Genomic DNA, 259,934 nt, shown 5'->3' with positions numbered 1-259,934 from the left:
GTTTAGCATTCAGTTCTTGGAAACACAGCTAAATGAGTGACTCAATAAGAGATAATTAGTGTCATAGACCAACCTGTGCTATACCTCTGAAAAATAGAGAGGTGAACAGGGACTACAGGTGATTTCCCCTGGGCTGCACTGTAGGTACAAGGCAGCACCTCTGTGTTTGTGATCATGAGCTGTTTTCATGTTGACAAACCACTCTGTCTGCATCTCAGCACCCACCTTTCCACCCCCCACCTGGTGTGGTGCACTGTGCTCTCTGCCACACAGACACCAAGCTGCCAAGCCACAGGACCTTATTTGAGTCACGTCACGGAGACAGGTTTCACAGTAACATTATCTTTATTGAGTTGAAGATGAAAATAACTTATTTACACACCATCAAGAGTTGTATTTTCTAATGAATATAATTGCAATGCATCATTTACAGCTTTGAACCCATTTATATCTCATCAAGGACAGTGATTTGTTTTTGATTTACCCTCAGATATCTCTAATTGTTTCAGGAATCCAGCATGGTATTCAGGTTGTACATTTTCTCTTTTTGAATTGTTACAAGCATAACCTTTTATACACAGGTCTTATGTTTATGAGTGAAAACATAACAACTGGAAAGGAGCATGATAGAAATATCTTACAATTGGACTAATTGACATATTTTAGGAATTTGTCTAAGCCTTTTCGATATCATACTCATGTTTGCTAGGGAAGTCATGGTTATTTGTCTGAGCCACAAACTAACACCTCACTTTCAGTCATACAGATGTCCCCACTTCCTCTCTTAGTTTACCAACAAACATTCATCCCTCGGCCATATGATCCCCTGCATTGCTCAACCCACGTTCTCTAAGGTGTTTCCAATCACAAACTTCAGATGCGCTCTTTGAATATGATACAGAACTTGGAGTACTGTGTAAATATTAGAGACACCCTTCCAAAAAAAGGGATAGTTTAACATATCATTTAACATACAGTATGATCTAAAGTTGTATGTGTTGAGTGCTTAGTCTGTGTTTGTACTGTTACATGATACTGTACCGTCATCTTTCTAGGATAGCCAAGGCTTTGAAATGCAGTTCACTACCAGGTAAAAACTCATCCGAGGAGCCACATCTTTTCCTAACCTTGAGGTAAAACAACGTTGAAGTTAAACAACACAATGCTGTCTGCCAGAGAGGAGGAAAGATTTCCAACTTTCTCCAAATTTATCTCCATCTTATGATTATTTATAATGAACTGAAACCAAATTTTGGGAAAAATCTGGAGCACATTCTTGGCTGTAAAATTGCATAAGTGGTTTAACACTTCAACAAAGGTGTCTTATTCTGACTCACAGCACATATGCTAATAGCTTCACAGCTGCTGCACTTCAGATAAAGACCGCTTTTCACACGCAGAGTGAATAATGTGTCCCAGTACTTTAATCAAATCGTTTGTGCAAGTAATGCAGCAGTTAAGAAGAAGAAACAAAGCCAAACACTTAAGCCAGGCGCCCCTAGCTTTGAATTGGAGCGAGACTGTCCATAGCAGTAGCATGATACAGTTATGATAAGATAAGCTGTGTTTCCATCCAACAGAAGTTCATTCCATGCCTGCATTTGGGTTTTAAAATAGCTTCACATTCACATTTGAATTGTTCTATACTATGGAAAGTCTTAGAATGGCTTAGACTGCTGTTTATCCTCTCAAACCTTGGCCTAAATGTAGGCGTATGCCGAGAACAAATATCCCATTGTTTCAGAGGTAAAGCCTCCACTCACAGTCCTATTTGGTGTCAAAATCTATGATTCTGGAAAGCTTTGGAGGTGATATTGTCTGCCTTTTGTTTTAGACAATGGCTCAGTAAACCAATAACCATGTTTTGTTTGCTGACAGTGTGTAAATTCATTTGTAATTGCAGTTTTAGCAGCGTTGTGACAGGGAGATACATGTATTGGAGAGTTTTGTCAGCGAGCGATGGCTATGTAGTGTATCCAGGCTTAGCTTTGCTCAGACACAGTCTGTTTAGTAAACATACAGCAGGCTGCTCCAGGAGTGTGCTCAGGAGTTTGTCTGCTTGGTGAGGCTTCCCCTGAACTGTGTAGCAGAGGGCAGTGCTCCAGGTAAAGAGGGGGTCTAGTAGCCCTCTGTATCCCTGGAACACCCTCCTGCTCCTGCTAAAACCACTGCCCTCTGTCATCCTGGTGTTAACCACTGGAAAATGGGAGAGATGCTAGTTCGCTCACTCAGGGAGCAGGAATTCATGGTTTATTGTGCTAATGCCACTGAGAGGTCCAGCGTCAACACACCATGAGGCGGCCACATTTCACCTATTTGTTTAGCCAGAGTTGTGCAAATGGATATCCAGGTGAAAACTAACACTCTTTGCCTCCAGCTTTTTGCAGCTTATAGGGTTTTTCTCCTTACTCAGTTTATTTAACAGCATCTGAGATGTTAGATCTCCGATGTCTCACAAGCTGCATGGCTACAGGCACTGTTGCCAAGAAAATAAGACTTTCCCCTGTGCTTAGATAGAGGCTCTTTTGAGAAAACTCACAAGTGTTCTTGTACATCAATAAACAATCAGTGCACTTTGATGAAGTTACTGGAAACAAAAAGCAACTGTACTTTTTACAGTTCCTGTTATTTTGACCTTGAGTTAACTACTTACACTACTTTTTTCAACCATAATTAGTTATGTAAAACATTTTTTGAAGAAAAATTCATGCCATGAAGTTTCCCTCAGAACCGTATATGGCCTGCTATGTATTGAAACCATAAACAGTCCTAGTGATCTCAGAGGGAGTTTTGTCACCTACTTTGTGACTGTGAGTGAGAGGCTAAATGTCTGCCCATGGTCCTCTGACCTTTGTGGCTTCTCTGCTGTGTTGGTTGAGAAAAGTGGGGGTCGTGTGATGCAGTGGTATCAATAATGGAGTAATGGCACTCCCTTTGCCATTGGCTGCCATGTGGGTTAGAAGAGACTCTCGGCGGACAGGGGAAATTGATGAAGAGCACCGGGGAGAGATTCTGAACGCCACCTCAGTGCCGAGCTACCCCAGACTCTCCCCCAGCACTCACTCACAGCCCCCCTCCTGAGTAAACACAGCCTGACGCTCTTCAAACAACCTTTAAATTAGCCTTGTTTTTCAGAGCTCCAAACCCGTTAGGCCTTCCCTGGAAAGATGCTTGTTACCTTTTTTCTTTCTCTCTTTTGTTTCCCTCCCATCGTCAATGGATGCATGATACATTTAGTAGGAGTCTGGAGTGTAGTGGATGGTAGGGGACTGTGTGGCAGACTGTCGACCAGTCTCCAGAGAGACTTGAGGAGACTTGAGACTTTACATTTACATCTACTGTACGAAATGTACTGTGCATGTAACCACACGCGGAAGTGCACCAGAATTGAAGCTGAGTTCTGTCAATATTGTATTGTGCCTTAATATCTGTGCGACAATGCTCCATTACACATATGTCTGACCATCTGTGTCCCGAGTTTGACCATGGAGCTGAGTGTGTGATGGGGTAGATTTGAAATCTCAGCTGAATCACACAGCAATAGTCTTACACACTGACTATCCATCACTCCTCCAGTAGTTTATGTTCACACAGCAGGCCTTGTTTGTCTGCTGTCCAAGCCATGTGCGTTACAAGTCTTGATCAGCACTTGTAAGAGGAACACCTCTCCCATGCTGGAAATAATATGTGCCCCTATTGAGAAATGCTTCATTCTGAAGATGTCAAGGTTGTGCGCTACTGGTAAGAAGTCAGGTGCAGGAGAGCAGAGAGTTGTGATCAGGCGCACTGTATTTGGCAGAAGTACAAAAGACAGACGCAATTGCGTCAAAAAACCTCCAGCCAATGGCAAAAGTGAATAAGCGCGAAAACACTCACAACAATGCAAATGTATGACAATAAACATACTACGGGTCAAACACGATACACGGGGAAAAACCAGTCTGGCGCATAACACTAAACACGTAACAAAACAATTCCACACAAAGACATGGGGGGGAACAGAGGAATATATATATATGCAGTGTGATTAGGGAATGTAAACCAGGTGTGCGGGGAACAAGACAAAACAAATGGAGCGGCGATGGCTAGAAGGCCAGTGACGTCGAACGCCGGACGCCGCCCGAACAAGGAGGGGAGCCGACTTCGGCGGAAGTCGTGACAGTACCCCCCCGAGCAGCGCGCCGACACCGGCCTCGGGGATGTCCTGGAGGGCGAGGCGCCGGGCGATCCGGCCGGAGACGGTGGAACTCCCGCAGCATTTCAGGGTCCAACACGTCCGCCACCGAAACCAAGCACCTCTCCTCCGGACCGTACCCCTCCCACTCCACAAGGTACAGAACACCCCTCGCCCGACGCCTCGAATCCAGGATGGAATGGACGGAGTACACCAGGACCCCCTCGATGTCCGAGGGGGCGGAGGAATCTCCCGCACCTCAGACTCCTGGAGCGGACCAACCACCACCGGCCTGAAGAGAGACACATGGAACGAGGGGTTAATGCGGTAATCGGGGGAAGCTGTAACCTGTGACACACCTCGTTCACTCTCCTCAGGACTTTGAATGGCCCCACAAACCACGGACCCAGCTTCCGGCTGGGCAGGCGGAGGGGCAGGTTTCGGGCCGAGAGCCCCGGTGCGAACACCGGGGCCTCACTGCGGTGACGGTCCGCGCTGTTTTTTTGGAGCAGCGCGGCCTGCTGGAGGTGAACATGGGCGGCTTCCCATGCGGTGGATGAACCAGTCGTCCACCGCAGGAGCCTCGGTCTGACTCTGATGCCACGGCGCCAGAACCGGCTGGTACCCCAATAAGCACTGAAAGGGGGAGAGGATAGGGGATAAGTGGCGGAGCGAGTTCTGCGCCATCTCCACCCAGGGCACGAACGCCGCCCACTCCCCCGGCCGGTCCTGACAATAAGACCGCAGAAACCTGCCCACATCCTGGTTCACTCTCTCCCCCTGACCATTACTCTCAGGGTGAAAACCTGAGGTGAGGCTGATCGAGACCCCCAGACGTTCCATGAACGCCTTCCAGACTCTCGAAGTGAACTGGGGTCCTCGATCAGACACTATATCCTCAGGCACCCCGTAGTGCCGGAAGATGTGTGTAAACAAGGCCTCCGCAGTCTGTAGGGCCGTAGGGAGACCGGGCAGAGGGAGGAGACGACAGGACTTAGAGAAACGATCCACAACGACCAGGATCGTGGTGTTTCCCTGTGAGGGAGGAAGATCGGTCAGAAAATCCACCGACAGGTGTGACCAAGGCCGTTGTGGAACAGGTAAGGGATGTAGCTTACCTTTAGGCAGGTGTCTAGGAGCCCTACACTGGGCGCACACCAAGCAGGAGGAAACATAAACCCTCACGTCCTTTGCCAAGGTAGGCCACCAGTACTTCCCACTCAGACAGCGCACCGTCCGGCCGATCCCCGGATGACCAGAGGAGGGTGACGTATGGGCCCAATAGATCAATTGGTCATGGACAGCAGACGGAACGTACAGATAGCCGACGGGACACTGGAGGGGAGCGGGCTCTGTACATAACGCCTGCTCAATGTCCGCGTCCAGCTCCCACAAGACCGGCGCTACCAGGCAGGAGGCCGGGAGTATGGGAGTCTGATCCATGGTCCACTCCTGTCATACAGCCGGGACAGTGCGTCTGCCTTAACATTTTGGGAACCTGGTCTGTAGGACAGGGTAAACACAAAACGGGTAAAAAAAACATGGCCCACCTTGCCTGAGGAGGATTCAGTCTCCTCGCTGCCCGGATGTACCTCAGGTTGCGGTGGTAAGTCCAGATGAGGAAAGGGTGTTTAGCCCCCTCAAGCCAATATCTCCATGCCTTCAAAGCTTTAACCACAGCCTACAACTCCCGGTCCCCCACATCATAGTTCCGCTCTGCCGGGCTGAGCGTCTTCGAGAAGAAAGCACAAGGGCGGAGCTTCGGTGGCATACCCGAGCACTGAGAGAGCACGGCTCCTATCCCAGCCTCGGACGCATCCACCTCCACTATGAACGCCAAAGAGGGATCTGGATGGGCCAGCACGGGAGCCGAGCTAAACAGAACCCTTAGGTACCCAAAAGCCCTGTCCGCCTCAACCGACCACTGCAAACGTACAGGACCCCCCTTCAGCAGTGAGGTAATGGGACCAGCCACCTGGCCAAGACCCCGGATAAATCTCCAGTAGTAATTGTCAAACCCTAAAAACCGCTGCACCTCCTTTACCGTGGTGGGAGTTGGCCAATTACGCACGGCTGAAATTACGCACATTCTCCATCTCCACCCCTGATGTGGAAATGCAATACCCTAGGAAGGAGACGGCCTGCTGAAAGAACAGGCATTTCTCAGCCTTGACGAACAGGTCATGCTCCAACAGTCGTCCAAGTGGCCTGCGCACCAAGGACACATGCTCGGCGCGTGTAGTGGAGTATATCAGAATGTCATTGATATACACCACTACACCCTGCCCGTGCAGGTCCCTGAAAATCTCGTCTACAAAGGACTGGAAGACTGATGGAGCATTCATCAACCCATACGGCATGATGAGGTACTCATAATGCCCTGAGGTGGTACTAAATGACATCTTCCATTCGTCTCCCTCCCGGATACGCACTAGGTTGTAAGTCCTCCTGAGATCCAATTTAGTGAAGAAGGGCGCCCCGTGCATTGACTCAATCACCGTGGCGATGAGAGGTAGCAGGTAACTGTACCTCACCGTGATTTGATTTAGACCTCGATAGTCAATGCACAGGCGCAGACCTCCCTCCTTCTTCTTCACGAAAAAGAAACTCGAGGAGGCGGGTGAAGTGGAGTACGGAATGTACCCCTGATGCAGGGATTCAGAGACATATGTCTCCATAGCCGCCATCTCCGCTTGCGACAGGGGATACACTTGACTCCTGGGAAGTATAGCGTCTACCAGGAGATTTATCGCACAATCCCCCCGTCAATGGGGTGGTAAATGAGTCGCCTTCTTTTTGGAGAAGGCGAGAGCCAAAATCGGCATATTCTGGAGGGATACGCATGGTGGAGAACTGGTCTGGCCTTTCCACCGTGGTAGCACCAACGGAAACCCCTACACACCTCCCCGAGCACTCTCGCGACCACCCCGTGAGAGCCCTCTGTTGCCATGAAATGGTGGGGTCATGACGAGCTAACCAGGGAAGGACTAGTACCACGGGAAACCTCGTGACCCCCCTGCGTCACCATGACCAGGAAGATGGTTGCTTCACTAATTAACCCGGACCCTAATGGTCGACTATCCAGAGCATGTACCGGGAAAGGTCTAACCACAGGAACAATGGGGATCCCTAAACTCAGGGTGAACGCTCTGTCGATAAAATTCTCAGCCGCGCCTGAATCGATGAGCGCCTTATGCTGGGAATGCGGGGAAAACTCAGGAAAACAAACATGAACAAACAGGTGGACAACAGAGGACTCTGGATGAGAGTGGTGCAGACTCACCTGTGGTGACGCCAGAGAGCCCTGTCTGCTGCCTCGACTCCCAGAGGGACCAACCCGGCACCGACCAGCAGTGTGCCCTCTGCGGCCAAAGATGGTGCACGTGAAGGCCCCTCCTCCAACCTCCCTAAGCGCAGCCCCTCCCAGCTCCATTGGCACCGGAGCAGTGGTGCTGGAAGATGGAAACGACAGAGCCCTCTCTGGATGTCTGCGGGTGACCAGCAGGTTATCCAACCGAATGGACAGATCCACCAGTTGGTCGAAGGTGATGGTGGCATCCCTGCAGGCCAGCTCCCGATGGACGTCCTCGCGCAGGCTGCATCTGTAGTGGTTGATAAGGGCCCTGTCGTTCCATCCTGCTCCGGCGGGCAAGGTCCGAAATTCCAGGGCGAAATCCAGGGCGCTCCTCGTCCCCTGTCTCAGGTGGAAGAGCCATTCTCCCGCCGCTCTACCCTCGGACGGATGGTCGAAGACTGCCCGGAAGCGGCAGTGGTCCAACGCCGTATCTCCTTCTCCCCACACGGCGTTTACCCACTCCAGAGCTCTCCCCGAGAGGTACGAGGTAAGGGCGGACACCCTCTCTCTTCCCGAGGGAGCTGGGTGAACGGTGGCCAGGTATAGGTCCAGCTGTAACAGGAACCCCTGGCACCCTGCTGCCGTCCCATCATACTCCCTGCGAAGGGAGAGATGCATCCCACTGGGACCGGATATAGGAGGGACGGGTAGAGGTAACCCCGGTTGTGCTGGTCGAGGCGCTGGAGAGACTCCCTGTCTCTCCCAGCGGTCCATGGTCTGGACAACGCAATCCATCGTGGCGCCGAGATGTTGCAGCATTGCCGAGTGTTCTCAGATGGGCTCCTCGACTCCTCTGACTGGGGTACCTGCTCCTGCTGACTCCATGGGTGGTGTGGAATTCTGTCATGGTTGTGCGCTACTGGTAAGAAGTGCAGGGGAGCAGAGAGTTGTGATCAGGCGCACTTTATTTGGCAGAAGCACAAAAGACAGACGCAACTGCGTCAAAAAACCTCCAGCCAATGGCAAAAGTGAATAAGCACGAAAACACTCACAATAATGCAAATGTATGACAATAAACCTACTACGGGTTAAAACACTGCTGCGGGGACTTGTTTCCATTCAACCACGAGCATTAGTGAGGTTGGGCACTGACGTTGGGCAATTAGGCCTGGCCCGCAGTCGGCGTTCCAATTCATCCCAAAGGTGTTCGATGGGGTTGAGGTCAGGGCTCTGTGCAGGCCTTTCAAATTCTTCCACACCAATCTTGACAAACCATTTCTGTATGGACCTCACTTTGTTCACGGGGGTATTGTCATGCTGAAACAGGAAAGGGACTTCCCCAAACTGTTGCCACAAAGTTGGAGGCACACAATGTATTGTATGCTGTAGAGTTATGATTTCTCTTTAGTGGAACTAAGGGGCCTAGCCTGAACCGTGAAAAACAGCCTCACACCATTATTCTTCCTCCACCAAACTTTACAGTTGGCACTATGCATTGGGGCAGGTAGCGTTCTCCTGACATCTGCCAAACCCAGATTCCTCTGTCGGACTGCCAGATGGTAAAGCGTGATTCATCACTCCAGAGAAGGCATCTCCACTGCTCCAGAGTCCAATAGCAGCTTGCTTTACCCCACTCTAGCTGACGCTTGGCATTGCGCATTGGTGATCTTAGGCTTGTGTGTTGATGCTCGGCCATGGAAACCCCTTTCATTTATGCTCCCGACGAACAGTTATTGTGCTGACGTTGCTTCCAGAGGCAGTTTGGAACTTGGTAGTGAGTGTTACAAACGAGGACAGACGATTTTTACGTGCTACGCATGTCAGCACTCGGCGGTATCATTCTGTTAGCTTGTGGCCTACCACTTCGCGGCTGAGCCATTGTTGCTCTTAGATGTTTCCACTTCACAATATTAGCACTTACAGTTGACCGGGGCAGCTTTAGCAGGGCAGAAATTTGACGAACTGACTTGTGGGAAAGGTGGCATCCTATAACTGTGTCACATTGAAAGTCACTGAGCTCTTCAGTAAGGCAATTCTAGTTCCAATGTTTGTCTATAGAGATTGCATGGCTGTGTGCTCGATTTTATACACCTGTAAGCAACGGGTGTGGCTGAAAAGCCGAATCCACTCATTTGAAGGAGTGTCCACATACTTTAGTGTATATCAAACATTTTATGAATTACTGAAGATACACTACTAGCATGTTTTAAATATTCCTATACTTTATCATATGGTAAACTGTCTGACACACAAAAAGAGGCACTGATTTATCTCTTACTGATGCAGGAGCCTGGGGGACAGACCCAATATCCCAAAAATTGGAGGCCCCTCACTTCAATGTTCCGATTAAAAAATATTGGCGAAATGTATTGCTCATAGAATTAAAAATGTCTCACCGGATATTATTCTTCCCCGATCAGACACGATTTTTAAAAGGAAGATATATTGGAGATAACATTAGACAATTTTTTGGAAATAATTGAAAACTGTGAGAATTCAGGGAAACCAGGCATAATCTTCATAGTAGATTTTTTGAAGCCTTCGATAAAGTACAGCTAGAATTTATTTACAAGTGCCTGGATTATTTCAATTTTGAAGAATCTCTCATAAAATGGATAAAAGTAATGTATAACCCTCCTGTATGTAAAATGATAAATAATGGTTATTTCTCTGAGAATTCTGAATTGTCTAGAGGTGTAAAACAAGGTTTCCCTCTATCACCATACTTGTTTGTTATGGCCATTGAATTATCTATAAAAATCAGATCCAATGATAAAATTAAGGGGTTAGAAATTAATGGGTTTGAAACAAAGGTATCAATGTATGCTGATGATTCAAGTTTTCTCTTGAGTCCACAATCTTTAATCCTGAAGGGTCTCATTGAGGACCTGGATAATTTATCCAGTTTATCTGGATTAAAACCCAACTATGACAATTGTCCTATATTATGGATTGGGTTTCTAAAAGACACAAACTTTAAATTGCTATTTGGTCTCCCGATTTATTGAGCAGATGGTGCAGTTGATGTGCATGGTATCCTGGAAAAGTTTCATGATCTTGCAGCAATCAATTTTGATAGAAAACTTAGCAAAATAGATAGGATCTTTAAAGCATGGAAAGGGAGACACCTGTCCATCTATGATAAAATTACACTGATTAATTCTCTAGTGATATCGCAGTTTACATATCTGTTCATGGCTCTACCGACTCCAGGATAATCTTTTTTCAAGTCATGTGAGTAAAAAATATTTCATTTTACTTGGAATGGCAAACCAGAAAATTAAATGGGTATATTTATATAAAGAATTTGGAGGGCTAAAACTATTAAATATCAAGACATTAAACCTCTCTCTTAAAGCCTCTATTATACCGAAACTGGATATAGATACAGTTTTTCCAGTAGTCTACTAAGAGAGGCACATCTGATGTTTTAAAGGTGGCTCTTTGCTGCTTTAACAGATTAAAACAATCAATTTCCGGTGGATTGACAATGGAATCCTGTGTAAAGTATCCTCCTTTTTAAACAAAGCCATACAGAAATGGTTTCAATTACAATTTTATCCTCCAGAAGAGGCAGAACATATATTACAGCAAATAATATGGCTAAACTCCAATGTACTGATAGAGGATAAACCAATTCTCTTGAAGAGAATGTATAAGGAAGGTAAGTATTATGTTTATGAATGACATTGTAAAATTATGTCACTCAAGCAATTAATCAACGTGTATGGAGATGTATGCTCAATACAAAATTATAACCAACTCATCACAGCACTGCCACAAAAATGGAAGAGGCAATTGCTTAAAAGAGAAAGGAATTAATTAGTTTGTCTGCCACCAATTAAAAATGATAAATGGCTTAAAATTACCAATATAAATCGTAAAATATATCAGCTTCACTTACGGTCAAGAGGGTTGACAACTATGCTGCACAAAATTCAAGATATTTGGGAACAGAGTTTTGAAGTTACCACAGCATCAGGTTTATGAACTGAGATACAAAACTCATCAATACGTTCTTTTCAATTTAAGCTATTATGTAAAATTCTTGCTTCAAAAAGAATGCTCAGTATGGGGCATTGAACAGTTAGCCCTGTGCAGGCTTTGCCACGTAGAAACAGAATCAATAGAGCATCTCTTTTGGTACTGTCTATCAGTGGCTGGTTTTTGGAGTCAGGTCCAGGAATGGTTATTATGTCATAGTATCAGGGCACTGCTGGACCTGCAAACTGTATTGTTGGGGGATTTGAAGGACCACAGTCTGTGAATAGGAAATATCAATGTGCTCTTGGGTACAATGTTTGTTTTTGGGTCAATTTCAGCAGAAATGTTGCAGATGGGGAGGTTCAAGTCCCTATTGAGACACCAAGGAAGAATGGAGGGATGTATTGCAAGAGGAAATAGTAGAATGATGATTTACTGGGAAAGATGGGTTGATCTGTGGCTGTCTGAAGGTGGAATGAATGAGTTTTGGGATAAATACATACACACATGCACAGTATAAAGGTTTGAGGTGCTCCAATCAGGGGTGGGGAAATGATTACTGTATGTTTTGTGATGAGTTATTTCTGTTTTCTGTTTTGGTTTCATGCTGTGAGCGGTGTGTGTGCTGGTCATGGGTGCGCTCGCTTCCATGCCCTCCCGGGCGTCGGGCGGGGCTTGGTCCTTCCCTCCCTTGGAAAATCCCTTTGGGCTGGGGGAGGGGGCTTCGCAACTGCAGGCGTCTCTGGGCAGGTGGGGGCGAGCGCACCCACTGACCAGAGCACCCACTGATGGGGGCAGCCATTCGTATTGTCTTGGTATTGTGTTGTGTATATATACAGTACAATGTGATATTCAAGACATGTCCTGTAATACAAGCCCACACAACGATGTTAGAAACACGTAGAAACATCTTGTTTTTCTATATTCCTCAACAATCTATAAAAGTCAGAGTGCTAACAACGATGTAGGTGTTGATTTGTATGGAAGCTAACACAGAGGCTAATTGCCACAATGACAGATGTATCATCCAGAGGCATTTAGAGTAGTCAACTCAGAATTGTTGAATACATAACTTAGTCTGTATGTTATGGCAGAGGCTGGAGTACAGCAACCTTAAAAGTGACCTTTTGAGACTCAGCAGGGTGAACAATGAGCTTTTCATAGGCATATGTATCACACTTTTGGGAAAAGCTGTAACTTGTCTTATTTATGTTACAACAGGATGAGGCATTACATTTAGGAAGACAATGTCTCCCCTCCAATACCACCGTCATAAATTTGATTCATGCAAGTGGTTATTTGTCTTTCATGCAGTGGTGTCCTTGTGTTGCTGTCCTTGTAGGTAGAATGGAATCTTTTTACCTCCCAATTGACCTGGCTCAAAGGTTTTCTTGATTCGTTTTTAGATTTATACTGGTATTCATCTTCATATTCCGTTGAGAATGGTGATACATTCACGTAAATATTGTGAAGATTATTCAGGCTCAGTTGACACAGGGCTTGTTTATCTGTGAGGTCAGGGGTATCTCCTTTACCTTGCTGCTGTCTTGGATCCATATATCAATAGGACGCTGGAGCACGAAGGGATTTGACATCTATTTTCTCTCCAGGTTGCTGGCTGAATTCTGTTGAGTTTTCTGCTTAACTGTCTGTGCAGCCTTTACTGTACGCTGGTCATCCCAATTATAGGTGGGCTGTGGATCAGAGTGGGGGACTATTCTACAGTAAGCACCTGTGTTTTGCTGATATCTGAGGTGATAAACAGTAAAACACTGACTGTGGCTGAGGGATTGGACCTAGTGCATTATTACTAATGGCATTAGGGACCTACAGCTTTAAAAAACAATCAAAATCATCCTGCAGCAACAGGATTTCAACATTTATTCCATAATTGTGCTTGATCATGGTAAGGCTATTAGCAGGTCAAAAGGAGGCTACTTGAAAAGTGCCATACCGTTAATATGACCGTGTGTTAGTGTGGGTTTTCAGTGAATTTATGTAAACATGAGGTTCTTTTGCATTTCCTGCGGTTCAGGAAAATTCTCAGCAACTAAAGAGTGAAAAAATTACGATCCTACACCTGTAATGGAATATTCTGTAGCTGACTGTTGACATGATGTGTTGTCTCTATGTGCATTGGTATGATTGAAGGAACAGAGGAACAGACAGGGATTATCTGGGAACACGAACAGGGATGAGAAGCTTGAGTAGTGGCCACTGGCCAGTCTCACATACTGACCAGGTGTCAGAGATTCACAGTGGGAAAAGGAATGAATGTAATGTATGTCTTTCTGTAGAGAAGGTGTAAAGATTTTACGCTCCCCTGGCCCTGTTAAAATCAGAATAGGCTCTTTGCAAGTAGCTCACTCCTCTCCCTTCTCATGTGTTTTAAGGGGAAAGATGTGTTTTTTTGGTAAGATTAATATTATTGCCGGAGTTCTACTGAAGCAGAATTACCCCTCAAAGCTAGTAATCTTTCCCTGAGGTTTTCCCAGCTTGCTGACTGACACCCTGCCAGACATTTGGAGCTAATTCTCCAGCTATTGAGATGGAAAATTGGGGAAGGGGATCGTAACTCACAGGCAGAGAAGTGAGAAGGGAGTGTGAGTGCAAACAATGTGGGGAATCAAGTTGGTGGAAAACATAATAACTCATCATGTTAGCTGTGTGGAATGAGAGAAATGGTGTGAAAACAGGAGAGAGGACAACCAGAGGTAGCACATGACTGATGACTGGATGTGATGTGAGCTTGTTGCTCCAGAAGGGCAAACCAAGCTGATTGATTGGCCAGTGTTTCACAGGGGCCCCCGGCCCATTTGCCTATGCTTCTTTTCTGGAGTGAGAGACTTTTCCAAAGTGACAGAAAGATAATGACAGAGTGCTGAAGTTGATGAGTCCGCTAGTGAGAGAACGAACACCCCCTCCCAAAAGAGGAAGATTCAGACTAAGAGGAAGAGATCAGAATAATCCCCTAATGTTGTTATTTATACGATTTAGACAAAATGTGTATAATCTGAATGCTGCAATTTTAACACTCTCCTACTCCATAGCCACCCCTTAGTTAATACGATACAGGGAGTCACATGCAATATCGCACCAAAGGGCTCTGACCTAAAATGATCTTATCATACAATATGCTCTGCATTATAAAGTTTAAAAAAAACACCACCTGATATTTCAATATGTGACCAATACACATAATTAGGTACACACTAACCCACTCACATGCACTTGCAGGTCATGTTGAGAATCCGACTTCATACAATTTACAGACTACTGACTGTTCATGACTTAGAGCACTGAAATAGCTCTCCCCACTGGGAACAGACTACAATGCAACATCTATTCCACATTGTTTTAACGTAATTTCATTAAAATGACATGGAAACAATGTTGATTCAACCAGTGTGTGCCCAGTGGGGAAAAAAACATAAATAAATAAAAGTGGGTCTTTACCATGTATGTATTTACCCCATGTCTCTCCTCTATATGCTCTCCTGGGAATGCTTTCTACCTGATTTATGGAGGTGTACCATTACAAAGTGTATTCAAATGTATTCCAGGACCCCATACATTTACATCAAATGGTTTTTCCTTGCTGACATTTCTCCCCCACCTTTTATTCCTGTAGAATAATTATTCATAAAGGTCCTAGAAAATGATTTACCCTGGAATAGTGGTTACATGAAAAAAATCTGAAAGTCGTTGTGGTTTGGTGGATGTTAGAGTAGTTCAAATTTGATCTGATCTCACAAATCTCTCCTGATTAGTGTATGGCAGTTTTTTTAGAGTGGGCTGCAGCGTGTCAGTTCTGCCTCAGCTGGCCACAGAAACACTGCTTCACTGTTGGAATCACCATGGCTTTTCTTCATTTAGTTAAGTGGGATTTGCTGTTTCCCGAAATGATTGTCCTACATCCATCAGGAGGGTTATTGATAGATTGAAAACAAAGCAGGTGACCCTCTTTTACATTACGCATTAATCACATCAATGCACTGAGGAAAATATACGATTTCCTAATACTAATGCATTTATTTCAGGGGATGGGGTTGTTGGCTGGACAGTTGGCAGATAACAGGGCTTTTTTAAAGGAGGAGACCTACTAACGAGTTGCTTCCACATTGCACTCTGTCTCTTACTGTGTTGCTTTGAACCTGCTTCAAACAATAGCCAGTGCGGACTGCCGACTACAGTGTGAGTTTTGATCCATGCCAACCATGTAGATGGCATATGCCAGGTATGGGCAAAAATCTGAACTCATCACGAGGGGCTGCAGTTCAGAGTGGGTCTGCGTACAACTGCTGATAGACAACATTTCGAAATTTCACCTTGTGTATTCTGTTATTCTAACTCGCAACAGTAGCTTGAGACCCCGACTGAGTAAGAAACACCTAATTATTATTACTATATATCCATTCATCCGAGGACCTTCAAAAGGGGGGCCGCCAGTTGCCCATCCCTGGCATATGCTAACATTATGATGTAAAGAAGCTGAGTGGACGTTTCTATAAGGGGATCAGTAGCTCCTGGTCATTTCCCCACACTAGGGCTTTGATCTGAGGGTGGGGGGTGGGGTGGGGGGTGGGGGATACAGTCTGAGGCAAAGGGGAGAATGGAAACAATTCAGACGCAAGCAGTGTTGTTGACAGTAACCACATGAAAAGAGGCTTTGTAGATGGACACCTTCCTTCAGCCATTAAAGAATAACAGTAAATCCTCCTCCAGACCAGATGTGGTGAATCATGGTCACACTCTGGCTGATCACAACTAGGTTTATTTTCCTCCATTCAATGGACTTTACTAACCCCAATCCTCTCCAGTCTGCCATCCTGCAATGGCCTGTCACTTGTTTAAAAAGCCTTAAATCGAAGTCAGCCATTCATGAGCCCTCATACCCACCATACTCACCGCAACCAAAATGAAACACTTTCCAAGCATTTAAGTAAAGAATAAATAGTAATGCCTTGCTATTATTATGTGACTGTGCTTTTTCCTTTGAAAGAAAAACACATTGACTAATCCGCCTCCCTGTTTGTGTATGAAAAGGTTATTTGAACAAATATGTTGAACAAGACATTTTGATTACAGACCCATCAAAGCTCCATATGTGGGTGGCCATGGGTCGCTTGAAAGCATCACACTTACAGTATTTGTACTCTCTGACCCTGCACACAGAGGTAACACATGTAAGAGCAGCAGCAGCAGCAGGGAGGTCGGCCTGACATCTTTATCATAATAGCCCTAAATACCCCCATTAGAGCAGCGACCCAGTATCTTCAATAACACTAGTCATCTCTGGTTGCACCGCTGCATCTAATTGCCTGCCCCTTTATTTTGAAAGATTGCCTGGCTTGAACACGGCTCCCCCGGCTGGCCCTCTCCATTCCCTGCCCAGCAAAGCATATCGTCATCACAGCCTGCACAGAGCCCCTGCCTCCATGCTCCTGGATAATTAACTGTGTAGCTTAACAGCTTAATGGAAACAGGAATTGGTGAGGTGCGGTATAGTTACTCAGGCAGGACTCTTTAGAGTGGTGCTGTGAGCTGGACTGGGGTCATCCCACTCTCTGCTCTGGCCTGACTGAGTGGGGAGAGTGATACAATGATAGGGAGTAGAATGGCAAGCAGAGAGAGAGCTTTTATGGGGGATTGGTTCCATATGATAATGAGCCCCATATGCTGATAGTGGAGGAGTTTTGCTGAATTCTCCCAGATCTCCATTCTCCCAGTGATGGGCTGGCATTCCCATCAGCTGTCCCCAATGTCCTCATCTTCAAAGGGCTCCTCTATCCTTACATCTGCATGGGATTTACACTCCAGGCTATACACAGCCATGTCGGTGCCTGAGTGGGACGGGGCGCCCAAACAAACACAACAACAACAAACTACTGCCTGTGTTATGGATATGCTGTGTTTGACATTTAAGTCTTTTAGTGTTTTGCATGATGCATATACTCCTCTGTTTAATTAGAGCAGTGCAGAATGGGAGGTATTGTTTTTGTGTCTTTGTGTTGTGTACCATGGAGGGAGGCATCAAGGACAATTGCATTAATGAACACCTGGAGGAGAGAGAACAGCTTGTGTGTCTCCTGGTTAGGGTGACCTCCAGCAGGGCACAGACTCCTTCACTGAGCCAGATGACGTGACTGATGGAGGGGGAGAGTCTTGTCAGATCTGGGGCACTCCCAGGAGCTGCAGTTTGTCTCAGCTGACAACAGCTAGCACCCACCAAAGGGGCCTGCATCCCATCCAACACAGCAGCTCTAGTGGGGAAAGAGGATGTGCACTCCTGTCCTGTCCTATTCTCCTACTCTCTCGGTTTCATCTTTCCTTTCCTCTGCTCTTTTCTTCCCCCTCTCAAAAATGGCAAAGCAATCAGTCCAACTCTGAGGGATGTAAGGTACGTACAGACATGGAAATATGTGAGTTGTGAGTGTAACGAAATTGTTGCGTCTGTGATGAGTTTTGTTACAAAGGTATGTTCGGATAGTGTCCAATACTTAGATACGTACGATCATAATCTGACAAAATTAGGAATCTGTACAGTATATGTGTGTGTGTGTTGAGGGGGGGGGTAGCCATTTCATCGTGCCGTGATGAAATGTTTTGTCAACTGAACTTGAATCATATATGGCTGTTTTGTGAATGGCAGAGGAACAAATAGAGAAATATAAAGAGAGATGTCCTCTGTGACATATGGATTCAACAGGATGCACATGGACCCACTGAGACTAGATGGAGTTGGATTTTGGCCTAGTCTGGCATGCTTGGAATGTATGTCTATGATCCACAACAAGAATGGAGTGATGCAATGGACAAAGGAGTTGTGCCACTGGAGGGCAGATTTGTAATAACGGGGGACTCTGTGTTGTTCTGTGCCCTTTGCCCTTTTAGTATTCCTGTCCCCAAATATGGTCAAGTTATCTCACTTTGCCTGTGGCCCACATATCTTTCACAGAATATTACTTTTAAATGCAAAAGCTTCAGAGAATACTTTAACATCAACAGAAGAATTGATCAAAAGTCTGAAACCTCTGAGTTCTGAGTCCAACTCTGAGTTCTGGACTGAATACAACTCCATACAAGTAGTGTTAGCCTGTTGGTTTGAAATCTGGTACAATGGTCTGTAGAGGTTCCAAGCACACAGGACTCATTACACTGGAACATTTCTGCTTTTGCTTTCTGCTGGAGAAAAAACGAACCTGCTTGGAAAAGTAATTGGAGCAGCATACCTAAGCATCCCTGTGATTTAAAAAAATATATATTCTGGTTTAGTTCGACCCATTTGGCCACAGCGAGCCAAACACAGTCTGGAATGGAGCAGGACGAATGAACTGTAGGTGTTGAGACTGAGACAAGTGTTCTGCATTGAATTATGCTGAGCTTCCAAGTTAGTCCCAAGTTCTCCTGACAATCTTGTGGAGGCACAGCCAGACATTCACCTCAAACTATCTGCTGGTAACCATGAAGTTGTTTGAATTAGACATGCCTTGAGTTTTGAGGCTTTGCATATTGTGAAAATGATTTCCAAGGAGATAAGATGACGTGGGCGGAAGATGTCTTTCATTCTGCAATACATGTCTTTCTTCTCCTTCGTGTACTCTGATTGAATGTTAATGTAAACATACGGGGGGGGGGAATAGTTGCTGAACGTCCCCCTGTCCATGTCCCTGCTCAAGGTCCCCAGCAGTGCCTGGTGGGACAGTTTTGCCACTGTTGCAGCTGCCCATGTTTACCACCATCCACCTCAGGCTCTTTCCACTGAGAGGGAGAGAGAGAAAGAGAGAGAGAGAGAGCGCTGGCTGGGGTGCAGCAGTGGTAATCCCACCTGGATGTGGCATTTGTAACAAACAACCTACGGGCGTTGCTGTATGGCTGCCACCCTCCACCATCTCACTCTCTGTGTTCCCCCTGAAGTCCCTTCCCCACATAAGTCTCTTTACAAGCTCGCTGAACAGCCCCTGATTTGTCCATTGAGGATTAATGCCATATATGTTGTGGTTTCTGGTCTCACTCCATTGGTAACATGTGAGATGGGTGTTTTCACTGGAACGCCTCACAGTGCTGCAGCCCTGCTTCATGGTCTCGGTCTGTCCTCCCTCTCAGTCACAGGGAGTGCATGAGGAGATCCAGTTATTCTGGGAATTAAAAGGCTCATTGCTGCCGTATCTCATCACGTTTTAGTGCCAAACGGCTGCGTTTCCATAGCGCTGGGCTGTGTTTACTGTGACGTGCTATGGCGGGGTCTCTTTGGTATGGAGGGACTTAGCGTGCAGCAGTGGAGGGTATTTCAGTCCCCGTCTGGAGTTTTGGAGCTTATTTCTCTATCTCTCCTCATCTCTCCTTCCACCTGCTCTCATTGCTGTTCTGTTCCTTGGCTGGGCTGGGTGCCTGCCTGTGCTCCGGTGCTCCTGGCCCTCCTCTCAGACAGATGAGGGCTAATTGAAGGGGAAGGCTGCTCTCCGATGATCTGCTCTGACAGCAGTGTCTTGCCAGAGGTGGGTGTGCCACCCCATGCTGGGAGTTTTCACAGTGAAATAACAAAAAACACAGGCAGTCAGCCAAAGAAGCCAGATGAGTTTTGGAGAGGGAGGGAGGGAGGGAGGGAGGGAGGGAGGGAGGGAGGGGGGAAAACCCCACTCTGTCTTATTACTCTGGGAAGGAGAACTGTATCAGTGTTACGTGACAGTCAAAGAGGCCCATGTACGTACCCATGCCATTAAAGGTTAGAGTTCAACAAAACAGCATATTTCCTTTTGGGTGCAAGGAGTTTTAATCACATGGATCTCCATCAGTCCCAAATATTTCCCATGCTGACCCGTTCCCACTGCTGATGTAATAGGCCCTGAGCATATAGGTTAATCAGTTTCATGAGCTCTTAGTCCCGGACGGGGTGCAGCCTCTCTTTGGAGCTGGGTGCTGTTTGCTTGGCCCACATGCAGGCCCAGGCCCGGCTCCATTCCCGTGTCAGTGGTGCCAGGAAAGTGTGAATGGATGCACCCAGACAAGCTGGGACCCCTCAGCGGTGCCCCAGTGGACAGCTGTGATTACTGCTGACAATAATTGATGGTCCCCCCCGAATTAAAACATGAGAGAGCAGGAGATAGGGTGTCGGGTGGAATAGGCACCACCTTAAGATATAAGCTGGGGCCACAGCTGCTGTTGGGAGCAGAACTCCTGCCAAGCGCTGCATGCCTTCTGCCCTTCCAGTCAGAGGGGCTTTCACTCTCTCCTCTCCTCTTTCTTCCTCTCTCCTCTCTTTCCTTTCCTTCTCCATGACTTGTTTTCCTTTGACTCCGTTATCACTGATATTCTTCAGTGCTTCTGCATAGTCTCACCATCTACCCGTCATCCCTGTAGTGCTGTGTGTTTTGTGTTTGGTCCGGTTAAATGTGTGCTGTGAACAACATATTTGGTTGCACCACACAGCAGCCCAGCTACCTGGTGTGAGGGCACACTCATAACATTTGGATCAATGTCTCAGTTGGTAGAAATATGCATCTCAGGTTTTTGCTGACTGCAACAGCCACGGAGTTAGTGGAACAATGGCTTATCCACCTAGGCTAATCATGTGTCTTTATGATGATTACTTTCAGTGTTACCTTGTGCTGAGCTCCTCATCCAAATCCAAACCTGTGAACATTCGTGCCGCTGGTTTGAACAAGAATTGGCACCATTGTTTACATTGTCATCCCCTCTGGGTCTGGCTCACAGGGGAAATCATTTTAGTGGATTTGTACGTACAATACCATGTAAATGGTATAACCAGGAATGAAAACATTCCTTTGAAACAAGATTCATTGTGTAGCCCACGGTGTAGCCTACAGCTTAAGAGGATTTGTAACGCATTTGACTATCATCTTAATAGAAAAGGGAGCAGCAGAGCTCTAAAGATCTGTTCAACTATTTGAAAAAATATTATCTATATTAGTACAATTTGCCATTCAAACCACCATCTCAGTGTAAGAATGGAGTTATATTACCTGGAAGCTTCAGTCCTCCCCTCTCATGGGTAATATTTAGTCCTTACGGACCTTGCAATAGAGACAGCGTTACTGTCTTCCGAGTCTGGGGGATTTCTTCTTCTTAATCTACTGTGATTACCCTTTGCCACTGGGTTGTGGTCATTAATCCCATCCCCTACAGTGACTGACAATAATCCCTGCACTGTGCGAGGGACAACATAGCCATTTGTCATTCTGTCATCTACTGGCTCTCACATGGGACAGTGCACTGTCCATTTATCTATTTGAGGAGGGAATCGCTGGGCATGCAAACTGAAACCACAGCCTCTATGACTACAAGTTTGGGATATGTTTCACTGCAAAAATTCAACAGTGTATAAATCATATTCACAAGTTGTTATATTTAGAAAGCTGACAATGAATCATAATAATAGAGTGGAGTAAAACATATGGCCAATGTATGGGCAACGTAAGGTCAAACAGTGCAGTATTTCCATGGTGCTTGTTCTCTGTGTCTCTTGATTGTTCAGTGTGTTGTTGCCCTCTGATGCCCTGTTTAACTCCCATCAGGCCTCCCATCGCTCTCCTCTCTCTCTGCCACCTGCAGACACAACCAGGAATGCTGCTTGTTGATGAATATATTTGTATATTTTAAAGTGTATCCCCATTTCTGTGACTGCTCTCCAGGGAACCATCTCTTCTCCTAGACTCCCTTCCAACCCAGTGGAGTCATTAGTCCCCTAGCAGTGTTGAACTCTTTAATCATCTGTGTGTGTTATATAAAAAGAGGACTATTCCTCTGTGAAACGCACATGGAGCCACCCACAGTTAGGGCTTTGCTTTGATGTACTTACTGTACACAGGCTTTTGGGTTGTGTCTTACTATCACTCATCCTGGGTTGATCTCAGTGGCAGTGTGAGAGAACTGCAGTCCTGGTGCTGTTGCAACAGGGAGAGCAGTGTCAGTGTTCCCAGATGTGGGCTTGTGTAGGCTTGCACCTTCTCACAGTGTACTGTAGGGCTGGTCCCAGATGCCCCTGATCTGATCCCCTGGTAATAATGGTTTGTCTACAGATCCATCCCCCAAAGTGTGCTGGTAGGGAGTGAATGTAAACCCCAGTATATCTACCCTATCCGAATATAGCGATAAATAAATTAACATCCATCAGATGGTACCAATGTCTCCAAGAATCTTATTTAACACCCCCCCCGTCATCTCTTTCCACATTAGTATTGTTGATAGCGAGCTCTACCCACACCCGATGAATAAACTCATATATCCTTGTTCAATCACCCAGCTCCTCAGCTCTACAGGGCATGCACATCACCACACACACACACACACACACGCACACACTCCGCATCACTCGTCTGCTGGAGGGAGGCAGGCGCCTGCTGCCATGGTATCAGGTTGCAGGTCTGTCAGACACAATGGTGAGGTGTGTCCTGTGGTGGGGCTTGAGCGGGCAGAACAATGGGTCCGCAGAGCAGGAGGAGCAGCAGAGGCCATGGAAGGACGATCCGTCAGCCTGGCTGGGGCATTGGGCAGGCTCCTCTGGCTCCTCTGGCCTCAAACCCCCTGCTCGTTCATACAATGGGAAGTGGGAGGTCAAGAGCATGGGAAATGGTGGGAAATTCCCAGCAGGCTGTCATAAAACTGGGACTTCTATTTTAGTGATTGAAGTAATGGCATTGGGCTACACCCAATATATACATCACTGCAGGAAATGTGCAAAATGCAACCATTTTCTATGGGTTAGTCTGTAGCCATTGATAATTAATTAGTGAGCTAGTGGTTCAAACGCTAATCATTGACTGAAACATTTCATGGTTGATCTGTAATCTCTAACTGCTAAGGCGGCGAGGGGGGGGCACGGGGTCTGGGGGCCCCCAACCCCTAGAGGTCGCCCTCCTCCCCAGATAGCATATGAACACGTCATAAGCCATGACAAAAATGGTTAGAATTACAGGAAATGAGCTGTAAAACTGCAACATTTTCTATTAGCCTCATTGTAAAATGTGTAGAATAGCATGATATTAGCTATAAAACTGCAAATATTTCTCTATACCCCATGGCAATATTATGGGGGGCCTTGCTCAGACTGTGAAACTGTGCTATGCCACTGAGAAGAATAAGTCACTGTCTTGTGAGCAGAATGAATGAAATATCCTCTATGTTCCCTCCATGGCGGTCAAAATAGAGCTTGTCATTGATTGCATGGCTACTGCATTAAGGAAAATTTGGTTTCAGGGAGAAAAAATGATTGTCCGTTGGTTTGCGCTCTCTGAATTCTAAGTAGCATTTGTAGTAAATATGAATATATTCGGCTCAATATAAATGCTTTTATGATGTAAAATTTAATCACGTAAAAGCATGACATTCCCTAAAGATGAGGGGTTATTGTGTTTGTGGATGCGGAGACCTCAGCCCTGTCTCTCTCCAAGCAGTCTGCACCAATCGAGTTTCTTCCCTACAGTACGTGTCTGATCCCTCTCTTCTTATTACAGAGACTCAGAGAGAGGGGATGGAAAGCACAGGGCCAAAGACGCATACAGAGAGAGAGGGTTATCAGTTTGGACCACTTCTGTCCTGAGCTCATTGAGCTGAACCATGACTTCTCCATTCTTCCCCTCAAATATTTGTATTTTTTTCTATCGCAGAAAATGTACTCTTCCAATCTATTTGGGGATACTAGTGGGAATTAAGGCAGAGTAGTGTAAAAATGTACATCCTGCCTACCTGCCTGTGAATAAGGGGGGGGGGGGTTGTTAGTGAAAGGCAGATTTTTTAAAAGCTCTTAATAAGGAAGGCACAGTGATCTATGAGCCTGGAGGCGAAACACTTGAGCTGCTCCTGCAATAGGTCCATCTCTGTGTGGAGCAGTCCACGGCTCTAACATTTGGCCTCCCTGATATCCTTCATTTTGTGGGGGGAATTTGATATAGTGCTGCAAATATTTGCTTAGGCACACATTAAAACGGTTTGCTCTGGATGCTTAGATAAACAAACCACAATGGTGTACTGAATGAAATACATGTTAAACAGTGTATGGAATTGTAGACTTCACATATCTGGCCCTCCACACTGAAAGCATGCCTTTGTGTGCTGAAGTTCTATTCTGACAGATCGTTATTCCTCTCCCTGAGCTACCACTATTACATCCTAAGATGAACTGTTTATTAGCTGTGATTAAACACTCATGGTGCATGATCAATTGAAATCAAAATCTTTGCCAGGAAAACATATTTTTAATGTTGACGATATCATAGAATTCTATGGTGACTGATCAAGTAGTGTTTAGACTTGATGGATGCATTCTGAATACACAGTAAAAGACTGGATCTGTTTCATATTGAATTTTAGGCTAATGCTATTACAGTCTGGGCTAGCTGTTACCTGCTACGCTATGAGCTTCCTGTCATTGTCTTAGCCTTCCTTCCTGCACACACATTAGTTTATTCCCTTTCATCGGTCTTGCTTTCCACAGTCCTCCTTTTTTTAAACCTTTATATGCTGCCTCACGTCTATGTCTGCCATCACTGTTCTGGAGCTGGGAACAGGAACAATCGCCTTCTCCCAATGTCCTGACTGGACCGTCGGGTTGTGATGAACGAAGGCTGCTGGATACAATAGATCTAGGCTTTGGGTAACCATCGCAATCTCAGGGCCTATTTTTGTCAGTATTGCAACCATTCTTTCTTTTTAGGACTATACAATGACATTGTTACTTAAGTGGCATCGCTACATAGAGATCTCAGATTGTATAAGGGAGGATGCTGTAACAAGTTGTATGGCTACGTAAACTGTGACCAGCCCAGACCATTTTTATCTGATATAAATATCAACTTTCTTTTAAACTAACACTCTTGAGTGCCACTACTTGAAAAAGGGTCACCTGATTGTTCAAATACAGTGCATGCCTATCAATACTGCAGGTAGGCCTATCCAGATTACAATGGTCCCCTGAACTTGGCTGGGAAGTGGTTAATGAAAGGGATACTTAGGGATTTTGGCAATCAAGGCGTTTATGTACTTCCATTATGAAGGGAGTTAGAGGTAGTTTCGCTAACCAATGCTAACTAGCGTTAACGCAATTACTGGAAGTCTACGGTATCTACTAGCATGCTAGCTGTTACCATAGACCTTCAGTCATTGAGTTAATGTTAGTTAACAATTACACTAACGCTAGTTAGTACCTTACTTCAAACAGCACGCAGAGGCATAAAAATGGTATCCACGAGTTCATCTGATTCATGGGGAAGTAGATAAAAAGCTTCATTGCCCAAATCATGAAGTATCCCTAAACAAAGTCAAACACTGGCTGCCTCCTTTATGTACAATGTCAGCTTCAAGGACACCCTTGCAACAGCAGATACAACTGAGTAAATATGAGAGCAGTTTAACTCTGTGAGTTCTGTCAGGATACTGCACTGTAAATTCAGTTCTGGATACCGGGACTAGAGCGCCTGCGAACTGATAAAAGTAGAATATCGGCAGCCTTTAGACTTAGCTCTTCCTTTGCAATGCTAGTGAACGATCTAAATTTTGTGTATCCAGGAAATCTTTTCTGATTAGGATGGATATGAGACAGAGAGACTCAGTGCTTTGTCAGAACAATTGTCACGCCCTGACCTTAGAGAGCCTTTTTATTTCTCTATTTGGTTAGGTCAGGGTGTGATTTGGGTGGGCATTCTAGTTTTCTATTTCTTTGTTTGCCGGGTATGGTTCCCAATCAGAGGCAGCTGTCTATTGTTGTCTCTGATTGGGGATCATACTTCGGCAGGCTTTTTTCCCACCTTAGTTTGTGGGATCTTGTTTTTGGTACTGTGCTGTATGCCCTACTGAACGTTACGTTTTTGTTTGTATTTGTTTTATTTCGGTGTTCATTTAATAAATTAAAATGTACGCCTACCACACTGCACATTGGTCCGATCCTTCCATCGACAAGCGTAACAACAATACAGTGAGGAAGCCCCTCTGTACCAGACAGCAAAATTAAATATGGTTATAAGGCCCAGTTTTGATTGGACTGAATCACAGAGGATTTATTCTTATAAACTGTTTGCTTCGAGCCCTGAATGCTGATTGGCTGAAAGCCGTGGTATACCACGGGTATGACAAAACATTTATTTGTACTGTTATTATTATGTTGGTAAACAGTTTATAATAGCAGTAAGGGGGTTGTGATATATGAGCAATATACATACCACTGCTAAGGGCTGTGTCCAGGCACTCCGCGTTGTGTTGTGCATAAGAACAGCCCTTTGCCATGGTATATTGGCCATATATCACACCTCATCGGGCTTTATTGCTTAATTGTACTTTTTCCAGGTATCCAAGAGCTTGACAAATATTGGCTGATTTTCATGCTGTAGTTATAGAGATGGCCTGAGAGCTGGAATACAGTTAGGGACTCTCCCTACATCTGCCTGCTTTTACACTGGTAGTACAGTACTATGCACTGTGTATGTCCCAGTGGTCTCTGTGTCTAAGGAAGCTCGGTCGAAGTCTGTTAATGGCCCGGAGCTGCTGTGAAGGGCTTGGTGAGACTTGGTTTCCCCAGCCTCCTGGCAGCATGCAGCACAGAGGGAAGCTGGGGAAGACAACGCTCACAGCACTCTGAGGCTCCATGTGATTAATGGCAGTGCTGTGTGTTGTAGTGAGCATCCTCGGAGCAGGTACAGATCAGTCTTCCTGTAAGACAAATCTGACACTGGCTCCTCCCCACTCCAAACCCCCCCCCCCAACCTCCCCCAACTGCTCTTTCACCACTATCAAACCCTCAGCTAGTCACAGCCAAGTGCGCCCAGGCATCAGCGCTATAAATCATTCCTAAACAAAGCATGTTTCATTTGTGACGCTCAGGCCTGACATGCACGTTTATTACCTGTTGTAGGAAACTGCACGAGTCCCCTGTGTCTGTCTCCTGTTTACCTTTGAGAAAATAGTCAAATAAGGGGAAAAACCAAATCCATGAAGAAAAACACAGGAAAGCTTAGATTATAGCGTTTCTATAGAATTCCAGAGACAAAGCCTGGCATTGCTGGATCATTTCACTAGCATTTTATGGTGCAGGATGTGTTGTAATTTGTTCGAATGCTCTTGCCAAAGTTATTTAGCTAAGGATTTTTTGCACATTTGTAAGACATGAATACCAAATGATCTTTCATGGATTAGAATTGGATAGTCTATGCCAGCTAGAAGTCATAATGCTTAGTTGAAATTGTGTACCTTACATTTTATGGCAACCTTTTATGTTAGAGTGGGTTAATGGAACAAACGTTATCTAGTGTATACATTGAAGAAATGTAAACTTGATATTCTAGTCATTATTCAAATTGAACAAATGCAAGGTATTGAATAGAAATGCAGTAAGCAGTGTACTGCAGTTAGAATGTTACAGCTATTTTCCTCTAAAATAACATCACAATACCCTAATTTAAAAAAACATATGCACCTGTTTTGTGGACAATGTGCTATTCTACTATGAATCTATCGCAGAAAATGTAGGACAAAGCAGGCTGTTTATTCTGGGTGCCACACAATCAGTGGCAGGTGAACAGATTGTGCGAGATAATTCAAGTGAAAACTGGTCTTAGATGTTAGATGTGAAAGGATTGGAACAGATTAATTGTTTGAAATGACTCACAACAAAAGCAACACTAATGATTGGGTAGACAGTAATGTCAGTCTTTTTATGAACATGGCATGATTAGATAACATTCATTACATTTTTATCATATGTGCATAATTATAAGTTTAGACATTAAACTTTGATACTCTTTATCAAATCCATACTTTCTGATAATACTTTCTCAGATATTTGATACAGTATCACATGTCAGTTGCATTGTCCTGGTCAGTGTGGCAGTCTTAGTACAGGGGTACGATTTAGGGGCCCCAACATCTGGAGAAGATTTAGCTGCTTTAGGCTCAGTTGGCTCAATGTAAGAATAAAAAGGGTTGTGTCTGGGACGATATAAACTGTGAGGTGCATCTCACTTTCAAAAATGTCATGGCACTTTCCTTTGAATGACTAAATTCATGCAGAAATTGTTCCTTCTAAGCTTTCAATATATTTTACTTGCAACTGATTCCTTGTATATCAAATAATTGTGAAATTAAGTTTACAATAACTAGATGAGACTGAAAAAGAATGTTCTTTCAGTGCCATCTTTAATGAGTTAACAGGTAGTATAAATTGACTTTTTATTTAATCATCTATCTTCCCTTTTTCTGGAGATGCATATTGGGAATAGATAACTGACAACAAGAATCTTGTTCCAGACTAGCTTTTTATATGTTATTTACCTTCAGTTTTGGCAGCATTGATAAGGTTGTCCAAATGGGCTATCTGCATTGGGGTTTTTAAACTAGACAAAGGTGAGGTGCGAGATAATATCGACTCTCACAGCATTTTTACACAGTTCAATATTAGGTGTAACGTATGATTAAGTGAAGGCCATTCTAACAGCACTGAACTGTCGCTCAATAATACTGCTTACTGTATATCCCATGTTGGCTTACCTGACAAATAATACCACTGCTTTCAAAATATCATTCAAAACCCAATACTTTCGTTTTAGGTAGGACCAGTATTCACAAAACCATCGCATAACAATGTATTTTGATTGATCTCAAGTATTTTTCAAACAATTACAGATGGTTACTTTCAATTGTCATTCATAAATTATAGCCAACAATTCCCTAGTGAATCATACTTCACATACATAAGATATTACAAAAATATGTCTCTAATTGTTTCATATAATGGGTAGGACCTCTTGTTTGGTCAGAGTACAAGATCACATTATTCCGATTTTCAATCTGTGTTTATTGTAGAGACACTGCTAATGTCACCTGACAACAAAATGCCAGTGATTTATTTGGTAGTCAATTTAAGTGATAAATGAAATGATACTTGAAATTAAGGACAAAATGAAAAATGGGAAAAGGAGTTTCATTTCTGACCTTGTTAAATTTTTTATGAGCTCAGTACGACGGCTGGCACATTTTATAAATGAAGCCTTAGTCTGAATATTTAAGATAATTAAGGAGCTCATATTGTTGCTGGGAATTATGTACTTCTACCCGAGAAAGGGTCTAGCCAAAACAAACAGACAATAAGCTGTTTTGTGCTCCTCCACCCTGCGGAGTTCAGAAGCACTGAGCAGTGTGAAGAACAAAGCAGTATGGGCTAGAAAACCAAAGCCCAAGGGTTTAGAAATCCCCAGGGGAGATCATCTACTCATTAAAACAACGTGCTTTACATGCCACCTCAGTCACTCCTAAGAAGAGCACAGATGCAGGTACTAATTACAATAACCTACCTCTATGTATGTTGTCAAAGTTACTCCACTAGAAAAAAACATGCATGATATACAGTTGAAGTCGGAAGTTTACATACACCTTAGCCAAATACATTTAAACTCAGTTTTTCACAATTCCTGACATTTAATCTGAGTAAAGATTCCCTGTCTTAGGTCAGTTAGATCACCCCTTTATTTAAAAAATGTGAAATGTCAGAATAATATTAGAGAGAATGATTTATTTCAGCTTTTATTTCTTTCATCACCTTCCCAGTGGGTCAGAAGTTCACATACACTCAATTAGTATTTGGTAGCATTGCCTTTAAATTGTTCAACTTGGGTCAAACGTTTCGGGTAGCCTTCCACAATAAGTTGGGTGAATTTTGGCCCATTCCTCCTGACAGAGCTGGTGTAACTAAGTCAGGTTTGTAGGCCTCCTTGCTCGCACATGCTTTTTCAGTTCTGCCCACAAATGTTCTATAGGATTGAGGTCAGGGCTTTGTGATGGCCACTCCAATACCTTGACTTTGTTGTCCTTAAGCCATTTTGCCACAACTTTGGAAGTATCAAGCATACTTCCAAAGTTGTCCATTTGAAATACGCATTTGCACCCAAGCTTTAACTTCCTGACTGTTGTCTTGAGATGTTGCTTCAATATATCCACATAATTTTCCTGCCTCATGATGCCATCTATTTTGTGAAGTGCACCAGTCCCTCCTGCAGCAAAGCACCCCCACAACATGATGCTGCCACCCCCGTGCTTCACGGTTGGGATGGTGTTCTTCGGCTTACAAGCCTCCCCCTTTTTCCTCCAAACATAACGATGGTCATTATGGCCTAACAGTTCCATTTTTGTTTCATCAGACCAGAGGACATTTCTCCAAAAAGTACGATCTTTGTCCCCATGTGCAGTTGCAAACTGTAGTCTGGCTTTTTTATGGCGGTTTTGTAGCAGTGGTGTCTTCCTTGCTGAGCAGCCTTTCAGGTTATGTCAATATAGGACTCATTTCACTGTGGATATAGATACTTTTGTACCTGTTTCCTCCAGCATCTTCACAAGGTCTTTTGCTGTTGTTCTGGGATTGATTTGCACTTTTCACACCAAAGTACGTTAATCTCTAAGAGACAGAACGCGTCTCCTTCCTGAGCGGTATGACGGCTGCGTGGTCCTGTGGTATTTATACTTGCGTACCATTGTTTGTACAGATGAACGTAGTACCTTCAGGCATTCGGATGAACCAGACTTGTGGAGGTCTACAATTTTTGAAATAATCTGTCTGTAAACAATTGTTGGAAGAATTACTTGTGTCATGCACAAAGTAGATGTCCTAACCGACTTGCCAAAACTATAGTTTGTTTAAAAGAAATTTGTGGAGTGGTTGAAAAACGAGTTTTAATGACTCCAACCTAAGTGTATGTAAACTTCCGACTTCAGCTGTATGACATGTAGAAATACTTGTGCTTTGTCTTCAAAGATGGATCGTACTCGATTACTGTGCTCCCTTTTGTGTTCTCCCCTGCCCTGAGGATATTCACCAATTGTACAGAGTATTGGAGGGCTTGTAACTCTTCAACTACGGTACATGACCCTAAACCTCACCCCTAAACAGTTTTCATGGATCTGACAGGATTGGATGGGTGTGAGCAATATGGTGGAACCTCTGTCTAGGCTTCCAGAGGACCAGGTGGAACCTAGGGATTTGGGATAGGGATGTATTTTGGACTGGGTATGAAGGTGGGACTTGTATTTTCGCCCATGGAAAGTGAGACTTTTAATTCATGAGTGACATGTCTCTTGGCCAACCCACATGATTATAGATCTTGTTCAGCCTGACCCGTGAGTTGTGGTTTTGTATTCCCCTAGCTATGTGCTACATCTCGTTCCTCTCCCTCAGGGAACTAAGATTACATATCGTAATGAGTCGTTCTCATTACACATGTCATACCTCTACATTAACAGTTGTGTGCTACTCTACTCTACGCTGGGCTTGGTTAGTGTTAATTACAGTTGGTAATGAGAGAACTCATCCAGACTGTGAGACATTGGGTATTTTTAGATGTTCGACAGGGTTATCTAATGTTCAACTTACTTACTGCTTTATTCCTTTAGAAATAAACAGAGTGCTTTCACCTGTAGACTTTCTTCCTATGTTTTGTGAAATAATATATTTGCAGCCAATTACATGCAGTAGGAATGTAAATGTGTTAATGATTATTCTTACTATGAATTCAAGTAATATCTTTAACAAGCTTTAATACATTTTGGGGGGAGTTCTATATTAGTATATTGTTACATTCAGACATTACTGTATATACAAGTTCTTACAGTTGCTTTCAAAACAAATTCTGTCAAAATCATTTTTTTTAAATGTTGAACATTTCAAATCAAGTTTCAAGACAATGTATTGTATGTGGTTTGTTGACTGTCTCTGCCCCATGACTGGATTTGGAGAGTGCCCCCATTGAAAAAGCAGAGATTGAAGAGTCAGGGATTAGAGAGGGGCGCTGAGGGCTTTTTAGAGGGGCTGTTTTAATGAGCCTCAGATAAGTGTTATTTCAGAGCTGCATGGCCAGACCAAGGTCTCTGAAAATTGTGTGACACAGGGAACTTTGTGGTGTCCTAATTTACAAAGTAAACATCTATTTCTTTCTTCAATATCATATACCAGATCAAACTGGACTCGAATGTACTGTCTGAGGGGTATTTTCTTCAATCCATTTTTTAATTGGAAGGAAGGTCTCTGGAGCTATTTGTGGTCTGGTGCAAAGTTGGAAATGCCAGCTGTCTCCCATCAGAGCTCTGATGGAACCAGTTGTTATCTTTTGTGTTACTGCGACTTAATATTCATGCCAAATATATGATTTGTTATTAATACGTAATTCATACATATCAATTTTATAATAGAAATGTAACTTTGTTTACAGACTTTTTTCATACTTCATGATAATATGCTTCCTGTGGAAGAACCGACTGAGTTGAAAGGTGTAGAGGATGAAGGATCTGTTTCCTGAACCTTACATTAAAAGTACTGTAAATCATGTTTATGGGTAATTTTATTGACCAAATAGCGTTTAATCATCAGCTCATGAATACACTAGAGCCACTTTTTATCAGGAAAAGTCATTTTTACTTGATAAGTCATGATGTTTGCCCATTGAGTGTACAAAACATTAGGAACACTTTCCTAATATTGAGTTGCACTCCCTTTTGAGACCAGACTCAATAAGTTGGGGCACGGACTAGAAGGTGTCAAAGGCGTTCCACAGGGATGCTGGCCGATGTTGACTCAAATGCTTCCCACAGTTGTGTCGAGTTGGCTGGATGTCCTATGGGTGGTGGTCCATTATTGATACACACGGGAAACCGTTGAGGGTGAAAAATCCAGCAGGGTTGCAGGTTTTTACACACACAAACTGGTGTGCCTGCACGTACTACTGTACCATACCCAGTTCAAAGGCACTTAAATCGTTTGTCTTGCCCATTCACCCTCTGAATGGCACATACACAATCCATGTCTCTGTCTCAAGTCTTAAAGATCCTTCTTTATCCTGTCTCCTCCCCTTCATCTACACTGATTGAAGTGGATTTAACAGGTGACATCAATAAGGGATCATAGCTTTCACCTGGATTCACCTGGTCAGTCTATGCCATTTAAAGAGCAATATTTTGTACGCTCAGTGTATATGAATCACAATAACACAATAAGGAAAACCTCCTAACACCTTCTGTGCCCATGACTGACAGCTGCGGCTGGTCCAGAGAGCCCCTGAGCCAATCCCTGTCACACAACGCATGCCTGGCATGTCTGCGTCCATCTGGGGTCCTACCCTTCAAACTGCTGTTGCCCCACTCCCTCCCGGCAGAAAGACCAAGGGACAGGAGGAGGCAGAGGGTGTGAAGTCAGGCCTCTCAGGGGCAAGAAGGAAAGCATCCAAAGCCAGCTGGTCTGGCTTTGAAGTACAAGAGAGAGAACGAGTGATTCAAAGAAGAGAGACCGAAAGATAAAGAGAGGAAACAAGAGATATAGAAAGTGAATCCTTGCAGGAAAAAACCTGAAGACCCTTTACAGCAGGTTCTGTGAAGGCATTTGTGCAACAACTCAAACAGGTGAGACACACAGTGACATAGGCCTTTGTGTTACACAAAGGGTGGGGGGTGTCATGAGTGGCATCTCGGTCTTGACTTATGGAAGAGGAAGGTTGGCTATGAGAAGTGTTACCCAGGCAAGGAGCATTGATGTGGACGCAACAGTACTATTTCGTAGGGGATGAAAGCAATGATGGGTGAGCAACAGCTCTTTCTACTGAGAGGTCCTTCCCCTGAAACTCTTTAACTCACAAACAAACATGGTGATCATAAGATAGTTATATTTATTGTTATGCCTCAATCATGTGTTGAAATGCTGAACTGTGACTTCACACAATGATGTAAATCTTAGTTGATGTGTTAAGGATTTATAACCTGGTTGATGATATTTATAGAATCAAAGAAAAAACGATTTGAAATTGGTGATATGCGTAGTTAAATCAATTGTTATAACATGTTATTGCATGAACACACTGTGAAAGTCTATAGCATGTTATAGCATAAACACACTCTTATAGAGTACATACAAAAATATACAAATTCACTTACACAAACTTAGTTTTCTAATAACTTTGAGGTCAACAAAACTTTTAGTAAATTATGCTGAACAAAAATATGAACACAACATGCAACAATTTCAACGATTGTACAGAGTTACAGTTCATATAATGAAATCAGTCAATTGAAATAAATTAATCAGGCCCTAATCTATGGATTTCACATTACTGGGCAAGGGCGCAGCCATGGGTGGGCCTGGGAGGTCATAGGCCCACCCACTTGGAAGCCATGCCCACCCACTGGAAGCCAGGCCCAGCCAATCAGAATTTGTTTTTCTCCACTAAAAGGCTTTATTACAGACAGAAATACTCCTCAGTTTCATCAGCTGTCTGGGTGGCTGGTCTCAGACAATTACGCAGATGAAGAAGATGGATGTGGAGGTCCTGGGCTGGTCCTGGTCTGCGGTTGTGAGGCTGGTTGGAAGTACTGCCAAATTCTCGAAAATGACGTTGGAGGCGGCTTATGGTAGAGAAATGAACAAAAATGATCTGCCAACTGTTCTATATGCTTTCTTATCAAGCTGGGGCCGTGGAGGAATACACTTTTTCTCCATTAATATCACCAGTAACTGTGTATATGGTGAGGTTTTCAGGGGTACATGGGAAGGTTTTCAGGGGTACATGGGGATGTTGACAGGGGTACATGGGAAGGTTGACAGGGTACATGGGAAAATGTTCAGGGGTACATGGGGAGGTTGGCAGGGGTATATAGGTAGGTTTTCAGGGGTACCGTATATGGGGAGGTTTTCTGGTATGGGGAGATTTTCATGGTTATATGGGATGGTTGTCAGGGGTACATGGGGAGGTTTTCAGGGTTATAAGGGAAGGTTGTCAAGGGTACATGGGGAGGTTTTCAGGGGAACATGGTGAGGTTTTCAGTGGACTGGGGCTAACAAGTGTTTGTGAAACAGATCTACAGAATATGCCTCGCCCTGGCAGGACTATTTTTTGCAGATGACTTGTGCTTTGTCAGGACCAAAGTGGAGCTACGGAAAGGGATTAATAAACCCACTAAAATCAATGATAGTACAGCCATAGGAACAATCTAATGCGGGATTAAGGAGAGCTTAATTTGAAGGATTCATTACTGTGACACAGTTGCTGGATTTTGGAGATCGAACATTCCTGGGATGTAACTGTGTCTGTAAAGGCAGGTCTACTGTGTAGTGTACACACCCTGTTTCCATGCAGTCACTTGGTGCTGCTCACTTGTGCTCCTAACACACACACTAGTCTGACAGAAGGCCAGTATTTTCCTGATTCCTGTATACAGTCATTTTATAGAAAAGCAAGAATTTTATACCCCAAATACATTGAGGGTTGTTCATCTAATGAGTGATGGCAATGGACATCCAAATGTTATTATTTATTTATTTATTAACCTCATGGGTTAAACTTTATAACATTCATGAATAGTCTTCAATAAACTATACTAAATCTATAAACTATGAATAACCTAACTTACTAATAAATAATAACTTAATTATTTGTAACATGTAATCATGTATAAAGGTTTTATAAACATTGAATAATTCATAATGGCTTATGAAACTGATGATAGTGTTAACCAGCTCATAACAGTGTGTGCAGACTGTGCAAATAGAAATAGTGCCAGATCATTTATTTATTTTATAGGTGTTTCCTAAACCCATTCTGGTAAGGTGCAAATTCAAAATCTCATCAAAAATGGTCAAATTACAGTAGTGTCACTTTATTTCCACATGCACCTGTTCCTTTAAATCCTGGTAAAAACAATGTGAGCCCCGCACCACTCCTCTTCCTCAGATCCTGCACTTACACGTGACTTTGCCACATGCCAGCTATTCAGAGCCCACCTCCCTTCTGTAATTGGTTACTGACCAGCCGCTGAGTATTTCAATTGGATCAGAAACATGTCCTTTCAAAATCAATGTTCCTGAGTTGCTGTTGTCTTTGAGAGATATGACGTCAATCGTAGGGAGTGAAGTGAATCAAGCCAACAATCATAATTAGCAGTCATAATTATTTTTATTTTATTGCTGAGATTTCAATTTATATCGTCATTTGAATGAATTTGAGTGTAGTTGCTGCCACATTTACACTATGTCAATCACTTACAATGTAAGATAGCCTACATTGTTGTATTACACTTCCTATGTCTCGCTAACTTACTTGCCTGTTGCTCAGACACAGATGTAGCAGTTAAAACTTGACAATGGAATACAAGGGCGGGGGTGCTATGTTGACACCAAGACTTCCAAGCATCATGTAGCAAGAATGCAATTACTATGTTATTATCATTGTAAATTGGATACAAACCATATAAAGTTTACCAAACTGTAAATAGCATACATAGGCTCGGCCTATACGAGTAACGTAGAGCACATCTTACTAAACATGTCATCAGGTAGCCTACATCATGCCTTCGCCCACTGTCATTTTGACATTCTATTTCACTGTAAAAGTCACATTTATCGAGGTATATAGGTAGCCTACGATGAAAGTTAAACAAGTTTGGGTATAGTTTTTGGAAGATAGACATGAGCGGGAGGAGGTTGATTTCTAACTCGTCTGGTGTTCGTCAGATACGGGGAGGAGTCTCGCTGACAAGAAACGGGCTCTACTGAGTTTGGCTGCTCCCTAAAATAGCAGTTGTGTGTAAATGTGACTGAAATTACGTTAATGTCACACGCACACGGTATCCATTGGAGGCTCTGATATAGAGTATCTATATACAGCGAGGGACTTGAGAGACAAGGTGAGTAATAAAAATAGCAACAATATTGCACTCGTGTGAGAGAGAAAGCGCAAGAGGGAGACGTAGAGTGAAAAGCCATCCCATACCGTAGCGCTATTATATTATGTCAGTTTCTGTGTCTATGCTGGATAAAAACATTTTTATTTGTATGCCTATGAAAAGGCTACAGTTATTTAATATTCATATTGATCGTATGAACGTGCGTCTTTGTGCTTATTGACCCAATAGACTAAGTGAAGAGTTCCGCTATCTTTATCTTATTTAATTTGATAGTTTACGGTTCATTTCATAAACTTTTTCAGAGTCTGTCATTTTAAGGATATTTCTTAGAATAATAGCTTTTATCAATCGTCTTGAATTACTAATGGCTATGACTTTACTGGAACTTATTTACAGTGGCTACAATAAGCTATCATGGAGAGGCGCAATATCAGTTGACAGTATCGGGGACTTCTCAGACAACGGGAGGCATACCTTTGCTAATACAATTTAACTTTGTTTTGTATTACCGACATGAAACATTTATTTTACATTCACATAAATGCCATCACATCATCACCATAGTCAACATGCTATCAAATGACTGTTTGGCTTTTGAATACATGGATTGCTCTGAAATCCATTCTACATTTCTGTGCATTCTATAATTGCATGACGTACACTATAATGGCCAGATGATTTAGATGTCTGAACCACTAAAGATTGTGCGATTAGAAGTAGGGATATTGCCTATACTGTAAACTCGAATGCATTTTCTTGGTTGTGGACCTGTAGATTTTCTTATTTTAATAGGTGAAACAATACCAACTAGTAGCCTAAGCATGCAATGACATTGTTATAATCAAAGAATATCATCCTACGTTGCAAGTGTCCGTTTGTTAGTAATATGCTTTGTATTGAAGTCCTGAAAGGGTTCTGGTCAGCTAATGGTTACTCTGCATTTACACCTCTGCTGTGGAGAAATGTGTGTTTTCCACCATTGTCTCTCTACTCTCCTGATATTGATTGCACAATTAAGGTGAAAATCTATGTTGTGTAGGACAGGCCTATACACGTAATCTGAATGTAGGTTTTGTCTCTCACTCCTGGCTGAATTAAGCTTCCTCTGAGTGAAGAATCAACTAAATTATACAGCAACACTCCACAATGGAATAAGTCCCTGCACCTGTTTGTAGGTTTTCATATCTAATTACAAGCTTGATGGGAGGCAGTCAGGTCATGGTGAATAGTTAGAAGGACCTCAACATGTGTGTCTGCTCTACTGACAGATTTATAGCAGGTAGGAAGGAGGCATTTATTTGTCTTGATAATTTATCTGCCATTGAAAATGACCATAAATAGTTACCAGAAAGTGAACGTTCAACATTATAATAAATTACACTCTGCTCATTTAACATATTTGTTTAGTCCACACGCCACATTGTACCTGTCAGTGTAAATTGAGATTTCTTTGTTTGTACGAATTGTACATTTTGAACTTGTTAATGAAACATAGTGTTTTGTAAACTCACAAACTGAGAAAGTAAAATAATAAACCTGTCCTTAGTATAGTAGATAATTAACTGTCTCAGTCAGTTTAAGGACAAACGGTTATGGCTTATTCACTTAACCCCATTGTTTATAAATCCAGATGAAGGTAAAGAGTGTGTTTGGCTGAGACTGACTGATAAATGTCTAACGTTCTCTATGGTTTCCCCAACCATGAGCTATTCCTGGCTTGGCACTAAATGAAAATAGCAAAGTTTTTCAGGGACAGCCGTCTTGGCAGCAATATAAAGGCATATCTGTGTGTATTTTTATTGAGTATCTATTTTGGTCCAATCTGGAGGAGTCCCCCCCCCCCCCATTGCATTTACATTACTTCCCCAGCAGACCGATAGTGACTATTAATGCAGAGCAAAGTACCCTCCAATCCGCCAACGTTAGGTTCTGAGACGCCCAAGACTTAACCAATAATGAGGCCCTGTTGCTCCTGATGCACTTCATGTGACCTCTTATGTCTAGGGTGTGGATGAGTTGCATATAGCAAGTCAGACAGCTTCGCCCTATCTTACAGAAAAGTGTTGTGTTGAAGTAGAGTAAACATATTTAAGAACATGCAATATGCTACTGCAATCACTCATAGGATATACTTGTCTGTAATCGTCTACTGCAACATAAGCTGCATTTTTACGCTCTAGTGTTATATCAGGGTGCAGTAGAGCAAGTTATCAAATGAATTTGACCTTTATCAGGTCAAATGAATTTTACTTTTACCATATTACATCATGGGTGTGTTTAGGCCTAAATGTCTCTCTATAAATCGATAGATGTGTAAATACAGTCTTTGGTTTGAGTGGAGAAAGTTGACCCAGGTAAAAGGGATCAGTTCTGAGGTGGTGATTGGTGCGAGAAGTGTGGGTCTGGAGGGTCTCCCACAACACTCCTCTTCATAGCACTAGAATATCACAGTCTGGTCTCAGCTCCTTCCAGGAGACACACAGGAGAAATGTGGAGTGTGTGGGCGAGTCTGATCTGCAATTAACGCTGGTTGTCAGAAAAAGAATGCTGCCGTTTACACCATGCCTCTGAATCACTGAGTGAAACACTTTCTCTCCTCTCCCCCTCCCAGGACATTTTTCCCAAGGAGGAGAAATCTGCAGGAAGCTTAACGCGAGTGAGGGAAGCATTGAAGGCTAAAAGAAGAGACAGACAGGAGCTGGATATTCTTGGTCCGATAAAGAGGTTATCACTGCTTTGATAGTTGGGTGAGCCACATGTTCTTTTCCCCCTCTTTCTTGTTTACCTGTTTATTTACTCTGCTGTTTATTTATGTTTGATATACTTACTTTTGATTGTAATTGCCATGTATCTCCATTCATGTTTTATGTTTTATTTGGTCCTTTTGGTTAATCTCTTTATATAAATTGGGGGGAAATCATTAAGACCATCTGGTTACATGAGAGTTTTAGCTGTACATGGATTTTGTAGTGTTCACCATGTTACATCAGTGTACTGTAGGCACAGCACTTCCCCTACTGTACACTGGAGAGTTGAACTGTGTCAACTGCAGCTGGCTCACAGGCACAGATTTATAGCAAATGGCATAGCCTTTGTTTGAGAGTTCTACAAGACAAACTAATTGTTTGTTAAAAAGAGCCAGTGGCTAACATGATGAACTATTTTAATCTTCTTTAGATAGATCGATAAAATAACAAAGAAGACAAGCAAAGAAGAAAGGTTGTGTATTACACAACCTCGAGACAAAAAAAAGTATCTGCAAAGGCCATGATATAAACTTTTTTCATCAAAGTATGTGTGTATATTAGTAGTTGTTTCACTGTTACTCTCTCATTATTCCCTAGAGTGACTGTGACCTTATGTAGCAAGTCCTCTCTTCTTCTCAATGTTAGGTGTGAGGGCACTTTGGCTATTACGTTAAAGATATTTCTCAGCTCAACAACAGGGAGAAACTACGCTTGTTCTCTATGTCCACTTTGCTTCGTTGTTTTTGTAACAAAGCTCTTTGCGCATGCTCTCTGCAACATGATTCATTGTTTTTTGGAGCTCCATCATCGAACTGGAGATTCCAGCATTCTCCCGTGAGACCTGGAGGCAGGATGCAGAATCTTGAGCCCTGCAGATAATGTTTTAGGCCATATTTTGCTTGTGTACTCACTAGACTCTCAGTTCTAAAGGAACGCTTCCTAAGTACCTTTAATAAATAAAAGGGTATAAATGAAGTTCTTCTATCCCAGATTGACCAAACCATGAATAGCTGTATAACCCAGAGGAATGCACAGTGTCCTAGCGGGGTTACCCAACCCCACAATCCAACTCAACAGAGAGCTGAGCTCCAAACCCAGAAACCCCTGGCTGCCTCCTGTCTCACCACCAGGCCACAGAGCCTCACCTTTGATGCTAAATGCGTTAGTTACCCCAGGATACCAGCCAGTGACATGTTTGACAAACACACAAAATCATCATTTAAAATGTGTATCAAAATATTTGCTCCTTGTTAGTTTTTTCTCTCTCCTTCAATCTCACAAAACTGAGTCTGTGTTATTGTGCAAATATGTTTCTGTGGAGTGTGCCAAATCAAACCGTCTATCATGTTTTAATGCAGCACAGTTGTAACTTTATTAGGCAGGCCCTTAACGTGCTATAATGATGACTTCCAAACCTTTAGCCTGGGGATCAGGGACCAGCCCTGGCACAGGCTAGTATACCACATGTACACGTCTTAAATACGGCTTACTTTCCTACATGGCAGTGTGGTTTCCAAGTTAATGTAATTATAATATTTATCAAATCATATTCAAACACTTATTATGCAGAATTCATATATTTTTTAAGAAAAGGCTCATATATATATATATATATATATATATATATATATATATATACACACACACACACACACACACACACACACACACACACACACACACACACACACACACACACACACACACACACACACACACACACACACATACACACACACACACACACACACACACACACAGTCAAACGTTTGGACACACCTACTCATTCAAGGGTTTTTCTTTATTTTTGCTAATTTTCTACATTGTAGAATAATAGTGAAGACATCAAAACTTTAAGGAATACCTGGGATAGGATAAAGTAATCCTTCTAACCCACCCCCCCAAAAAGATGTACTATTGTAAAGTGGTTGTTCCACTGGATATCATAAGGTGAATACACCAATTTGTAAGTCGCTCTGGATAAGAGCGTCTGCTAAATGACGTAAATGTAAATGTAAATGTATGAAATAACACATATGGAATCATGTAGTAACCAAAAAAGTGTTAAACAAATCAAAATATATGTTATATTCTTCAAAGTAGCCACCCTTTGCCTTGATGACAGCTTTGCACACTCTTGGAATTCTCTCAACCAACTTCACCTGAAATGCTTTTCCAACAGTCTTGAAGGAGGTCCCACATATGCTGAGCACTTGTTGGCTGCTTTTCCTTCACTCTGCGGTCCAACTCATCCCAAACCATCTCAATTGGGTTGAGGTCGGGTGATTGTGGAGGCCAGGTCATCTGATGCAGCACTCCATCACTCCATCACTCTTCTTCTTTACCTGGCCTCCACAATCACCCGACCTGAACCCAACTGAGAGGTTTTTTTGTCTGGTACTGTATACATACTCGTATATAAATATATAAATATACAGTTGATGTCGGAAGTTTAAATACACTTAGGTTTGAGTCATTAAAACTCGTTTTTCAACCACTCCACAAATGTCTTGTTTATTAACAAACTATAGTTTTGGCAAGTCGGTTAGGACATCTACTCTGTGCATGACACAAGTAATTTTTCCAACAATTGTTTACAGACAGATTATTTCACTTATAATTCACTGTATCACAATTCTAGTGGGTCAGAAGTTTACATACACTAAGTTGACTGTGCCTTTAAACAGCTTGGAAAATTCCATAAAATGATATCCTGGCTTTAGAAGCTTCTGATAGGCTAATTGACATCTTTGAGTCAATTGGAGGTGTACCTATGGATGTATTTCAAGGCCTACCTTCCAACTCAGTGCCTCTTTGCTTGACATCATGGGAAAATCAAAAGATATCAGCCAAGACCTCAGAAAAAGAATTGTAGACCTCCACAAGTCTGGTTCATCCTTGGGAGCAATTTCCAAACACCTGAAGGTACCACGTTCATCTGTACAAACAATAGTATGCAAGTATAAACACCATGGGACCATGCAGCCGTCATACCGCTCAGGAAGGACACATGTTTTGTCTCCTAGAGATGAACGTGCTTTGGTGCGAAAAGTGCAAATCAATCCCAGAAGAACAGCAAAGGACCTTGTGAAGATGCTGGAGGAAACAGGTACAAAAGCATCTATATCCACAGTAAAACAAGTCCTATATCGACATAACCTGAAAGGCCGCTCAGCAAGGAAGAAGCCACTGCTCCAAAACCGGCATAAAAAAAAGCCAGACTACGGTTTGCAACTGCACATGGGGACAAAGATCGTACTTTTTGGAGAAATGTCCCCAGGTCTGATGAAACAAATATAGAACTGTTTGGTCATAATGACCATCGTTATGTTTGGAGGAGAACGGGGGAGGCTTGCAAGTTGAAGAACACCATCCCAACCATGAAGCAGTGGCAGCATCATGTTGTGGAGGTGCATTGCTGCAGGAGGGACTGGTGCACTTCACAAAATAGATGGCATCATGAGGCAGGAAAATTATGTGGATATATTGAAGCAACATCTGACGACATCAGTCAGGAATTTAAAGCTTGGTCGCAAATGGGTCTTCCAAATGGACAATGACCCCAAGCATACTTCCAAAGTTGTGGCAAATTGGCTTAAGGACAACAAAGTCAAGGTATTGGAGTGGCCATCACAAAGCCCTGACCTCAATCCTATAGAACATTTGTGGGCAGAACTGAAAAAGCGTGTGCGAGCAAGGAGGCCTACAAACCTGACTCAGTTACACCAGCTTTGTCAGGAGGAATGGGCCAAAATTCACCCAACTTATTGTGGGAAGCTTGTGGAAAGCTACCCGAAAAGTTTGACCCAAGTTCAACAATTGAAAGGCAATGCTGCCAAATACTAATTGAGTGTATGTAAACTTCTGACCCCCTGGGAAGGTGATGAAAGAAATAAAAGCTGAAGTAAATCATTCTCTCTACTATTATTCTGACATTTCACATTCTTAAAATAAAGTGGTGATCCTAACTGACTTAAGACAGGGAATTTTTACTCGGATTAAATGTCAGGAATTGTGAAAAACTGAGTTTAAATGTATTTGGCTAAGTTTTATGTAAACTTCCGACTTCAACTGTATATACTAATAATGTACAGTGGTGCGACCCAGGATTAATGTATACTTGGAAAAGCAAACGGAAAAAACACCATTATTTCCTATAGGCCTATATTTTATTATCACATCTGCCTGTTATGTCACTGTAGTATATCAGCAAAGCAACTCTGTTGACAATTAGCCCCCTATCATTCTGACCTAGATATCAATATCCTGAACTACAGTGCCTTATAAACCTCTGATGGCCTGAAACGCTGTTTCTAACACAGAAGCACTAATGAACCACTCACTAACGCACTGTTTGTCTAAGGGAGCAGCTAACAGTGACCTTTCAACTGTCCTGCCCTTGGCTGTGACCTCTGGTAGTAAGCAGCCCCATACGGCCCACTCAGCACATGTGCTGTTGAGCAGGGCAGAGCGGCTTAAGGATTGACAGCCTCTTCCTGTCTTCTTTGCCCTTCCCCTGCGAGCCCTCAGTCAGACGGAGGTGTCCTTACCCCCTTAGCTTTCTCTGGCCATACTGGAGAATCAGCAGTAAGATCCTAAACCAAAGTGGCAGCCTCAATCTGCAGTTAATCCTCTTTCACAACTATCATCCCTGTCTCTTTCTCCCACTCCCCTGTCTAAGTGGCCCACACAGGGTTAAGAGTGCAAGTCAACTTTGAATGTATATTTGTATTTTTTAAGTAAACACTAGAGAAAGTTTGCATCGTGTAAGTTGAGTTAAGGTTTTATAATAACCTTACCCTTTTAAAGCTATTAATCATAACAATTATATATTTTAGAGTTGTAAGTACATTCTGATCCATGTGTCTCTATAATGTATATATTTGGACTGTTGCCATTTGAGGTCTCATGTAGGCTGGTTTTTCAAAGAATTCTATTCCGATGACAGAAAACCCCACCTCTGATAAGACTGCTCATATTAGCTTAATTTCATAATTTTCCATCAGTTTGCCCTTTTAAAGTCTTAGCAGTAGCAGAAATAACTTCTTCTCCAAAGCCAAATTGACACAGGCCATATTTTGATTCACCATGTACAGTAAAGCTATGAGCTTCGCTTCGACAAAGCATTGTGTTGGAATGGCTTATGTGAAATGGCCTATGTGAAATTGACTAGAGCTGTTTTCGTGTTGAGTCATGTTGGATCAACAGTGCACTCCTATCTTTAGACGTATATATTTATGAGTGGTTTTTTTGACAGGCTCTCTACAGATGAATAGAAAGCCAATGCAGTGCCACTGTGGTACACATGATAAACAAACCAGAGGGCTAAACTGACATTGTGTCATAGCAAGAAATGACTGGCCATGTATCATGTGACACACTTAACTTTCAGGTGTACTACTATTACATTTACATTTACGTCATTTAGCAGACGCTCTTATCCAGAGCGACTTACAAATTGGTGCATTCACCTTATGATATCCAGTGGAACAACCACTTTACAATAGTACATCTATATCTTTTTTTTTGGGGGGGGGCGCGGGGGGTTAGAAGGATTACTTTATCCTATCCCAGGTATTCCTTAAAGAGGTGGGGTTTCAGGTGTCTCCGGAAGGTGGTGACTATGTTACTTAATTGGAGTAGGACAAGAACCACACAAGAACCACACAATTAAGTTGAATCTATTCACCACTCCCAAGTCAAGTGAAGTGACTTGAGTTATACTGAGGACTGACAGCAGATGTAAAGTGAAAAGACAGAAGTTGGAGATGCATGCTACTCTAGCTGCAGTGTGGCTTCTGAGATGAATCTGCGAAAGCTTCTGCTATGTGGTGGAGTAGAGATGATGGCTTTGACCAGAGTCACACTGCACCTGTGAGACGTCTGGTCTCTCATTCTATAATATTTGTGTCACTATTGATATGTTATCAAAACTTAGGGTTATTTGCGTAACCCAAGTTAAATTAGAACAGTGGTTCCCAAACGTTTTATAGTCCCATACCCCTTCAAACATTCAACCTCCAGCTGCGTACCCCCTCTAGCACCAGGGTCAGTGCACTTTCAAATTATGTTTTTTTGCCATCATTTTAAGCCTGCCACACACACACAATACGATACATTTATTAAACATAAGAATGAGTGTGAGTTTTTGTCACAACCCGACTCGTGGGAAGTGACAAAGAGCTCTTATAGGACCAGGGCACAAATAATAATATAATAATAATAATCAATAATTTTGCTCTTTAGTTAGCCATCTTACATATTAAACTTTATTTGTTAATCGAAAATTGTGAAAAACTCACCATAGGTTAATGAAAAGGGTGTGCTTGAAAGGATGCACATAACTCTGCAATGTTGGGTTGTATTGGAGAGAGTCTCAGTCTTAAATCATTTCCCACACACAGTCTGTGCCAGTACTTAGTTTTCATGCTAGTGAGGGCCGTGAACCCACTCTCGCATACAGTTGAAGTCGGAAGTTTACATACACTTAGGTTGGAGTCATTAAAACTCATTTTTCAACCACTCCACTAATTTCTTGTCAACAAACTATAGTTTTGGCAAGTTGGTTAGGACATCTACTGTGTGCATGACACAAGTAATTTTTCCAACAATTGTTTCCAGACAGATTATTTCACTTATAATTCACTGTATCACAATTCCAGTAGGTCAGAAGTTTACATACACTAAGTTGACTGTGCCTTTAAACGGCTTGGAAAATTCCATGAAATGATGTCATAGCTTTAGAAGCTTCTGATAGGCTAATTGACATCATTTGAGTCAATTGGAGGTGTACCTGTGGATGTATTTCAAGGCCTACCTTCAAACTCAGTGCCTCTTTGCTTGACATCATGGGAAAATCAAAAGATATCAGCCAAGACCTCAGAAAAAAATTGTAGACCTCAACAAGTCTAGTTCATCATTGGGAGCAATTTCCAAACGCCTGAAGGTACCACATTCATCTGTAGAAACAATAGTACGCAAGTTTAAACAACCATGGGATCACGCAGCCGTCATACCGCTCAGGAAGGCGACGTGTTCTGTCTCCTAGAGATGAACGTGCAAATCAATCCCAGAACAACAGCAAAGGACCTTGTGAAGATGCTGGAGGAAACAGGTACAAAAGCATCTATATCCACAGTAAAATTAGCCCTATATTGACATAACCTGAAAGGCCACTCAGCAAGGAAGGAGCCACTGCTCCAAAACCGCCATAAAAATGCCAGACTACGGTTTGCAACTGCACATGGGGACAAAGATCGTACTTTTTGGAGAAATGTCCTCTGGTCTGATGAAACAAAAATAGAACTCTTTGGCCATAATGACCAATGTTATGTTTGGAGGAGAAAGGGGGAGGCTTGCAAGTCGAAGAACACCATCCCAACCGTGAAGCACGGGGGTGGCAGCATCATGTTGTGGGGGTGCTTTGCTGCAGGAGGGTCTGGTGCACTCCACAAAATAGATGGCATCATGAGGAGGGAATATTATGTGGATATATTGAAGCAACATCTCAAGACATCAGTCAGGAAGTTAAAGCTTGTTTGCAAATGGGTCTTCCAAATGGACAATGACCCCAAACATACTTCCAAAGTTGTGACAAAATGGCTTAAGGACAACAAAGTCAAGGTATTGGAGTGGCCATCACAAAGCTTGAATAAATCATTCTCTCTACTATTATTCTGACATTTTACATTCCTAAAATGAAGTGGTGATCCTAACTGACCTAAGACAGGGAATTTTTACTCAGATTCGATGTCAGGAATTGTGAAAAACTGAGTTTAAATGTATTTGGCTAAGGTGTATGTAAACTTCCAACTTCAACTGTAGGTGCGTGGTTGCAAAGGGCGTCAGTGTCTTAACAGCGCGATTTGCAAAGGCAGGATACTCTGAGCACAGCCCAATCCAGAACTCTGTCAGTGGCTTCTGATTAAATTCAATTTTCACATAACCGCTTCTTGCAATTTCGATGAGGCTCTCTTGTCCAGATATCGGTAAGTGGACTGGAGACAGGGCATGAAAGGGATAACGAATCCAGTTGTTTGTGTCATCTGTTTCGGGAAAGTACCTGCGTAATTGCGCACCCAGCTCACTCAGGTGCTTCGCTATATCACATTTGACATTGTCCGTAAGCTTGAGTTCTTTTGCACACAAAAAAATCATACAATGATGGAAAGACCTGTGTGTTGTCCTTGTTAATGCAGACAGAGAAGAGCTCCAACTTCTTAATCATAGCCTCAATTTTATCCCGCACATTGAATATAGTTGCGGAGAGTCCCTGTAATCCTAGATTCAGAAAACGTCACCCAGATAGGCCAGTCGTGTGAGAAACTCGTCATGCAAGCGATCAGACAAGTGAAAATTATTGTCAGTAAAGAAAACTTTAAGCTCGTTTCTCAATTTAAAAAACGTGTCAATACTTATGCCCCTTGATAACCAGCGCACTTCTGCATGTTTTAAAAGCGTTATATGGTCGCTGCCCATATCATTGCATATTGCAGAAAATACACGAGAGTTCAGGGGCACGGCAAGCGGTACTGGAGCGCCAAGTCTAGGGCCAAAAGGCTCCTCAACAGCTTCTACCCCCAAGCCATAAGACTGCTGAACAATTAATAAAATTGCCACCGGACTAATTACATTGGCCCCCCCCCCCCCTCCATTTTGTACACTGCTGCTCCTCGCTGTTTATTATCTATGCATAGTCACTTCACCCCTACCTACATATACAAATTACCTCAACTAACCTGTACCCCCGCACACTGACTTGGTACCGCTACCCCTGTATATAGCCTTGTTATTGTTATTTACTTTTTATTATAATTTTTTTACTTTAGTTTATTTGGTAAATATGTTCTTAACTCTTTTTGAACTGCACTGTTGGTTAAGGGCTTGTAAATAAGCATTTCACGGTAAGGTATACACTTGTTGTATTCGGCGCATGTGACTAATAAAGTTTGATTTGATGAAGCTGGTCGAGAGAATGCCAAGAGTGTGCAAAGCTGTCATCAAGGCAAAGGTTGGCTACTTTGAAGAATCTCAAATATAAAATATATTTTGATTTAACACTTTTTTGGTTACTACAGTACATGATTCCATATGTGTTATTTCACAGTTTTGATGTCTCCAAAAAATAAAGAAAAACCCTTGAATGAGTAGGTGTGTCCAAACTTTCTACTGGTACTGTATGTGTATGTGTAACTGATAGATGCACACACACACTACATGTTAATGTTTTTATATTTATGTACATTATAAAATCTCAGGATCTCTGTATTTCTGTACATTGAAATTGCCATTGATAAAATGCAATTGTGTTCATTGTCCGTAGCTTATGCCTGCCCATACCATAACTCCACCGCCAAGCTGGGGCACTCTGTTCACAACGTTGACATCAGCAAACCGCCCGCCCACACAATTCACAGTTACATATAACTAACTATCATTGGCTAACATATATTAACAATGATGGACATTATGTTTCTGTGGTTTTATTTATATTTGTCAGTATGGGATTTTGTTAAGGGGCTTGAAGTATCCACCAAGACTTGGTTAACCAATGCTGCAAGGCTTTAGCTAACTAGGTTAGCCAACGCTTCAAGGCTTTAGCAAATTTGGCTAGCTAGCTGGAAAGCAAGCTAACTACACCAGCATTACACAGTTCAAAAATATGAGCGCTACATGTAAAGTGTTGGTCCCACGTTTCATGAGCTGAAATAAAAGATCCCAGAAATGTTCCATACGCACAAAAAGCTTATTTCTCTCAAATGTTGTGCACAATTTTTTTACATCCCTGTTAGTGAGCATTTATCCTTTGCCAAGATAATCCATCCACCTGACAGGTGTGGCATTTCAAGAAGCTGATTAAACAGCATGATCATTACGCAGGCGCACCTTGTGCTTGGGACAATAAAAGGCCACTTTAAAATGTGCAGTTTTGTCACACAACACAATGCCACAGATGTCTCAAGTTTTGTAGGAGCGTGCAATTGGCATGCTGACTGCAGGAATGTCCACTAAAGCTGTTGCCAGGGAAATGAATGTTATTTTCTCTACCATAAGCCACCTCCAACGTCGTTTTAGAGAATTTGGAAGTACGTCCAACCGGCCTCGCAACCACAGACCACGTGTAACCACAGCATCCCAGGACCTCCACATCCGGCTTCTTCACCTGCGGGATCGTCTGAGACCAGCCACCCAGACAGCTGATGAAACTGTGGGTTTGCATAACCTAAGAATTTCTGCACAAACTGTCAGAAACCGTCTCAGGGAAGCTCATCTGCGTGCTCATTGTCCTCACCAGGGTTTTAACCTGACTGCAGTTTGGCTTCCTAACTGAATTCAGTGGGCAAATGCTTACCTTCGATTGCCACTGGCATGCTGGGGAAGTGTGCTCTTCACCGATGAATCCCGATTTCAAATGTACCAGGCAGATGGCAGACAGAGTGTATGACGTTGTGTGGGCGAGCGGTTTGCTGATGTCAATGTTGTGAACAGAGTGCCCCATGGTGGCGGTGGGTTTATGGTAAAGGCATGATGCACAGATATACCGTGACAAGATCCTGAGGCCCATTATTGTGCCATTCATCTGCAACCATCACCTCATGTTATAGCTTGATAATCCATGGCCCCATGTCGCAAGGATCTGTACTCAATTCCTGGAAGCAGAAAATGTCCCAGTTCTTCTATGGCCTGCATACTCACCAGACATGTCACCCATTGAGCATGTTTGGGATGCTCTGGATTGACGTGTACGACAGCGTGTTCCAGTCCTCACCAATATCCAGCAACTTCGCACAGCTATTGAAGAGGAGTGGGATAACATGCCATAGGCCACAATCAACAGCCTGATCAACTCTATGCAACTCTACTCAGGAAGCGGCGCAGGTCCTAGTCCAGGCACTTGTCATCTCCCGTCTGGATTACTGCAACTCGCTGTTGGCTGGGCTCCCTGCCTGTGCCATTAAACCCCTACAACTCATCCAGAACGCCGCAGCCCGTCTGGTGTTCAACCTTCCCAAGTTCTCTCACGTCACCCCGCTCCTCCGCTCTCTCCACTGGCTTCCAGTTGAAGCTGGCATCCGCTACAAGTCCATGGTGCTTGCCTACGGAGCTGTGAGGGGAACGACACCTCCGTACCTTCAGGCTCTGATCAGGCCCTACACCCAAACAAGGGCACTGCGTTCATCCACCTCTGGCCTGCTCGCCTCCCTACCTCTGAGGAAGCACAGTTCCCACTCAGCCCAGTCAAAACTGTTCGCTGCTCTGGCACCCCAATGGTGGAACAAGCTCCCTCACGACGCCAGGACAGCGGAGTCAATCACCACCTTCCGGAGACACCTGAAACCCCACCTCTTTAAGGAATACCTGGGATAGGATAAAGTAATCATTCTAACCCCCCCCCCTAAAAGATTTAGATGCACTATTGTAAAGTGGTTGTTCCACTGGATATCATAAGGTGAATGCACCAATTTGTAAGTCGCTCTGGATAAGAGCGTCTGCTAAATGACTTAAATGTAAATGTAATGTAAAATGTAAATGATATGTGTTGGCTGCATGAGGCAGATGGTGGTCACATCAGATACTAACTGGTTTTCTGATCCACGCCCGTACCTTTTTTTGGAGGTGTCTCATGTGAAATCCATAGATTAGGGCCTCATACATTTATTTCAATTGACTGATTTCCTTATATGAACTGTAAGTCAGTAACATCTTTGACATTTGTGCATGTTGTGTTTGTATCTTTGTTCAGTGGTTGACATAGGTAAAGTTTTCAGAGCAAAGACGTTTAGGGACCGGGGAGAAAAAAAACGGGAAAGATTATCTATGCAAAATTTCCAAATCAGTTTTACCAGTTTGAAGGTTATAGAAAGCTGTGAAAACGACCCAAAATGTTTCTGATAAGATTTCAGTTTGGCTTGGATGCAGCCCATATACACTGCTCAAAAAAATAAAGGGAACACTTAAACAACACAATGTAACTCCAAGTCAATCACACTTCTGTGAAATCAAACTGTCCACTTAGGAAGCAACACTGATTGACAATACATTTCACATGCTGTTGTGCAAATGGAATAGATAACAGGTGGAAATTATAGGCAATTAGCAAGACACCCCCAATAAAGGAGTGGTTCTGCAGGTGGGGACCACAGACCACTTCTCAGTTCCTATGCTTCCTGGCTGATGTTTTGGTCACTTTTGAATGCTGGCGGTGCTTTCACTCTAGTGGTAGCATGAGACGGAGTCTACAACCCACACAAGTGGCTCAGGTAGTGCAGCTAATCCAGGATGGCACATCAATGCGAGCTGTGGCAAGAAGGTTTGCTGTGTCTGTCAGCGTAGTGTCCAGAGCATGGAGGCCCTACCAGGAGACAGGCCAGTACATCAGGAGACGTGGAAGAGGCCGTAGGAGGGCAACAACCCAGCAGCAGGACCGCTACCTCCGCCTTTGTGCAAGGAGGAGCAGGAGGAGCACTGCCAGAGCCCTGCAAAATGACCTCCAGCAGGCCACAAATGTGCATGTGTCTGCTCAAACGGTCAGAAACAGACTCCATGAGGGTGGTATGAGGGCCCGACGTCCACAGGTGGGGGTTGTGCTTACAGCCCAACACCGTGCAGGACGTTTGGCATTTGCCAGAGAACACCAAGATTGGCAAATTCGCTACTGGTGCCCTGTGCTCTTCACAGATGAAAGCAGGTTCACGCTGAGCACATGTGACAGACGTGACAGAGTCTGGAGACGCCGTGGAGAACCTTCTGCTGCCTGCAACATCCTCCAGCATGACTGGTTTGGCGGTGGGTCAGTCATGGTGTGGGGTGGCATTTCTTTGGGGGGCCGCACAGCCCTCCATGTGCTCGCCAGAGGTAGCCTGACTGCCATTAGGTACCGAGATGAGATCCTCAGACCCCTTGTGAGACCATATGCTGGTGCGGTTGGCCCTGGGTTCCTCCTAATGCAAGACAATGCTAGACCTCATGTGGCTGGAGTGTGTCAGCAGTTCCTGCAAGAGGAAGGCATTGATGCTATGGACTGGCCCGCCCGTTCCCCAGACCTGAATCCAATTGAGCACATCTGGGACATCATGTCTCGCTCCATCCACCAACGCCACGTTGCACCACAGACTGTCTAGGAGTTGGCGGATGCTTTAGTCCAGGTCTGGGAGGAGATCCCTTAGGAGACCATCCGCCACCTCATCAGGAGCATGCCCATGCATTGTAGGGAGGTCATACAGGCACGTGGAGGCCACACACACTACTGAGCCTCATTTTGACTTGTTTTAAGGACATTACATCAAAGTTGGATCAGCCTGTAGTGTGGTTTTCCACTTTAATTTTGAGTGTGACTCCAAATCCAGACCTCCATGGGTTGATAAATTGGATTTCCATTGATTATTTTTGTGTGATTTTGTTGTCAGCACATTCAACTATGTAAAGAAAAAAGTATTTAATAAGATTATTTCTTTAATTCAGATCTAGGATGTGTTGTTTAAGTGTTCCCTTTATTTTTTTTAGCAGTGTATATTGTGTATTAGAACTACATAAGTGTTGCTCTCTACTTTCTGGAGGACCGAGTTTTGAAATCAATGGAATTAGAGTAGTTTAGCTAAGGAGACGGAAAAAACACCTGTCTCCAGATTATGTCTTCAATCAAACTGAGGGCAAACATGGCATCCGTGAAAGGGAGAAGCGTCCATCCATGATCTAGCTAGCTACATTTTCAGATATCACACATCTCTAATTTTGACAGAAAGTTGTTGTCATTTCAAGTTAAAGTGTACTGTTCGCCAGCTTGCTAAAGTTAGCTAGCTAACATTACGTGTATGATCTGTTTAGTAATATTATTTGTATCTCAGAGCCATTTGCTTTGCTTGTTATAGGCTAATGTTAGCTAGCTAACATTGAATCTGTTTGCTTAGCTACCTGCAGATTCATGCAGGGTAGTAACGTCATGAGTTGGGATTATGGTTCATTGTTTACCTAGCTAGCTACATGTTAACAAAATACTCCACTATGCAAGTAACCATTTCAATAGAATGTCACTGTGACAACTGTTGATAGACGTAGCTGTTAAATTCACTCTGACTATATACTCAGAGCACTCTCATCTGAGTGTGCCAGAGCGCAAAATAACTGATGAATTTACGAACGCTCAACACCTGTTGAATATGGCTGGTGTCAGTAAACGTTGGCAAAAAAGCGTAAATTGTTGCCAGCAGCACAGTTGCATTCATCAACGCTCTGGATAAAATAAAAACAGCCTAACCAGCTCTGCTAGGGTGAGTAAAATGGTCAGTGAGCTGTTATCTCATTTGTGTCTGAAAGTAGCTAGCAAGCTAGCCAATGTTAGCCAGTTAGCTCGGGTGCTTGACTGCTGTTGTCAGGACAGAACGCTCAGATCAACCTTTAAAGAGATGGTGGGGCTAAAGCTTAAGAGCGTATGAACAATGCTGAATAGGTGTAGACAAAGAAGAGCTCTCCCGTAGGTACCAAAACATTCAAAGGCCATTTTCTCAAAAGTGAGGTTTCAAGTTTATCAAATTTCAAAGCAGAATTATTTTCCCATTGTTCCTCATCTGTAGTGTATGATCTACCATTTTCTAGCTCTGAGTCTACTTTTATCCAATGTAAAAAACACAATTTCAAATTTTGCTACATAAGACTGAATCTTGCCGGTCGGTCACCTATTTTATGTGGTTGAAATAGCCTACTATCAGCTTTTATGATGCTGATAAAGATAGCACTTAGAGGTTATATAACTGCACATTCACATTCTCTCAAGATGCTGAAATAAATCATATTTCTCCACTCCACATGTTTCTGATAAATTGTTTTACCTCCATTTGGTATATCATTTTACTGCAAGAAATGCTTACGTTAATTCTGCATGAGTTAACATTAAGGCTATGAGAGGTTATAGACCTACAGTCGGTGTCCAGATTTCAGTTTCCATTTAACCCATCTGAACAGTAGGCTACAGTTCCCTTGACGTGCCTTAGGCCCATTTGACGTCCGTCTTGTGACTGTTGAATTGCTATAGCTGTAATGAATACTCAGTGAGAAAAAGGTGTAGATTCACACGCAGAGTGCTGCAGATGTTTATTAGGCCTTCACCGAAGGCAGGAATCGTGGTTGCAGGCAATGGTCAAACACAGGTAGGCAGTCAAAACAATACCTCACAACCATACAAACAGAAAGAACTGAACTAAATAGGGAGCTGATGAGAAACGAACACAGGCGAAATCAATGAACAAAAATGAAAGACAGGGCTATGTTCCAGAACACAAAGAAACAGGGCTACGTTCAAGAACACAAGAAAAGAAAAAGAACACAAGTTTGACTAAGAAAAGAAAAGCAGAACCAATCAATAGCGCCTCACAATCATCACACATAGCATAGCCGGCATTGCTATCATCCTCTTTTACCACTTCTCCAAATCTTTCCCAAACATTACATTTCACGCCCTCCATTCTTTTTATTTTAAACTCCATTTAGCAGCTTTTCTCTTTTTGAATTAAACGCTGACGCTGTCCTTTTTGCCTCCATGTGTCACGTTCGTTGTAGGAAGGAGACAAAGGCGCAGCGTGCGTATCATTCCACGTCTTTATTAATTTGTGAAACTATGCAAGACAGACAATAAACATAACAACAAACCGTGACGACAGAGGTGCAACATGCACTAACTCAAAATAATCACCCACAAACACAGGTGGGGAAAACAACTACTTAAATATGATCCCCAATTAGAGACAACGATTACCAGCTGCCTCTAATTGGGGATCATCCAAAAACCCCAACATAGAAAAACAGAAACTAGAACCAAACAACATAGAAAGAAATAAACTAGTTAAACCCCCCCAGTCACGCCCTGACCTACTCTACCATAGAAATAAGAGCTCTCTATGGTCAGGACGTGACACCATGGATAGACATGAACTTTTTCTGTCCCTTCCCAAAAGCATTTTGCGATTGGCTTGTAGGCTATTTGGCGTGCGTACAGTTAGGCCCTAAAGTTTAGGCTTACGCACTAATGTCAGATAGCCTAAAATAATGAAAGAAAAACTTAAATGTTGCCTATCGATATAAATTGCACAAGAAGGTTACTACTACTACATTTATGGATTTTTTTAGGTATTGTTTTCGATTTATTTAACCTGCCCGCCACCCACCTGCCATTCGTCCACACAATATTTCATTACCCTTAACCCGCACTCCCTGCGGATATAATCGTGGGTACTGCGGGTTATGAGTCAAACTGCGCTTGCAAACTGCGAGTCAAATCACTTGCCCACAAACACATAATATGCGCACACATGCATACTTACGCCACACACACACACACACACTCTTTTTTATCTTTATCTTTAACTCTGCATTGTTGGAAATGGACCCGTAAGTAAGCATTTCACTGTTAATCTACACCTGTTGTTTACAAAGCACGTGACAAATAGAATTTGATTTGAATACCTACAGTATCATAGATCAAAATTGTTGTATACATTTTCTCTTGAAGTACATCACTTTGCTGAGTTGCACTTTGACTGAATTTCAATGAGACTTTGAAAAAGCATATACAGTATCAAAGGAATACATTATAATCTAATTTGCCAGATCAAAAGATTTGTTGTGATCGCTAATATGCTCCCCTGTATCACATTTAAGACGCAACCGCTTAATCTTAACATAAAACGTCTAGAGTCCCCATGGCGACCTGATTTTTCTTGCTGGGTTTATGTATTTTGAGAATACTATATATTTACAGTATGCATAGACAAGCAGCTTATAAAGCCTAAAACATTTCCCTCAATCTGAATAGTATCCTGTCTTGCACTTTAAGCTCCAGGCATGTTATACAGGCAATACAAAAGCAAGGCTGCTCTGTGTGTGAACATTTTGTTTCTAATCACTGTCATTGATAAACATAGTGTATGCTGCTCCTGTTGAGAAGGCCATCTGATAATGAGTTCCACAGCTGCACCACTGAGAGCATCTTGACTGGCTGCATCACCGCTTGGTATGACAACTGCTTGGCATCCGACCGCAAGGCGCTACAGAGGGTAGTGCGTAAGGCCCAGTGCATCACTGGGGCCAAGCTCCCTGCCATTTAGGACCTCTATACCAGGTGTTGTCAGAGGAAGGCCCTACAAATTGTCAAAGCCTCCAGCCACCCAAGTCATAGACTGTTCTCTCTGCTACTGCACGGCAAGCAGTACCGATGCACCAAGTCTGGAACCAACAGGACCCTGAACAGCTTCTACCCCAAGCCATAAGACTACTAAATAATTAGTTAAATAGTTAACCAAATAGATATCCGGACTGCGTAGACCCTTTTTGCACTAACTTTTTTGACTCATCACATATGCTGATGCTACTGTTTAGTATCTATCCTGTTGCCTAGTCACTTTATTCCTAGTTATATGTACATATCTACCTCAATTACATTGTACCCATGCACATCGACTCGGTACTGGTACCCCGTCTATATAGCCATGTTATCATTACTCATTGTGTATTTATTATTACTTGTATTATTATTATATTTATATTATTTCTATATTGTCTGTCTTTCTGCATTGTTGGGAAGGGCCAGTAAGTAAGCATTTCCCTGTTAGTCTACACCTGTGGTTTACGAAAGTAGGTGACAAATAGAAATGTGATGTTAGAAGATCACCAGGATCATACGGTGGAATCTATGGGCTATTCTTATAGGCACTAGTCATGGTCACTGGGTTGTGTAAGATATCCCAAAGCATTTGGTAGAAAACTATGGTATTTGCTCAGACAAAAATAATATACAACAATATAGAATTGAATCCCACCAGGGGTCTTCTGAATAATAAACAGATTTGCAGGTGTTTGGGTTATGTTTAGGGATCTGGAAGTCATAGTCCCTAGTGTGACCCCGTGCAGTCAGTAAGTACAGTAGCTGGTGGTGGGAACAGTCAGGCCTCCTGCAGCTGGAGCGATTCAGGCAATGTGGGCTGGAGGAAGAGCCTGGGGCCTGACTGTATCCTTGTTTTTCACCCTGTCTGTGAAGCCCTCTGAACCTGGACAGCTGGAGGGATGTTGTAATTCCCATTATCCTGCAGCACACAACATGTCTATTACCAGTGAAGGGAAGTGACTTAATACACTCTTCTGGTCTGAAAGTGGGTCGGGTCCACCTAAGGACTCAGACTAGAGTTCAAGTCCCACCATCTCTCTGCTGTGAGGGCAGTGTTTGAGCAGGATGTCTTTACTCACCTTTGCTTTGACACTGTAAAATGATCTAAGCTAGGGTTGGGCGGTATACTGTATGCACCGTATACTGGGGTATTTGGAAATACCCACGGGATGGTTTTCATATACCGTCAATATCGTTGAAACTATTTATTTGAAGTATTTGTAGCTACTTGTTAAGTACTCTGAACAAAAATATAAACGCAACATGCAACACTTTTTAAGATTTTACTGAGTTACAGTTCATATAAGGAAATCAGTCAATTGAAATAAATTCATTAGGTCCTAATCTATGGACTTCACATGACTGGGAATACAGACATGCATCTGTTGGTCACAGATACCTTAAAAAAATAGGTAGGGGCGTGGATCAGAAACACAGTCAGTATCTGGTGTGACCACCATTTGCCTCATGCAGTGCAACACGCTCCTTCGCATGGAGTTGATCAAGCTAATCATTGTGACCTGTGGAATGTTGTCCCACACCTTTTCGATGGCTGTGCGAAGTTGCTGGATATTGGCGAGAACTGGAACACGCTGTCGTACACGTCGATCCAGAGCTTCCCAAACATGCTCAATGGGTGACATGGCTGGTGAGTATGCAGGCCATGGAAGAACTGGGACATTTTCAGCTTCCAGGAATTGTGTACAGATCCTTGCGACATGGGGCCGTGCATTATCATGCTGAAACACGAGGTGATGGTGGTGGATGAATGGCACCACAATGGGTCTCAGGATCTCATCACAGTATCTCTGTGCATTCCGTAGCTCATGCCTTTACCATAAACCCACCGCCACCATGGGGCACTCTGTTCACAACATTGACATCAGCAAACCGCTCGTCCACATGACGTCATACATGCTGTCTGGTACATTTGAAACCGGGATTCATCACTGAAATGCACACTTATCCAGTATGCCAGTGGCCATCGAAGATGAGCATTTGCCACTGAAGTCAGTTACGGCGCCAAATTGCAGTCAGGTCAAGACCCTGGTGAGGACAACGAGCACGCAGATGAGCTTCCCTGTGACCGTTTCTGGCAGTTTGCACCAAAATTCTTAGGTTGTGCAAACCCACAGTTTCATCAGCTGCCCGGGTGGCTGGTCTCAGATGATCCCGCAGGTGAAGAAGCCAGATGTGGAGGTCCTGGGCTGGCATGGTTGCACGTGGTCTGCAGTTGTGAGGTCGGGACATACTGCCAAATTCTCTGGCAACAGCTTTGGTGGACATTCCAGGAGTCAGTATGGAAATTGCACGCTCCTTCATAACTTGAGACATCTGTGGCATTGTGTCGTGAAACAAAACTGCACATTTTAGAGTGGTCTTTTATTGTCCCAAGCACAAGGTGCACCTGTGTAAAGATCATGCTGTTTAATCAGCTTTTTGATATTTCACATCTGTCAGGTGGATGAATTTTCTTGGTAAAGGAGAAATGCTCACTAACAGGGATGTAAACACGTGTGCACAACAGTTGAGAGAAAAAAGCTTTTTGTGCATATGGAACATTTCTGGGATCTTGTTTTTCAGCTCATGAAAAACTTGTGCAATGAGATAAAGCGGATCGCATTCTTTGTTTCGCTTGTCACATTATATTTAATTAAGAAGTCTACCGTAGTTCCCCTGAACATCAGCCAGTCACATGTTTGTTGTAAAGAGCACAACAGGAGAAAGCGGGACCTGATATGTCCATACGTTCTATTGGTGAGTCTCTCTCTGTTGTACGGCTGACATGAGGTCATGAAGTTACATGTGTATGCTATCCGAGCACACCAAAACAGTTGTGATGAGGGCACGACTAAACCTATTCCCCCTCAGGAGATTGAAAAGATTTGGCATGGGTCCTCAAATCCTCAAAAGCTTTTACAGTTGCACCATCGAGAGCATCCTGCTGGGTTGCATCACTGCCTGATTGTGACAGTGGAGCCCAGTTTGCACTGCAGGGTCCAGAAAGGGCATCGGTGAAGCTGGAAGACTGCAGTCAAACACTGGAGCTGAATGTCAACATTAAAGATGAAGAAGAGGAGGAGAAGATTGGGAAATCTGTTAATTGACCGCAAGGTACTACAGGGGGTACTGCGTACGGCCCAGTACATCACCGAAGCTGGATTTGTCTTTAAAATTACTTTGTTGGTTTGTGCTTGTTAGCATTCAGGTAAAAGTTTCCTTCCTTTTGTGCAAATGTTTTAAGCATTCTGGTAAATAGATGCCCAATGCGCTTTTTAAAAAGTTTTTAATGCCCCCTTGTGTGCTATGCCAGTAATACTGTGAATCCTGGGAAGGACAGTATGACGGTACGAAAAACTGGATATCACCCAAGCCTAATCTAAGCAGTAGGTACAGCCAATATTTCTCCCCATCAATTTCCCCTACGATGTTCCTACGCTAGTGTAAGGAAAGAGACTTGACCCCTGCCTTATTAGGAGAAGTGGAAGCCGGGACAGGGGCGTATCACTTTTACTGGGCTGGGCATGACATCATCCTTCTGCCTTTACAGCCCTGGCAGCATCCAACCAGGGAAAACATTACACCACTCCTGTATGAAAACATGTAGTCGCACAATCTCACTGGGAGCAGTAATACAGTACAGGTTATCGCCTGGAATGTAAAACCAAAGTTTTATATTACGGCACTCATTTTCTTTCTTCATCCCAAAAATATATATTTAATTCCTGTCCTGGCTGCAGTAGTTGTACCCTAATTTCAGTCTCCAGAGCCTGGCTCTCTTAAGCCTCTGTGTGAGAGTTTGTTGAGTCTGCCAGCTGTCTCTGCCCTCCCTCTCTCCTTCTCTCTCCCAGTCCAGTCTGTCTCTGCCTGGGACCAGACTGTGTGCCATGTGTGGCGCATGTGCGCTGCTGATCCAGGTGAAATAGTAGACTGACTGATCCCATTGGTGTTTCAGCTGTTCTCTGGATGTACTCGGCCAGTGTCACACACTCTGCTCCCCAGCTTGTTCCTAGTTCCCTCCCTCCCCTCGGCCCCCCTGTCACTGACCAAGCTGCCAACAGTGTTCAGACCATGCATGGGGGTAGAGGCATCCGTCACCAGCAACTGGGCCTCAGTCAGGGCCACAGGCTATCACAAAACAGTCGGGTTGGAAAGATTCCTGGAGAGGCAGGCAGCAGGGCCAGTGGGTTTCTCTCTCTCTCTGTGTGTGTGTGTGTGTGTGTGTGTGTGTGTGTGTGTGTGTGTGTGTGTGTGTGTGTGTGTGTGTGTGTGTGTGTGTAGCACACTATGTATGTATGGATGGGAGAATATGTTTGTATGATGATCTGTCAAACAACTTCATTTTGTGTTTGATCCATCTGTCCTATTGACTTTGAAAAGAATGGGTTTCATTTAGTACAATATCGACTCAGAGGACATTTAGGAAATTCCAAAAGGCAGAGCTGTGCTTAAATCCCAAAGTACAAAACAAAACATGCAAATTGTGGTAAAGATAGATTGTATCAGCTTTACATTCTCATCCATACATAATTCCTTGTTGTTCTCTAGCACTGCTTCTTTATGGAGTTACTGAAACATTATGCAAACTAAGCCAATTCTTTCTGGAATGCCTGGAAATATTCATAATATCGTTTATTTGATGTTGAGCCCGTGGCATAAAAAATACATTCCTGGATAATTTACAATGCATTATTCTTGATCTTGGGACATATTTGCTCGAGGAAAGTTCTTATGTTTGGTTCAGATGTGGTGTTCTGAGCAACAAACAACAAGTATTGATAGAGTAGATACTTTAGAATGACACATTTTCTGTTCTTTTTGTCCTGTACAAGCATAACGTTTCCAAGGATATGCCCCCATTCAAACGCTGGTTGCATAAGCGCCAGTCATCCACCAGGCAGACAACGTTTATATAAGAGCACATCTATATTTCAAAGTTAAAGTTGTTACTCAGCTTTGGCTTGGTATTGAAGTAAAGCAGTTTTGCGTCCACTGGGCATTCTCTCTGGTGCCTATATGATGTGGTTGTTTAATGTTATCGCTACCGTACATCTTTCCACTTTTCCCATGTCGTTCTTGACAAGCACTCATTTACAATAAACGGAAGAGTTTTATCAGCCCAAAAAACACTAAACAAGAAATTGAAACCAGTGAACAGAAAAATGAATTGTCGAAAATCAGGGCTTACGTTGCAATGGAAATAAGTGGTTTCACCTTGCCAAAGTGACATGGATTTATTGGCTGTATATTGATTACAATTCTGTTATTTAGCATTACCCTGTACCCTTTCCTTACGGGATTAGTGTTATATTTTGTGAATTCCACGATCATCTATGTAGGTATGTGTTGAGTCATCCATTTTCTTTGTTAAAAAATCAAATCAATGTTGAACCTTTCACAGTTTTCATGAGTCATAATGGTCCATGCTGCTTGGGTTGCATAAACCTTTTATGTAATGGAACGCTGAGAAACAGAGGGATGGAGAGCAAGAGAGAAAATGGAAAGAGAAAATCTAATATTTATTCTAAGCCATTTTTTGAAGAACAAAAAAATCCATTAAAAGAAGCACCAGTGCTCTGTTGGACAAGACAGGAATGAACACACTAACAACCAACATAAACGGTGTGTACATGATGTGTAACACAACATGGTAAACTCCGAGTAGTTTCATTTGTTTATATAGTTAAATCTGCCTGCTGTTGATCAAACAACATATTTGAAGAAGAATTACATATCTAAACTGTATCAGAATGTTTCATCTGGATATTCAGTACATTTAGTGGGGATGAGAGCTGGTAAATGTAGTGCTGCCGAGACACATTAATGCAATGCGTCCCTAATATCCTTACACAGCATATTCCCCCAGGAAGAAGATCTTGATTCATCTGTGCTGTTTACCATTTTGGATTTGCGGTCTGTGGAACATCAAAAGGCTGCCATGCCGCTTAACACAGTTTGTAGGGTGCCTTGGGGGCTGAGGGTAGGGGGGTGTCACACCCCTCTGTGTTGGTGTGATTATCCCTCCCTGGTGAGAAGTCCCTGTGATGATGGACAACCATGCAAATGGACACATACCACCAAATCACACAGCCAACAGGTCCACAGTCCAACAAGGCTGACATGCTAACATTTAGGATGCAGGAATTTGGGTGTGGGTGCATGTATGTTTACAGGAGACTCTGAAATTGGGCTTTTCCTGATATCCCTGAAAAATTGAGATTATGAAGGATGAAGAAAGTGTACAGAAATGTTAGGAAAACTTTCAGGAATGTTCAGCTTGTGCATTTCTTTTAGACCTGTGTCATCTGTGAGTCTATCAGATTGATTTAGAAAAGGAGAACTTGGGTGCGCTGTGACACTTGAAGTGCTCATCCATAGAGAATGTCAGATTCTGATGCTGATTCGTGTCAGGAAATTCACTGGTAAAATTGACATACTGTCATAAGGGATGTTGGTGATTAAATGTTTTTGGAGAGAGGTTTTGGCTCAGAGACAGTGATGTTGAGTGACTGTGTTTGGCCGTTACTCCTAATTTGATGTGAGTGCTTAGACACTTAGTCAGTTTCATTTTGGCAGTAGAATATGACATTTTGGTTGATTAGAAGTGATTTGTGACTGTCACATAACACGGTAATACGTTTTGGGATTCATCCAAAAAACAGCAAGATGCTCAAATTAAAATAGTTGCATATCATTTGCATTTCGCTTGTGGGTTGTTCACCATTGCAAATCGGAGCGGGTTTCTTTTTTTTCAGATCTGAATAACCGGCAGTATAATTCCTCTCAATGTATATCCTGCATTTCTCAACCAGACCTTTTTAATGAAGAAAAAATCATTACTCTAAGCTTGCATCCTTTTCATGCTAAAGCGCTGTACTACAATTAGCATCAGGAGACAAACCTTGAGAAGGAGAGTGGCCTCTGTACATGAAATGGATACACCAGTTAGGATAGGGTCATCTCTTTATCCTTGAGAAACTGAGAATCCATTCATCGGCTCGACTCGAAAACCTGACTGACGCAAATGGATCATTGGGAATAGAGGCGCCCCAGCAGTAATTATGTTACAACGCTGCTGCTACCGCACACGGCAAGAAAGCTGAGGCTGGGGATGGGGGTGGGGGAAACTCTTCCATCTCAAGGTTTTATTCCTGTTTCCTCTCTATTCCCTTTTAAGTTCACAAACAAACACACGTGCGCTCACATACTCCCAGTCATACACCAGCTCCAGCACAACAACATCTGTTTGGACTATGACGTTTATCAAGCTCTGTTGTCTGAACTTCAATGCAGTGTTCCACGCCTGTAGAAGATACATGAGCAGTCAGTGTAACTGGCTGTCTGCTAGGCCAGTTAGGGTGTACATGTTGGCAGTGATTACAGTACACTGTGTCTCCTGCTTGTTGCAGGTGACTTACTGGCCTCAGATTCTTCTTACTGTGCCTTCAGGGCAAAGGGAATATGTGTTAATTCCCTCTTAGTGTCATCATACAAGCTTTTAGGATTTAGGATGGTGATAAGTGAGAAAAATATGCCACAGTCAAGTCAATGGCTTTCTGTCATGGACCCCAGGCATTTAGTCAAAGTCACCTTGCATAGTCCTCTCATCCCCTGACATTACTGTGTGACTGAGAGTGAGGGTGTCTGTCTGCTAGCGCTCAGTTTCACTGTCAGCATCTCATGTTGTGTTTTTCTGTCCTTCTGGATATGTAGCCTATTATCCAGACCTTACCATACCTTGAAACTTGCTGATTTCAACCTGCAATAGGAATACATTCAAAAGTAACAATAATATACCTGTCTTGATTGGCAAGGCTGTAAAGGTGTATGTTCTGTTATTGACCTCTCTCCTAAAGAGATTAGTTTTTGCAGTCGTCTATTTCTCCCAGGTTATTGATGGATGTTATATGATGTGGTGGTCTAAAACTATTTTCACCAAGAGAAGTACCACTTAGTCCGCTGGGGTTTTCCTGATGATGTCATTGTGGAGGTGATAAGTAGCTTAGTCCCTGTCTGCAACTCCATCTTCCCAGCCAGAGTTAGGTGCTAGCAGGATGGATGATTGTTTGAACTTGCATTGATCCAACGTGGGATTACAGCTGGGTCAGTGGAGAGTTGGAGTGAGGTAGCAGTCATCATTGGGAGAGATGAACCACTCACAGCCTGGCCTGCTCTGGTCTGCCTCCTCAACACAACCACTCTGTAGTCTGTGAATACTGCATCATTGTCCTCTACACTTCATACTCTCATACATGTCAATGGGAGAAAAAAAATATCAACTTGAGCAAGGTAGGTCAACAACTTCAGTCTTCAACTTTCGGTCCGATTAAGATGCGCGCTAAAATAGTTATACAAGTGATGAAGCTTTGTCATGTCCCAGTAGCCGTAAACTCAATTAACCATTATTATTTACTATGCACGCAATGCAGAACATGCTTTGGAATGTTTGTGTGAGTCACTGTCTAACCCTTGTTGTACTCTAACTTGAATTGCCAATGTACTTCTGGGCCGGATCCACTCAAATCATATCAATGTACGTCAGGGCCGGATCCACTGAAATCATATCAATGTACGTCAGGGCTGGATCCACTCAAATCATATCAATGTACGTCAGGGCTGGATCCACTCAAATCATATCAATGTACGTCAGGGCTGGATCCACTCAAATCATATCAATGTACGTCAGGGCTGGATCCACTCAAATCATATCAATGTACGTCAGGGCTGGATCCACTCAAATCATATCAATGTACGTCAGGGCTGGATCCACTCAAATCATATCAATGTACGTCAGGGCTGGATCCACTCAAATCATATCAATGTACGTCAGGGCCGGATCCACTCAAATCATATCAATGTACGTCAGGGCTGGATCCACTCAAATCATATCAATGTACGTCAGGGCTGGATCCACTCAAATCATATCAATGTACGTCAGGGCTGGATCCACTCAAATCATATCAATGTACGTCAGGGCTGGATCCACTCAAATCATATTAATGTACGTCAGGGCTGGATCCACTCAAATCATATCAAGGTGTATGTCACATGTGCTCCCTCTCCGGCCTCTAGGTCACCAGGCTGCTCGTTAAGGCGCACACCTGTCACCATTGTTACACGCTTCTGCACGTCGTCAGACTCACCTGGACTCCATCACTTCCTTTATTACGTGCCCTATATATGTCACTCCTTTTGGTTCCTTCCCCAGGCGTCATTGTTTCTGTTTCATGTCTGTGCGTTGTTTGAGGTTCTTGTTTTGTATTATGTTGGTTTATTTTATTAAAACACTTCCTGAACTTCCTTCCTGACTCCCAGCGCACTTCGTTACAGAATGACGCATCACCTAAGGGGAGTGTTTTTTTTGTTTCGGTGGGAATGACGTCGGGTCCGGGAGCCACTACAGGCTCTCATGCCTCAGCCGGAACGCCAGGCTCCCCTGCCTCAGCCGGCTCGTCGGGCTTTCATGCCTTCGCTGGATCGCCAGGCTCCCCTGCTTCCACTGGCTCGTCAGGCTCTCATGCCTCAACCGGTTCGCCAGACTCCCCTGCCTCAGCCGGTCTGTCAGGTTCCCGCGTCCCAGCCGGCGGTAGGTTCCCGTGCATCAGCGGGGGTGATCCCCGGGATCGTCCCTTGGGTTGGCGTCCTGCGGCTGGAGCCGAACGCGCCGGGGAGGGTGTACCATCAGTTATGCTCTCTCTCCGGCGCTCTAGGTCGCCATGCTCCTGCATCTCAGCTGGATTGACGGGTTTCCTGCGCCTCTGCAGAGGTGACCGGTCCGCTCCTGTTCCCCGGGATCGCCATTTTGGTCGGCGTCCTGCGGCTGGAGCCGCGCGTCGGGGAGCGGGTACTGTCACATGTGCTCCCTCTCCGGCCTCTAGGTCACCCGGCTGCTCGTTAAGGCGCACACCTGTCACCATCATTACGCGCACCTGTGCGTCATCACTCACCTGGACTCCATCACTTCCTTTATTACGTGCCCTTTATATGTCACTCCCTTTGGTTCCTTCCCCAGGCGTCATTGTTTCTGTTTCATGTCTGTGCGTTGTTCGAGGTTCTTGTTTTGTATTATGTTTATTTTATTAAAACACTCCTTGAACTTGCTTCCTGACTCTCAGCGCACATCGTTACAGCATACTTGAATATAACTACTGTATTATGTGAAATAAAGGAGGAAGACACTTTCTGTTGTAATCTCAATATCATAAAAAAAACTAATTTAACATCCCTTCTATCAGTAACATAAAGCACTTAGTCAAAGTAAAATGTTCATTATGAGATTTTTCACTTGGCTTGTAGTGGTTCAAAGTACCCCAGCTATTTCTAAGGGTGTGGTTTATCATGGTGCTAATATAGTAATCGTCTTAACTTCTCATAAATGTTTTTGAAGTCATTGTCTAGGAAGATAATGTCACCCCAAGCAATGATCTACAAAGAAAGTTAACAAGCTGTAGAAAGTCCAATATGCACACACATTTAAAGGGGTTTCTTTAGCTCACTAGGCAAGCAGCTCTCTCTCTTTCTCAAGGCTTCTTTCTCACTCATTTCTGTTCACACACCCCTTTGGTAGATCTTATTAATTATATCTCATTAGTTGCCTTGGAAACAGAGGTGAGGGAATGTACAGAGTGAGAGTGAGAGAGAAAGAGAGAGACTGAGGGGTAGGAGGGAGAGGTGGAGGGAGAGAGGGAGAAAGAAAGGAATGGAGAAAGAGAGAGAGGGAAAGCGGGAGAGAGGAATGGAGAAAGTGGTTGTTGCAGGATCAGCCGTGTGTCAGATTAGCATCAGGAGACATTAACACTAGTGATGCTGCTTCTGGGGCCACAATCCTACCTCTCCCTGCTGGAGTGGGAGATAAGGGTGCTCTCACAAAGGGAAGTGTAGGAGCGGGAGAGAGAGAGGCTGGCTCTCCTCCACTCCCCCCCAGGCCAACAGCCCCATTTCCAGGTACAGCAGAGCCTGATGATAGGAAGAACAAAGAGTTGGGGTGTTCATTTCTTAATGCACTTATGTCAGGGTCTCATTGAAACGAAGCAGCAGAACCATGAGGGTTTACTTTGCTCCATGTCCCCACACCGCTTAAAGCCTAACAAACTGGAACTGAGCCATTTCCTTCCACTTTCAAGTTTTGGGATTATATTGCTACCATTTTGCGCTGCTGTTTTCTTGTTAAGTATGAACTCTGTTTAATCAGTATTTTACTGCTCATTAGTTTAGTGTGTGATGGCGTAGTTATTCATCATTATGTAACTCAGGAAATGTTTCAAGTCATTATCAGTCCTGACCAAAACAAGGAAAGGCCTGACATCTAACTGAATAGAAAGTGGTGGAGTGCTTGGTGTGGCAGCATGTGCCTGTCCAGCCTGTCTAATGGCCCTGTACTGTAAACATAATAAACACACAGAGAGAATGAACAGGAGGTGGAGTCCTGTTGTTGTTTAGTCTCAGATTTACATTCAGGAAGGCAACACGTGGAGGAGATCAGAGAGTAAGGGTGTCCCCAAGGCACACTCCCTCCCTTTTTTCTATCCCTCCCCTGCAGTGGGCATTTAGAAGTGCTCCTGAAAAACAGGAAGTGGAGAGGCAGGAAGTTGAGTCTTGTCTGCCCACTCCGTGGCCTGGCCCTGTGGTAGGATAGTCAAACTGAGCTCTTCACACACAGGAAGCACAACTGTCATGGCTATGCTCAGGACTTTGGCTCCTGTCCATGACAGTCAGAGTAATAAGGGAAATGGGTTAGGCTTTCCTCACATTAAGCACTCACTTAGACAGTACAGTACACACATTTTAATGTATAGAGTCTTTGAAGCAAGTAAGAGCTGAACATTCAAAGCATTCGATGTTTTTCTTGGCTTTAAGATATATCATTCTAACCACATCATGCTCTGAATGTAGTATGGCCAATAACAGGGTCAATAATAGTTGATATGGTCTCATCCTTTAACTGAAATGAACCATATAGGATGTCGTCTTTTGTGTTGGACAGCAGTGTAAGATGTAATATGAGGTTAAGTAATACTAGGCCTACAGCTCTGTGACTACGTGCAGAGCTTATTCAGGCTTACTGACTGAGAGGGAGTGAGGGAGTGAGGCGGATGTGCTGTGTTCTGTAATTACATGGGAGTGGAGCATGTTTTATTGAGTGTGAAAGGGCCGACCCCGTCACCAACCCTCCCCATCTCCCAGAGGCCTGTCTCACGGGAGGGAGGAAGGGACAGAGAGACAGAGAGCGGCTGCTACTGGGCCTGTCTCCGTGGCCAGAAATCACTCTTTATTAGATTCATTCCAAGAATCAAAGAGGACTTTTTAAGCTAAACAACAATGCTCAAAACGTCCCACTGTATTTACACTCTTGGTTCGTATGGTTGTAAATGAGGCTTGGTTTCGTCTACACGTTCTGTGTGTCATGTAGCTGGTATTGATTTTGATGTCAGCCTGATGTAGTCTCCTATAGAGACATATTCACTGTGCATTGATCTCTATGGTGCAAATGTTTGGTAAGCACCTTTAAGAAGTGCTGGACTGGTTTAAATGAAAGACTAAGTGGTGCAGGTGTACATTATCAAGGTCTTCTAAAGAGTACATGGTGAGATGTATACATTTTCATTCTTACAAGCAAGGTGAAATGGACAGAATAATCCTATCAAGCGTGATTAACATAGAGTAAAGCTTTAAATGCATAGTTCAGCTAACTTCATCTTTAAAACACCATAGTTGTATGGACCTGGAGAATCAGTGACAGTTTAATCATCATTTCGTAGAAACTCTTATCCAGAGCAATTAGCACTGCCTTACTCAAGGGCCCATTTGACAGATTTTTCATCTAGTCGACTTGGGGATTCGAACCAGTGACAATTCAGTTCACAGCCCAACCCTCTGAACCACTAGGCTACCTGCCGGCCATTGACTTCAGTTATGTTACTTAGCTGCAGTTTACCATTGGCATCATTGAGCGCTAAACAATGGGAGTGGTATGACTCATGGTAGCATGCTCTAGTTAGCGAGCCTTGTGGAGGGTTACGTTCATCCACCTGTACAGAGGCGTGCCGTGCCGAGGCTGTGAGTGGTGACACACTGCAGTGCTGGCCCGTCTCCACGTGCTGCAGTAATCCACCAGGATTTAGTGTAACTCTGCATCCCCTCTGCTGCCCCGGCCCTGCCCTGCTCTGCTCTGCTCTGTCACCCAACGAGATTAGGACACAACTCACAGCCAGGATTACAACTCTGCTCTCTACCTACAGTACATACAGCGGAAGTCGTAAGTTTACATTCAGCTTAGCCAAATACATTTCAACTCAGTTTTTCACAATTCCTGACATTTAATCCTAGTAAAAATTCCCTGTTTTAGGTCAGTTAAAATCACCACTTTATTTAAAAAATTTGAAATGTCAGAATAATAGTAGAGAGAATTATTTATTTCAGCTTTTATTTATTTCATCACATTCCCAGTGGGTCAGAAGTTTACATACACTCAATTAGTACTTGGTAGCATTGCCTTTAAATTGTTGAACTTGGGTCAAACTTTATCGGGTAGCCTTCCATATGCTTCCCACAATAAATTGGGTGAATTTTGGCCCACTCTTTCTGACAGAGCTGGTGTAATTGAGTCAGGTTTGTAGGCCTCCTTGCTCGCACACACTTTCTCAGTTCTGCCCACAAATTTTCTATAGGATTGAGGTCAGTGCTTTGTGATGGCCACTCCAATACCTTGACTTTGTTGTCCTTAAGCTATTTTGCCACAACTTTGGAAGTATGCTTGGGGTCATTGTCCATTTGGAAGACCCATTTGCGACCGAGCTTTAACTTCCTGACTGATGTCGTGAGATGTTGCTTCAATATATCCACATCTTTTTCCTGCCTCATGATGCCATCTATTTTGTGAAGTGCACCAGTCCCTCCTGCAGCAAAGCACCCCCACACCATGATGCTGCCACCCCCGTGCTTCACGGTTGGGATGGTGTTCTTCGGCTTGCAAGGCTCCCCCCTTTCTCCTCCAAACATAACGATGGTCACTATGGCCAAACAGTTCTATTTTTGTTTCATCAGACCAGAGGACATTTCTCCAAAAAGTACAATCTTTGTCCCCCATGTGCAGTTGCAAACCGTAGTCTGTTTTTTTTATGGCGGTTTTGGAGCAGTGGCTTCTTCCTTGCTGAGTGGCTTTTCAGGTTATGTCAATATAGGACTCGTTTTACTGTGGATATAGATGCTTTTGTACCTGTTTCCTCCAGCATCTTCACAAGGTCCTTTGCTGTTGTTCTGGGATTGATTTGCACTTTTCACACCAAAGTACGTTCATCTCTAGGAGACAGAACATGTGTCCTTCCTGAGCGGTATGACGGCTGCGTGGTCCCATGGTGTTTATACTTGCGTACTATTGTTTCTACAGATGAACGTGGTACCTTCAGGCATTCGGAAATTGCTCCCAAGGATGAACCAGACTTGTGGAGGTCTACAATTTTTTTTCTGAGGTCTTGGCTGATATCTTTTGATTTTCCCATGATGTCAAGCAAAGAGGCACTGAGTTTGAAGGTAGGCCTTGAAATACATCCACAGGTACACCTCCAATTGACTGAAATGAAGTCAATTAGCCTATCAGAAGCTTCTAAAGCCATGACATAATTTTCTGGAATTTTCCAAGCTGTTTAAAGGCACAGTCAACTTAGTGTATGTAAACTTCTGACCCACTGGAATTGTGATACAGTGAATTATAAGTGAAATAATCTGTCTGGAAACAATTGTTGGAAAAATGACTTGTGTCATGCACAAAGTAGATGTCCTAACCGACTTGCCAAAACTATAGTTTGTTTACAAGAAATGTGTGGAGTGGTTGAATAACGAGTTTTAATGACTCCAACCTAAGTGTATGTAAACTTCTGACTTCACCTGTAACTCTTACACCTGTGAACAAGTTGACTTCACATCCATCAAGCAGTTAACCCACAAGCATTTATTTTAGTTCAGTTATGGATTAACTTTGACGTACTTTTACTCAGACTTTTTTATGTTTAGGCAGCTATGTGAAAAGGTTTAGTAATCGACACATGCTACAGATGTACTGATACATAATGCATCAGTGAAGAAGAAAATAAAAACAGTACAGGTGTTGATTGTCTGTCTCCCATCTGGTGTCTCTTTTGAGAACTGTGCTTTAACATTCACCAGTTGTTATGCATAGATTTATAACACCTTTTATTATGCTAAAACTGATCTGAATTTTTGTAATGGCAAACAAACTTTTACTGTGTTAAATATTATTCCTCCCCAGCAACAATGATCGAAGTACATCCTGTATATAGCCTGTATATAGCCTCGTTATTGTTATTTTATTGTGTTTAGAGAAATATATAATAATAATAATTGATTTAGTAAATATTTTCTTAACTCTTATTTTTCTTAAAACTGCATTTTTGGATAAGGGCTTATAAGTAAGCATTTCACGGTAAGGTATACCTGTTGTATTCGGCGCATGTGACAAATTGTAACGGGTGTCGTAATGATCAGACCAAAACGCAGCGGGAACGTGTATACTCATCTTCTTTTTAATGTGAAGAAGAAAAAACAAACAAAATCACGTATACAAAACAAAACGAAATGACTCTAACAGTCCTATCAGGTGCTCAGACACTAAACAGGAGACAACTACCCACAAATACCATAGAACAAACACCCCTCTTAAATAAGACCTTCAATTAGAAGCAACGAGGAGCAGCTGCTTCCAATTGAAGGTCAACCCCATTAACTAAACATAGACATAGAACGACTAGAACTAACATAGAAATAAACTAACAAGAACATAGCCCAAAAACCCCGGAACACTCTAAACAAACACCCCTCTTACAAAATAACATAACCCAACAAACCCCGAACCACATAAAACAAACACCCCATGCCACGTCCTGACCAAACTACAATAACAAATAACCCCTTTACTGGTCAGAACGTGACACAAATAAAATGTGATTTTTTATTTGATTTACAGATAGAATAAGGAAATCTATTTCTGTGTTTTCTTCAGATAGTAGCTGTACCAAGCAGAGTGCAGTAGCAAACCTGGTGTCTGAGGGACCTCAGCTTGTCATCTCATATTTACGTAACAGAAATGTCATGACACAAGGCATTATGCCACAAGAACCTGCACTATAGTAGACTGCTATGACAGATCCTCTCACAGTTTAGAGACGAGGTGGTATGTGTGTGTTTCACTGTATTCAAATGAAGGCCTACGATTGTACAGTAGTGTCAAGAGAAGCAAGTCAACTGCTCTTCAAAGCGAGAGAGACGGACAGAAATACACACTCATACAGACACACCAGTAGAAAAAGTGTCAGTAGGAGTATTTGGAAACAGTGAATGAAAAAGAACACTGTCGTTCTCACCGACTTGTTGTGATGTGGTTTAGGGAAATTCTTCATGGGGCTTTGCGTAGTTAGTTTCCTTACTGTGGACAGCCGTGCGTGGGTTGGGGATTGTTGGCTAGGTGATCTCATGTTGAGTTTGCCTAACAGTGGTTAGATTCAGACAGCCAGACACTATAATGCCAGTGTCTCAAAGCCTAAAATTACTGTGTGCCGCTGGAACTGGCCATTTCTGGTCCCATGATGTTAGTCAGCTCTCACTGCTTTTTAGTCTATGGTAACCACACAATAGTCTATAGTGCTAACTGTATCTCTGCTGGACCGAGGCTGTATACTACAATGTTAGCCTTGCCCAGAGGTTCTGTTCTAAGGGAAATTTAAGCATTTGTCCATTTGCTTGTAAATGATGTCCATGTGTCAGTGATGAATGCTCATTCAGGGAGAGATCTATCTCTCATAGAGCAGAGATCAAAGTTCACCGGGCCTGCTGGAGTCTGAACCAGTGACCAGGTTGGCAGGTTACAGAGTACCTCACGTGGGAACTACCTCATCCACCTCAGAGGATTTAAACTTGACTGGGTGTACTCTTAATCATCTGAAGAGCAAAGCTGGCAGCGGCCTGGATCAGATGAGGAATTTAAAAAAATATTTGTTATTTATTTAACCTTTATTTAACTAGGCAAGTCAGTTAAGAACAAATTCTTATTTACAACGACTGCCTACCAAAAGGCAAAATGCCTCCTGTGGGGACAGGGGCTGGGATTAAATAAATAAAATAAAAATATAGGACAAAACACATCACGACAAGAGAGACAACACTACATAAAGAGATACCTAAGACAACAACATAGCATGGCAGCAACACATGACAACACATGGTACAAACATGATTGGGCACAGAAAACAGCACAAAGGGCAAGAAGGTAGAGACAAAAATACATCACGCAAAGCAGCCACAACAGTCAGTAAGAGTTTCCATGATTTAGTTTTTGAAATGAAGAGATTGAGATAAAACTGTCCAGTTTGAGTGTTTGTTGCAGCGCGTTCCAGTTGCTAGCTACAGCAAATTGAAAATACGAGTGACTTAGGGATGTGTGCTTTGGGGACCTTTAACAGAATGTGACTGGCAGAACGTGTGTTGTATGTGGAGGATAAGGGCTGCAGTATATATCTCAGATAGGTGGGAGTGAGGCCTAAGGGTTTTCTAAATAAGCATCAACCAATGGGTCTTGCGACGGGTATACAGAGATGACCAATTTACAGAGGAGTATAGAGTGAGTAATGTGGCCTATAAGGAGCATTGGTGGCAAATCTGATGGCTGAATGGTAAAGAACATCTAGCCGCTAGAGAGCACCCTTACCTGCCGACCTATGAATTACGTATCCGTAATCTAACATGGGTAGGATGGTCATCTGAATTAGGGTTAGTTTGGCAGCTGGGGTGAAAGTGGAGTGATTACGATAGAGGAAACCAAGTCTTGATTTAACTTTAGCCTGCAGCTTTGATATGTGCTGAGAGAAGGACAGTGTACTGTCTAGCCATACTCCCAAGTACTTGTATGAGGTGACTACTTCAAGCTCTAAACTCTCAGAGGTAGTAATCACACCTGTGGGAAGAGGGGCATTCTTCTTACCAAACCACATGACCTTTGTTTTGGAGGTGTTCAGAACAAGGTTAAGGGCAGAGAAAGCTTGTTGGACACTAAGAAAGCGTTGATGTAGAACGTTTAACACAAAATCCAGAGAGGGGCCAGCTGAATATAAGACTGTATCATCTGCATATAAATGGATGAGAGAGCTTTCTACTGCCTGAGCTATGTTCTTGATGTAAATTGAGAAGAGCGTGGGGCCTAGGATCGAGCCTTGGGGTACACCCTTGGGGAAAGGCAGTGTCTGAGACAGCAGATGTTCTGACTTTAAACACTGCACTCTGAGAGAGGTAGTTAGCAAACCAAGCCAAAGACCCCTCAGAGACACCAATACTCCTTAGCCGGCCTACAAGAATGGAATGGTCTACCGTGTCAAAAGCTTTGGCCAAGGAAGAGTGAAGCTCTGTGCTCGGTCTTCACAGGCATCTTAGGAATACTTTTGACTGACTACTGGTGTATATATGAGAGTAAGACAGACACAGAGAGGGAGAGAGAATAGGATACATTTTTTGTTGTTAAAGCTCTGTGATTCTGTCATCCTGCTACTGGTTGTTAAGCTTAAAGATCAAAGCCAGATATACCCAGTAGACATTGACTTGGTTGGGAGTCAACACCAGCTCCACATGGCAACTTGTACTTCAGTAAGAGCATAATGCAGTCATTTCTCACATAAAATGGAAAAGATAATTTCACACTTATGTATGAAAAGCTCTTGAAAGGCACTTTTATCATTGGTTCTGAATCAGGCCTATTCAACACTAAAGAGCAGATGAACTTATAAATTGCGTTTAGCATTTTCCGAACGGTTTCTCCTTTAAGGCTGAAGTGTTCTGACAGTGGCTCCAGCTGCTGTGGAAGTGCAGGTGAGGAGATAAGGTGCCATCATGTTCTCCGGTCTGTCTCATAACCTCTCTGTATGTGTCAGGGAATGGAACACAGAGCCATTGGCTGCTTTGTTGTGCCTGAGAAGAGATCACTGGGTGTTATGTTAACTCTGTTCTCTCTCTCTCTCTCTCTCTCTCTCTCTCTCTCTCTCTCTCTCTCTCTCTCTCTCCCTTGCAGATTGTGGTGTGGTCACGAAAACGTCAGAGCCAGAGAGAGAGAAGAGAGAGTGTTGTACAATGTGCTAGGAGATAAGGAAAAAGACGAGCTCGGTAGTTTTTCTGATATTCTTGAGGTGTCAGAGAGACCGAACAGAACGCAGAGATGGGACGGAAGAAGATACAGATCACCAGGATCATGGATGAGAGGAACAGGCAGGTCAGTGTCACCCCTCTCCCCTGCCCTCCACTCAGCATAAAGATGCCTCTCTCTCCACACACAAGCCAATGGCAGCAGGCTACTCCCACTTGTCTACCTGAGGCCTACAGTGTTGTTCCGCATGGAGTTGAAAACAGGAGTTGTCTTCTTACCACCTGTGGTGAATTCTTCACAGGGACTCAAAGTGCCCACTGACTTCACAGGACTGTATGTTTTCATATAGCAACCATTTCTATTTGAGGTAGCACTTTTCTCTGAAGTGAATTGGTGACTCAAGTATTTTCAATCCAATAAACACCATTTATTGTTTGTAATAAATGAACATTATCCAGTCCTTTAAGAGAAAGTATATCTCTCCATTTTAGGGGTTGGAGTAAAATGCCATTTCTACATTGGGTAATATTTTGGATAGGATACCTGTTCTATGGAACTGAAGCTGGGCTGCTGTCAGTGACAATATGAATCTGAACAGAAAGTCCCCAGCCGGATAAACAAGAACCATGACATTTTTTTGTCAGTGCAGCCTTATTTACAGACATGATTCCCCCGCTACCCTGCAATTTCAGCAGGAGAAGTTGATGAGGCAGCAGCAGTAGTATAGCAGGCTGCAGCGGGGGCTGCTTGGCGTAGGAGTGAACCCAGAACACTGAGCAGTGAGCGGGGCAAAGTGGGGCGACTGCGGCCTCTCCACACTGGAGGGCTTGTCCCTTGGCCTGGCAGGGCCCCTCGCTGGGCTCCGCGCGGCTCCATGCGGTTGCAGCTGCTTGGTAGTAATTAGGAGCAGCCACTGCACCACACCACCCTCTCATTAGTAGGGTGGGTCAGTTAGCCGGACACAGAGCACCCTTCTCTCCCTCAACTCTAACTGCCATGGCTCTGGTACTGGCCAGCCACAGAGAGGAGAGGCCTGCCCTGGAATTCACTCTGTTTGCCTGCTCACGCTAAATATAACCCCCTTAAACAGTACAGTACCGTCCTGTCTGCTCAACCACTGTCTGAGGCCGACTGTATCTGTGGAGAACTGAAATCCCTAGAGTTTTCTTATCTCTGCATTACATATGCAGAATATGTAGATCTATGTAAGGTAGTAGGTGTTCCTGTGAACAGCAATGTGTTTGATATTTTGCATTACCCATGATAAAGTATGGAGACGTGGTCTTTGAGCCCGATCCAATAGGATTTATCCTATTCGCACCCTCTCAAAATATCATTTGCACTCTCCAGTGGGTGAAACAACTTTTATGCCATGCACACAGAAAGCGAATTGAGGTTTTGCTCACCCTCCTGAGGGTGATAACATGAGACCTCATGCCCCTTCTCAATGCTGCTCTGCTCCCGCTCCCCCCATGTCTCTGACAGTTACTGTGTGGGATGCAGCTCAGCCAAGTGAGAAACCAAAATCTACATGATGGGCCAATTATCAGCATAACACCTGCTTCTGGGTGGGATCCAAATAGCAGTCCAGGTGAGAGGAGGCTCCTGCCAGAGCATTATTATCTGCACCATCTGCACTGACCTGTGACATCAGCAAAAAAGGAGAAGGAAGTAAGCGACAACATCAGTTCAGGTTGTTTCTGATTGCTAAATTGGCTGTGAACCCTCAGGATTATCAGTCTAGCTAACCAACGCGATATCTCAGATACCATTGGCTCGATTTTGATGAAACTTGCGTGAATGATCAAATCAAATCAAAGTTAATTTGTCATGTGCGCCGAATACGACAGGTGTAGACCTTACAGTGAAATGCTTACTTACAGGCTCTAACCAACAGGGTAAAAAAGGTATTAGGTGAACAATAGGTAAGTAAAGAAATAAAAACAACAGTAAAAAGACAGTGAAAAATAACAGTAGTGAGGCTATATACAGTAGCGAGGCTGTATATAGGGTGCCTGGATGGCAGGCACCCTAGCCCCAGTGATGTACTGGGTCGTACGCACTACCGTCCGAGCAATTGCCGTACCAGGCAGTGATGTAACCAGTCAGGATGCTCTCGATGTTGCAGCTGTAGAACCTTTTGAGGATCTCAGGACCCATGCCAAATCCTTTTAGTTTCCTGAGGGGGCATAGGCTTTGTTGTGCCCTCTTCATGACTGTCTTGGTGTGTTTGGATCATTTTAGTTTGTTGATGATGTGGACACCAAGGAACTTGAAGCTCTCAACCTGCTACACTACAGCCCCATCGATGAGAATGGGGGCGTGCTCGGTCCTCCTTTTCCTGTAGTCCACAATCATCTCCTTAGTCTTGGTTACGTTGAGGGATAGGTTGTCATTCTGGCACCACCCGGCCAGGTCTCTGACCTCCTCCCTATAGGCTGTCTCGTCGTTGTCGGTGATCAGGCCTACGTGTCGTCTGCAAACTTAATGATGGTGTTGGAGTCGTGCCTGGCCATGCAGTCGTGGGTGAACAGGGAGTACAGGAGGGGACTGAGCACGCACCCCTGGGGGGCTCCAGTGTTGAGGATCAGCGTGGCAGATGTGTTGCTACCTACCCTCACCACCTGGGGGCGGCCTGTCAGGAAGTCCAGGATCCAGTTGCAGAGGGAGGTGTTTAGTCCCAGGATCCTTAGCTTAGTGATGAGCTTTGAGGGTACTATGGTGTTGTACGCTGAGCTGTAGTCAATGAATAGCATTCTCACATGATGCGACTTACCATAGAGATCCATTATTTACAAAATCACCCTGATTGGCCTAAGGGGGGCGCTGCATCATTCGTGGGAGACGGCATGTTTACCGTTGCCTTGTTTTTTTTTGCCCAATACGATTTTGAAATGTCACACTTCTTCATCTCCCAGAATGGTTATCAGAAGAGCCCAGGCGCTGCCATTACTCTTCTATGAGAATAGGGCACACTGTGAAAACACTGGGAGTGCTGCTACAATAAAACTTCACCATGATAATGTAATGTGTGTGTATCTTCTCTCTATGGACCATGAAACACACAGTCCCCTTTCCCTGGGGTGTGCTCCTAACCAAGGGGGAACGGCCATTAGCATTCAGGCTCATTATCAGAAGACAGTTAGAATCTTTATCCGCATGGCTTCACCGCCAGCAATCCGTATTCATAGCATTAATGGGGAATAACGGCATATTTCTAAAATGTGACTATGTTCCTAAACCCCTCTGATTTGTTGTAGGACTGTCTGTCAAAGTGTGCACCTCTCTCACTCAGCTAGAGCTAGAGCTAGGTCACAGGGTACACAGCCCCCCACTCACTACAGCGCAAATATGCAGAAAATATAAACGTTTTGTCACAGCGAAACAATACTAAATTCAGGAAGTCCAGTCGATTGTGAGATATGGCATATACATTTTATATGATCAATTTGGGTCGCGGGTTCACATTTGTACATTTTCTGAGATCTCTGCCAAGCAAGGAGGAAACAGCAGTCAGCTCATGCAACAAACACACGCAGGAGGGGACACCTCATAAACACAACACACCGGCAGTTTTCAAAATAGCCTACAGACTTTAGCACATCACCCAACACAACACACCTTTACTATATTGTCAGAAGCATCATCAGACCTTGGTAGTAGTCTATTTCATTCGTTTTTCAATGCACTGGAAACCAAGCAGAAAATGTTGGGCTCTAAAGATGGCATTGTAACCACACAAATACATTAGAAGGTCATTGTCGGCCTCCCGAGTGGCGCAGTGGTCTAAGACACTGCTTCGCAGTCGCAAGTGAGAGTCTGGGTTCGAGTCCAGGCTCTGTCGCAGCCGGCCGCGACTGGGAGACCCATGGGGTGGTGCACAATTGGCCCAGCGTTGTCTGGATTAGGGGAGGGTTTGGCCGGCAGGGATGTCCTTGTGCACTAGCAACTCCTGCGGTGGGCCGAGTGCAGTGCACGCTGACACAGTCGCCAGGTGTATGGTGTTTCCTCCAACACATTGGTGTGGCTGGCTTCTGGATTAAGTGGGCATTGTGTCATGAAGCAGTGTGGCTTGGTTGGGTTGTGTTTCGGAGGACTCACGGCTCTTGACCTTCGCCTCTCCCGAGTCCGTACGTGAGTTGCAGCGATGGGACAAGACCTTAACTACCAATTGGGGAGAAAAAAATAAGATCATTGTCAATCTGATCATAAACACTGTGCTCACAACCTTAATCGCCTAATTGATGTCATGTATTTGGTTTGGAATATATTCCGTAATACACTATAACGTTGTTGACAGGTGAAATTATTTCCAATGGGGTCGCAAGATTAAAGTGGGAGATAGGATTAGGTCGGCTCCTGTCCTCCTTGCTTGGCAGAGGTCTCAGAAAAGGTCAAATTGTGAACCCGTGACCCAAGTTTATCGCATAAAATGTATATGCCATATCTCACAATCGATTGGACTTCCAGAATTTAGTAATTTCTGTGACAGGATGTTTATATTTTTCGTAGATTTGCATTATTCCACAAAGTTCTATCTAGCGCTGCAGTGAGAGTGGGGGGCTGCATAACCTGGTGACGTAGCTTTCGCTCTAGCTCTACCTCGCTGTAGCTCTACCTCGCTCTACCTCGCTCTAGCTCTACCTCGCTCTACCTCGCTCTAGCTCTACCTCGCTCTAGCTCACACTAGCTCTACCTCACTCTAGCTCTACCTCGCTCTAGCTCTACCTCGCTCTCCCACTTTGACAGACAGTCCAATAATGCGTCAGAGGGGTTTAGGAGCATAGAAACATTTTTGAAATTTGCCGTAATTCCTATTAAAATAGTGTGGTAATACAGGACGCTGCACGGGGACAGCAGCAGGGGTGTTCTCCTAACATCAACACTGGAAGTGCTCTGGAAGGGTTGTTGACCTTTCACGCTTTATGGCAGAAAGATTAGCCTCAAGAGCCCACGCAGAGCTCAGGCAGAGCCCATGCAGAGCTCAGGCAGAGCCCATGCGGAGCTCAGGCAGAGCCCATGCAGAGCTCAGGCAGAGCTCAGGCAGAGCCCATGCAGAGCTCAGGCAGAGCTCAGGCAGAGCTCAGGCAGAGCCCATGCAGAGCTCAGGCAGAGCTCAGGCAGAGCCCATGCAGAGCTCAGGCAGAGCTCAGGCAGAGCCCATGCAGAGCTCAGGCAGAGCCCATGCAGAGCTCAGGCAGAGCTCAGGCAGAGCTCAGGCAGAGCCCATGCGGAGCTCAGGCAGAGCCCATGCAGAGCTCAGGCAGAGCTCAGGCAGAGCCCATGCAGAGCTCAGGCAGAGCTCAGGCAGAGCTCAGGCAGAGCCCATGCAGAGCTCAGGCAGAGCCCATGCAGAGCTCAGGCAGAGCATATAAACTATGTCATTTCTAGGATGTTTCTTTGCTTTCCTTTGGATTGACTCATCTTTCAATTCTCTAAAATGTATTAATAACCAAATCACTTTTTAATGAATAGATTTCATGACCCTAGAATAATTTTATGATGCTCACCCTAGGTCCCCCCCTTGGTTCTACTGCCTTCCTTCTCTTCATACTCTAGGTGTTTGAAAGATGGCGGCTGAGGTCCTGTCAGGTAGAAACCTCAGCTCAGCCAGTCTCACTGAGCAGAACAGCCTGCCTGACATACTAATTGCAAACCTGTGTAAACGATGAATTCTATAATGGAGCTCGACAACAGAATCACTATGGATGGATCAATCCTCAGCTCAGCCCAGCCAGTGAAAGGCCTGATTTACCCAAGTGCACCACCCTACAATTACTACTCCTAATGATAACACACACCTGTCTCATTTAGAGAATCTGGCTGAATAATTCAAGAGTAGGGGAATGTTCTGAGATGATTCCCTGAGGGGGATCTGGTTTAATAATATAATTTTCCTCACATGACCTGAGGAGAAGTGCCTTTCAAACAGAGAAACTGTCTGTTGTGGCCTGATTCTGTTGTGATTGTTATGTTGTAGTAGGAGACAAAGACTATGTGAGAGTCCATGGAGGAGACGACAGGGCTTTTTAGTGCAGCATGTGCTGGGGTCTCCCTCCCAGTGAAAGGACATTGGAAGGTACATAGTGACCTTGTTTTGTGGTGGCTCAGTTGGTAGAGCACAGCGCTTGCAAAGGTGGTGTTGTGGGTTCGATTCCCACGGGGGACCAGTTACGATAAAGCATGAAAATAAATGTCACTACTGTAAGAAACAAATATTTAAAAAAAATAAAGTGTGACTGGCTGTGTCTGGCCCAGGGAACGCTACGTAGTTAGCTCCTCGTGTCTAATGACGTCCTCTGGATGCCATTAAGCAGGCTCACTGGGGGTAATTGCCCAAGTCATTAAAAGTTTGATGATTTTTCTGCTGGGTGGAGGGTTGCCTGCCCTTGCTGTGGGCACCGTGCTGCTCTCTCTTTCCCTCTCCCTATCTCTCTCTCTCTCTCCCTCTCCCTCTCCCTCTCTCACCAGGGAGCAGCAGAGCACATCTCTATTTTTCATCTCTTTCTCTCCCCACTCTGAAACTCTGAAAGCTCCAGGGCCAACTCCATTATTTATTTAACAGGTAAAAACCTTGTTGGTAGAGAATGGAGAGAATAAAGGAAGGTGAAGTGGTGGAAAACAGGGGAGGCTAGGTGGAGTGCGTCTATGACGCATGTTTGAAAAAATATAATGTTTAACTGCCTTACAAATGAGAGGGTAGCAGCTATATGTGAAACAGGGAAAATTTTGTTTTGTTTTCCAATGGTGAAGTATTAGCAAGAGGTTAGTGAGGGAAGTATAATGGTCTGCTCCTGTTGTCAGATTGAAAAGCAGAGCCAATGAGATTATTCAACCTTTTCTACCCATCAGGACAGACAGACCGTTATGAATTTAATGATTCAAATTACGTCCAATAATGAATGATAATGACATTATTTTCTAGCACCAGTCCTCTCACCGGCTCAGCCGAGTGAACTCTATACATCCAGTTTGAACGTAGACCTAGTAGAGGAGGTCGGAGTGGTGGGCTCATTTCTTGTGGTCTAATGGGAAGGATTGTCCACTTAGGTTCCAAGGTCAAGCCCAGCTGGTGGGCCAGGCCTCTTGATCCTGCGGTGGTCCATTGGCACAGGGGTCCTGGAGCTGTCCATCCTCCCTGTGAGAGCTGATCCAGCCAGACAGGACAGGAGGGAAGGCCTTGTGCCTAGTACTGTACACTAGTACTGCACAGCCAAGGAGCCAGGGGGCCCGGGTCACTCTCACAGCTGGTGTCAGGGCACACATGCTCTGCAGCCAACCAAGCCTACCCATCCTTCCACACCCCTGTCTGCCATGGAGACCATTAGAGTGGACATGGAGACCTGAAGGAAAAGTAGTTGGAGAAAGTTTTCTATGAGAGCAGAATTAGCACCCCCAGCTCGTCACTAGCAGTGAGAGAGAATCTGAAAAGGTCAAGGTTTTCAGCCAGGCACACAATCAGGTGAGAAATGCTAATATAATTACTGTCTGTCTGCTAGGCATTGTGTGGGTTATTATAATGACCTTATCAAAGGCTGCAGAAAGTTGGAGAAATGGATCCATTTTACATTTAGAGTTTAAAATAGTTGAGTCATTAGATTTTTTCTATATTTGCAGTTGATTGCTTCCAGAGGATAATAGTAGCACACTAGTAACTTGTGGTACCCTAAAGTAGTTTGTTCCACATGATTTACATTGGATACTCCTTTCGCTGTCACTGTCATTGCACGAATTAGATGGTACATTAACTAAACATAATCATTACACTTGAAGCACCATCCAAATTCTTGAGGAACCCATAGAATGGTGTCTATGTGTGTGGGTGTCTTTGACGCGGTGAGCAATAGAAAACCCTGCCTACAGACTAGCCCACGTGACCTCAAGGGTGTCTGTGGTTTTCCACTGTCTCACCAGGTAGTCACCCCATAGAGGACAGGGGGTGGGGAGTGTCAACCCAAAGGCCCACGCCTCAGCAAGGACTCGACTCTGCGGTGTAGGCTACTGATAGTTATGACACAAAGGGCTTGGTCTCGCTGCATCTAAGAGCTTTTATTATGATGAAGATATACCTTGTTGTACATTAGTATGAAGCACAGTATGTGGACATATTGTTTGCCCTATCTGTATTCTCTTCTTTGATCAGGGCATACAGTACAGAAACCATGTCAGACATGTTTCCTACAGTATGTCCAGTCAGTGCAAGGATACAGACAGTACAATAGAATAGGGAACACTCCTCTTTAAGAGTAAGCAGCTGGCTCTGCAGGGGCGATGCGGAACGAAGCAGGGTCTCTGTGCTCCTCTGGGTGAAATGAAGCAGGAGCCTGGGTCAGCACCTCGCTGTGGCCCTGCTCTTCCACTCAGCACACCGAGAGCCAGCCCAGCCAGGTGGAACAAAGTCCCAGCTCACCAGTTCAGTTCATTCACCCAGGGTTAGCTTCCTGCTTCCTGCTGAAAGGTAATGCTCCCTCCCTCCATGGCTTAGCTTAGCAGACACACTCATCTGCTAAAATGCAGTCCATTTGTTAATCATTTCCCCACATGACAGTCGGTGCTTTCCAGCCGATTAAACAAACAAGTAAGCAAGCAAGCAGCTCTGAGAAGGAGTGTGAGTCAAGGGAGGTCAGTGTCAGGTGGTTTGACCTGTCACACACAGGTCCATTAACCTGCACCAGGAGCTACTGTAGCCTACTGTACTGTGTTATAGTCAGGTCTGATGAGAACGGAGTGGGGACTGGTCCTCTGTGGACCAAGGATACAGAGACGGCACATACCCTTGTCTGCCCTCATGGAGCGTATTGCCTCCACAGCACAAATAAGCACTATGACATGCACAAAACCAATATAGAGAGGAGTTGCTCTCCAGCAGGACTCGTATACATCCATATGTCAAACTTACTGTGAATGCAGACGTTTTTACATCAATATCAAATCATTTCTGGGTAACAATTAATAGGCAATTACAAACATTTTCTACATCATTTTCATTATCTCCAGTACATTACCAGTGTTTACATATGTGAAAATGGCGCACTACGTTTTGTAGAAAAAAATCTAAAGTAAGAAAGTTCAACCTGATGACATCATTAAAAATCCAAAGCGGGGATTTTGAAACACTGTGAGATTCACAGTGACGTGGGGAGCAAAACAATACATTCCGTTTGGCTGGGAACTCGTTGCAGGTTTAGAAAATCATTTTCTTACTTTTAGTCCTACCCTGTCACGTACAAGCATTGTTTAGGACCGTTCTTATCTATTTAACCACAGATCATAGAAACATACAGTTTTCACATATGTAGACACTGGTATGGTGCTGGAGATAATGTATTTGAGGTTGAAAAATGGTGGAACTCTCTTCATTGGTGAATTAACTAATTTACAAGCCGAAACTCCACGCATGCAAAACTTGCTTATTAGGGCCTCCCGAGTGGCGCAGCGTTCTAAGGCACTGCATCGCAGTGCTAGCTGCGTTACTGCATTTTCTGGTTTGATACCGGACTGTGTCTCAGCTGGCCGCGACCGGGAGACCCATGAGGCGACTCACAATTGGCCCAGCGTCGTCCGGGTTAGGGGAGGGTTTGGCCGGTCGGGATGTCCTTGTCTCTTCGTGCTCTAGCGACTCCTGTGGCGGGCCGGGAGCAGAGCACGCTGACACGGTCGCCAGGTGTACAGTGTTTCATCTGACACATTGGTGCGGCTGGCTTCAGAGCAGTGTGTCAAGAAGCAGTGCAGCTTGGCAGGGTCGTGTTTCGGAGGACGCACGGCTCTCGACCTTCGCCTCTCCCGAGTCCGTACAGGAGTTGCAGCGATGGGACAAGACTGTAACTAACAATTGGGGAGAAAAAGGGGGTAAAAATAAACAACCTGCTCATTAGAAGGTCCTGTGTAGATTGTATTTTCAACCAGCAACTGTCAGGAAATAACACTGATCAGACTTTTTCACACTTACAGTGTTAGTTTCATCAGCTGTTGTACAATATGATACAAAACACAGGAAAAACAGAATTTCGACGGCACTGGGCCTTTAACATGTTCTAATACTTGCAACTCATACTATTAAAATGTGTCATTTTAGGGAATGTCATTCTGGTATTTGGTTTTGTCATCATGTCCACACCTGACATGGGAGCAGTGACTGTCAAATGACATGTGGAATGGGTCTGTGTGTCTCCCAGAGTTATAATGGACCTGTGTAATTACCTGTAGTGTGGAACATTTGAAATTCATTTTTCACAGTTGGAGTGACCCCACTGTCTGAGTGGAGACAGATAAGCTATGCAACTCATAGGACTATATTGCATTATGCCATTTTAAATGAGGGTAGCCGCAAGCTGTGACCAATTAAAGTTGAACAAAGCCAGCTCATCTGCTCAGCTCCTCTTAGTAGGTCAGTGAAATTGGCAGAAGTGAATACAGACACATTCACTCTCCTTTGGCCTGAAGCACAGCTTTCACTGGCATATCCATAGCATAGCTCTCATTGTACTGTAACTGAATGCACTTTACATGATGCACACTGTGAGGATGATAGGCTTGCATAAATGCTATTGAGGAGGTGTTTCACATAAACAACATTACAGAACAGCTTGTACGTTCTCCTTGTTTCCCTGGATCAGGTTTTACAATGAAAGAGGGTCATAGCATACAGTACTGCAAAGGCAATAACGCAGTGTTACATAATGTGTATCAGCTACAGGAAACCACAGAGACAGAGACGGAGAGATGCAGGACAGAAAGTCTGCAGAGAGGGTTAGGTGTCGGTACCACTGGAGTGATGCATAACGTGCAGTCCTGTCTGTGGGCTCGTGTTACAGGCAGAGTGATGCAGGGGCAGGGAGGGACCGCTGTCCGTACCGTACATGGAGTCAGGAGCTAATCTAATGTATGGATCCCTGTTCCCAACGCCCTGATTCAGCTTACCGAACCGCTACATGACTTTACACCGCCTGACCTCTGGCCTGCTAACCAGTCACACCGGCCTCATATGCTCACTGTAGTTTTCCTAAAGGGATACACTTATGACTTGTGTATTATGAGAGATGGAGATAGGAAAGTGTCTTATTTTTAGTTCTGAAACTTTGCAGCTGCAGCCTGACCCCTTATCGAAGCAGTAAAAACACCCCCAGGCTGCTGTTCAACATCATTTCCAATTCTGTTTAAGCACCGTCTTTTATACATGCATACTAAATGATGTGTGGATTTATTTATGCATATTTTCTGGATTTGAATAGTAATTTTTGAATCTGATTTTGTTCCATGGTGTAACTGATGATGATGGTCTGTGTCTCCTCAGGTTACCTTCACGAAGAGGAAGTTTGGGCTAATGAAGAAGGCCTATGAGCTCAGCGTTCTATGTGACTGTGAGATAGCCCTGATCATATTCAATAGCTCAAACAAACTCTTTCAGTATGCGAGCACAGACATGGACAAGGTCCTGCTCAAATACACTGAGTACAACGAGCCCCACGAGAGCAGAACTAACTCTGACATTGTCGAGGTGAGTGGCTTCACATTTTCACTGTGCCATGGCAGGAAAACCATGTATATGCTTATGTTGGAAAAATACACTGTTTGGTCAATGGAAACTGAAGGGCCGGTAACAGTTTCCTTTTAGTTAACAGTCAGGCAGAGGACGTCTGCAGCCTCTGATAAGTTCAGCTATGAGAGATGAGTTCAGCTCAGGCCTATACTCAGTAGCTGTCCAAACAGCATGGAAACCCTGTTTCCTCCAGATACTGTACTGTAGATACATGCATGGATGAATGGCAGAATTATTATACCACCATTTAAGACAAAAAGTCTTTAAATGTTAGGTTTAATTACATAGCATTGTGTAGTGAACATACTTTAGAGATTCGTATTGGCTCTAAGAGTGTTGGAGAGAATTCCAGCAGCACTTGGTCTTCCTGGCAGCTAGTAACCGTCTACATGCCCAAACACTCACAGAAGAAGAAGAACCCACTTGTTATGCCAGCCTACCTAATCTGTCAGCCAAGAGCACCACTGAAAAGAAAATGGGGGTGATTATGTGATCCTTCGGGATACAAATACCTCTTACTGACGTAGTTGTGGTTTTTCAACCTATTCAGAACCTGTTTTCTGAAGCTAGTGTCTTAATTCTTCACTAAAGGCCTTTGCAGACTAAGATTTTAGACGTTTTATGCCACGATTTTGTGCCAGGTGTGCAAAGCTCTTAGAGACTTACCCAGAAAGACTCACAGCTGTAATCGCTGCCAAAGGTGATTCTAACATGTATTAACTTTGGGGGTTGAATACTTATCTAATCAAGATATATTTAAGCAATAAGGCCGAAAGGGGTGTGGTATATGGCCAATATACCATGGCAAAGGGCTGATCTTCGCACGACGCAACGCGGAGTGCCTGGACACAGCCCTTAGCCGTGGTATATTGGCCATATATCACAAACCCCGAGGTGCCTCATTGCTATTATAAACTGGTTACTAACGTAGTTAGAGCAGTAAAAATACATGTTTTGTCATACCCGTGGTATACGATCTGAGATACCACAGCTGTCAGCCAATCAGCATTCAGGGCTCGAACCACCTAGTTTATAATAGTGTTTAATTTTCCATTAATTAATAGAAACAATATATAATTTTTCTTCCACTTTGACATTACAGAGTAATTTTTATAGATCGTCGACAAAAATAACAATTAAATAAATTTTCATCCCACTTTATAATACAACAAAATGGGAAAAAATGCAAGATGTGTGAATACTTTCTGAAGGCACTGTACCTTATTATTACTCTGTCCGACAAAGAAACATCAGGAGTGTAACCTTTTACTGTGGTGGGCTAAATCAGGGTTTCTTGATAGTCTTAAACAAATCTATTTTGAAAAAAAAGTATATACCTCATACACATGGTTATGGACTTAAAAAACAGAAAGACACCTGTACCATGTCAGATATAGAGTGGAAATGTACTACATTTTGAGTTTGTATCCCAATATTACACTTTATATACATCACAGAAGAAATATAACAAAACCGTTTGACATAGAAACACCTAATTATCTGCGTGTATTATGAAATTATGAAAAATATTAATAACATTCCACCCATGAGGCCACTAGTTATTTGACTGCAGGAAAGGGATACAGAGTATGATACATAAATTCCAAGAATCCCATGTTTTAAAAGTCTTTCACTTAGCATCCAATAGCATGAAAGGAGTCAGATGTGCCTGGTATATTTTATTCATGGTACTGCTGCAAGTAAATTACCTGCTTGGCAGAGCTGCAAAACAGTGCTCTGGCATCCAGCAGCCTCAGTCCTCCACCAGGGGCCCTGAGCTCTCTCCCTCTGAGCTAAGCTCTCACCTGCATTAAAAATACATGGACACACTCCACAATTATGTAAAAGTGACCCCACGATTGTTTTCTGCTGTGACTCGGGAGTCCTTCTTGGATTCATCAGGACCTAAGCACAACAACTAAAACTGTTTCTCACAGATGGAAGAGGATTCATCATTTGCTATTTGCTCTTAGTAAATAGGCTTTTCCTTTTTGTAGAGATTCCCGTACAGATTCTACAGTACAGTAGTGTATGTCTTTTGCAATTGTAGTTTATTGATGTATATGTTAGCTGTATCTTGTAATTGGCATTTACTATACTCTGCAGGGCACACAGTGTCATCTCTAGGGGGCATTGCCACTAACTGAAGTGTAGTACAAGCTGGTGGCGATCTGTTCATGTCCCTCATAGCCCCTCTAGCCACTCGCAAGGATACTGCCCTGCTCTTGCTGCGTGATCGAAAGGGGAGAACAATGCAGCGTTGTCCCTGCTCACTCGGCCAGCATCTGTGCAGATATGTGCAAATCCCTCTAGCCCTGCTGGCTATGTGACCAAGGTTCAGAAGTGAAGAAGCAGAGCAGAAGTAACCAGGCCTGTCCAGGCTCCAATTCTGAGCATTTCCACACTACCCACCATTCACTGTTCCAAAAAGTGCTGCGGCACAAGAGCAAATGTCAGAGCCGTTAGATAGAGCTCAGTGTCTGCTGTGGGCTTATCTGATCTAGCCCAGGCTGTTGGCTGCATCCTGTTGTGAAGTGTTTATATAGAGAAAGCCAGGTGGCGTCTTCAATAAAAGACAAATTAAATGTTCAGAATGTCCTTTCATTCTTACAGAACACAGAGATGGCCAATAGATGTGATCTTTATCGTTAAAACATGGACTATCCTTTTGAAAAGACAAAAGCACAAATTGTATTTTATGCATTGATCTGAATGTCTATCTGTCTGGTTGGCTGTCTGTCTGCTGCTTCCCTATCTGGGTGTAGTCAGTGTCATTGGGATATAGGATGACTGCATGCCTAATGAAGCAATAGTTCCCTTCTTAGTGTAAATGGGTGAGAGAAGCACAGAATGGGTCTATAATGGATAGATATATCTCCCCCCTCTCTCTCTCTCTCTCCCTCTCTCTGTCACAGGAGGTTGGTGGCACCGTAATTGGGGAGGACGGACTCGTGGTAATGGCTGGAGTGGAATAAGTGGAATGGTTTCCATGTGTTTGATGCCATTCCATTTACTCTGTTCCAGACATTATTATGAGCCGTCCTCCCCTCAGCAGCCTGGTCTCTGTAGTAATGTATCTCACACGGAGACACTCACCCTGACACTCCTCTAAATGTAGAAATTGCATTAAACTGATAATTGCCACACAGTCATTTGCTCACCTGCCTCGCTTGAGAGACCAAGCAAATCCTTTCTGAGTTTTCATTGGGCAGCATACGTTCCAATTCCATGTGCGAAGCCAAATCAAAGGTCACATTCCTGCTCAGTAGTACCATCTGTAGATAAAGGCTGGGCCTTGCAGTGTGGGAGAGCAATTGCCATGTTTTCCTCAGATGGAGACATGCCTGGGGCACAGTTTGATAACCCAGTGGAGGGCTATGGATTTTGTCTCAAACTTGGCTCGCTGTGGAGACCAGAGCAGCAGGTTCAGATCGCTGTGCCTGAGCATAAATGTGTGTGCGGTATGTGTACGGTGTGTGTGTGTGTGTGTGTGTGTGTGTGTGGTGGTCTGAACTGCAGCAGCACTCCGGGCGACAGGTGAACTGTTGCATGAAATCTCCCTTTGTGGATCACGTCCACTTCTCCGTCTGATTAGAAGTCTCCCTGTTCCCATCTGATCTCATCTGCGTCTCGCCTTTGAAAGACCCAGCTCTCAGAGCAACCTTTTATTTACTGAGTAGCTATGCTGGATGGATTGATGTACTGTTTCCTTTCCTCAGAGGTTAGGGCAAGCCTGTCTGGGTCTCTAAGGACTTTATAGAACATATATTGCCAGAGAAAACGCCATTCCTTGCCATGCCGTTTTCCTGTGCTGAGTGAACACAGGGGCAAGTAGAGAAGAAAAGCTTGCTTTTAAAGGATCATTTTAGTTTCTGGTACCCTTTCTTTACAAACAGTTTGCAGTGAGAAACCTGTGAACCTTTTATCTGAGAATCTGTATTAAGACTGATGTACAGAGGATAGATCAAATGCATTTCAACTGGATCAATATCACTGTGATAAAGAAACAGACAGACCAGCTTGCATACGTCATACTACCCTGTATAGTAGACCACTGCTGTTCATGTCTGGATTTGGGTGCTGTGGAGAAAGTCCTACAGTGTTGTTGTGTATATTATTGAATTCTATTTGTACCTCAAATGAAAATGCTGCTGTAGGTAATTAAAATAATCAAATCATCCCTTCTCCTCTTCCTCCCCAACTAATGAAATCTTCCTTTAGCTGTTCTATAACCTTCTACTGTAACTCTGAATACAGACTCCTCACTGTCTAGCTGAGATTCCCTGAAATCAACTTCACAGGAATGTCCATCTGTGCTTTTCTTTAGAGCATTTCAACACAATTACGGTTTTCAGCAATGCTTGGATTGATCAAGTTTGCATTTAAACGAAATTGACATTGACTGAACACATTTAAAGTAATCTCATAAAATAGGGGATGTGGATATAATTGCATGGGATTATACAGCTGTACTAGTTTAAACACAACTGGTAGGCTACACTTTAGTCCAGGCTAGTAATGATGTCCTTAATCAAATTTGGAACTGCAGTTTTACTCAAATACCATGCCTGGGCTTGTAAAGAGTTGGACTACACTTTTTTTGTTTGTCTTTTTACATGCCCGTGTTGTGGAGTAAGAGCAGTCATATGTAAATGCACCTTTATCTCCCAGCGACATTAGAGGCCATCTTCGTTAAATGCGCTTTTGGAAATAAATAATTTGTCATTGTTGAGTTTTCTAAAGTTAAACAACTCATTCAGTGAAAGAAAATGAGCGTAAAAATGACTCTAGATTTATCAGTATCGTTACTTTCAATGATCATCTATTATGATGAATGGCACTCACCATCAGAATGATAATCCAAAGAGATATGCACATCCTGACCATTTTATAATGTCAGGTCTACTGGGTCTGTTTTTCTCTCTTTACTACACTACTATCCATTGAAATCACTCCGCTCTTTCACCACTAAGCCTGCTTGTAGTAACCACATTGACCATTGGCAATGGATCATAAAACAAATGACATTGCATATAGAAATGACTATTTAAAATACAGAAAAGAGCTATAAAAAGCAGTGGTTCGAGGATTTGAGACAGGGGCTGTTTATGTTGTCAATCACATCCAGTACAGTGATTAAGACTCATCTCTGTCTTAATGAATGCAAATTGGCACATCTGCTATGGTGGGCTAGCCGTCCAGACTGTTCAATTTGCCTGATTGATCAATTATCTTCCTCCCGGTGCTTCTGCGGAGAACGTGAATGTGAAGAAAATTGTCTGCACAGAAAGAGCGAGAGGAAGAGAGGGAAAGGAAAGCCTCTGTTTCAAACCCTTCACTCTACCCATCAAAATACAGATGCTTTATTTGATTAGGCAAAAATCATGATGGAAATTCTTTCATTTTATTATAGTGGAGCTATCAATTTAACGATGTAGTCCTCAAATAGACATATACGTTGCTGACTTTGACTCTTGGCACTTGACAAGATGTATTCCTTTCATTTATGGGGATGAGTCATGCTTCTCAGGCAGTGGACACCAGACACCATGCAACGGCATGACATGTTATGTATTTGTGCCCGACAACTGCACTTCAATGGCCCACATAATGCAGTAATGATATGATGGAAACATTTGTCCTTTCATTTTAGTTTATCTCTCCAATCAAAGTGACCGCACCAAGGGTTCCCAGTTAGTACGTGTATACACACAACTGCTCCTGAAATACAGGAATCAATCGTGGAAATGAATAGTTGAAAAAGCGTTCTAGTGTGAGATGGTGGTAATCTTTGTTGAATATTATGACCATACTCTTGTTGACTTAGGCTTAGTGAGTAAGCACATTGTAATAAACATCAAAGCCTAGTGGCTCCCTCTGTGGAGCATCAGAGACAGATTCAGGCTCGTGTATCTATAGTTGTGACATTCCAAGATAATGGGGACAGTCACATGAGGCTCTGGCTGGCACAGAGAGAAGCTGTCACCACTCCTGAATTCTCTCATACAAATCACTCCTCCAGAGGGGCTGGCTCTCTGGAACATATAATAACAGTAATAATAATAATATTAACAACAATCAACGCTATATACAGGTGTGGCCAGATCCGGAGGACACGAGAACAGAAATAGCAGAGGTCCTTGAAGGCTTTCCTGAACAGCACTGCCTTGAGCTGTGTCTTAAAGGAGGCCAGAGACTCTGCAGCCCTAATAGTGTCTGGAAGAGACAGCCCTAATAGTGTCTGGAAGAGACTCAGCCCTAATAGTGTCTGGAAGAGACTCAGCCCTAATAGTGTCTGGAAGAGACTCAGCCCTAATAGTGCCTGGAAGAGACTCAGCCCTAATAGTGTCTGGAAGAGACTCAGTCCTAATAGTGTCTGGAAGAGACTCAGCCCTAATAGTGTCTGGAAGAGACTCAGCCCTAATAGTGTCTGGAAGAGACTCAGCCCTAATAGTGTCTGGAAGAGACTCAGCCCTAATAGTGTCTGGAAGAGACTCAGCCCTAATAGTGTCTGGAAGAGACTCAGCCCTAATAGTGTCTGGAAGAGACTCAGCCCTAATAGTGTCTGGAAGAGACTCAGCCCTAATAGTGTCTGGAAGAGACTCAGCCCTAATAGTGCCTGGAAGAGACTCAGCCCTAATAGTGTCTGGAAGAGACTCAGCCCTAATAGTGTCTGGAAGAGACTCAGCCCTAATAGTGTCTGGAAGAGACTCAGCCCTAATAGTGTCTGGAAGAGACTCAGCCCTAATAGTGTCTGGAAGAGACTCAGCCCTAATAGTGTCTGGAAGAGACTCAGCCCTAATAGTGTCTGGAAGAGACTCAGCCCTAATAGTGCCTGGAAGAGACTCAGCCCTAATAGTGTCTGGAAGAGACTCAGTCCTAATAGTGTCTGGAAGAGACTCAGCCCTAATAGTGTCTGGAAGAGACTCAGCCCTAATAGTGCCTGGAAGAGACTCAGCCCTAATAGTGCCTGGAAGAGACTCAGCCCTAATAGTGTCTGGAAGAGACTCAGCCCTAATAGTGTCTGGAAGAGACTCAGCCCTAATAGTGTCTGGAAGAGACTCAGCCCTAATAGTGTCTGGAAGAGACTCAGCCCTAATAGTGTCTGGAAGAGACTCAGCCCTAGTAGTGTCTGGAAGAGACTCAGCCCTAATAGTGTCTGGAAGAGACTCAGCCCTAATAGTGCCTGGAAGAGACTCAGCCCTAATAGTGTCTGGAAGAGACTCAGCCCTAATAGTGTCTGGAAGAGACTCAGCCCTAATAGTGTCTGGAAGAGACTCAGCCCTAATAGTGTCTGGAAGAGACTCAGCCCTAATAGTGTCTGGAAGAGACTCAGCCCTAATAGTGCCTGGAAGAGACTCAGCCCTAATAGTGCCTGGAAGTGCCGTGCAACTGAAAGCCTTGTCACCCATAGTGTTTAGTCTGCTGCGGGGCTGAGAAGGGGGACAGACATGGAGGAGTGAAGGGTGCGTGTGGGGCAGGAGCGTAGAATGAGGTCAGACAGGCACTTGGGTCCAGAGTTGTGGATAGCTTGGTAGGTGTGAACCAGGATTTTGTAGTCGATGTTCAGTAGAAAGTAGTGCATACAATGAAGTCTGCTGTAAACATGCACCTAACAGTATTTGTCTCAATAAAACAAGACAAAGGTGTAAAAAATACAAGCTTCAGTCTAAATTGAATACTTGGTTTCAATTTCAAAGACATTTTGTGTGAGTCATGAACAGTCAGTAATCACCATACTGTATCATATTATGACACAGTGTTGCGTCCCAGGAGAACAAAGAGCTGCCGTGCAGTGAGGAGATTCCCCTGCCTTAAAGTTACTGGCATCACACGGATCATGGCACTTACAGATGTAGGATCTTCATTTGATCACTCTTTTGCTGCAGAGAATTTTCCCGCCCAGCAGGAAATTCAAACTTGTAGTGTATTTGAGTTTTTAAAAGGCTTCTAAAGTTTAAACTGTCAGACTTGATTTGCCCTGACGAAAATTGTATCAACCCCTACAAAAATGTCAAATTATTATAATCCACATAATAATGATAATTTTCTGTTGCTGCAGGATTTTTTCCTGCTGTAGCAAACTGGCTCAAATTAAGATCCCACATCTGTACCTCATGCTCCAGCGATGTCACTGACTCGCCCAATCCTGGATGATTAACCAAGTTTGAAAGATTAATCTAAAAGGGGTCAGGGGCCTAATTTATGTTTGATATGCACAGATGACAACACAAAAGACAATATTACATTTTAATTGGCAAGTGCTTAACGTAGCGACTTGACTTTGGGTTGGCCAGTGCCCAGAATCCCTCTGTGGTCCACTAAAGTCTTGTTTGACATTTGAGATGGCTGAAGGGTACGCTTAGTTAGCTGCACTGGCTCGTCTGTGTAAGGTCGCTTGGAGGGAGAATCTAAAAGCCCACTTCCCCTAATTAACACATGTTTTTACTAAACTTATTCTACATACAATGTCCACACTATACATCAGGGTTACACTGCCTGCAAAGTGATATAATCTGGCAAGATTTCAGAACGCATTGGGCAGTACTCTCTTCCTCAGTTTAAGCATACAGTATATCTAACAAAGTAATTTAGACAGTCTGAGCAGCCTTTTTATCTTTATAGTGCCATAATTTCATTTGATATGTTCCCATAAGTTGTACTTCATCATATGTTGTGACTAGTTTACCTCATGGTCTAAATTTCTCATCTGTTTTCTTCAGTTGTACCTTCTCATCCTTACTGCTATGCAGCTATAGCTCTCTCTCTGAGCAGCCATGATATTAAAAATACACCTTAAGCTCAGTCAAATGTTAGTTCTATTGACATAGATGTATTAAAGTAGATTCACGGCATTCTGATACACCAGACGATCCCAATTTTAATATTCCAGCAGCAAAACAAATATGTACTTTTGGGCTCTCAAGCTTTATGAAAATGACATTCATTTGCTTTCCCCTTCATTTTTATAACCTATGATACATTAAATCATTTCTACCTATGCCTGGTTTGTATAACTATATCCATAGAGGGGGTTTAGTAGAGTACTATGCATGATGAGATATTATAACTGTAATATTTAGCTGAGTATCTGATAAGCTGTATTGGCGACTTTATCTCAGAAGCCATCTCTGTATTGATATATTTGTCGCAACGGGATTCTCTATGGAATTGGTCTGTAGTGAGTAGGATATGAATAGAAGTTTCAATTTCTAACCATACATTCATACTATAAAGACTGAGGCCGTCAGTGTCTGGGAATGTGCTCTGCAAATGTGACTTGAAATGGAAATGCAAGGGTCAGTCCTGAACATGTATGTTTAGGCTTATCTTTAATAATTTTGTTTTGATTTTGTTCTAATATTCATATTTAGGTCATGGATTTGATTTGAAAAACAAAGCAAAGAGTTATTTACCTATATCTCTGCTGTGTGTATCCAGTTCAGTGCAGGTGCTTGAGTGTTGCTGTGTATTCCAGGAAAGTCGTTTAAAGATGCAATCCAGGATCTTAAGCACTTACAAATTCGTAATATACTGTATTATACAAAATGCAAAAATACAGTGAGCTCCAAAAGTATTGGGACAGTGACAAATGTTTTGGCTCTGTACTCCAGCACTTTGAATTTGATACACTGACTAGGAGGTTAAAGTGCAGTACTTTTTGTACACAGTCCCCCCATTTTAGGGGAGCAAAGGTATTGGGTGAAATTCACTCATATGTTTATTAAAGTAGTCAAAAGTTTAGTATTTGGTCCCATATTCCTACATCAAGCTTGTGACTCTACCAACTTGTTGGATCCATTTTCTGTTTGTTTTGGTTGTGTTTCAGATTGTTTTGTGCCCAATAGAAATTAATAGTAAATAATGTATTGTGTCATTTTCGAGTCACTTTTATTGTAAATAAGAATAGAATATGTTTCTGAACACTTCTACAGTAATGTGGATGCTACCATGATTACAGATTATCCTGAATAAATTTTGAATAATGATGAGTGAGAGTTACAGATGCACAAATATCATATCCCGAAGACATCCTAATAAAATACCAAATACCAATACATGCTAAACTCTCCCTATTACAATAACAGGGGAGGTTAGCATGTCTTTGGGGGGTATGCTATTTACGCCCCTGTAACTTAGTCACCAGTTTTGGCTCGTGAGCACTACTTTCAAAACTGCTGTCTGAAATTATACAAAACCTTTGAAGCATCACTTTAACCAGTACAATCAGTCCGCACCATCAAAACAAACACAGTATTCTGAGTAGGCCAATGAGCATAGGCATATATATATGCACCTATAAAATAAACAAGGAATCACAAATGTATAACTTGAAAGCAGAAATAGCAGCACTATCTTTGCATAAAAGACAAGATAAAACACTGTGATGTACTTTTGTTGATTGTGGTTTTAGGAAATATGCTTGGCACTGCAATCCTCTTTCACCTGAGGCATTTCATCTGCCTCCACATGTGCCTAGGGAGGGATACTAATACGTCCAGTCTGATTTACAGTAACACACACTGTACTTTATCACTACATGATGAAAGAATGACACAAACACTACTCCATTTTACTTCCAGTGTCAAGTTGTTGGTCAGGCTTTGTTGTACAAATGTTTTCTGTCATTCTCTGAAAGAAGCTAAGCTCCTCTTGTCATATATTTTGATATTGTTTGATACATTTTTCAGATTTCTTCTTTGTAGTTCTAGATAACAGAACCGTTACCCTTTCACATGTACTGAGGTGCAGTACACATGTTGGTTGAAAAGCCTTCCTTTGCATCGCTGAGTGAAGGAGTGCTAATGGTTTTGTAGCCAGTCTCCTGCTGGGTTTCAAAGTGCACCTCTTTATAGGACAAGGACTCCTTTTCCTCTGGGCTTTCACTAGAAACAGGGTCACCGCTGTCTTAGGAGTTTTTTTCTCCCATGAAAAAAAAAATAGTGATAATTTTTATGTAAGTCTTTCATAGAACATCCTATTTCAGTCCACATTTATGTAACAAACCGTGAATGGCCTATGATTGTCTCTTCTCCCTCACGTTCACTGTGACTTGGTTGCTGTGGAAACCCATGTTAGTGTTTGAGAAAAACAGAGAGCACGAACAGTGAAATCTTCCTCAGTTTATCACAACCAGTAGAGTCTCCAATGAAGTGTGAGAGCGTGTGCGTGTGTGTGTGTTAGCCATTTGCCCCTGTTCTTCGACAAAGCCTCTGCACTCTTCACTTTGATGCTTGTTACCAGGTTACAGCCAATCGGTTTTTGTTTTCGGGCACATGTTGTGCTTCATTGACGTCAGAGTTTTTTCCCATCTTTCCCTCTCAAGTGTGATACGTATTTTTCATTTCAAAACTAGGTCTTCTTGGAGAGGGTGGAATAAAAGGAGAGAGAACAACAGCCATCGCGGTCCCCGGTAAACATTACTCTCCAATGACACTAATGAGCCATGCTCTAATCTCAAGTGCTGAAGCACTGCACTCGCAGCTTTGTACAAATAGCACTCACGCTCATTCACAAAGGAAAAAAGAGAGATGACACATGAGTACATGTTTTTTAGACTGAATGACAAATTACACAGCATTCTGGTTCTTTTTTTAAATATAACATTTTCCTTATGCTGCTCATCTGAGTAGGATTTGTATTATGTTGCTTCTTTCTCATGTACTGTGTCCGTAGCTTAGGGAAAGGCTCTGTATGAATGAAAGGTTTTACTCGTGTTTCAGTGGTTTATGTCCTCAGACATGTTTGTGATATAACCACTGATGTTTTTGTTGCTGTTAAACACTCCTGTGTTAGAACTGGTTGGTGTGGGTGCAGTTCACTTCTTGAACCCAGTCTTGGGGCAAGTGAGACAGATCCTAACCTGTCCCTAGGTTACCTAGCTCCTGGCAAGGGGGCAGAGCCCGCTGGGCTGGGTTACCTGCTTCATCATGGCCTGAGTCTGAGCAACAGCATGAGCAGCAGCATCTTACACAAGCAACACTACACAGACCTGAATATAGAATATAGTATAATGATATAGTATAATATAGTATAGATTGCATTTTGATTGCTCTTACAGTGCTTTTTGGTTTGTTAATTGGATTCATACTGACTTTCTTTTTTCCTTTTTTCCTTTTTAAAACATTTGAATTATTTGTGTACTTATTTGGCATTTTACTGCATTGTTAGGAGCTAGTAACATAAGCATTCCGCTTATAGCGTCCGATATAACATCTGCTAAACTGTGTACGCGACCAATAAACTTTGATTTGATTTGAAAAATAAAGCAATCATTTGCACCTTATTACATGTAGACCAACACTTCTTTTATGAATCCAGAAAGTGAGAAAGATTGAAAACTTCCTGGCAGGAAAAGGAAAAAGGCATAGGAAATGACAACATGAGTGTTCAACCTAATTCATTACACATACACTGAACAAAAATATAATTGCAACACACAACAATTTCAAAGATTTTACCGTCCATATAAAGAAATGAGTCAATTTAAATAAATAAATGAGGCCCTAATCTATGGATTTCACATGACTGGGCATCGACGTAGCCACGGGTGGGCCTGGGAGAGAATAGGCCTACCCACTTGGGAGCCAGGCCCAGCCAGTCAGAATTAACTTTTCCCAACAAAAGGTCTTTATTACAGACAGAAATACTCCTCAGATCCCGCAGGTGAAGAAGTCAGATGTTGAGGTCCTGGGGTGGCGTGGTTACACGTGGTCTGTGGTTGTGAGGCCGGTTGGATGTACTGCCAAATTCTCTATAACAACGTTGGAGGCAGCTTATGGTAGAGAAAATAACATTAAATTCTCTGGCAACAACTCTGGTGGACATTCCTGCAGTCAGCATGCCATTTGCCCGCTCCCTCAAAACTTGAGACATCTGTGGCATTGTGTTGTGTGACAAAACTGCACATTACAGAGTGTCCTTTTATTGTCCCTACAAGGTGCACATGTGTAATGATCCTGCTGTTTAGTCAGCTTCTTGATATGCCACACCTGTCAGGTGGATGGATTATCTTGGCAAAGGAAAAATGTTCACTAACAGGGATGTAAACAAATCTGTGAGAGAAATAAGCTTTTTGTGTGTATAGAACATTATGGGGATTTTCTTTTCAGCTCATGAAACATGGGATCAACAATTGACATGTTTCGTTTGTATTTTTGTTCAGTATAAAACAATGCATAATACTTTGCATTGCATTCAACAAGTCTCACCCCCAGCCCTTTGCTAATGCTAACACCAGAGCTCATCCCTAGGCATCAAACCGTGGCTAATGGAGGATTTCTGAGCCTATTGATTCAACTTGAGATCGAGAGGGAGAAAGCATCACCAACACTCAAATACATGATTGAATGTAATAACTGTAACACCAGGAATGAAGACCTTTACTAATACAATTCTTTGCTCTCTTACTCATTGTTCTGGCAAATGTTTTCATATCTCAACTGTGAATTGCATTTAGCTGACATCATCCCATAAACACTTGAATGATTTCAACATTGCCATGATATATGATTCCTTTGTGTTTTACTTTATTAAAATGTCTTAAGTGATGTATTCTTTAGTTTCTAGAGGCATATGGCACTGATTAACTGGCACAGGCCTACCATGGCGTATGGTAAAACTCTTTGTAAAGCAAGGCCTAACTTGTAATGAAAATAATTCATTACATGCAGCTCAGTGGCAACATGCAACACCATGTTCAGAGAATAACCACTTCATTATTCTTTCAGGTTCATATAGGAACAGCCAGACTGCCAACCTTACCAGACACGTCATAAATGTCAGAATACGTAAAATAGGTCAGACATGAGCTGCCCTAATTTGGTTTGAACTAGTTTAATGACAGACATGCCACCATTAGAGCGCCTTGATGCCCGCTGTGTAGCGCAGAGCTGACATGAGAGACCACAGTGACCAGTATGGACAGAGGAACAACCACGAGCCCACCCCAATGGGTAGTGTGGGGTGCCCCACCCCCACCCCTCTGCCCAGGGGCGAGGGCAGAGCAGAGCTACTTGGAAGGAGGAGGAGGAGGGGGTTAGCTGGCATCATGCCACCCTCCCTGCCTAGCCTGCCTTAGTGAGGAGGGGGTGTCAGGGAGGGAGGAAGGGCTGCTGATTGATGAGGCCAGGTCTGTGGTCTGGGTATAGAGTGTTGCAGAACAGACGTCCTGCTGGCACATCCTGCCCTTTCCCTTCGCTGTGCGCCCCCAGCCCTCCGTGCCCACCCCAGCCCTCCACACCGCCTTATCGGAACTCCTAATTGTCCTTATGAATATTTTAGAAGTGAGCAGGAATGGGAGTTGAGGGCGGGGGTACGGTTTCAAGGGCTCTGACAGCTAATGATCCACTCTGTGGGTACAGGGAGGGAGAGATGGAGAGAGAGACAGAGAGACAGAGAGAGAGAGAGACAGGGAGAGAGACAGGGAGAGAGACAGGGAGAGAGACAGGGAGAGAAACAGGCAGGGAGAGAAACAGGCAGGGAGAGAGACAGGGAGGGAGACAGGGAGGGAGACAGGGAGAGAGACAGAGAGAGAGACAGGGAGGGAGAGACGGAGAGAGAGACAGGGAGAGAGACAGGGAGAGAGACAGGGAGGGAGAGACGGAGAGAGAGACAGGGAGCGAGACAGGGAGCGAGACAGGGAGAGCGACAGGGCGAGAGACAGGGAGAGAGACAGGGAGGGAGAGACAGGGAGAGAGACAGAGAGAGAGACAGAGAGAGAGACAGGGAGGGAGACAGAGAGAGAGACAGGGAGGGAGACAGGGAGGGAGAGACAGGGAGAGAGACAGGGAGGGAGAGACGGAGAGAGAGACAGGGAGGGAGAGACGGAGAGAGAGACAGGGAGCGAGACAGGGAGCGAGACAGGGAGAGCGACTGGGCGAGAGACAGGGAGAGAGACAGGGAGCGAGACAGGGAGCGAGACAGGGAGAGCGACAGGGCGAGAGACAGGGAGAGAGGTAGGGGAAAGATGTGAACTTAGTAAATGGTTATTTACTTAAATTGTATACCTTTTTACACCTTTTTATGTTGAATGTAATTTATTCTCATCTAAAATATACCCACATGGTGCTCTATAGATGTCTAGAGCTAGTTGGATGTAATGGAACATGTTCGTCTCATTTGTTCCCATTCTTTTAAAGATGTAGATAATGATGACTTTGAGATGCCTTTATCCTCAATTTGGACTTCAATTCCCAGTTGGCAAAATCTTCTGAAAATATCCAAGCCGCTGATTGAAAGTGTGTTCTCTTTGACTGTGGCAACTAATATCTTTGTCACGTCCATCAATCAACAGTCTCTGAGCAGCTGTCTCTCTGAGGGAAAAGTATTGCTCGCTACAGTGCAATGGATTCTTATTCAATAATATAGCGGCTATATTTATCAAAGTGATAATGTAGCCGGTCAACCACAGTAATTATCTGCTTTATTGTATATTGAGCTGAGACGGAGGCTTTCTCTTCCCTGTCTGCCTCCTTTAGACACACGCAGACCACTGCTCAGTTAGGCTCACTCTACTTTTATACATCTGCACGTGTTAGTCTTTTTGGTATGTCAGCTTGGAGCTAACTGTAGTCTCGCCATTGTCCTTTTTTTGGAGGGGATTGGATTACAGACTGTGTATTGTTTTCCAAACAGCTGCAGACAGATAATAATAACCAAACAAAATGCAGTCCGTCCCATCCAACTGAGACGGAGGCCCTGCTGCTGTATTTCCTGTGATTTGAGGAGTCAGACAATGGTCTGACAGAGAGGTCATATCCTGATATCACTTAGATCACTGATGATGTAGAATGGTCATGAGATTAAACCAGATATGTCTGAGAATCAAAACCACTTTCCTTATCTAGCCCTCCCTACTTCCCTACTCCCATACCAGTAACATGACCAGTACCAGGGAGTAGACAGCAAAAGCTTTTAGGGCCCTTGGTAATGGCATACAATACATACAGCCACTAGATAGAGTGCCCACGAGAACAACCAACAGTTCCCTTTTCCCCCTCAAGTGAATTCTACAGCACCAAAGGAAAAATGTGAGCATACACACACTGAAAGACTTGTCTCTTAAGATGTTATATAAGAGAAACATATTTGTGAGCAGATGAAAGCCTTGCTATCAGCCGCCTCCCCATGCTGATTCTCAACTGCCTTCACACTCAAAGAGGCCCTTTGATAAGCACATTAGATGGAACGGACCGGACACAATGGTGATGTCATGAGGATTAGCATGCTACCTTGCTTAGTGCGGCAACAGGCACAACAAGCTCATTCACAACAATGCAGAATGAGCAGGGTGGGGATGAACGCTACAGAAGCAGAAATAGTTCAACTATACATACTTTATATAGAGTATAATACAATAATAATGGCTTTTAAAGTAGGATCTTGGTGTATGTTCTGTGTAGCTACCTTTGCACACTGGAAGACACTGGCAGTTCAGCCTCTACCTGCCTTCTCTCCACTTTTGAGAAGTTTGGCTTTTAAAGCGGCATTTACTGTCTACTTCCAATCTCCCTTTTATACAGGTACAGTATGAATAAGTGAAATGTAAAAAGCTATTGACACAAGCGGGGGGCATTGGAGTGTAATGGTGTTCTATCCAAGGCAGACTGTTTCAGTGAAAGAGCTTCACAAGGAACAGGGCTTACGTTCGGCTCCACTTTATTTTTAACTCCTGAAATGATGGTGGCTTCAGCTTTGAATGTGTATGGGGCTATGATATAAACTCTGCCGTTGGCGTTAAACTCAGCCAATTGTAAAAAAAAATACCCTGTCAGTCTTTTGAGTGTTACATTCATGTTTATTTTATGTGGCATAAACGCGGATCTTTATAGAACACTATACTCTATGGTGGGTGAAATGTAATATAAAAAATATAAAGATTTTTAAAAAGTACAATTGACAGTACATTTGACACACTGCTCCAAAACCTCATACTCCTGTGTGTTTTTGTGAGTTTCAGCTAAATGAACAATTATTGGCACTATGGAGGAGATGAGTGATACAGGTACACTAGATGTTTTTGTCAGTATGTCGGTTTGGCATACAATACTAAGAATGAAGAGACACATTTCAAGGCCTGAAAAGCAGAAAGCCTGTTCTCTTACTGCTAAATTCACACACTCACTATGATGTCCTGCTGGTTTGATATCAGAATCCCAGACTAACATGTATGGTGTATAGAGCCACATTTCTATCAATCCAGGTCTGGATGGCTGTGAGAAAATAGCTGCTGGCCTGGTTCCCACTGAACTTTATGAGCCTCCACGGGCCTTGTGAACAGATTAAAAAAGTTCACTCGTCACTACTCTCTGACTGCAGCCCCGTATACAGACAGACCCACCACCCCCACCCAACCTCCATTATAAATGTTGTTGTTGAAAATCTCTCTGTTCAACTGTATTCATACCCCTCCAACTTTTCTTTCTTAATAAGCATAAACCACACAGCTTGACATGACTTTTGAAAATTAGTTTCAGAGCTAGAATTTGAAAAGCAATAGAAGGGACGCTTGTTTTATTTGGGATTTTGTTTACCATACTTCCCACTGGGCAAAAACTGTTTGAATCAACGCTGTTTCCGTGTCATTTCAAAAACCAAAAAGAATTGTGATGACATTGAATCAACATAAGATAATTTCATGTTTTTTTCGACCCAACTTTTCACCTAAATGCAGTGACATGGTGAAATGTTTTGTTGATTTCACGTTAGTTGACAACTCAACCAAATGTAAATCAAAACTATACATTGAAATGACATCTGTACCCAATGCGTTCAGAGTTGGTTGGTTTTGTTTTCTCGGTTTTGTGTAAGATTTGAATTGCTTTACCAATACTTAGATGTATTTATATTATGGAGTAAAATCCTTGGCTGGGGGAATGTTTGATGGCCTTCAGGGTTCCATGTGGCCCCTTCTAAGGCCATGTCGGTGTGAGACTGTTTGTGATTGGCTGGGCCGGGGAACCAGGGCCTGACAGGTGTTTGGTAGAGAGACACCTGTTTGGCCATGTGCTGATTTAGTGATCCATTTACTGGGAGCTGCGGGCAGCGTCTGTGGGACACCCGAAACATGCCAAGTCATTTAAGGAGGAATAACGGCCATGCTGTCCCAGACCTTCACTCTTTAGCATGCTCAGCTAGGAGCACCTCGGAGGAAATATTCACTCTTTAGCATGCTCAGCTAGGAGCACCTCGGAGGAAATATTCACTCTTTAGCATGCTCAGCTAGGAGCGCCTTGGAGGAAATATTCACTCTTTAGCATGCTCATCTAGGAGCACCTCAGAGGAAATATTCACTTTTAAGCATGCTCAGCTAGGAGCACCTCGGAGGAAATATTCACTCTTTCTTAGGCGCGCATGATTATGTCCTCATTTTAAGTGATGTTGCATTTCAGGACATCTCTAATCAGAGTGATCAATATTTACTTATGAATCCATCTCTTATGGACGATGACCTAGATATGAGCACTCGTTGTTAGGCTTTGTGTTATTTAGTCTCAGTGCAACATGTTCCATGGTTTGTTCTGAATGCTGAGTGTCCCTGGCACTGGGTGTTTCCACTGGCCCCTCTCTGAGTGATCACGGCCAAGGGCCAGAGGGGTGCGGCTGGTTGGAGGCTTGTTGTGGAAGTGCTGCCTGCTGCCCTGCCCATCTCACACAGCCATGGCCGACCAGCCCAAACCAGCTATTCACATAATGAGCAGGTTGGGACTTTAATTTGCAGGTCCCGATCAGATCTGTGGCAGTCTGGTGGAGAAAGTGCATAGTTTCCGTAGTAAACACAGCCTTTACGGGAGCCTAACTAAAGAGCAGCCTTAGTAAACAGGAAATGAACCAGGAAGGTGTTTTTTTTTTGTTGAGAAGAATGCCCCTGCTCTGTACCACACCAAACACAAGTGCATCTAACTGCACATTTACATATGTTGTGTATCATTCACAGGGCAGGCTCTAGGCATAAGCGACATAAGCGGTTGCTTAGGGCCCCCGGCCGATAGGGTAACTCAGTTGGAGTCTCAACTGTTGAGAGTTAGAATAGTAGAATACACAAGGTGCAATTTCGACATTTGAGCAGCGGTTTTTCTCATGTTATGTCAGTCATTTACAGTCACTCAATTAGTGCGTCAGCAATTTTTTTTAGATTGTTAAGTTAGTCTAGCCAGCTATCTAAACTTGTAGTAATCATGGGGAAATAATTGATCGGGCACTTGCCCAAGGGCCCTGACCTACAGGGGGCCCCCAATGATTTTGTTAGTCAATCTCACTCAGATATCATATTAACATGGCATAAGTCATGGCAAAATGTGTAGAATTACAGGAAATTAACTCTGAAACATATTTTTTTCCTATTCGCCATTCAAAACGGGGGCCACTAAAAAATTGCCTAGGGCCCCCAAAAGGCTAGGGCCGGCTTTGATCATTCATTACTCATGAGACTTTTTCTCTCTCCTCAGCAGCACTGTCAGACAGATATGACTGATGAGATTTAGGTACTTTTCAGAGTTCTCCTGCTTAAGCTTTTATCTTATACAGCATTTAATCATGTGCCTAAACTAGAGTAGAGGGTCGTTTGATTCAGTACTGGTCAATTTGCTGGGATCAACTGAGCCTTGGTAGACAGGTACATTGTAACCAAGTTATGTTTCACAACATTTCAAGCCTAGGAAATCCAACAGTAATGTGTCATACAGAGCTCATCAGCGTGTTGGTAGCTACTGTAAACAGGGTTGGGTAAGACACGTTGTTAGATAGAGATCAGCCGAGACACCACTGTACTGTCAGAGAGCTGTCAGCAGACGCCAGCTGCTGCTGCAACGACCGTGAACACACACACACACACACACACACACACACACACACACACACACACACACACACACACACACACACACACACACACACACACACACACACACACACACACACACACACACACACACACACACACACACACACATCAGCCTGTGCGTTACCTCCAGCACCTCCATGGTGATGGAGACGGAGGCAGAGACTAAGGGCTCATTAGTGTCTTTGGGCCCAACTACACTCCCTCACACTGTGACCTCTCCATCCAGAGGAGTCAGTGGCCTTGCTGTAGACATCTGGCTCAGAGGCAGCCCAGAGACAGGGGAGGTCACAGCTCTGGACCTGCACCAGCCTGCTAGGGGAACCTGAACAACACACATATAAATAAAGCTTGATTTGCTCTGTCTGGCTTGATATCACATGCTGTCACGAGCTGTCATCAGCTCATGTAAGCACCGTCATTCAGACTCTTAACGAAGCCAAGAGAACCACTCCTCTGATAGAAAGTTACCACAAACACAACGCTGGTTTTATTTCCTTTGTTTTATAGTGTGGGATTCTTTTAAGATGTAAAACAAATCTCATTGGACTTCTATATCACAACACACCACACTGTGTGCTCATGCCTCTTACAATAATCGCTCCATTTCATGCTCTAATAAGCGTCTTTGACCACATATAATAAACTATTTTATTTGCTACATTACTTAACATTGATAAGATCCTGCGAGTGGCAACCATGCAGAATTAAAGTCTGCAACGGTTTGAACTGCTGCTCTGTGGGATCCTCTTATGCCGGGGTGTCTTCCAGCTGGGTGGCTTATGATAACTGAAAGATAATGAAATATGTATTGAAACACACACATGCAGCGAGAGAGAGGGGGAAGATAGAGAGGGAGGGAGATAGAGAGGGAGGGAGATAGAGAGGGAGGGAGATAGAGAGGGAGGGAGATAGAGGAGAGAGAAAGGGAGGGGCGAGAGAGACAACGAGAGAGGGCAGAGAAAGGGTCAGAGACAGAGACAGATAAATATTTAGTTTCTCCTGTGCTGAAGGTCTCTAAATGATGGAAGGATAAGGAGTGATATTTCAATTTCTCTGTCATTGTCAACCATTGCATGGGAGTACAGTACTTGTATCGTTCCCAGCTCACACCAGCACACTGACGGGCCCAAAAATAAGAAATGAATTCAAAATCTGTTTTATTATTTATAAATGTACATGCTAGGGCAGGTTTATTATAATGGTTGCATTATGAATAATTCAATTATTCAATTAATTTGCGTCTTGACATGAATGATGTTTATATGTTTATATTTTTGACAATGTTCATGTTTTGTTCTGGGAACAGGTTTGTAGGGGATGTATCATAATCTAGCTAGACAGAGAGTCATGTGGTAGTAGACTGAGTATCCTGCAGTATACATTGTGTGTGAATTGTGCAATTTTATTTCAGAAATTAAGAAACAAAGGCCATAATGACCTGTGTGCCAGTCCTGATCCAGATGACTGTTTTGGGCACAGCCCCCTCATGGACGACCGTTTCGGCAAACTAAGCGAAGAGAGTGATTTAATGTACAAGCGCTGTGGTGTAAGTACTTCCTCCATCTCTTGCCATTTTTTGTTGATTCCTGTTTTTATGTTGATGTCCACTACAGGCGCTAAACAAGAAAGAACACAGAGGCTGTGATAGCCCGGACCCCGATGCCTCATATGTCCTCACCCCTCACACAGAAGAAAAATATAAAAAAATTAATGAGGAGTTTGATAATATGATGAGAAATCATAAAATCGTAAGTAAATGCAATGTTTTTGCTGCTTGGCTTTGTGGCACAAAGGATTTTGATCTTTTGGTTTTTATTTGTTCTTATTTGTTTATTATCCCACCCTGCAACCTCTGTCAACTACTATAAGTAAACATGGACTATTCAAGCATAACCTTTTTTCCGTTCATTGGAAGTGTAATTGTTTATTTTATTTTTTTGTACTCCAACTTATATTTTGGCACAGCCTGATAAGATCACATTGTTGTTGATAGGTTTAACCTTTTCAAAGATCTTTTGGAATTATCACGTCTTCACATTATTTGAAACATTTGAAAACTATATGAAAAGGAAAGTGGTTTTTTTTATTCCAGAGGAGAAGCTTCTTTATTATCAATGTACATTTCCCCCTGGAAAAAAAAAAGATTCCCATTCTGGCTTAAATATTGACTGGTTCTCTAGCTTTGGTGATTGATGTGTTTTTTTCCCAAAACCCAATTTTCACCCCCAAGCAGATGTGAAAATTGAATCTCTTTTAGTCCCACAGTGGCCAGATCATGTGACTGGGGAAATAAAAAAATGTTTATCTCCCCTTTGCTCATTTTATGGTCTTTCCTGGTTCCCCATCTCCTAGTGGGGCATCCTCCATTCACCTGGGCAAATCATACACTCTTAGAAAAAAAGGTGTTATCTAGAACCTAAAATGTTCTTTGGTTGTCCCCAAAGGAGAACCCTTTGAAGAACCCTTTTGGGCTCCACGTAGAACACTCTGTGGAAAGGGTTCTTCATGGAACCCAAAAGGGTTCTACCTAGAACCAAAAAGGGTTCTTCAAAGGGTTCTCCTATGGGGGACAGTTGAATAACCATTTTAGGTTCAAGATGGCATCTTTTTTTCTAAGTGGATGATTTTCCGAAGTGAATGGAGGACGCCCCACTAGGATATGGGGAACTAGGAGAGACCATACATTGAGCAAAGGAGAGATTATTTTTTAAAGTGTACAGTCCAGTACAGCATCAGTGGACTATCACTGTGTATTTTCCAGTCCTTCATCACGCCACTACCATTACACAGAGCTTTACCTTGAGACAAGAGTGATCTTATTGCGGGTGGCAATCATAGAATCCTGCATAAAGTATAGTGCTTCAACTGTTGTTTTCTCTCATTCTGACATGGAGGGCACCACTGTTTGCAATTAACACACTAATAATATCACTAACTGACTGCTTCACTGGACTATGCTGAATGGAGTGGTCTCACTGTCAACAGTCACTCTCACACACTGTGGATAGTTAGCACTGCGCAGACATGGAGTTGAGTAATATTAACGTCAAGTGATTATAACCCATCATTCTTACTATACGTTTTTATCCAAAATGCTTTCATATTGTTGGAAATTACACAATTACACTATCCTGATTAAAAGAGAAAACATTGTTTTGCAGTGCTGACTATTACAATGCAAGACTGAACACCTGGTACACAGCACTGCTAACGGGCATGTTTCTGAATATGTTTTCAGTGATGTGTAATGATTTTATATAGCAAAATGATTGTTTTGTGCATTTACAATAACATAGTGTTCATTTATACATTTTTTGCATTATTATTTATGAATATATTATACAAGCTTATGACAGCATCATATGTAGTACAGCAATTTTTCAAATTCCACTTTAAAGCATATTATTCAAGACAGTTATTGTTTAATCCCATTACAAGGGTATATTTATTTGTGGCCATTTCTTGGCCATTCAGACTAAATGCGATGTTAATAGAAGTCAATGTGTAAGAGTGTAAGATACACTTTTATAAGCAACCTGGATTAGGAACATGAACAACTTGCCAGCTGCAGTTTGTTTGCCATCAGTTAATAGGACTGCTCTGTTAACCATACCAATATGATTGATGTGGCACCATCACAGATGCCATCTCTGCCATCTCCTTCCCCCTATGACCCTCAGCCCAGTGCCAGGTCTTTGATTCTCCCCATGTCTGTGTGTTTCCCTCCTGTAGCCCACAGCGCTGCCCCAGCAGAACTTCTCCATGCATGTGGCAGTGCCAGTCTCCAACCAGAACACCATGTCCTACAACCCAGGAGGCTCCATGAGCAGCCAGGCCCTGGCCCAGGCCACAGCCTCTCTGAGCGACAGTGGGATGCTCTCTCCCGCTCAGGCCTCCTTACACAGGAACGTGGGCTCCAGTGGGGGCCAGCAGAGGCCCCCTAGTCAAGGCAATGCAGGTCAGTACTGTTACATTTCACCGTTTTTTTTTCTCTCACTACAACTGACTCTACATCCATGGTGGTAAAGATTCAGATCTTTATCCACCAGTTTCCCTCTTGCTCTTCCAGATATAACTTTCTCCATATTTGCCTGATATGTGATATGTTTGCAATGGGCCTATTTGCATCTAGTTTATTATGGGAAAAAGTCCCACTTAATTGAAGGGATCTTTCATGACTCAAGCAAATGTCCAGTGGTGTCAATGAGCTCATGTTACCACTTGTTTACCGCTCTTGTTAATAGTAATGGTTGCATTATGACTCATGTTTGACACCTTTTTAAGACTTGTATTGCTCACAGGAAGTGGGATGAACTAGTAATGTTTTGACACTATAGCTACATCCTCTGTGTTGTGCGGAGTGGTCTGTGCATTCAGCCAGTCCATGCCTTAGCAGGATGCAGAGTTCTGTATGGTAAAAATAGCACTATGCTTGCAGTCCATCTGCATTGGAAATAAGTAATGTATGGCTTTTGTATTCATTTCAGTCACATGAAAAGTGGTAACCACAATTGCAGCACGACCACCTAGCTGGGTAAAATACAATTTCTCTATTCTCTGGGGAGCCACTGAAACAGCAGGGCAGTCTTTAGCCTTACTGCCATCTCATTCACCCAGTTTACAGCTGAATTCATGTGCACTGTGCCTGTAAAGTACCTACTGTACCCAAACACATACAGTGAGGGAAAAAAGTATTTGATCCCCTGCTGATTTTGTACGTTTGCCCACTGACAAAGAAATGATCAGTCTATAATTTTAATGGTAGGTTTATTTGAACAGTGAGAGACAGAATAACAACAAAAAAATCCAGAAAAACGCATGTCAAAAATGTTATAAATTGATTTGCATTTTAATGAGGGAAATAAGTATTTGACCCCTCTGCAAAACATGACTTAGTACTTGGTGGCAAAACCCTTGTTGGCAATCACAGAGGTCAGACGTTTCTTGTAGTTGGCCACCAGGTTTGCACACATCTCAGGAGGGATTTTGTCCCACTCCTCTTTGCAGATCTTCTCCAAGTCATTAAGGTTTCGAGGCTGACGTTTGGCAACTTGAACCTTCAGCTCCCTTCACAGATTGTCTATGGGATTAAGGTCTGGAGACTTGCTAGGCCACTCCAGGACCTTAATGTGCTTCTTCTTGAGCCACTCCTTTGTTGCCTTGGCCGTGTGTTTTGGGTCATTGTCATGCTAGAATACCCATCCACGACCCATTTTCCATCCACGACCCATTTTCAATGCCCTGGCTGAGGGAAGGGGGTTCTCACCCAAGATTTGACGGTACATGGCCCCGTCCATCGTCCCTTTGATGCGGTGAAGTTGTCCTGTCCCCTTAGCAGAAAAACACCCCCAAAGCATAATGTTTGCACCTCCATGTTTGACGGTGGGGATGGTTTTCTTGGGGTCATAGGCAGCATTTCTCCTCCTCCAAACACGGCGGAGTTGAGTTGATGCCAAAGAGCTCCATTTTGGTCTCATCTGACCACAACACTTTCACCCAGTTGTCCTCTGAATCATTCAGATGTTCATTGGCAAACTTCAGATGGGCATGTATATGTGCTTTCTTGAGCAGGGGGACCTTGCGGGCACTGCAGGATTTCAGTCCTTCAAGGCGTAGTGTGTTACCAATTGTTTTCTGGGTGACTATGGTCCAAGCTGCCTGGAGATCATTGACAAGATTCTCCCGTGTAGTTCTGGGCTGATTCCTCACCGTTTTCATGATCATTGCAACTCCACGAGGTGAGATCTTGCATGGAGCCCCAGGCCGAGGGAGATTGACAGTTATTTTGTGTTTCTTCCATTTGCGAATAATCGCACCAACTGTTGTCACCTTCTCACCAAGCTGCTTGGCGATGGTCTTGTAGCCCATTCCAGCCTTGTGTAGGTCTGCAATCTTGTCCCTGACATGCTTGGAGAGCTCTTTGGTCTTGGCCATGGTGGAGAGTTTGGAATCTGATTGATTGATTGCTTCTGTGGACAGGTGTCTTTTATACAGGTAACAAGCTGAGATTAGGAGCACTCCCTTTAAGTGTGTGCTCCTAATCTCAGCTTGTTACCTGTATAAAATACACCTGGGAGCCAGAAATCTATCTGATTGAGAGGGGGTCAAATACTTATTTCCCTCATTAAAATGCAAATCAATTTATAACATTTTTGACATGCGTTTTTCTGGATTTTTTTGTTGTTATTCTGTCTCTCACTGTTCAAATAAACCTACCATTAAAATTATAGACTGATCATTTCTTTGTCAGTGGGCAAACGTACAAAATCAGCAGGGGATCAAATACTTTTTTCCCTCACTGTACAGCACTGCTTTATACCTATTCAGTGGGTAGATTCACAGGTAAATAATATTTTGTTGTTCAGTTCCTTGTACTAGGTTATTACCTTAATATGTATACAAAAGCAAGGCTACTGGCTGGTGGTGTTGTGGTCAGAGTACTAAAGTGTGGACCTGAACATGTCCCTTTACTAACTATGGAATACTGGCATTGTTGCCTTAAAGAAAACACTTTGACTTAGGGCCGTTCCTTGACAACTTTGACTATATGACTGCACAAAGTAAGGACAGAGCCAATGGCCCACTCGCCATAGAACCAGAGAGAATGCATTCCCTCTCACTGATAGCTCCCAGTAGTGGTAGAAGTGATGGAAGTTGTATGTTGTTAGATGTTGTTTCCATGTATTCCACTATTAAATCCTAAACATTTCCAGACACCTCATATTTTCTCTACGGCAGTGGATAACTGAGAGAATGACCCCAGCCTCTTTGGAGGGATTGAGTGCAGCTCTTCCCTGATCCCTGGCTCCCAGCTGAAGGATGCAGATGGTTAATAATATCATTTCGTACATCTCATTAGGTGGCATGCAGTGTAGGACAGACCTGGCAGTGCCAGTGTGGCGTGAGCCCCAGCCCAGCGGGTACAGTAGGTCCTTCAGGAGGAACTCATTAGGTCTCTGTGGCTCTGCCCAAAAGGCCCTCACCTCACTGTCTGTGGCTCTGTCCAAAAGGCCATCACCTCACTGTCTGTGGCTCTGCCCAATAGGCCCTCACCTCACTGTCTGTGGCTCTGCCCAATAGGCCATCACCTCACTGTCTGTGGCTCTGCCCAATAGGCCCTCACCTCACTGTCTGTGGCTCTGCCCAAAAGGCCCTCACCTCACTGTCTGTGGCTCTGCCCAATAGGCCCTCACCTCACTGTCTGTGGCTCTCCCCAATAGGCCCTCACCTCACTGTCTGTGGCTCTGCCCAATAGGCCCTCACCTCACTGTCTGTGGCTCTGCCCAAAAGGCCCTCACCTCACTGTCTGTGACTCTGCCCAATAGGACCTCACCTCACTGTCTGTGGCTCTGCCCAATAGGCCCTCACCTCACTGTCTGTGGCTCTGCCCAATAGGCCCTCACCTCACTGTCTGTATACATGTGCATGTGCCTGCGACATGGTCATCGATGGCTTTTGTCAGATTCTTGGTCATTTATTGCATGCGAGGGGACTGTATTTGTTGTCTGTCTGTGAGTATTGGGAACATTGAAGGCAGTTAGTTAACATGGTCTTCATATCCATGTTAGAGTGATGGTACACTGTCTTTACTGTATAGCAAGACAGCCAAGCTGACTGTCAGCATGTTCTGTTCTGTCCTCAGTACCCTGACAGAGATGCTGTATGTTCACTATATTATTCAGACTGCAGCTAGACAGGTTGGTGAAGTGATTGCATCCAAAGCTCCAAGAGTCAGTCCAAAGGGACAGATCTTTTTTGCCAATGTGTTCCAAAGAAGAGGCGTAGATGGTTGAGTACAGTAACAGAGGAAAATGGCAGCAGCTGCTAATGTCTGGCCAACCGCTATGGTGACACACAATCAAACCACCAAGGACACCAGGAAGGTCACACGTCCATCTGTTCCTCCTGGATAGTAACAGATCAAGACTGCCTCTTGTTCTCAATCGGCTGCTCACTTTGTGTCGCTCCAAACATGTTTGTGGTACAAGTTTTGTTTGGGGTTTAGGGATGACAACAGTCACTATATATTTTCTTAGGGCTATCCTTTCATTGTGAACTTGTTTGTGCCTGAAAGGGTTAACATATTAAAAGGTAGGGTTCAGGCGGCAGATTCTCTTTGGAAGGTAAATAAACACAGTGTTTCCTTTAAGACTGACATCTCCATCCCACCCTCCCTCCTCTAGTTTCCTTCCCTCTATTGACAGGTGCATCTGTTTTTCCCAGTACTTATAAGGCTGGAGAGAGCCTGCAAGATGCCTAGGCCAGCAGAACCCTGGAGGTATTCCGGCCATGACATCCCTCTAAGTCCTCTGTACACAATGACCGGACAGCCTGTCATGGCTGCTATGTGCTGTGTGAGAGGCAGAGGCAGGTGGACGTTAACCCTCTGCCTACCAGACAGGCCACTGTGTCTCATATGATACAGTATTATGATAGTAGTGAAAATACATTATCCAATCAACAGAAGCTATATTTAAAGCTATAGATTATACATTTCGTGAGCCTAGATATGCTGGGTATAAGTTTGAGTCTGTGGTTGGTGAGGTGATTCGATGCTCTCAGTCCGGGCTGGGTGAAATACTTGGTCTGTCTGTATTTGGTCTTTGGCAGTGCTCGGAGCCCTGTCCCTGTGCTGGGTAAGCGGTAATGTTGTGGGGTGCTGTGCCGCCCCCATGCCAAGGGAGGGGTGTCAGCCGTTGGCACACTGGCAGGAGACTGCAGCTGTTGTTTGTACCAAACTGGGTAGAACAGCAGACACAGACTGCTTGGAAGAGAAACCTCTCTCTCTCCAGTGCTGCTGTCAGATGGCCATTCCTTACATAGCTCTGATTTTTCACAAGCAGCAGCTATTGGGAGAGGAGAGGCCTTTTGCACCAGTTCTGTCTTGTTGCTCGCTCTCTTTTCTCCTCCGGTGGTGTGGCTTGATATCACCACTAAGAGGGGCTTACAAGCACGGAGAGTGTCCTGGGAAATGCTCCGGATCACTGATTAAGCCTAGGGAATGGCGGCACTGATCCAAACCCTAATCTCATCTGATATGCCAGCACTTGTCCTCAGAAAGAAAACTCTTTCTTCATATTGATGTACACCGGCAAAGTGCAAATGAATCATTTTGTCCATGGACATGACATGGCATGTCATTGCAGCTTAGTTTTTCTCTCTTCCACATTGTGGAAGCATACGAACTGTAGCTTGAAAGCTTTTTGGAGCCGTTTTCATAGTTTCCTTTCTGCAGCAGTGTGAAGGAGGTCTTTACCACATGTGATATGAGTTGACTATATGTGTTCATTAAGAATGAACATGAGTCTGGTTTCAATCTGAGATCATAACAGGATTTGGCAGCTGACAAACTAACACATGAAAGTGTGTTTCTGTTAATACACCACATCTTACGTTGAGCAGAAATGAGAATTTCATACAGTCATTTCACTCCTAGAACATTACAGGCACCTCGGGTAAATGAGGCTCTGCAGAGGGGTGATGGTAATTTAGCACGAGTTGCATAAAAGCCAGTGTTTAAGATTAAATAAGGGGGAAGGGCTCCACCATTCTTCCTGCAGTCTTAGGAAAAAAAGGCACCTAAAAGAGTTATTTGGATGTCCCCATTGGAGAACCCTTTGAAGAACCTTGTTGGTTCCAGGTAGAAAGACCCATTTCCTTCCAAGTAGCACCCTTTTTGGTTCCAGTCAGAACCCTTTTTGGTTCCATGTAGAGCCCTTTCTACAGAGGGTTATAAGGGTTCTCCTATGGGGATAGCCGAATAACCCTTTTGGAACCCTTTTTTCGAAGTGTGGAGAGGTCTCACAGTGGCTCAGTCCCAGTGCTCTGCAGACATGAATCATGATAAATAAGGAGAGTGGAGAGCAGTGGGTGTGGAGAGCACATAAGCCTAGTGAGGGTCAGAATATTCACTCACAACATACAGTATTCTGGTTTTGCAGGCAAATTGTTGTAGCTGTATTTTAATTCTGTATTTTCAGAGAGCAGTTTTTGATAGCAATTATTTTTCAATTGTTCTGTCTAAAATGAGCCATCTGTTTTGGCTCTCGTTCAAATACCTAAACCTTGGCTCACGAGAAGGCTATGAACTTCTTATGCTTTGCTCAAACATAAATGATATGGATGTAATTAAAGCAACTCTGTGATATCGTTTTTTACACCTAATTAGCAATCCAATGTGGAATTCTTTGTGTGATACAGTCACACTCCTCAATGCATTAGAGATGCTTTGCACACAGTTTCACTCTTTCCATGCTCTCTCTCACTCTGTTGAGCATTAAGAATGAGAGCTTGTCAGAATGTTAGGGGATGTGACTCTTCTCTCTCTTATGCAATATGCCTGCAAGCTGTGCAGATTCCTTCATTAATACTGGAGAGTTACAGGCTCTTAAAGAGCGATTGCAAGAGCTGTTTGTGTGTCAAAGAGAGTCTATCTGAACATATTATTCCTCTATTTCTTGAGAACCGTGGAAGCCGTTGTTCCCAGTGGATTACCACTTCCAGTGTGTGTTTTTTCCATTAAGAAAGCATTCTAAACTGTATTTGTTTTTATACTAAGGGGCCCTCCAAGTGGAATATGGATTTCTTGGAACAGCTAACTAGTGAGTGAGTGACTGCACTGCAGTCTCACAAACTGTGGCCCTGCTCTCTGCTTCCTGAGCCAAAACAATACCAGAGCACCCGCTAAAGAGTTTCTATCCAGGCTCATTAATGGACGCTATTATTAGAATTTGCTCTCTTTTCCACTTAATCTATTAGAGGCTCTTGATTCACATCCATTAATCTTTTCTCATTCATGTATGCATATTCTCTTCCCTCACTGAGACTCAAGTTCCTCTGGTGTTTGCCTAATGACAGTCAGGTCCGGTCAGTTCTGCATCACTTGCTCTTCAATGCATTCTAGTGAAAGCACAATTTAGTCAACAGAGTTTATTTTGTCTTACGTTCAGATGAAAACTAAATGTTTGAGTGGTACATACAGCCTCTTATGTAATCCTGCTCCACGGTGGGCTGTGTTAATTATTTACAACAAAGAGTATATTTATTTACCCAAACAGAAACTAAACATTCTACATGTTCTAGGTTCATTCACTGATGATTTGATGGCAGAAGAACCATTCTGGTTCAGATAACACACAGAAAACAAATCTGCAAAGATGTTTCTGCCAAAAGGCTTGTGTGATCTGTGGTCTCTGCATGTGATAATTGTCTTGTTTCAAAATGTACTGTAAGGTAAAAATAGTTGTTCTGTCTTGTAATGGTGCCCCATTTTAGTGACTGTTTTAAATGGATACTGGCTTCAATTACATCTAAGTATTTTGTTAATCAGCAATTTCAGGCATTATGCTCTGCACAAATGTACTTTACAATTCTGCATGTTGCTTTTGTGCACAACTGGCTGTAGGCTTTGTACAACTAGCTTCAAGGAGCATGTTTTTTCTCCGTTACGCCACAGTTACTGCCTGAAATGCCGACACATTCACGTTTGTGAAACAACATATTTTCATTTTGAACTGAATCCCTGTGATGATACCATAGGCCTCTGATCATTATCAGAGCTGTGTTGCTGCACCTTTTACAGTCAGGACCCTCCCCCTCCTGAACACCAGCCCAGATATTGCCTCGCTTGATTTGCCCACCCACCCCCACAACTTTTTCTGAGTAGAGCCGAGAAGAGAAGAAACCTCTGTGTGGAAATACACAACCAGGGTTGTGTCTTATCAGAAAATAATACATCTTTCTCAGAAACAAAGAATTATCATTTAGACAGATTTATCACCTTTTTGATAGTGAAGATACCTTCTTTGCAACTGTTGTTGACCCATGTGGTACTCGTCCTCCAATGAACCTATATTCATGTTAAAATACAGGATTTTTTGTTATAAGCAATAGCAGTCTCCTATTTGTAGGGTTTGGGTAATTTACATAGCTAATTATATGCGTGCACCTTAGTTTTTACTGCAGTATAAGATGAAAGCGAGTGCTGGGAGCGATAGTAGCTTGCGTTGCGTATGCTGTTGATTCAGCTGTGACATACCATTGTATGTCTCATAACTGTTTATTTGGCCGTGTATTGTGGGGGTTCTTATCTGTAGCTAGAGAGGTGATTGTTCCATTATGTCACTGCTTATCCTGCAGCCTGCTTGTGTTTCACTGGGCTCTATACAACACAATGGAGTGCTCAGTTACTTGTTGAAGTGTGACACTGATCTGTTGATGAAATACTAGATAGCATTGATTCTTTCATCCCTCTGTTTCTCATTATTTTCCAGATTCTGATATCCATTTTTTCAATGTTCTGATTCATCAGAATGGTTATAGCTGAATAATGCATCAAAAAGAGATATAAACTGCTAGTGCATTTGCAAATACTCTCACATTGATTTCATAGCATAGCATGTCATTGATTTCATAAAATATATAGCTCACTTCAGCCCCAGTTCAGGCATTGTGCGACATGGTACTGGTCCTTCTCCTGATCAGCTCTGAGATGGTGTCATTGCCTTGTGTCTGCTTTCACTTTGTTTTAGAACAGTTGCCACAGGAAGTGACTCTGGGTGGGGGGGTAAACCAGCCTTATGACTCATTTGTTCTGTAAATCTACCATTAGAGTAGAGAAGAAATGACAGTCCACACATACGTATATAGTACTACGAATACAGTACAATGAGTACATAGATAGTCTTGCATACTGTAGCACGACATAGTATTCTCATATTGTCACACCAAAAAAGTACCATAGCAATCCTTAGCAAACAGTTTTACCCAACTGTAATGGCTTGCTTTTGCCACCTTAAACAGCAGTCACAGTACATTTGTTAAGGGAATTGCTCCTCATCCCAGGATACAAGGAGTTGATTTTGATATCGTCACTCCCAGCAAGAATGAAAGGCTCATAAATTCTGAAATGGACGTTTTATTTTGGTAAATGTGCAGGATAATTATCTGAGCCTATTAAAACTTCCCAGAGGGTTGGGAACACTTAACGTAGCGTGCCGTGGCAAGCTATGCAGCTTTGAAATGGTGCGTTGGAGATTTAGCAGATGACTGTTGTTGTAGTGTCTCACAGTCCCATGTCGGCTTCTGTCTCTGTCTCTCTCTGCAGGGAATGGCTTTGTCAACCCTAGGGGCTCTCCGGGACTCCTGGGCGCAACCAGCGGGAACAGCCTGGGGAAAGTCATGCCCACCAAGTCTCCACCGCCCCCTGGAGGGAACATGGGGATGGGCAACCGCAAGCCAGACCTGAGAGTGCTGATCCCCCCGTCCAGCAAAGGCATGATGCCCCCACTGGTGAGTAGCCTACAGTCCCCACTCCTCACTGCACTTGAGCAGACTGGTAGAACACTGCGTGTGTCTACCTCGGGGCTGCACCGATTTTGGCTTCTTTGTCCCTCACATGTGTGCAACAGAGGCAGTTTTATTCCCCCTCACAGGATTGTGATGGTATTATTGTGGTATAGTGTGCAATGTTGGAAATGTTTTGGAGCAGGAGAAATGGTCCTCCTCACTTGAGGATATCAGTGCTGTCTGAGGACCTCGTGCGTCATTCCTGGTGGGACAGGTTTACCTGCAGCCTAGATTCACTTATTACATCAACAATAATCAGCGAGCGGCATTCGTTCTCATGCTGCATTTTTATTTGATCACCTACAGGAGCTAGACTCTGGACGGTGACAAGAACACAAACAGCACAGCTGCTAGCTAGGCTATACTGTACCTCTGAAGCCCAGGGGCCACATTTATAACCGTTGCATACATTTTACAAAAATATTGTGATTTCTAAACTTGGCGCACGCCAAACCTACACTCTTCCCGCTATACGGTAAATCAGACCTATCGTAAAACTGTGCAGGTGTGTTAGAGCATTATAACGCCGCCTAAAAAGGATCATTATTAACTTGTTATGGTGACAATATTTATTTTACTTATTTGCTGCATACTTTGGAAGTATTGGAATTAGGCCAAGAGAGTATCTAAAAGAAATAGCAATGGCCAACGTGATCAAATGTTTTTGGAGGTGTTGGCAGAATGTTTTCTTTTGCAGTGACATTTGCTGTATCTGACCATTTCTGAAACAATTGAAAATTGTTGTGGACCTGTAAACAGATCGTTTGAATTCAATACTGTTTTGCATTTACTTTTACCCAAACCTAAATATGCGCTGCCCGTGAATTCTGAAACATTGTCTATTCGGGAAAAAATGTGAACTACAATAGGCCTAGTTACAGTGGTAGTCTACACATTTCAACTGTCTGTTCACCTGTTCAATTCTACTTTAAGTTATAAACCGCGCTCCCTTTCGGATGCATAGAGTAAAAACGATTGAAATTATAATAGCCTATCTAATAGGCCCAATTATATGAGAGATGCGCATAGTCATTTGTTGTACGGCTACTTCGGTATTATGAACTCATCATGGCCAGAGAAAGTGAGGAATGTATGCTGCAATGGTTATGATGTATATAAATGAAATACTGTCTACTCAAGAAATTTCACATTACAGTATTCAGACATCAAACGTCAATGGAAAAGGTGAGCCGTCTGTTCTACCATTAAGTTAAACTGCGCTTCGGATTTTTGTTATGAATAAGAGTGTCATCATACAGTATATTCCCCATTTGCACAAGGCTACTATAGGGTAGTTTTGCCTTCTTGCAATGCAATACTTCAACCTCTAGAAACTGTGTAGTCCTACGCATGGTCTAAAGATTGCGGGACGATAAGCACATTCTCAAGTCAAGTTACGTTCTTCTAAATGCCAACTTTTGCATGTTTTGGAACATATTCTGTGCATACACAACATTTATAAATGAGGCCCCAGGTGCCTTAACAGTTACTCAATTATAAATATTGAAATTAGAGGACCTCTCTAATTCTGATAATGAATGTGCAGAGAGCTCTGACCACATTGAGCATCTGAGGCTGCACTACACTGCCATGGCCATAAATCTTTCCAACCTACAGTACATGTTGCTGGAGCTCTCAGCAATGGGTGTTCCTCCAAGACACTTGTATGGTAAATATACCTGGGGTTACCATGGCGTGAGTACCCCTGATACATCTACCAGTCTGGAGCAACGGATCAACATGTGTGTGTTACCATGCCAACATCTGGAAGTGGTAGGGTTCCCAAACCAAACCAAACCAAACCTCAGAGCTTCCCGTGTTGGGGAGTAGTGAACTACATATAGTTAAACTAGTCATTTAACTACATTTGCAGTAGCTTGGTGGTAGTTGAACTAAATTCAAATCTACGTAGTGTTTTCAGTAGTTAATTACTGTTTTTACATGTAGCGGTGTAGCTAACTACTGGAACTACACACTACATTTTTTCCGTAGGGGTGGCATTAGTGTAGCTTAACTTCTTTCAGTGTGAAGTAATTGGTAGCTTGGTAAACTATCTTCTCAGAGTAGCTTCCACAACACAGAGATTCAGACATCACAAGGACAAACCAATTATGGCTGCGTTTAGACAGGCGGCCCAATTCTGATATTTTTTCCACTAATTGGTCTTTTGACCAATCACATCAGATCTTTTCACATCAGATCTTTTTTCAGAGCTGATCTGATTGGTCAAAAGACCAATTAGTGAAATAAGGATCATATTTGGGCTGCCTGTCTAAATGCAGCCTTAGTGTTCATTATTAGAACTATTGAGCAGGATTACAATGTTTCAGACAGAGAGATTCTAGAAGTCCTGAATGTGTCAGTAGTATTGAGACAAAAGGGAGGGCCTGCTCAGCTCTGCTCTGTCAGCGTAAACGCAGCGTTCCAGATGGGTTAAGGCAGCGTTGTGGGCTGGCAGGTCTTCAGACAGCCTGCCATTAGGCCATAATGGTATTAAATTAATCACATCTCAGTGTGACAGAGTGGGGATGAAGGCTTAATCAGGGGCCCAGAGTGTGAGCCAGATAATATCTTGTCGCCCTTGTCGTGTCTTCCTGCCGCTATTGATTGAGTGTGGGTATTATTAAGACAGTCCTGGCCAGGGCACAGTCAGTCCCTCAGCACAGGGAAGAAGGAAGAGGGGCTTCTAGTTAGCCTCTTGTCTAGCAGAACAGTAGGCCTCACATACAGAGACTCCTGTAATCTACTAGGTGAAACAAAAATGCACAATATGCAGGTATCAATGAATTACATTGACTTGTACATCATTGACTACTCTACTTTATAGATAGCTACACATATTTGATGACATTACAGTTTGCATTGAGTTGACCTAACTGGTCAGTTTTAGTTTCTTGAACTCAGTTTTATTTAAAGTAAGTGGAGAGCCTTCCAAATGAGTCAAGCTATAGCCTCAGGATTGATGATGTAATTAGATGGATGCATGAGAGGTTAAGCACTTATTCAATGTGAGTCCAAGTCATTAAGTGTGTTTGCTGACTTAAACCATTCTTGCTAGAGTGTCTTTAATAATTGACTCTAAAGTTGACCCATTTTGGTTTTACACCAGTAACCTTCTGAGTAGCAAATAGTTATGGGTCCAAAATGATAGGTCTTACTCTGAAATGGTCACAAACCCAAGCTAAAGTGTTATAACATGGTCATTTAGCAGGCACTTTTATCCAAAGCATTGTACAGTACTGCCTTTGACAAAGACATTGCATTTGACAAAGAAGGTTTTGCAAGGTAACATGAATAGCAGAGGACAGAGTGAATATTTAAGTCTAGAGGGCAGGCACGTCTAGATGACTTTTACTCGTGGAATACAATCAGGCAATTAGGACTTTGGTTTTCAACATCAAAAGGGTGACTGTAGAAGCCATCCTGACCTTCTCTTGTAACCCTGCCTCTCTTCTTCTCTTCTGTTGAGAGCAGTCGGAGGAGGAGGAAATACATTTGGTGAGTTTTGAGAAAAATGGCTGAATGAACACACTTTCAATTTCATCGTAACAACAACGAGGCAAATAGATAAGTAATAACATGTTCAGGAGTGAAGGCTGTTCTTGACCTGTAGATTTGAATACCTTGAACTGAGTTTATTGAATTTATTTGATTGAATGGATTTTCTTTTTATAAAGACTAAATTGAGAAATGAAGAGCAGCGTCAGTGTTTCAATGCATGTCATGAACCTGGCAAGATGCCTCAACCTGTCTAATGTGCTGAGCACCGCCACTCCCATGTGTTGTTCAGGGAATGCTTGAATGTTTCTGTTTGTTTGTGAGTGAGCACACGATGCACACATTCACTAGAACAATTAGACAGATCATTATCACTCCTGCGTCTTGTTACTTCAAGAAAGTAGTTTGGACACACATCGTTACATACAGGTGAAGTCGAAAGTTTACATACACTTAGGTTGGAGTCATTAAAACTCGTTTTTCAACCACTCCACAAATTTCTTGTTAACAAACTATAGTTTTGGCAAGTCGGTTAGGACATCTACTTTGTGCATGACACAAGTAATTTTTCCAACAATTGTTTACAGACAGATTATTTCACTTATAATTCACTGTATCACAATTCCAGTGGGTCAGAAGTTTACATACACTAAGTTGACTGTGCCTTTAAACAGCATGGAAAATTCCCAAAAATGATGTCATGGCTTTAGAAGCTTCTGATAGGCAAATTGACATCATTTGAGTCAATTGGAGGTGTACCTGTGGATGTATTTCAAGGCCTACCTTCAAACTCAGTGCCTCTTTGCTTGACATCATGGGAAAATCAAAAGACATCAGCCAAGACCTCAGAAAAAGATTGTAGACCTCCACAAGTCTGGTTCATCATTGGGAGCAATTTCCAAATGCCTGAAGGTACCATGTTCATCTGTACAAACAATTGTACGGAAGTATAAACACCATGGGACCATGCAGCCGTCATACCGCTCAGGAAGGAGACACGCTCTGTCTCCTAGAGATGAACGTACTTTGGTGTGAAAAGTGCAAATCAATCCCAGAACAACAGCAAAGGACCTTGTGAAGATGCTGGAGGAAACACGTACAAAAGTATCTACCGTAAATTCCGGACTATAAGCCGCAACTTTTTTCCCAGGCTTTGAACCTCGCAGCTTAAACAATGACGCGGCTAATATATGGATTTTTCCCGCTTTCAATTTTTTTTTCTCCAAAAAAACACATTCTGTGACGTGCTCAGTGTTTTGCCGGCATGAAGCTTTCATTAGACCAATGAAATTGCCGAACTTTTTTGTTTACTGTTTAGATTAAATCGAGCGCTCTCAAACTTCCCATCATTCTGATTACGGTAGTCATTTTGTCACCCTCATCATGGCAAAGACATGGAGAAATGCATATGATGCAGCTTTCAAGTTGAAGGCGATTGATCTGGCTGTTGGAAAAGGAAATAGAGCTGCTGCACGGGAGCTTGGTCTTAATGAGTCGATGATAAGACGTTGGAAACAGCAGCGTGAGGAATTGACTCAGTGCAAAAAGACAACTAAAGCTTACTGCAAATTTTTTGTTACAAGCCGTGTTTCGTTAAAGCCTATTTATTTTTGTTACAAGCCGTGTTTCGTTAAAGCCTATTTATTTTTGTTACAAGCCGTGTTTCGTTAAAGCCTGTGTAAAGTTAATTTGTTTCAATGTACTGGTAGGCACCTGCGGCTTATAGACATGTGCGGCTTATTTATGTTCAAAATAAATAAAAAAATTAATTCAGTGGGTGCGGCTTATATTCAGGTGCGCTTAATAGTCCTGAAATTACGGTATATCCACAGTAAAACGAGTCCTATATCGACATAACCTGAAAGGCCGCTCAGCAAGGAAGAAGCCACTGCTTCAAAACCACCAGAAAAAAGTTTGACTACGGTTTGCAACTGCACATGGGGACAAAGATCGTACTTTTTAGAGAAATGTCCTCTGGTCTGATGAAACAAAAATAGAACTGTTTGGCCATAATGACCATCATTATGTTTGGAGGAAAAAGGGGGAGGCTTGCAAGCCAAAGAACACCATCCAAACCTAGGATTAAATATCAGGAATTGTGAAAATCGGAGTTTAAATGTATTGGGCTAAGGTGTATGTAAACTTCTGACTTCAACAGTATAACTGTTTTAAACAAAGGTTTTGTAATATGTATAAAATTACAAAGTAATTTCCAAAGAACAGATTTCAAAACTTGGATTGTTCTTCATGGGGAGGGGCAGATTACTTCATTGTGGATTATGTAATTCTTAGAAGCTTGTTTTTGGACGATGTCATCTGGTTGGAGAGAGTAGGAGCAGCAGATATTTCCAAGGAAGTTATCAAACTGTCATGATGCAATATTGCCTCAAATGAAACCCTCAACTGCACTATATTACAAATTGCCACACCAGACCTGCTCAGATCACAGAGTAATCATATGATATGACATGCTGTATGTGTTTCCTAGATTGATGCAGTAAAAGGTGTCTCTTGACGTTATTCCCACCCAGATCACAAACAGTCCTGCAGCTCATGCTAACTCTGCCATTTTGCCTCTGTTAGCTGCTAGCAAAATAGTCTCACTTTCACATCAGAACAAACAAGTGTAGCATTAAACGTTTATATTAGAGGGTACATAATGAACAGAATACTATATTCTGAGAAGATTTGACTAAAGCATCCATAGATGGATAAATGAGCCAACATTTGACCAGTGAGTGTGTGGTCCTAATGAGTGCCTACCATGATTGGCATTCTGGGAGCTTGTGTGATCCTGTTGCTGCTGCATGAAGGCACTGTGTTGTGTGACTGTGTGCTTGGGACAGCATGCAGCCACTGCACCCAGGATTGCGTTTTTTTAGGAGTTATGTAGTAGCTGCTATATGTTATAAAAAAATGAAGGACCTGTCTCTCTTTCTGGCAGTAGTAGTAAGACATCTGTGTTTTTTTTAGACATCTTTGGTAGTTATTGAATTGACCATTTTCTTTATTCACAGTCTATAAACAATTTGAGTGCCGAAGAGCATTTGCCTTAGCTTGTGAGGAAATCTGAATTCAACAACGAGTGCATGTCAGCACAAAATCCCACTATCGTGTATGGTAAAACGGTATTCTATTTCAAAACTTTATTCCTGTTTCTGATGATCCATAATCTGTTTACAGATTTACCCACAAACAACATTCAATTTATCAATATTGGACAAAAACAGTTTTTAAGTCTTTATGGGATATAGTTTTTTCTTATTACACATTTTGTCAAACAGCCATCATATAATACAAACATGGCTCAATACGTTGTCGAGATTGTAGCTACATGTGACATGAAGCTACAGTGCTACTGCTTGGTGGGAAGTAGTATTGCAACACATTTTTCATTGCTAAGTTATTATAGTCTTATCATATTATGACTTTAAAAAAATGCTCTGCAGCTAATATATACATAACATAACATGTTTTTAGCTATATCAATTTACCATCTTGCACTTTGGGTTCACCACAGTAAGTCTTTACAGCACCCTACAGGGTTGTTTTGTTCATTAAACCTGTTTTCTTTGTACTGTTTACAGAACACCCACAGGATAAACAGCTCCCAGTCCCAGCTACTGGCCACCCCAGTAGTGTCTGTCACCACCCCCAGTCTGCCCCCCCAAGGCCTGGTCTACTCAGGCATGCCCACCGGCTACAACACCGGTGAGTCTACCCCTCTGTCCCCTGCCACGGCTGCCTCGGCGCTGCCTGCCTGGCTCATACTGATTGGTCTGGTCTCCTGTGGTGAGAGGTGTTGCTGCAGTAGCAGTGGGAGGGGGAGTGTGTGTATCTCACTGTTCTCTGGTGCTGTTGTTGTTGCAGAGTACTCCCTGAGCAGTGCAGAGATCTCCTCCCTACAGGGCTTCGGCTCTCCAGGGCTCTCTTTGGGCTCCATGTCGGCATGGCAACAACATCAACTGGGCCAGGCAGCTCTCAGCTCTTTGGTGTGAGTAACACACTAGCAAACACACACACAAACACATAGACACCCACGCATTAATAGAATATTCAGTGCACACATTATATACACGTTCAAAGTACATAGCTTGGACTCTTTCAAATGTCAATTTTCCAACCACCACTCCAAGCACCTGATCTATGTTACTATCCAAATGGCCACTGACCCCGTGCTGTTCCTCTCTACAGGGGTGGTGGTCACCTACCTCAGGGCTCCAACCTCTCTATCAACACCAGCCAGAACATCAACATCAAGTCAGAGCCCATCTCCCCACCGCGGGAGCGCGTCACCTCCTCTGGCTTCCCCCAGCAGCAGCAGCAGCAGCAGCAGCAGCAGGCGTCCAGCCGGCAGGACCTGGGCCGCTCGCCAGTGGACAGCCTCAGCTCCTCCTGCAGCTCGTACGATGGCAGCGACCGCGAAGACCACCGGCCGGACTTCCACTCCTCGTCCATGGGACTGGGCAGACCCCCAGCCGGCACCGAGGACAACAGGGAGAACCCCTCTGTCAAGCGCATGCGCATGGACACCTGGGTGACATAGAGTCACTCAGTCAGGCCTCCAGTCACCAGCTAGTCAGATGGAGGGAGGGAGAGGGTAGACTTGGGGGAGAGATGGATGGGGTAGGAAAGGTCCTTATAATTATCATTATAATATTATTATTTAACTCCATTTCATTTTGTAAGAAGGAGAATGGCAAATAAATTAAATACGTCTCACATTAATAAGAAAAACATTCAAGTAGTTGGACTGAATTATGTACACAAACAGATGTTATCAGGTACTGGGTGCGAATTAGATGTTTGCAGGAGTCTGATGTTCAAAGGAAAAAAAAGAAGAAAAAAACTAATCTAGATTATTGTAGTCACTGGTCTAGTCTGGCACTTGTAGTTGCTGTTTTTGCTGTTGTGGTTGCAAATTACAAACAATCCAAAAAGTCAGTGTTGCCTGCTGGCTGAGGGCCCCTGCTTGTGGCGTCCACTGTTAGAGCTCATGTTTCACTACATGGTATAACCTCATACGACTTTAATCTCATACAACTTTGTCTCAATTTGTCTCTTCTATTAACTTATTAAATCAATAGATGTGAAATCAAATTTTAAAACAATTTCGACCTCAGAGACTGTTGTTTTTCATTTGAAAGAAGTTTCCCTTGTGCGGTTTGAGACAGGAAAAGCTATCCTGTATGGGAAGGACATGGCTCAGAGTCATGTGTTTAGTTCTAAAAGAAATAGGAAATAGTATATTGCAATAATAACATTCATTTTATAATCTGATATATGGGACATTAACATTATGGGAAATTGTCCAGTTGAACTGGTAACATGGTAATAGGAAGAAATCTTCTCATTGCTCCAACAATTCATTGGTAATGTAAGCCAAAGCTGCACTGTACGTTTCTTTCTGTTATTTTGTAGCTATGGTTTCCTAGCAATTCTCTCAAAAACAATTGTTCATTTTAGTTTTGTTTTTACTGTGCTTTGTTACAAACATTATAAAGACATGCAAGCCAGATCTTGAATCAATATCTCAAGCCATGAACACTTGGTGTTCTGTTTGTTAAATTAAACATTTGAGCCAAACACTTTCTTTTGTTATGTAAATAGCAACTTTAATATATATATATATATCACCTTGGTGTAAGTACGTATGTATTGTACCATCACCAGATTCAAGAAAAAGGTATATTTTTGTGGATTACTGCCGTGTTTACAGGGCGAGATCCTTATTAAGTAGATTATTCACTGGTTAATATTTACTATTTTGTTAATTATACTGTACTTTCTTCAAAATTGAATTACTACCGTTATAATCAAAGTGGTTTTCTTTCCAGAGAGTAGTTTTTTGGGTTGTTTTCTCTTTAATAGTGGTGAATGTCTGTCCTTAAGAAATTGTAATAACAGTGATGTAAGGTTAAAGTTCCACTATATCTTATGTTGTGAAGGATAATCTCAACGCTGAGGAAAATATGGTTTAGGGTTAGGCTATTTACCTGTAGCTGCTGAATACACTGCCAACTTTCAAACCCAAGGTCCCATCTCAGCATTGAAAAACCATCCATTGTGATTGTGCTTTGCTCGATTGAAAGACATGCCATTTCATGAACCATGCCAATAAACCTATTTGGGTCGCTCCACGAAAAGAGTGCCTTTTGCGTCACTTTGATATTTGAAGTAGAAATTGTGCACCAATATTGCATTTTAAAAGCCTGTTATGTTAAATTAAGTGCACTTTAATATACACTGAGTGTACAAAACATTAAGAACACCTTCCTAATATTGAGTTGCACCCCCTCTCCCCTTTTGCCATCAGAACTGCCTCAATTTGTCGGGGCATGGACTCCAGAGGGATGCTGGCCCATGTTGATTCCAATGCTTCCCACATTTGTGCCAAGTTGGCTGGATGTCCTTTGGGTGGTGGACCATTCTTGATACACACAGAAAACTGTTGAGCGTGAAAAACCCAGCAGAGTTGCAGTTCTTGACACGAACCGGTGCGCCTGGCACCTACTACCATACCCCGTTTAAAGGCACTTAAATATTTTGTCTTACCCATTCACCCTCTGAATGGCAATGATACACAATCCATGTCTCAATTGTCTCAAGGCTTAAAAATCATTATTTAATAACATGTCTCCTCCCCTTCATCTACACTGATTGAAGTGGATTTAACAAGTGACATCAATAAGGGATCATATCTTTCACCTGTATTAAGCTGGTCAGTCTGTCATGGAAAGCGTTTTGTACACTAATATACTTTTTAATATGAATAAAAGCTTTCTAAAGTGCCCAAAATCTGCATTTTGACATGTCCCGTGTCACTTCAAGGAAGATTTTAACCCACTTAATTGCAAAATCTCTCCAAGTTTCACCATCATTGTAAAGCCCTAGTTATTTTGTTGCTTTGACAAAGTTATTTCTGGAGATGATTTATTTCATGTGATAATGATTCATTTACATCTGTCCCTCGTTTTAAGGTCAAACCAGTTACTTGAACTGAACTCTCGTTTTAATATGGTGAAACGATTCCTTTTTAAATATATATTTTTTCAAAAGAAATATTGAACATCTAATGGTCAAATCATACAGTAAAAGCAGGTGAGCTGGTTCTACTCTCTGGCAATTTTCTGGTGTTTTGTGGTGGAAAACTGAGTGAGTTGAACATTATACGTCAACCTTGTTACTCATAGATAGACAGGCTAGAATCTTTTTTTTAAAAATTTTATGCGTGAAGCTTGCATTCAATTGCCACTCTCTGTTGCACACAACAAGCTTCCATTCCCCCTGTCAAAGGGGGATTTATGGCTGATTTGTTTTTTGTTTTATTCCGATTTTTCAGGGTTGCTGCAGCACCCTCAGCACCTGTACTTCCCACACTTCATTTTTTAATTTAACCTCTTGAGATGGGAAAACTAGTTTATGAAATTGAACATAGGCTCGTTATGACAGAATGTAAAAAGTAGGTGGGATCTAAAGCTTTTTTGTACCAAGTTAATACTTCTCAAAAGGCACCGAATTGGTGGAACGACCCATTTATGGTTAATTAAACGATCCATTGATGGATCACTCTCTGGTGAAATTGTTCACACTTATGAGTAAATTAAGTTGCAAACATTGTAAATAGCATAGCCTAAATGTAATCCACAGCCATGATTATGTATAAAATTAATCAGTTTTATAAATTGGCACAGCAAAATACCCTATGTTTGAGGCCCATCACTAGTAGGAAATGAACAACCCTGAAATCATGATCCCATAAGAAGGGTGTAGTACCTGTGAGTGGCAGCAGCCATTTTCTGTTTCACTGTTGTATATTTGCCTGTGTGTGCATATCAGACCATGCAAGCATGTATGTCATTGTCTGTTACATGTGGCCTTGGCTTGCATTATACCCCATCCCCACAGTGGTAAAGTGTCAGAGAATTCAGCAGCTAATACATAGTAGAGACAACGCAACAGAATAGACTTGATCTGACACTGCTGGATTGCACACATTTGTATGAGAAGTTTGCTGTACAAAAGGAGTATCTCTTTACATTTGCTATATTTTGCCTTGTGTGTTTCTCCTCCACGCCTGTCTCCACCCCTTCATTTGATCCATAGCAGTTGGCAATAAGCCAATAGTGATCTATGCAGTTTCCAACTCATACTCTGCCCAGATGCGGACCCTTAAAAAACGTCACTTAAAGGGTCCAATCTACTATTAAATGTTATTGCATGTCCCATATAGTCAGGGAGCTGGATAGCCAGTTGCACATACAATGTTATCAATGTCTACCTTTTTGAACAAATTCTTTTCCTCAGTCTTGATCAATTCAGAATTATTTTAGACATGCATAAGAAACACAGCATAACTTATTTAATATCCATTTGAACACATGTCAGGTTACAGAACAGCAATAATACCATTACACTATTCTAACAAGACTTTAGCAGTCTTTTTTTCATAGCTTCATTACAAATGACATGCACACTTTAGCACTTGATAGGATATCAGGGAATTTTTCTAGCTTCACTCTTTATATGCACGGTTAGAAAATAGCCTTATCCCAAAGAATTACTCATGTTATAAATCAAGAAAAGCCTCACATAGCTCCAAACTAACGCCACTACAGCTAAAGAAGCTGACAAACATTACAGAACATAGAGACTGATTAGTCTTTCCCACTCTGCCCTCCCCTGAAATAAGATTCACACAAGGAATGTATAGAGAACGTAAAGAGATACACTTGCTCTTTTGGGCTATGTGCTGTGTAAAAACCTGCACAACTATTGAATGTGAAAGAACAGGATTATAGGAGACAACAGAACTTTGTTGCAAGAACTTTCTTCACTTTGCTGTGCAAGAGTACACTGCTTTGCTGTATGGCTTTTATAAACAGAACTATGTATTTGGTAATTGTTTGTAGTTAATAGTTCACTTCAAGAAGCTGTTTGCGGTTTGGATGCTCAAACCGTTTGGCGGCACAAGCTGGACTTTGTTGCCATGAATGAAACAAAATCAAGAGAGAATTTTAAGTTAATCTGCATTTTATTTCCCTTGAATGTGTTGTTTTATCTTCATTATACAATAAATATTCTAGTGAACTTTTTATTGAATGATAAAGATACCATGCTAGAGATTGTTGTAAAAATGTGTGTTCTACATTCACTAAAGTAAAACTATTGGCTTCTACTGTCTATTTTAGGTTCTCTCACTTATTCTGTAAATTAAGTGAACAACTTTCTTACCTAGATTTTGTCCACCTGTGATGTCCCAAACAATAGAGACTGTCAGCTTTATTAAACACCTCAATGTATGCTCAAACACTAACTCCATGTGCCTTCATAAGGGAGTGATGGAGAAGTGTCATAATTATTCACATGCATCATTTTATATAGATCAGCACAAGTTGGATCTCATAATACATAAGTGCAGTAAGTGCATTTTGAAACTGAATAGTTCACATTGCTATTACTGATTTAGTATAACTTTCACTGATATTTTGGAAAACCATGATGTAGACAGGCAAGAATGTTGAACTAGTGTGGAAGAGTGCAGTACCAATACTTACCAGCAGGTGGTGTAAAAACAATCTATTCACACCCATATCTAACACTGGAACTCCTGCATAGCCTGACCATATTCATTCAATGTATTTACCACCATGAATATGCTAAAATTATTACTACCAGTAAATAGTGGACCCTACTGTCAGGGGTGTGTGAATCATAAGGAGTCAGATGGAATCAGGTGCAAAATGCTGTTTATTTACAGGTTTTGGGCTAGAAGGTGAGCTGGATCCTTGAGTAGGCCTATTTACAAACTGTTTAGAACTCTGTCCTAGGATGTAGACTAAAATAACTGACAATAGGCCTAATCTACATAGCCAATAACTGAAGCTATGACTGGTTTCTGCAGATCGCCTCCAAACAGTGGTGGTGCATGGGTAAATATCAGTTGGGAAGCCAAGCCAAGTCAGTAAAAAAGCCATATTACAACCTGTGGTGATAATTGTGTTGTTTGCTTTATAACCCATTTCTTCATACGCCACCGTGATATACAATAAGGCAGAGACAACAAAAACACTACAGTCACACAGTGGCGGAATAAATTCTACTACACATACGTTGGTTTCATCACAAAGTCCACAAAGTAAATATTGCATGTAACAAACAGTTATGACCTGCTGCATGGTCAACTGCTGGTTTAAAACCCAGGAGTTACCTCAATCAGCAGAAAGACAACAACACTGCCTCAGCTACTGGTTTAAAACCCAGGAGATACCTCAATCAGCAGAAAGACAACAGCAGCACTGCCTCAGCTATTCCAGCACCAGTTCAAGTTAAACATTTAAATCATCATATCAACAAGGCTATATGCTTTGTTTAATATCGTGAAAACAAACTTGAAGATACCTGAAACAATTTAGTCAAATCAATGTTGCTAAATATCATGCGACTGTCCACGGTATTGAATTCTCTCTGTGTGTGTGTGTGTGTGTGTGTGTGTGTGTGTGTGTGTGTGTGTGTGTGTGTGTGTGTGTGTGTGTGTGTGTGTGTGTGTGTGTAAAAATGATTTTGGGACTCAACCTACTTGTAGACTAGTTAGTTGAACCCCAATGCCGTCCTCCTCTCCTTCATGTTGGCAAAACAGTATATGGCTCTTTTTTAAATTTGTTTATTTCACCTTTATTGAACCCGGTAGGCCAGTTGAGAACAAGTTCTCATTGACAACTGCATCCTGGCCAAGATAAAGCAAAGCAGTGCGACACAAACAACAACACAGAGTTACACATAAACAAACGTATGGTCAATAACACAACAGAAAGATCTATGTACAGTGTGTGCAAATGTAGAAGAGTAGGGAGGTAGGCAATACAGAGGCCATGGAGGCGAAATAATTACAATTTAGCATTAACACTGGAGTGATAGATGTGCAGATGATAATGTGCAGATGATGATGTGCAAGTAGAGATACTGGGGTGTCAGCTTTATTAAACACCTCAATGTATGCTCAAACACTAACTCCATGTGCCTTCATAAGGGAGTGATGGAGAAGTGTCATAATTATTCACATGCATAATTTTATATAGATCAGCACAAGTTGGATCTCATAATACATAAGTGCAGTAAGTGCATTTTGAAACTGAATAGTTCACATTGCTATTACTGATTTAGTATAACTTTCACTGATATTTTGGGAAAACCATGATGTAGACAGGCAAGAATGTTGAACTAGTGTGGAAGAGTGCAGTACCAATACTTACCAGCAGGTGGTGTAAAAACAACCTATTCACATCCATATCTAACACTGGAACTCCTGCATAGCCTGACCATATTCATTCAATGTATTTACCACCATGAATATGCTAAAATTATTACTACCAGTAAATAGTGAACCCTACTGTCAGGGTAAAAGAGCAGTGCAGAAGAGCAAGAGGGTAAGTAATAATACGGGGGTGATGTAGTTGGGTGTGCTATTTACAGATTGGCTGTGTACAGGTACAGTGATCGGTAAACTGCTCTGACAGCTGATGCTTAAAGTTTGAGAGGGAGATATAAAACTCCAGCTTCATTGATTTTTGCAATTCGTTCCAGTCATTGGCAGCAGAGAACTGGAAGGAAAAGCGGCCAAATGAAGTGTTGGCTTTGGCTCTGTCATACAGTATTTCTTTTAGTTTTTGTTGTCATAGGCTGAAATGCTTGCTAGCCTAACTTCCTCACATGGGCAACAATGAACCAGTTAAGTTAGCTAGCTACATTGAACAAAAATATAAACGCAGCATGCAACAATTTCAAAGATTATATTGAGTTACAGTTCATTTAAGGAAATCAGTCAATTGAAATAAATGAATTTGGCCCTAATCTATGGATTTCACATGACTGGGAATACAGATATGCATCTGTTGGTCACAGATACTTAAAAAAAGGTAGGGGCGTGGATCAGAAAACCAGTCAGTATCTGGTGTGAACACCATTTGCCTCATGCAGCGTGACACATCTCCTTCGCATAGAGTTGATCAGGCTGTTGATTGTGGAATGTTGTCCCACTCCTCTTTAATGGCTGTGTGAAGTTGCTGGATATTGCCAGGAACTATAACACGCTGTCGTACACGTCGATCCAGAACATCCCAAACATGCTCAATGGGTGACATTTCTGGTGAGTATGCAGGCCATTGAAGAACTGGGACAATTTCAGCTTCCAGGAATTGTCTACAGATCCTTGCGAAATGGGGATGTGCATTATCGTGCTGAAACATGAGGTGATGGCGGCGGATGAATGGCACGACAACGGGCCTCAGGGTCTCGTCACGGTATCTCTGTGCATTCAAATTTCCATCGATAAAATGCAATTGTGGTTGTTGTCTGCAGTTTATGCCTGTCCATACCATAATCCCGCCATGGGCCACTCTGTTCACAACTTTGACATCAGCAAACCGCTCGCCCACACGACGCCATTTGCCCGCTACATTTGAAACCGGGATTCATCCATATAGAGCACACTTCTCCAGCGTGCCAGTGGCCATCGAAGGTGAGCATTCGCCCACTGAAGTTGGGTTACAATGCCAAACTGCAGTAAGGTCAATACCCTACTAAGGACGACGAGCACGCAGCTTCCCTGAGACGGTCTCTGACAGTTTGTGCAGAAATTCTTCTGTTGTGCAAACCCACGGTTTCATCAGCTGTCTGGATGGCTGGTCTCAGACGATCCCGCAGGTGAAGAAGCCGGATGTGGAAGTCCTGGGCTGGCATGGATGCACGTGGTCTGCGGTTGTGAGGCCGGTTGGACGTACTGCCAAATTCTCTAAAACTACGTTGGTGGCAGCTTATGGTAGAGAAATTAACATTAAATTATCTCGTCACAGCTCTGGTGGACATTCCTGCAGTCAGCATGCCAATTGCACGCTCCCTCAAAACTTGAGACATCTGTGGCATTGTGTTGTGTGACAAAACTGCACATTTTAGAGAGGCCTTTTATTGTCCCTATCACAAGGTGCACCTGTGTAATGATCCTGCTGTTTAATCAGCTTCTTGATATGCCACACCTGTCAGGTGGATGGATTATCTTGGCAAAGGATAAATGCTCACTAACAGAGATGTAAACAACCTTGTGCACAAAATTTGACAGAAATAAGCTTTTTGTTCGTATGAAACATTTCTGGGATATTTTACTTCAGCTCATGAAACACGGGACCAACACTTTACATGTTGCGTTTATATTTTTGTTCAGTATAGTTAACGTGAGCATAGTCTACATCTAAGTCAAAACAACAAGTTCAAATCCCCATCTCCATCCATGGCTTAGGAAAAGGACGATTTAGAAAGCTAGCTTCTGTAGGACCACAACATCAGTAGACCAGAAACAGACACGTTTTTATGAGAATTACATTTTGCATTGGATGTGATTTGATTGGCTGGAAGCCAAATCCAAACTGGCCTACCCTTTGAGTGGGCATTTTGCTGTGCCAGGACAACCCACAGTTGAGCTCAGCTCAATAGTGATTGACTCATTTTTTACTTTTTTTTATCAAGGGAGGCCAAATGCTTTTTGGCATCAATCAATCAAATGCTACAGCGGCAACATGTCATACTTTTGTTTCAGACAGCGTCAGATACATGTGCTACACTTACTGAGACAGAGGGGCGCTGTTTCCCTCATTCGGATGATTTCTCTGGTGAGACTCAGCCACTTGCAAATTAAAGGGAAATTATGAAAACACAGAGAAACGAAAGATACATTATTTTATCATTGACATTTTTTATTGGTCAAATATTTGGAGAAGCCTGGCTTCCCGTGGCATCCATGAATACACACCACTGACTCCAAACTAGGCATAGCGCCTAACTGAACAGGAATTTAATCTAGAATCATTACTTCTCAAAAGCTAATATACCAATAACAAATACATTATACATTTCATAATAACCGGTCATAGCCTAAAATCACATATATTCAATGGATAAAGATATTAGGAAAACAACCCTCAACATAGAACACAGCGCGCACCTGCTGGATATCTATCGACGGTGACCAGCGTACTTTCCAAATCACTCTCAGTCCACAAACAATCTGCAGTAGTGAAAAACTTGAGTAGGCCGCAGGTTGTTGATACAATGTAACTTTAAACTGTTAATAAGCGACATTTCTTTGCGTCTCATTGTGTAATAACCGGGGGCATATCTATCAACAGGAATATATGCTGGTAACCGCAAACCCACTGCACTTCACTCATGTTTGCGCAGATCAAGTATGCATATATTTGTGCAGTCTTGCAAGAATTGGAAAATGTTCTTGCTGGCGCCCGCTTTGCCTTCCTTGTTGTTTTCCTTACAAATGATAACTTTAGACATGTGTGCGTTCCTATCAAAGTAAGTTCCTTATTTTCTGTATATTGTGTTGTCGTTTCTAGTGTAGGCACATACAGTATGTATGCATGCATGCATGTATGTATGGAGCATAATGTATTTACAGTTTTCAAGTAGTTGTGCCAAATAATGCATTCCGATTATTGCATCTATTGTAATGGACACCTATGATGTGTGTGTAACAGTGTAGGTTCCGTCCCTCTCTTCGCCCCAACCTGGGCTCGAACCAGGGACCCTTGCACACATCAACAACTGACACCCACCGAAGCATCGTTACCCATCGCGCCACAAAAGCCGCGGCCCTTGCAACGTTGCAAGGGGAACAACCACTTCAGGTCTCAGAGCGAGTGACGTCACTGATTGAAACGCTATTAGCGCGCACCACCGCTAACTAACTAGCCATTTCACATCGGTTACATGTGTAAAATACTTTTGAAGGTTGTACTGATGATAAGGATATTTGCCAGCTATGTGTGGCGCCATGTTTGATGACATTATACAATGCATTCTGGGTGTCACGTAATCTGTCAGACCAAAGATGTTTTAATGAGGTGAGGAATGGTTCACTCATCTTTTGGGTAAACTTACGGAAGTGAATGAAGGGAAGTGGATGATTGTAGACGACACACCCCCTTAAACATGCATACAAGCTACCCATCCTCGGATTTCTTTTGATTTCTAGAAAGTGTTTTACTCAATTATTTCGATCAATGGTGAGCTCGCCCGTGATGTGATTAATTATATATAGTAATTGCTATTAGCTAATTCATATTGTAGTTTCTGTCAGCTGAGAATTATAAAAATATGACCGCTTGTGTTACGTCAATCTTTCCTCAGTTAGCGCTAGGACAAATGTAGCCTACATTTTCCGGGTTTGGATGATTGTGTTATGCTGTAGCTACTTCTGTGAATGTCTTTACATTGCATTAAAAAATAACCTGGTCACAGTCTGGATATAATTTTGTAAGGACTGTGTTTGTGCAAAATGTTTCTGTGAAAAAAAAAGTGTGGCCAGCTCAAATGCTGATTGTTGTGTCAATCGAAAAATGGACGTTCTAAATAAGCGTTCTAATCAAGTGTTCTAATCACACCGGTTTGATCGTACACAACAGGGACCACTATAGAACGATCACACCCGTTTGTTGGTACTTTCACGATCCAAATATCTCTAATGGTCGCCCCAGCCTGAGTTGTTTTGTCCAAGTGATGTCAGAATGCACACACTGTTACAAAATGTGATTGTTACGCAACAGGACAGTTAGCCCACAGATAATAAGAAAGGTTATGTTTCAACCTGTAAATTTTGAATTATTTTCTAATAACTTTTTTTTTCTAACAACAGTTTGAATTGAGGTGTGTTCCGCCTCCTCATTAATTCACATAGAAGTAGCCCATTTCACTGTTGCAGACAATTTATGTTTGAGGCAATACTGAGTCGGACAAACTTGTCTCTTCAAGGAGAGCCTAAGCACTTTCCCAGTGTTTCCGTAGATCAAGTATGCAGACATTTCCGTAGTCTTGCACAAACGGTTTCCCCCGATACATTTTCTGGCTGGCGCTCGCATTGCCTTCATTGTTGTTTTCCTAACAAATAATAACAATGATAATGTGTGCATTCCTATCAAAGTACGTGCCTTATTTTCTGTATATCATGTTGTCGTTTCTACTGTAGTATACAGCATGTATTTAGAAATGTATTCACGTTTTCATTTAGTATGGTATGTTACGTTTCATATGTTATGTACTAATATGTGGATGTCCATCATTCATTTTGTATGATATGTTACAAATTACAATTCGTAAGATAAGTTACGAGTTTGCAAAACGCATTATATGTTACGAATTCCAATTAGTTGTGGCTAATGTTAGCTAGGTGGCTAATGCTAACATTAGCTAGGCTAGGGGTTAAGGTTAGGAGTTAGGTTAAATTGTTAAGGTTAGCTAACTAAGTAGTTGCAAAGTACCTCCTGTTACAAGTAGTAAGTAGTTGCAAAGTTGCTAAAGTTGTCTATGATGAGATTTGAAAACGCAACCTTTGGGTTGCTAGAAATTCGGTTTATACAACCGTCCTTTCGTTTTTGCCTTAAGTAACCTTCTGTCTTATGTAACCATACCAAACTTAACATATCATACTGATATGAGTGTCCCGGTTTCACGTTTACTATGTTACAACTAGTCTATGAGACAAGGCTGGCGAACTCAAAGGACCATCTATGAGACTTCCAGCAGGTTCTAGAATTCACCATGGCATAACAGTAGCAATAACTATGAAAGTGCAGCGGTAGCGTGCGCATACAGGCTATACAAATAACCATCTCTAAATGACTTATGTGTAACTGTATTGTATCAGTACTATGTTATCTTGCAGCTAAGGTTTGTGTATTTTAGATTGTGCATGTTGTTTATATTGTCTAAGTGCCAGCATTGCCTTAATTGCATGAGTATTTGCACAGTAGGTGTTATTGTTATTGTTATGTACTATTGTACTATGTTTGGGCCAGTAACCAAGCTGACAAGGTAAAAATCTGTCGTTCTGCCCCTGTTCCCTGGTAGGCCATCATTGTAAATCATTTGTTCTGTACTGACTTGCCTAGTTAGATAAAAAATAAATAAGTACTATTAGTAACTAAGCATCGTTTAGCAGCATAAAAACCCAACAGTTGGCCCCACAACCCACTTTCTATGTGCACGTACAATCTTCCTAATAAACACTTGGTTACCAGCCAATACTTGTCTTCTTTAGTTGACTAATGTCGCGTTTAAAACAACTGGAAACTTGGAAAATTACGAGGTCAAATCATGACGTCAGTGTTTTTCAGGTTGGGGAGCCGAGTTCGCGAGTTGGAATCCAAATCGATTTTTCCCAATCGAAGCTCGTTTTTTTCTCCAGATTTCCCAGTTGTTTTGAACACACTGAAGTCGGATGTCAGAGAGTTCGCAGTTCCAATGGGTTTGAACGCGGCAATAAACACCAGTTTAGGGCGGCAGGGGCTAGTGGTTAGAGCATTGGACTAGTAACCGGAAGGTTGTAAGATCGAATCCCCGAGCTGACAAGGTAAAAATCTGTCGTTCTGCCCCTGAACAAGGCGGTTCCTAAGCCGCCATTGTAAATAAGAATTTCTTTTTAACTGACTTGCCTAGTTAAATAAAGGTTGAATAATAAAGGTTGCTTTTGGGAACACTGATTGGCTGAAACCAAAGCGCTGTGATGGACAGCTGAGATGGTACGATATCACCATAACAGGACTGGGGGGGAACTAAGGGGACTGTGAGGGAAAGTTAGGTTGAGAGGAAGGGAGCAGATTGGGCTTTTTTTACAACATAGTTTAGTCTAAATAAATATCCTTAGATGATCATCATTCGATGCGTGTATTTATGGGACGCCGCGCCCGCTTGCCAAAACAAGCAACACCAGTTACACCACTCCTGTCTCACTAGCATTTTCAAATACAAACCAAGGTAGGTCTGTCTACATTGAAATAAAGGTCAAGGTAGGGCCCGACCCAAGCTTAACACCGCCTAAGTAAAAAATACGTTTTAGTTGATTTGATCTCTATACAGGCTAATACCCAACCCATTATAATAAGGTTCCATTTGTAAGGGGTTTAATTACGCTATTAACGATTATTTAATCATATGTAAATAAACGGTTATATCGCGTCAAAATAGTGCAATAACTGGTCAGTGTTTGCCGAAAACTGAGCCAATATTTACCTAGTTATTAACAATGTATAAATGCACGTACAAATGCTTATAAGATTAACCCTTATGTATCATCATGCGACCTGGAAAGGTTGGTTTTCATGCGTCTTGATCCACCTTTGAAACCCTGGCCAAATGTACATCCGGAACATTATTCAGTCATCATTCCTAACATATTAACCCTTACCAGAGATTTTCAACACACTTACCACTTCTCTGTGACAGTCCAAGTATGGTGAAGTCTCTGATGTGAAATGGTAACTGTAATACCTTTGGTTGGTGAAACAGTGGAGGAGGTATCCTCTCACAACGTTGAATGTTTTGGTCTTCATACACACCATTCGTCATTTTTTTTACGTTTGAAATTTTATTAATTTAGCAGACACTCCCATGAATGTAGTGATACTGCCTATAAGTATGTCTAAGCTCTGAGTGAACTCTCAAATCATCTATAAATGATTTACCAACATGTAAACTGTTACAAGTATACCTTATTTTAAAGTGGCAGACATATGAACATTTATAACTGCTAAAATGATACCCTATTTTAAAGTGACAATCATCTGACCATTAACAAATGAGTTACCAACATTTATAACTGCTGAAAAATATACATTAAAAAAGTGGAAACCTGCCTATATATTAACGAGTGGCAAACATTTATAGCACACACTCTCCTCAAACATGTAATACATAGTAAGAACAAAATGTAATTTAATAGAAAGATACATTGGGGAAACAATTTTAATCGCAGTGACTCAAATCTGTAGCCTATCATTGGTATAGTGAGTCGCCTAGCTAATTTAAATAAACAGGGGGACTTTTTCTACCCTTTTTAACTTTAACGTTACAAGTCAGAATATAAAATGTCAAAAGATGAACGATTTAAAATTAAACAGAGGGTCTCATGGTCTCCATCTTTTTCTTTCTTGTTAAGCATTTTCCCATCCTGGAGTCTGAGACCTTGTGGGAATCTGTGGGAGAGAAAAGGAATTTATGACAATTTAGCATAGACACTCCAGCTACACAACTCTAGTATCATCATTATCATGATTTATACCATTTAGGCTGGGCTAGTTATGTTATCCACTGCTAGCTAATAATAATAATAACAATAATAATAGCTAGCTATCGTTATTAGTGTTCAACATTACTTGCGAACACTAATAGCTAACACAGATTAAAGTGGTTTGCTAGTTATCACAATTTTGCGTATACACTAGCTATTTAGCTAGCTAGATAGATTGTACGTGATTCTTAAAAATGGAACCACTAGTTTGCTGACAAAGGTTGGTAACTAGCTAATTTGTCAGCTACCTAATTTGTCAGCTACCTGAGTTTAAAGGTTAGATAACTAGCTAGCTAGCGTACTAATCCAAAAACGCTAGCTAAACAAATTGCATAGAAATTCTGTCATGTTGATGTTGGCTATCTAGCTGGCACCTAACGTTTGCTAGCTAGCTAGCAAAGCTAACTAGCCATCAAACTAGCTAAGTATATCATGCTAAATATTAACTAGTGCTAAATCGTCTAGCATAATTTCTATATTCAAAAATACATTTGAGGTTTTACCTAATACTAGCTAGCTAATGTTTCCTAGTAGCTAGTTAGGGAGGGGGCCTAGCAAACGTTAGCTAGCTAGCAACTTAGCTATCTGAGCAGAGTGCTAAATCCTCCAGCAGAACTTCTGTGTCCAAAAGTGAAACAAATTGTATCGAGAATTTACCCTCTCGCCTCTGTCAACATTTGTACCTTGTGAACAACGTTCATTTCGCTCAGTCTCTTCTGTCTGGCGCTTGCACACTTTTCATAGCAATGTCCATCCTGATTCTTCACAACACACTGTCACATGATGTCAGTGTCTAACACAACATTCTGGGCATGTTCCAGGTCGTCTGTATTTCAAGCGCGTTTCACAGATGGGCAGATTTCACAAAATCATAGCAATTTCTCAGAACCCAGCGAACCACACTAATAATATGGATTGAGTTCTTCAGACGAGTCCTTCATTCCTGGAATAAATCAGTGTACAAATGTATCATCAGGGTTTCAAACGTAAGACACATCATGGGAGTTTACCATTGGTCTGAAAACCAACCATTTCTGTGACAGAGCAACAATGCATCACACCCAAAAGTGAGAAAATAACAATTGTTTAACTGTGCAGCCATTGAAAATAAGGTTGCGCGATGATACATAAGGGTTCAATATTATGCTCATTTGTAAGTGCATTTATAATGGTTAATTGCTGGAGGTAAATAGTGGCTCACTATTTGGCAAGCACTGACTGGCTATCACACTATATTGACCAATTTGTTATAACCCATTCATTAATGGTTTATAATGCATTTACAAATGATTAAATAACAGTTTGTTCTGAAACTATTCAAATGGAATACTGCCTGGGGTCTTGAATAATTTAGATTTAATCAGGACAACTGTGATCATCTTTTTTTATTTGATTAATGCCTCATTCCATCTCATGCATGTGAGCAGTGTTATAGCCTGCACAAACAAGTAGTCGGCCTATCCTTGACCCTATGGATTTGCCAAGGTGGAACAAGAGCTTGCAGACACAAATATTAGGAGCAATGCAATGCAGAAAGAAACTCCAATGAGGGCATTTTATCTCCTTGAATGGACCAACGCCACTTGAAAGCATTGTGTTACTGTCTATCTTTCAGGGTTCTACATAGCCCAAGATGTACTCTTAAGGAGCCTAATGTTACTGTACCCTTATTCCTTAAGGATATTATGTTATTTTCAGAGGCAGACTGGCTCTGGCAGCCAAATACTCCATTTAAATGTGAATGGATTCTCAATTGTGATACGGTTCTAGAAACATAAAGCCCTTTACTTTCATATAACATCAAAATAATTTCACAAATGCAAAATATACACTTACTGTACACTGTTTTAACTAGCTTTATCACAGTTGCAGCCTACAGTATTTTTCAGTGACAACATGTTTCTGGCGGCCTTCTTCTGTTACACACAGATGCTTGGAGCATGCTCGATAGCTAATTAGCACAGGTGGTCCCTCTGTCTTCCATAAAGACACGCTGTAACATGGAGATCTGGCCATGTGGGAACACTAACCGTAACCTCATAAAGGTGTGTATCAATTTAACATCTATTTTTATTTGTATGTTTCTTGCTGATAAAAGACCGTACCGTATGCTTCCAAAACCGTACCGCAAGTGATGCGTGTTAATGTTTAGACCGAGCGTCTGGCCTCTTAACAAAACTCCCCTGTACATAAGATGCCTTCGCTCAGTGACTCTTATGTGTAATGTAAGGGAACTGAGAGTCATGATCACAGGCTAGGGTCTACAAATCTCTGTCCTCTGACAGCTTTTGAGCTACAGATTTGTAACAGGCTAATGCGATTCTTCATTACCCGTTACAGGATAGGTACTTTTGGTGTAGCAGAGACCAACATTAACTTGCCGATATTATCTTTGTTCTCGATTCGGCCAGACATCTAAAATGTCCGTCTCCAGTTGCAAGTGGTTCTATTGAATTTAGAAAATGCTCTGTTATTAAAATAATGACATGTTTTTCTCCATTAAGTAATCTAACAATGTGTACACTGCCATCTTGGCTATTTAAACCCCCTAGAGTATATTCATGAACTGGTGTGTCAATCTAAGTAACATAATAAAAAAATCCCAATCAAAATCCATCAGTTTAAGCTAGAGACATATTTTTTTGCCATGGGCTGCGTCTCAATCCACAGCATCAGCCTATGGCAGCCTTTTGCATCTGCGGTGGAAGGTGGCCAAGCTACAGCAGTGTTTGTCAGACCATGAGACATCCCGAAAATTGGTCTTCTCAAAGAAAATGTCTGTACCGTCCAAACGGTATGGCCTACAAACCACTCTGTGGAAAAATGAACATGATGAACATGATGGTGGTCTCCTTTTTGCTCTACGACCCCCACAAGCCCCAGTGGTCTGAAGTTGGTACCGTCGATGTGCCAACTTCTGTTTGTAGCGTCCAAACCGTTTGGGCTACACTGTGGAAAGGGGAGATTCTCACGAAGATGATGGTGTTCTCCGTTTTGCTCTAGGACCGCCACAAGGACTCCTCTTGAGGTAACCGTAAAACAATTGTGGAAGTATGGAGATAGTTATGTGTAAAAAAATAAAAAATACAATTTCTTATTTTTCCTAGATATAAGACAGACACTTCAAAACCTTATTCCTTATGATAGGTTTTTTGACTGTCTTTTTTGCCATTTGTGAATGTGTTATTCAATGTGTTTCTATGGGCTATAGTAGTAAAGGCCAAATTCAAGATTTTATTATATATATTGTGTATTTACAAAAAATATACCCAAAGGGGTCCTAAAATTCAAAATCAAACAGCTAAATGGTCCGTTGTATGACCATCGTAAAACAATTTTAGATGTTTGGCCGAATCGAGAATGAAGATGTTGGCCGAAATGTCTCTGTGCCACGCAAAAAAGTACCTATCCTGTAACGGGTAATGGAAAATTGCATTAGCCCGTTACAAATCTGTAGCTAACAGCTTGCATGTGCTTTGAGGACATGTTTTTGGTGTTCAGTATTATGGGCCAGCTGTGCATGGTGCTGGAATTAGTCCAGTGTGCATGTGTAAAGTAACCTTGCAGGGTTTTGGACTATTTGAGAAGGAGGGCGACATGCCACCTGCCACAGGGGCTTGCCCTCTCTGGGTCCCCACTCCTCCCTTTTAACTGGTTGCCAAGTTGGGGCTTCTTTCATGTGTGCCTGAGCTCTTTAAGACATTAGCAAATATTGAACAAGGCTTGGTCCAGACTCCCAACGCGTCTGTTGTCACAGAGTCACCCCTGTTCTGCATAGAAAATCAGTGTGTGAACATTGCTAGGCCTGTTGTATTAGCATCCATGTGTGGACAGAAAGCTATTGTTGATTCTCAGCAAACATAAATGCTCACTTTTGATGAGCTTAGGCTAAACCACGTCGCACTGTAAATAACTAGAGATTAATGAAAGAAACGTAGCCTGGCTATGTTCTCTACAGACAAGTGATGCAGTGATTGGATGTAAGAGCTGGAGATCAGTAATGAGTTAACACAGCCTACATTCTTTACTGTGCCTCAGACTCCATGACTCAGACTCCATGATCTGGGATTGTTTGACTAATAAAATAAATATGCACGTTGTTTCTTGTAATACTAATGAACAACAGCAAACTTGAAAATATGACTATTCATGATAAAACAAACACAATGTAAACAAACCAAAAAACCAACAATCTGAACAAGCAAGGCTTTCCCGTCTGGCAGCAGCTAGTTGGTATTGTTTGGGAGCATTATCCCAGTTACCTACTCTGTTCCTTTGTTATGAAGCACTTCCATAACTTGAGGATTTCTTTGACTTTTCTAAATAATATGCTAAGTACAGTAAAGGTATACATTGTGCTATAATCCACCACTTCAACCTGCTATTGGTGGACAGAAAATATCACCATGTAATGAAACTCACCTGGTGGGACTGGTGTGGCCTGTTTGGCCCTGCTGTTGCTCTCCACCCAATCATCAAACCTGTCTAGAAGCAAGAGGATGCATTTATAAGTTCATTTGAAAGGGACTTCCTCATTTTCACCATACTATTGTCTGAGGGCAGTCTACTGACTAGCTCTCTGGAAGTTTCCTGAGACAACATACTTGGAACATATTTCTATTGCCTCTTTGTAAGGTTGTGGAGCAGCGTTGTAACTGTCTAAGCAAGTATGTGGCTGTTTCATCATATTTTATTATCCAAATTCCGAGGCTGTTATATTATGATAGTTTGTTAACCAATCTCTATAGAATAGGCTTACAATGATTTTAGTTTTCTATGTCTGATGTGGGCCTCTCATAGATTGTGGTGATATAGCCTAGGCTCAGGTAAAGAACATTTGTTTTTGAGAGAGTGAGAGGGGGAGAGGAGAGGGATGAGGTCAGATTATAATGGGCCTATTTGGATGTCTCTTATTGACATTGGATTTCTTCATCTTAAAGGTCCAATGCAGCTGTTTTTATCTCAATATCAAATTTATGGGTAACAATTTAAATACCTTACTGTGATTGTTTTCATTGAAAATTGTGAAAAAGAAACAAATAGTTTCTTAGCAAAGAGCAATTTCTCAAGCAAGAAGAAACCACTCTTACACTTAAATTATCGTAATTTTCAACATTTCACAGTATTATTCCGTACGTTTGTTTATGTGTAATTCTGTGTTGTTGTTGTTTTTGTCGCACTGCTTTGCTTCATCTTGGCCAGGTCGCAGTTGTAAATGAGAACTTGTTCTCAACTGGCCTACCTGGTTAAATAAGGGTGAAACAAATATATTTTTTTAAATTCCAACATCATAGTGTGGAAATGTATATACAATACAGGAAAATCATGTTTTTGACTGCAATGGGCCTAGTATTATCTAGTCCTAGTATTATCTAAACAAACTCATCATATAAGCTGTGTTATCTTTCTCTCTACCGTAAGAAGATGCTACGCTTAATATTGTGGATGTATCTTTTTGGCTCTGTGGCTTTTTTTACCCCATGTCATCAGTAGGAGTGAGTAGTGAACAGATACAAGTAAACTGCAGTTCCTACAGTAAATTGAATAACAATGTGATTTGTGTACCAAAAGCTTGGCAAGTATCATTATATCATTTCAGTATCACTCAGGGCATTGTGCCAGTATAGATTCAGAGTTAGCGCCCAAAAGCGTCCCTGAATGCCACTCCTATAATGAGTACCAAAACAATTGTGCAATCATGTTTGTCAGGCCTGAAGCTTTTTTTTGTAAGAGTTCAGTAGACAGTACTACTTAAACAATACTGCTGATACTACTTCATCTTGTTGTTGCAGTCTCTGTGTGAAAAGGTGTCCTGCTGCCTGCACCACTCAGCATGGACCCAAAGAAGAAGACTGTGTGGGAGAACCTGCGTGAGAAGACCAAGACCCAGTTCAACAACATAAAGAAGAAGAAGACCCCGGGGAAACTGGAGAAGAAGAAACCCAAGCCCCTGCAATACAGGCGCAGTATATCAGTGCCGGACCTGAGGTTTGTTCAGGCTGAACCCTCTCCCATAGACAGTGCCTTCTGCACAGCCTCAGACGCCATCTTCTTTGACAGCTCCTCAGGCTCCGGTGATAACGCCTCTGTTAACTCAGTCCCTCTATCCACTGACAGACTGACTGCAACTGATGCAGGCCCCTCGGGTAGAAAGACTGTGTATGATTTGACTTTCATAGATAACATGAATGTATCTGGATCTAGAAGGATTGCACCTGTGGAGACACAAACTCTCTATGAAGAATCTGAAGAGGAGGACATGGCAACCTTTATGGGCGGAATCCACACGCCATTAGACAAACGGAACACACCTGCAGAGAGATCTGCTTCTTCTGCTTCTTCTTCTTCAGCAGACAGAGTAAAAACAGCAGTGGACAGAGGGAGGCCACCTACCCCGAGATCAAATGCTCCACATATTCCTGTGCCCACACCAAGATTGACTTCTTCAGTAGAGAGAATGAATGTTTCTACAGAAAGATTGTTATTCTCTAAAGGCAGAGTGGTCACTTTTAGCGACAGAGTGAGTGCATCTGCTGAAAGATCTGCTTCTTCTGTCTCAGACCAAACAAACCTGGTTACAGAGAGACTGGCTGCTTCCAGGGAGCGAGGGAAACAACCAGCAGAAGTTAGATTGTCTGTTCCTACAAATCCACTTGACAGACTGAACATCCCTCCAGATAGATGGTCTCTGCCAGTGGACAGGGCAGACAGGATGGGCACCCCGGACAGGATGGGCACCCCTGTGGACAGTGGGGACGGTTCTGTGTGTGGAACCCCGTTCGAGGAACAAGCCTACTCGTTCTGGCCCACTGACTCCGAGGACCTGGATATGAGGGAGCCCTCCCTCTCGACAAACATCAGAGACATCTTCTGCAGGGAGCCCCAGGAAGACATTGAGGTCAGATACCACACTAACCTTGTACTTTACAATACCCTCCACAGATATTGTTACAGACCTACTGCATATAGTGTAAAGTCTAAATGTGGACTGACAGATTTCACACACGTTTTGATAGAAAATACATGTTTCTATGTGACAGTAATACAGGAGGATAGTTTAGTGACCAAGACACAGTACAGTGTGTTAAAGCAGTGCATTTTCACTGTGGTCTTATTAGCATTTGCAAGCTCTGTTTTCATATTCAAATACTGTGGTCTGGGTTTTCACACCCTTGAGCTGTTATGCTTGACTCTATGCCTAGAAGTTTTCTATGATCAGTCTCCAGATCAGCTACAATAGATATACTTTAAAGTCATGGATTGTGCTTAAAGCTAGAAACCCTAATTGTTACATCCATTTTTGGACTAAGTTAATGATATATACCCATTAGAAATTCCTTATGAGCTTAGTTCAACTATCATACCTCATCAGAACCCAAAATATGAAGTTGTTTTACTCTAAATGTTTGTAAACAATGTAAGTGTGATAGGAATGGGCATTTGAAATGTTTTGATTATTTGAGTACTTGCAGGATTTTTTTTAGAGAAAATATATATAATAATTAGAACACAAGGCCCGCACTGGATTTCTGAAAGAAAAATTGCCATTTAAGATGAATTTATTGAAACCATAATATCAAATCTTTGAACACAATCTTCAAAAAGGAAGCAACATCAGCAGTGGTGCTTGCTTGTAGAAGCCTTATGTTAGGAATCAAAAGGACTATGTAAAGGTAAGTTAAGTAATTAAATATCAACTGAAATCAAATTGCCCCATATATACTGAACAAAAATATAAACGCAACATGCAACAATGTCAAAGATTTTACTGAGTTACAGTTAATAATAAGGAAATCAGTCAATTGAAATACATTCATTAGGCCCTAATATATGGATTTCACATGACTGAGAATACAGATAGGAATCTGTTGGTCACAGATGGGCGTGGATAAGAAATCCAGTCAGTATCTGGTCACCATTTGCCTCATGCAGCGCGACACATCTCCTTCGCATAGAGTTGATTAGGCTGTTGATTGTGGCCTGTGGAATGTTGTCCCACTCCTCTTCAATGGCTGTGCGAAGTTGCTGGATATTGGCGGGAACTGGAACACGCTGTCGTACATGTCGATCCAGAACATCCCAAACATGCTCAGTGGGTGGCATGTCTAATGAGTATCCAGGCCATGGAAGAACTGGGACATTTTCAGCTTCCAGGAATTGTCTACAGATCCTTGCGAAATGGGGCTGTGCATTATCATGCTGAAACATGAGGTGATGGCGTCGGATAAATGGCACGACAATGGGCCTCAGGATCTCGTCATGGTATCTCTGTGCATTCAAATTTCCATCGATAAAATGCAATTGTGTTTGTTGTCTGTAGCTTATGTCTGCCCACACCAAGAGGCTCTCTGTTTACAACGTTGACATCAGTAAACCTCTCGCCCACACAACGCCATACACATGGTCTGCAGTTTTGAGGCCATTTGGATATGTCACTATAAAACTACGTTGGAGGCGGCTTATGGTAGAGAAATTAACATTAAATTATCTGGCAAAAGCTCTGGTGGACATTCCTACAATCAGCATGCCAATTGCACGCTCCCTCAAAACATGAGACATCTGTGGCATTGTGTTGAGTGACAAAACTTCACATTTTAGAGTGGCTTTTTATTGTCCCCTGCACAAGGTGCACCTGTGTAATGATCATGCTGTTTAATCAACTTCTTGATATGCCACACCTGTCAGGTGGATGGATTATTTTAGCAAAGGAAATGCTCACTAACAGGGATGTTAACAAATTTGTGCCCAAAATTTGAGAGAAATAAGCTTTTTGTGCATATGGAACATTTCTGTAATCTTTTATTTCAGCTCATGAAACATGGGACCAACACTTTATATGTTGCGTTTATATTTTTGTTCAGTATATGTTCAGTCAATAAAACACAAGTGCCAGTTGAGAATCATTAATCAAAACCGTAATGAGCTGTGTTACCTGCTTGGCTCTGGCGGGGTCACAGCAATGCTTTGCAGTGGCAAAAGATGTAATGCGAGATTGTTGCTGCTTGTCACCCTCTGAGAATGTTTCTTTGTGCGTGATAAGCATATGATTTCTCATGGATAGGGCCATGTGTTTTGGTTAATTATGTCAAACGATCTGGATTTTAACCTTTATTTTTAGCCATTTCCAGAAATGAGAATTCAACCCAAAATGATGATGGCGCTGGACCATCTGACATGAAAAGGAAATCGGACAGTTTGATGAAAAGCTTTAAATAAAGACAAAAATCCAGGTCATGCAACATGGTTAACCAAAACACAGGGCCCTACTCATGGAGCTAGTTGTGCTGTGATCGGAGAGCTTGAGCTGGTCCAACGCTCTTAACCGCTAGGCTACCTGTCACCTTGTTTTCAATTTTGACCGGAGTTATGAAATAAATCAGACAAACAGTTTTACAGTATTATATATATTTTTTAATCTCTGGTTAAAGATCGAGTTTTGACTTCTATTTAAGTACTCGATTAAACACTGTATACAGTAGCTTAAAAACATGGTTAAAACTATAATTTTGATATCATGGACGGTCAGTCCTTGTATCCATTGAGAGTGGTTACAAAACAGAGGCGGGTAGCCGCTTTGTTATTGTTTAAAATAAGATTTTAACTTTAAGACAATGCTTCAGTGGTTCTTTGTCAGAAATCCTATTGCAGATAGCAATCCCTATACTCATATAATGTATATGCTGAGCAGAAGAAACATTATTTTAGTAGCTCTTATGCCGACCTGAAGTCACTTCCATTGTATTAAATGTAGATCTGTCTTATTACAAGGCCAGACATTGTTGAGGCTACAAACCTGCCTTACTGGTTGCCGGTACAATTATAGTACCTGAGGTTAAAAAGTGGTAAATAACGTGATTGAACATGATAACATCTACATTTGTTCCATACTTTGTAGATGTCTTTTTGATAAGCTTACATTTTTTTCTCCTTTAGTTACCCAATGAGCATTATGACTTCTATGCCCAGCACTTGCAGGCTCAAGCAGGCAACAATGTGAGTACTGGACTTGGACCCCCTGACCTTGTCAATGATAATGGACAACACTAAGACTTTAGACTATAAAGCATCATATTAATGTGATTCCTTTCCTTGACAGGCTATGGCAGTAAGGGGCCCACCTGGTCCTATCCAGAAGTACCTCCTCACCGTCAACCTGAAGGAGGGCAGGAACCTGGTCATCAGAGACCGCAATGGTAAGTGGACGAAAAGAACCTGGTACTTCTGGAGGTCTACATATGGATGAATGTAAAGTCTGAGGCATGCTGGGTATATTGATAGATACATACTTTCAACTTGAGAAGGTGTGCCTTATGCCGTGAGTAGGATGACAAAGCAATTCATCATATTTACTTTGTTGATCTTGATTTTGAACATGTCGTCAATAAAGTATTTTTAGTTGAAGCACATACATTACAAAGGGCCCCTAACTGTGTGGAATGCATTTTTGACAGTGATTCCAGTCAGACCAGACTCTGACGCCAAAACACACCCAGGAGACTTCCCTTAAGGAAGCACACCTTGCCCAACTCCCTCTGAGCAGTTACACTACAGAGAAGGTTACATGGGGTTGGTATATTTTAGATTTATGTTTCTATCACTTTGAAAAAGATGGATAACTCTTATAGTGCAGAAGTGTGTTTTGCCAGCCAGGCTCCACCATAGTTTTCTCAGTGTTGTGTTGAATAGATGCCATGCACTCTGGCTGTTTCTTTGTTAACAACATGTGTGGAGAAACAAACGATGTGGTATGGTTTTCATAACCAATGCAAATTTAGACCTAACATTTTTTTGTCAGTTGGAGAGTTCATGCAATGTTTCACTGTTGCTGTTAAATAACATTTTCCCGCCACAAATGACATGCTGCCACCTGCTGGAGGTTTGCTAAAATACATCCTAGGAAGTTTGGACCTTTCTGCAGTAATTCATAGTGTTCTGAACACGTTGAAGGAAATCCCTAATCTTAAATCACAATGGTTGTAAATGTTTATGTTAACTTATGTCATACTTATTATTTTGGTCTGTATAGGACAGTAGATGTTGGCATGTCATATACTGAGTATACTAAAGCAATAAGGCGCAAGGGGGTGTGATATATGGCCAATATACCACGGCTAAGGGCTGTTCTTAGGCACTACGCATCGCGACCCTTAGCCGTGGTATATTGGCCAAATACCACAAACCCCCGAGGTGCCTTATTGCTATTATAAAGTGGTTACCAATGTACTTAGAGCAGTAAAAATACATGTTTTGTCATACCCATGGTATATGGTCTGATTACATTTTCTTTTTTAACTAGGCAAGTCAGTTAAGTACAAATTCTTATTTTCAATGACAGCCTTGGAATAGCGAGTTAACTGCCTTGTTCAGGGGCAGAACGACTGATATTTACCTTGTCAGCTCGGGGATTTGATCTTGCATCCTTTCAGTTACTAGTCCAACGCTCTAACCACTAGGCTACCTGCCGGATATACCATGGCTGTCAGCCAGTCAGCATTCAGGGCTCGAATCACCCAGTTTATAAAAAACATTAGGAACATCTGCTCTTTCCATGACATAGACTGACCAGGTGAATCCAGGTGAAAGCTATGATCCCTTATTGATGTCACTTGTTAAATCCACTTCAATCAGTGTAGTCAACTTATTTGATTTAATTTATTTCACCTTTATTTAACCAGGTAGGCAAGTTGAGAACAAGTTCTCATTTACAAATGCGACCTGGCCAAGATAAAGCAAAGCAGTTTGACGCATACAACAACACAGAGTTACACATGGAGTAAAACAACATACAATCAATAATACAGTAGAAAAATAAGTCTATATACAATGTGAGCAAATGAGGTGAGATAAGGGAGGTAAAGGCAAAAAAGGCCATGGTGGCAAAGTAAATACAATATAGCAAGTAAAACACTGGAATGGTAGATTTGTAGTGGAAGAAAGTGCAAAGTAGAAATAGAAATAATGGGGTGCGAAGGAGCAAAATAAATAAATACAGTAGGGGAAGAGGTAGTTGTTTGGGCTAAATTATAGATGGGCTATGTACAGGTGCAGTGATCTGTGACCTGCTCTGACAACTTGAGACAACTGTGGGAAGCATTGGAGTCAACATGGGCCAGCATCCCTGTGGAACGCTTTTGACACCTTGTAGAGTCCAAACCCCAACGAATTGAGGCTGTTCTGAGGGCAAAAGGGGGTGCAACTCAATATTAGGACGGTGTTCCTAATATTTTGCACACCCAGTGCATGGCATTCCATTATATACAGCAGATAAGATACCCAAGGCTTGTGGAATACTACTGACTGTTTGGGGTTTGTATCCCCAAAATGATTGTTATAGTTAATATTTACTGAATATGATGTAGTCTCCCCTTCAAAATACAACTAAAATATTTCTCATATGCATACCTCAATTGTTCATTTCCTCAGTCATCTGCCCATTGTCATTGTGGGCTTGTAGGGATGCAATGCAATTAGTTTGGGGAAGCAGCGACCTCAACTGTCCATAAACTGAATTGCTGTTTAAAAGAAACAACATGGACTCTCCCCTGCTATTGAAAACCAAACATCTCTGGAACATTTTGTTTATTTTATTTTATGAACATATCGGTTGGAGGCTTTTGGCTGAAATTCAATCAAACATGTTTTTTGTCTGCAATCTTAAGTTCCGCCTTTGCCTGACTGACCGCTGCTGCCATATGTAGGCTATATGATTTTCCCTATGTAACCCTCAGCTAAGGTTTCTTATGTAACTGCCGCCGTGGCTTCACTAACCTTGTCGTCTCGGGCCACAGCTCCCTGCTAGTTGAGACCTTACTTTTCCTGACAGGATGGCACCATGATGATGATGCAATCCCCACACGCCCCCTGCCTCTCCACTGTTTGCCCCACAATCAACACGGTGCCTGAGACCCACCAACACCATCCACTGTCATTACATATTCTGAAAGGACCCTCGCCACCAACCCCCACTTCTCTTTTTTTGTTCTCCCCTTTTTTCGCGGTTAATTTCAATGGTCACCGTTCTGTCACGCCAGAGCTTTTCTCCTCACTGGCTGCCACATTCTCCTCCTGTCAAGTTGCCTGGAGGTTTTCCTGTCAGACTGGCAGGGCGGAGCTGCTGTGGGTCCTGCCTGCCTTTGGGAGATGTTCATTTGGAGTGGGGAGCTGACAGGCCTGACAGCCCATCCCCACAGGGCCTTTGTCATGTGATTCAAGCCTCCCTGCAGGTTCTCTCAAGCACCCTTTCATTTCTCCATACAAATGAAGGCATGGGACTGGCTTTCATTTTTCAAGCAATCTTCATACCATGGCTGAGACAAAGACGTCCCGTCACCCCACCCCACCACCAGGCCCACTTTCTTAACAGGCTTGTGAGATTAACACTGGTTGCTCCTGGTTTCAGGACTTTATTTGCTCGTTGCTTCATGCTGGCGAGAGTTTCTTCTCTTTCACAATTAAACAGATACATCCCTCTGTTTTCATAAATACATGTGCGGTGTACGTCATCCCTGCATATCTCAGTCTCTCACAAACTTCTTTGATATATCTAGCTGGGAGGGAAGGTGTGTGTGTTCTAATTTGTGCGGATCTGACTTCTTTCCTGTGTCATATATATTACATTTTTTATACTTTTTTTAAATACAATTGTTGTATAAATGACACCCCTTTGCAAGTACGAATTTGTCTCATATCATGATTGATTGTGTTGATAATCTGATAATGCTTTTATCTGCTATTTTCTGAACCTTTCATTTTGTTTTTGAATCTCTAGGTACAAGTGATCCTTATGTCAAGTTCAAACTGGAAGGGAAGACGATTTACAAAAGCAAAATTGTGTATAAGAACCTAAATCCAAAATGGACCGAGTCCTTCTCTTTCCCCCTGCAGGATCGAGAGCAGGTTGTTGACGTGAGGGTGAGTGTCACGTTCATATGTTGTTTTTACTTAGGTTGTCTAAGTAACACCTACACATGAACGACAATGTACTTACATTGTCATAAAAGTGACAGATTGACACTCTAATCATGTCATAGCTATGGCCTGCAAAGGATACAAAACTGGCATGCAATAACAGTTCATTGTGCCAAACCTGATTGACATGCAGTAACTGTTTTTATATTGAGCATGATGTTTGTAATTGTTGCAGGTTTATGATAAGGACCTAACCACTGATGACTTCATGGGTTCCAGCACGATTGTCATCAAAAACCTTGAATTAGACAAGTGAGTAATACACATGCTCTGCTAATCACTCAGTGTATTATCTAGTAAACTGCAGTACATCTCTGTCTCTCTCTGTCCAGGACCAGTGAGATGGTGTTAAGTCTGGAGGACCCCAACAGTCTGGAGGATGACATGGGGGTCATCGTCATGGACACATGCCTCACTTTTAGAGACGCTACTATCAAAAAACGTGTAAGCCTCATTTGATTGGAGTCTAATGTTACATCTCTAATTTTCAACGTCAATATTTTCAATCACTATATTTTGACATTTTCCTGATGTTTTTTTGTTTTTTTTCTTGTTTACAGAAATGGCACCAGAAAAAGAGGGTAGGATTTAGAATTGTCTATTTTCTACCAGTCTCCTTTCTACTTGCATCATTTTGTTGTGTACATCTCATTCTAAAATCTGTTCAATGTCAGTATATGCCAATGTCTATTGCTAGAATAGACATACAGTACTAGACTTAATAACAGTATAACCATTACTTTAGTCAGGGAAATCCAAATACGGCTGAGATTGTACCTGATATCCAGCAGCAGGGGGCAGTAGATCACTGTATTATATATGACGATCACAACAAAGAGCGAAGTATAGTCCCAGGATTTTTGTTTTTGTGCATGCATTTTCAACCTTAAATAATGTATTTCGTACACATGGTTTCATAATGACAAGTTGCATTTTCTATTTGGAATTGTGTAGAGTCAAGTGTCAGACTAAACCATGCATTACAAATTATCTAAACATGATACCATCATATTTACGTTGACTAAGCACAGTTTGGAGTAGAGCCTTTTTTGGGTTTAATATACAGCTCCTCATTTGAAGCATTGTGATTAAGGCTGAAATTGGATGCATTTAGTGTTGTTGTGTTTTGGACTGGTGCTCTTCTCATTATGGTGCTTGTGGGTTTATTCTCACACCTATCCAGTCACTTCATCTGCCGCTGTTTCATCTCTCTCTGAATCTGAGTTTGGTGTTAAACAGGTAAGAAATAAAGCACAATTCACATAGTCACTGTATGCTCTGCAGATGGATAAATGGGCAGACAGAAAGACAATGTGAAAATGTTCATCAAATCGTGGTGCAAATTTACCCTGTCATTTAGCAGGGGCAGATGGCGGTACCAAGACATTTCGGTGACCGTATGACAATGTTAATGTGATGTTTGAATCCATATTTGTAACAAAGATGATATTTCTCTAAATTGCTGTTCCATTTGACACCTATCTGGTGGCCGGGACTGAGCACTAAGCTCCTGGTCATTCTTCATCTCCCACTGCTACTCCCCACTCCTGTTCATTCTCAACACTACCACAGAGACAGTGAATGGCAACTGCCCCAGTAAAACTGTTTCTGTGCTTTGCTTGATAGTGTTTCTGTCTGGAGGAGGCCATGTGGGAGGGAGGGGGGGGGGGCTGGCTCTGATGTTTGAGGCACATTGCCAGTGTGGGATGCCGAAGATTCGCGAGGTTGATAATTCCCAGGCATAGCGGGCAATAACCCAGATGTTAGGATGTAATATCACAGCTGTGGATGGACAGAGCCGAGGTACCAGCCAAATGGACCTAGGTTTGAGCTCATCCTGCTCGTCCCCATGCTGTCCCACCATATGGAAGCAATCGCATACCCCTTTTAGGACCAGGAATAGACTCTCTTTAGGGGCCACTTACAGTTAAGTGGAATTGTTTTATTGGCCGCTGAGATAGAACTGTGTCCAAGATAAACACTTGGGATGACTTGGCCAGGCCCTGCTTTATGTCGCTCCTCCACTCCTCTGTATTCCTCCTCTGTAGAGAGCAGAGCAGGGGTATTTATAGGGCCGAGCAGCGCTGTGGCGTGGTATTCCATGTTAATGCAGGTCCCTGAGACCGACGTACAGGCTCTGATCCCCAGCGGCCTGGGCCCTGGGCTGCAGTGTGGGCGGTGACCCTGGAGAGAAGGGGAGAGGAGATGGGAGGGACGGGGTGGCAGGGGAGCCGTTTGAAGCTGTGCCGGCCAAGGCAGCAGAGGGAGACAGAGTATCAAAGAGGCCAGAGCAGATTATAGCCCTGCTCTTTAATTAGTCAGCCCACACAACCTCTCTCTCTCTCTGCTGTTTGTTTTGAAAGAGACGGCCTATCACTGCACAGGCTCAAGGGAACTTTAACACAGAGACACATATCAAGGCCTGTTTCTCCTCCTCTGTTTCCCGCTGTGCCACGGCAGGACTGTTGGATCATTTGGGAGGGGCTGTCCTTGATGTCTCAGTGTTTTGACATCCTGGACATTTTAAAACCCTAATAGTTGATTTTAGAAATTTGATTGGACAATTGAGATAAGAGATATCACTGAAGACAGTCAACATTTCGGTTTGGGATTTAGTGAAGAATAGACCAATGTGTACAATGCTGTATATATCATTCCCAGACTGTATGTACATCCATGCATAATTTGCTGATGAGAGGGTTGTGTGGTTGGATTGCATCATTACTCACTGCTGCCTGCTGTCTCCTGTGCCGTATGCCAAGTGTCCTGCCTCCCCCCACTCTGTCTCTGGGTCTGTGATGAGTGGGACTGTCACAGCCAGGGACATCTGGCTGCTGTGCTCTGCTCACTGACATTCCCACTCTCCAGGAACCGCACCTCTCCTCGCTGGTGTGGCTCTGCTGCTGTCACTGGAGATGGGCTAATGTGCTCAAACAGAGAGGGTCTGGAGCCTAGCGGAGTCCTACAGTACATTCATGCAATCCATATATGTAATGAGGTGCCAGATTTGAGGGGCAGGTGAATGAAGTGGGGTATCCACTCAGAGAGTTTTGTCATGGAGGGTCTCCTAATGCAGCTGTGTGTCCATGTTTGTGTCTCTTAGGGAGGCCAGAACCAAAAGGGGGACCAAACCCAGCCCCAAGATAAAGCCCAGACCCAGCGCTCGGCTGAGGCCACCAAGAACAGCCAGCTGTGGAGTGGAGTGTTTGGTATCACCCTGGTAGAGGGACAGGACATGCCTGAAAATGTCCAGGGGGACATCTATGTGCGCTACAGACTGGGAGAGCAGAAGTACAAGAGCAAGGTGAGCTTCTTTCTCAATCTATTTCTCCTTGGGTTTTTTTGCCTCCTCCCTTCCTCTTTTCTCTTCCCCTATCCTTTGCACATGCTCTCCACCGGCCTTTCACCCCCCACTTTCTCTCATTCTCTGTCTCTCCCTCTCTCTCCTTCTCTCCCTCCCTTTCTCTCAGCAGGTGCCTGTCAGTGGCTCACCTCCACCTTGGCTCACTAGGGCATGGCAGAGCAACTCATTAGACTGGGCCTCTTTGCCACTGAACAATCTCCCCACTATGCTCTCCTTCAGGTGGAGGGCTTCACTATGCTTTACTTGATTTGCATACCCAGCATGCCCTGCTCATCTACCTCTACTTGTTGGCCTCCCCCCTGATGATTCCGCAGTGCGCCCGTCTTGTGTTTTCATGTCATTTCTCTGTAAACCTCTCTGGTTTCGTTTCAGCTTGTTTGTTGAACAAAGCTAATTCTAATTGGATGCTGTCAGTGTTTACGATCCCAGAGAGGAGGCTGAGGTGCGCTCACACAAAAAACCCTCCTCTCCTCTCCCCCGCCCCTTCCTGGTAGCTCTGAATGAAGACTTAATCCACCTGTCATGTAGTCTCTGCTCACTGTGACACTGCATTAAACCTGACACTGCTCCACACCAGGCTCTGTGTGTGATTGTGCCAGTGGCCACCCACGCTACAGTACTGTATTAGCACTCTGCTCTTTCTCTCTCCCCCAGAACCTGTGTGTTCAAGCCAACCCTCAGTGGAGGGAGAGGTTTGACTTCAACAAGTATGAGGACTGTCTGGAGCCACTGCAGGTGGAGGTGTTTGCTAAGAGAGGCAGGAAGAGCGAGGAATCCTGGGGAATGTGAGTATTGATTTGCTTGATTCTGATAGTGTTGTTTTTGTGGTACGACTGCTGTTCTTTCAAATAGACATCTGCATTGCTTGCTGTTTGGGGTTTCAGGCTGGGTTTCTGTATAAGCACTTTGTCCCATCTGCTGATGTTAAAAGGGCTTAATAAATACATTTGATTTGATATTAATTTTATTGTTATTAAGCAGTGATATTGAAGTAGATCCCATCGTTATCTAGGTTTGAGGTGGACCTGTCCAGGCTGCCAGTAGCCACACAGCAGCTCTACACCCATGTCCTGGACGAAGATAAGGGCAGGCTGGTATTCCTGGCCACCCTCAACCCCTGCTGTGGGGTGTCCATCAACGAACTCAACAAAGCTCCCCTGGAACAGCCAGACGAGAGGGACCAAATCCTAGAGAAATATGTTAGCATGTTTAGTGGCATATTACTATTTATTCATGCCACTTTTGACATTTTACATGGTTGAATTAATATAAGTGCTACTAGTAGATAAGTAAGTACATTTCAAAAGCTCTCTAGGAATACTAGCGTGCATTAATACGTTTAAGTAAGACTGTTTGTATCATTTTACTTTTGCAGAGTTTGAAGAACTCTCACAAATGTTTGAGGGAGGTTGGCTTCCTTCAAGTCAAGGTTGTCAGTGCCACAGATCTCACATCAACTGATCTCAATGGTGATATATCACTCCACTTTTAACCATTACCGTTTTAACTGGTTAAGTTCTATGGCTAAGTTAATAATCTACAATTGCACACACATTTTAACACAGCTTTGTTCTTTCTTTGCAGGGAAAAGTGATCCATTCTGTGTACTGGAGCTGGGGAACAGCAGGCTACAGACTCACACCATCTACAAAACACTCAGCCCTGAGTGGGAAAAAGTCTTTACATTGTACATGTGTTTTTACTTGGTCTTTTAGTGTACTTTGTATACATTGATGCAGATGAATGTATTCCTTCGGATTGGGACTAACTGGTTATCTGTTGGCAGCCCAATAAAGGACATCCATGATGTTTTGGAGCTGACGGTCTTCGGTGAAGACGGAGACAAAGCCCCAGACTTTCTGGGCAGAGTGGCCATTCCATTACTCACAGTAAGTTGGGAATCCTTGGATTTATAATGGGCTTATAGTTTATTCATTGACATTGACAAGTCATAAAACATGTCATGGGTCAGATAGGTGCTATTGATTGTAATGCATTTTCCACCGCTACAGGTTCAGAATGGACAGCAGGTCACCCGGGGGTTAAAGAAAGCGAACTGGGAGGGTCCGGCCAAAGGGACCATCTCACTGGTGATGGAAGTCCACTATAACCCAGTAAGAATTCACTGGCTGATTCTAGCCTAGCTAATGCTCTCCAAGCTAATGCTCTTTGACAGATGACCCAATCATATACCATACTCAAAGTATACTGATTTTTCCCATTCAATTGAGTTTCCTTTTCATTGCTTTTGGATTGGATTTGTCTTTGATAATTTGTAATATCTTTCTCAGGTTAGAGCTGGCATAAGAACCTTCAAACCAAAAGAGGAAAAATTCCTGGAGGACAACCCAAAATTTGCCAAAAAGGTTTGTTTTAGCAATGAATTTTAGGCCTATATTATCTAAAATTCATGATTTATACACATAAAGCATGGTAGATACAATTTGTTGGATGAAGGAGTGAAATGTGTGTACTGGAACATGCCCCTCGTATAACAGAAACAAAGCTGCCACAGGCAAGCAGCATAGAAGCTTTGATTGGTCATAGTCTAACTAATTGCCTTTATTAGCTCCAGACATCAAACTAATAAAGCCACACAGCAGAAAATCTGGCCTTGAGTAAACCTGAATAAACCTGCTTATGAATCATACACATAAAGCTTTTAATCAAATCATGCTAACTGCCATTTGCCATCTGATTTTCCCATTAGGTCCTTGCCCAGAATATCTACAGAGTTCGGAAAATCACCATGGCAGTGCTGCATACGTTACAGTACATTAAAAGCTGTTTTCAGTGGGAGAGCACGCAGCAGAGTATAATAGCCTTCCTGGTAAGTCATTGCCCCATGTTAATGAACTAGCGCTAAGCCTTGGGCTGTGCAAGTGGTGTCTCTGTCCTATTTCACTGCAGAACATTTGAACCCTTTCCTTCGTCTATGTGAAATAGATCATGGACAGTATGGTTAATTCAGGTATACGTATCTAGATTCTTGTTACTGTTTCTCAGTCACGTACTTCCAATGAATTGAAGCTCCCATCTTCATCTTCATTTTGCATTTGAAAGTAAAGTAGAAGCTGTGCTCTATCCTTTCATTCAAACCCCACTTGTCTTCCTTCAGTGTTCTTCTGGCACTAGGGCTTTATGTGAAGGGCTTCGGTCTGGCCGTTTGGTCATCTGACTTTCTGGTAAAGCCTTCCCCCTGCTCTTCTGTGTGGAGGAGGAGTGACAGTCGGCCTGGGAGATTTGAACCTTGTATAAATGTCTCTGTTTAGAGGTTTTAATGAGGCGTTGTGATCTATTGCCCTAAGCTGAAATAATCTTTATTTCACCCCGTGAATCCCCCTTAAAGTACATGTAATGTCATGATTAAGAGCATCCTCTTGCCATAAAGCCCTGGCAGCGTCAAGTCAGGGTGAGGAAGCGGTCACAGACAGATCCCTGTCTTCACAGCCTTTATTCCTCTCTATGTTCTGTTACGGGACGACGTGCATTTCATACCTGGTGTATTCTTTAAACCCTGCTCACTGATCCTCAGGTGGATGTCCCCTCAGGCAATGGCCTGGCTCACCATATCAGAGCCTGTGGTACAGGAATGGACACAGACAGACAGACAGACAGACAGACAGACAGACAGACAGACAGACAGACAGACAGACAGACAGACAGACAGACAGACAGACAGACAGACAGACATCAGAGCCTGTGGTACAGGAATGGACACAGACAGACAGACAGACAGACAGACAGACAGACAGACAGACAGACAGACAGACAGACAGACTGACTGACAGACTGACAGACAGACAGACAGACAGACAGACAGACAGACAGACTGACTGACTGACTGACTGACTGACTGACTGACTGACTGACTGACTGACTGACTGACTGACTGACTGACTGACTGACTGACTGACTGACTGACTGACTGACTGACTGACTGACGGGAAGGTAGAGTATATTGTATGCAGGCGCATAGACAGATAGGCAGAGACTGGGAGGGAGAAAGGCAGGTAGTCAGCCATGCAGGCGGGCAGGAGAACAGGCAGTCAGGAAAGCAGGAGGGTAGGCGGGCTGACAGGTGACAGGTCAGCGGTATAGGGCCATCTCCTGGCCCCCATCTAAAATGAGATGCTGTGCAGGCCACCAGAGTGTGGTAGTCTTTCTTTTTCACTTCTACTACACCTGCTTTTCAAGACCAGCCCACAAATAGGAGATCTGGGGAGGGAAAAACAGGGATTACTCTCTGGCATACCTCTGCCAGAAATATGTACATTATTTTATCACTGTGGGATAAATAGATCTAAATATGTATACTGTAAGTAGATAGATGGTTTGTTGATTTAGTATGAGCATAGTGCGCCTGTTGAAAGTAAGGAAATGTTTTCTGTGTGTTGTCTTATCTTCATTGTGAGGAAGATGGACAGTTTGGTACCCAGACAGTTCTATTTAGAGACAGACACTGCAATAGAGCAGTCTGGCTATCTGCAGTCCACTGAGCCCTATGGCTTCCTCTGGAATGAGGTGTGCCTCCCAAAGCGCTGGTGTCAAAGGTGTCTGAGACTTGCCTGAGGAGAGAGTGAATCAGCCTGCTGATAAATAAGTAGTGTTTATCACCCACTCACCTGCAGATAGAGTTAGACCAGAGAAAAGTTCTGATTTCTAATCAGGCATCTCATCCACAACACCTCACTGCATGATGAGCAGCAACAATCATAGCCTGAATATGGCCTTCGGATCGACAGTCAAAGAGAACTCCTGGGCATGAGTAAAAACACAGACAGACAAAATCCTTACCATGTGAGACGAGAGGGCAGCCGAGAGGCCTTGACAGCCATTACAAGCCCTGTGGCGTACCACTACACATGCTAGTGCCCTGGCCCTCGGCGGGGTCAGCGACAGCACAGCCACACTAGGGCCACTCCTCCTCACAACAAGTCCTCATTTGCAATTAAGTTTGTGTTTGGAGTCGTCTGAAGCAGCATGCCACCGTGTGCCTTAATGAAAGCAGCTCCCTCTCCTATATTTATATCTTTAGGCACTGGTAATAAGGTAACTGATTCAGACACTGACAGATGGCCTCTGCTTGCCTCTCAGATGTGCATAATTAGAAGACTGTCTGCTCTTTTCTACAGCAGCACTCTGCCTCTGCTTCTGCTGCTTCTCAGAATATGCTGCTAGGAACGGCTGCAGTGTTGGCTCAGCCTTTAATATACATTACAATACATTATTTATCAGCCAGCTAGACCATTCCTGCTGTTTTACTCCATATGCATCCTGTAATGCATTACCGCTGATGTGGTTTCATCCCAGGACTGTGGGATCATTCGCTAGTGCCTTACCAGGAAGCCTTAGCCACCAAGCTGCTGTAAGTCCCACAGGCTAATGCTCTGACCTGCTCACAACATGCAGTATACATTGCTGCTCAGATGAAGCAGTCAATTCAGGGACTGTGTATCTTCATGTGTGCGTTATAAAATACCTTTTGGTATGTGTGAAGTATTTTTAGTTTGTATGAGAGATTTGGCTGACATATAAAGTACAATGCAATCTAATCTCCCATGAGCTGCATTGGCAATGTTTTGCCCTGTAGGTCTTCATCAGGTCTGGTCTATGTTAACAGAGGGAAGTATGGAGAATGTTAGAATTTTTTTATAAACTTCTCAGGCACATAACTTTTCCCTGTGGCAATCAGAGAAGTATGTATTCTGAGTAAATTGGGTATATAATGTACTCTGTTTTGAAATCAAGATTGATGGCTCGTCAGGCATTCTGCTGCCATAGAATATTATAATGGGAAGAGGAAGCCTCGAAAGAATGCAAACTTCTGCAGCACTGTCATTTTTTGCAAGGCTGGAGGTTACTGATTCTGATTGCGTCATCTCCTTTGTAAGTTAAGTTATACCTTGGATTTTCCACCCGTAGGTTTGTTTTGAAATGGCGACTTTTTAATTAGGTCATGTTAAAATAGTCTTTCTCACACATTCATTTTATTTATCCTGCAAAGCCTCATAAACCTCCTCATCAGTGAACGGAAATGCAAACAAGAAATGTATATATTTTTCAGTGCTTGTTTATGCTACAGTAATGAGCTTAGGAAGTGCCTTTTTTCTAAAGTTTGACAACGGCATGTCCCCTTCTTCTGAGAGAGAGACCGTGACAGCTAAAATCTTCATCAAATAGCTCCCTTTTAAATGTGCTTCTCCCCAACACTGAGCTAGATGAATGTGCTATACATCAGCAGCAACTGCAGAGAGAGGGGTCACCCAGAGTTCTTTCCTGCAGACATTCCCAGTGCCTGTAGAGGGAGCTATAGCACTGCTGAACTATGTAGTGGAGAGCCTGATGGGAGATCACTTACTGCTCCCAACTTGAATCCTTCATGGGAAAATACTGTGAAAGTGAAATCCTCCATTCTGTGGATCCGCTGGACCAACAGAACAGAAGTTTCTGTATTAGCCGGCCATATTAATCTGTTTCAGAAGTTTAAAGTTGAGAACAATTTTGATTTAGATGAAATGGATGTAAGTATAAAAATGAAAAGGGGGTCATTTACACTTGAAAGCTGATTTTGAGCTTTGCTGTCATTAGAGCGCTTTAAGTATTTAGATAGAATTAATATTTTAACATATGAGCTAGTCTCGTCTGTCAGGAGATCTGACTAGAAAGAAACCTGTATACCTTATGAGATTATTTGAACCATTTTCTTTTTGACACTGCCAGGTAGCAACCGTTTTAGACATCATTTGACAGCCTGTGAAATGCTGATTGCCTCACATCACAGAATGTAAAGATGGCTGTTGGTGAATGTTTGATGCGGTGCAGCTGTAAACCCAGTTGGCAGCTGCCAAGGCTGCTTTTTTGGGCTGATAGACTCCTTGTCTCCCAGATGAGAGCAGGACAGGGTCAGATCTGGATCCAGTGGTCCCGGGGGACCACCTGTGAGGTGTCGCTGCACCCGCCCCCCTCCGCGCCGGCCGGGGCTATTACCCAGAATACCAGGACGGCCAGGATCAAAGGCATAATCAGCGCTGTTATAATTATTCTATTTAACACCGTCTCCCAAAATGACATGTTTGGTGAGCACTGATCTGCCCCGTTTTGGTTTACTGCAATGCAGTAATGCAGTATGTATGACCAGAAGAGTGTGAGAGGAGTGTAAAGTCAAACTGCGTGAGTGCCTGAGAAACTTCCTCTTGTTCCTTTCTCTGCATCTGCTTTATTTCTGTTTAAAAAGTTGGAGGACTGTGTGTGGCTCGGCTGGCTGGCCTTAAAAGAGTGGGTTCTTGCAGTCTCAGGGGGGTTACACTCTTAAACTCTATGGCTGTGGGAGTTCTCACAGAGTTTGCAGTGGGAATGTGGCAGGGAGGGAGAGGGAGACAGCCCTTGATGGTGATGTGTGGGTGCATGATTTAGAAAGTAGTCTGAGATGTATTAATTATTAAAGAATAGGATATTAGTATCTGGAAACATTAAGCGATGCCTTCTTTTTTTTTAATAATCAGTATTGTTGTTATTGAGTCGCCATAGTGGATTGCAGTGTATCAGTTGACAGCTCTTGGGGCTAGCTTGTAACCGTAACCTTGAGACGCTTCCTCTTATAATACAGAGAGCCTTTCTCTGGCAGACGGTTGTCCTCTCTCAATTAGAGCGCTAAAATAACATATTTCCGGCAAAATAATGAACGTTATATTCAAGTTTATTTTAATAATTCATTGGCTTGTATTGTGAAATATATTCATTTTCATTAACTTTTTGAAATATGATAAAGTGGCATGAAAGAGGATAAACAAGCCAGATGATGTTGCTATGATTAACACTGCAAGCCTCTGTGTTGGTGCATCCGCCGTGGTGCTTTGTCTGTGTGTCTGTAGCGATTTTACAGTCAGGTCCAAAATTATTGGCACCCTTAGCAAAAAAATGATGTATAAAATAAATAATACAAATACTGATGCTCTATGCTCAAGAAAATTAATAATACAATGAGAATGAGAAATTTCTTCTCTCAAAAAGATAGGGGTAAAATTATTAGCACCCCTGTTTTCAATACCTGACCTTGTGAGGATAACTACACTGAGACTTTTTCTAAAATGTTTTATCAGATTGGAGAACATTGGGAGGGATCTTCCTCCATACAGAATCTTTCCAGACCCTTGATATCCTTCGTCTCTGCTTATGGACTGCCCTGTTTAATTCAAACCACAGGTTTTCAATGGGGTTGAAGTCCGGAGACTGAGATGGTCATTGCAAAATGTGGAATTTTGTGGTCAATTAACATTTTGGGGGGGATTTTGATGTGTGCTTGGGGTTATTGTCTTGCTGAAAGATCTACTTGCGGCCAAGTTTCAGCCTCCTGGCAGAGGAAAGCATATTTTTGGCATACATGTCCTGGTACTGGGTAAAGGTCATGATGTTGTTGACCTTAAAAAGGGCCTCAGGACCAGTGGAAGCAAACATCAAAGTTCCACCATCATATTTTACAGTAATTATGGGGTTCTTTTCTGCATTTACAACTTTATTTTGACGCAAAACCCACCACTGCTGTTCATGGCCAAAGAGCTTTATTTTCATGTCATCCTACCATAGCACCAGTTCCAATCCAAGTGCCAACGCCATTTAGCAAACTCCAGGCGTTTACATTTGTTGAATGACATGAAAACTGAGCTCTTTGGCCCCGTGGTGTGTGCTGTATCATAATGACTGCCTCTAACACGCTCACCACCTTCCCAGTCACAGAGGACACACCTCCCCAGGCGGCTGCTGCAGAGCCTGCGACCTGACCGCCCCTGTGTGTTGCTGTGACTGGGCAGGATTCGGCCCCGGCGCGCTAATGTGTCTGTGAGTCGAGCTGACAGGGAGGGAAGGGAAATAGAGTCCACGCCACTCCCTCCCTCTCCACCTCCTCGGGGGGAAAAGGCTCGCATGGCGGATCTGTCACCCAGGAGGTCGCTCAGTGTTAACGCTCCCGACACGGATTAAACACTTGTGGCCAGTGCTGGAGCTTGGGGTCGGAGTGGCCACCACTGACAGGCACCACGGGGCCCCTGCTGACCACCCTGGTCCAACCCTGGTCCTGCCTCACTTCACCCTGCCTCCAGATATGCTCCAGCCTTGGCATGTGTCAGACAGGCAGGGAGACAACGGCCAACACCGGGCCTGCAAGCTAATGCTAATACCCTGCCGCTCTTCTCTTGTCTTCCCTTCCCTTTGATAAAGAGCCCACTATTACTACTGTACTGTAGTAGTGGCACCTAACTAGCCGCAGAATTTTCTTAGCTACCATTAATTGATTTGGAAACCTTCAATTTCCTTGTTTATTAATCATTATTCAGATAAACTAAATTAGATTCATAAATATTAAATTCATTTCCAGATTAGTTGTTGGAATTTGATTCAAATTTATGGAGTTTAGATATTAATTTATTGTTAGATTTACTGTTGTTCCATGGCATACACTACTGAAAAGCCACTGTAGTAAGTAAAACAAGGGATCCTTTTAAAAAAAGAATGGCCATGGATTATCAGAAACTCTTCAATGTATACCAATGGTTTATTTGTGTGAACTGTGTATACATTCTTTTGTGGAGGTTGTACAGCTGATATGGTCATCCTCAAGAGGGAGATGAGATTTCCCCTTTATCGCTCTCAGTAGAATGCAGCATCTCTCTCTTTTCTCTCACTCTTTTCTGCTCTCGCTCTCCCTAGTCGATAAGACTTGAGCTGAGCATATTTGAAATATTTATTCAGCGTTAGCTCCGAGCACCATGGCTGCCCACACACTCTACCTGCCCTGCAGAGAAATCTTATCTGTGCTTCCTCTCTGCCTCCGACACCCCCTGAAAGCCTGTCCCCGTATTGGCCCGAGCTCACCACAAATTACATGTCTCATTGCTCTGGGTTTACACATGCTTTAAAGCCTGCCGTCGACTAGCGTCCCCAACATTAGCCCTCAGCCAGACTCTCTGTTCCAGCCTGGCCAGTGGGGGCCTTTGATTCATTATAAATCTCTTTTTTTTTGTATTTTAATTGAGGAAGCAATGCAGATTACTCCTACTGCCCTTGATTTCACCCAGAAAAGTACATCTATATTAGGTTTTTCCCCCGTTTACATTTTGGTATTTTGTTCTGTCCCAAGCGCATGCACGCACGCACACACACACATATACCCCTGGAGCCTGTAGTCAGCCTTGTTAAACTTATTCAGCTATGTTCATGTAATCTGGCATCTATCCACATCCCCACTGACTGACCGCCATAATGCTGGTTGGCTTTCTTCTCTCCTCTCTCTCTGCTCAGTTTTTCTCTTAGCCACAGTAGCTTTCCAAGCGCAACCACCGATAAATATGCGATGAACACAGAAGAGATCAAATATTAGAGCTGTTTACAGTAGTATTGTATTTGTAATTACTGTGTCCTCTTTAATGCATGCTTAATGTCCGGTTAATGAGTGATACGCTATTGGTAATAATTGCTATAATTGTAGGATTAAATATAATTCTCTATATCATCACATTTCATTAGTTGACATATGCAGTATATACTGTGGTATATGTTTACATGAAGCTGTGTAGACGTGCCGGGTTTGGCAGACCTCCTGTCTAGTGTTAAGTCTGTCAGTCAGTAGTCTGGGTTGGTAGACTGGGCCTCTCTCCCATTAATCAATTTGCAGGATGGTAGAAACTCTTGGAGAGGGCATCTTTGTCCTTTTGTTCCTGCTGCGGTCCCTTCTCCCCCTCCTGGGAGAGTGTGGGTGGTGTGAGCTGCCATGCTTGCTCAGCTTTAAGAGATATTTTATTCACACTTTTAATCGCTGAGTGCTTTATTATTAGGTGCTGGATTCTGCTGGCCAGGGGATCTGCATGAGAAGGCGCAGAATGCATTTACTGGAATCATATTAATGGCACTATAAAACAAATCTGTCAGCCTGTTGTTAACCCCGCTGGCAGAGTGGCGCTGCCCAGGGTCGGTCCTTCTCCAGGCGCTTACAGGTGGCTAAGGAGAGTACATCTCCATCACCTACTCCACCGCGCGCTAATAGTTTTATTAATTCATTATTTTCCCCCTAGACACCCCATGCATTATCATGCAGGCATTTTTCAGCTAAATGGCGTTTGTCAAGGGAGGTTTCCTACATGAAAGACACTCCTCCCAGACATACTAACACTTGTTCAATTACAAGTCGTTCATTATCCATTTCTGCTGTGTGGAAATGTACCTTTCAGGTAGATCATTAATTATTAGCTTCCCTGCTTTCTGTTTGTTGCTTTATGTCCTTTTGGTGAAATAAATGACTGCTTTACCGCCCATGTAACATATTAGTGTTGTAGTATTTTGGACATTAAGGTTTCTGTTGTCATGTGTAATTTGTAGCGGGATAAAAAATATGGTAGGAAGGCTCTCAAGACTGAAATGAAATATAGCCCAACTTTGAGGCCAATTAAAAGGTGGATTATTTTCAATATAAATTTACACTTAAGCCTGACAGGTTGCACTTTGTCCACACCGTCCTTTAATCACTCATGCTTGGCGCTAATAAAACATAAACCACTTAGCGGGGAATTAGTTCCATCTCCATTTCACAGAAGCAGCAGAGAATGTGAGGAGACAGGAGAAAAATATACCTCTGCTCATTAATGAGGGATATCTGACGGCTAAGAGGCAGCTCTGTGCGCCTGAGCGAAGGAATCCGAGAGGCTTTCCCAGATGTTCACAGTCAAATTTGTATTAGTGTTTAAAAACCGAGAGGGAGGAATTGAGAAGATATTTCTGACAGTTTTGGTTTATACCCTCATTTAGGCGCTCAGTTTATACAAAAGGCATTGTATTTCTCTAGGCTTTTATCTTGTCCACCAAGCCAGAGCGCGGTGAGCTGAAATTTGCATTAGTGGGCGATTATGAATACCTGTGACAGATTCTCTCTGCCGGCTCCCTGGGAGGAAATGAATTGGCTCCCTCTGTTGACTCGCACAGGAAGACAGAGACCAGGCAATTAGACTTTAGTGGTTTATGTAGCAGCTTTTGCAGGGAGGGCAAGGGGGTTCAACATTCCTGCTGGGCTCATGTCAGTTTCCAGGCACATTTTATTCCTTTCTTTTTATTTTAAAGGGAAAACTGTGGATATGACAGGCTACCTGTCTGACAGCCTGCTGAATTCCTGTGGGGTGAAAACAGTGTCGCTTTAGAATAGCCTCATGCGAATAGAGGTGACAACATATGACGTAGGTTATTCATAACCTAAAGGAGACGTTTGAAGCTACCTCCACACATCATGCATATTCATTTTTTACCTTTAGGTTTTCCCACCGGTGTTAGTTGTCGCTACATAATTCAACTCATTTGTTATGGAGAAATTACAGTAACATATTGTTCATATTAGGTCTTCACATCTTGGTTAGCCCACCGTGTTTCTGCTTGTTCCTACACTTCACATTACTCAGACATTATTGAACGAAGCCTAGGGCGTTGAGGGCCCAGTGTTTACAGCATTACTCATGGTTCACGTTTCCCTGGTGGCAGTTTGAATCCGTTGAACCTAGGCCTTGTGTGGCAGTAGGTAGACTGCCCCAAAGCCAGTAGGGCTGGAAACAGGCTGATATGACAGGACCAGTCTGCTGTTTACAGCTCAAATGGAGGCCTGAAGGCCCCACCGGTTCACATCCTGTCTCAGGACTAAGTCAAACATATTGTTACTGTAACAAGCCCCCAGCAGTCCACACTCAGACTGCACAGCATGCTATTGTAGTGAGCTATTGTAGTGCAGGCATCCCAATTCTCATTTCATTGGGTGTTCTAAGTTACTAGGTTTGTTTTCTTTCAGGCTTTTGGTTAAGTTCCTCCTCTCATAAAAACAAAGTTTAAAAAAAGAGGACTTTTTGAACCTTTCAAAGATGAAATTGTATTGTATCCCCAGGTGGTAAGGGTAGGCAACAACACAGCTTCAGGTTCCTTGGAGTCCACATCACCAACAAACTATTATGGTCCAAATACACCAAGACAGTCGTGAAGAGGGCACGCCAATGCCTATTCCCCCTCATACCAAAAGTTTTGGTATGGTCCCCAGATCCTCAAAAAGTTCTACAGCTGCACCATCAAGAGCATCCTGACTGGTTGCATCACCGCCTGGTATGGCAACTGCTCGGCATTCGACCGTAAGGCGCTACAGAGGGTAGTACGTACGGCCCAGTACATCACTGGGGCCAAGCTTCCTGCCATCCAGGACCTCTATACCAGGCGGTGTCAGAGGAAGGCCCTACAAATTGTCAAAGACTCCAGCCACACAAGTCATAGACTGTTCTCTCTGCTACCGCACGCCAAGCAGTACGGGAGTACCAAGTCTAGGTCCAAAAGGCTGCTTAACAGCTTCTACCCCCAAGCCATAAGACTGCTGAACAGTTAATCAAATGGCTACCCGGACTATTTGCATAGACCCCCTTTTTTTACGCTGCTGCTACTCGCTGTTTATTATCTATGCATAGTCACTTTACCCCTACCTACAGTACATGTACATATTACTTCAATTACCTCGACTAACCTGTACCCCCGCACATTGACTCAGTATCAATATCCTCTGTATATAGCCACGTTATTTTATTGTGTTACTTTTTTAAACTTTAGTTTATTTAGTATTTTCTTATCTCTTATTTTCTTAAAACTGCATTGTTTGTTAAAGGCTTGTAAGTAAGAATTTCATGGTAAGGTCTACACGCGCATGTGACAAATAACATTTGATTTGATTTGATTTATAGAATGGCGTATATCCATTACAAAATAAAAAAATGCCAGAAATGGTTCAAATGAATGTCTACGACCAAGTGTTACACAGTAATAGATTTAGACTAAACTTGGAGGACTTTTTTATTTCTTCACGTCAACTGGCTAGTGCGCTCCTCCTCACACATTGTGGATAATTCCAGCTAGAGCCAGACTCATTAGGCTGTCACTAAATGGGTTTAAATGCAGCCGTCCAATTAGTGCTCTGCTGTGAAGTGCAGTGAGTGTTGTTCGCTGTTCTTAGCGCCGCTCCTTTACAGAATTATGAGGGATTACTCATTCAGTGTGATCCATCTTATTTCTACCAGGGGTCTTGGCTTTTCTCACTATCATCGCTGTGGAGAGGTAAACGTTGCAAATGCTCAGCCAGTTGCCATATGCGCCTTGTCACAGTCAGACAGCCCAAATGCTTCCCAATCTAAGAGGGTTAGATATGCTGTATAAGAGACAGCCTACCCTTGTCAGACTTTCTGTTCTGCAGAACGGCACACTGCCAGCACATGTTATCTCTGTAAATAAATTGGATTTTGGAATATTAAAAATCCTTCCCAAAGGTCTCTTACTTCCCAGCCACTAAGAGGGGGCTCTGATGCTGTATAGCAGTGATCATCATCAACTAAAATCAGCCGCAGGACGATTTTTTTCACGAGCGGATGGTCAGGGGGCCAGAACATAATTACAAATCATTTGTAGACTGCAAATTGATCACAAGAGCCACAACAGATATAATATTTGACTAAAACATAATATTTCAAACCTTGCTTACATTTGTATATGATCACATGTATCTCTCTGTTATGTGTGTGAATACCTTGAAGCTGATTTGCTGGTATTTTTACAGTCTTTTATGTCCAACAATGAAAAAAACATTGTGCTCAGAAAACTTGGGCCGCCAGTTGGGGTACCTTGCTGTATAATGTAGCGGCGTAGCTTTGCAGTCTGCTGTGTTATTCATGGGGCTTGGGTGGTGGGTAAACCCATTGTTTGTTTTGAGTGGTGAATGCTGGGATGTAGGAGGCGGACATTGTGTCAATGACGTCTGGGCTTGGGTTCTGGTCCATGTTGTATGAGGGCAGTGCCACCCGCCGTGCTGTATCCGTGTTGTTCATGAGTTTCACCCTCTCCCACCCTGTCCTTCCTGTCCTTCCAGATCTTCATAGTGACGGTGTGGGCCTGGGAGCTCTTCATGCTGCCTCTCTTCCTGCTGCTGCTCATTGGCTGGAACTACTTCCAGATCACCACAGAGAGGATCAGCAGCAATCAGGACCTGGTGAGTGTCTCCTATACTGTATTGTACTCCATACAGCTCTGGTCTATACTACACATGTCACAGCAGCTCTTCATGTTTCTCCTGGCTCACTCACCGGTCAGGAGCATGCAGAGCTGAGCACCAACTCCCTCTGCTAGACTCTGTCACCCTCAGAACATAGACTTGCACTCCCGCTACCTGAATTGAACTGCCCGCAATGCCCTACAATAATCAAGAGTTATCATGACACAAGGCGAGACCCAGATGCAGACACAGGAGGCAGATGGTTGGAATCTTACAATATTTAATAATCCAATAGGGTAAGGCAAGAGAATGGTCGTGGACAGGCAAACGGGTCAAAACCAGTTCAGAGTCCAAAAGGTACCGAAGGGCAGGCAGAATCAAGGTCAGGGCAGGCAGGATGATCAGGTAGGCAGGGAAGTAGTCTAGAGTCAGGCAGGGGTCAAAACCGGGAAGACAATCAAAAAGAGAACAGGAAAAACACGCTGGTTGACTTGACAAACATACAAGACGAACTGGCACAGAGAGACAGGAAACACAGGGATAAATACACCGGGGAAAATAAGTGACACCTGGAGTGGGTGGAGACAATCACAGGGACAGGTGAAACAGATCAGGGCGTGACAAGAGTTATTACCATCAGTTTTGCAAAATATTAGCTGAATGTTTTTTTTGGACCATGTTGATACCAGTACAGTATTATTTCAGCATACAACATTGTATTGATGTTGTGTAGATACTGTTGTAGACAAAATGCATTGAGTACATTCTCAAGTTGGCACGGCTATCTCCTCTGTATCAAAGCCTAGGTTATGGAAATCAAGTCTCCCCTAGCCATGTCTGTAAAGGTTAATGCTGTTCACACTTCTCAATGCCCTCCAATTTCACTGTGTTGTAAGCCATCTCGACGGCTGGGGCCTTGGCCTGCAAACATCCCCTCCCTGCAGCAACGTCCCCATCCCCATCCCTAGCCCACTGATTGTGTTTGAGGCTGCTGGCAAAGATGCAGTCCCCGGGAAATGTTAAAGCCTGGATTCACCCTCATATCCAGTGTGGAGCCTCTTTCACCTCTCTGTGACCCTGTGCCCGGCAGTAACGCAACCCTGTTCCCAGGCAATGTCACAGTGTGCACCATGCAGGGGTCAGGGATGACTTGATGTAAAGGGATCTAGGCAACAGCATCCAAATTAAATGTTTTTTTTTCCTCTTTCTGTTTTTCTGTTGTGTTTATGTTGTGAAGAAATTAGATTGCTTTGCTGTGACAGTGCTCTTGTGAGGAAGGCCCTCTTTCACCTCTCCTTTTGTGTGAGGTCACCCCTGTGATGCCGTCTCTATGGAAACAGGCCTCTCCCAATAGGGGTATATGTACTAGAGCAGAATTTCATTACTAGGTGTTTGTTCAAAATGCTCCAGTGCCCGCATGTGTCCCTGTCCATTTGAAAACACACTACCTCTCTCCATTCTCTTGTAGGTGAACATGAACATGACCGATGATGAGGAGGAAGATGAGAAGGTATTTTATTTCCTTTATTTTGGACTATTCTATAGTATATTCTGTATGCCAGTTGTACAAGTTCTAGTTGGGACTTTTGCATAGTTCCACTGGAAATCCTTTCTCAGAAGCTTGTCTTTACCCAAGAAGAGAACATTTCATGCATTCAAAATGAGGACCGAATGTAGGTAAACCGTAATAGCATGTGAACAAACACATTTCCTTCAGCACCTGCAGCCTATTTCATTGAGTATTCAGTATCACTACAAATGTGCTCTGCCACAGTGTCCCAGCCCTTTTAAACTCCAAATCTACGTTAAACTGCATCATTAATTGAAGTTTGTCTGTCTTCGGAGATATTAGCAGCGAGTGAAGATTTTCTCACTAGACTTTTCTAAATGGGATGGTTACTACTACCTTTTCCCTACAATAACAAATGAGGCTAAGAGCATGTACTTACTGTTCTATCAAGATTATCAGTCACTTAAACAATTGGATCTCAATATTCATAATGCCTTATTTATAATTGTTCATCTGAAATTGATAATACCAAAACAATTATTTTAATGCCTGCCCACCAGTGGAGGTTGAATTTATTCCATTCCAACCATTACAATGAGCCCATCCTCCTATAGCTCCTCCCAACAGCCTCCACTGCTGCCCACACCAAAAGAAGAAGACAAAAGTGTCATGTCTTTTACTCCTTGTTCCTCTTATCTAGACATTTCCCTTCGTTTTAGTTAGGAGAGGCAAGAGTTAATGGGATGTGTATTATTGCTTTATGGTGGAGAAGTGGGGAAGTGTGGAGCTGCTGCAAAGCCTCCAAGCATTGACCCCTCTGCAGTGCGTCTGGGCCCAGGAATCATATCCATAATGTGCTTAATATATTCTGTTGTGATGACCGGGGGCTACCATCATCTACGGAGAGGAACACCCTCTGCTAAAAAACAGGCCTGTCCTCCAAATCCTGTCTGAAAGCACAGGCTAATTCATGGTATGTGTGCATACACATAATACAGTTTACGCTTAGTTGCACTGCATTTGTAATCATAGCTTAGAAAAGACAACCCAGTCCCCAAACAAATAGTAATGATATGACAATTGTGTGTTTGTATGAATAGTGAATGAGGATGTGCTGCTTTTGTTGCTTTTAATAATTCTACTACTGAATAGGATCATTAGTAGTAGGTCTTTATAATTTAACTCAACCTCAATGATTTGGCTTTTTTATATTTTTATTCTCTGTTTGTTTTCTCCTTTAGATTCAAAAATAAGTGTGTTTTTAAAAAGCAGGGAGTAGATTTTTCCAAGTACATGTCCATGTGTTGTGGCGCTCAGTGTAACGGCTTAAACCAAATCATTCTTGTTCCTTGAAGTCCTCTCTGAAAGGTTTAACGTGAGCCCACTAAGCCCATTCACACTCTGTGAAAATGAAATATCTGCTTTCATTGACTAATTAAGCAGTTGCCTGTGTTTGTTTTAAGATGTCAGCTTTAATTTAAAGTGGCTTATTTGAAAGTCGTGTTATGGTTTTGCTGTCACTTAAATGTGATATCATGCAGACAGACCAAGCAATGTAGCTTTACACTTCATATCAAAGTGCTCTTTCAAACTATTTGGGGTTAAAGAGTGATCAGTGTTAAATTTCATGACTTCAAAGGCACAATTTTTTTCTTGTAGTCCTTTCGCTAAGAAGTGAATAAAGGCTATTCCCTCTGAGAAGGTTACCATTGCCACTCAAATGTTTTTTCCCGGTTTTCCCCTGGAGGAAGGAGATATGTAAACTTCCGATAGAGCAGTTGGAATGTGAGAGCATGACGTTAAAGAGAGACGAAAGGCCCGGCTACGTTACATCAGGATAATACACAACAGATCTCTCTCTCTCTGTGAACAAATCTGTCCTCAGGGAAAAAGACAGCTTACAAATGATGTATGGCCAAAGTGACTTCCCTTTGGCCTTAGGTATCAATTGTGTAGATGGACAATATTTATTAAATAACGTTAAAAAAACTAGAAAAGCAAAACAAGCCCATAGATCTCCACCACAATGAACAGAGAAGATTAAACAGGTCTTCTATGGCCCCTGGCTGGTATGGCTGGTCCAGGGTAAATAGGGGGGAGTGTTGCTCCTCAAGCACTGCCCAGGGGAGCAGGGGGTTGGGTAGGTGGGTTGAGGGGGTGACAGACTGAGCTGAAGGGGTGCTTTCCCTTACCCCCTCAGACCCTAGTCACCACTGGGTCACCTTCAGCACACCAGCCAGACAGACTGCTGATGTCATAGTCAGTGATGTGCATTATGGGAGGTATGTAACACGTACTGCCTCTGGGAGCTGCTCACACGTTTGTTTGTGTATCCATTTGTTTGTTAGCTCGTTTTAATATCATAAAAGAATCCATGTCAAAATCACAGGTGCTTTACATTAAGATTAACGTTTCTCTTCTTTGTGGAATAAGTCACTAGAAAATATTCAGTCAAGCTTTGAATGAATATTCAAATTTGGTTCCATTTATTCAAATTAAAGCAATGTTAAATTAACTTTTTTCAGCAGTTTATTATGCCCCACATGCCTATGAAACCACATTTTCTATTTACCTTTGTGCAGGAGATCAAATCTGTTCCCTTTAAAAGGTATAGCTTTTACAATTTTATCTGAAATGAGAATATGATTTGACACAGGTTTCCTAATCAGTACACATTTATGATTTATGTGGTCCATCCCCACCAGTATACCCATCCCTTTCACTTCAAAGGAAGCCATTTTATTTATTTTTGTTTACCAGCAGCAAAGAACAATTTTGTAGGCGGCTGAAAGGGAAAATGAACGAAGATAAATAATATCATCAAATGAGTGATGTAGTAAAGGACTTCCAATGCTCATCACTAAGGAGATGGAGGACTTCAAGGGAGATGAAAGGTGATAATCATGAGAGCTTATTGATGCATACTTTAAAGTACATATCATTTGGATGGTTTTTTTTTCAAATGAAACCTCAATTATTATTATTATTATTATTGTTTATTTTTCTTCGCCTAAGTCATCTTTGGCTACATCTACCTTGTGCACACAGTCCTATCTGTTCTAAATAAGAGTTCATATCAGATTTGATCAGATTTGAATCCTAATTCATGTTTAGGGGGCCTTAATCAATTTTAGATAGGCTCAGATTCCCTTTCATATCTCTAACTGATGAGGCTCCATATCCAGTGAGCTCTCATTTCCCCGTGCGCAGCTCGCTGTCCATCAGGAGCACACAGACATGGATCTTAATGGCTTTTAGCAGGCACAAACAGTTTCCTCGGGTGTGACTCAGAGCTCAGGAGAAAGAGCTAAATTAACACCTAATGTGAAGTAAATTATATGCATTCTGCATTCACATTAGACTGAGGTTGGAGTTTTTCTTGTCTCGCTGCAGACAGTGCCGTGTCTCTTCTATAAAACAATGATACATAGGATGATAAGCTTCAGTACTATCCCTCCCTCTCTATTGTATGACACTATGGGATAGTAATCTATTCTATAGGATGATAGGCTACAGTACTATCCCTCCCTCTCTATTGTATGACACTATGGGATAGTCATCTCTTCTATAGGATGATAGGCTACAGTACTACCCCTCTCTCTATTATATTACACTATGGGATAGTAATCTCTTCTATAGGAAAATAGGCTACAGTACTACCCCTCTCTCTCTTTAGTATCATACTATAGGATAATAATCTCTTCATGGATCTCTGAGAGAGCATATTTGAGAGATTTCCAGCGGCCTGGTGGGAATTGCTCTCTTCCTGTGGTTGTTGTGGAGGAGACTGGGGACTGACAGTGGGGAGTCTCGCTGCTCTGTGCTGCCTGGCGGACAGCATGTTTCCCAGGGGCTGCCTCATGAGACTCTGATAAAAGCGTTCTGTCTGGACACTGTCACTGAGCCCAGGCTGGGGCTGGAATTGCCTTCTAACACAAACATATAGACATCCTCAAGCCTCCTGTTAGACTCCATCAGATACCTCCCCTCTCGCTCCCTCGCTCTTCTCTGTCATCATTCTTGTCATTATGTCCTCATTTTGATGTGAGTCTTCTCAGCCCTCTTTAGCTTGCATTACTGGTGTTATCATCTCCAGCCTCTCCTTCTGGAAAGCTTCCCAGCGCTGCTTCTCCTCTGCTGTTAGCAGCACTCATCTGATCATGTCTAATTCAACTCAAGACAAGCCTGAGAATATCTATTTTTTTCCCCCACACTGAAATTGACTGACACCTTCCCATACCATGTCCATCTGGTCTATGTAAGATGTCTGTATCATATCACAGCTTTTGCACTATGATATTTATATATCAATACAAAATGAACACTATAACACTATATATACACTTTGTTGGTGATGAAGGTGGACATTGCCGTAGTCCATTCACATGATATGAGAGTTGTATATGAGTGAGAATACATCCAATGATTACAACCCTGCGCTCTGGGGTGGCTGAGCTACTTCTCCCTCACACACACAGAGAGGTGTGAGGACAGACCGACAAACAGACAGAGTATAGAGGTGGGTGGGATAGCACAGGCAGAACAAGTCCAAACCCGCCCTATGGAGACTTGTGGGATTGGACTCCCTTACAAGCTGCACCATACATCCTCTGTCTGCTCTTCCTGTCTGGGTCATCTGGCCTGCTGCCTGATTACTGATGGCCATTTTATGTCGTTCTCATCCTCCAGTTAATCTGTGATTTAGATGTAGAGTACTTCCATTGTTTGTGGCGGACAAAAGTGGAAATCTCACAGTCATCCTCATGACAGCTTTTCAACATTGAATCTGCCTCATTTTCAAAAGCATAGTCTGAAGAGACATAGTTTGCTCATTATAGGCCATTCAATAGATACATTACTCATGATAGCACAGCAGAGATAAACTGGGCTTTGTCTGCTTCCTCAAACAATTGACATGCAGCACAGTAGACCTCATCAGTGCCTTTGTATTTTTAGGAATCAGGGAAAAAGGGACTGATGGACAAAATCCATATGGTCCAAGAGATCGTCATCACTGTCCAAAGCATTTTGGATGAAATTGCATGCATCGGGGAAAGAGTCAAGAAGTAAGTTTTACATTTAAAGTTTTGGAAATGTTTCATAACACATTACAGTATACTGGAGTTCAATATTCTCTGTAACAGTGGGTGTATACGGCTTTGGCTAGCAACTACATTATTGATTGTGCAGTATCTTGTATCCTCTTAGTCATAATGATATTCTGACTTTATTTGATGTAATATTTCATCCACAGCACATTCAACTGGTCTGTGCCCTTCCTGTCCTGCCTGGCCTGCTTGGTTCTCTTTGTGGCAACAGCAACATTATACTACATCCCACTGCGCTACATTATCTTGATATGGGGTAAGTCAAATATACACCACTATTAGAATAATACATACTGTATTTTGGAATGGATAGCGTCCCCTTCTGCCAAACATTGTTGTAAAAAGACAATTACAGGGAATAGCACTTATATCCATTATCATTATAACATGTTCTTCATTGAAGTCATTTGAACATTCAGCCATCCTCACATCTCTGTAATGCCCACAGCTCAGGCTGCTAGCTCCAGAGGCCCATTGTGCTCAGAGCTCACTCAGTGGGGGATGTAGCAGACCAGTCTGAGGCTAGGCTCAGGGTCTGTGAGAAAACAAAGCCGAGCGGCAAGGCAGAGAGCATCATGCTGTATATAAAACAGGATGTCCTTGGGCAGTGTAGGCTCCTGGTGTAAACCCTCATTATCTGCTCCAATCCTACAGAGGAAGACAGTCGTCTCAGCGGTCAGAGGGAAACAGACACTCCTCCTCCAGCTGTTAGCCCACAACTAACTGTACTTCCACACTGCCTCCAACACAATCAATACCAAAATCATATCAAACAACAGCACTGATACACTCTCCTGACTCCCCAGTTAACCCCCATCTCTGGTTGTAACGCAAGCCTTTCATGTAGTCTGCACACATTTAGGTCCTTAGGTTCTTTGTGTACACGCCGAGGTTAGCACTGTAGCTAGCAGTGAATATATGGTCTCATTAGAACCTAGAGGTATCTGTTTGCTTTCTAGAAATAGTGTGGAATGCAACCAAATGGGGGGAAATAACAGTATTGAAAATTAGATAAAGAATAAACTTATTTGAATGGAAACATAAGAAATGTTTTGGTTGTTTGACTGATATGGAAAGGTGGTTGGGGGTGGAGTGGTGATAGGGGGAAGGGAGGTTGGTAATCTCTGCTCCGGGCTTTAGTACTGTATGTGTACTCAGAGGACCTGAGTCGCCCTTGGACACGGACTGAAATGTATGTTCTGCAGTCAGCCACCAGGCTCTGTTCAAAAGCTCTTATGGATGTTTGTGTTACTGTGCACCTGCTGCCTGCATTACAGCATTCTCTGTACTGTTGAGCTGCCAACATACAGTACCAGTCAAAAGTTTGGACACGCCTACAGTACTCATTCAAGGGTTTTTCTTTATTTTTTACTATTTTCTACATTGTAGAATAGTAGTGAAGACATCAAAACTATGAAATAACACATATGGAATAATGTTGTAACCAAAGAATTGTTAAACAAATCTAAATATATTTTAGATTTTAGATTATTCAAAGTAGCCACCCTTTGCCTTGATGACAGCTTTGCACACTCTTGGCATTCTCTCAACCAGCTTCACCTGGAATGTTTTTCCAACATTCTTGAAGGAGTTCCCACGTATGCTGAGCATTTGTTGGCTGCTTTTCCTTCACTCTGCGGTCCAACACATTCCATACCATATCAATTGGGTTGAGGTCGGGTGATTGTGGAGGCCAGGTCATCTGATGCAGCACTCCATCACTCACCTTCTTGGTCAAATAGCCCTTACACAGCCTGGAGGTGTGTTGGGTCATTGTCCTGTTGAAAAACAAATGATAGTCCCACTAAGCACAAACCAGATGGGATGGCGTATCACTGCAGAATGCTGTGGTAGCCATTCTGGTTAAGTGTGCCTGGAATTCTAAATAAATCACAGACAGTGTCACCAGCAAAGCACCTCCACACCATCACACCTCTTCCTCCATGCTTCACAGTGAGAACCACACATGCGGAGATCATCCATTCACCTACTCTGCGTCTCACAAAGACACAGCGGTTGGAACCTAAAATCTCAATTTTGAACTCATCAGACCAAAGGACAGATTTCCACTGGTCTAATGTCCATTGCTTGTGTTTCTTGGCCCAAGCAAGTCTCTTCTTATTATTGGTGTCCTTTAGTAGTGGTTTCTTTGCAGCAATTCGACCATGAAGGCCTGATTCACGCAGTCTCCTCTGAACAGTTGATGTTGAGATGTGTCTGTTACTGGAACTCTGAAGCATTTATTTGGACTGCAATCTGAGGCTGGTAACTCTAATGAACTTATCCTCTGCAGCAGAGGTAACTCTGGGTCTTCCTTTCCTGTGGCAGTCCTCATGAGAGCCAGTTTCATCATATCGCTTGATGGTTTTTGCGACTGCACTTGAAGAAACTTTCGAAGTTGTTGAAATTTTCTGCATTGACTGACATTCATATCTTAAAGTAATGATGGACTGTGATTCCCTTTGCTTATTTGAGCTGTTCTTGAAATAATATGGACTTGGTCTTTTGCCAAATAGGGCTACCGTCTGTACACCACCCCTACCTTGTCACAACACAACTGATTGGCTCAAACGCATTAAGAAGGAAATAAATTCCACAAATTAACTTTTTACAAGGCACACCTGTTATTTGAAATGCATTCCCATTGACTACCTCATGAATCTGGTTGAGAGAATGCCAAGAGTGTTCAAAGCTTTGAAGTATCTCAAATATAAAATATATATATTTTTTTTAACACTTTTTTGGTTACTTCATGATTCCATATGTGCTATTTCATTGTTTTGATATTTTCACTATTATTCTGCAATGTAGAAAATAGTAAAATAAAGAAAAACCCTTGAATGAGTAGGTGTGTCCAAACTTTTGACTGGTACTGTATACACGACATATACAAAAGTATGTGGACACCCTTTTCAATTAGTCAATTTCAGCCACACCTGTTGCGGACAGGTGTATAAAATCAAGCACACCACCATGCAATCTCCATAGACAGACATTGAGAATGGAATGGCCTTACTGAAGAGCTCAGTGACTTTCAACGTGGCACAGTCATAGGATGCCACCTTTCTAACAAGTCAGTTCGTCAAATTCCTATCTTGCTAGAGCTGCCCCGGTCAACTGTAAGTGCTGTTAATGTGAAGTGGAAACGTCTAGTAGCAACAACGGCTTAGCCACGAAGTGGTAGGCCACACAAGCTCACATAACAGGACCGGCGAGTGCTGAAGCGCATAGTGTGTAAAAATCGTCTGTCCTCTGTTCCAACACTCACTACCGAGTTCCAAACTGCCTCTGGAAGCAACATCAGCACAAGAACTGTTCGTCGGGAGCTTCATGAAATTGTTTTCCATGGATGAGCAGCCGCCCACAAGCTTAAGATCACCATGCGCAATGCCAAGCGTTGGCTGGAGTTGGTGTAAAGCTTACCACCAATGGACTCTGGAGCAGTGGAAAAGTGTCCGACGGACGAATCTGGGTTTGGTGGATACTAGGAGAACGCTACCTGCCCGAATGCATAGTGCCAACTGTAAAGTTTGGTGGAGGAGGAATAATGGTCTGGGGCTGTTTTTCATGGTTCGGGCTAGGCCCCTTAATTCAAGTGAACAGAGATCTTAACGCTACAGCATACAATTAAATTCTAGACGATTATGTGATTCCAACTTTGTGGCAACAGTTTGAGGAAGGCCGTTTCCTGTTTCAGCATGACAATGCCCCTGTGCACAAAGCGAGGTCCATACAGAAATGGTTTGTCTAGATCGTTGTGGCCTGCACAGAGCCCTGACCTCAACCCCATCGAACACCTTTGGAATGAACTGGAACGCCGACTGCGAGCCAATCCTAATCGCCCAACATCAGTGCTTGTTGTGGCTGAATGGAAGCAAGTCCCAGCAGCAATGTTCCAACATATAGTGGATAGCCTTCCTAAGAAGAGTGGAGGCTGTTATAGCAGCAAAGGGGGGACCAACCTCATATTTATGCCCATGATTTTGGAATGAGATGTTTGATGAGCAGGTGTCCACATACTTTTGATCATGTTGTGTATTTTTCTGATGATACATATCAATGCCCTGTCCATACAACCCCACCATCTTATTGATATACAGATTCAATTTAGTTCCTGGGGATCAATTTAATACCATCACAAGGTGCAATTTCTCATACAGCGGTGAAAGAGCTAGGGATGGGGTCGCAAGATTGTTTTCTCCTTTATTTATGAATGTGTCGTTGTTTTCACAGGCGTTAACAAATTTACCAAGAAGCTACGCAGCCCGTATGCCATTGACAATAATGAAATACTGGATTTCCTCAAGAGGGTGCCTTCTGACGTTCAAAAGGTAAGGGTTCAATTTCACATACACATAGAGGGAGGGAATTCCCTGAAGATATCTGCATTATTTGCTCTAACAGAATTCTCAAGTGTTGGGGAAATATATCCTCTGGCTTTGTTTGATTATTAATGAACTCACGCGTTTAAAGCACCCCTGGCCCAATTATTTCTGGCGGTGGTTTGATTCAGTCGCCCCGTTGCCTGGATGGGGTCTGCTCTGATCTGTCCTCCGCCATATCGCTCCAGCCTCGTCCCTGATTAGCAGTTTTGTCTCTGTGATAAAAGCGCTGTGGCCTGTGGGGCCTGTGATTGGCCAGGGGCCGGCGGAGGGCCCCTGACGTCTGTGGTTGTCTGTGGCTGGTGTGACTAGCTCTGTGTCAGCTTAGACACTCTGACGTGGCCCCCGCCACATCAGGGTGGGGGAGTCAATTAATGTAGTCGTGAGACCCGGCCATCCTGCTGGCTGCCATATGTGATCATACATTAGCCATGGCTGATATGTCATTTGCCGTTACATCACAGGGCTGGTAGCAGATAGCTGCCAGGGCAGGGTGCTGTCGGGGTACGTGGTACTGGGTGTTCATCCTGTTTTCTCTCTGACTGAGATAGGCTGAGTGTGGGCAGGAAACGGAGCAGCAAACAGTGCCTTCCTCTCCCAGGTACAGTACTCCACAAACAGTATTCAGCAAGGATACGTGACTGTCTGGATCTAGAAAGACAATGAACCCCAGTCTCTTTCTCCACTGCCCCCTTGATGTTGTCACTCTGAGAGTTATTGCCAAATGTTCAGTGATGTTGGAGAGAAGCCTATGTGATTTTTTTGGCTGAGTAAGTTGGCAAAACAACAAGATGAATACATTTAGTTTTGCCATATTTTATGTCTCACATCTTTTATGTGACACATTGTTAAAGTTTTAAAAATGACTCCATTGGGACAATACTTTTTAGTCTAGTTTACAGATGAGCTATGTCATGGATGATGGGTACATAACAAAACAAAACATTCATAATGACTCATCAGTAGATAAAGTTTTGTGAATAATAATCTGCTGAACAAGACAAACACAAGAACCATAACAATAGTTATTACCTTAGAACTCCAACCTTTACATAGGCCGAGGTATGGACACAGTCTAGCCATATTACAAAGGCTGGAAACAGGCTCCTGTCTCACAGCAAAATGACTTGGCAATTAGTGCCTGTGCAAATCTACAAAGCCCCCCCAAACCGGGACTTCTGACAGGAGCTTGTCTGTCCTGAAATAAGAAGCATCTGTTAGTTCTAACAGTTTCATGTTCTGATGCAGACGGCAGTCACTTTGTTCCTTCATTCATTCCATCTCCCATTCTAATAATCAGGGTTTGGTAATTAGTATGGATTCTCTACCTTGATTCAACAGAATCGTGTTATTGTTGTAGCAAAAACAAAAATGCTTTTGAAAGCATTTTTTCTTCAAACTTCATTTTGTCAAGTTTCTAAATATTTTTCCAACTATCAATTGGTTTCGCATTATGGTTGTTTTGATTCATTTTTAGGACCTGTTACTTTCACTAGAGACTACAAAAATTGGACAAAGATATTTTAGATACTTACAGTTTTTCAACCATTTCCAATTTGGAAGTTTAATTCTAGACTTTCAGCCTTGATTTCTGTTACAAATATGTTTGGACATGTAGGAATCTGTATAAACCTGAAATCTTTGATGTTGAGCATAATTCTGCAAACATAACTGAAAGGAAACTGGGGTTTAAGTTAAAATGTCAAAGTGGCAGGTCTCTTTTCTCGGATGAAATCAAAGTCAACTTTTAGTTCCCATTGAAGCATGTAAAATTCGACATCCCATTGATGCCAGTTGCTACTCTAGTTAAGAAACCCCTGGCTGAGGCTATTCTTGGCTTCGTACAAAGTTTTCTCCGAAAGGACACAACTTGCAATGAGCGATTATGCAGTTTTACAACTCCCTCACTGGCAGGTCTTCTCAACAGTTGATGTCTGCTTCTAATATTGCGATTGTGGCGGAGGAGGGGGGAGTGCGCTGGTACGGAACCCTTGACTTCTCAAATCCTTCCTCCCTGTGATTAATCCCCTCTGCTCCTGTGTTTAAAAAATGATTCATTACAGGCAAGCCCGCCTCGCTTTCCCCTGCACCAGCTCTCCTCGGGGGAGCCATTACCGTGCGCTCCACTGAGCTCAGATTACCTGCCTCCGACCAAACTCCTGTTTGTTTTTACAGGTGCAGTACAGCGAGCTGAGAGCGCCCAGCGTCCAGAGCCCGCCACGGAGGAGAAGGTAAGCCCCTCGGACATGCTGGATGAAAGGCCCGGGCTCCTTTTGAAAATGGCACGGCCCAGTCCGCTACGATGGCAACGCTCCAGTGCCAGCAGAACCTGCGACCCCTCACCGCCTGCTCCCCCCTCTCCCATGCCCCCTGCTGTGGGGGTGCAGTCAGCCGCTCTCCCGTTTGTGTGTCTGCCACCCCCCTGACAGGGGCTGTGCACTGCACCGGCTAGGGAGGCAGCACATGGAGCTGTCAATCACAGAGCCAGAGACGCCGTCTGCCCGCATCCATTCATGCATTTTAGAAAAAGAATGAGAGCTAGAAAGTTTGGTTTAACTCAGACCTCTGCTGTTTGGCTTTTATTGCTTTGAGTAGTAAAACTGAACCACTGCAATGCTTTGAATCATTTACATTTTATTTTCATATAAGGGCAAATTGGTAAATGTAATACTGTAGGTGTGCTAAATCCAGTTAATACTTTGTACTTACATTCCTACCAATTTAAATTGATCTCTCAAATATAGACTTTAGGTAAAGTATTACAGGCATTTATTTTGTATTTTTATGGCTCTCTTTTTATGTAGGTCGATGCTCATAACTGTTTACTACAACGCCTTTTTATATTCAAGGTGCATATAATTATTTTATTTGTAAAATTAACTCTGTACAATCCCTTTGATCAATTTTTTTGTATTATGAAGAAAACATTTTCTGAACAGATTCAAAGGAAAGTTAGACACATGTAACTTTGATACTCTAGTGCAACTTCTCACGTTTCCTGTTTTGATGTCTTCTTATTTGTCAATTCTCAAATGAAAATGTGATGAATTGTAAAATCTAGAAAAATCCCATCTCAAACTGTAGTTGTTCCACAATGATTTTCTTCCTAACTGCACCACTTCTCTCCCTGAATACACAGTAAATACATCTGATTACACAACACACCCATTGGAACAGAGCTCATGCATCGGCCACCGCTGTGCCTTGGTTACCAAGCTCACATCAAAGCCCTTGTATGTCGGTCCGGCGCAGTGGCTATTGCAGTGCTTTTGTTGCCTTCTCACAATAACAGGGTCCAAATGAGCGGGCGCTCATCTCACAGAGAGTACTCTTCATCTTCAGCACTTAATGCTTCACGTTTCCACTAAAATCACCTCAACTACCAAATGTTGGCTACACACACGGGATAGTCTTTCTCTCCATGATGGAGTTCCTGGAAGAGTAACATATGCTTCCTACTCCATCAGACATAATCCTCAGAGGGTCTTTCACGGTTTGCTTTGAGGCATCTTCAAGTTATTCACAACGATTAGCCTCAAACATTGATGTGATGTTACTTAGAGATGATTATTGGTGTGTTTAGAAGATTGTTTTAGATCTTATATGTATTAGATTTGAATGTGATGATTTTCAAACAGTTTTATCCTTGATGGGCCTACATTAACTGGCTCTTTCATTGCCTTTGACAAATTACTCTCTCTTTTTAATGGGAAATCAATTCCTCATGACATTTCCAGACTATGCACATATTGGATAAAATCCTTATGGAGTATTTCTTGCTCATGTACCAGTGGAACTTTAATCATATAACATGTTATCAGAGTTCTTAGAGTCATTTTTATCGTTGGATCTCCACACAGTGGGCCTTTGAAATAACTTATTGTTTAGTTGGTGTGTTCTCAGTTCTGCTCATTCAAAGAAAGAGTAAATAAATAAACAAGTAACACTTAAAAATAGCCCTAGTTTGAGCAGAGTTTTGGCTGAGGTGAGCCCTGGACCCCAGCACTGGGAGTTTGTTCTAGCTGATTGGTGTGCTGAGCATCCCAGTCGGGCGGGAGGGCGGGTGATCTCCTTCCTCTGCAGTAGCACGCTGGTGAAAGAGCATCTATCTGTGCTTTGTGAAGAGTTTGATTGGCTCAGGGGGACCTGGTGGAGCCCCAGGCTATCTCTTTTGACAGGCTGATAGAGACATCACTGGGCTCTCCCAGGAGCTGCCACCAGGGGTCCATTTCAAAGTGAGGGGGAGTGGAGGTGACCCTGAGCTTCTGACGAGCTAAATCCCACACACAAGCTGAAACCCTGCTGCATTCTGGGCTCCACTGGGGGTGGGGTGGGGTGGGGGTGGCATGGAGGAGGAGGTGGGGTGCCCACAGAGAAGAACCAATGAGGTGTCCCGACAGGTGAAACCAATTAAGCATCACTCCTGGGGTACTGTTAATCATCATATTTTAACACACTCCAATACTGCTGTATCTCACACATACAGTGATGTGCTCTGCAATATGTTTGATCCTAGAAACTCTTGTTAGGATTCAAAACTTCTAAAAATACAAGACAGAACTTTCCAAACACAATATAACTGCAGCTTGTTACTGATGCATTGTTTCTGAAAGAGATGACCAAAGAACAATCAAGTGACATTTTGTCTTGAAGTTACAACCACTACCTGTTCCATAATGTTTAACATGAGTATCGTTGGCTAATATTGATGAATTGAGCCTGGCTCTGGGGACTTCTGGGAACTAAGAGGTTGGAGCTGTCATCAGTGGAGATATTATCAAGGCAAATGACGTCATTGGTATTAAGAGAGGTCATGGTGAATAGGCTGTCTGCTTCCCAGCTGTCAAGTCACTAGCACTGAGCTTTTGGGCTTGGACGCCCTCTGTTAATGTTGAGTCATTCATTCAGTGAGCTAAAGACAGGATATAGACAGGGTTAGGACTGCCACAGAATTCTCACTAAGCATAATGTCTCTTTCCTCTTCATAGAGAGATAATCATATTTAAAAAATAATTTATAAATCTATTCCCTCTAGGGAAAAGCCCAAATCTCAGCAGATAAGTCACCATGCAATCTGGTCCCTGAATGCATTAGAAACTCCCTGGATGTTTTACAAGCTTGCTAATAAACATTTGAGCCACATAGCAGTTAACATTGCCTGGATCATATTTTTTTCCCACTAGTTGTTGTTGTTTTTGTGCACTGTGTGGCAGTGATGTCTTCATCAGTCTGTCAAAATGGAAGTGCCTGCAGCTGTGGTGGATCCCCCCAGAGCCTGTCACACTCCTTGTTTCCATGGTAGTCCTTCAGGCAGCACCACAGGCAGGCTGTGCGCAAGGACCCCTACAACCTGTTTTTTCAGCAGTCGCTCCTGTGATGTGCAGCCCTGAAGCAGGCGTCAAACTAGCAAGCGCAAACACAGAGAACACTGATGTGATCCCTTCTCTCCTTTGCAGGTGTACCGCCCTGCCTTTCAGATGATGCCAGCAAAGGCTTCATTTTATTATGCCACTACACTCCGTAACCCCTTTTTAGTAATTGTTACATGAGTGATTTCGTGATGGTTCTCTGACCTCCCATCATGGAGTCACTATTTTACCACAGTGCCACATAGTGACAGAGGCACTACTCTTGGTTATACTTACAGGTGTCAAATCTCTTTGGTTATAGCTATTTGTTCTAGTGGTACCAATTGAAAAACGGGCCAATGAGATTAGCACCAGTGCCCTGAGTCTGGGCTGCCTTGAATTAAAACGGCAGAGGTCAGGGCCTACTCTAAGAGGACCTTGACACCAATAAAGTGGAAGGCTTACCTGGAATCAACTCAGTAACGACATCCAAATGACGGGCCAGATTGTGGTGCTACAGTCCCAGATTGGTCTCCCTCCATAAGCATGTACCTGAGGAGACAGCATGTGGAGCTTTTGAAAAGACATCCAGGCCTATATTCAGGTGCCAGTTTGCTTTGTAGGAGTCGGTTTATCCTCCAAGTCGACTACAAAAAAACCTTGCAAATAGATTTTATACTGACAGTGTCGTTCTTTATTCAAGAACAGACTCTAATGACAGGAATACTAGAAAGTGCAAGAACAGGGACTGTCTCTAGGATAAGGAGTGGAAATATGACTGCTAATGGTGGCTGTTTCCAGAAGTCATGGTTTGGTAATAATTTATACAGTGGCCCACTGTACTCTATGGTGTAAAGACATGGCAAAAGCCATAATTCTTTGTAACATATCAAAAATAGAGGGTTTAAGAGCTTAAATTAAATCATTGGCCTTTAAAAGCATCTCTCCGAGGGGCAGCCTGCATTAATAAATTCAACTGATTCTGCTTTAATATTATTCAGAGTGCATTAAAATGAAGCGAACAGCTGGGATCACGGCCGGTCTCTGGAGCATTGCCTGGGCCGTGAGTGGTAGTTGAATGCAAAGCATGTCGGAGGCAGTGCGGTGGCCCAGCACGGTCCTACGTGCTGGATGCAGGGCCACAAGGTCTCTGTGTTACAGGTGCAGGCCTGACAGGCACTGCTCTAGGATCAGGGGGTCCTGACATGGGCCTCAGGATAGCTACTGTACTGCCTACCTTGGAACAATGTCACATGAACAGAAACCAGGGCCTTGCAGCCAATCAGGTCAGACCGAATTGTTACTGTTGCTGAGAGAACCTTCAAATGGTCAGTAATTCAAAATGTTATTTGTATTGCAAGCTAGGACATTGTCATCAAGATGCCTCTACACTGGTTTCAACTTTATTTTCTTATTCTTCAAAATAGCTTCCCAAGACTCCCTGAAAAACAGTGCCAATTGAACTAAAGCTCTACATCCTTGAACATATTTGTAGGAAAAACAGAGTTCAGGTCTGACTTAAAAAAACAAAAAAAAGCAATAGAACTGTAAAGCCTTTAACTTCTTGCGTTACCTCGATGCTCTGTACTTAGAGTGAGCGTCAGGCAACAATGCACAGAATAATCTAACTGCATATTTCATTTGAATTAACACTGAATGCAATGCGAGTCTGAGCCTCCTGAGGAAAGAGAACAATAAAGAGAACAATATGGTTTGATAAATCTGCTAAAGCCACTGATAGTCTCGCCGTTGCAAACCCTGGAATAAAAAAATGTAATCAGGTATCAATAGAGATAAGTACAGATCAACTTTGTTTCATTGAAAGAGGGAAGGGAAAAACACATTTCCACAGTGGCTGGCACATGGATGACTGCAAAAGTGTTCAATAGGACACCGTTAGGACACCTCTGACACATTCTATAGCATCAGAATGAATATGTATACGCAGTCCTTAGGAAAGAGACACAGCAGAATTACAAAGTGAAGTCATGGTGGGAAAATCTAGCGTGATAAAGAAGCCCAATCTGGAGCTGATATATTTTGATCTGCTGTGAATTTAAAAGAAGCAAAATATTAATGTAATGAACATGGGAGACAGAGAGCTGGTTTCAAGCACTTTGGGATCTGGAGAGTGAGCTGCGTTCAGGGGATCTACGTGTTTGAGAGTGTGAGTTGGAGGTCCGTACCCCTTCCAATCCACCAGGTAGTGGATGCGACCACCCAGGTGCTTGAAGTCAAGGAGGGCTTGGACGGAATAAGCCGGTGCGCCGCCAACATCAAACGGAGGTGCGCCACTGGAGGATGGAGAGGGCTGTACCTCACAGGCTTGAGAAGGGACACATGGAAGGATGAGGAGATCCGGAAATGGCGGGACAACTGGAGACGGTAGGTGACAGGATTGATGCGGTGTGTTATTTTGAAGGGCCCAATGAACCTGGGACTGAACTTTTTGCAGGACTCACGAAGCCAGATGTCCCGGGTAGAGAGCCACACACGTTGCCCAGGGTGTAAGAGTGGAGTAGGTCGGTGACGCCGGTCAGCGAACCATTTCGGGGAGAGGGAAGCTTGATGTAGGTGCCGATGTGTGGTCTCCCAAACCTGCTCACTCTGTCGAAATCACTCATCAACGGCAGGCACAGTCGATGGGGGGGGGGGGGGGGGGGGTATCTGAAGACACACTGAAAAGGAGTGAGATTTGCACCAGGGAGTTCTGTGCGTATTCGGCCCAGGCTAGATAGCGACTCCACTTGTGTGGTCGGTGTGTGCAGTGTTGGCGAAGGTACATCCCTATTTCCTGATTCAGGCGTTCCGTCTGCCCGTTGGTTTGGGGATGGTATCCGGAGGATTGGCTGATGGAGACCCCCAGTCGGTCGCAGAAGGCTTGCCACACCCTGGAGACGAACTGGGGTCCCTGATCCGAAATGATGTCATCCTATACAGACGAAACACCCTTTGGAACATGCACATGGCCATTTCCATGGCATTAGGTAGATGCGGAAGGGGGATGAGTCGGCACATCTTGGAGAACTGGTCCACAACTAAAATAGTAGTGAAGCCCGAAGAGTCTGGCAGATCAGTGAGGAAAACCATGGCGATGTGGGACCATGGTCTGTGTGGTGTAGGTAAAGACTTGAGCTTACTGGTAGGTAGTTGGCGAGGGCTCTTTGCCCATGCACAGACGGGACAGAAAATAACGTAATCTCAGACGTCTGCTGTTAGGGATGACCACCAGAACTTGCGTGTCAGCAGCTCCACGGTCCGGGTGATCCTGGGATGGCCAGAACTCAGCGAGGTCTGGCACCACTGCGTTAGTTGGGGTCTGACGGATGCTGGAACGTAGGTCTTACCTGCAGGGGTGTTGGGAGGTGCTGGGTCGTGGCGTAGGGCCTCTTGGACGGCTGATTGGATTTCCCATGACACAAGATGGAGGCAGGATGGGCTCGGGAGCTGGGTTAGAGGAAGTGGAGTCAAACAGACGGGATGAGGAATCAGCCTTCACATTTTTCTTGCCAGGCAGATAGGTGAAAGTGAAGTTAACCTGTTATGGCTAGGGGGCAGTATTTTCACGGCCGGATAAAAAACGTACCCGATTTAATCTGATTATTACTCCTGCCCAGAAACTAGAATATGCATATAATTATTGGCTTTGGATAGAAAACACCCTAAAGTTTCTAAAACTGTTTGAATGGTGTCTGTGAGTATAACAGAACTCATATGGCAGGCAAAAACCTGAGAAGATTCCAAACAGGAAGTACCCTCTCTGACCATTCCTTGAGCTTCTTGGCTCTGTTTAAAGAAAATGTAGGATCTTTGCTGTAACGTGACACTTCCTACGGCTCCCATAGGCTCTCAGAACCCGGGAAAAAGCTGAATGATATAATTCCCGCTGCTGGCTGAAAAACTTTAGCGCGTTTGGATGGTGGTCGATCAGAGGGCCATCAGACTGAGGCTCGTGCACGAGGGGATCCCATGCTTTTACTTTCTCTCTCTCTGTACTAAAAAACGATTTCCCGGTCGGAATATTATCGCTTTTTTACGAGACAAATGGCATAAAAATTGATTTTAAACAGCGGTTGACATGCTTCGAAGTACGGTAATGGAATATTTAGAAATGTTTTGTCACGAAATGCGTCGTGCTCGTCACCCTTCTTTACCATTCGGATAGTGTCTTGAACGCATGAACAAAACAGAGGATATTTGAATCCTACAGACGAAGAACCGTATATGTGACATTTTTCAAAAAAAAGAGATATACATGAAAAATCATTATTGGACATCCTTTTTCTATAGTGAACCGGTTTCACAAGCTTTCCACGCGCTAATTAACAATATTTTTTAATTTAAAGATAGGCTCTCGTGGAATAACCGTTTATGTGCACCACTCAGAATGGACGGACAAGCGCACAACTTTTCTGTTGCTGATGAAAATCGCCGAAATGTGGGAAAGAAACGTAAAACAAAACTAAAAGAATGGAAAGACAGGCAAAGGAAGATCTTACGGAATGCGGGAAAACCCTATACAAATCGTAAGGGTCAAGAAAAAACAGTGAAAAGCTGTCCAAAAGAGGTATGTGGAAGAACCGTATATCAAACAATCAAGCTAGCTAGCTATAGAGTACAGTAACTAACATGTATGTTCTGGGTTGTCTAATTTGTAACTATAGAGAAAATATATTAGCTAAAGTTTGTTGGCTACTAATTTATACACTATCGTTACAAATGTTATTGCTAGAATATAGAAGAAACATAGCTAGCTACTTTTTGTCCATCCACCGGATGATTCGACATGGCTACAGTAGCTAGCTAGTTATATGTAACGTTACACTGTATCCTGCAGGGAAGAGCGTGTTCCACGACGTGCAGAAAGGATTAATTAACTACATATTGCATTTAAGTTATTTACATGAAGGGCATCTGTACTTGAAAGTACTTAAAACATCATATCAGGTGTTAAAAAAGGACATTTTACAAGTGTCATGCAAAATGTCACATATACTGTTCTTCCACAAACTGAAATCATCGCTGGAGATATACTGTTCTTCCACATTCTAAAAATTAAAACACCAATAAAATAAGTATTTTTTGAAATAACAAAATAATATCAATTGTTGTTGGAAGATATGAGTATGGTGAATTATTTGTCAACCATAAAACACCTAATGTGGTACACACAATTAATAATATAAAAATAACTGATTATCTTAAAATGGAAAAATTGTCACATATATGGTTCTTCGTCTGTAGGATTCATTTGAACATAACTATGGATTATTTTGAACCAAACCAACATTTGTTATTGAAGTAGAAGTCCTGGGAGTGCATTCTGACGAAGACAGCAAAGGTAATAAAATTTTTCTTATAGTAAATCTGACTTTGGTCAGGGCTAAACTTGGTCGGTGTCTAAATGGCTAGCCCTGTGATGCCGGGCTATCTACTGAGAATATTGCAAAATGTGCTTTCACCGAAAAGCTATTTTAAAATCGGACATAGCGAGTGCATAGAGGAGTTCTGTATCTATAATTCTTAAAATAATTGTTATGTTTTTTGTGAACGTTTATCGTGAGTAATTTAGTAAATTCACCGGAAGTTTGCGGGGGGTATGCTAGTTCTGAACGTCACATGCTAATGTAAAAAGCTGGTTTTTGATATAAATATGAACTTGATTGAACAAAACATGCATGTATTGTATAACATAATGTCCTAGGGGTGTCATCTGATGAAGATCATCAAAGGTTAGTGCTGCATTTAGCTGTGGTTTTGGTTTTTGTGACATTATATGCTAGCTTGAAAAATGGGTGTCTGATTATTTCTGGCTGGGTACTCTGCTGACATAATCTAATGTTTTGCTTTCGTTGTAAAGCCTTTTTGAAATCGGACAGTGTGGTTAGATAAAGGAGAGTCTTGTCTTTAAAATGGTGTAAAATAGTCATATGTTTGAAAAATTGAAGTTTTTGTATTTTTGAGGAATTTGTAATTCGCGCCACGCCCATCATTGGCTATTGGAGCAGGTGTTCCGCTAGCGGAACGTCTAGATGTAAGATGTTAAAGCAGGTGAAGAAGAGTGCCCAGCGAGCATGTCTGGGGTTGAGCCTCTTAGCACTTCTTAAGTACTCCAAATTGCAGTGGTCGGTAAGGACAAGGAATGGGTGATGAGCTCCCTCTAACCAGTGGCACCACTCTTAGATAGCCAGCTTAATGGCTAGGAGCTCTCGGTTCCCGACATCATAGTTCCTCTCAGCGGGTGACAGTTTCTTGGAAAAGAAGCCACATGGGTGTAATTTGGGAGGTGTCCCTACCCGCTGAGAGAGAACCGCTCCTACGCCGACCTCAGATGCATCAACCCCCAGAACAAAAGGAAGGGTAGTATCTGGCTGCCTAAGGATGGGTGCAGAGGTGAAGAGGCTTTTCAGTAGGTCCAGTTTGGAGTAGATGGTAGCCTGTCCAACTTGTTCTAGTCTGGCCAGAATCAGAGGAAGAGGGAAGCAATTTTTCATTGAGGGGTTGGTAATCTATGCAGGGACGGAGACTACCAAACTGGATGTAGCCAGAGACGTGGATGGATGGCTGAATCCCATGTCGAGGGCCTCATTCTCTGGGATGGACAAGGGGTAGATCAAACCCTTAGGGGGCAATGCCCCAGGAAGGAGGTCGATTGCGCAGTCCTCCAGGCAATGAGGGGGCAGAATGGACACCTTTTTTTGCTGAAGATGGGATGGGATGGAATGGCAGACTCCGATCCTTCTATAGAGGTGGCTCGACAGGGTAGATTGAAGCAGTTCTTAAAACAGACGGGAGACAATGACATCAGTTCCCCTCGCCGCCAGGAGATGGCAGGGTCGTGAAGGCTTAGCCAGGGGTGACCGAGGATGAGGGGTTCTTTAGGCGAAGACAACACCATTAACTGAATGACCTCAGAGTGAAGGAGGCCAATCTGAAGGGTGATACTTTCGGTAGTTGCGAGTCACAAGACCAGTTCCGAGAGGTTGTCCGTCCAGCGCATTAATCCTAACGGGTGGATTAACAAGGATTAGTTTGACTCTTAACTGTTGTGCCAATTGTTTGTCAATTAAATTACCTGCACCCCCCCCGAGTCCACTAGTCCCTCCACAAACTGATTGACCCCATTAGCAGAAAGAAGAGCCGGGATACCAAACTACCTTTTGGTAATATTCAAGAGCGTAGAGGGGCTTACCCAGGCGGAAGTGGAGGGGTTGTGGTCACCCCTTCGTGGAGGGGGTGGGGGGGGGGGGGGGGTCCACCAGTACGTTGCCAATGGATATGGACATCCGGATGTATTGGTTTAGGTTTGTTAAATCTCCTCTGCAGGCCAGTTTGGTCTGTAACTCCCGATTAAGACCCCTCCGGTAGACTAAGAAGAGATGGTTCACTCCATCCACTGCCGGCAGCCATGGTGCGGAACTCAAGGGCATACTCAGTGGTGGAGCGACGGCCCTGTCGCAGCTCACAAATATAGGTCCGCGGTGTGACGACCTGAAACTGAATGGGCGAACACCTCCTTGAAGAGGGCATGGAAACGTGATTCAGAGGACAGATCAGAACTTTGAGTGGCCCACAGGGCTGTGACCCAATCCAGAGCTTTGCCTGTGAGTAGGGAGATGACGAAGTCAGCGGGGTGATGGTCTATGTACAGGTTACATTGCATGAGAAATCCTTGACATTTCCCTGGGGAGCCGTCGTATTTAATAGGCATGGATATGGGAGTGATGAACGAGAGGAGGCTGTGGCACCTGATATCGGTGAAGCAGGAAGGGACTGGCGAAGGAGGTCGCAGAGTTCATCGATGCGTTCCTCCTGTCGGGCTAGACGTAGCTGCAGCTCCGCTGAATCCATCTGTCGTTTTTTGGTGAGGTATTCAAGCACAGGGCGCAGCAGGTGATTATTTGTAAAGGACCACAGGAGGAGGCAGGTAGCTGGGTCCAGGGGCAGGCAACAGTACAGTCAGGGAAAATGCTAGTAACATCATCTGGGAGATCAGGCAATAGGTTGATAACAGGAAATCCGATAGGCTAAAGTACAGGCAGGGAATAGGCAAAAGGCGTCGTTAATGAGGCAGGTCAAAACTATCATACACGGGAGGATTAACTTACTGGAAAACCAGAGCTACAAATAGAAGTGTGTCACAAAACAAACAATACTTCACAATGATGGGGTGCAAAGAACTGAACTAAATAGTGTGTGATAATGACATACAGGTGTGTGAACAGGTGATCAGAATTCAGGTGATTGGGATCTGGAGAGTGAGCTGCGTTCAGGGGACCTATGTGTTTGAGAGTGTGAGTTGGAAGCAGACGTTAAAAGTTTATTATGAGCCATATTCATAATTCACAGCCCAGGGCAAGTATATTTAACCAAATTAGCATACACTACACATTTGAAATATCAACAGCCACACAATAACACACTGACACAAACATAATATAGCCATACTATTTTCATCTATTAGAGTAACCAGCGGTATTTCAGGAACTACCTCGCATATCTTCAATCAATGTCTTTATTCAAAGCTACTTGTGTGTTTCACGCGTCTCCGCCTTCCCCAGCACAATCCATACTGAATTTGGCCTTGTATATTTTCAGTTGGTTTATCCTCTTGTCTTGCTTATTAGTTTGATGCTTGAATCCTAATAAGCATAGTGTTATAGATGATGTAGTGCATCACTTTAAATCTGACCAACAGTGGTCCTTTAAAGTTTCTGAAATGGACACCATGCAGTAGTACTGTCAGTGACACCATGCAGTAGTACTGTCAGTGACACCATGCAGTAGTACTGTCAGTGACACCATGCAGTAGTACTGTCAGAGTGACACCATGCAGTAGTACTGTCAGTGACACCATGCAGTAGTACTGTCAGTGACACCATGCAGTAGTACTGTCAGTGACACCATGCAGTAGTACTGTCAGAGTGACACCATTCAGTAGTACTGTCAGTGACACCATGCAGTAGTACTGTCAGTGACACCATGCAGTAGTACTGTCAGAGTGACACCATGCAGTAGTACTGTCAGTGACACCATGCAGTAGTATTGTCAGAATGACACCATGCAGTAGTACTGTCAGTGACACCATGCAGTAGTACTGTCAGTGACACCATGCAGTAGTACTGTCAGTGACACCATGCAGTAGTACTGTCAGAGTGACACCATGCAGTAGTACTGTCAGTGACACCATGCAGTAGTACTGTCAGAATGACACCATGCAGTAGTACTGTCAGAGTGACACCATGCAGTAGTACTGTCAGTGACACCATGCAGTAGTACTGTCAGAGTGACACCATGCAGTAGTACTGTCAGAGTGACACCATGCAGTAGTACTGTCAGAGTGACACCATGCAGTAGTACTGTCAGAGTGACACCATGCAGTAGTACTGTCAGTGACACCATGCAGTAGTACTGTCAGTGACACCATGCAGTAGTACTGTCAGAGTGACACCATGCAGTAGTACTGTCAGTGACACCATGCAGTAGTACTGTCAGAGTGACACCATGCAGTAGTACTGTCAGTGACACCATGCAGTAGTACTGTCAGTGACACCATGCAGTAGTATTGTCAGAGTGACACCATGCAGTAGTACTGTCAGTGACACCATGCAGTAGTACTGCCAGTGACACCATGCAGTAGTACTGTCAGAGTGACACCATGCAGTAGTACTGTCAGAGTGACACCATGCAGTAGTACTGTCAGTGACACCATGCAGTAGTACTGTCAGAGTGACACCATGCAGTAGTACTGTCAGAGTGACACCATGCAGTAGTACTGTCAGAGTGACACCATGCAGTAGTACTGTCAGAGTGACACCATGCAGTGGTACTGTCAGTGACACCATGCAGTAGTACTGTCAGAGTGACACCATGCAGTAGTACTGTCAGTGACACCATGCAGTAGTACTGTCAGAGTGACACCATGCAGTAGTACTGTCAGTGACACCATGCAGTAGTACTGTCAGTGACACCATGCAGTAGTACTGTCAGAGTGACACCATGCAGTAGTACTGTCAGTGACACCATGCAGTAGTACTGTCAGAGTGACACCATGCAGTAGTACTGTCAGTGACACCATGCAGTAGTACTGTCAGTGACACCATGCAGTAGTATTGTCAGAGTGACACCATGCAGTAGTACTGTCAGTGACACCATGCAGTAGTACTGCCAGTGACACCATGCAGTAGTACTGTCAGAGTGACACCATGCAGTAGTACTGTCAGAGTGACACCATGCAGTAGTACTGTCAGTGACACCATGCAGTAGTACTGTCAGAGTGACACCATGCAGTAGTACTGTCAGAGTGACACCATGCAGTGGTACTGTCAGTGACACCATGCAGTAGTACTGTCAGAGTGACACCATGCAGTAGTACTGTCAGTGACACCATGCAGTAGTACTGTCAGAGTGACACCATGCAGTAGTACTGTCAGAGTGACACCATGCAGTAGTACTGTCAGTGACACCATGCAGTAGTACTGACAGAGTGACACCATGCAGTAGTACTGTCAGAGTGACACCATGCAGCAGTACTGTCAGAGTGACACCAGACCAGCGTATTAAACAGCAGCAGATACCGTCAGGCCCAAGCCTGCTAATTATGGTCCCCTACCAGGTCCTCCAGCGCTGAGGAAATGTATGCTCTAATTTCTGATTAAAAAACATAAATGCATATGGAAAAAAGGATCAATTAAATAACCAACCTCTAGAAAAGTAATTAGATGTGGTCTTTCATTGGAAGTGCTTGCTCTGTGATGAAGGTTTAAAGAGTCCAGTGGCAGAGACACTAAAACTGTGTTTGCTTTATTTACGACGCTGCCGTGTCACCCACCGGGGCCCAATTAGGCTTCGACTGATCCCTCTGAAAGCTCCTCGCTGCTCCTCTTTGACAGGAAATGAAAGCTCCACTTGCTCACGTCCTTCCACTGACCCGCAGGCTCCAAGCTCTGGCTTCAACCTGTTCACTGCAGTCTGGGCTGGTGGGGAGCAATGACTCTAACACGCTGCCGCCAGGACTCCGGCCTTTAGCCAAGCATTTCCCATCACTAATCTGTGTCAACAGATCAGAAAGTCATGATGATGTGAATGTTTTAAGAATACAATTCTTCAGGGCATAAGACACAAACAGCCTTACTGTATAGATGTAAAATCATGCCTGGCTACCTCCTGTACTGTTTCTTAGATAGTGATGTTAAGCTACTGTACAGTGTTGCAGCATACTGTGTGAGCACGGTGTCTTACCCACATGAGGGAGCTGTGTGGCTGAACCATAAGGGATGGTTCTGATTGCCATGCTGGCTTGCGTTCTTATATCAGCTTCAGACGGTTTGTCAGAGTAATTTTCTTAATTAACTGAGATGTGCTCTGATTAAACTGATATTTACCAATTTACATCCTTCCAGGCAGCTTTAAATTGCCTTCCATAGACTCCAGGCTGGTGTGTTATAGCCAGGAGATACAAATAGAGCATAAAATGATCTATTCATGTTCCTACATCCCATTAAGTTGTGTGTTATTTTGCATGAACATGTAGATGTAGAAGATTGTTATACTCACACAATTGCATGTTATTAATAATACCCATCTTTAACACATGCGACTCTGCGCTATGCAACCGACAACAATATATGATAGGTTTATGTCATTCTTGAATTACCATACACACAAGTACATGAGTCGTTTATTAGTTTCAATAGACATAAAACCCCTAGAAATAAACCTATGGATCTTTAAGCAAGCAGCAAGAGACCAATTAGCAAGTATCTCTTTTCTATTCCTCCCTATCTGCAGTAAGTGAGTGTGAGAGGGAGAGGTGTGGGGGGAGGAGTTTGAGCGGCACAGACAGGCAGAGAGAGAGGCAAAACAAAGCCATCATCTCCTAGTGCTTGCCCTCCTCTCCCCTCTCCTCTGCAGCTCCAATTACTGCCTCCTTTCCCTGCCATCAGTATGCAGCAGGGCTGCTCCTCTCCACCACTCGCCCCAGGCCATTGAATACGTTACCTCCGCTATGGGGCTAGGGGCTCAGGGGCGCCGCGCCCCCTAACCCCTCGGATAATTTGGGATTCCTGCTCCTGCCTTGGAGAGACGAAAACAATAAAAGATCCAGATAAATAAAGAAATAAGGTTGGCTCTCAAATATCCAGAGATCTACTGATTTATTGATTTGTTCATTCTTTAGTTTATTGTTATTTGTAAATCATTACTGAGCTGCAACCACCCGGCCCTGCAGCATCACCCCACGAGTATGGGTACACTGGTGTATAATACACTGCAAAAGTTCAGTGAACTCACAAGGACGGGCCAGGAAGTTTGTGGTTGAGGAATTTTGTAGTGGGGCAAAATACTAGCCTACAATTTTACATGTTCATAGGACAGGTTATTGGGGAAATTATGCATAATGCTACATAATTCAACATTGTTATGATACTGTATATTTTTATATCGATAATGAGCCATCTTTATAGACTGATTATTGCATACTAAACTGATCCAATAGTATTGCACAGACCATTACTTGATAATAGTAATTCTTATGTCCTGTTAAACCACAAGGGTGCACAATGTACTCGAGGGAAGCCTAAAAAGCTGTTTAAACTAAAATGCTGTTGGCTCAGATTCCATCTCTGTGTCTTTGGAATAGGTTTAGGGTAGCTCAGTGAGCTGTGGAGACAATACAGTTCTTATTAAAGCACTTAAGATGACTTACAGGATAACAAAGGCATATTTGTGTTTCAATTCTGTTAGAAAAGTCCCCCTGAAGCCACCACATAACTACCTGGTCCAACTATGTTGTGCAACAACAAAAACGATCCTAGTAAAGTGGAGGGGAATATACTGTAATAGAGTGTACAACAACAATGGAACCATATTTATAGTGACCCATATCCTCTCGAAACCTTGAATAACAAAGCTGTGTGTTCCAGTTCCACACTGTAGCCAATAAAAGTGTGTTATACTGTAGCAGTGTCATTACCTTTCATCTCCTACTCTGTGGTCCTCACACTGTCTTCTTTGTCCACAGCTGCTCTTCCCACTCCCCCGTGAGAGCAGATGCAAGCTCACTTTCTGGGTAACCTCACCGCAGAATTGTTTTGTAGATGTGATAACAATAATGGGGAATTCGATTAAATGGGATGGAAATGGTAGCGTGAAAAAGAGACCTTCCACTTCACTGTGCTGCTCGGGTAAGTTACCGACTGAGCAGGGGCTCAGAGCGCTCCCAGTCAGATACAGCTCACATTGCAACCAAACCATTTTATTCCTCCAATAGTGACATTAATGCCTCTTTTAAAATGCTTCTGTTTTCCCCAAGAAATTGTTTGAGTAATTGATTACTGCATTACTTAATGTAGCGATGAATCAATTCTCCAAAATGTCAGTCCCCGCTATGGTAGCAGGGGGAGAGAAGCCGTGTGAGACATTGAATGTGATAGAGCCATAGGGGGAATTATGAGATGATTAGGAGACGCTGTTGTTACTCTTGGCTTCTCAGAGGATTTTTTCACTGAATGTATCTCCCTGTTAATAGTTGGCAGTGGGCGGTCAGGGGATGTTAAATCAGCTGGCCAAGGGGTTTTATATTGTGATATCTTAAAATTAGAGGATGAGGTAATGTGAGGTGAGGTAATCCACTTACTATGATTAAATGGGACACAAGACTCTGCTTTGCCCCTACAGTGCACTGGTAAAATTCTGGTTCAACATTCACCACAGCCATTGTTGTCTTCAGAGTGATATAGAGCATCTGATAAAATATGTACAATATGAGAAATACTGAACAAGATCTATTACAAAATATCCTCTGCGTAGATATCCTACGATAATGCTAGATTAACGACATTCCATACAGTTAAGCAGCGGTGCGTATGAGACAGCAGTAGAAGTGGCACCTGCTCCTCAAAGACCAGCTATAATCACTCTGATCTGCCCCCGTCACACTGACCTGGTGTTACTTAGGAAAGGAGATCTGCCTCCGAGATCCTCAAACACTTTTTCAGGGCGCGCCGTATTACCTTCCTAATTCAGGCCAGATGTGACGTCCCTGCTCATACACCCTCTTCCCCCCCCTCTCCTCCATCTTATTCCCACCTGCTAGCTGACCTGGGGACCTAGTGCGCCAGACTTTCATTTGGTCTGCCTCTCCTGAAGTAAAGTTCTTTGGCTCGCCACAATCCTTCTTTCTCTGGCATGCCACTGCCTGGAGGGTCTGCTCTGCAAAGTTCATGTAGAAAAGCACTGGCATCTTCCCTCTGTCACAGCCCCCATCTCCTTTGTTACGTTCATCAACGTCTTAATCAGAATCCCCATGTCCATGACCCTGAGTGACCTACCTCACATGTAGGCTGAGAACCAAGGCTTCTAATATACAGGCTACATACAGGCTCATACAGGAACCTTTCTTTACCAGCCACTCACAGCCATACTGAACCTTATGCATACAACCTTCGTGAGCACTGTATTCATACTTAACCTTGGATAAACACAATGTAATCGTACGTGTTTTAGTGTATTATAAGAGATTCTTTATCAATGAAAACTATTGCTGTTCTTGCATAGCTTTGCAACTCACCATGTAGTCTTGGACTGAATAGAACCCTTTTGTCTTGAGAACACATTGGATTTAAATGAAAAACCAAAGGAATGTCATTGTTGGATGATGAACACCGTTGGCTTGTGCTGACCGGCTGAAAGATCTGAGATTTAATTGGATTGGTTGGCCATCCCATGCTGACGGACATGTCCGTCTCCCAGGAGCGCCCAGCGTCTGTCTCCACTGGACGGGCCCCAGTAAATAAGCTCTCTACCCTAAACGCTTTTACTGTTAATTGTGTTTCTTTTTTTCTGGTGATAATTAAGACAACGCCTTTGCGCCTCGCTTTGGAACGTGGATTCCACAAGGGCTGAGGCAGGTGCCTCTTACTGAGAAAGACGTACTGACAAGAGCTGTCAATCAAACCTAAAGAGCTCTCCATTTCCTTCAGCACTCTGAAGCCCTATTCCCTTTAGTCAGTTTATTCCAAACACAATTTTAAAGAGCCAGGGATTAGGCAGGTAGCAAGCAGAGCCAGACTGTCAGAGGGAATCATTGCTCCCCAGCCTAGAGCCTAGTCTACCCTGCCTCCCTCCATGTATATGGTGCTGAGATGGTGGATAGCTTTCCATCACAGATGATAAGTGCTTGTGCATAAGAGACTTGCAATGGTATCATCATCATTTAAATTATAAAAGTTATTATGGCTACAGACATATTTAGTTTGGCATTTAGAGGTCACTGACTGGACCTTTACATAGGCTTTCAAACACTTGCATGCTGTGTCCCCGCGTCATTATGAGGCCGATTTCTATTTCATTCTCACGCATACATTCCTTCCATCCATCCCCGTTTGCAAGTCCATTGTATAAACGATGGTCAAAGGGATGCATTTGATGCACTTCTTTCTGAAAAGAAATCTAAACAGTATAGGCCTATATCTCTGTCTGCGTTCTCGCATAATCCTTATTCATGCCGACTGTTAGCATTGAAAGAATGAAGCATGCTAATGGAACAATACAGTCTTTGAGGAACATAGGAGAGGCCTATTGTTATTCTCATACCTGACCTGGAGGGCATTGTCAAGCAGAGCAGAAACAGGCCGACATAAAGAGGCGCATAGTAAAATAACCCAATCAAAGACTATCCACAGTGCGTGGTGCTAGAGCCCATTCTATGTGTTCAGACTGTGTCCTGATCTGGGAGACAGGCCACAGAGAGGCGCCAGCAGCTATTCACGCAGGAGTCGCCACAGCAGCGGGAAAGCAGGTCAAGGAGTCACGGCCACTAAGCGCAGCCGTGCTATAGAGTACCACTGACAGGCTGGGCCAAGGCTGGGGCAGCAGCTGGGTGGGTGGCTGGGTGAGGAGCAGCATTTGGGGATTGTATGGATCTTGTCTGCTCTTAAAAATGGAGAGGATAAATACTCCTTGTCTGGATGAGAGAAAAGATAATACATCGCTCTGGGCTAAAATTAATTAGTTATGGTAAAGTGCATTGGTTGATGAAAGTATGGTTTATTCTATACGTTTTCAATCACGTTTGGTGCTGCAGTCATTGAAGGTTGAAATATTATATTTTGAGCATTGCAATGACACAAATTGGGCAGTTAAGTTCCAAATCTTTATATTAGAAATATGTGCTGTCACATTTTGTAATTGTGTAAAAAATGTTTTGAAAGACAAAGTGAATCTGAGCTTCTCCCAGCAGCCTCGCTGCTCGTCACACACAGACAGGAAATGGACAGACACTTTGGGGGAATTCAATTCACTTGTCATCCACTGTGAAAAAGATTGAATCACTAAGACATTTGAGGTGATTTAATGGTGTTAACATACTCACAGCACCGCACAATGACTTAAGCAAAACCGGCTTTATGGATTATTGAGTTCAGTGTAAAATCTGTCACTTCTCTTAAATCTCCCAGTCCATTTCACCGAGAGCAATAGATGGACATAAACTGTAAATTTGAAGGTGAAATTTGCTATGAACAGATTGGTGATGGATTCTGAAACAGAGAAATTATAAATACTCCTATACAATTCACTCTCATTTTTCAGATGTGCTTTGAACATTTTGAAAGTAGGGCAGCTACAAAGACTCATTTTCATAAACCTTCAGAATCCTGGCTAGGGAAATGTGTTGTACCACTGATCTACAAATACAAGCAAAGAGGCCTAAAGAACATATGATCTAATAATGACAATAAAACCAATATGGCATTGATTATACTTTTCACATTGACTATCCTCTAAATCACTGGGTGTACATCATGCTGTGTTATGTTAGTACAGTGATACTGTCTGCCTGTCTGTACTGCTGTCTTAAACAGCTGAATAAAGTCAGAGAGATAACCACTAAAGTCTTGCTACAGCTCACCAGCTGAGATGTGAGGAGCGTAGGTGGCGAGTCCAAGACTTCCTCACAACCACTGCATGAACCGTGGGAGGATCGGGGATGTGGAAACGCTTTGCCTTTTTTTCACTAACTACAACAACATCCTACTCCCCTTGCCTCATGCACATGTCCTCTCTCTGTGTGCATTATGACCCTGATGAGCTGACCACATCCTTGGAACACTTCACAAGATAAATAATTGAACTCTCAATAGCCCTTGATGGACAACAATTGCTCCTCCAGCTGCCTCTTCTTCTCCTTTGTTCTCAGGAGGAGCAAACAACTAATGTGGCTTCACAAAACCCTACACTAAGAAAACACATTTCACTCTCATATCATAGCAGATAAGGAGGTGAAGTTGCATTATCCCCTGTTCTGAGGATTAGTGTTATTACAGGTGTATGTTGTATAAATAGTGATAAAGAAGCATCAAAAGAGATATGTGATCTTAAAAAGAATGCTTTATCTTACCAGCTGACTGATGACACTGAAATCAGGTATCTGTCACCACCTAACTTGCCTCCTCAGTAATCTGACAGTAGACAGACAGACAAAGGTTTATGGTTACGGTGAGTATTGTGGTTTGAGCTATAGGTGGCAGTATGCTACCACAAAAGGCAGTAGCTCTGTGGATCCAGCTCTTGGCAGTAGCAGGTCTGAGACTGCCCTCGGATTTAATTAGACAGAAACAGATACTTACATGTTCATTTCTCAGCTGCCTCCCATCCATTTCGTTACAGTTTGTTGGGGGAAAACGCTTTATGGTCCTATTGTAAGTTTAACTGCATCCACAAAAAAAGAACCACACTTTCATTGCAAAAAGCCCAAGGGCTAAGACCTTATTTGACACCACCTACGAGTAATCATTATAGCAGGTACTGTACCTCTGTCAAAATCATAGTAGCGCTGTGAACATCCTGAAAATCCTGAACTGAGACAATTACATTGAACAAAGAAACCAGTTGGAAAAATGCCTCAGGTAAGCCGATGTCTTATGAATCTGAAATAATATAGTATCATATTCAAGTTTCAGTCACCTGCTGTTCCAAATACTATGGCTCCAGAATAGAGGACAATGATGTAAAGAATACATTCAGTGATACTGAAGTTAGCTGAATGTTGGCTAATCCTTTTGCCCCAGGAAAGCTCAAATGGCTTAAGACTGACAAGTTTACTCTTGAAGGAAGATTGTATCTGAGATGATTATGGTGCTAGTGATGGACTATGCGCCACCAGATTGCATGAGACACATCTGAGTAAAAGCAGTAGCTGTATGATTGTATAGAGGTAGCAGTATGATTGTAAAAGAAAACCTCATTGGTGCCTCTAACACATGAAGTATGTGGGCCGAGAAACGCAGTGCGGAAGAAGAGAGGAAGCAGGATCTGATGGCGAGAGAGAGAGAGAGAGAGAAAGAGAGAGAGAGAGAGAGAGAGAGAGAGAGAGAGAGAGAGAGGAGTTGGAAGCCCAGTGCTCAAGCGATTTGTGGGTCTGAAGCTTGGAATACCACTAACCCACACATCCTTATTAAAGGCATACTAAGGTGACTGCATGCAAATGAAAAGTAACCAGCTAAAGCATTGTTAATGAACCCAGACGTTGGAGTGCATATAGCAGAGCCTGCCTTTAGATAGGTGCCCCATAAATAGTACATTTGGCGGAGTGCCAGAGCGAGGGGCTAAGGCAGAGTAACTAACAGTAGGATAGGGCCTTTATTATGTTATGACGGACAGAGGAGACCATCAGACAGGATAGAGATATGGGTTTTCCTTTCCAGATTAATTAAAGAAAGGATCAATTAACAGTGATGAAAACCACAGCGGCATACTGACTGGCTGATAGTCCAATCAAGCCTTGAAATGCAGAGCAGTTGGCATGTTTTATCTCTCAAAACTTAATTGCAATTTTCCAGAGAGAATGACGTGATCAAAATGACAGGGTGAAATTAGCATCATATGAATAAAGTATTTACACCATCTTGGACCAAACAGTTGCATTTGTTCAACTGTGATTTCTGGATGAAGTGTGTCCAGCTCGTCTCCATATGCATAAAGGAGAAAATATTATTCAGTGCAAAAGGGGGCTCTTCATTTTGCAATTCAATCACCTTCTCCTCTCTCTTTCGATGCTCACCTTTATCATGGAGATGTGAACAGAGCTGTGCTATTAAGAAGATCAGCATTAGCTTTTGCTGAGTCGCAAAACGTCTTGGCCGAGAACAATTTGTCCCTCACTACCCAATCATGCCAGATGCATGTGGTTATACAATACGGAGAATACATTTGCATATTATGACTTTAGATTCATAGTCCTCACTATACTACGTGACAATAGATGCTCAGGAAATGATGACCTTGCAATGGTCAAAAAGAAGAAACAGATTAGAACTGGACTGGTTATATGTGTGTGGGAGGAAAGATGAATAAACTGAGCTCTATAAGTATTTAAAAAAATAACTGCCTCACATTTGATATGATTTACAATTAAATTGCACTCTGGTAATGAGTATTTATTTTCTAAACCTAAAGAATAACAAATAGTAAAGATGGGCTTTGCAAACATAACCATGACCTTTGACCCCAGAAAACGGAGGTCTTGTTCTAGTTGCTCAGAGACCATGGCCCCCATTCTTTAGACCTGTGGTAAATCCACGGTAACGTTTGATCAACGTAGGCATTGTCTGACCCTGCTCTCCAAGTGAGCATAATTATTCTACTTCACAGCCAAGCTTCACTGTACTGATTGAAATGGTAGGGTAATGCAGCATCCATGGATCCCCCTTACATTGGTGGTCTTCAGAATGTAGCTATTTGCTTGTTTTTAATAATTCATTTAGTTATTATAACAATATTAGCTAAGATTAAATACACACACATTGCTCATTACCTTGGGAACACAGCCCACCAAAAGCTAATTTCCTGTTGAAGAAGACTGAGTAACCCCCATTGACCTCCAGATATTCTCATTACCATGGCCCAACATTGAAGAGGAAAGCAGGCTTATTGAGCTAGCTAGCTACCTCAGCCTCAGCTTCAGCTGGAGCTACAGCCATCACAGCTCACTGCTGATTCATGAGCCAAACAAACCTCCTCTTTTAATTATTATGTATTTATTTTCCCTAACAAATCACTTAAGCAACAAGGTTATGGGTAACATTTAGACATAAAAAATGTATATCAAGTGGGAATCAGAGTAATGGTGCCTTCTGCTTAATAGGGAGAGTCTTTGACAGATGGAGGAAAACAAGTTTTGGTCAAAATCCTTTTTTTGTGCATTTGAACGGGATATCTTGAAGTTGGTTTCTTATTTGATGATTACTATCATCTGGCTTTCTCACAAACCGTTTCATGAATATTGCATACAGTAAATATTTTCAAAGAAACGTCAAAATGGTCGCATGACTTTGGAGTATGTGACTAATTGATCTAATCCCTTTCCTTCTTAAAAGATGTCCCAGTGGAATACTCTCTACCTATCATTATAAAAGGATGGTTTCCTTTCCACACTGTACATATCCAGCCATTATGGTGGACTGGAAGGCCCTCTCTCCCCACCACAAAGATGCTGAGATATATCCATGTCAATAATGCTGTTGGACGGAGGAGCAGCCTAAGTGAGTCTGTCATAGCAATTATGGAGAATGGTGAGGACTATCAGGTCTTCCTTCAGCTCACGCAGAGGCACACTAATCTATATACTGGACATAAAGAGTCTCCTGAGCACAGGAATATTGAAAATGCATACAGTACTTTATCTACCTAAGCGCTGGCTGAGGAAAACGAAATGCGTTGTATGTCATGAAATGTCTTACAAACACGTTATCAGTGTGACCTATGGTCAAATTGAGTTACCATATTTGATAACCTAGTTGGTTTATGTCAGAACCTGAATAAAGGCTACCAGCTCAGTGGTTAATAAGGATATTGTTCTTGACAGGGAGAAGATGTGAACGCTGCAGACCCATCAGCACTCTAATAAAGCAGCCAGACTTCTTTTCTTCTTTCATCCTCTGTTGACAGATGTCGCAGCAGAATAATGGTTTCTAAAAATACAACAAATAATCTTGAAGTGTATAAATAGCACTTCTGACTTCTGAGTTATGACTGTGAGAGAAGAATTAGACTTGGTTGAAATCATTTGCATTCTAGTTTCAATAGGCAGCAAAATGTCTAACTCCATGTCACTGTCAATAATCTTTAGTAATGGACTTGACAGGTACAAAGATGATATTCCAACACAGTCCATTATCTAGAGTTGGTGAGTTACCTCACACAGACAGTTGGACTCTATGAAACAGGAGTCAGGCAGCAGTAATTGCAATGTGTTTGTGCATGGACTTCTCCGATGAAGCGGAGCCAGTTCACAGTCATTTGGTTCAAAATGGTAACATAATGCAATAATGTTTTGGAGGCAGTTGTTTTGATTGGGAAGGGATACCCACTAAAACTGCAGTTACAAAGTGAGAACATAATATTAGTGTCCATCATTCGAGGTAGCTAACAGGGTCTCGGTTTCAGCTTTTCGGAAATCAAATTAGTCTGCCAGACATCCAATTTGCGTTTTTATTTAGTCAAATGTACTGCTGCTGCTGCTTCAAATGCTGTAGGGCAGAACAACCTGGACTCAGGGATAGACGTAACATAATAACAAAAATTTGGGACACCAAAATGAGTATGATATGTTATGTTTGCTATGGTATGTACTGATTTGTGGATGTACATCATCCATTTTGTATGATACACTACACCCCTTCAAATAAGTGGATCAGACTATTTAAGCCACACCCGTTGCTGACAGGTGTATATAATAGAGCACACAGCCATGCAATCTCCATAGACAAACATTGGCAGTAGAATGGCCTTACTGAAGAGCACAGTGACTTTCAATGTGGCACAGTCATAGGATGCCACCTTTCCAACAAGTCAGTTTGTAAAATATCTTCCCTGCTAGTGCTGCCCCAGTCAACTGTAAGTGCTGTTATTGTGTAATGGAAACGTCTAAGAGCAACAACGGCTCAGCTGTGAAGTGGTAGGCCACTCAAGCTCACAGAACGGGACCACCTAGCACATAGCAAGTAAAAATCGTCTGTCTTCGGTTGCAACACTCACTACCGAGTTCCAAACTGACTCTGGAAGCAACGTCAGCACAATAACTGTTCATCGGGAGCTTCATGAAATGGGTTTCCATGGCCGTGCAGCCGCAAACAAACCTAAGATCAACATGCGCAATGCCAAGCAGCGGCTGGAGTGGTGCAAAGCTCGCCGCCATTGAACTCTGGAGCAGTGGAAATGCTTTCTCTGGAGTGATGAATCACGCTTCACCATCTGGCAGTCTGACAGATGAATCTGGGTTTGGCAGATGCCAGGAGAACGCTACCTGCCTGAATGCATAGTGCTAACTGTAAAGTTTGGTGGAGGAGGAATAATGGTCTGGGGCTGTTTTTTATGTTTCGGGCTAGGCCCCTTAGTTCTGGTGAAGGGAAATCTACAGCAGACAATGACATTCTAGATTATTATTTGCTTCCAACTTTGTGGCAACAGTTTAGGGAAGGCCCTTTCCTGCTTCAGCATGACAATACCCCTGTGCACAAAGCGACGTCCATACAGAAATGGTTTGTCGAGATCGGTGTGGAAGAACTTGACTGGCCTGCACAGAGCCCTGACCTCAACCCCATCGAACACCTTTGGGATGAATTGGAATGCCAACTGCGAGCCAGGCCTAATCGCCCAACATCAGTGCCCGACCTCACCAATGCTCTTGTGGCTAAATGGAAGCAAGTCCCCGCAGCAATGTTCCAACATCTAGTGGAAAGCCTTCCCAGAAGAGTGGAGGCTATTATAGCAGCAAAGCAGGGACCAAGTCCATATTAATGCCCATGAATTTGGAATGAGATGTTCGACAAGCAGGTGTCCACATACATTTGGTCATGTAGTGTATGTTATGAATTACAATTTCTATGATATGTTACAAATTACACATTTTTGTGGCTAACGTTAGCTAGGTGGCTAACACTAATTTTAGTTAGCTGGCTAACATTTTAGTCATTTAGCAGACGCTCTTATCCAGAGCAACTGGACATTTCATTTCATGCATTTTTTTATTTGTTTATTTTATACTGGCCCCCCGTGGGAATTAAACCCATAACCCTGGCGTTGCACACACCATGCTGGCGTTGCAAACACCATGCTCTACCAACTGAGCCACAGGGAAGACTAACATTACCTAGGCTAGGGGTTAGGTTTAGGGGTTAAGGTTAGGATTAAGGTTAGGGTTGAAGCTAGTCAGGATTAGGAGTTAGGTTAAAGGGTTAAGATTAGCATTAGCGGAAGGGTTAGCTAACATGCTAAGTAGTTGCAAAGTAGCTAAAAAAACGTACTAAGTAGTTGCAATGTTGCTAATTAGCTAAAATGCTAAAGATGTCTGTAATGAGATTCTAAATGCAACATTTGGGTTTCTAGATGTTCACATTATACGCCCACCCATCCACCCCGACCAACCACCCTCCTTTTGTGTTTGCTTTAAGTAAACTTCTGTCTTATGTAACCAAATCAAACGTAACATATCATACTAATTTCAGTGTCCCAGATTTTAGTTTGCTATGTCTATGAGACCAGGCTGGGCAAAAAGAGAGAAGCAATTCAATCCCATATCCATTCTCCAGAATATTACAAAGTGGTGATCAGTAAGTCATAAGGACCACATAAGGAGAGGGGCTCTACGAGTCTGATGTAAATAATATATTTTCATTCAATTTCCTCATTAAAAATCTTTGTTTAATGTCAATAAATCAGTAATAGTAGAGGATGGTTTCCCAATAGTGAATGGGATTGTGAAGCCACTAAGGTGAGCACCTAGTTCCTCCACAGTTAAATCATATCAGATGGGCTATTGACAGCATCCTGTCTATGGCTGAGCCATTGGAGGGTTGGCTATTTGCACATTGACTGATTGACTGTTTCTTAATAGACACATAATTGATGACAAAGACCTACCAATGGAGTGTCATTTGCCAGAGCATTTGTGATAATTCACAGCCTGTCTAATTTTCTGTTGGACACAATCCCAAAGTAAAGGCTATGATGAGAAATATGAGCGCCCGGCAAGTGTTGTATTGGCTAGAGGAAATAGATTTGTAGCTCCACAAAATATCTTGATTGTGATTGAATCCAAATAAAACATTTAAAGTAACTACTCCTCACTAAAGGCATGCCTGTATCTATCAAAGTTACTAACACAAACAAAAACATATTTAATGGTTTAGCAATTACGGAGGAGGTGGTTGGGTACCTATACATTCTATATGTGGAAAAGACAAACGTGGGGAGTGCAATATGCTGCATCTTGAACTTCAAACCCCAGTAGCATTATTCATGAGCAGTAATATTACAAGCTGTTATTCTTCATTCCAGGCCTTGGACAATGTTGATGGATAGTCATTTTCACATGGCGGTTTTGTTTGCCTTATTTATCTACTTTCCTGTCTGACATATTGCATATGCACCACATCATCTCCTCCATCAGAGAGAGAGAGAGAGAGAGAGAGAGAGCACTTGCAAAAGGCTGTAGTGATAATAGCAGAGACATTTAAAGAAGAAGGTGGAAAAAAACACCCCCGTGATCCACAAGCATTTCATAAAGGCTCTGCTTTTCAAACCAGCTGGTCCAATGATTTTTTAACATCTATTAATGCAGAATTACTCAAATTACAAGCCTTCTTTGCACCAAGGCCCCCTTCCGCTGCCCGCGTGAGATGGTGCACACCTCTGGGAACCAATCATAGCCCTCCCAGCCACCGGCAGCAGATGTAAGCAATTTACTTGTGATTTCTTCATATTCAGTGTGAGACGAGCTCCTGATGACCCCCAACCCTGGAGCCTGCAGGATTCTAACCCTATCAAATTAAAGCTCTCTGCTCACTTATTCCCCAGCGCTCCTCCGGTGCTAAGCAGCCATCTCGCTGCATAGCAACGCCGGTCGGGCGTGCTTGCTCATAGGCCCTGCCTCATCAGCCGCTATTAGGGAAAATATACAGTGCTCTAATTGGATGAGATTCAGCTAAGGAAGTGCAGTTAAAGGTCATTTTCCACCGTGTGTCTTCTGCTCTTCAGAATAATTTCTGTGTCCTCCGTCTTTGGGAGATGTTAAACAATAGGGCCAAAGTTACAATCCTTTCTCTCTCCTCCTGACAGAGAGTGGCAGCGGCCGTGATGAAAGGAGAGTCCTAGGAATCATGTCAACAACATGGCGAGGCCCTGACTGTTGGTGCTCTGTGCCGACTGCAGATCTCCTCCTCTGTACTGCTCAGTGTCCTGGTGCCCACGGCCATGACCTTGTCGTTAGCCAATTACATACATTTGCAAATGGCTCGAGGAGGCCGCCTCCTATTCTAATCAGCAGTCCTTTTGCTGTAATCTTTCTTATCAGTGTCAATTTCCAAAGGATGCGCTTTAGTGTATTTTCGCACACAGATTCTACATCACAGAATTAAAGGCGTTCGAGGAACTACATGCTAACAAGAGGCTACCAAATATCAACATTATGAGAAACTAACGGCTGTGTTTGCTTTCACATAGCCACCATCATGACAGGCTGAGAGAGTTTTCAGGCTCCACACTATTATAATAGCTAGCTAGAAGACGGAAATCTACTTGGACATTACCATTGATTTTTCTTTCCTCTTCATTCTGTTAATAGGCCGTCCCTATGGTTTCAGAGATACATCTTTTCTGGAAATCAATATTTTTTCTATGTGTTTTCCAGGGAAACGTGTATCACTCAGCTTTGGTCCTGTAGATACATCACCTCAATTAGTATGATTTAATTTTGTCTGATTATCTAAAATAGATCTTTACCAGACTTAATGGAAGCTTATCATACATAGCTAATATATGCTTTTTGATATGTTGTTAATTGATTAGCATAAACTATGTAACAATGGATAACTTTGGTTACAATGCTGCTATAATCTAATCATGATCATCACAACATTTGCCAAAACAGGCCCTGAAGTAATGTTTAATTTTCAGTCGCTACCTGGGTGAAATATCATCCTGATGAAAAGCTTGGTTGCTTCAGGACTCAATCAGCCTGAGTAAATGCAGCATTTTGTGTGGACTCATCTATGAGTGGGGGGCTTTAGAGGCTCCCTGTCAGCCAATTTTACAGCTGGAAGGGCAAAGGCCTTTTGAGCTCCACTGGAGAACTGAGGAGCATTCAGCGAATGAGAGGGTTGGGCCATGCAGTCCCACGGCTTCTCCCACCTTTTGTCCTGACTGAAAGGCTTTGCCGCCTGAAACGCTTCACTTGACAGCCCAGTGTTTGCTGTTGGACAACCTGATTAAAGCAGGCGAGACACACACACACATACACAGCCCTAAGCCTATATACAGTATGACTTCCGCCACCTCCCAAGATACTGTATTTGCCCTTGTGGCTCGGGCGCTCTGAGAGAATGCAGGCGCCCATTGATCTGTGCCTGATAAAGCCCTTGGCATGGTGTGCAAGGTGCCTTATGTGCTTCATTCCGCTCAGGCGAGTCCATTTCAGAGAGATGTGGCTGAGCTAATGTGGGCCCCACTGCGCCAGTCACAGCCTTTGGGACTGGGCCTAAGTGCTGTGAGTCCTGACGCTTTGCTCTGAAATTCTCTTGCGCGGCCAGAAGTGCAGCACTTTCACACGTCCTTTGGCAATTCCTTCAAGCTCTTCCCACCGAACGTCTGGACAGGTAGTTAGGTATAAGAAGGAAACAATAGATAAATTACATGGAAATGTATCAGCTGAAACTTTAGCGTCAGAATAAATGAGTGTTTGAAAGATCTCCCAAGCTTAATGGGGGAAAGGTAAACAACAAAGTAACATGGGATGTAGTAAAAGGTTAAACAAAACTCAGCGCTAGACAATAGTGAGGTACCACCTGTCCATCTATACAATCACCATGTCTCTTTTAAAGAGTGCTTTGTGACTGCTGAGCACACACTTCTGTCTGAGACATCTGACAGATGCTCTTTGAGGTCTATTGGCTTAGATCCTGCTGCCTGTCACCTTTCACATCTCGCTGGGCCCAGAGGTGACTCTGTTGCCATTGAGCTCCATACGTTATCGGCCCTAACACAATCGAATGCACGTTCAGCAAAAGGAGGTCGAAGAGGAGGCAGGCACTGAGGCGCCCTCATGCACAAAGAGGTCCAACCCCTGTGACCTCTAGCACCTGAACCATGACCCTCATTTACAAGCAGGTCCCCTCTGCAACAACTGCATTTACACAGGGTCAGCTCAGATCTCTGTTCTCCAAACGGCTCTAAAAAGCAGAGGGATCATAGTCATATAGTGTTCCCTGAGACCTGGGACATTGGTGCACACCGGCAGCATATGAGAGTAAGGTCAGGACCCCGGTCTAGCAGAAAATACAGCACATTATTTGGACAACCCCACACATACAGACACACTGCAGTAAATCTAGACACAACTATCATCTCAGCCTAATAGACAATGCATTGTCGCAAGCCTCTGAAGTATTAGTTCAACAGTACAGGGAAAAATAAACTGTTTCTCAGGTTCTCACAAACTCTTCAAATCAGAGACACAAGTTTTTCTTCTGGCCTTAAAATGTGATCATTTTTAATTTACATCCAAAATACTGTATCCAGCATATGTAAACATGATAAACCAAAATTAATTTATAATCATGTTACTCAAACTAAACATAATTTATTTGAGATTATCAACTGGCAACATTCCTTTTTTCTTCTTCTTTTTATTTTTAAGAAATCGCATCACATATTCTTTTGGACACACTGAAACGTCTGAAATGTGATGGCACAGAGGAGTTCATTGTAGTTGATTGTGCCTTCTTGGCATACAGCTGTACTGAAACAGTGCCCTTATTGCTGAGACATCTCAATAAAAGTGAAAAAGAGGTATTTTTTGCTCTGACCTTCTGGCAATACTAAATGGTCCTAATAGGGGTGACATAATGCACCATTTTATGGTTAATCAAATTCCCACTGAGGTCAAGAGTGGCAAATCAATCAGCCCTACAGCTGAAACTTGACAGATGTTGGCAAATGTTCATCTGCTTCACATTAAATGGATATTGTCTTAATATGTCAAATATTTAAAATTGTCATTACAATTTTCATTACCACACCCTTACAGTGAAACTGATTTCTGTGTTCCTGGAATATTAGTATGACATGACATTAGATGAAGATCCAACACAAAGTAAATGCTTTATAACTGTAATATTAGCAATATATTAATTATGTTCAGAGCACATGCTGGGATCTCTTGTATGAAGACCAGTTAAATTCCAGAGGCACAGACATAAATATTCTTGCAACATATTGTTTCACCTTGTATATTTCAGCTGAACACACAGCACATACTACACCTGTCAACTGACAACTACACTCTCATAATACACTTATATGGAAAGAGAGAGAGTTGGAGAGAGAGACGGAGAAGGAATGAGAAAGAGATGCAGACAGAGCGATTGAGTGAGTAGAGAGAGAGAGACAGAGACAGACCGAGACAGACCGAGTGAATAGAGAGAAAGAGGCAGGCAGAGATGGAGAGGTCACAGCGACCGTGTGATGGTCGCTGACACGGGAGTTCAGCCGGCGGTCAGGGGAAGCGGTTGAAGATGAAGGAGCCACACAGGCCAGGCTCTGTGTGCAGGTGCCCCCTCACTGCCCCGCGCGCTTTCATCCCCCATCCACTCCCACATCGCCCCGCCAGCCATCCACCAATCAGAGCACAGGGGGGGCGGCGGCCCAGCGGGGCCACATCAAAGCTGTCTCTCGGTGAGAGGCTCAGGGCTGAAGCTGGCACAACACAGAGGAGCACAGAAGAAAGCAGGGACGGCCAGTTAAAAAAAGGGAGTCCAAATGGACCCTTTCTTGCAGAAGGGCACCACCAGAACAAAACATTTCATTCTCTTCACAAACCAGCATTATGCCAGCCTTGCACCCCAAAACCCAGACATTTTTCTCACTGCCTTGAGCCAATGGCCCCCTTGAGTGTGTGAACAAGAGGGCTAATTTAATAAAGAAAATCCAATCTTCCAGTTTGGGGGAACAAAGTTAGATTTGAATGAGTACAATATGTTCCCTTCATTTTTTTTTTCAAATTATAATTTCATAGCTGAAATCAAAGCATTGGAGAGACTGCTTTTCAGTGGGGGTGTGGAGACTCAGACTCCGAATTTCATTTTCCCTTCATATCTATTCAGACATAGTATTTCCATAGAACAGAGACAACAATAATACATACTTGGTAATTGAATGTGGCTTAGAACCAAACCATGTTTCTTTAAGTGGGAAAAAATGTATCAAACAGATCATAATGACAGAAAATAAATTCATATAACAATACTTTTAAAAAAGTAAAACAATTACTAAAACAAAAAAAAAGTTAAGTCACTGAAGTTCTTGTTGATTAACAATAATGAGCTCAAACTCTGATTAGCAGTGCACTTTAGATACTTTAAATGAAGAGGGTGAAAAAAAAAGACTAAAATGTATTGTATTGTGAACAGTATGTTCTATGTTAGAACTGATTATGTGGAGGCCTCCTGAGTGGTGCAGTGGTCTAAGGCACTGCATCGCAGTTGCTAACTGTGCCACTAGAGATCCAGGCTCTATCGCAGCCGGCTGTGACCAGGAGACCCATGGGGCAGCGCACAATTGGCCCAGTGTCGTCCGGGTTAGCGGAGGGTTTGGCCGGCAGGGATGTCCTTGTCCCATTGCTTTCTAGTGACTCCTGTGGTGGGCTGGGCACAATGCACGCTGACACGGTCGCCAGGTGCACAGTGTTTCCTATGACACATTGGTGTAGCTGGGTTCCGGGTTAAGCGGGCATTGTGTCAAGAAGCAGTGTGACTTGGTTGTGGGGAGAAAAAAGGGTAAAAGTAAAAAAAGATCTAAAACAGAACTGATTATGTGACTCCCAGTCAAATAGATGGAGACTCAATGTGCCATGAAACTACTGAGAGAAAGTCATCACCTTGGGCAGGAGTCTCCAACCTTTTCTAGCATGAGATCGACTTTAAAAAAATGAAATATGTCGCCAGCTACAAAAGAAATTCCAGGTACTATCGTGACACTATGCGAGACCCAAATGCAGACACAGGAGGCAGATGGCTACAAGCAATTGCACACTCTAACAATTACGAAATTAATAGGTGACAGGTGCAAACAAGATCTAATCTCATCATCAAATTGTTGTGATTTTGGAAAATCAAGCCCATGCTTGATGAGGTATCCCTGCCTTTATGCCACATTCTCCCACAGTATAAACCTTCATGCTCTCTCCAAACATGTGACTTTCAATATGAACGCTTTCACATTGAGTCGAGCTATCAAAATGAGAAGCACCCCTGCACTAGACAGGAGCAGACTGTACAAATGCATGAGCTCTACAAAACAAGTGTCAAGTCCCTCAGTGAGTATGATGCACAATCCAGTGAGCTCTTGCATGTAAAGGAAAATAATGGGTTCCTATGGGAGAAGACGCAGACACACATGAGTGAGCGTGACTAAAGAAGGACAATGAAGGGGTTCCTCACCACACAGTAGATTACATGAGGCAGGCAATGATAAACAAAACAACAGATATGCAATTATGTGCCACAACAGAGAAATAAAGACCCATTTGTATGTACAATAATAATCGTTTAAGGATTCGCTTCTTCCCTACCCTTATGGTGCAGTAGCTAAGTAAATTGAGCAAAATGTAACCACAAAATACAGAGGGACAAATGCTTACTCTTACTTAATGAGCATCTTTTGTTTTTGCTAAATGCACTTCATTCCCATCTTTTTCCTTAATGAAAGCAAACAAGCTTGTGATCAATACTGAACACAACAACAAAACCCCCAAGTGACTGAGTGCTAGCTAGGGTGAGTTGGAGAAAAGGGTTTCACAGACTGAACTCATGATCCACTCATGTTTTGTGTCATATCAATAGTGTAACCTTCAATGCGTCTTCAAGTCAAGATGCATGAATTTAAGCTCTCTCTTGAGTGTCCCATAAGGCAAGAAAACATTACATTTACCCAGGGCTCTGTGTACATTAGTTATGTAATGTCTGGAGACAGAGAACAAAGGCATTGCTTCCATTGTCTTTTGCCCCTGAAGTCACACTAGTACTGACTGACATTACTCATGTGGTAAAGACATACACCAATTACATCTGTCAAAGCATCACTTTGAGAAGCTAAGCCTACGGGGTGTAAAGTTGATCACTCGAGAAGCTAAGCCTACGGGGTGTAAAGGTGATCACTTTGAGAAGCTAAGCCTACGGGGTGTAAAGGTGATCACTTCGAGAAGCTAAGCCTACAGGGTGTAAAGGTGATCACTCGAGAAGCTAAGCCTACAGGGTGTAAAGGTGATCCCTTCGAGAAGCTAAGCCTACGGGGTGTAAAGGTGATCACTTTGAGAAGCTAAGCCTACAGGGTGTAAAGGTGATCACTCGAGAAGCTAAGCCTACAGGGTGTAAAGGTGATCCCTTCGAGAAGCTAAGCCTACGGGGTGTAAAGGTGATCACTTTGAGAAGCTAAGCCTACAGGGTGTAAAGGTGATCACTTCGAGAAGCTAAGCCTACAGGGTGTAAAGGTGATCACTTCGAGAAGCTAAGCCTACGGGGTGTAAAGTTGATCACTTTGAGAAGCTAAGCCTACGGGGTGTAAAGGTGATCACTTTGAGAAGGTAAGCCTACGGGGTGTAAAGTTGATCACTTTGAGAAGTAGTAACAGTAACAGTAATACAGTATATAGTGCTATACCTGAACATACTCGGATCGCAGTTGTTTCACACGGTTGTTGTTTCTCTCAAAAAGGCACCAAGTAAATGTGTTTTATAGATACCTGGTGTCTCTTCAAAGGGAGGGAGATTGTTGGTAGACTGATGGATGCAACATTGGCAAAGGTGTCATCGTTCAACTCAATGGCCTTACCACATACATTTTCCCTGACACTGAAAAAGTACTCGTTACATTTTGAATTCTTAGCAGGACAAGAAAATGGTCCAATTCACACACTTATCAAGAGAACATTCCTGGTCATCCCTACTGCCTCTGATCTGGCGGACTCACTAAACACTAATGCTTCGTTTGTAAATGATGTCTGAGTGTTGGAGTGTGTCCCTGGCTATCTGTAGATTGAAAAACAATAACATTGTGCTATTTGGTTTGCTTAATATAAGGAATGTGAAATTATTTATATTTGTACTTGTACTTTTGCTTTGATACGTAAGTACATTTTAGCAATTCCATTTACCTTTGATACTTAAGTATTGTAACGTCTGCTTCCAACTCACACTCTCAAACACATAGGTCCCCTGAACGCAGCTCACTCTCCAGATCCCAATCACCTGAATTCTGATCACCTGTTCACACACCTGTATGTCATTTACACACACTATTTAGTTCTGCTCTTTGCACCACATCATTGTGAGGTATTGTTTGTTTTGATACACATTCTGTTCGGAGTGCTGTTATTTCCATACTAGTCCTCCTGTACATCGTAGTTTTTGTCCATCCTCACTAACGATGCCTTTTTGCCTATTCCCTGCCTGTACTTTTGCCTATCAGATTTCCTGTCATCAACCTCTTGCCTCGTCTCCCGGACTACGCTATTAGCCTTTTCCCTGCCTGTACTGTTACTTTTTCGGAGTCCCTGTGTATGACCTTCTGCCTGTCCCTGGACCCAGCTACCTGCCTCCTCCTGTGGTCCTTTACTTAAAAACCCTTGCTGCATCCTGCGCTTAAAAACCAGCACTCTGTCTCCCATCGTACTCATTACAAGTATATTTAAAACCAAATACTTTTAGACTTCTACTCAAGTTGCATCTTACCGGGTGACTTTCACTTGTACTTGAGTAAATTTCTATTAAGGTATCTTTACATTTACTCAAGCATGACAATTGGGTACTTTTTCCACCACTGACAATATGTAATTTACTGTAAATGTAATGGTAAAGCATAGTGCATATCTTGCAGACTTACTGGTTTTCTTGGCTAAATGTTCTCTTTTCAGATTGGGGGGAACTAATCTGGCAGCCTCTGCCATGGTAAGACCTCTGGCCCAGACTTCATTAGACACAACAGTTCCCTGCCGTCTGCATCCCTCTCTCTGATGTCCACCTCATTGACGGGGCCCATGTCCACCTCTCTGACGGGCCCCTTGCCCACAAACTCTTTGATTTCTTCCTCTCCCTTGTTGTCTATCCTGCTCCATGTTGAAAGAAATTGCAAGTGTTCACACATACCCTTTTATACAGTGACCAATTGTGGTTACCACTATGTGAAATCAATTACTAATAACGAGTAGTCGTTATGTATGGTTATCATGTATCATACATGTCATTTAGATGTTTATTCTTTATAAACACACATTTTCTTTCTGTAGTTCTCAAAGTCCATATATAGTAGACAAACCAGTTTAAAATCTATAGGTTTACCAAAAGGTTAAGTGATTAACCATTTAGCACAGTTGGACTAAGTGATTGTCAAATGTATTTAAACAAAATAATCATGAGAAAAGAATCATGTGAAAAGTATTGTGAGCATTGCATTGTGAAAGGCAATTACTTTATATGAAAGGTATTTCTATATGAAACATTGATTAGATTTGGTGAAAAAGTTACTGTGTGATTTTGTGTGTTGTACTTAAGTCAATTGAAAATGTGCTTAAAGTTTTGTACTAAGAGTTGTGAAATTTCTCCACATAAATCACTAGCACATTAGAGGCTGCTGCCCCATATACATAGACTTGAAATCTTTGGCCACTTTAATAATGGAACACTAATCACTTTAACAATGTCTACATATTTTGCATTACTCATCTCATATGCATATACTGTATTCTATTCTACTGTATCTTAGTCCATGCTGCTCTGACATTGTTCGTCCAAATATTTATATATTCTTAATTCATTCCTTTACTTAGATTTGTGTGTATTGTGTGTATTGTTGTGAAATTGTTAGATATTACTTGTTAGATATTACTGCACTGTTGGAGCTAGAAACACAAGCATTTCGCTACACCCACAATAACATCTGCTAAACATCTGTATGTGACCAATAAAATTTTATTTGTTTGAAATAGTACCAAAGCGAGAGAAAAAACGAACTCACCATAATGAAAACGTATTGATGCCCTGTGTTGCTGTAATGATGATATTGATTGAATGTGCTGAGCTATCATCTGTATTATTCAAACAGTTTGACATGTGTCAATGTATGTTTGCTGGGGAAATTTTATAGGCAATTTACAACATCTTCTGAATTTTATTACATATGCTAATAACAACAAAAAATGACCAGTTATAACAAATCTCAGGACTTACTGTAACACTGAACAACAAAGAGCTACTCTATAATAACTGGGAACATTGTAACACATGTTTCTGGTCCCTGGAAACTTGTGTAAAGACATGGCTGACATTTTGGCACCATCCTCCATTCTGTTTTCGCTCTGTGTTCTCTGCTCCTGTGCCAGCTGATCCTGTGTGTGGTCTTCGCTGTGACTTGGCACTCTGCTTCCCCTGCTCACATTACTGCAGCATCAGAGACTGATTCTATCTACAGAACATAAACAACCATCTCTGGAGGTTGGGAGGACAAACCTGACAACATGAGCTTCATGGAAAAGGTGTTATCTGAAAGCAGCAGACGTTTATCAGTTCACTGTCTGACTGTAGGAGTCAGTATGATGCTGTGGCGGTGGCTTTCTGCAGCGTGTGTTTGAGATGACCTTCCCTTTGTTCCTGAGAGGAAGCCTGGTTGCCTCTGCTCTGCCCCTGGTCTGGGATGTGTTTGTGCTTATGACCACACTCATCAGTAGCTCGGGCACCATCTATCTGTCTTCCCTCATTGTGCACAGAGGTGACAGCTGGCATTCAGCTGTTTGTAAAAGGCCTTTAAAAAACACGCAGGGCCTCCATCCTCGGCTACATTAAAGTAATTAGCTGCCAGGCTAGTAGAAAGCACCCCCCACCAAGTGCCAGCAAGACTGCGGATTGAAGCCGGCATCCTGTTTGACACATCTGGGCAAGGGAGAGTAATGAAAACAGCTGCTTCTGCCCATATGGCATCCAAAGGCTGGCAGCGAGGCGGTGTGCCATGCCAACCTTAGGCAAATTATCCATCATTAATCCCGGGATCTGACCAGCATACGAGTCGCTGCTAATCAAAACATCTGGGGTTGGTGGCAGAAGAAGGGGGAGGTGTCACTTGAAAGGACCATATTTTGCAAGTAGAGGGGATGCAAGGCAACTGTTCAACAAAGGGCCTGGCTAGATTAAAGGTGTGATATCTGATGCAACCACACAAAGCTTGAAGACATGAATGTGCTGATTGAACAATATCTGACAGGAGACAGTTGTCAAAAACTATGAGCCTCATATAAAAAAAATGGTCCTCAATCCATTATTTTACAGGTCTCTCCCTCAATATAATACACTATAAACTGTATACTGTATCTTTCTCTGTGAATAGCAATACACAATTTCCCAGTAGCCACTCACAGTTTAAAGGATTAACCATGGGAACACAGCATTTGACTTTTCAATGGTGTCAGCTTTTGAAATTCATGCAGCATAAACTTCTACTTTGAAAATCAATGCTCAGATACAATTTGATTAGCTGCAAATTGCCCTCACATTCTTTTCTGCGTTTGTCTATTGTGTGTCCTTTTCACTCATAGGCTGGCCTGTTTAAACCCCGCCTTCAAATTCCCTCAGAAAGTCAGTGACATTAAAATGTCCTTTGATGTAGCTTCCCCAAGCAGGGTATTAACAGTAATAGTGATTCTGTCATTTAATGCTTTTCCTGGGATCAATAGCTCTTAAATGCTACAGTGGGACAATTAAAAATGAATAGGAGGTTGCTCCATTCTAAATCAGATTGTACATAGCTGCCCCTAGCTGGCCCTCATAAGCACAGTATGGCTTCACCACCAGTCATCCTCACAGCATCCTGGTTCAGGAGTGCATCATGCATATGTAAGTGAAGCTGAATTTAAAATACATAGCTTTCATTTCTCTCTCTTACTTAAATCAATATAACCCCTACAAACACAATATATAAAAAACAAAATGCAACATGAAACTGAAATAAATGTAAGGCTCTAAACCTAAAATGTAAACACTGAATTAACCACAATATTTAAGACATTAAAGAATATTTGTTTATCTTTTGGAAGCATGTCTGTCTGAGACATAGCAGTAAGGTCGCAGGTTACCCAGAACCCCCATGTGGCTGCTGTAATGTCAACCCTGGTAATAATACAGATGTAACTGGAGGCAGAGCATGATGGGAGCCCTGGCTGACAGACATGACCAAACCCAACACAATTAGCCGGTGACAGCAGGTGCTGCCTGACTCCGCCGCGTTAACACATCTCAGGTTTCCCTGTAATGGTCACAAAGTGATCCTAACTTTCAATTAACACATCCCCTGCCTCCACACACAGCGAGAGCCAGCAACTCATTTCCGCATCCCAGCCATTAGGCGTGTGGGCCGAAGTGCTGTGGCACACACAGCCCATCTCCATGCAGGCTGACAGAGAGAGAGAGGCATTTCTTAGTGCCACAAAGAGACTCCAACAGCTACAGTTCACAAACACATACGCACGCACACGTTCACGCACACATCCTCCAAAATTTCACACCACCGACTCGAGTCATTGGCCACACCATTGTTTAAAATAATATCTGTCCACACTAAATCAGGATAAATGGGGGGAGAACCCCACCTGGAATAAAGAAGGAGGAGGCGGCACTGAGTGGAAACACACGCCTGAACACGCACACAGACACACACACAGACAGACACACAGACACACACACACACACACACACACACTGTACACTCTCACACACAAGAAAAGGTTGATCTTCATTCAATGACCCACCATCCATCATTTACCGTGACTCCCCAACAACACCAAACAGAGAGTTCTATAGCTGTCTTCAGAGCAGCTCTCTGTTACGAGGAAAATTACAGGCCACAAATGAATGCACAGGTAAGAAGCCCTGCTGTACACTCCAGCCATGTCTTCTAACCTGCACTCCTCCTCTCTCCATCAGACAAGGATGAGGTACTGTTATGGCCTGTCTTTGGAGTCGATTGACCTTTAATGATTCACTGACTGTCTGTACCTGAGACAACGGCCAGGCCATGGGATGAAAGGGTTGGTCCAAGCCAATACACCAGAATCTGCCCGATGAGAACCACTGCCCTGCTCCATTGAATGCGATTTACCAAGTCACCAAGCGGCCTCATCATCCATATGGATGACCACGTTCTCCTCTCGGCCATCTATGCCATGCATGCAGAAGTAATGCATTATGACCCGTCAGGGTAAATGTACACTGAGTGTACAGAACATTAGGAACACCTTCTTAATATTGAGTTGCACCCTTTTTTGCCCTCAGAACAGCCTCAATTCGTCGGGGCTTGGACTACAAAGTGTCGAAACCGTTCCACAGGGATGCTGGCCCATGTTGACACCAATGCTTCCCACAGTAGTATCAAGTTGGCTGGATGTCCTTTGGGTGATAGACCATTCTTGATACTCACGGTAAACTGTTGAGCATGAAAAATCCAGCAGCGTTGCAGTTCTTAACACACTCAAACCGGTGCGCCTTGCACCTACTACCATACCCTGTTCAAAGGCACTTACATTTTTTGTCTTGCCCATTCACCCTCTGAATGGCGCACATACACAATCCATGTCTCAATTGTCTCAAGGCTTAAAAATCCTTCTTTAACCTGTCTCTTCCCCTTCATCTACACAGATTGGTGGATTTAACAGGTAACATCAATAAGGGATCCTAGCTTTCACCTGGATTCACCTGGTCAGTCTGTCATGGAAAGAGTTCCTAATGTTTTGTACACTCAGTGTATAACATAGATGAACATTGTTTTAAGTGACATATGTGCACTGTTTGAATGGCATGTATCATCATATTAAATTATATTTGTGTGGGATTAAATCACTTCACCACCAAGACATATACTGCTGTATACTGCTGTATAATGGTAAACTACAATGACAGTCATGCGATGTCCTCAGGCAAAGTGAACATTCAGAATCCCTTCCAGAATCATTGGTAATGTGAACCCAAACTGTTGCTGTGCAATCATACATTTTCAGTAACAAAATACTGTAGGTGTACCCTTATGTAGGCTGTTGGGCATTGCAAGAAGCAGTTATTATATATTTAGTTATGAACAACATTCATACAAACAGTATGAACAACATTTGCAGCAAATGATGCAAAACATATCTTCATTAAAAACGAAAAACTGTTTTAAGTGAGAATAGGCATTGGTCTGAAGCCGAAAAAGAAAGGAAATTCACGAGGAAGCACCTCCTCAGAGTGTGAATTAGGCTGTTTGAGAAAGTTTAAATCCTAAGCAACCTGCCTACACATAGTTTGAAGTACAATTCCAACATAGCTACTGTAGTACACTACTGTTCAAAAGTTTGGGGTCAATTAAAAATGTCCTTGTTTTTGAAAGAAAACCATATTTTTTGTCCATTAAAATAACATCAAATTGATCAGAAATACAGTGTAGACATACAGTGTTGTAATTGATTATTGTAGCTGGAAACGGCTGACTTTTAATGGAATATCTACATAGGCGTACAGACGCACATCAGCAACCATCACTCCTGTGTTCCAATGGCACGTTGTGTTAGCTAATTTAAAGTTTATCATTTTAAAAGGCTAATTGATCATTAGAAAACCCTTTTTCAATTATGTTAGCACAGATGAAAACTGTTGTCCTGATTAAAGAAGCAATAAAACTGGCCTTCTTTAGACTAGTTGAGTATCTGGAGCATCAGCATTTGTGAGTTCGATTACAGGCTCAAAATGGCTAGAAACAAAGAACTTTCTTCTGAAACTCGTCAGTCTATTCTAGTTCTGAGAAATGAAGGCTATTCCATGCGAGAAATTGCCAAGAAACGGAATATCTCGTACAACGCTGTGCTACTCCCTTCACAGAACAGCGCAAACTGTCTCTAACCAGAATAGAAAGAGGAGTTGGAGGCTCCGGTGCACAACTGAGCAAGAGGACAAGTACATTAGAGTGTCTAGTTTGAGAAACAGACACCTCACAAGTCCTCAACTGGCAGCCTCATTTAATAGTACCCGCAAAACACCAGTCTCAATGTCAACAGTGAAGAGGCGACTCCGGGATGCTGACCTTCTAGGCAGAGTTGCAAATAAAATGCCATATCTCAAACTGGCCAATAAAAAGAAAAGATTAAGATGGGCAAAAGAACACAGACACTGGACAGAGGAACTTTGAGAGAATCAGTCTCTTCCTCATTGACTCTCCTGCGTTTCCCGTGGTGCTAGGCCTTCCCTGGTTAGCTTGTCATGACCCCACTATTTCATGGCAACAGAGGGCTCACATGGGGTTGTCGCAAGAGTGCTCAGAGGTGTTTAGACGTTTTGGAGCGCTTACAACCTGGTGCGTATCCGGGAGGGAGACGAGTGGAAGACGGCGTTCAGAACTACCTCAGGGCATTATGAGTACCTCGTCATGCCGTACAGGTTCATGAATGCTCCATCAGTCTTCCAGCCGAGGCTGGGATAGGAGCCGTGCTCTCTCAGCGCTCGGGCACGCCACCGATGCTCCTCCCCTGTGCCTTCTTCTCGAGGAAGCTCAGCCCGGCGGAGCGAAACTATGATGTGGGGGACCGGGAGTTGTTGGCTGTTGTCAAGGCGTTGAAGGCGTGGAGACATTGGCTTGAGGGGGCTAAACACACTTTTCTCATCTTCACTGACCACTGCAACCTGGAGTACATCCGGGCAGCAAGGAGACTGAATCCTCGTCAGGCAAGGTGGGACATGTTTTTTACCCGTTTTGTTTTCACCCTTTCCTACAGACCAGGTTCCCAGAATGTGAAGGCAGACGCACTGTCCCGGCTGTATGACACAGAGGAGCGGCCCATGGATCCTACCCCCATACTCCCGGCCTCCTGCCTGGTGGCGCCGGTAGTATGGGAGCTGGACGCGGACATTGAGCAGGCGTTATGTGCAGAGCCCGCTCCACTCCAGTGTCCCACTGGGCATCTGTACGTTCCGTCTGCTGTCCGTGACCAGTTGATCTATTGGGCCCACACGTCACCCTCCTCTGGTCATCCAGGCATCGGTCGGACGGTGCGCTGTTTGAGTGGGAAGTACTGGTGGCCTACCTTGGCAAAGGATGTGAGGGTTTATGTTTCCTCCTGCTCGGTGTGCGCCCAGTGTAAGGCTCCTAGGAACCTGCCCAGAGGTAAGCTACACCCCTTACCCGTTCCACAATGGCCATGGTCGCACCTGTCGGTCGATTTCCTCACCGATCTCCCCCCCTCACAGGGGAACCCCACGATAATGGTCATTGTGGATCGTTTCTCTAAGTCCTGCCGTCTCCTCCCTCTGTCCGGTCTCCCTACGGCCCTACAGACTGCGGAGGCCTTGTTTACGCATGTCTTCCGGCGCTACGAGGTGCCTGAGGATATAGTGTTTGATCAAGGTCCCCAGTTCATGTCAAGGGTCTGGAGGGCGTTCATGGAACGTCTGGGGGTCTCGATCAGCCTTACCTCGGGTTTTCACCCCGAAAGTAATGGGCAGGTGGAGAGAGTGAACCAGGATGTGGGTAGGTTTCTGCGGTCTTACTGCCAGGACCGACCGGGGGAGTGGGTGGCATTCGTGCCCTGGGCCGAGATGGCTCAGAACTCGTTCCGCCACTCCTCCACTGACCTCTCCCCCTTCCAGTGTGTACTGGGGTAGCAGCCGGTTCTGGCGCCTTGGCATCAGAGTCAGATCGAGGCTCCTGTGGTGGACGACTGGTTCAGGCGCGCGGAGGAGACATGGGACGCTGCCCGTGTTCACCTCCAGCGGGCCATGCTGCGCCAGAAAGCCAGCGCAGACCGTCACCGCAGTGAGGCCCCAGTGTTCGCACCGGGTCTGGCTCTCGACCCGAAACCTGCCCCTACGCCTGCCCTGCCAAAAGCTGGGGCCGCGGTTTGTGGGGCCATTTAAAGTCCTGAGGAGACTGAACGAGGTTATTTACAGGTTACAGCTTCCCCCCGATTAACGTATTAACCCCTCGTTCCATGTGTCTCTCCTCAGGCCGGTGGTGGCTGGCCTGCTCCAGGAGTCTGAGGTGCGGGAGGCTCCTCCACCCCCTCTGGACATCGAGGAGGCCCCGGCGTATTCCATTTGCTCCATACTGGATTCGAGGCGTCGGGTGAGGGGCCTTCAGTACCTCGTGGAGTGGGAGGGGTACTGTCTGGAGGAGAGATGCTGGGTTCCGGTGGAGGAAGTGTTGGACCCTTCACTGCTGCAGGAGTTCCACCGTCGCCGTCCAGATCGCCCTGCACCTTGCCCTCCGGGTCACCCCCGAGGCCGGTGTCGGCACGTTGCTGGAGCCACGCGTCAAGAAGGGGGTACTGTCATGACTCCCGCCGAAGTCGGTCCCTCTCCTTGTTCGGGCGGCGTTTGGCGGTCGACGTCACCGGTCTTCTAGCCATCGCCGCTCCACTTTTCATTTTACATTTATTTTGTCTTGTTTTCCCGCACACCTGGTTTACATCCCCTCATTACTCTACGTGTATATTATCCTTTGTTCCCCCTTGTCTGTGTGTGGTATTGTTCGTTCGTTACGTGTGTGACGCTACAGGCTGGTTTTGCGCTGGGTATTGTTGTAACCCGTGGTTTTGTTATTTTGTACCTATTTGTGGGATTTGTGCGCTATCGCTTTTTTCAATGGGCCGGAGTGTTGTGACGCAGTTGCGTCCGGCTGTTTTCCTCTGCCTGAATAAAGTGTGCCTGTTCACTCATCTCTGCTCTCCTGCACCTGACTTCCTTCGACCAGTTGCGCACACTCTGACATTGAATGGTAGTGTGGTTCAAAGCTGTGTGCTGGAAAACCTTGGTAGAGCATGGGTGGAATAGGCATTGTGGTGTGAATTTCATTTATTTTTCAGCTTCATGACCAATGCCTATTCTGACTTAAAATTCGGACTTTTTAGTTTAATTTCTATGCTTTTTCCACCAGAAGGTGATTATGGAACATTATTATACAACATTATAATACAGCATAACAAAGAAATAAAAGTTATGTAAAAGTAAACAATAATGACAAATGGCAACAGAAATAATGTAGTTGTTAGTATTTTGTTAATATTAACATCTGATTTTCCAAAGGGAAGTGGAAAACCAGAAACACATAGCCAATATGGAGTAAACTGGAAAAATGTTCTATGACCTCTTCTATGACAATCGAGCAAGCTTCTTTCAAAAACAAGGATATTTCTAAGTGACCCCAAACTTTTGAATGGTAGTGTATATATTTACCCAAAAAATAAATGGAAGATTGGAAATGATGCAGACAATTATATTGATGGAAGCAACAATCTATCTGCAATATTAAAGCTGATCCACCCCCTGAAAAAAAAAATATATTTACAGTTGAAGTCGGAAGTTTATATACACTTAGGTTGGAGTCATTAAAACTCGTTTTTCAACCAATTCACAAAATTCTTGTTAACAAACTATAGTTTTGGCAAGTCGGTTAGGACATCTACTTTGTGCATGACACAACTAATTTTTCCAACAATTGTTAACAGACAAATTATTTAACTTATAATTCACTGTATCACAATTCCAGTGGGTCAGAAGTTTACATACACTAAGTTGACTGTGCCTTTAAACAGCTTGGAAAATTCCAGAAAACGATGTCATGGCTTTAGAAGCTTCTGTTAGTCTAATTGACATCATTTGAGTCAATTGGAGGTGTACCTGCAAATGTATTTCAAGGCCTACCTTCCAACTCAGTGGCTCTTTCTTGACATCATGGGAAAATCAAAAGACATCAGCCAAGACCTCAGAAAAAAAAAAATTGTAAACCTCCACAAGTCTGGTTCATCCTTGGGAGCAATTTCCAAACACCTGAAGGTACCACGTTCATCTGTACAAACAATAGTATGCAAGTATAAACACCATGGGACCACGCAGCCGTCATACCGCTCAGGAAGGAGATGCGTTCTGTCTCCTAGAGATGAATGTACTTTGGTGCGAAAAGTGCAAATCAATCCCAGAACAACAGCAAAGGACCTTGTGAAGATTCTGGAGGAAACAGGTACAGAAGTATCTATATCCACAGTAAAACAAGTCCTATATCGCTACAACCTGAAAGGCTGCTCAGCAAGGAAGAAGCCACTGCTCCAAAACAGCCAAAAAAAAGCCAGACTATGGTTTGCAACTGCACATGGGGACAAAGATCGTACTTTTTGTAGAAATATCCTCTGGTCTGATGAAAAAAAATATATAACTGTTTGGCCATAATGACCATCGTTATGTTTGGAGGAAAAAGGGGGACGCTTGCAAGCCGAAGAACACCATCCCAACCGTGAAGCACGGGGGTGGCAGCATCATGTTGTGGGGGTGCTTTGCTGCAGGAGGGACTGGTGCACTTCACAAAATAGATGGCATCATGAGGCAGGAAAATTATGTGGAGATATTGAAGCAACATCTCAAGACATCAGTCAGGAAGTTAAAGCTTGGACGCAAATGGGTCTTCCAAATGGACAATGACCTCAAGCAAACTTCCAAAGTTGTGGCAAATTGGCTTAATAAGGACAAAAAAGTCAAGGTGGGCAGAACTGAAAAAGTGTGTGCGAGCAAGGAGGCCTACAAACCTGACTCCGTTACACCAGCTCTGTCAGGAGGAATGGGCTAAAATTCACCCAATTTATTGTAGGAAGCTTGTGGAAGGCTACCCAAAATGTTTGACCCAAGTTTAACAATTTAAAGGCAATGCTACCAAATACTAATTGACCCACTGGGAATGTGATGAAAGAAATAAAAGCTGAAGTAAATCATTCTCTCTACTATTATTCTGACATTTCACATTCTTAAAATAAAGTGGTGATCCTAACTGACCTAAGACAGGGCATGTTTACTAGCATTAAATATTAGGAATTGTGAAAAACTGAGTTTAAATGTATTTGGCTAAGGTGTATGTAAACTTCCGACTTCAACTGTGTTTACAAATCTGACATTGCATAGGTGCTCTAAATCATTTAGCTACAAATGTCCTCAGAAATGCTGTACTCAACTGTCCAACTCCAGTAAATGAGCATACATTCCCACATTTATAAATGGTAGTATAAATATGAAAACAGATGGGAGTACTCACAGATTTGGAACAGAACATACATTTTAAGTATTGATAGTGTGCGAAGTACCTTATGTATGGCATGCATTTGAATTGGTATAAGTCGTTTGTCAGGTCCACTTGAGCTAGCTTGTATTTCCCCGTGACAGGAGCATGCCCACAATACATCCCACTGCCATAAAGCACTGTGTCCCTGGGCAGTACCGTAGGGATGGCGTGCATCTCACGGATGAGGGCAACAACCTGTCTGAGAGCTGGTCTCTCCTCCATTCTAGCAAGATGCAAGCAGTAGTACACAACACCACTTGCCTGCCACTCCACGAACCTAAAGGTTCTTTTAAGAGCCACCTAGTAAATGAAAATAAATGTGTGTTTGTGTCTTGAGGGGGCTGTCAAAACTATAAACAAAATAATAGTTAATGACCTCTGGGAGGCAAACCCAGAATTTTCAGATCCACAGGTGACAACTCTAACCACTACACTACAATCCCCGTTCTAGAAATGCTGATTTTGACAGACCATTTAAACGGACATTCTGGAAGCGTTTGTTCCAAAATTATTTTGTTCATTCACTCAGTACTGATTGAATGTTTATTTCTCTTACTTGAGATAAAACAGTTTATCTGTTGAAAACAGACTTGTTTAATCACGTATCTAACCAGGTTAGCAAGCGTCTCATTTTCTATTGATTGCGCACAGCATGGCGCACAATTTAAGCAAGTAGAGAGAGGTTTCGATTAATCTGGCCTGGGGTACTCAAGGCTATGGCCCATCACGTCAGCGGGGAGGGAAAGCAGATAAAGCGCTTTCATCAAAAACAATCACTTTTGCACGTGAAAACACAAATCCACTCATTACTACACGTGCTTAATTACGTCAATTGTTTTGAGCAGACTTCGCTGTCGGACAGAGTGGGGCAACTGGCTCATGCCCAGGGGCAGCCCGGTTCCAAATCAAATGTAATCAACTTTCAACCGGTGCAAAACACGCCTACAGGCTGCCTGGGTTAATTGAATGATTCTGATGTTGTTTTACCTGGCTGCACCCCCTGACTACTTTTTACTTGTGGGTGGCGACTTCAGATTTTCTGGGAACACAGACTTGACACTGTGTTAATCAGTCAGCACAACTTTGGATTACAATAATTTTTATTTAATTTATTTTTTATTTCACCTTTATTTAACCAGGTAGGCAAGTTGAGAACAAGTTCTCATTTACAATTGCGACCTGGCCAAGATAAAGCAAAGCAGTTCGACAACATACAACAACACAGAGTTACACATGGAGTAAACAACATACAGTCAATAATACAGTAGAAAATAAAAAATAAAAAAAATAAGACTATATACAATGTGAGCAAATGATGTGAGATAAGGGAGGTAAAAGCAAAAAAATGCCATGGTGGCAAAGTACATAAAGTATAGCAAGAAAAACACTGGAATGGTAGATTTGTAGTTTGAAGAAAGTTCAAAGTTCAAATATAAATAATATGGTGCAAATGAGCAAAATAAATAAAGTAAATAAATACAGTAGGGGAAGAGGTAGTAGTTTGGGCTAAATTACAGATGGGCTATGTACAGGTGCAGTGATCTGTGAGCTGCTCTGACAGCTGGTGCTTAAAGCTAGTGAGGGAGATAAGTGTTTCCAATTTCAGAGATTTTTGTAGTTCGTTCCAGTCGTTGGCAGCAGAGAACTGGAAGGAGAGACGACCAAAGGAGGAGTTGGCTTTAGGGGTGACCAGAGAGATATACCTGCTGGAGCGCGTGCTACAGGTGGGTGCTGCTATGGTGACCAGTGAGCGGAGATAAGGGGGGACTTTACCTAGCAGGGTCTTGTAGATGACCTGGAGCCAATGTGTTTGGCGACGATTATGAAGTGAAGGCTAGCCAACGAGAGCATACAGATCGCAGTGGTGGGTTGTATATGGGGCTTTGGTGACAAAACGGATGGCACTGTGATAGACTGCATCCAGCTTGTTGAGTAGGGTATTGGAGGCTATTTTGTAAATGACATCGCCGAAGTCGAGGATTGGTAGGATGGTCAGTTTTACGAGGGTATGTTTGGCAGCATGAGTGAAGGATGCTTTGTTGCGAAATAGGAAGCCAATTCTAGATTTCACTTTGGATTGGAGATGATTGATGTGAGTCTGGAAGGAGAGTTTACAGTCTAACCAGACACCTAGGTATTTGTAGTTGTCCACAAATTCTAAGTTAGAACCGTCCAGAGAAGTTATGCTGGATGGGCGGGCAGGTGCAGGCAGCGATCGGTTGAAGAGCATGCATTTAGTTTTACTTGTGTTTAGGAGCAGTTGGAGGCCACGGAAGGAGAGTTGAATGGCATTGAAGCTCGTCTGGAGGGTTGTTAACACAGTGTCCAAAGAAGGGCCAGAAGTATACAGAATGGTGTCGTCTGCATAGAGGTGGATCAGAGATTCACCAGCAGCAAGAGCAACATCATTTATGTATACAGAGAAAAGAGTTGGCCCAAGAATTGAACCCTGTGGTACCCCCATAGAGACTGCCAGAGGTCCAGACAGTAGGCCCTCCGATTTGACACACTGAACTCTGTCAGAGAAGTAGTTGGTGAACCAGGCGACGCAATCGTTTGAGAAACCAAGGCTACTAAGTCTGCCGATGAGGATGTGGTGATTAACAGAGTCAAAAGCTTTGGCCAGGTCAATGAATACGGCAGCACAGTATTGTTTCTTATCGATGGCGGTTACGATGTCGTTTAGGACCTTGAGCGTGGCTGAGGTGCACCCATGACCAGCTCTGAAACCAGATTGCATAGCGGAGAGGGTGCGGTGGGATTCGAAATAGTCGGTAATCTGTTTGTTGACTTGACTTTCAAAGACCTTAGAAAGGCAGGGTAGGATGGATATAGGTCTGTAGCAATTTGGGTCAAGAGTGTCACCTCCTTTGAAGAGGGGGATGACAGCAGCTGCTTTCCAATCTATGGGAATCTCAGACGACACGAAAGAGAGGTTGAACAGGCTAGTAATAGGGGTTGCAATAATTTCGGCAGATAATTTTAGAAAGAAAGGGTCCAGATTGTCAAGCCCAGCTGATTTGTAGGGGTCCAGATTTTGCAGCTCTTTCAGAACATCAGCTGAATGGATTTGGGAGAAGGAGAAATGGGGGAGGTTTGGGCGAGTAGCTGTGGGGGGTGCAGTGCTGTTGAATGCAGTAGGGGTAGTTAGGTGGAAAGCATGGCCAGCCGTAGAAAAATGCTTATTGAAATTCTCAATTATAGTGGGCTTATCGGTGGTGACAGAGTTTCCTATCCTCAGTGCAGTGGGCAGTTGGGAGGAGGTGTTCTTATTCTCCATGGACTTTACAATGTCCCAGAACTTTTTAGAGTTGGAGTTGCACGAAGCAAATTTTTGTTTGAAAAAGCTAGCCTTGGCGTTTCTAACTGCCTGTGTGTATTGGTTTCTAACTTCCCTAAAAAGTTGCATATCGCGGGGGCAGTTCGATGCTAATGCAGAACGCCACAGGATATTTTTGTGTTGGTTAAGGGCAGTCAGGTCTGGGGAGAACCAAGGGCTATATCTGTTCCTGGTTCTAAATTTCTTGAAAGGGGCATGCTTATTTAAGATGGAGAGGAAGGCATTTTTAAAATATAACCAGGCATCCTCTACTGACAGGATGAGGTCAATATCCTTCCAGGATACCAGGGCCAGGTCGATTAGAAAGGCTTGCTCGTTGAAATGTTTCAGGGAGCGTTTGACAGTGATGAGTGGAGGTCGTTTGACCGCTGACCCATTACGGGTGCAGGCAATGAGGCAGTGATCGCTGAGATCTTGGTTGAAAACAGCAGAGGTGTAATTAGAGGGCACATTGGTTAGGATGATATCTATGAGGGTGCCAGAGTTTGCGGCTTTGGGGTTGTACCTGGTGGGTTCATTAATAATTTGTGTGAGATTGAGGGCATCAAGCTTGGATTGTAGAATGGCTGGGGTGTTAAGCATGTCCCAGTTTAGGTCGCCTAGTAGCACGAGCTCTGAAGATAGATGGGGGGCAATCAGTTCACATATGGTGTCCAGAGCACAGCTAGGGGCCGAGGGGGGTCTATAGCAGGCGGCAACGGTGAGAGACTTGTTTTTGGAGAGATGGATTTTTAGAAGTAGAAGTTCAAATTGTTTGGGTACAGACCTGGATAGCAGGACAGAGCTCTGCAGGCTATCTCTGCAGTAGATTGCAACACCGCCCCCTTTGGTCGTTCTATCTTGTCTGAAAACGTTGTAGTTAGGGATGATGATTTCACAGTTTTTGGTGGACTTCCTAAGCCAAGATTCAGACACAGCTAGGACATCCGGGTTGGCAGAGTGTGCTAAAGCAGTGAATAAAACAAACTTAGGGAGGAGGCTTCTAATGTTAACATGAATGAAACCAAGGCTATTACGGTTACAGAAGTCATCAAAAGAGAGCGCCTGGGGAGTAGGAGTGGAGCCAGGCATTGCAGGGCCTGGATTCACCTCTACATCCCCAGAGGAGCAGAGAAGAATAAGTATGAGGGTACGGCTAAAAGCTATAAGAATTGGACGTCTGTGACGTCCAGAATAGAGAGAAAAAGGAGCAGGTTTCTGGGGGCGATAAAATAGCTTCAAGGTATAATGTACGGACAAAGGTATAGTGGGACAAAGGTATAGGTATAATGACAAAAAGGCACGAGGGAGCGTATGCCGGAGCTGTAATGTATTCTACATGTTTGAAACAGCGATGTTGTCAATCGAGTCTGGTAAATTGTCTGATGCTAGCATGCATTTGCACATTTGCAGTGCACAACTGAACTGAGGCTTTGTTTACATGTGCGTTTATGGGTTCAATCATTGACTATATGCGGTTCATAACTAGCTTACTGTTTCCAATTTGTTTTCTCGGTTATGGTTTTTGTTGTGGTCTTGGTTGTTCTTAGTCAAGGACATGTAGCGTAGCTAACTGCAGTGTTTGTTTTGTCTGAAATCTGGCTACCTTGTCTTACCGTAACTTGGTCTATGACGTAGCCTACCTAGCTAGTTTTGCAATGCCCATTGCATGCATTGTAAGGTAGCTAGCAAGCAGTGTGGCAATTTCACAAAGTTTGCCATTGGCTTTGATCCTGCTTGAACCTATTTATCTAGTTACCTATGTTTTGTGGAAGAATCAATTATATATTCGGGTGCATAAATTGGTCATTTGCGTTATCTACCATTTAGTCTTACGTTGGCTAACATTACCTAGCTATCATAGCAGCCAAGGATGTTCGCTAGCTTATTTTGTGCATATTTGTTTGTACTCTGATTACACACAAGTGTCTAGGTCAGCAGTTTAGACATGATGACTTCAGCCTTATATGAAAACCCTTACTTGGCAAAATATAGCTAGGTGTCCTTGCTTGTTGGTTAGCTACCTTGCCAACGTTAGCTCTCATCTGACTGGTAAAACTTTACGCTAGCTAGCTAAACAAAACCACATTAATTGGCTAGCTACCTTTCTTTGCCTGTTTCTTAGCTAGCAGAAATGAGAACGTGAGAGCGATAGATTTGAAATTTAATTTAAATATGTAGCATATTTTATAGATACAGCTATTCTAGGAATGGCTTGTATTTCTTGAAGAAATATCACTATCACCATTCAAAAATAAGTGCATTCCCCTAATGGCATCAACTTTTGGACTACTGTATAACCTAACCTCCATATCACATGATGAAGAGCAGGCCTCAGCAAAGACCTTTCTGATGACATGTTGATATCCACAATAGTGGATATACCGTGTAACACTGTGAATTAAGCCTGTCCTCAGGGGGAACCTAACCCTGTTGCACATGTTTTCAAGGCTCTATCACCGTCTTGACCTTGTTTGAGGGGCAATGATAGTTGTGCATTCCCTTATTTTCTTGGAAACTGGATAAAAATGACAGGTCCCTGCAGAGCCCGGATAAACATGTGCTTTAATGAAAGTTGTGTGTAATTTGCTCTTTGCCATCTTAACTGTTGTTATTACTATTTTAAATGGATACATCTGTCAGTGTGAAGTCTTTCATTACCTCCACTCATTACCAGCGCATCACAGTACTCCCTGAGGACACGCCTTTTACGTGCTCCATCCCCCGAAATGCACTTTAATGTTCCAGAATTTGACACTTGTCTCAAAACAAATTTGTCTGAAGCAATTAAAAAATATCAGCACACAAACAGCCAGTGCCTCATAAACTGTGTGGCTTACATTCCTCATTCTCTCATTGTGTCTGGAAAACCATCGCAGAGTTATTGTGTCACAGTTACATTATAAACAGCATACAGTTCATTTGGAAAGTATTCAGATCACTTCCCTTTTTCCACATTTTGTTACATTACAGCCTTATTCAAAAAAATTATGTTTTAAGTCATCACTCTACACACAGTACCCCATAATGACAAAGCGAAAACAGGGTTTTAGAAATGTTTGCAAATGTATACAATAAAAAAAAAATGAAATACCTTATTTACATAAGTATTCAGAACCTTTGCTATGAGACTTGAAATTGAGCTCAGATTCATCCTGTTTCCTTTAATCATCCTTGAGATGTTTCTACAACTTGATTGGAGTCCACTTGTGGTTAATTCAATTGATTGGACATGATTTGGAAAGGCACACACCTGTCTATATAAGGGTCCCACAAATGACAGTCTATGTCAGAGCAAAAACAATGCCATGAGGTCAAAGGACTTGTCCATAGAGCTCTGAGACAGGATTGTGTCGAGGCACAGATCTGGGGAAGGGTACCAAAACATTTCTGCAGCATTGAAGTTCCCAGAGAACACAGTGCCCTACATCATTCTTAAATGGAAGAAGTCTGGAACCATCAAGACTTCCAAATTTAACACTAACTGAAGTTCATTTAGTGCTTTATCTGTGTTCCGGAGAGTAGAGCATTGCAGTAGTCTAATATAGAAGTGACAAAAGCATGGATTAGCTTTTCTGAATCGTTTTTGGACAAAAAGTTTCATATTTTTGCAATGTTACGAAGGAAAAAAGCTGCTCTTGAAATATTCCTGATTTCACTATGAAGATTAGTTGTCCTATCAAACAGCAGATATATTTGTTTCTTGGGACCTAGAACCAGCATCTCTGTTTTGTCAGAGTTTAAAAGTTAAACATTTGCCGCCATCCACTTCCTTATGTGTGAAACACAGGCTTCCAGGGTAGGTCATTTTGGGGCTTCACCATGTTTCATCAAAATGTACAGCTGTTTAAAACAATAGTGGTCCTAAAACGGAACCTTGAGGAACACTGAAACGTACAATTGATTTGTCAGAGGACAAACCATCCACAGAGACAAACTGATATCTTTCCGACAGATAAGATCTAATGAGGCAAGAACTTGTCCGTGTAGACCAAGTAGGGTTTCCAATCTCTCCAAAATAATGTGGTGATCGATGGTGTCAAAGGCGACACTAAGGTCTAGGACACAAGGACAGATGCAGAGGCTTGGTCTGACGCCATTAAAAGGTAATTTACCACCTTTACGAGTGCAGTCTCAGTACTATGATGGGGTCTAAAACGAGACCAGCGTTTCGTATACATTATTTGTCTTCAGGAAGGCAGTGAGTTGCTGCGCAAAATAACATTTTGAGAGGAATCGGAGATTTGATATAGGACGATAGTTTTTTACATTTTCCGGGTCAGGTTTGGCTTTTTCAGGAGAGGCTTAATTACTGCCACTTAGTTTGGTACACATCTGGAGGATAGGGAGCCATTTATTATGTTCAACATAGAAGGACCAAGCATAGGAATTAGTTATTTCAGTAGTTTAGTTGGAATAAGGTTCAGTAGGCAGCTGGAAGGATTAGAGGCCATGACTATTTTCGTGAATGTGTTGAGAGATACAGTATAAAAAACGTGAGTGTCTCCATTGATCTTAGTTCCTAGCAGTTCTGTGCAGACTCAGGACAACTGAGTTTTGGAGAAATACGCAGATTGAAAGAAGAGTTCGTAATTTGCTTTCTAATGATCTTTTCGTCGAAGAAGTTCATGAATTAATCATAGCTGAAGTGAAATCCATCCTCTCTTGGGGAATGTTGCTTTTTAAGTTAGCTTTGTGACAGTATCAAAAATGATTTTTTAAATTGTTTTTATTCTCCTCAATTAGGTTGGAAAAGTAGGCAACAATGAGGGCTCTTCGATATTGCCCGGTACTGTCTTTCCAAGCTAGTCGGAAGACATCCAGTATGGTGGAACCCCATTTCTGTTACAATTTTCTAGAAGCTTGCTTCAGGGCTCTGCTATTTTTTGTATACCAGGGAGCTAATTCCTTGTGACCAATGTTTTTGGTTTTTAGAGGTGCGACTGCATCTAGGGTATTACGCTAAATTTAGATCCTGGTTAACTGATTTTTGTACTCCAACGTCCTTGGGTAGGTGAAGGGAGTCTGGAAGGGCATCTAGGAATCTTTGGGTTGTCTGAGAATTTATAGCGCAGCTTTTGATAATCCTTGGTTGGGGTCTGAGCAGGTTATTTGTTGTGATTGCAAACATATTAAAACGGTGGGTCAATAGTCCAGGATTCTGAGGAAAAACATTTAGATCCACAATATTTATTCCATGGGACAAAACTAGCTCCATGGAATGACTGTGGCGATGCGTAGGTTCAGAGACATGTTGACCAAAACCCACTGAGTCGATGATTGCTTCGAACGCCTTTTGGAGTGGATCTGTGGATTTTTCCATGTGAATATTGAATTCACAAAACATTTTAATATTATCTGCCATGACTATAAGGTCCGATTGGAATTCAGGGAACTCAGTGAGGAACGCTGTATACGGCCCTGGAGGCCTGTAAACAGTAGATATAAAAAGTGAGTAGGCTGCATAGATTTCATGACTAGAAGCTAAAAAGACGAAAACACAGTCATTTTAATTTATTTTATTGAAATTTGCTACCGCAAATGTTAGCAACACCTCCGCCTTTGTGGGATGCGCGGGGGATATGGTCACTAGTGTAACCAGGAGGAGAGGCCATGTTTCAGTCAGGCAAATCACATCAAGGTTATGATCGGTGATTAGTTTATTGACTATGATTGCCTTGGAAGTGAAGGATCTAACATAAAGTAGTCCTATTTTGAGATGTGAGATATCACAATCTCTTTCAATAATGACAGGAATGGAGGAGGTCTTTATTCCAGTGAGATTGCTAAGGCGAACACCTCCATGTTTAGTTTGCCTGACCTAGATCAAAGCACAGACACTGTCTCAATGGGGAAAGCTGAGCTGACTACACTGACTGTGCTAGTGGCAGACTCCACTAAGCTGGCAGGCTGGCTAACAGCCTGCTGCCTGGCCTGCACCCTATCTCATTTTGGAGATAGAGGAGTTAGAGCCCTGTCTATGTTGATGATAAGATGACAGCACCCCTCCAGCTTGGATGGAGTCCATCACTCCACAGAAGGCCAGGCTTGGTCTTGTTTGTGGGGGAGTCCCAGAAAGAGGGTCAGTTATCTACAAATTCAATATTGGGAGGGGCAGAAAACAGTCTTCAACCAGCGATTGAGTTGTGCGGGTCTGCTGTAGAGCTCATCACTCCCCCTAATTAGGAGGGGGCCTGAGACAATTACTTGATGCCAAAACATCTTTCTAGCTAATTTACACGCTGAAGTTATGTTACGCTTGGTGACCTCTGACTGTTTCATCCTAACATCGCTGGTGCAGACGTGGATAACAATATCCCTATACCATCTATACTCGCCAGTTTTAGCCTCAGCCAGCACTATCATCAAATCAGCCTTTACGTCGGTAAAGGCTGATTAGCGTTTTCAATTTGTCCGAGCTAATGGTGGGAGGCTTCGGCAGCTCAGACAGTGTAACCCACAATTTTCCATGGTTCCTTGATAGGTGTATAGGCTGTTCACTCCCTAGCTACACCCATAGTCACTTACTGGCTTGCGTTCAGTGTGACAGAACGAGGTGCAACTTTTAATTAAACTGAAACGGTACTGTACTGCACAGACAGATGAAAAAACATTGTGATTGTGAGGACGATTTCCATAAGGTGTGCTGCACGAGTTTTGCAATTTCAGATGGTCACACACATATTGATCAGGCCACACCTCACCACACCCACCAAACAGGAGCGAATGTACCTCAAAGGCTGGGGAAACATGTTGTTCAGTACAGACTGTCATGAAACATAGAAAACTGAACACACCCCTGGTTTGAGTGTCAGGGAGGAAGAAGCCAACTTGACTGCAAGAAATGTGATCAGAAATGTTCGTAATAAGAGAACTTATCGCCTCGTAGCACTCGCCTCTATAGCCATGAAATGCTTTGAAAGGCTGGTCATGGCTTACATCAACACCATCATCCCAGACACCATGGACCCACTCCAATTTGCATACCGCCCCAAAAGATCCACAGATGGCCTCCCCCACCTGGACATTAGGAATACTTACAATATGTAAGAATGCTGTTCATTGACTACAGCTCAGCATTCAACCATATAGTCCCCTCCAAACTCATCACCAAGCTCAGGGCCCAGGGAGTGAACACCTCCCTCTGCAACTGGACTTCCTAATGGGCCGCCTCCAGGCAGTGAGGGTAGGCAACAACACATTAGCCACGCTGACTATCAACACAGGGGCCCCTCAGGGGTGTGTGCTTAATACCATCCTGTACTCTCTGTTCACCCACAACTGCGTGGCCACACACGACTCCAACACCATCATCAAGTTTACTGACGTCACGACAGTGGTAGGACTGATCACCGATGATGATAAGACAGCCTATAGGGAGTAGGTCAGAGACCTGGCAGTGGTGCCAGGACAACAACCTTTCTCTCCCTTAACGTCAGCAAGACAAAGGAGCTGACCGTGGACTACAGGAAACGGAGGGACGAGCACACCCCCATCCACATCGATGGGGCTGCAGTGGAGCAGGTCGAGAGCTTCAAGTTTCTCTGTGTCCACATCACTAAAGAAAATCACATGCTTCACACATACCCAGACAGTTGTGAAGAGGACACTACAGCGCCTCTTCCACCTCAGAAGGCTGAAAAGATTTGTCATGGGCCCTCAGATCCTCAAAAAGATCTACAGCTGCACCATTGATTGCGTCTTGACTGGCTGCATCACCGCTTGGTACGGCAACTGCAAGGAACCCAACTGAAAGGCGCTACAGAGGGTGGTGAGTACGGCCCAGTACATCACTGGGGCCGAGCTCCCTGCCATCCAGGACCTCTATACCAGGCGGTGTCAGAGGAAGGCCCCTCCAAAAAATGTAAAGACTCCAACCACCCAAGCCATAGACTGTTCCCCCTGCTATCGCACAACAAACAGTACCAGTGCACCAAGTCTGGAACCAACAGGACCCTGAACAGCTTCTACCCCCAAGCCATAAGACTGCTAAACATGACTGCTAAACAACTAATCAAATGGATGCCCGGACTACCTGCATTGACCCTTGCACTGGCTCTATGCACACACACTCTACTCTACCCACACATACTTCACCGACACTCCAACACACACACACACAACATATGCACACATGTATGTCATTGCTGCTGCTACTGTCTATCTTGTTGCCTAGACACTTTAACCCTCTCAATTATCTCATACCCCTGCACATCAACTTGGTTATGGTACTCCCTGTATATAGCCATGACATTTTTTTACTCTAGCAACTTCTTGTGTCAGGCCAGGCACCTGCAGGCTGACTTCAGTTGAACAGTGTTTCTTTCCTCTGACACATTGGTGCAGCTAGCTTCAAGGTTAAGCTTTTGTTAGCTTAGTTCTATATTACCCCCCCACCCTTCGGGGGGGGGAATAGAACACTTTTTTATGGGTTTTATAGAATCTTTATTTGTATTTATTTAACCTTTATTTAACTTGGCAAGTCAGTTAAGAACAACTTATTATTTACAATGACAGCCTTCCCGGGAAACAGTGGGTTAACTGCCTTGTTCAGAGGCAGAACGACATATATTTTTTTAACCTTGTCAACTCGGGGATTCAATCCAGCCACCTTTCAGTTACTGGCTCAATGCTCTAACCACTAGCCTACCTGTTGCCCGTACTTTATGGAGAATGTTTTTTTTATAAAGAACCTTTCTCAATCTGAAATGTTATTTGTAGATCCTTTCCAAGAACCATACAGGTTTTTTTTTTATTTTCGGTCAGCCATATTATATTGTTAAAATTCCATTGGTTTTATTATTGTGTTAATTGACAAGTTGAATCAAGTGAGCTACCTCTGGAATAGCTAAACCACTGACTGATTTAATCAACCGTTCTCAATTGACACAAGACTTCCCAAAACGCATCATATGATGATATGGCTGGTGATAATTTGCTTCTTGAAAGTCCAATATCTTGAAAACTTGACTTCTGACGTGCAAAATAAAAATGGGACTGTATCAACAATCGATTAATGAAAAAAATACTAAAATATAGTTTCGGAGTGGATTTTCCCATTTAACCGCTAGGACTTGACTGACTGCCAGAGTGTTGTGTCATGCTGGGGGGAGGTCAGGAGGCCTGGGAGAGGGAAGTCACTGCTGATTGGAGGGTATCTGTGACTGCTGAGGCCATACTCCCCTTCACTTCTGATCACAGCTTAAGGTCATAGCATTATGTCAGCCAGATAATCACTCTCATCTGTGCTGCAGGCCTTAAACACACTGGCATTCTCTTATGCCGTTTGATACTGCAGGGAGAGGTAAGGGGTCTTGACTTGTGTGAGAGGCAGGGCTGAGCCGAGCTTCTTATGAATGAAAGTATTTTAGAAGTCATAAAAATTGCATCTGATAATGATGATGTCAGTTTGCTCCAGACTTCGTTTAGGGGTCAGAGTTCAAAGTTGACTGAAATGTCGATTCTACAGAATAGGTCTGGGATTCTACATATGCCTGCACTTACCATAATTACATTTTAATGTTCACCTTTTGGTCCATGTTTATATTTGAAAGAGCCATATGAGCACAGGCAGAGGCAATGGCACTAAATCACCCTGTTTGGAACTCGGAAAACATGCTGGGAATGATCTAGGGCAGAGGGTGGAGGAGGGCTGGGAAGGGAGGGAATGCTTTATTGCGTCCTCCACCTTTCCCTCAATTTTTACGGTGAATTATTAGCTTCCTTTAGAAAATATTTTCCTTATTTGTTAAATAATGTTTGCACAGCAGTGTTCCTCAGCTGCACATACCTGCTGGCACACCATCGTTTCCCTTCTCCTGTAATCTACAGACTCATGGAAGCCATTGGCTTTGACATGGCTTAGATCCAAGCCCTGGGACTGATATATACACCCTGGAATAGTGGGGAGGAGGGAGGAGAGGCTGAGCACATACCTTACAGCAGCCACGATGCTAGGTTGGAGGCTAGGACAGTGACATAATTCATATTGTCACTGTCTGATGAAAACCTTGTAACTCAATCTTTGCTTATTTCATTTTACACATATTGAAAGCAGTAACTGTCCTCAATGTACTCTGAACATTTCATGAATCTAGGACCAAGAAAATGTATCCAAAATCTAAATTGTATGTTCATTAATGGTAAAATATGGTTGTTTGAAAAACGTATGTTTTGGAGATGAGAGGTTTTCATCCGACAGCGACGATATTAATAATTGTACTGTACATTCTGTACACTCTATGCAACGTGATGGGGGTTTAAAACAGATTATTTAGGCTGTAATGATTTCCACAGGACGTTTAAACTATTGCTACTTTCAGATTCAGATCCTACCTTAATAATGGCAGTTCTATCTTATCCTTTCTTTTTCTCTCTTTCGAGTTTTTACATTTTCATTAGACTGCTTAATTCTGATCTATGCAGAATGGATTAAAGTGTCTGAAGGGACTGCTGTGACGTATCTGGCAGCAATCTCATGCTGTCAGGCGACTGTACCTCATTGGAGAAAGCTAGATGAAATAAATGCTGCCTGCTGACTCCTCCAATTTCACGGCACTCCTCAGTGTCACCCAGAGTGCCTTTTCCAAGATTGAGATATTTGCAAACTGTCATCTCCGATAAATAGCTGTCTAGAGTGACGCTGCTCATGGCCCCTCAGGTCTGGTTTTAAGGAGGTTTTGTGAACATTTCCCCATCTCCTCTGTTGTGCTTGTTAGAAATCCAGAGTATTACAGAGCACTGTGACAATGGAGGCCTCCCCCTTAAACAACACACACAAAACACACACATGCCAAAACACACACACACGCCAAAACACACACACACACTCCCTTAACACCCTTCTAGGTCTATCCCGTCACTCACTTCCCATGACTCCTTATGGTTATTAGTTATCTGACATGCTGCAATCATTGAACTCCATTAGTGGAGGTAAATCCCTCTCCCTGTCCGCCGGATGAAATGAGCTTTGGCATAGTTCCGTGCTCAAATTAAAATGTGTCATGTCTTGTGCGACCACAGAAGCAGGACATGTCCGGATGGTCGCTCCGAATGATATCTGGCAGCTCGTTATTCCATGTACATTTTCATTAGTATCAGATTTACAAGTCAAGTTTTCTTATTTAGATAACAAAAGCTACAAACGTTGAAATATGCCTACTAAACCTCAGCCAGTTATAGTGATTACATCTGTTCATTATGTTCTTGCTGCACCTTACCCCTCTCAACTTCATTCATATTGCCTAATTCCACAGTAAAATATCTTTCCATTAGTCAATCCTGATGGGGTTCTGATAAGGGCATTGGTATGTTTGAGGAGCCTGTCATTGGCTGAATGTTGAAACCCTACAGATGTACGATCTTATTTTGACCATCCTGTTGCAGGATAACTTTTCGGGAAATGTTCAACTGTGGTGGATTTGAGGTTTAAAAAGGTTTCTGAAGTTTGTCATTTTCACTTAGAAATTTCAGAATTGTTTTTCCCTTACGAAAAATGTATCAACCCCTACAAAAATGTCCATTAATTATAAACCACATAATAATTAACATTTCCTGTTGCTGCAGGATTATTTTCCTGCTGTAGCAAACTGGCTCAAATTAAGATCCTACATCCTGTATGGTGATGAATGTAGACACCCTATGGCTATAAAAGTGAGCTAAATGATTGAGACCAGGTCAAGGTTTAAAAATAACCACATACTGTTGCCACTTTATATAACAGTAGTTATACACCGATTACATGTGTACCTTAACTTATTGGCAGCTGCCCTTGGAACATTATGTGGCATATGGCATTAATAAAAAATAAATGGCAAGGTAAATGTACAGCCTAATGAAAGCGCTCAATTTGGAAGGTTGAATCTATACAAATAGTTTGAAGCTAATTGAACATTACAAAAGGCTTGTATAAGAGTGTGAACCCTAAAATGCGTTCATTTCGGACACACACTTTACTGCTGGTCTCATTAGCACTGGCACCATTGAAGTTAAGCAAAAATACTGTATCAAATGTGGCAGAGGAAGTTAAAGAGGAGGTTAATGAGAGGTTTAACAGAGCACCATGGAGCCATGAAAAAGAAACCATAAAATGTTGCTTCTGCATCCATTACAACGGCTGTTCTTTCTTGCTTTTCCAGCCGACCTCTCTCAGTTACAACAGGAAATGCAGGCAGGCTGTTAGACAGCGTCACAGGCCTTTATGAGCTTAGTTACTAGCACTGCTGCCACACATTTAATAGCCATCTGATACACCCTGGGAACAATGGGCTGCTCCTGATAATATCATAACCAAGTATTTACCATGTAGGCGGTTAAGATTTCCCAGATAACGCTGAAACACTAGAGCTGCAAATGTGTTAATATCCTTAAATGATGTTACCAGGAACTGAAGCTGACAGAATATGATCCCACAAGGCCCCAGTCTGTGGAAATCATTTATAATGTAACAGTGATAAAACATGTACAAGTTATCAGGTTCAAGACCTGTCCCAGTATCTTAGGGCTCCAGTTACACATGGCTCTTTCTTTAGCACAAGTGTTAAAACAATTAAGGAAAATGGCTTTTCAGTTGTCCAATGTCCATTTTTAGCACCGATCATTCACTGTTATCAGATCTACGATATCTACAAATTCTGACACAAATTCTGACACATTTTCAAAATGTCATTAAACCATTCTTTAAAAATGTGGCAATTTTGCTGTAGAACTGTGTACATGTTTATCAGCTAAACATGAGACAATGTTCCCAAAAGTAGATTGTATTATTCTGCTCCTCACAAGAGATTGATGCTGAACTTTGTGCAGCACCATGTTCCTTTTGTGATACCAGCAAAGCAATTCACTAAATAATATCACTATACCACCTACGCCAACAGGATACTTACCATTACTCAAGTTATGATATAAATTAATTGCTTATCTGGCATTATAATGGTTCAAATGTATCTTAATCTTGTCAATATCTATATTCCAAGGTGACAGTTGGAATCAACTTATCAGCTCTGGTAAATGGGATGTAATGGCCTGGTGGGAGAGGAAAGAGATGGCTCGTCTTTAAAGCTGCCATAGTGTTTATGATCTCCTTTATTATATTCACAGTGGTAATGTGATATGTCACACTGTTGCTAATACACTTCTGTACGCTGTCATCTGGCTGTAATGCTTATCAGGCCTGTGCTGATGACTTGCCCTCTTGTCAGGGGCAATTATCCCTGAATGTGGCAGAGTGGCAGGCTCGCTGGGCTGGGGACTGCTATTAAGGGTGGAGAGGGATGACATGAGGCCTGCTGTGTCCTCTTTACCTAGCCCTGGGTTAGCAGGTGCTACACTGAAGCTCCTCTAGTTTGGGGTGAATGGTGGGCAAGTGAAGGACCCATTTCAGGCTAAACGCAGCATGAATTGTTGAAAGTGTATAGTGTTTTTCCCACCCTTCATGCAAGTTATTGGCTGACCTCTCTCGGTTTCGTACAATTTCAAAATGTTGATGTCTAATTCCCAAGTCCATTAAAGGGACTTGGTGATACAGTACGAACAGGAGAGAGCAAGGTCACTATATATACAAAAGTATGCGGACACCCCTTCAAATTAGGGCCGATTTCAGCCACACCCGCTGCGGACAGGTGTATAAAATCAAGTACACAGCCATGCAATCTCCATAGACAAACATTGGCAGTAGAATGGCCTTACTGAAGAACTCAGTGACTTTCAACGTGGCACCGTAATAGCATGCCACCTTTCCAACAAGTCAGTTCGTCAAATTTCTGCCCTACTAGAACTTCCCCGTTCAACTGTAAGTCCTGTTATTGTGAAATGGAAGCAACATCAGCACAAGAACTGTTCATCGGAAGCTTCATGAAATGGGTTTCCATGGCCGAGCAGCCACGCACAAGCCTAAGATCACCATGCGCAATGCCAAGCATTGGCCGGAATGGTGTAAAGCTTGCCGCCATTGGACTCTGGAGCAGTGGAAATGCGTTCTCCGGAGTGATGAATCACGCTTCACCATCTGGCAGTCCAACGGATGAACTGGGTTTGGTGGATGCCAAGAGAACGCTACCTGCCCAAATGCATAGTGCCAACTGTAAAGTTTGGTGGAGGAGGAATAATGGTCTGGGGATGTTATTCATGGTTCGGGCTAGTTCTGGTGAAGGGAAATCTTAACGCCACAGCATACAATGACATTCTAGACAATTCTGTGCTTACAACTTTGTGGCAATAGTTTGGGGAAGGCCCTTTCCTGTTTCAGCATGACAATGCCCCCGTGCACAAAGCGAAGTCCATACAGAAATGGTTTGTTGAGATCAGTGTGGAAGAACTTGACTGGCCTGCACAGAGCCCTGACCTCAACCCCATCGAACACCTTTGGGATGAATTGGAACGCCGACTGTGAGCCAAGCAGTGCCCCACTAATGCTCTTGTGGCTGAATGGAAGCTAGTCCCCGCAGCAATGTTCCAAGTTCTAGTGGAAAGCCTTCCCAGAAGAGTGGAGGCTGTTATATTATTAACTCCATATTAATGCCCATGGTTTTGGAATGAGTGTTCAAACGAGCAGATGTCCACAAACTTTTGGTCATGTAGTGTATCTTCAAGATAGCCTGTTTTATATGCATGTCATGTACATTTTATTCTATGCATTTAATCAAACTTACAATTTATCCTCTTTGAAAGTTAACCTCACTGCTGACCTTGAAAAGCTGAAGCAGGACACAGACATAATAGTCTTTGACATGTGAATGAACTATTCTGTGGCGCTTGATTGAAGTGACACAAGTTTGAAAGATTTTCTCAAAGCTCTGATTACTCAACTTCAAAATGTCTATAAAATGTCAGACATATATGCCCTTTTACAAAGAACTAGCACATATTCAAGTAAAATTGCCCCATGTGATATTCCATACTCAGAATATTAACATCAAGGTGAGGGTAGCCTCAATCTTTATTTCATGCCATTGAATTTCTGATAGACAACCACAGCCACCGAGGCTTTGTAGTATGTCCCTTTAAGTTTTGTTTGGTTAAGAAACAAGACAGATTCCCAAAATAAAACTCCTCTCAGTGACCTTCCCGTTCCACTGAGGAGTGCAAATCCCTGTTCTCTGTGCCAACATGGACTCATTGCTCCCCATTTTAAAGAGAGCTCTGTGGTCCTGGAGGCCTCATTACAGCTGGAAAAGACACCCATGGGACACGGTAGGAGAACAGTGAAGACCCCCCCCCCCCCCCCCCCCCCCCGAGTAATAATAAGCCCACTAAACTTCCACACAGGACTGAGTGAAGAACGTACAGCACATTCTGTAAAGCCTGCTGCAGCCCACTCTCCAATAAGCAATATGTCTTTGAGGTATGGAGACTCAATGGCTCTATAGCTAATATACAGTATGTTTTATTAGCTTGTCAACTGTTTAAAGAATTTACATTGCACAACAGTACATGGCAGAAAGACTAATTTAAAATCACTGATGCTACCACTGCTGTACAGCTGACAGGATGGTGCTCTGTGAGGTTTCTTATTTCCAATATATGTCATCATAAGTTCAATGTTCTAAGACAGCAATACTAGTTCAACACCAACTCTGGAGAAATACTTTAAAAAAGTGAATTGGTATTCAAATAATCTTTGAGTTATTTTTTGTCGTAAATGTATGTTGGACGACATTGAGGAGTGGACTGAAAACACAGCTGCTCTTTCTTCTGACTAAAATGTTATCTGAACTAACAAACTTAGGATGGGTTTTTTTCTTTAAGAGAAACAGACAGGGACCCAAAAACCTCACAATTAAATGTTCCCATAAAGTCCCGCAGACGGCTTCGTTTTAAAATTGCTGCAAGCTGGGATTCCCACGTGAAAGGCATCAGCAAGCTGCCTCCTGTCAGTCACTTCTAAGGACGGAGGTCCTGGTATGTCAAAGCCATGACCTCACACTCCGGGCAAGTGTTTCCACCCCCAACTATCTCCACAGCTTCTATTACACAGGCTGTTTCCGATCACTATGTCAAACTTAACCCGCATACATTGCATTACTGAGTAAAACATATACAGCAAATAAACTCAGCAAAAAAAGAAAAGTCCTCTTACTGTCAACTGCATTTATTTTCAGCAAACTTAACATGTGTAAATATTTGTGTGAACATAATAAGATTCAACAACTGACATGTGACTAACAGAAATTGAATAATGTGTCCCTGAACAAAGGGGAGGTCAAAGTCAAAAGTAACAGTCAGTGCATCTCCTTCTCATGGACTGCACTAGATTTGCCAGCTCTTGCTGTGAGATGTTACCCCACTCTTCCACCAAGGCACCTGCAAGCTCCTGGACATTTATTTATTTAGTTAGTTATTTCACCTCTGGGGGGAATGGCCCTAGCCCTCACCCTCCGATCCAACAGGTCCCAGACGTGCTCAATGGGATTGATCTGGGCTCTTCGCTGGCCATGGCAGAACACTGACATTCCTGTCTTGCAGGATATCACGCACAGAACGGGCAGTATGGCTGGTGGCATTGTCATGCTGGAGGGTCATGTCAGGATGAGCCTTCAGGAAGGGTACCACATGAGGGAGGAGGATGTCTTCCCTGTAACGCACAGCGTTGAGATTGCCTGCAATGATAACAAGCTCAGTCCAATGATGCTGTGACACACCGCCCCAGACCATGACGGATCCTCCACCTTCAAATTGATCCCGCTCCAAAGTAAAGGCCTCAGTGTAACGCTTATTCCTTTGACGATAAACGCAAATCCAACGATCACTCCTGGTGAGACAAAACAGCGACTCGTCAGTGAAGAGCACTTTTTGCCAGTCCTGTCTGGTCCAGCGACGGTGGGTTTGTGCCCATAGGCAACGTTGTTGCCGGTGATGTCTGGTGAGGACCTGCCTTACAACAGGCCTACAAGCCCTCAGTCCAGCCTCTCTCAGCCTATTGCAGACAGTATGAGCACTGATGGAGGGATTGTGCATTCCTGGTGTAACTCGGGCAGTTGTTGTTGCCATCCTGTACCTGTCCCGCAGGTGTGATGTTCGGATGTACCGATCCTGTGCAGGTGTTGTTACACATGCTTTGCCACTGCGAGGACGATCAGCTGTCCGTCCTGTCTCCCTGTTGCGCTGTCTTAGGCGTCTCACAGTACGAACATTGCAATTTATTGCCCTGGCCACATCTGCGGTCCTCATGCCTCCTTGCAGCATGCCAAAGTCAGTAGAAAGGCCTCTTTAGTGTCCTAAGTTTTCATAACTGTGACCTTAATTGCCTACCGTCTGTAAGCTGTTAGTGTCTTAACAACCGTTCCACAAGTGCATGTTCATTAATTGTTTATGGTTCATTGAACAAGCATGTGTTTAAACCCTTTACAATGAAGATCTGTGTAGTTATTTGGATTTTTACGAATTATCTTTGAAAGACAGGGTCCTGAAAAAGGAATGTTTCTTTTTTTGCTGAGTTTACATGTAAACAACAGTGGTCAGTTAATGTAAATGGAGGAGACCTGTGTTTGTACTCAGCTATACTCTGTCTTGGCTAATTGTGGTGTTCAGCATGTTAAGGTTGCAGGAGGTCATTGGTATCCTGTCAATGGCCAGAAGCAATGCCATCAGTTTACAATGGGAGACCAGCTGGAATGACCTTCGCTTGCACCCACAATGGACCGGGCCTTGGGTTCACTAACATGTGTGCCCTTTTCTGTAGCCTACTACTGTATGTGTAACTCTACTACAAACGTACAAGTACAAAAACATGCATAGACACACGTATGCACACATACACACACATCCGGGTGAAGGCTACACGCTTCAGCAAGAATGTTGTACACGGATCTAATGAATTGTAGTATCAAAATAGCAACATGAAGAAAGTATAAAACTCCCATTTAGCATCCTGGAGGATCGTGAGTGTGCCACTCAGGATTTGATCAGGTTTGGACGACCTTAGTGCCGGCAGAGGTCAGCATTCCCAGCAGTTAACACGGAGGCAGATGGCAGCTCTGAAAGATTTAGTAACACATGTCAAGTGAGGCTCCCTTAAGGGAGCAGACCATTTATAGCATCAACTTCCAACTCATCTCATACCACACTGAGGTGAACGCAACTCCCGCTTCCCTCGTACAGTAGAGTCGGTTTCTCCCTAATAAAACTATTCCTGTTCAAGGATTCGTATCAGTCTGTTTAACGATCTGTAGTGCAGTACAATAAGATAGTTAAATCAGAGAAAACATCACATGGAAACTAAGCCAGAACAGACCAGTCATTACGAAAAGAACTACACACTGCATACTCCAAAAATATGATAGGAATTCCATAAACAATCTACAGCAATTTCAATGAGCTTGCATAGCCTGCTGTACAGGTGAGAACAGACTGAGGACAGGACAGCCCTTTCTGGAGACATGAAGACTGAAAGTAAATCAACATTTAGCTCCCATCTAATCGATCCCTGGCAGTGAATTTGCCTTGTTTATGACATTGAAGCCGATTGATTGGAAACAACTGACTCCTCACATGCAAACCAAAGCCAGCCTGTACAATGTCGTAGGCAAGAACTGTTGAGCCAAAGGGGACTGCTTATTGATGGGCCTATAAATGTTAAAGTCGTTTTAATTGATCAGCCTCGGAGCTGGCGGGCTGTGAGTTGGAGGGGGCCAGTGAATTTAAAAGCCATTAGGCACAAGTGAGTGCACGATTGTTGATGTGAACAGATTATTGTGGCTGGTCAAGCTTTAAAATAACACTGATCGCTGTGATTATCTTTTCACTGGGAGCACTTGGAGAGCTCTGACACTGGCCCAACGTTTAAGAGATGTTCAGCAGGATGAACTGTAACTGGAGAGGGTTCCTCTCACCACGGAGGATCAATGTGCCACTGCCTACCTGGTCGTGTAACTGTCTTGTTGTACCGACAGCAGGTCAGCACATCCTCATTTTCCTAATACTTATTAACCCATGGGTTGTGACATGAAGGCCAATGACTTTCAAATGTATAGGAGCAGCCTGAGTCTGTACTTAACTAGGCTGAAAATCATTCTGGGTTGTTAATGTTGGCATTTAGACAAGCTTGTAGCCCACATTAAGACTGCTACTAGTAGCCTACACCAGACTTCTACTTGTAGCCTACATTAAGACTGCTACTAGTAGCCTACACTAAGACTGCTACTTGTAGCCTACACTAAGACTGGTACTTGTAGCCAACACAAATAATTCTACTTGTAGCCAACACAAAGAATTCTACTTGTAGCCTACACCAAGACTTATAATTATATCCTACACTAAGACTGCTACTTGTAGCCTACATCAAGACGTATACGTGTAGTCTACACTAAGACTTCTACTTGTAGCCTACACCAAGATTCTACTTGTAGCCTACACCAAGACTTATACTTGTAGTCTACACTAAGACTTATACTTGTAGCCTACACTAAGACTTATACTTGTAGCCTACACTAAGACTGCTACTTGTAGCCTACACTAAGATGTATACTTGTAGTCTACACTAAGACTTATACTTGTAGCCTACACTAAGACTTATACTTGTAGTCTACACTAAGACTTATACTTGTAGCCTACACTAAGACTGCTACTTGTAGCCTACACCAAGACTTTTACTTGTAGCCTACACTAAGGCTGCTTCAAAATGGGGTTAAGGAGAAAGATGAACATTTCACCACAATGAAAAGCTTAAAAGACTTAAGGAGGACTTGTTATCTACCATCTAGTAGTTGATGGAGTTGTTTTTCCCCTACACTGCCATCATCATTTTCAAACAGATTGTAGGGATGTTATTTCTGGAATAAAAACATACTTTATGTTTTCTATAGTACCAAGTGTATATTTTGTTCATTGATACAATAGCAAATCCTGCTTGAGTAACGGAACATTGCAGAATGCCAAAGTTGGAGAGAGCTTTCAAGTTGATGGAAAATTTAGTACGTAAGACTGACACTGACTGATTTAGCAAATGTCAAGCAGTTATCTTGAGTAACAAGAGCCTTAATCATAATCTGAGTGACTCACTTCGAAGTAGTTGTTGAAAGAGGGGATATTTTGAAAAAAAAAAGTTTTATCTAGTTTCCTGTTCACGTCTATAATTCTGAAGCTTTCTGCACTTGTGTTTTCATAGTGATGCAATAACCTTGATATTCCATCTCTGAATCACGACCAGGAAAAAATACCTGCGTAAACTTTGGATGCTACTGTACAAAGAAATAAGTGCACAACAACATCTCTCAATGTATTTGAGCTGTCACAGAGTTGTCTGA

The 259,934-nt window shown here is 43.0% G+C and overlaps 2 protein-coding genes and 2 long non-coding RNA genes across 8 annotated transcripts; 2 read left to right on the top strand and 2 right to left on the bottom strand.

The window, feature by feature from the left end:
- Positions 1-33,575: 33,575 nt before the first annotated feature.
- Positions 33,576-130,521, top strand: LOC115196775 (myocyte-specific enhancer factor 2A). 5 transcript variants are annotated; one of them, XM_029757673.1, is made up of 11 exons: positions 33,576-33,836; positions 39,721-39,856; positions 76,075-76,272; positions 87,440-87,643; positions 109,142-109,276; positions 111,261-111,486; positions 120,634-120,818; positions 124,350-124,373; positions 127,961-128,084; positions 128,244-128,367; positions 128,568-130,521. In XM_029757673.1, exons 3-11 carry the CDS (start codon positions 76,219-76,221, stop codon positions 128,917-128,919), a joined length of 1,428 nt encoding a protein of 475 aa, XP_029613533.1. In that variant the 5' UTR covers positions 33,576-33,836; positions 39,721-39,856; positions 76,075-76,218; the 3' UTR covers positions 128,920-130,521. The 5 variants fall into 5 exon arrangements, with proteins under 5 accessions (XP_029613533.1, XP_029613531.1, XP_029613532.1 ...); XM_029757671.1 differs by lacking the exon at positions 33,576-33,836 and adding an exon at positions 36,927-37,109; XM_029757672.1 differs by lacking the exons at positions 33,576-33,836; positions 109,142-109,276 and adding exons at positions 36,927-37,109; positions 108,940-109,074.
- Positions 130,522-142,774: 12,253 nt separating this feature from the next.
- On the bottom strand, positions 142,775-144,416 carry LOC115196774 (uncharacterized). Its single transcript, XR_003878906.1, has 2 exons — positions 144,180-144,416; positions 142,775-143,401 (listed from the first exon to the last, which is right to left on the bottom strand). It is a non-coding gene; the product is annotated as an uncharacterized LOC115196774 (long non-coding RNA).
- A 3,577-nt stretch (positions 144,417-147,993) lies between these two features.
- Positions 147,994-189,949, top strand: LOC115196773 (multiple C2 and transmembrane domain-containing protein 2). The gene is made up of 23 exons (XM_029757670.1): positions 147,994-148,163; positions 149,289-150,394; positions 153,430-153,489; positions 153,593-153,689; positions 157,265-157,407; positions 157,640-157,716; positions 157,797-157,908; positions 158,025-158,045; positions 160,568-160,768; positions 161,483-161,613; positions 161,841-162,027; positions 162,204-162,297; positions 162,413-162,515; positions 162,615-162,717; positions 162,841-162,942; positions 163,120-163,194; positions 163,539-163,658; positions 175,749-175,868; positions 177,340-177,381; positions 182,338-182,447; positions 182,636-182,745; positions 186,723-186,820; positions 189,047-189,949. Exons 2-23 carry the CDS (start codon positions 149,330-149,332, stop codon positions 189,104-189,106), a joined length of 3,231 nt encoding a protein of 1,076 aa, XP_029613530.1. The 5' UTR covers positions 147,994-148,163; positions 149,289-149,329; the 3' UTR covers positions 189,107-189,949.
- Positions 189,950-192,701: 2,752 nt separating this feature from the next.
- On the bottom strand, positions 192,702-202,964 carry LOC115196664 (uncharacterized). Its single transcript, XR_003878886.1, has 3 exons — positions 202,923-202,964; positions 195,567-195,666; positions 192,702-192,771 (listed from the first exon to the last, which is right to left on the bottom strand). It is a non-coding gene; the product is annotated as an uncharacterized LOC115196664 (long non-coding RNA).
- Positions 202,965-259,934: the final 56,970 nt, after the last annotated feature.

Source organism: Salmo trutta, chromosome 7, assembly GCF_901001165.1.
Source record: "Salmo trutta chromosome 7, fSalTru1.1, whole genome shotgun sequence".
Lineage (NCBI taxonomy): Eukaryota > Metazoa > Chordata > Actinopteri > Salmoniformes > Salmonidae > Salmo > Salmo trutta.
Note: the sequence above shows the minus strand (reverse complement) of the source record. Positions and strands in the feature narration are given on the sequence as shown.

Bases quoted from the DNA above. Each gene is read 5' to 3' on its own strand.
- LOC115196773 (XM_029757670.1), top strand. From the start codon at position 149,330: ATGGACCCAAAGAAGAAGACTGTGTGGGAGAACCTGCGTGAGAAGACC. The intron at 153,690-157,264 runs GTAAGTGGACGA...TTGAATCTCTAG, and splicing joins GGTCATCAGAGACCGCAATG to GTACAAGTGATCCTTATGTC. The intron at 177,382-182,337 runs GTATTTTATTTC...TTGTATTTTTAG, and splicing joins ATGAGGAGGAAGATGAGAAG to GAATCAGGGAAAAAGGGACT.
- LOC115196775 (XM_029757673.1), top strand. From the start codon at position 76,219: ATGGGACGGAAGAAGATACAGATCACCAGGATCATGGATGAGAGGAAC. The intron at 128,085-128,243 runs GTGAGTCTACCC...TTGTTGTTGCAG, and splicing joins GCCCACCGGCTACAACACCG to AGTACTCCCTGAGCAGTGCA. The intron at 128,368-128,567 runs GTGAGTAACACA...TCCTCTCTACAG, and splicing joins GCAGCTCTCAGCTCTTTGGT to GGGTGGTGGTCACCTACCTC.